The sequence below is a fragment of the Falco punctatus genome, assembly GCF_963210335.1.
Source record: "Falco punctatus genome assembly, chromosome: 4".
Taxonomy (NCBI): Eukaryota; Metazoa; Chordata; class Aves; order Falconiformes; family Falconidae; genus Falco; species Falco punctatus.
Window position 1 is genome coordinate 76,690,066 of NC_137583.1, and position 288,358 is coordinate 76,978,423.

General features: G+C 40.7%; 1 protein-coding gene and 1 long non-coding RNA gene across 2 annotated transcripts; one reads left to right on the plus strand and one right to left on the minus strand.

The window, feature by feature from the left end:
• Positions 1 to 8,361: 8,361 nt before the first annotated feature.
• LOC308062547 lies at positions 8,362 to 24,503 on the plus strand. The gene is made up of 2 exons (XR_013927613.1): positions 8,362 to 21,315; positions 21,560 to 24,503. It is a non-coding gene; the product is annotated as an uncharacterized lncRNA (long non-coding RNA).
• A 5,391-nt stretch (positions 24,504 to 29,894) lies between these two features.
• CALCR (calcitonin receptor) lies at positions 29,895 to 204,762 on the minus strand. The gene is made up of 13 exons (XM_080384200.1): positions 204,599 to 204,762; positions 110,516 to 110,600; positions 101,708 to 101,861; positions 97,697 to 97,807; positions 89,140 to 89,252; positions 84,823 to 84,914; positions 78,641 to 78,767; positions 60,217 to 60,370; positions 54,542 to 54,602; positions 54,370 to 54,436; positions 51,587 to 51,805; positions 42,883 to 42,924; positions 29,895 to 36,393 (listed from the first exon to the last, which is right to left on the minus strand). The coding sequence occupies exons 2-13, from the start codon at positions 110,561 to 110,563 to the stop codon at positions 36,172 to 36,174; spliced, it is 1,410 nt and encodes a 469-aa protein (XP_080240326.1). The 5' UTR covers positions 110,564 to 110,600; positions 204,599 to 204,762; the 3' UTR covers positions 29,895 to 36,171.
• Positions 204,763 to 288,358: the final 83,596 nt, after the last annotated feature.

Consider the following 288,358-nt stretch of genomic DNA (forward strand, 5'->3'; position numbering starts at 1 on the left):
GATTTAAACAAAATTTAACTCTGTTACTTAATGACCATGCTGTCATGCTGAGTTCCATTTAAAACTTGTTTAGTGGCTTGTCAATGTATATGTTGGAGCTGAATCACTTTTACTCTCATTAAAAAGGTGGTTCAAAAAAGAAGTGTAGTTTATTTTGAAAGTGTGGACTTTTGCATCAGTATATCTGTCCTGAAGTCAGATCCTGAACAAGACCTCTTGGAAGAAATAGAAATGTGTGTGAGATGATTAGTGTAAATTCTGTTTCAATTTTCTTCTCATGGGTGAAATAAGACATTTGAATATCTTTACCAGAGCTTTGGTGAGCTGAACACAGGGTTAATTTCTCCTGAGCTGTTTAGGTTGCTGTGATTTGATTGCTTACCGAAAAATAGGAGCGTAAGCACAGACTGGAATGTAGGGTCAAGGAAGGAGGTGGGTAATTGCATGAATCATAGTCAGGAGTGATTTTTTTTTTTAAGTGTCTCTATAGATAGACTTGTTATTTTTAAGTAGGCCCCCAAATAAAAGAATATGCAAGACACAGTGTTAAGCCTGTGCAACAACTGTTTGATCTTTGTTCGTGTAAGCCTCAGAAATTATTATGTTTTCCAGAGGAATCTCCTTTTGCTGTCCGGGATTGATGCTAAGGGTGAAGCTACATAGCTTAATGCAGGGGTCCTCAAACTACGGCCCGCGGGCCAGATACGGCCCCCCAGGGTCCTCAATCCGCCCCCCCCCCCCCCCCCCCCCCCCGGTATTTACAGACCCACCCCCACCCTCCCCGCCAGGGGTTGGGGGAGAGGAAACCAAGCAGCCACAGATGACTGCCTGACTCTGCATCCGTGCGCCGGCCCCCTGGTTAAAAAGTTTGAGGACCCCTGGCTTAATGGCTTACAGATGCTCTTAGATACATGGTTTAACTTTCAGGGTGCCCTGCATGGAGTCAGGAGCTGGATTTGATGGTCCACGTGGATCCCATCTAACTCAGGATATTCTGTATTATTTGGTCCTGAGTGACATTTTCGTATGGAATAAGAAGTCTCTTACGCTGCTTTTTCTGCAATAGAAAATATGACGTAGATATCCTTTATGTTTTAGAGGAGCGTTTTGGAATACTTTAATAACAGAAGATGATTTCCTTCGGTCTCCAAGCAGAATGACCAGCGCTGCGGAGGGGGCAATGCGTCTGTCAGTCCTTCTTTAGACTAATAAAGAACTTCAGTCCTGTTCCCCAGACAGTAAGTACTCTCATATTTGCCAGACTCAGCTGGAGCACAGATGACCAGTTATCAAGTCTCTGATTAGGCGAAGCCTGTTCTCGTCCTGATCGGCATACAGCTGGCTTTTCTACAGCCAGCTTCCCTCAGTTGCATCGAATGGTGATGCTGTTCCCCAAAGCAGCAGCTACTGGGACAAACATAGAGGGAAGCCAACTAACAGGTTGCTGTTACCCCGGTGTAAAATTCAAGTCCTTGCTTTGGTATGGATTTAATTATTCAAGGCAGAACGGCATTGACAGGAAAGACCACCTTGGATCAGCAGTGCTTCAGCTGATGGGGTAGTGCACAGAGCAGCCCCTGCAGGTGTCAATTCGAGTTCTTGGTCTGGGTAAGGACTTGAATGCTCTGTGAGTTCAGATTTCCATATAACTGACTGTTCTGGATTCCGTTGTTCCTGCATCAGAGAGAGTCTTCCCATGCATGAAGTAAAAGCTTGGCTTGCTTCTGATCTGCAGCGGGAAAAACTAGACCCTTTTCAGATCTGCTTAGCAAACCCTGAATTTGGGGTGTAGGTTATAGCTTGTGAACACTGCTGAAAGAACAGCCTGCCTTCTTTTGTCCCTACCCCCTTAGGGGAGAAAAAGGAAGGAGTGATCAGTGGCTGTCTCAAAGCTGTGTGTGACAGGCTTGCATCCCCTTTTAATTGTCACAGGTGTGAATGACAAAGGCATGTCTCCTGGTACTGAGTGCAAAGCTGTGGACACAGGTTGTGCTCTTGACTTGTCTTTGTGCCACAGAACACAACATTGTAAAGATCCCCTTCTCTTACTATGAAAGTGATATATGTAGAGCCTTTCCCCTTTTAAGATCTTGCTAATAGTTAGTGTTGATAAAATTTTTGTATTGCAAGCTGTACTTTGGTAACTCAAACTTTGAATAAAGCCCACGTTTAAAAACAAGCAAACAAAAAATCCCTGAAAAACACACACATACAAGAAAACCCTCCGCTCTGCTTAAATTGATAAATAGTGCTGTCTCTTACCAAAATCCTCAAAAGGCCAAATGTTAGCAGGCACCTGCTATATTATAAATGATGCAAGCAGTGATGGACAAAAAAATGCAGATTTATTGTGTGTGGGTGATGGTATCTACTTTATTTATAACCACTGCTAGAAACAGCATAATATAAAGACTAAACATTGCCCCAGACACTAGGGTTATGGTGCAAGCCTGGAAATGACATAATTTGCAAAGAGCAAAGTTTCCATGCTTGCTGCCTATTTAAGGATATTCGTGAGTATGTTGTTTTTTCAGCACCAGAGCTGTTTTTTCACAGCAGGGACTTGGTTTTTAAGAACCTCCTGCTCTTCTATGAGATCCCAGGTGTGAAGCAGTATCTTTAAGTTATACTAAAGACTTCACAAATCTGTGTTGTTTTTTTTTTTTCTTTTAAACCGGCATTAAATCAATAATGTCATATGATAAAGTACATGGCTAAGAAACTAATGAAGAGATGAGTAATCTCTTTTTTTTGTGTGTGGTGGATCCATTGCTCAGCTTTAATTTGGTGGTGTATTCTGTCCAGTCCCAGAGAGTTTACCTGTATAAGCTAAACTAAAAATAGTTGAATGTGAACTAAACTCAAATCTACTTGGCTGTCCTGATAAAGAAAGTCCCCCCAGTACCCCTCAGCTCTGCTGGGTCAATATGAAACTTTTGATCTGGATACATACGTGAAAGAAAAATAACTTTCAGAGCAGAGATACATAGATCTATGTATTACATTTGCAGATTATCTTACATAGATTTTAATATTGTTAGATTTAAAACTGGCAAACAACTTTGTAAAGGTGTGGTGATCTTTAAAATCAAAATACATGAGCAAGCTGAAGATCTAGAAGAGATGCAGTGAAGTGCCTCTTCACTACGCACAAAATTAAGGAATGATGGATATCATCAGATGTGCAGAATGACTGCAGGTGTTTCTGAAGATCTTTTTTACAAGTAAATCCAAGTTCATACCTTGTATGTATTTCCTGCCCTGTATCTCCAGCATTTTTTATTCATAAGTACCACTACTCATAAATAAAAAGTCAACCCATTCATTGTATTTTGGTAAAGAATGAAATAGAAATACCACCTCAGCCTTAAAATAAAAAGAATCCTTGTACAGGAAAGAAATTGTCTTGTGGATGCTGTCTGAGAGCCGCGAGGCTGTCGTGTAGAATATGCACCATAAAATGTTCCTTTTGAAATTTGTCCATATATTATAGCATAAATGCATACGTACACAGTTTTGTGTGCAATGTAATTCAACACTGGGGACCAGAAAAAATGGCAAAATTCAACAATTAGCAGCACATTATTGGTTTCTCTGCCATCACTTACATTAGTAGCTTACGCTGAAGCTGAGGTAGGTATTGCAGAGGTGTTTCCTTATGTGAGTAACTGGTGTCCGTTGAGGACAGGGTCATAATCTACATCTGAATTCAGAGCTTTGAGTACATCTGATTTACTGTACTGCTCCCAGTGCTGCTGGCTTTGTCTGCCACTGGTGTGTGCCGCATAGGAAGCATCACGCAGGAGCCTGCTGAAGAGGAGCTCCAGCCCAGCCCAAACCACTGTAAACATCAGATTGGACATTGTTGGTGGAGCATGATGCTCCTGCCCTTAAGCAGAGACCGTGGGTAGCCATGCTTGCTGCCCTGGCTGCCAGGGGGGTACCTGCTCCAGATGCATGAAACTGGTGCGTTAGAGAGTGGGCAGACTCAAACTGAAAGGCAGTGGTGTGTCGGTGCAGTGAGCGGGCAGCTTGCTCCAGGATAGTTTGCTGCTCTTGTGAAACCCGAAAACTCAAAAAAACATGCGAATTGTCATTGCCTGATGCAGTTATTAGCACAGCACTAAGTACCTGTGAGTTTCCAGGACCATTTATTTCTTGAAATATAGGAAAATGTCAGCAATGTAAATGAGTTTGAGCAGGGGCTGCTTCCTGCCCCTGAGCTGCCAACATCTGTCTCCTCCAGAGCAGTTAGAATATTCAAGCAGCTAAATGCCCCAGCCAGCTGAGCATTTGTGGGCAGTTTATAATGCACTGCATTTCAACTAGACTGAACTGTTGCTGTAACTAGTAATGCATCATAGCTGTAATGCTGTTAGCTTTTCCTTCCCCTCCCTGCCTTGCACTCACAGCCCCGTGTTGTGCTGTTTGATGGGGCACTTCCTTCCCAGGGTTTGCTGAGCCTTTATGCTGAGGTCTGTTTATTTTTAGTGAGTTGTTTATTACTGTTTTCTGTTGCTCAAAATCTCTGTGGTGAGATGCAGGGCTCTGGGTGATGCATGTGTGTTGCCTGTATGCACTAGGAGATCTCTTGCTGTTTGTGGCTGCCCTGGCTGGGGGGAAGGAGCTCCCCATGGGTGGCATGTTCAGTAACAACTCAGGGATGCTGCATACTGCAACTTCCAGGTCACAGACCCATCCTGAGCTTTGATTTAGGTTCTGTTCTGTCTTGGTGCCTGGTGTAGGGAAGTTTGGTTTATTTTCCTTTACTTTACTCCCCTAGCTGTAAAAGAAATTATGTTGTCTACCATGGTTTTTTTACAAAGTGCTATCAGGCTGTGGTTCTGCAGGCATGAGCTGTACTTTGAACAGCCTTCAGTGCCTTAAACCCCGGGAAGCTGAAACATAAACTCTTTGTGGAGAAGAAAACACATAATGAATATTCCTTCCCTGTGTCTCAAGCTCTTTAGGTGCTGTTTCCTTTGCATTAGGACAGAAGCCAATAACCCCACACATTTTTTCTTCTGATGCTATGCTTCGGACTGCACCCAGCAGTGCCATTGCCTGTGTAGCAGGGGACCCTGCTATGGATGAGAAAACATGGGCTGAGCTATAGGTAGGACTCTTCTAAGATATACCTGTGCATTACAGTAATCTGCTGCTGCCAGAAATAATAACTGGGCAGATTAGATAGGGAAGACTGTGGACAAAATTAAAGGGAGATTTACCTTTTTTTTAAAAAAAATGATAGTATGAATGGATATTAAAAATACATACACACATGCATCCTGATGGCTGTGCTTCTATACAGCATCAATAAAAGTTCATGCCCTCTGTGTGAATTGTGGGAGTAGTTACCTACTAAGGTGATATGTACCCTGGAGATACCATGTGGATGCAGACTGAGAGATGCTTTATTGAGAGAGACAGACTTCCAAGGAGACACAAGCTGTAAGGAGGCAAGACACTTGCCAATAAGATCTCATCTTTATTGTGATGTTCAATGTGGTTTGTAGGTAAAGGAAAATGTATTCTGGGGAGCTAACCAAGGCGTTTTCCATTTAGGGTTCAAGCCTTTATCCTCTCCTATGTAAGAGGCCTTCGTTGCATCAGCTCCTCTCCCTTCCCGTTTATGTGTACCCGAAGCCCATATTTTCCTCCCTATACATCCAGACACCTGGACTCATGCAGGGACCCTTTCCAGAGCAGGGTGACTTAGGGAAAGCCTACCTGGAGGAGCCCACAGCGCGAAACTGTCCCTGGGGAAGGAGCCAAGGCTGCCACAGAAGGACCAGGGTCCACGTGGGACTTCTCAGGCCAGTTTTAGGTATCTGCTGCCTTTATAAACCAAACATTTGTTCTTCTGCCAGCAGATCTTCTTACCTTGTGGAAAGAAGCATGAGAAGCTCTCACCTTGATTTTCTTTTCCTTGAAGCACAAATGTTTTTTTTAAGGCACTGAGTTACGACCTAAATGCCAACATGAATGCACAAAGGAGCTAGACCCAGAGGGGCAAGGACAGTATAGGTGCAACTTAAGATCTCTTTTGTTCACAAAAAAACCTAGAACACAAAATTCTTACTCTATTTTCTTTACAAGTAACTTCTTTTTGTAAAGACCAAACCTGAGACTGTTCCAAATAAAAAAATAGAAGTAAAGAGATCAGGGAAGATTTCTTTGCAATGTCTATCCATGCTTTTAAAATCTATCTATTCAATAATGGGAAATGATGGCATAATTCTTTTGTTTTGTAGGCCCTAAGTTGTATGATTAGCTTCAGTTGCCTGTCTGAGCGTTCAGACTAAGCTGGCAGGCTCTGTTTAAGATTTTGGGTGATTAGTTCCCGTGAATCTGTGTGCTCTCATGTCTTTAGGTTAAGATTAATTTCTGTATTAAATTTCAGTTTTCTGCATTGTAAAGGAGTGAGTTGTATGAATAATTAAAACACATTTATTAACCTCTAATGAATGGTCAGTAAGGCTGGGAATTGAACAGAGTGACATATGTGCGGGAAGTTTTGAAGCTGACTCTTGGTAGGAATGAGAAAAAAAATCTCAAAGTTGATTATGTAAAATTTTCTGGAGGTCATTATGTGCCTTAGATTGCAACCTGAAAAATACAAGTACAATCTTTTCGGGGGTTATCTCGTACTTCATGATGAATCTTTCTGCTCTCACTATTTCATGAGGTCAGTGAAGGACTTTCAGGCGTGCTTTCCTGAAAACAGGCTACAGTTTATACTTGCTCTGTTTACAAACATTAATTTTTTAGGAAAAGTAAATTTAAAAAAAATGCAGAAGATTTGGCATCTTTAAGTATTGTATTAATATATTCACCTTACTGTTACAGTATGGAGTAGAATAAGGAATTACCTGCTTTTATGTAAAGTTGACAGGTTAATTTTTGGCATTTTCTTTCTTTCATATTCTACAGTGCACTGCAGAAACAAAAAGACCATATTAATGGTCAGTGCCAGCTTGTGGGGGGAGCCCTCTTCATTGGCATGACCTCCAACTTATATGGGTATTGCAACAGCACCTGAGTGCTCCAGTCATGGACCACATCATCACTCTGCTGCGCTTTCAGTAAAAAATATGAAATAGATGGTTTCTGTTGCCTCAGTAGGGCTTGAATCGAAGAGTAGCAGAGGTGGAGGGCTGTGTTTGACTAATCTCTGTTGGCTTGTATATACTCACAGCACGGAGATAGCAAGGCCCTGTCCTCCCGGCTGCCCCTTCCCAGGGCAGAGCAGGAGCCTGACACAGGTGTGCCAGTCACCTGGTGGAGCAGCCTCTGTCCCCGTTTTTGGCACAAGCCTGGAGAGACGGAGCGCTGCACCTGTGTGGCTCGGTGGGAGCGCCTTCTGCAGAGACAGTCAGCTCTACCACCAGTGTCTGCGGGGGTGGAGGCTTCAGCCCCTGGAGCAGAAAGCAGAATCCAGCCCCACGACTGCTGATGAGCTGTACCTCCGTGGGATCTGGCTGACCTTCTGCATCGTGCCACTCCTTGTGGCCGTGGTGGGCTTCCAAGGAGAGGGCTGGAAGCAGCAGGGGTGGCTGGCCAGGGGGGAGATTACAGGGCACTGGGCAAAAATGCAGGCTGGGTTACAAGGACCCCCCCCATGACTGGTGACCAGAGGAGACGTGGCTGCCAAGAAAAAGGCATCTTTTGTGTTTTGCTTCCTTTCCCCGGCTGTTGAAGCAGGAGAGCAGCCTGAGGGCCTGCGCATGGGGCTGCTGCTCCCCCCCTGGAGCCACAGCTCTGCCACAGTGCTCTGGGGGGACATCCCTCCCCACAGAGCTGCACCCCACAGTGGTCTGGGGGGACATCCCTCCCCACGGAGCTGCACCCCACAGTGCTCTGGGGGGACATCCCTCCCCACGGAGCTGCCCGCCGGTCTCTGCCACCTGCTTCTTGTACTGGCAGAGTTTAATTTAGGCCATCACTACAGCACCGGCCTCTCTTTGCTAGTGAAGATGCGGAGATGCAACTATAATGAAAGGAGCAAATTAATTTGGTCTGATTCATCTACTCTTGTTTCTAATGAAATGCTCCAAGGAAGGAATAGGAACTTGCTTTTAAGCACGTGGTGGAACTCGAGCTCTCTACAGAAGCTTTTCCACACCAGCCTTGGAGCAAGGCTGACCCAGGGTAGTCAGCAGGATCTAGGATACAGACTGGCAGAGTAGCTGGGCCACGAGCCAAACAGGGTCACCACCTTGCAGGGACAGTATTTCCAATGTGTTCCTGGGCTGGAGAGGGACAAAGGATTGGGGAACAAGTGGTAAAAATCCCACTACAAAATGGAAAACTTTTTATATTTTTTATATTTTTATATTATTTTTATATTTTGTGTGATTTTGTGGTGATGAGGCTCAGGTCTGGTGCCGCAAGAGACCAGAGAAAGGGAAAATGTTTTTTGTGTTTTGACAGGATCTCCCATGATCTACTCCAATATATTGAGATGAGGAGGGCAACTGAGCAAAGTGGCCTCCCTCACCTACCATGGAGAGGGAATGATAACCCTTCTGATTCCCCTCCTCCGCTCCGTTAGATAAGCCTAATAACTAGGTTTTGGTATTCATCTTGAGCCATTATTTTATATTCAAACATATAAATGGAAATGAAGAATACACTGAACAGTTTCTTCTGGAAGGTACAGAAAACATTATGTGTATATAAGCAGTCATTCTTCACTCTGCATTATATACCTGCCTGGGTATCAGTGAAAAATCATTTGCAGAATGGGTGCATGTGTCTTTTCTGTTATTTAGGACGCCTATTTTGTGAAAATGATGCCAGTCCAAATAATTGGGTGTAATGGAGGGGAAGTGTATAGATGCTAAAAAGTGCTATGAAGAGGCTGAATTTGCTCTGGAAGAAGACTTAAGATTTCATTATTCCCATTGCTGTCTCCTAAGATCAAGGTAACCTGAAAAGAGAAGGGACGACCTTGACAGTTCACTTTTATTTTGCTTCCTACAATAACTCATGGACAAAACCCAGATTGGTTTCTTGATGCATTGTATCAGATAATTCTCTCTTCTAACTCAGCCACCCTCCCCCAGCCTTAACTTGACTGAAATGGCAAGTTGATTGTACATGTGTACATCCCGCTTTGTAAATCTTTGTAGATGTGTGCCTCAAGGTTTACTACAGTACCATAGCCTATATTTTCGCTATGAAACGTAAAGGTCCCAAACAGTTCTTCGTGTACGGGAGCAGGGGTGGGATCAGGCAGGTGCCATTGCCCTTGCTGCAGCCATTGCTAACGTCCCCTCATTATTCAGTCTTGTGCCCTTAGCTGGAGGAGGCAAGGAAGAATCCTGAGCAAGGTCTAATGGGTCTGGAAATGGGACGTTTTGCTGAACACTGAGGCATTTAGACCAACACAGAAATGCACGATATTGGCCAGGAGCTAAAGCCAGTTAGCTTGGAGGATGAATTCCCATTGTAAAGGACAGGATGGCCCACAAATGGGGAAGAGAGCAGAGGAGATGGTGAGGGCCCCTGTCTCCTGCAATCTTCCAAACAAGGTGCTTGGGTTTTCTTAAAGAGCTTTCTTGTAACATTAACCATCTGCTGCAATATGATAAAGCTTCAGTGTCACTGTGCTCTTTTGGGTTAGAAAGGAATATGACTGCAACTTGCACAGTTCCTCAAAGTTAACTTCAAAGGCATGAAGAAATAAGTCCCAAAATACAGAGACTGTCACAACTTAGATAAAGGGAAGACGACTGTAGCAGTGGAAGTCCAGTACTGTCTCCCCAAAACACCAACGGGGGACAGAAGGAGCGGGAAGGTGCAGAGCCTGGCTTCAGCCAACACACAGGCAGTGAGGAAAAAAACTAACTTTGCAGGGAAGAATTTGGAGAAAAAAACCCTGAGCAAAATATTGACTTCCAACCTTCCATCAAAATATGCCTTGAAACAGTAAATCCAGCAGCTGAATTCCCGCTGCATACAAAAGACTCTGAAACAAGCCTCTGAGACGAAAGCCGTTAGTAAGGTAAGAAGGAAATGTTTCCTCCACAGAAAGTAAAACGTACTTTTTATTCCATAGAGGCATGCATGTATTCAGGGCCAGTGCTATACATGAACTCTGTCAGAAAGATGTTGTGACGTTGTTTTTCCATCCTAATCCATTTGCAAATTGAGTCAGTGAAGTACCAATTAACCTCAGGTCATTAATTTTAAATACACTATCAATTTTCTTTCTTTGTTTCTTTGCTTTTTCTTTTTTTTAGCTTGTGTAATGGCCTGTGGGGAGAAAAAAAAAAAAATGTTTGCTTGCGTCCTCGGCCTTCAGGAAGTCTTTTCTTAGTGCACCAATATCAGGGCTCAGATTAGCTTTATCCTTGGCCTTTGAGCTGTTGAACACATTTCTATGGCTTAGTCTCCATCTTCCGCTTCCCCAGCTGAGATATTTTACTGGGCGGAGGAGGGGAATTAGTCCAAGCTCTTATATTGGTTGAGAATGTGGCTCTGTTTTGGTTTTTTGGGAGAGGGAGGAGCCTGAGTTCAGGATCTATAAAAACAAATTCCTGCTTTTGTTTATTTAGTTTAATGATTTTATTTTGTTTTTAATTATTTTAAAGATGTTTTCCATATTTTTAGGTCTTGTATTTCATTTTTACTTTCAGAGATGTTTATTTTTATTTTAATCAATGGTTTAAATTAATAGAATATTTGGGGTTTATAATGTGCTGAGAGATCTTCTGCTGTGAGCTTCTTAGGCACTTGGTAGTGTCTCTTGATCAACACATACTATTTGTTATACAATATTTAGCTTTTCTTAAGGTTTTAATTTAAGAGGGACTACATTTCATTTAAGAGGGACTAGGTAGGCAATGAGGATGTAAGATCATGACCACAGCCTTTGACTTTTAGAAGCTTTTCTGCCCTGTGTAATTCACAGCCCTGAAGTGTGGGTGAAGCTTGCTGTTCTAGTCCTGGGCTACTGTGCACATAACTACTTGAAGAAATTTAAGCTCTTAAAGTCGTTTACTGTGAAATGTGTAGCAGGTAATCATGACATAGCTTCAGGATCACATGGGCTTTCAGGTTTTGCACTTTGATCTTAGGTGCTTAAGGTGGAGCTCAAAGAACTGTATCATATTTTATAATTGATGCTTTTTTCTTACTCATAGTAATAATATTAATATATCCTGTACTTATTCCATATTTTATTATGCCTGAAGAAATGCTAATGTAGTGTCATTTTAGGACTTACAAGATGTGTTTACTTAGAACACTACATTGCTCACAGTTTTGCAGATACTGAGATTGTAAATACAAATGCTTCTGTCTTTGCATCAAAATTATTAAATTTTAAACCTACTGCAATAAAAATAATTGACAATTTTTATGAGTCATAAGATTCATAGTTTCTGTGAATGTTAATGAAAGAATGGAATGAAGAAAGTGCATGAGTGATAGAAGTCATAGTTTATACCAGACTTAATTTATGTATTTACTATAAACTCAGTCTTTTATGGATCCACAGGTTTTGCCTGCTCTGTTCTGTCACGCTTTTTCACGTGTTAGCAATGTTGCAGCACTGCTGCTCCAAACACTACTGTCATTGTGGGCCCATTCTCTGTGGACATAAATTATTTTGGCTCAGATCTGAAGCCATTAGCAACTGATAAGCAAACTTAGAAGTCTAAGGGCTCATGCTGTCAGAGCTGAGGCTTCCCGTGAAATGAAAGTTGCATGGAGATTTGGTTTGTGTTTGCACATTTGTGTGTCTTTTGAAGACTGTCTCATGCTATGAATGCGGAACATGAAACAGTGAGGGCTTCAAGAAACATCTTGACAATGCAGCCAAATTTTGAATCAAATAACTGTCAAAAGCTCTTTGAGAGCACTGGCAGACTCGAATCTTTCTCATCATGGAGCTGAGAAGGACAGAGAAAATGAATGGGCCTTCTGGGTGAACTGACTAAAGGTGTGTCTGCTGTTCTCCAGGACACTTCCAGAGAAATTTTGCAGTTGCTGTCCATGTCCAGAAGCTGATAAAAGGAAAAATGTCCCCAGATCAAGAAAAAATGTTGTGCTGTCTGAAGTGAAATGGAAACATGGACATAATTTTCCTGTTGTGGAATGAAGGTTATTAACACAGACCCGTACAGTACAATTCACGCATACCCTGTTTCTGACAGGAGCGAGTGCCACATCCTCACATGGAGGAAGTGTCCCTGTGTGTATGTGAAGTAATGTTCACAGATTTGGTTTATTTTTCTTTGAAAATTACTTAACATTAACTACTGAAATTTTGATATTGTATTATCTCTGTAAATGCACAAATGATTATTTTTTTCTTTTTTCCTAATTGCTGGCATCAGTGTAGCAAGGACTCCCAAAGTTTTGGTTAAGTAAATACAAGAAAGTATTCTTTTGAATAAATTTGAATATGCTGCCTTTTGGTGCTCTTGCATCCTCAACCAAGAATGGAAGTTCTGATTAAGTTTTTCTGTTGCTTAACCTCTTAAATATTTTCATTAGACATCATTTTAATGATCCCCTTTGCAACACCAGCATTTACAGAGTGTCTGTTGTTCTCAGAAGGGGGAATTAATTCTTGTTCTCTCAATTCCAGTGAGAAAGCTCAGGTCTTTAGGGTATTTCTTGCAAAAAGCAGAGCCAGGCTCAACTTCAGGACAGCCAGCCTACTCAGGTCAGGTCTACCTTCAGAAGGGATCCCACTATGAAGTTCCTTATGTGCCAAGACTAGTGTCTGTCACGGTGAGCAGCACTATTTCTCTGGTTTCCTGAACTCCACAGCTGCCTGTTCTTGTCTTTCTGCAGTGCCGAGAACGACAACTTCTCATACACAGAAGCATAACAGAAACAAATAACAGTATCTCTTATAAAATAATGGACCAGCAGTTAAAATAAAAGCATCTATCAAGGAAGCTGAGAGGAAAAAATGGAAGAGCTTGGCTGTTTGGCTTGATTCAGTAGCAACTGGACAGCACAGAGCAGAGGACAGACGTAACTTGGGAGTATTTATGGAAGGATGACTGTATGATGCACAGTTCAGAGATCTGCGCTTTGATGAGAGAATTGGCATCCCTCAGATTTTTCTGGGAGAAGGCAGGTTCCTAGGAATGTTGGGAGCCTTGTTGACTAACTTCACTCTTTGTATACAGTCCTTTTGCTACTGCCTAGTCACCATTTCTGACTATAGACCTCACACTCGCACCTTGTGCAAGCATTTTTGTACGTAAACACTGCTGCAAGGCCACCTCTGCACCATGAGCAGAATTGTGCCCTACGGTCCCTTCACCATAGGTTCAGCGTAGAGGGAAAAAATGGGAGTGCTCCATGTCAAGCAGTGCGCTATAAGGCTGAGCTCAATCTGCATCATAAAATGGGAACTGCACATAGAAAAGAAAGATGTATGACTGAAAAGACGTGAATCAGATGTCTCGTCACAGGGCTTTGTGTTACCCCAGAGACCCAACGTGTCTGAGATATCTGACTGGTACTGGTGGAGGGGACATGGAATGTGCAGAAAATCTATACCTTTCTGGAGGGGCAGCAGCCGGCCAGGGTATACCAGGGCATCTAACTTCGTGGAGATATCACTTGTGCAATGAACAACAGACTTGCTTTCTTTTTCTAGACCTCGGATCTGGGCTTTGAGCAAACAGGAGGTTTTACAAAGAATACAGTTCCTTCTGTGAAATTGCTTTAGCAATGAGGTTTTTAATCCGTCAGTATCTGTAAATTGTTGTCATCTTTGACAGCTGTTTTCATGTGCCAATCACCAGAAGTCAATTTCAGTAGTATGTTCAGATTTTTAGCTGAATAAAATTTGTACAATACCGAACATAACATTCTATGTTTGTATGCCCAGCTAAAATGTAACATATGTTCACTATCACTTTTTGAGTCCCTCTATATCCTTCTGTATTTTGTTCAGAAACATTTTTTCTAAAACACTACTTTACTGTGGGATAATAATATAAACCACTTTCCTGAAGCTGCTGAATGTGACAAATGACTTCCAGGACAAATGATGGGACCATTTAATACCTCTTGGTTTAGCAATAGCTGTAGAAATGGGAAGCTTAGCTTCGTGCAGGTTTAAGCAGGGGCTCAGGCAGCTGATTGATTCCTCTAGGGACCTGACCGTGAACGTGAAGGTAGTTTGTATTTTGGTTTATTTTACTCTGTGTGTATCAGTGTGTTTACAGAAGTGACAGAAGCAGCAGGGAAAGGGCAAGAACGTCAAGATGACATCCAGAGCAGGTGCAATGATGGCAATCTGGAAGCAGATGAAAGACTGAGCGGTGAGTTGCTGTAACTATCTGGGATAAGATGTGGCTGAAGGACAGATAGAATTAGGAGGAAAGGATCTGCCTTGCTGTGACCATGGAAAGACAGGTAGGTGCATAGTCAGTAACCTTGCTTTATTAAAATCGAGTTATTTGAGAAACTAAAGGTCTGTGTACTATGATGAGATTGAGTAAAGTTCTTCTTAAACCACAGGACATAAATGGAGGCTGGTGTTTTTTAAAGGGAATGAAAGAATGAATGCTGATCTCCCCATAAATTTAGGAAAAAAAATTAAATGTAAGAGCAAAGATGATATCCTCGAACTTTAGGCATGTGAATTCAGGGGCCATGACTAACCTCTAGAAATATCTCTTCGCTCTCTCTCTTCACTTACCATGAATGAAATTCAGACAGTTAACTTAGACTAGATACAAAATAAACATGATGCTAAAGTGAGGTGAAGATAAATCTCACATATGCCTTTTGCATATCTAGAAGGATGTAAATTGGTAAGATCCTCTGAGTGGAGGAGTTTTCTTGGCTCCAGCAAGGACCGATGGATTACTGTTCTGGGTAAAGGATCATCACTTTGAATTTTTTTTTTAAAGTTTCACTGTTGTGTTTGAAATGTAAATACATATAAATAAATCTATCAGACTAGACCCTGTCTGCTCTGCATTGACACACTTCATTTGGTTTTTGAGGGGCAAGCATTAGGGAAAAATGAGTAATGATGGTAAATCTGCAGGCTCTCTTCAACATTTTGAAAACATGCTTAGGAAAATGAATTTTTAAGAGCTGGTGGCCATCAGACTATATACACCACAAAAAGATGAGGGCAAAATTAAGCAATGACTTTCTGCTATCTATATGCTGTCCATGATGCTCTGACAGCTGTGGTAAATGCAACTACAAAAAAGCGAGCGTGGTGCTTGCCTGGGAGCTGTGGGGTACTGGCTGAGTGGGACGAGTGATAAGCCCTGAGTGCCACCTTCTCTGCCACGAAAGACTTCCCTGGATCACACATCGGTGAAAGCAGGACTGGCTTTGGGGAATTTTCAAGCCAGCATTTTTATTTGAATATGCTTTAAAACTGATAAAATGCTCAGCCACGTGGCCACATGCAAGGCCATAGTTGCTGTGAGACTGCAACAGCCGCTTTGCGTACCAAGGGGTGACCCACAACCGGTGCCTTGGCAGTGCTGTGCATTTCCCAGGTCTTACAGTTACGTGCTTGGCAACCTGTCGACCTGTGCCCTGGAACGTGCTGCTTAATGTACAAAAGTAGGTGGCCAAATAAATGTCAGAGCAGGGGCAGCTGCTGGCAAGGAATCTGCAGCACCTGAGCGATCAGGTGGAGTCACCCTTTGGTCGCAAACCCTTGCTGCCTTCACAAACAGGACTGCTGCTGAGTCAGGGGAGGCTCATTGGGAATAAGGGCACAAAATTTAACTTCATAGCTGAGGCAGGCACATGGGAAAGGCATCCTCTGTCAGCCCTGATAGGTAAGGAACAGGCCTAGACAGCTTCTTACTTTCTTCTGCCCACGTGCACGCACCGAAACGAGCTCGCTGCATTAGAGCAGTCCAGCCTAGAGTGGGTCTCCTGTTGAACGGCAACCTTCAGGAGGAAAGGGTTGTAAACAAGTAATTATCATCTTTAGCATGTTCCCAGTTTAAGTGATGAAACTGATGAGAGGAAGTGAGACCTAACGGAGAAGCAGAAAATGCATTAGTTGGTCCTGACATAGAGGAAACAGTGAAAGATTTCTTCTAACAAATTAGAACCACCTGAGATTTCTTTTCCCCTCTTTTAAAATCAATTATTCCTCCCAAACCTTTCAAAATATGGTGAGAAAATGAAATTAGTAGATATTGCTTTTTACATCAAATTTCAACCTTTCAGCGTATTTTTGTAAGAAAAATACTTGCTAGAGCAAGCAGTTCTGGAAGTTGCATGGTTTATTTTTCCTTATTGTTATATAGCATTTCTGCTTTGCAGGTATCAGCTAGATTAAGTAAAATTGTCTCTCATTTCACTAAACAGCTTGTGACAACAGGATGATGAGAAAAAATACTTCACGACGTTAAGATCACTATAAAAATGCTCTGTATTTTTAGCAGTCCCTCAAGATTTTCCAGAGGAGTTTTTGGACAATGCCAGAGGTCTTTCCTCTACCTGTTTATTAAATCTTTCTTCTGTTAACTGTAGGGAACATTTTGTGTGACCTGTAAGGACGACAGCCCGCGCCCAAAGGCCACACGACAGGCCACATCCTAAAAGTCCTGCTACAGGTGTCCTGAATGTAGTGTCACTGCTGAAGTCAGGGAGAACTTAGTCCCTCCTTGGATTAAGTAAAAACTTCAGGAGATGAACAGTGTCAGTTTCTTTCATTTGCCTCTAGGCAGGGAAAATGAGTACATGTTACAGTACAACCACTGGTTTTTAAGAAATAATAATTAGGGCCTCATCTCCTTGAAATGCTTGGGGAAGTGCTTAGCTAAACTTTAAACAGGAAAAAGAGTTTTTAATGTTTAATGGCCACTAAATTCTTTATCTGAACATAAGTTTTATTTTAATTCTTTTCAAACCAGCACCTTCTTTCGATGGCCAGATCAGTTTTCAATCCTGTGACTTCAGGTATATCGAACGAAGAACCGAATGGGGTGGGTGTTCAAAGGAGGAATTCAGGGTATTGGAGTCTTTTTCATCAGCTACCTTTTCTTGAGGTAAGTAATATAAGTGTTATTTACCTTCGAGACCGTAGCTGTCATTTTCCCTTACAGTCCTGCTGCACCAAGGGAAGAGCCTTCACAGGGTTTAACAGCTCAGGAAGCTGGAAGGTGTCCACTCGTGCTGTTTGTTGCTAGAGCCATCAATCTTGATCAGAGCTGGCAAACATACCAGGTTTTGTACCACTGTCTGAAGTAATATTCTTCACTGATTGAGTAACAGAGCCATTTGGGAAAATTTCTCGGAGACAAAATCGTCAGCTTTTTCTCCTCGCCCCATTAATTAAAATTTCCACATTCTGCCTGTCAATATGTTCTTTGAAGGTGGTGGAAAAACAGAGAGCTGAGTTTTGCCTAAGGATGTATTAGTTCCAAAGGCAACGTCCTTCTGCACTCGGAGTGTTTCAGTCCTAAGGGTCTGTCCACTTGGCTGACTGAGGAGTCAGGAAACTGAAACATTTTTCCTACACCTTGTCATCGAGTTTATCTATAAAAGATCCAGAGACAGTAAACTTTCCCTACTCTTGGTAACTCTTGTGAAGCATATCAAAATTGCGAAGCTTCAGGGAAAATCATAACTTGTCCTTAAAATGCCCCTCTGTTTTCATTTATCCTGTTGGTTACAGAATAGCTATTAAGGCTGCTTGTCCTGGTGTGGTGTGCTTCTCACATCGGCACCAGAAGATATGTTATTCTCTGCTGTAAGCTACAAAATTGTAAGAACGAAATAGGCAATTGAATATGAAGCTGAAGTAAAAAGGAATTTTATCCCCTTTCACCAGGGTCCTCCCCACTTGGACCCTTCGTCCCACCCTACCCTGGTGCTCCTGCTCCTGCGTCCCTTTTTTTATAGCAAAATCTGTAGTCCTGACTGTAACTGAGGGTGAGAATGGCCATATTCTATGCAAGCAGAGCACAGGCCAGAAGAAAACAGCAGGGGATGCTGCCACCGAAGCAGCCAGACCAGGGACCACACTGCTTGTGTGTGCCTCGTGGTGTCTGGTGTTTTAGTAACAGTCACCGCTCTGGGAATGAAACAGCAAAGCAAGAGCTTCATTGAACCGGTTAGAGACCTCTCATTAGCCTTGTTTTTTCTAACACTAAGTAACATTAATATCTGGTTACTCTATATATATATACTAGCTGAACCCAGTGGATTTTTGAAGGTTAAGGGTGTTGCAAGCAGAGAGTAATTCTACTTTGTGAGATACCTGCATTTGCACCACTCTTAAGTCCCCTCGGTGTCTGGCCAAATCAAACCTCCAAAAGTGTATCCTTCTCTTTGCCTAGCCATCTGCTTTTATTCTGTCATTCTTGAGGGATTACTTGTCCATTTGTCTTAAAGGCAGATGAAAACCTGTCAAAATAACCTCAGAAGATTTTTTTACTGGTGCAGAGGTGCTGCTTCTCTTTGAAGAAAAAAAAGAAAATTAGATTATTATAAAAGTAGATTTAAACCTGTTCTGCTAAAGACAGGGTACCATATAATCTGCGGTGGCATTCACACATGGGTGTTCTTGTCGTGTTTGCAACAGAAGCCCATGCTGACAATTTGATCATCTCATCCATCTGGTTTTCTACTCACACAGTTGCACCAAATGCCCTCTGTGTTGCTGGCTCAAAAAACCCTGTCAGGTTCATGAGGAGATATTTGTCCAAGGTGTATCCAGGAGATCTCTGGAGATTTCATGAAAAAACACTGGGATCCTGTGAGGATGTTACACCTCACAGATGTCTCTTATCTACCCTCAGACAACAGATGGTAGGTGTTTCTCATCTTAAATAAAGCTACAAAGAGCTGCGACAGCAGGATGAGATCTGAAGTATTAAGTATTGTTTTAGTGAATCCAGAGAGCTCATTACTTTTATTACTTGCTCCCTGAAACCTTAGATTTAATTACCTTTGCTGAGCTGATACAACGGGCTTCTAGACCTCACTAACTCTCTGGCAGAGACCTCCTTGTTCTGGACAGCTTCACAAGCCACGAGGTAAAAGATCAAATGGTTTCCTCCTTCTCTTCTGTCAGTCCCATCTCTGGAGCAGGAGATACCAGGGCCAAGGGAGAGGGTGCCAGGCTCTGCCTCCCTGCTCGTCTCAGCAGCAGCCACCAAAGTGCCATAGGCTGCAGGTGAGCTGGAGCCAAGGGCTGGGGGCTACCACCTTTATGTGCCCGTGTGGTGCAGTGCAGCTCCGCTGCGGCAGTCAGGGCTCTACGTCTGAGCAAAGATAACTTAACTCGCTTTTCCTGCCCCTTCCTATCTGTCCCACTGAATTTTAGAGGTCCCCACTTCTGCCATGGGGACTAGCTGGAACTACACACGTGTGTATGGGTCAGCGGGATGGGAACAGCTGCTGTCTTTCAAACTTTTTTTTGTAAATCACGAGCTGATCTGAGTTACCTTTGTGCCCAGAAGGCAGTTTTGATGGGTTGTGCAGCACTGTATGCAAACTGCTTTACCATGTGCCCCGATGGGATGTGTTTCCAGCTCTCAACCAGATCCTGCCAGATGTCTGTGCTCTACTATCTTTGGTGGTGTACATTAGTCCAGCCATCCTCCAGCTGATGGTGCTCCCTGCCTGCTCTAACATGTCAGGAATCGGCTCGCTCTGCTTAGTTTTAATGACACTTTGAGTTCCTGTAAGATGTAACTTTCACCTTAGGTGCAGTGCTGTTATCCAAGCCTCTTCCCGCTCCCCCCCACCCCCAGCCTGTACTCAACATGTTGCAGTACAGCCGTGGAGCCTGGATCCTAATCTAACCATCTCTGGTAGTAGAATATGCACTTACCATATCCTTGATTGGATCATTGGGAACACGAGTCCAGGTAAGGAAATTAATCTCCGAAGGCCCAGGTGGGTACAGGCAAAGGGAAGGCAGCTTGGATGCAATGCTCCTCTACATGTGTTTGAAGTAGATTTCTTTCCTATGAGCAATTTATCCCAGATTGTTTTACAATGTCTGCTTCCTGTTCTGCCAACTCACCACTTCGAGGCTATGCCCATGAAAAAAAACTTTTAAAAGAGCTTAATTTCTGTGTGTATTGCATAATGTGTGTATTTGTAATTTCAAAAAAAAAAATGTGTAATTTTTATATGTATTGCAAAAACTGCCATACAGATTTTCCCACCCCCGCCCCCCCCCACCCCCCGCCCCTTTACTTTATCCTATCTCGCTCTCTCTTTGAGTATCTGTCTCCAAAGTGAAATACTTTCTGGAATTTGAAGGGCATTTTTTTCACTCCATTTGCAAAATGTTTGTCCAAAATCATATTATATATTATGCTATTATAATATACAATAACAGTTTATTAATATATAGTATTTGGCATGATACATTATATTATATTATATGGCTTCCTTGAGAGACCCTTTAGAGCAGATGTAAGCAACCCAGACACTGTTGACAATTTAAGCTGTGAAAAACGTATCTTCTTTAAAGGTAAATCCAAGTCTATGAATCCAATTTGCAGTAATTTAAAGCCACTAATAACTTCTGGGGAAAAAAACCCTCCTGTTTTTTCCTTTATAAGACCTACACAAATATTTTTTCTTTATTTACACAAGGCAATCATACAAGAATTTTCATTTGGTTTTTGTTTGCATGCTAAGCACATATTTGTGATGGATATTGTGTGTTTTGTAAGCAGAGGTAAAATACTGTTTATTGGCTTCCTTTAAAAGATTTCTGAATAAAAATAGTTGCTACTGTTTATTTTCATGAAATGATGAAATTTTTTTCCCCCCTTTGCAATTCTAGAGATTTGGAGCAGATAACCAAAATTATTATTGTATTAGCCTTCTGGCATTGAATTAAGAGTTTTCCAGTTCGGTAAATAGATTGAAAAAAATGTTGACAGAATATAATTTTCTCTTACTATATACCAAGCGAAGTATATAAGTAGAAGTAGACTTTTGCTTCTAGACTTGCTTATTTTGTTCTATGTTATTGGCACTTCTGCCAAAATGACTCAAGGAAAAGCAGTTATACATCGCTTTGGTTTCTTTGAACCTCATTTGACAACAAATTCATAGAATATTCTTTCATCCTCAGTATCACTTAAAACATTGGCAATTATTTTGGGGCCTGAAGGGTACTGTCCCTAAATCAAAGGCAGCAAAAGTGCTTGCAGCTTAGCCTGAGACCTGAAATAGTGGTTTGTTTCAATGCTGACCAAAAAAAAGGACATATTGCTGAATCAGCTGTGGGGGCAGCAACATGTGTGGCAGAATGAGGGCAGGCAACGTGGGAACAGTAATAATTGTTAGAGCCCTTCCACCAATCTCCTTGGTTTCAGTGTTTGAAGGCCGAACTAATTTTGGTCCTATCAGTCTGTTCTGGATCTTCAGTGAATTTATAATACGGCTGTTACGAGGAGACTTGTTTCAGTTAACCTCAGAGTGGGTTTTGGATCTGTCTAGAATTTAATACTGAAACTCCTGAAAATGGAGACAGTAGCAAACTGCAGACAGCCAATTAATGAAGCGGATAATTAAGAGAATCAATCTATCAGGCTGAGTCTCAGCTTTTCAGTCCTGATAGATCCTGACTGTTTCAGAAGAAGTCTGGCCCAAGAGGAAGGTGGGGTACATTGACACTCATCAGAATTAAATATCCAATGTACCTGGAGCCCTAAGACAAAAACACTACGTTGTTCACTTCATTAAAGACTATACTCCCCTGGCTGAGGCACTGTGAAAAAAAAAAATGATAGTGGAATTAATTAGAAAGCAAGAGATCTTAGAAAATAAAAAAATAATACTTCCTTAAAGAAGAAGTGGAATTTGTTAATGAAGTGTTAAACTCTGCTGGCACTTTCATAAAACATATCATGCCAGGTGGAAAAACACCGAGCTGCAGGGTGGGGTAGAGAGTTGCTGTGAGCAAGGCTCTCCTCCTGCACACCGCAGGGGCTAAGATAATTAAGAGCAGCCCCAAACAAAACAACAACAAAGCCTTCCTAAGACAGTTATTTTCAGTTGAAAAGAGCTTCATTTCATCAAAATATAATTTTAGCCAATCCAAGCCACTTTGTTTATTCAGAGGGTACTTGGCAGAGGTACGTGGCAGCCTAAATTGCCTCCTGGTTACTTTGCCTGCTCCAAACCAGGCAGGTCCCTGACATCCACTGCTGTTTGGGTGCATGTAGACAATAGCATACATGGGGCATCAATGAAGTTTGTCGAGGCGTTAAGAGGCACACGAACAGCTATATGTAAGTATATGCATATTTGTAAGAAAACATACTCTGTTTTTTGACTTGCATTGCTCCTGCACTTTGCAGACTGAATTCCCAGTGTCCTTCCTCCCAGTATGAAGTGCTCTATGCCCAGGCGTCAGCACTTCACTCACCTGCCCTGTGTAATTTCAGCATTGCTGTGTAGTGTGGTGAGTGAAAACAAGAGCCTCCGTGGGCAGACTCCTGAAGTCTTCATGGAACAATCGCTCCTGTTGGCTTTGCCTTGATGCACCCAGCTAACAGCGCTCCTAGCCATTGCATAGGATCTTTTGGCAATGAGAATACTTAAATAAGAAATAATAATAACAGAGATTATAATTGCCTCAGTCATAGCTTAGACAGAGCCTGAAGGATAGCTATGAGCCATGAAGAACACTGATCCTCATGTTTGGGAGGAGTACAGCAAATTTCCTAATTTTCTGTTCTTACTGACCACCAGTAGAAAGACCAGAAACCAAGTAGTTAAATTGGGAGGCAATGTGAATAACCCTGCTAAAGAAGTTTGGATGCATAAAAGTGTTTTCTGGATTCTTCAGAGGTACTCAAACAAAATAAAAACAGATCAGCACGAGCTTTGTCAATGCTATTTTCATACAGCCAAATTGTCTCCAGACAGCAGTGATGCTAGTGGGATTTGAAAGCTCTCAGGCCTGGCTTTTGGAATAGGAAACTGGCTCATTTGGATCCCATGTGTTTTTAAAGGTAAATAAATTCAAAAGCATTAACTCTATGTCCACTTACAGTTGGATTATCACAAAAATTATGACCTTCCAAATCCCTCTATATCTGACTAGGTCAGTGAGACTTTCTCAGTTTTAAGCAAATTGCTTATGACTTCTGCATGGGTTGTACATAATTTAGTAAAGTGGTGTTGGTGCTCCTTTTATGAGTCCCTGCCAAGCCTAAAAAATGAAGTAACCTTGTAACATACAGTACATTGCCCCATTAGAGCTAGAAAAATTATTTGTAGTAAGTTGTTTGAGTTTCATTCTTGTTTTGTGATGCTGTAATTAAAGGAGTGAACGCTATCTTCAGTGAGAAGAAGGTATGCTCACGTAACTCACATCTGGAGCTTTAACCATTGGCAGAAAACCTCCTCACAGCTCACAGGAATTTAACATACATCCCCAGCTTCCCTCCCCAGCCCACCTTTTTTTTCCCCATAATCACTCTAATCTATGTTCAGGCTTTGAGGGAACTGTTTTGCCCCTCTCATTGTGCCCCCTGTCTGTGTAAGAGCAGAACCATGACCAGGGAAGAAATAACAAAAAAACCCCAAACAAACCAACCCTCCCAAACCTCCCCTGAGGGCTGTGAGGACCTGGAACCAGAACTGAGTCACCAGGAAGACACAGTTCCTTCACTATCAATGCCTTCTTTCAATGTCAGGAAAAAGAAATGAAGCTAATAAGAACATGCTCTCGGCAAGGAGTCCAAGAAGTGAGGTGACCCTACTCGTGTGCATAGTCCCAGGAAATCCTGACACTTGCAAAGCACATTTTGACAGTCAGTTAGCAGAGAATTAGGAAGACAATAACCATTTCCTGAGAGAGAGATATGAAGAAAGGAAAAATTATGCTGTAAGAAAGGATGCCCAAAGTGTGATTCTGGTAGGAATTTTGCATTTTGAGTTCTATGCCAAAAAGCAACTAGAACACCTGTATTCTACCACCGTGGTCCATCATAGTCCACCATGGCTCCTCTTTAATCCCAGTTTCTTAGTACCAGTTGTAACATTGTATTTTGCTCAATGTAGTTTGTCTTGGAAATTAGGGTTTAATATTTCAGCTGATTCTAATTTGACCACACTGAAACTTGGCTTCACAATTTACTCAAACAGATAGGTTTCCCAAAGAATCCAATGAGCTGTTTTCTGAAGTGCAATAAAAATAGAAAAACTCTGTTGATTTCAGATATATTTTCCAAGGTGTTACATCCAACACAGCCTGGTTTTAAGAAAATAGAGATGTGCAAAAAAATTGCTTTTGGTCCTTGTCTATTCTGGATCACTCACAGCTGACACACCAATGGTGGAGACCGATTCCAAACGCAAAGCAAGCTGATGGAGATTAAGCAGGACTTTTACCTCTGTAGCTCTTGCCAACGAAGGACAGAACAGCACTTTTAATCAGAAGAATGTCCTCAGTGAAATGAGCCTGAGAAAGGCAAAAAGGGTGGAGCCTTTCCAGCATGAAGCAGTTGGAATAATGCAAGGCTTTTGTGACAGGGAAGAGTTCGGGCTTTGAGGAGATGCAAAGTGGCTATTTGGGGGCAGTGGGCAATGGCTGTAGTCACAGTAGATGTATGGATCTATTAAGAATCCATCCTGTTATGGCAGATTATTTGAGGGGTGATTTTAAGCTTAGACTTGCAGAGGTGTTCACTGCTTTGCTCCTACACTGTTAAGGATCGGTCTTGCTTTGGACATTATTACTCTGATGTAATGTTGATAATCTCTTTCATGCTGTGCCACATGGCATTGTGAAAATGTGAGATAATTTTCAGGATGAATAAGGATACAGGTATTTGACCTACCAGAGCCAGTGGGATAATTTTCTAAGCACACCATGACCCCATCCTCAAACGAATTTGGGAAATTCATGATACCAAAATAGCTCCGAAGAGCTAGGTTTTCTGTGTTGCTGTAGCACGTAGAAGACTTCATGGCCATTCTACACAGCTCTGCCACACAGTTTGAACACAAATCACCCCTCTCCTATGATCTTGAAATCCATATGAGCAAAAATGTTTAGTGGTTTTTTGTTTTGGCATTACAGGATCCATTCATATTCAAAAGACCTTTGTGAAAGTCATTAGTGTCTCATAATAGAGAAGAACCTCAGAGCAATGTCTGAAAACAGTGGAGAAACTTATACAACTCTGTGAGAAGCAGAATGGTTTTCAATCTGGAAATGTAAGAATCATCACTGGTCCTTGCTTTTAAACTGCGTTGACACACACAATTATTCTGCATTTCAAATCAGAACTACTAGCAACTTTATGGACAAGTATCGGTAGGAACGAAGTCTATTTTGATGGGCAATGTTATAAATGCTTTGCTACCTACAACCCTCCAAAAGTCAAGTAAGTGTTTGAGGCTTGGAGGGGAGTTCCCCACTGAAAATGGGCTGTTGTTAACAAGCATTTATTTGTTATCACAATATTATCAAAGACAACTCTTTAGTCCATCTCTATCAGCTCTGAGTTTGTCTAACATCATTAAAATACCTTCCAAGATAGACAGTCAGGACTCTCTGGGGCCATCTGCTCCCCAAATGAGGAAAGACTTTCTGATTCTAAGACAGATAATGTGTAACAGCTAAATGAAGCACATTAGTCTTTTAATTTGTCCAAAGAATATGAAAAAAAGCTTTTCCCCCTTTTTCTTTGCAGATACTGTTTAGGCACGGAAGGCTTCATTAAATGAGAACAAGACATACTTGATGCCAAAAAAAACATTTATCTGTGCAGTACATTTGCCAGCCCAAGGAACCTGATGGGCAGCAATGCTCCAGCATCTCCTGAGCAGCTTTATAATTCACTGAGCAAAACAGCAAATGCAACTGTATTCAGGAAGTGCCACTGAAACATTTTGTCCCTTGGCTGAATAAAAATATTCTCATGATACATTTGAACACCACTGTGTCCCATGCATGTCTAATTGCCTGATTTTATTTGTGTATACTGCTCACTAGTGATGCTTCATCTAACGTGAAACATTTCTTAATAATATAAATTATTCTAGGCCAGAACATATTTTTCTGTTCCAATTTCTTCCTATGCTAGCTGACATCTGCAGCTCGGCTGCATTGCTTCAGAAGCAGCTCTCTTGGCAGATTGACAAACACCTCTGCCAAAATGATTTCTGCTGAAGAGCTGGTATTTTTGAATGTTAGAGAACCAGTCTGGGAAACAGCTTTTGGGCTTTGTCTTTCTGCAGACTGCTGACTTTCACACACAGGGTAGGGATGCCTTGCCTGTTCTATCCTGGCCTTGTGCCAAGAGAGGTGTCATGCTGGTCATTGTGACACAAAGGAGATTTTAACTTTCTTGGTGACTTTGTCACTGATAGTACCCACAGTGATTTTCAGTGTTGTCTTGTTGCCCAGAAGGAGGCAATCTTATAGCAGAAGCTGAGAAAACAGATATTAAAAGGTTGCTAGCAAAGCATGCAGATAATACTGTATATATCGCATGCATTTGATGTGCTCATTGTTTGGTTTTTGTTTATATTTATATATATATAGATGGGCCTAGGTCATGGAGAAGGGTTCAGGTCTCTCAACCACAGGAGACATCTAAAAAGCATGTGCCATTTAAACACGCCTTTCTGCACACCAGCCATGCCGCAGCCTAGTAGCTCTCTTTCAGCAAACCAGTTGCTGGAGCGCTACATACAGTGCAGGAGCCAAATCCCCTCCCTGCCCGGCAACACTTGAAATTGCATCACTTGAACCCCAGCTGGATGGTTGGGACTATAGGTGTGGGGTCTACGTAGTATTTTGATTACATATATATGTTTAAATATATATGTGTGTGTGTAGTCTCTACATCACAGCACACCAGAGGGCTCCCTGAGACAGGGGGTCTCTCAAACATTTTTCCTTCTAATACTTCAAAATGTTTTAAATGTTTTGGAAAATTCACTAACCGGAGGGAAGAAATTAGCTTATGGCTGGGCACTGTTGCAAAGAAAGAGATTTTGGTACAAAATTCCCCATCAGAGAGCAGCAAGCCAGGTCAATCAAGCAGGAATACATGGATTTGGGGGAAGGAAGAGACAGCTTTTCCCCACTGACTTTTGTGGAAACTTTGGTCAGGACTTGAAAGACTGTTTAGATGTGTCTACAATAAAATGGTCTGAAAGGTTGGGAGTTTTTACCAATGAAAACATGCTTGGAGGAAAAGTCTAAGTTTTGAGTGCAAGAGCCTAAATCTGTTGGTGGTAGTTTCACTGGATTCACTTTGCAATCATTTTCTCAGGACCACACAGTAACTCTGTGGCAGGGACATGACCCAAACATAGGTCTGCTGAGTCCAGGGAGTCCAGTGTCTTAACCACAGGTTTTAGCTTGATTTTAATAGATACTTCTGTGACCTTTAATGTTACTGTGCTACTTGCTCATAGGTGGGCTTGTCAGAGACTTTAAGAAAGCTCTTGGTAGCGTGAGGGTTATTCAACTGCTTAAGAACCAGTGGTTTGGTATTCACTTATATCCAATTACTTTAAGAGAAGAAGACATTCCAACAGTTTAAAATTAGTCTGACTTTTGTTTAATTGCAAAAATAGAAGCCTGTCACAAAGCCAAACTTTCCCAAATGCTCAGGTCTACACCAAAGAAATTGCATATAAACCACTCCTGGGCAACACATAAAAAAAAGAAAGGGCAACTGAGTGGCCCCCAGCTCAACACGGAACCCACCAGGCATCGCCTGATCCAAGGGCTAGAGCAGACCCAGGTTTCCAGGGTCTGCGAACCCCCTCTCCAGGGCTCTATCTTCCTCCATCTGCTGCAATAGGAAATGCCAGAAAAAGCCTGAACTTCTGCATTGTCTCCTCCAGCATTGCTCTCTGAGCAGCCTCCCCAGTCCCTTGGGAGAGTGACCTGAAAAGGTGACAGTAGCCCCCACGTTTGCAGCCCCTGTGTGGGACATGGATGTTGCAGGGGCAGTACGAAGCATCCACTCCCTGATCCTCCATAGCCACTAACGTTGGTGAAACAGGAGCTGTAAAGGGTGAAATCCTGGTTCCCACAGAACTCAAGTTGCTGATGCTTTTGATTTCAGTAAGGTCGAGATTTCACTCACATTTTTAGTCAGTATTTCTTTGAAAAGGTTCTCTACATGTGGTGAATTATTTACAGCAAGGTTCAGCTTACATACAGCACACAATGCAACAGAACAATTGGTTTACAATCAGAAATATACATCTTCTGGTGTAAAAAACCATCAGGGTATTCTTATGGCATAAAAACACATTATGCAGTAAATGCTAAAGTAGAAAATTAATTTCCTGGCTTATAGAAAACCAAAGGGATAATTCAATTAGAACTGTTTTCATTTATCAGTCATAAACAATGAATCTGAGACTTAGGACTGTCCTTCAGATCTGACAACAAGGGAAGTCTTCCTACATTTTCAAGCCTTTTCAATTTTGTGAACCATGCATTTCAAGCATAATCCAATAAAACTTGATTGCATACAACTTTCCTGTCATGAACATGCAGTAATATTTTATCTAGATATGAATTAAAAAAACCCAAGCAACTTTTTATATACATAGGGAATCGTTTAAAATATGTCCAGAATTTGTTGTATATGTTTTCATTCCTGACAGTCCATTGTTAATTCACAAAGATGGTATATCCTAAGCATAAAATATTTTTATTGTGTTTCTTTGTCCTGATAGCATTAATTTCTTTTGCTGAAGTGCATTGTTGGTAACTGATGCATCATTCTGCACTCAAGAGTGTTAGTACATGTATAATGTAATACAAATGGCTGAAAAGCAGAGACCATTATTCACAATATCCTGATCATAAGAAAAATCGATACCAAGTTACTCCTACATGGATGATAGCTAGAAAGGAAAACCATCCTCTGTTTCTTTTTTGGCATTTTCCTGAACTTGGCAAGTCATGACAGACTGTTAATCGCATATGTAGCAGTACCCGTATAGGTGGCAGCACATCTGGAGTGTCCTGTTTCCACATCCTCACTGACTCTGGCTTCCCAAGGAGTCTGCCATAAGGAAGAAATTTTACAGCAGAGTAATAAAATGAAAAATCCTTGTACTCTCCCCTTTTGAAAATGAAGGCTGCAGCATGGGTTGAATCTACCTTGTGTTATATATATATACAGTTGCACTATAATTCTGGTGAAGGGTCTGAATTGCTGCCAGTCCAAAGCTACAGTGCCTGCCAGAGTGACACCTCCCTCCTGCTGCCGGAGAGCCAGCTGTGAGCAGGGTGGCTAAGTCCTTGGGAGTTAAATGTGTCCTATATACCCAAAGACAATAAAAGAGCTCATAAAATAAAAAAGCCTGTAGTATAATATAATTCAATAAGCAACCCCTTTTCCCCCCGCTATTTCCTGTTCATTTGTGGTGGGCCTGAACTTGATAAACCTGCCTACGCAATCTGCGGCAAGCAGATTTATAGAGCAACACTCACTATAGAGAGCTATTCTATACAACTCTCTTCCCTGTGGAAGCCTGCACTGGTGATACCATCTCTGAGCCAGAGGTATGGCCTCTTTTTTCATGGCTCTTACTCCAGGTTGTTTAAATTGCACAGAACTCTCTCCCAGCCTCTTCTTAGAGGACATGTTCATTGTGATGGTATTTATCCATAAAAGGCCCATTAATTAAAAACCTGCACACACACTGGGAGAAGTTCATCCCCTTGCAGTGGTTAGTGGGAAGATCTGTACATTTCCTTGTGTACCAGTCACCTCCCAGACGCACCCATCTGTGTGACACACTGGTGATGAGCCCTGTGCCACCATGTACATTGAGATAGATTGACCTTGTTTGTTCAGAACTGAAGAAATACCTCACAGATAAGGGGGGATAATACGGTACAAAGGGTTTCCACCTCTCAGGTTTTCCTGTGTGGTCAGCATGGACTGGGAGAGTCTTTTTCATTTTGATTTCTGGAAGCTATTGTGTGTTAAGCATTCAATATCAAACAACTATTTATCTCTTATCTATAACAATGAAAAATACATATTAATGGCCAAGTAATTTGTGAATTTTGTCAAAGACATGTAACATATACATAGTACTAATAGAGATGAAATATTTCACTACAAAAACTAGAAAAATATGAAAATAGTATCTTGCCACCTTAAACAGTCTATACATAGCATAATATTGATAAAGTGGTGTTACAGCACAAACTAGTAGGCTGCAGCAAGGCTTTTACTGTCAGAGTCTACTGTCCATAATGCTGGTCCTCCTTCCTCCAGAGGTCAGACCACACTGCTCCTCCATCTGAACCTCCCATACTCCTCAGGGCTATTTAACCACTTAGCAGGAACGAGCTACAGCTGCACATCGTCCATGTCAACCAACCCCCTGCCTCTCAGGCAAGGCCACAGCTGCATGTTATCAATGCCGATCAACCCACTGCCTCCATTCCTCTACAAAGTGGGATCTTTTATTTTAAATATGAAGATGAGACTGTATTTCACAACTGTTTTCAGTGTTTCCTAGATATTTTAGACAACCTCTAAAATTCGAGAGGGGGAGATCCTGCCCTTAGCCATGCTGCTGAAGTCAGTGAGAATTGCTGCTGCGTTACACAGGCTACAGTGAGAGGAAAGGTTTTCCATACCAAGGAGTTGTCTGGTCTCAGGTCAGTCTTCTCCACAACAGTGGGTCTTATGCTGGTGATACAAATGAGAATACCTGTTGGAGACCAGACATGCAACTGGGAAAGTGATTATTTTTGCTCACTTCCCAATCAGCCCCTTTCATCAGCGCAGTGTTGTTTTAGCAAGCTGAGAAACGCAGTGTAGCCAAAGTCTCTTGGCCTAGTCATTGCCATTGTGAACCCATCTGGTGTGGGAGCAAGGAGGTGGGTCACTCTGGTTGTGTGTGCCCTATATGGGGTCCCCAGGAAGAATTAAGGTAGTTTAGGGAGGCTACAAACCTCTCTGCCCCATAGTCCCTCCCACCCATGCTTTGTGCATTTTGGGAGGACTATGGGTCACTCGCTACCTGAACACCATTCTCAACATAATTCACTGTATATATATTTATATATATAATTTATATGTGTGTGTGTATGTATGCTACCTGGGATTTCCAGATATTTACTTTTTTTGTGCCTTTTAGCTAACATTCAACTTCTCAAGAGCTTTTTAGATGTGTTTTTTTAATGACAGGATTGCATTCTGTCAAAAAGAGAAAGGCAAAGTTATTCTGCTTCTAAATGTGTTTGATCTGTGTGCTCAGACTTTTATCCCTAATTTAGTTTTAATTCTGCACCTACCATTTCCATAATTCCAGTGTGTTTTGTTGTGGGTTTTTTTTTTAATGTGGGCCAGGCACCTGAATTCTATGAACCAGTCTGGATTAAAATGCACACTTTCCATTCCGACTTGTGGCAAGTACATCCTGGATCAACAGCAAGTCAACGTAAGGTGCAAACTGTAAAGGAGAAACATTACTCCTGAAAAATGTGTAGGATGGTCAGACTGGGGAGTAAACACTTCTTGAGGTGGCAATACATAAGTGGAGAGAAATGCAGGGCAGATGAGGGAAGGAGCTCCATCTGCTTGACGATATTTTGCAAACTAACATCACCAGGACCTGGGAATGGAGGGGCTGCATCTTATCACAGCGCTGCACATGAAGCAACCTCCTGCGGTGACTTCTCAAAGTTACATTGCTTGCAGTGAGAGAAAAGGAACCGGATTCTTAAAATCAATGCAGAACTCTCAAGTCCTTTAAAAATTGACTAAAGATAGTTGTTTGTGTTGGTGGTTTTTGTTTGTTTGTTTGGGGTTTTTTTGTTTTTTTTTTTTTGGTTTGGTTTTTTAATTAATTTTTTTTTCTTTTTAAGACAGGCTTCTGAGATCCTGAGATCAGATAATGAAGAAAATCTCAGATGTCATATAATGCCAGTGCCCATCTCTGCTGCTATAAAATCATAGGAAATAAGCCTTGACAGGAGTTTGACAGGTCATCTAAATGGTGCCTCTGGCAAGGCAGATGAGCGAGGCCTAAATCATCACTAACACTGTCTGTGCCAACTTGTGTTTCATGATACCCACATACAACACCCTGGTGAATTATATTACCATGATGCTTTCTTTTCCTGCAGCAGTATGACATGCTCAGTAATGATAACCGCCTCATCAATTAGTTTTACTGGTTAAACCAGCTGTCCTTTATTAGGCTGAGAAGAACTTTCTGATCTATACTTGAGCCACTGAGAAATTTTATTTTTTTTATTTTCTTGATAATGCTCTGAGTACTGAATAAAGGGGTGCTTAAATCTAGATCTGTGATTCATCTGGAAGTACCTGCAAAATTCTGTGCTGCACAGAAACACCTGCAGGTCATGAAAAGGATAATTTGAACTTAAACCTTACAGGTACCTTACTTACTACAGTTGCCACAGAACTACAGGTGTCACAGCAGCACAATCCTGGCACCACCCTAAATCTCGGGGCTGGCTAGGATCTTAAATTTCACTAGAGAGTGGACTAAGAAGCTGATTGTGTTCTTCCTCCTGAGGTGGTATTTCAAGCTGCAGGTCTGACTTTCTCTCACTGCTGGCCAATGACGTTTGCCAGGTAGGACTCACAATTTCATTTTGTTAAGTCCTTCTGAAGTGGGTGTTCCTGAAGCAAGTATATTGCAATGACCCGACCACCCCAGGAACTCAAAATTCCCAGTTTGCTACTATCATTACCTGTCCAGTTGTCCCCCCACCTTTTTTTTCCCCCCTCCATGTGGTTAGCTCCAGGTCCAAACTGCACATGGTTGGGCTCAGGTCTCCTGTGCTGCCAGAGGGCAGAGAGGGCATGCTCACACACTGCAGAGTCTGTGTGACTTGGGATTTGGCTTGACTGGCTTGGGATCAACTATTGTTTAAATGCAAATGACTTCTGGGTTACAAATGCTCGTATTTTGGAGCAGAACTATGCATATTTAGCTTCATAAAACCACACCTGACTCTTAGAATTCCAAGCACTGGAAATGCAGATACCTTCACACTGTTAGTGTTTAGGATTTGCATCTTTGAAAAATGGCTCAGATTTTCTTTATTGAGGTTGGCAAAGGATGGGGGAGGACTTGGGAAAAGAGGACAGAAATTCACCACGTTTGCATGGTTGATTTTATCCCAAAGCAAAGTTATTTTGCTACATTATAAACACATGAGCACTCTGTAATGGCAATACTGGCAGATGTTTAATTAAGATAGCATTATTGCTAAGAATTTTAATACAGAGAAAATTGTCTGTTCTACCTTTGTTGCAATTTTTTTACAGCTAACACATATTTATTAAGTAAATAAAATAAAAAGCAAATCTTACTTTCGGCATCCCATGCCACAACAAGTCTTTTAATTTGCGCTGTGTTTCTGTACCTAGTAAAGAATAACAACCAGCATCTTCCTGATAGATTTAGTTGCTCAGACAAAGCAATTACACAAACCTGCTGCCAGAGTAAATGTTCGCTAAACTGGGTTTTCATGTGTTGGGTACGGTTTTTGAGAGGGAACAGATACTGCAGAGGTGATTAATGGAAGGTTGGTTTCCTCTTAAAATACACCTGGTATCCACTGATTCAAGTGTCAGCTGCTTTCCTGCTTTTTGTTACGTGGATACATTAATTATGCATTTCTGCTGTTCCTGTGAAATGTGTTAGACACAGAACACCATACTGCCAAGACATTGTAATTACTGAGGTCATATCAGCATTCCCAACATTACTATCACTAGTGTATGGTACTATTTATAAAGCAGAGAAGTGAAATATACCTACATTTCAAAACATCTTGAGATGAAGAAAAAGCATTTTCCATCAGGAAATATTTTGATCAGAAATTACTCAGTAAGTACCTCTAAAACACAGCCTTTCCTGACAACCCTAAACTCACTATGTATGTTAGATCCAATTTTCAGTGCCTTCAAATCATCATCCCTCCACTGAAACCAAAACTGCCACAAAGACTGACATAACCACACAGTGTTTCCACCACCTGAAGCTCAAACTGAGATCCTAAACCCCAGATCCCAGATTGGCTTTCCAGAGCATTCTACCAAACGGAGCAAGAAAATACCATTAGTGAAGAAAACAACCACTATAATGGCAAAGCGTTTCCATTTTGTACATCCACATGAACACAAAAGACTGTGAAACGACTTGCACTTACATGTTGTAAACATGTACATTATTAAAACCAACATGTTCATTATTAAAATCTCCATATATATCATGCATGCTTCTTTTACAATCAGCTTATTTGTGCCTTTAGAAACTAGGAATGCCTTCAGGAGCACTCCTGGGAAGTGCAGCGTGCCCCAAAGCTCTTCAGAAATACAGCATTCATAACAGAGCCACTTTATTGTCTCTAATGACTAAATCCTCAATTTCCCATTGTTCATCAGTAAAAGTAGAAATAGCAATACACGAAATACTGTTGTCTGAAAAAATAACCACATTTGTATTCCTTGAAGTCTGAAAAATAGGTATTGTGGCTTGAACAAATACACACGATCGTATTTTCTTGTAAACATCCTGCTGGATTAACCATGTGATGATCTCCACTGTTGGTTGGTGGACAGTTTGTTCTTGTTCCCCAGCTCCTCTCTCGTTCCATGGCTGCAGCGCCAGCAGCTCGCCCCTCACATCGGAGAGGAAGCTTTGGAGGAGCACAGCGGCTGTATGCGCGTGCTGGTGGCACAAACGGAGCAAACCCCTTCCCTGCAAGGCATTGCCTCACGCCTGGATACTGAGAATTCAGTCCCTCCCCTAGTGCTGTGGGTTAATGCCTATCCCTCACGAACTCACTCCTGGAAGGGGCTTTTCCAGTGAGGTGTTGATTCACGTAGGTGGACACGTACAGCAGCCTTTCGTTTAAAATTTACAAACGAAGGGTAAAGCTTAGGCTCTGGATATGTCAGGAAGGAAAAACTGAGCCTGGCCGAACACCATATTTTAAAATGGTTTCAAATCGCTAAGGATGAAATTGTCTCCTGTTTCCAAAGTCTACACCAAACTGTATTGTGTAAGTCATTTCTGAACACTGAACAGTTGTTCACTGTTCATCTAAGTCAACATTGATTTGTCTGCTAATTTCAATAGAATCTGAAATAGATTATCACGGATTAAGGCAAGACTAATTTATGATTAGGGACTCAGAACAGCAACCAGATTCTATAAATATATACTTCCTGTGCTATGACATTAGTTTCTCATTCCTTAGCTGGGATCCTTTACTGATGTGGTCATAATTTCATGAGAGACAAGCATTCATCTAGCATTCATCTCAGAATGGCTATTAAAAAAAATAATAATTTCCAAACAAATTTCACAGTTTATTCAGAGTGAAAGAATTGTGCCTCTGTGGTGAATTTCTGGGCAGAGTAATAGGGTGACAATTTTTCTTACAAATATATATTCCTCAACTATGAGTATTGTTAAAAAAAAACCAACCTATTCGAGATGGCTTCAGGACTTGTGTGATGTAGCCTAAAGAACTGATCTGTTTCTCTGATGGTGTTTGAGATCTTGGTATGCGATGACTATTTCATCTTCATTTGCTTTATGCACCTGCTAATGGGATGATGTTATTTTGGGGTATTCTTTGGGGACAGCAATATTCGGGTGTCCTTGAGAGATCATCAAGATTTGAATATTTTGGAGTGACTTTTTATGTTCATCTGATTTGTCTCGCAATGTGCAAAATCTTTTAAGCAGTCATCCTGCTCATTGGAAGGGGAAGAATAAAGGACTCCAAGCTAGTTACATCTTGTGGAAGCTGATACTTCAAAATCTGGTGTTAAAGAAAAGTACCAAAATCAAAAAGTGCTGAAAGTTTCCAATTGCCACGTATTCATTCTTTCTTTCCTATTTGCTATGGGCTACCTGGCACTGTTACAACTGTCAGATGGTCACTTCATAGGGCTGGTATCGGGAGGTGTGGAGATTACATAGCCTGGCAGGCAGGTCCATGTTCACTCCCTGCTGCAGCACACAGGAAGAAATGCTATTCCCAGTCTGCGTCAGACCCCTCTGTGCCACTGCTGTCAGAGGCTGATGCGGTTTGAATATGATGTGTCCTTTCACCTGGTCTTGCTCTCTGACAGAGGCTTGGGTTTCCCCAAATCCATCCCTCTCCCCACTTTGTTCACAAGCAGAATGTGAAATGATGTGTTTGCGATGGCTGGTGCTGGGCTAGGTAGATGTCTCTCCAGATTTTAATGCAACGAGTTCAGAGTCCTCTATGTATCTTCCATTTAACTGTTCATTGTTGGAATCATGATGGTACAGGTAAACCGGGACCTCTGTGATTGATGTTGCAGTGTAGGAGGTAGATCGCATGGAACAGTGGTCTCGACGCCTTTGGCCCCACTGGGTTTTGTACTGTGTCCATTGCCTCTTCAGAGCTCCTTGCACCTGTTAAAGAAACACAGAGCAAGGGTGAGGCATAATCTAAACCCCTGTAATTGTAGACATTTCAAAATATGCTGAAGAAAAGGAGAGGAGAGCGAAAAAGAGAAAGAGAGGGAGAGAAAGGTCCAGGACAAATTCTATCAGGTTCAATTTACCTCTCTCCCTGGCTCTGCTCCCAGCTCCAGAAGCAGAAGCAGTTGCTCAGCTCTCAGCCTTGACTCCCTCCCTGCCTACCCTATGGCAGCAATTAGAGCTTCTGCAGTTGTTGCTGCTTGGTAATAGAGGGTATAGGTTAGCTGTTCCCGTAAGAGGTAAATGTGGAGCAGACCGCTGCATGGGAACGCAGTAGGGTGCTATGGCAGAAGAGGGAAGAGGATGGAGGGATGGGGATTAAAACCCATCTGATGCTGCAGCTGGATCCTTGCCCCTGAAATGGCTAATGCACTGTGATCCCTGAAGAAACTTAAAGATGAGAAAAACTGGCCATGAATAGCAAAGTGTAAGTAAAATTCAAGAGCTTGCCAGGGCTAATTTTATAGAGAGAAATAGTTAGAGGATTAGTACAGCTGAACAGATATTTTGTTCTGGTAATTTAAGAACAGTTTCTGTGCTGGCAAAAAACCAGTGTTGGTCATAGCCTTTCGCATAGCAGAGAATTTCAACCTTTGGACATTCACCTTCTAGGAATGAAACATTTTACTCAAAATTTACATTAAGAGTGATGTTATATATCACACTAGGATATGACTTAAGCTACAGACTCCTGCCAGGGAATAAGCAGCCCTTCTCCAGCTGCATGTTCAGGCATGCTGGCACTCGCTAGCTGCTTCCCAAAGGAAGCATTGAGACGTGAGCAGGGAATGGGCAAACCCTAGCTCTGTTCATTTAGATCAGTGATTCCAGCCAGAAAAATGTGAGAATAGGAGCAGTTTGCCATAATTATCTGCTGTAAATGACCCCCTCTCTAGAGGAAGGCAGGTGCAGGTGAGGCACTGTGATGACAGGAGTGTCCCGGTGTTTCTGTGCTCCTACTGAGGTGGATGCTGCTTGTCATTTGGAGAATGTATTGCTATTCACCTTCTCCTAACACATAAAGCAAAGAAAACAAATGGCTGAGTTAGCTTAATGAGACGTCAAGCATGGAAATGGCATATGGTTACAATGGAACTTTACTGGGGCTGTGAGCAAAGCTTACTGTGCCAATATTGAGATTTAAAGTGGAATGGCTGTATGCAAGGATGTTTCATATCACACTGTTGAAAAAGGTTATTAGTGAGCAAGAATTACTGCATGAAAGAGTACTGCAGTTACAGCATGTGATACAGAAATATTACATGAGGTAAACCCTGTAAAGATGTCAGTCACTTTAAAATTACCTTTTGATGTAACTGTGAATATTATAGCTTAGTAAACCTAGAAGCTATGGGGAGGGAATGGAAGAAGAAATCTTCAGAAGGACTAAGTCAGTGTCTTTTCCCAATATCACACCGGGGCCACAGCTCCTGTAACCTAAGCCCAGACACAATGAGGACAATGCAGAAATCTTGGGTGTGCACAGCAGCTCTGCCCACTCACAGCCATCTCTCCAAAACCACCATCACGGTCACTAACACTTCTGGTGATTGCACATCTCTGGCCCTTGCCGCTTCCCCTAAATCTTGAGTGTTCACTCCTTCAGGTTAATCGCAGTGTCTTTAGTGAAGGTGGCAAGAACATGCTCCTGCAGCCTTCCTGCTGCTCTCCTGTTGCCCCTCCCCTGCCCCCCTTGCATAGACTCCAAGGCTTTGATTGCTTTCGAACAGAGAGAGGAACTTGTGTTGAGCATCACCTTGCTGTGAAAGTGATGAGCTCCTGCTTGAGCAATTCAACTGCTCTCAGTTGAACTGGGGTCTGACAGGCCAACAGGGCAACCAGAGGTCTGGAGATGATAACACGGTCAACTGAAGAGGGAAGAACAATGTCATAGAATCTTACAAAGCCTGCTGTGAGCAGCTTATGGTTTTCTCCTCAGAGAGGAGTGACACTTAAATTGTTTGTATGGTCATAGAGAGAACAGACATATCCCTTCCAGTTCAGCCCATGGTTAGAAGTGCCATTATACAGGTTTAAAAGGCTCCACAGGGCGGTAACAGCATGAGGGCAAAGCAGCTATGTTTTTGTTCTCCGCTGAACTGCTGGTCTGTACAAGAATCTGGCCGCAAACGGATAATGGATAGTACAAACTGCTGCACTTGAGCAAAACAATATGTTGATCTAGATTTCTGCTCTGATTCCAAGGACCTCAGATGATCATAATTCAGCAACAACTAAAACTGTTCATGCATGGATTTTAAATGTGTAAGCGGAATTACTGAAAGTCACATGCATTGCCAGAACTTATTCACGACCAAGGAGGTTCCTGTGGACCAGGAGGGGCAGGGTGCCACCTGCCATGCTTTCTGCTGTGACAGCAGACTAAAGGAAGTGGTCTAAAGAAATGAAGAGCCTGAGTTTATTTACTTTGCTCTTCAAGACTTGAAAGATTTTTCTGTTCTCTATTCGCCATTCCTGACACTTTGGCCTAAGTTACATGGCTGATTTTTTTCCAAATAGACTTTCCATTTTGTTGGCCAGCCTTACAGTCTAGAAGCAATCTCAAGCCTGGAAATACGGTCTGTTAAGCAGACTATTGCAGAGACCTTGTATCATCTGTACAACACTGTTGTTGTTGGACAGAGAAACTACAGTGCTGCTGGACACTGAGATTTTATATGAAAATGCACAAGAAGATCTATAATTTTAAAAGTCCAAAACAAATCCATTGTTTACATGTTCTTCCACATGAATGCAGCCATTGGTACAGCTTCTTATTACTATTTTTACATTTCTTTCTATAGACGGGTTTATGGTACTAAAGTGAGGTTGGGGAGGTAGTAGGTGGTGAATGTAATATAAAACACTGTCAGGTGGTACTGAGTTTAGCATTGTTTGTCCTGGCTAAACTTCATGTATTTCAGCCTTGAAGTTAAATATTCCAGTAGGAAAAAGTAAATCCCAGAGTATCCAGGCTCCTGTGATACTAAAATTAATCTCTTTGCCCCACACTGAATTTTCTCATGAGAAATAATTTTGAGCTCTATGATAGGAGATGTATATAGCAGCTTGGAAACAATCTCCTACCATGACTGAGGACCAGACTGTGGCTTTGGTCTATGTCCTACTGCGCACAGCAAGACTGGGGAAAGTTATCTTAGCTTAATTCTCTTGGGCAGCCAAACTCAGACCAGCATTCCCTTTGGAAGGACCTAATACCATCTTGGCATTAGTCTGTTGCTGCTCCTTTGTAAGTTTTGTGCCTTATATATCTATACCTTGTGTAACTGCAGGAATAACTGGGACTTGGAGGAAAGGGATCGCAATCCTTTCATCCTCTCTTCTGGCACAGCCCAACACAGCTACTCTAGTACATAAACTTGCCTGAGGTTGTCGGTAATGTGCTGATGCAAGTAGCACTAGATTGCCTTGAGCCTGTATTAAGAGAGGTGTCATCTTTGACTCTGCCCACCTTAATGGTAAATTCTAAAAAACCCTTTCTCTTATTGTCTAGTAAATAAAATTTCCTGTAAGAAAATAACAAGCAGGTTTCTCAGCATCCCTGCTGTTGACCACTTTAGACAGTCTGCAAGTCAGAAGCAGCTACAATGATTTTGAAAATGGGTATAATGGTGAAAAGTACCCAAGCACAAACAAAAAACACTCTCAACATGCCTGGGAAACCTGAATCCCCACAGCTGTTTTTTTTTTACTGAGTGACACCAGTGAATGTTTCTCATCAGCTGCTCCACCAAGGAGTCATTAATCCTACACTCAGTCTGGAGCTACCTGGACGTAGGTAAGCCATCCATGTGATTACTTGTGGGAGCAATAGAGTACAAACCTGGAAGCCACATTTCAATATCACATTCATTTTTACCTCATTTTGGGCATCAGCCCTTCCAGATGTGCCCCCTCAGTGACAGCTTGCTGACAATTCAAGTATCAAAGTGGGTATCCAGATAAGGGCCTTTCCCAAGGATGAGATCATTTTACTGCAGGCTGCCAGATGTTAAAAAAGGCTTTCAGAGGCAAATAGGGGTTTAGTGACTATTGTTGTTGTTCAGAATTTGGATCTAGATTGTGCATCTCCAGTCCATGACTGATTGCTATTGCTGCTTCTGAACAGCAGCTCAGTCAATGCAGAAGTCCACCAAGTGCAGCATGTCTCTGCGGTTGGACACCTGAATGTCATGTATGAATACAGGGTATGTATTCTGAAATCTAAATTAAATATAATACAATACTTGATGAACAAAAAAGAGCTGTGTATTTATTTTAGATTTATTTTCATTCCTGGAATGAGGCTTTCAGTTTTCTGCCTTGCACACTATAGGTTAGTTATATGACAGGTAAACTCAGCACTCTACAACCTAATTTTGAATTAAATTATATGTATGGTCTATCACAATGTTGGCAGGCAGATGCTCCAGATATATTCATTATTGCTAACTTGAAAATTGTATTCCTGGAATTTTAAAGGTGGATATGCTTTTCTGACACTGTGGCATTGACAAAAGTACTTTGGAATTTGAGCTCTCTGACAAAACATATCTAAGAAACAAACAGCCTTTAAGATACTTGATGTTTTCAGTGCATTTTCTTGCTGACTTTCCTCATTTTTAGCATTGCTACAGCCTTTAATCCAGGCACAAATCCATATGCTCTCAGTGGAGTTGGGGAATTACAGAGTAACCGACCTTTTACACTAAAGCTATAAGACATTAAGCAAACTTGTTTTGCAAAATCTAATCTGAAAAAAATGGAAGGTGACACTGGAGATAATGAAGGAGGAAGGGGCAATGTTAAGATCAGGATTTTGGGGTAACACATTGTTTGGAAGCAAGTGAGGACACGCTGGAGCCCTGCCTCTACATAGCTATGCAGCCATTCCCGTGGGGAGAGGGTATTTCAGAAACTGCCTGGATCATCTCCTCTTTCTCCACGCCAGGTCCTCCCTACCAGGGAGAATCAGGTCTTTCCGTGTTTTGAGTGCTTGGAGAATGGACTGTGCTAGAAAGCGATGACAGTAAGGGAGAAGGAGAGAGGTGGTTGTAGCCTGCAGATCCTGGGGACAGAAATGTGATGGGAAAAGACAGCTGTATGTGTCTCCAACTTTGTTTAATTGAACCATAAATGTGAAACCATAATCTTCTATAGCGTGATCTTTACAGCTACCACTTCATGTTGGGTTCTGGCCTCATCAGTTGCTCATGTTTTGCCATTCTCTTTTATGTCTCCTGAGAAGCCATGCTACAGAATTACAGTGGGAGGCCTCTGATCTTTTCTGCTGTTGCATTTCTCTGTACATTTATGCCAGGAGCCAGCCAGAAGCAAACATATAACGATGTTGACAAGTGGTGGCAGAATTTAATATTCTCCACCACCCTGAAAGTAAGCAAAGCAGCCAATAGCCCCTTATTAATAACATAACTTGTTTCAAATCACTATCAAAACATCAGCGTGGTCACTGTAATTTGCTACTTTCTAACAATCTACAGGGATAAACACAAGCAGGGATATCTCTTTAGGTTGACATAATGAGTGTTAGCATCACAAAGCTTGCTTTGCATCTAATGCAGCTACTCTGGATTCAAAATTAACTTTTTAAAGGACTTCCTAGCTTTGCTATGAGGCGGTTCATTTCACTACAGCTGAATGCTCCTGATGTATTTCAAAAGCGTTTTTCTGCTAACCGTCTTTGGAAAATGACTTACTGTAGGAATTTAAATGGTTCTTGGCATATTTTAACCTGCCATCTTTCTGTAAAAGAACAAGTAGCAAAGTGGACTTAAACCCAACTGTGGGTATATGAAATATTGATCCAGCTGTAAGAGAAAGGGAGACATCTTTGCCTCAAACATTTTTATTTCTCTGCATGCAAAATACTGACCTTAAAGAGCCCAGTGTCAACCCTCAAAGGACTGAAAGTAATTGCACCCCTCCAGGCTTCTCCGCTCTGACAGTGCTACCAGGGACGGCATCTGCCGCAGCTCTGGGGCTGAACACAGCACAGGGCTCTCCGGGACTGGCTGCCAAAGATCCCCACTGCTGCTTATGGGACACTGTGGTCGTGGTCCTTCCCACTATTGTAGGGCAGGAAGGGAAGTAAGGCAGTTTTCTCTTTTACTTAGACCTCTGTCTCAAAATTGCACATGGTAAGGGGAGAGTCTCGTGCCTGTACCTCAGCTGGTGCCATCTGCTTTGTAACGGTAACACTCCTGATTCATCTGCTCACAGATATTTAAGTCACGCTCTGCACACAGCTTTCCGAAATGCACACTGCTGCTTGTACATGGAGAGTAAAAAGCAACTTTGTGTGGTTTCAGAGTTTGCAGAGTGACATATTTAATTTTTGCATTCATGAACAACACTGATATTTTCCAGTTTCTGTTCATTTGCTGTATTTCACGTGCTTACCTCACCATTGAAGAAGCAGAATATAGTTGCCACAAGTAAGCCCTAAGAGAAAGGAAAAGAAAAAGAGTTTAGAGATCAGAATATAACTTCTTTTGGCATTTTTTTGAAATTTGGACTCAATGGATACAAGTTAAAAACATTAGTCCACTTGCTTTTCATCACAGACACTTCGCCTAACCTCCCCCTCTTTCACAGTTGTGTTATTGCATTGATTTTTGTCTTTTCAACATGTTTTATTATTTTCTTCTACATTACTAGCATTTATAGATTACCTATTTTGGCTCTGAAGTTACTTCTGTACGAGAGGTCTAGAGAAGGAAAATTAAATGGTATGTAAGGTAGATAGATACTCTGCTTACAGTGGAGTACCACAGTGCCGCTGACTTTGCTGAAGAGATGGCAGAGGAATTGTGTCCTGTCACACTTGTCTGTCAGAGTGCAGTCACCCAATTACAGGTGTCGGCCAAGGGGAATCCAGCTGACCCAGGAAGGCTTTAAATTGCACCGTACGTCAGGATAAGTGAACTTGTATGTAGGGCGCCACGATGGATGGAAAGGGTGTGAAAAGAGTTGTAAGTGGTCAGAAAGAAAACAAATCAAACCCCCACAACAGGTGAGTGAGAAGGTAGAGGAGCAAAAAAAGAAGAGAAATTGCAGATCATAGCTTGGTCCTAAATGGCTTGAAATCAATTTAATTATTGCCACAGTTGTTCAGATAATATTTCACTACTGCTGAAAAATTAAACGGGGTCAAGGCAGGAACATGAGGTGAGAAAGAGGGAAATTATTAAGAAAGAAAATTCTTGCACACAGAGCCTGCCATTCAGAATCACGTAGTTACACAGGTCCATGTCCTAACTGCACTCGCCCTTATTAAAATAGCATTACACAGCATCACTGGAAGCCAAATGCCTTGACTTTAAATTACCTAAAGTAGTTATTATAAACTAAACACATGGCAGTTTGTGAAACTGAGGGGAAAACTGCAATACAACAGCTTGTTTTCCCAAGGGCTGCTTTGAAGAGCTTTACAGATGTATGTTTTTTATAAATCCTCATTTAACTGATTGAGTTAAATTGTAGCTAATGCTTTGTAAAATGTCTTGGACTCTCCAGTGTATATTTTGGACCACAAATGTAAGGTAAGAAATAACCGTTTAACAAAACGCTTATATATTAGAGATACACAGGCTGGTTTGAAGAGGTGCTGACCACCTCAATTTTGGCAATTACTTTACTCCAATAAAGTTTCTTTAACACAGAATTTGTAAATTCACATGACTTCAAGTAGCAACACAGAAAAGCATGTATGAGGAGGAGGAAGGGTACGCATAATGAGAAAAGTAAAGTTTCTTTTGTGTTTTGGAAAAACGGTAAATTTTATCAAAAAACTCAAATCCCAGTCCACAGTATGCAATGCACAATAGTTTGTCCATAAGCTCTGGTTTGAGAAACACCACAAAGTCAACCAAAACTTTGCACCTCTAAAGCAGGACTTTGTCAAACCACAAATTCCTAAATCCAAAATTTATGCAAGGGGAGCAAATGTGTCACTTCCTAGCGGCCTGTATTGATTTTCTCCCATGCTGTGCACACTATGTTAATTTGCAGTGTCTTGCAAAAATCTGCTATTGAACTACATGGTATGGGGTTGCAGCAGGGGTCTTGCTATATTGCTAAAGTGTGTTTTTATTAACAGCCATCAGCCACGATGGCAAATGAGATGGATTTTGATCTCCTCTGGGAGTAGGGGAGCTCAATGGACAGTCCCCGAGGACAGCAGATACAAAACTCAGCAGAAGGAGAGAAAGAAGCAGAGAAATTCCAAGTCTGTCCTTTGGTGAGAATGTTTAGAGGAAAACTGGGAACTGCGGTTCACCTAAAGGCAGAAATTGAACCTGAACAATTAAAGTAAAGCCATTTTTTCATTTCAGTTCCTATAGTATTAGAATTTCTCTATGTCCTGTAATTGCTCTGCTTTTCTTCTGTTGGAGAGTGTAGTTCCCTTAACTAGTGTTTTCTCCAGACAACTTCTGACAGAAAAGTGAAAGAGGAAGCTGTGGTGGTGCCTTGTATCCCCTGCAGTTGCTCTTCTGGTCTGGAGAAAGCTGAGAGCACATCTGGCTCCTTGTTATTTTGACACCATGCGTGTTGTACATCTGGCTGAAGAAATTATTTTTGCTAGTTTGTCCCATATGTGTCTAATTGCTCTTCTTCCACCTGCAACAGCCCTCTGGGCTTTGCCATCTATATTTCTATTTCTTCCATTTTATATGTAAAGTTTTGCCCACAGTTCAGAGTACTATTGTTATCTTCAGCTGTAAAGCTACAGAGATATCCACAGCAGACACCAGCTTTGACCCTTCAGAACCAGGAGGGCTTGAGATGATGATAATTCTACAGTGGATCTATTAAAACATGCGACAGACTGGATGTAAGTTAAATATTTCATGTAAGGCCCACAGGTTATTTCTCGTATCTCTTTGACATACATCTTCTATATTCTCTCTAACTGCTGCTGGTTTTTGCTCAGGGCGCAATTCTTGCTGAGGAAGAGATCTGTAGGTCAATGGTATCTCTCTGCCACTGTGTGGAGTTGTTTAACTGACCTGTGATATATTACCTGCTGCCAGCAGAATAACGTTGGCTGTGGTATTGAGGGCAGAAATGAAGAATACATTTATTTTGAAATTAAGGCCTTTAATGACTTATTCTGAAAATTCTTTATTTCTGGAACCGTGGGAAGACCAGATAAATGTGGCTTTCAGCCGATTCACACCTTACGGATTGCTCAGAGTCAGCAGCTCTCAGATCTCAGTACCTGATTGATGCTGTACAGAGTCTCTCCCTGTGTCCAAGTGCCTATTTTGGTCCAAGGACGTTCTTTGCTTGACAGGTATTTAATATGTATTTCACTCTCCTAGAAGATGTGAGTCTTTTGAAGATAAGTTCTGGTAATTTGCTCAAGTTAAAAAAGAAACAAACAAAAAATACCTATGCAGATACTGCAAATTTACATGGGTTTCTGATACCTCATTTTTTTTATCTTCAGGTTTATGTCTCCATACAACCAGGAAAGCATATCTAGATATGCTTATTCCTCTTATTCCTAGCATGTCCATGGCCTTCGTTTCTGTCCTAATTACACACTGTGTTGCTGTTTAGGCTTTAGTGGGATGATATATTCATTATGGATGGTAGAAGATGATGGCACACGTAATTGTACAGATAGCCATAATACAGAAAATCAGTTTGTGATTCTTTGCATGGGCTTTGGGCCATGTCCATTCACTTCTCACTTCTGGATCTGAATGGACAGCCAAAAAAAAAAAAAAAAAATATGGCAGCACGGCTAAGGTTCTTCATAGAAGTACTTCCCATTCCTACCTCTCTCATTTCAGCTAAGATAAAGAGCTTTGAGAAAAATAATACTGTGCTCCTCATCATCTTAATCCACAGCACATTCATACAGCATCTCTGAGGTAAATGACTGCATTATAAAGTATTCATTTCTGTTAGGTTAACAAAAAATAAGCAAAACAAAGAATGTGTCTGTGCTGTTTCTGCTGCTACTGGGGTGGGGAGATTTGTCACGAGAGGGCTGAAGACAGCAGACCACCTGCTGCAAAATGATGGAGGCATCCTATCAGACAAAGCTCACACTTTGCTGCTTCTCCTGCTCTCTGCTGGATGTTTCATTACTGTCATTTTGTACATGAATTTTTCATATAAAAATGGCACTTTACAATATCCAGCTTTCAAAAAAACATTTCCTCCAACTTTCATTTGCTCAAAATACTAGAAAGTTTTGAAATTACTAATAATGCAAAGAAAAAAAAACAACCAGGAAATAAAAATCCACTTATGTTGTCAAAAGCAGTCCTATGACCTTAACTTTGCACAGAAGGACAAAATATTTCTGTCTGGTTTGGCATCATTTGTGATCACAGAGGATATTTATTTCCCTTTAAATAGAGAAACAGATGGAATGAATACCACCTTAAATACATTGAAATATCTCACTATTTTTAAAAGGGTACTTTTAAATGGGCTAATTTTGTTCTGTGTAAAGCTGCGAAGATTTGAATTTAAAACTTGGAGGCAGGGTAGATATGTATGTGGCTCAAACCCATGCCTAAAAGATACAAAATACCCTTTACACAAATGAGGCCCCTATGAGCTACATCCTCCTCCCAGGCAGGGTGGGGGCTGCTGTCCAGAGGATGCTGCTTGGAAGCTGCTGTGTGATACGTAAGTAATCTCACTTGTGGAGAAAGAAACCTTTAATTATTCTATATTTAATAGAAAAAAAAAAACTTTTAATGTGCCAATAGAAACCAAGGCCCTTGTGCTGAATAGCATTTGAATTTCTCATTAGGGGTGGACTTGCACGTTTGGGGCCACAGTCTGCAAGGTATTGAGGAGAAGAGTATCTTCAAGTGCTTGTATATGGCTTCATATGTATATGATTCAGGGGCTGTTTCTCCATTGTGCCAAGCAGAGCTCCATGGCTGTCGCCTAGTGACAGTGCCATGTTAGGCAACATGACAGCCTCTACAAAGCCAGCTACAAGATGCTGGAGAGACAATTCGGTGAGAGGGGACAGTTGGTGTAGGAGCTTGCAAGCAGGAGTGTATTTATCTCTGGTTTTGTTTGAGAGCACGGGGTTACTGCATATTTCTACACCTCCTTTTTTCTTGTGAGGTCTCTACTATGGACCAACAACTGAGATCAGAAGCTGGGATAACGGTTGCTGGTAGCAGACCGTCTGACAGGATCCTGCTCAGCACCCTGATCTCTTTGCAGCTTGGGATCCCTCAGACGATGCTGAGTGGTTCCCGGGGTGGGGGAAGTGGCAGCAGAAGCCTTAGGGCCAGTGGAGGTGCAGATGGCCCCACCAGCATGTGAGGCACAAGTCACATCTCTCCTGTCCTCTCTCAGTATGGAGACCTGCAGGACACAGGTCTGTTGCTGCTCCACTCCTTCACAGGAGGCACTCTCTTTGCCCAGGTATACCATTTCATCTTCACTGGGCAGCATGATGGGACTTTTTAGGCTTTTAAGTGACAGAGGTGGTTTCATGACAGAGGTCTGCAAGGAGCCAGCGCATTCTGTACCATAATGCTTTACACCCTGAGGAAGTCTGCATCTTTCCTGTGCTTTCAGCATTATCTAACAGGCTTTTGAAAGTCAGGTCCTCTAGGAAAAGTCTGCAACTCATTGACTCCTGGAGTGCAAATGTTTGCTTTGTGGTGCCTACTTTAGGAGCTCTGCTTAATAAGCTATTGCATGTTCAGCAACGCACCTACAGCATCCCACACTGTGCAGAAGTTATTCCACTTAAGGTGTGCTGGTTTTGGCTGGGATAGAGTTAATTTTCTCCATAGTAGCTAGTATGGGGCCATGTTTTGGATTTGTGCTGGAAACCGGGTTGATAATTCAGGGATGTTTCAGCCCCTGCTGAGCAGCGCTCACACAGAGCCGGGGGCTTCTCTGCTCCTCACCCCACCCACCAGCGGGTGGGCTGGGGGGGCACAGGGGCTGGGAGGGGACACGGCCGGGACAGGTGACCCCAGCTGAGCAAAGGGATATCCCATACCGTATGGCGTCTGCTCGGCATGTGAAACTGGGGGAAGAAGAAGGAAGGGCGGGATGTTCGGAGTGGTGGTGTCTGTCTCCCCAGGTCACCACTACATGTGACGGAGCCCGGCTTCCCTGGGGATGGCTGAACCCCTGCCTGCCCACGGGAAGTGGAGAATTAATTCCTTGCTTTGCTTTGCTTGTGCAACTTTTGGTTTACCTATTAAACTGTCCTCAACTCAACCCGCAAATTTTCTCACTCTTACTCTTCCAGTGGAGGGGAAAGAGTGAGCAAGCTGTGTTGGGCTTAGCTGCCAGCTGGGGTTAAGCCACAACATAAGGGTAGAAATATCTTTCTTTTCCCTGGTGCAATCTTCATTTCAGCAAAGTCTGGAGACTGAAAAGCTGATATTGGTGATGATGAGGGGAGATAGTAATCTCGACTTTTATAGGATCCATGGGAGGCTGGGTGGCTGGGCTAGAAAAGTACAATCATTCATATCTGCAGCACAAAAACAGTCTTCAAATTTTTTTGTCATTTACACATCTGCTTTACAGATCTGTTACGAAGAATCTGGTCTGTGTAGTGAAACAGACACAAGCTGATACAGGGGAAGCAGGCATGCAGTGCTTTTGAATTGTTCATATAGCTGTATTTGAAAAAACACTTCTGCTTAAAATGGTGAGCATTGATGGCAGTATTACAAAAAGTGCAAAAATTTCAAAACCAGACTGGCTTCTGTTATTCAAAAATGATTTCAGCAGAGGAAACCTAGCACACAACATCTTGATGTGTTGTTTTTCAACAGGGAAAACTGAAATAAATACAATTACACAGCTTCTTGTGGGAACAAAATCTTTCTCATTCATCATCTTCAGTCCTCTGATTTTTACAATAGACTGCAGTGCTTGTTTGCACCATTTCTGTGTACGTGGATGATGTAACTAATATAGCAAATCATTGCGCTCACTTAGAGCAGTGCTGTGCTGTTGAAAAACTGTCTCTCTGTTCTAGAAAAGGCATAAAAAATAATAATTTAACCAGTGCAGAAATGGAGAATGTACTGTATTTTCCATCAAAAAGAATCATAATTGCTCCCACACTGCCTGCTTGTATATGCCTGACATGCCACAGGATGCAAAAACTAACAGACTGCTGCTAGTTTACAGAGAGCAGGCTGCGCTGTGGTTTATGGGAGCGCAATAGCCAGCAGGGAAGCACAGGCATTACACAAGCTAATACACTATCTGCTAACTCCATAATCAGTCCTAGAAGAAAACAAGCACCAGAGGAGTGATTATATACAGTTGGCAATCTTAAATATGCATACAAGAAATGTTTTAGAAAGGATTAAGAAAGCTTATTTCAGAATACAATTAAAAATCCACTCTAGGTACAGGAGGGAGCATCACATTCAGCTGAAGTTAGAGGACAACTGCATAGCGCTCTTGAAAGGCCAAATTTTACATGCTGGTGTGAAGCACACTGAGATTATATTGCAAAGGTGTCAAGAGCTCTTCTGTGAGGACTGCATTGCTGCCCTGGCTCAGGGACGTCCCTGGGTGGGCTGTCACCCCCCAGTATGCCCGGTGGCCTCTCTGGGCACAGCAGCAGCAGGGCACAGGAAACCCTCACAATGTGTCCCCACCTGCATCCCCAGCACCATCTCCACTGTTGAAATGGAATAAAATGTATTGGCAGGCAGTGATCGGGGTCACCGAGCCACGCAGAGACACCCATTCCCAGTGCCTGGGACATGGGCAGAAGGAACCCATCAGAGATGAAACTCTCCCTCCATGGATCCCTCCCTCATCTAATCTCATCCATCAGTACAACAGTTTCACGAGAGTTTGGTTTTGTTTCTGGTTCCATTTTAACTTTGCTTTGGTGACTTTCTATTGCATAATGGCTATAATTAGGTTTGTTAATTAATATAACTAACATTATTTTTTTTAATTCTCCTACAACCTCACAGGATTTGAAAGATGTTTTAGGAGTAAAATGATTATTGTAACACACTATCTTATCCTAACTTGCTAAAACTGTAAGCAACTTGTCACCAGAAAGCTTATTTGGAGATACTCCTTCATCACTCTTAAGAGCAATGAAGTGACAATACAGGTAACAATAGAAGAAACAGACTCTCATTCATTTTAAGCAGAACTGTACTATAAGATTGCATACACTGCAAAAACAGACCTATAACTTCAGTCATTCTATGTATGCAGCAGCATGCTCACCCACAGTTTGGAAGGGATAAGGACAATAAACAGAAAATGTAAACTAAGGTGACAGGACACATAGATTTTGGTAGCATGATTTATCACTCCATTTAAGGAAAAAGCACCATTGATTTTTTTTTAAAGCTCTTTTCTTACTACAACATTAAATAATTCTGCATTTAGCCTCTGTATGAAAGGAAACAAGAAGTGGGTTACTGTACTCATCCATGTTGACCACTATTCACAAATGCATTAGAAATCCACCTTTCCTAGTCAATACAGGGCTGGCTATATTACAGTCATTAAACCAGATAACAAAGCATTTAAAGTCACTTAGGTTTGTTTTGTTTTTAAAAGAAAAGAAACCAGACTTACTGAATGATGCTGTATTTTCAAAGCATTTATGAAATCAAAATGTCAGTCACGCATTTTTATTTCAACTGCCTAATAATGGAATTTTAACTCCTAAGTGAAGCTTCATTGTCGCAGTCTTTTCCTCTGTGTTGGCATTCCCTCTGTGTAACAGTTTGCATACACACCTAATTTTAATGTTAAACTCACAGCACCAGTTTTCAGGCAATTTGAACACTTCAACAGAAATCGTGTTGGAACTTGAAAGCCCTCTGTGATCTCAGTTTTCTCTCCCTAGTTTAGAAATGGTGCCAACTGATCATTTTTTGCTACACTTTTCATTGTTTCCCCTATCTTATGGTTGTTCTTTATGAAGTAGTGCTACTTGTGCAAAAGCAGATAATCCAATAACATGAAACTGGTTGTAAAAGAACCGCAAAACCATGGTCATTCTCAGTTTCAGGTCAAAACAACTGGCAACAGCATTTTCGGCTAAATTAACTTAACAGCAACACCTCACCTAAGCTGAAGTTGCTATTATGTAACGTACCTGGTAATGCATTAATATATGCATGATGTAATCATATATTTCTCCAGCAAGTCGGTTTTCTGGTCTCCAGGGAATAATAACAAACTGAATTCCTAGTAAGGGCACCAGGATTAAAGTGGCTCTGACAGCTTTCATGTACATGTTGGACTCAGCACGGTGGGTATCTCTCAGCTTTGTCACCAAAACTCGGACAATGTTAAGCAAAAAGAAAAAATTGACCTGCAAAATCAAAGCCATTGTAGGAGAAAGCATTCACATTAAAAAAAACATTCAAAATAAAAATACAGGGCACATAAATGGCAGTAAAATGTAACTTTCTAGCTTTATTGTGGCTCATAATGGGCAGTTCCTTGGGAATCAGGCCTTGGAAAGTACCTTGAATGCCTTCAGAAAAGAGATATTAAGCTGCTCTACACACTTCCCTTGGGGAGCCTGCATGGATGTTTCAGGCAGGCAGGCAGGATCAGTTCTAGGAAGCACTGGCTGTTTTGACACTGATGTGGGCAAATTCAGGATTTCCAGGGAACAATTAATCTCATTTTTATGTTTAAAGCTTAAATGGGACGGATGAATTATCCCCTAGGAGTAACCATGTCTCTCTTCTGAATCTGAAGATCACCCGGCTATCTTGCTTCAGTCCACACTGAAGATGTCTGCAGCCCGGTGAGACAAACCCCAGTGTGTCCCTGGGCACACGGGACCTTTGGGGGCACACAATTTCTCTGGGAATGTGGTCCAGCTTACACAGGCCAATCCATCAGGCTGGTGTATCAGCAGGGGAACCAAGGCTGCCCTTGAGATAAACCTAGGCTGCCCCTTGCTTCCACCAGACTGCACGGACCCCGTGGTACATTTTTACCCACAGGTAAAAGGTAACACTTGCTGGCTTAGGGCTAAAATACCAGACACTTCAGAGAGTTTTGCCCCTGACCCTTACAGTCAGCAATATGCAGTAGTTCAGCATCTCATCTCCTCAGTCATTTCTGAAAATCTGAGTCCAGCTGTGGGTGCTCAGCATACAGAACCTGCTCGTGACCCTGGCTCCACAGAGAGCTCCTTGCAGGATGTGCTGAGAGCCTGTGGAGGCACAGGGAAGGCAGACCCAGGTTGACAACAAGCCCAGTGAGGACCTTGGGGACATCCTAGGGCACCACAGACATTCTCTCCCCAGTGTACCCTATCACTCTTTTCCACATTGTTATAGTAATATCAGGCACCTAAGCTTCAGAAATTTAATGGACTTTTTTTTTCAGATGATTTTTTTTAAATAAGTATGTAAGCTGCATAACTCACGTAGATATTTTCGTAGTCCAAATTCCTTAGATATATGAGAAATTTCAGTTGAAACTTTCAGAACAATAAAATGTGAATCAGTAAGCTTTGATATAGCATTTCATCACTTCTTAACTACTGAAAGACCTTTCAACTGTTTTACATTTGTGCTCTACTGGAAAAAAAGGAATAAATGACTCCTGAGGTACCATTCAGTGTAAAATCTAAACCTTATTCTCCACCTTGCTCTGACTTCACTCACTCTGCTTAACAGTCACTTTTAGAATTTCTGGAAGTAACTGTGAAAAGTGGAAAGACAACTTTATGAAGGTAAAAATCCTCAGCTTTTCTGAGTCATCTGTCACTATAGGATTTTTGTAGCAAATCATGCAGGATCTTCTGTAGATGTTGCCATCTTCATAAGAAAAATAAGACTGTGAATGGCATAAGCACAAGACAGATATTATAATGCCTTATTTTGAAAAGTGTTAAAGATTGGCCTTTTTCCATAAAAAACAGTCACTGCTTTATTTCTTTGTAACTAAGATGAGACTTGGAGCATGGAGATAAAAATAAAGGTTGAATGGCCTCTCCCAGAAGTGAGGTAGCATTACAACAGCAGAAGCAGTCAAGATTGAACCAGTAAACCTATAACAGATGTGCTTCTAAACAGCATACTATATGGCAGGGAGGAATGGACTTCCTCACATTGCTGATGTGCAAGACTCTTCTCAGGAAAGGGTAGAATGATTTTCAGGTTTTCCAGCCATTAGATGGAAAGTTGTTTCTTTATTCAAAGATGTTCCCAGTATTCACCACCTTACTGTTTGATCTCCGAGGTAGTTACTTGCAGGTATGTCCATGCAGATGTCTGCAAGCAAGAGGCAGCTCAAAAGCTGAAAGTGCAGCTTGGGTGACACATTGAGGTGAGCTTGGGTCTAATAAAACCCCTTCTGTACCTTTCAGGAAGGTCAGCGTTACTGTGCAAAAGAGCACCGCTGGCATACAAGATGCTCTATGTATATATATTGCTAAGCTGCACTTCAGATCTTGCCCTCCTACTCAGACTGCCCAGCTCGGTCCCTTCCCGGGACTAGTTTAGCTCCCTACCTTGGGACCACATCAGTTCAATGACCAGTAAAACTCGTGCTGAGTGACCAGGCTGCACTCAGCTCACACCAGCTAAGGCATAGCTAAATGCCTCATTGATGTCACATAAATGTAGTAAATTGGTCACAAATAAATTACACTGGGAGAGAATGACCTCCCTGATTTTCAAAAACAGTTAGTGATTCTCTGCCTCAAAATCTGATTCTTTACTGGGAGGTCCCTTTACAGGACTTGTTTTTGAGAACTGTTGAGAACCTGTCCTTGTAACACTGAGTAGAGAAAATCTCTAGTTACTTCTGAGTTTTGACCAAAATATTAAAGTACAGAAACTTCTATTCTGTACAGGTTAACAGCATTCGTAAACTAATTATTAAACTGTTGACAGCAAATAATATTCTTACCAATAAAGCTGCCATTACAGGTCCATGAACAATATAGAGCAAGTGTGTGTCAACACTCATCCAGCAGCTGGAGGGGAAATACACCATTAAAATTTATTATTAACTCAAAATGTGTTACACAGTTAAATAGAACACAGAACTTTGTTCCTTTAAAAACAGACATGTTACTCACTTGTCATTGAAGTATCTGGCTCTTGCAACAGCATGAATAGATGCTGGCACTAAAGGGAACCCTGAAATGATTAAAGTTATAGATCAGTCTTGGTATTATTTTGTTTTGAATTTCATGTGTCACACACACTAGGAAGTTTCTTGTCCACAACACATGTATGCAAAATCACAGCTTTCAGGGAAGAACCGCAATCCCATCACACTCAGGGCCCTAGCATAACCTTGATGGTGAGATGCAACAAGGGAATAATGTTCAAAGCAGGTCAAAAGAAGCCTCAAAGCCCAGCTGCTGCCCCCCCCCCCCCCCACCATGCTGCTGCAGGCTGTGCAGGGAAGGGTGTGAGCACACAGTGTGGGAAAGATGCCAGGATCATTCAGTTCTCAGCAGAGTATTCCCTCGGGACACTTGTGAAAACCATGTAAACCACTGTTAGGCAAGAGAGACACATTAACTCACATGACAGATACAAAGCAATAAACAACAGAGCAAGGAGCTGCTCTTTTGGAGCCTATGGCAAGAGAAAACATTTGGAGTCAGGAGGTCTTCTGGAGGATGGGGATTTGTGATATTTTCTGCAGGTTCTCAGCCTCTGTGCTGCCAAGCCCATCCCATCTCAGCTGGGAGTGAAGCTGTGGATACCATAAATCCACATCTCCTGACTTACCTGTGCAGCCTCAGGGGAGGCCACTGCTCTGATGGGGAACTGACAGGAGCAAATTTGCACTGGGCCAAAGGCTTGGTAACATGCCATGTTTAACAAACTGCAAGCCTCAAATTCTTATTTCCAGTCTGATATTAAGAGTGACAATCTGGTTCATTCCTGTCCATCTTCCTTCAGCTTGCTTGTATGTTGTGTCCCTCTCCAACAGGCTAGAAACCTGGAACTGGGCAGTCTGTGCTGTACTGACCCCAGTTTGTACAACCTTGCACATGCAGACAGAGGCCGGTGCGGAGATGACCTACTGCTTCATCTGGTCTGTGCAGAGAGCTCTGTGGACACCTTTGGTGTTACTGCTGTGTCTTCCCTATAAACCATGGTCGTTTCTTCTGAGCTTTGGATATTTTATAATTATAAATCAAAATGTGTGAAAACGTCCTGCTGATACCATGATTAGTCACAGAGGGAAGAACATGGTTCCTTGTTTCTTTGGGTGTTAGTATTTTCATAAACCGTTTTAGACAGAGACTCCCCAGCCAAATTCTGGGGAAATCTCACCCCAGAGCACAGGCCAGCCAATGCTGGAGTGAGAATAAGGTCAAAAAAGTATGTAAATAGGACACTGATGTCTCCAGGTATCTTTAAGCAATAGCTACTTTACTGCCAAAAAAAGTTCTTGCTGCAGTTTACCTTGGGAGGACAACATGGCTGTGGGAGAACAACATGGATTGCCCTCTCCTTTATGTATTGTTAGAAAATCATTACTTGGCCTCTGGCTTCAGCATGCCTTTTTTTGGGTGATGATGCACGATAAAACAACAAAAAGCTCAGAACTGAAAGAAAGGAGCTTCTAACCTCAGGGTGAGCTTATGGGATTGACAGCATGAGAAAATCCTTTTGATTTGGAAATGGAGCAAGCCCGGGCCAGTTTTGTTGACAGACAGATTGAAGTGCAATTTTTAAGGGGCCTTTCTGTAATAGCAAAAATTATTCATCTGAAGGCTCTGGCCTGGAATAGTGCAAGTACAGGACTCCACGTGACGCCAAAGGTCCTTTTTTCTTCTGCTAAACACATTAGCCTAGAATACCTGGCTCAACAAATTCACAAGCAAATCTTAAGAACACGATGGAAAGTTACAGGGTAAGAAGCTCATGACTGTCTATGGCTCAAATTCCCATCTGCAGGCTGGATGGGCTCTTCTAGGGCTAGATGTTGCTCTTCTCTTGTAAAGGGCCAAAAGGCAGAGAGTTAATGAGAAGTGGAGCATCAAAGTCAGTTGGGTCCTGGTGGCACAACATGTATCGCTCCAGGGGTCTGACAACACGTGGCGAGCAGTGAGTAACCTAGAAAAGGCTTTACCCCAGCCATCCCAGGAAAAGATATGACATATCCCTTTAGGTCATGCCAGGTCCTTCATGGCACAAACTGACAATTAATTGTATTTCCAGCTGAATTTGGAAGGCATCTTGTTTTAGCACTGTCCAAATAAATCATTCCCTTTTCACTTCTATGTGGATGAAGCTGCCTGAAGCAGCCCGCAGAGTGGACTGGCACTATGATGGGCACATCTGTTGCTGTTTTCTTGCCCTGCATAAGGGTGATTTCCTGACCCAGTGAAACAGTAAATGAGAAATGACATCCCCAGAGAAGGGGTTTCCTGAAGGCATCAGCCTTGAAACACACCTGTCCATGAGAGATTCCATCCGATCACCTTAAACCTTTCATAAAGTGTTTTATATTTGCTCAGATTTTTATTTTTCTTATAAAGCTATTTTACAAATGTCATTAGTGATTCTTCCAAATAAAATAATCTAGGTGTCCTCACATAGGGATTAGTTATAACAATGAATAATGAGTCACTTCACCTTGCATTGTACATTTACCTTGATCTTTTGAATTGTAATTCAGAGCACAGCCTGCTCTGGTTGCTCTGCATTGCCCTTTGGAGAAATGTATCTCCATTGATTAACATAGCTGCATGTTTAATGTAACTACTGTTTCTGGAATCAGTGAAATTAGACTGATTTATGCAAACTTAAGGGCTGGCCAGATAGTCCTGATTAGATAATTTTGCTATTAATGATTACTACCTTAGTTAGGAGGTGCTAATGACTATTACTTGTTTTGTAGAAGTATTCATCTAGTTTCATTTAAAAAGGCTGCAGGCTTCATAGTGAAGAGTTGAGTCCATTTTTTATTAACCTTTTCCTTCTCAAGATATTATCATCCTATTACCACAGCCACCACCCTATTTATTTTTCAGGCAATGCTGCAGATACTGATGAGTATCTTATCAGATAACTTCACTGAATTACTCACCACGATGCTAGTGCCTTTCTCAGCAACAGTACAGCTAGCTCACAAGCTTTCACTGCAGGCTACCTGTCTCAGTTGCATTAAATGGCACTGCCTAAATTGAATGTCACCTGAAAAAAATACGTTTCTGACCATTGTCCTCTTGTATGATTGGATATGGAATGACACTATTTTGGGAGGGCTTATGCTGCAAGACATGAAAAGGGAACAAGTTCTATCTGGAAGGAAATGTTTAAAATGACTCTTTATATAGGGCTGCCATTTCAAAAGCACAGCCCTATCAGACTTTGTATATTCAAATATTCTGAACAATGAAAACTGTGATAGCACAGTTGCTTGCTCCATGAGGGCTCAGTGATTTAGACTGACAAAGTCCAGAAACCTTGGCTCAGTTTTGGGTTCTTCAGGGAAGTTTTCTTCATTTAAGAGCTAATGGTGTTCCACATAGTTTTAATTCTAAGAGCGTAACAGGTCACTCTCTTCTCAGAAAAGATGCGATTCTCATAAGAAAAAAAGAGTGATTATATTATCATTTAAAAAAAAAAAAAAAAAAAAGAGAAAAGGAGTTCTTACGTGTGGAAACTTCTCTGGCCCTGTAATCCATATAAACTAGAAAATCATGATAATTTTCTAGGTATCTAATGTAGGTATCCAGGCAGCACTAAGCCTTATACCATGAGAAGAAAGTTAGTTACCAGTCTTTTAAATGAAAATGCAAACAGTGGAAGAACAACTTTCCACTTTGCTATTACTGCCTATGTAGGACCTGATATTGAATGCCTAACTAGTGGTTGAAGTCAGAGTTCTAAAGTTCTTCAGAACACTCAGAACTGGGTCATTTTTCTGTGATCTAATTAATTCCTAATTTTTCTCTGTTTAATCAGTAGGGCTGTTTCTTATCTTCCTGCTGTAAATGAAATAATGTTAAACAAGTATAACATCTCCAAAGAGAGGCAAAATATAGAGTTGTCCTGGTTTTGGCTGGGACAGTTAATTTCCTTCTTAGCAGCTGGTGCAGTGCTGTGTTTTGGATTTGGTGTAAGAACAATGTTGACAGCACACTGATGGGTTTGGTTGTTGCTGGGTGATGTTTATACCAAGTCAAGAACTTTTCAGTTTCTCAGGCCCTACCAGCAAGTGGGCTGGAGGGGCACAAGGAATTGGGAGGGGACACAGCCGGGACAGCTGACATGAACTATCCAAAGGGATACTCCATATCATAGAACGTCATGCTAAGTATATATAAACTGGGGGAGAAAGAAGAAAGGGGGGACATTCAGCATTATGGCATTTTCTTCCCAAGTCACCATTATGCGTGATGGAGCCCGGCCTTCCTGGAGATGGCTGAACCCCTGCCTGCCCATGGGGAGCTGTTAATGAATTCCTTGTTTTGCTTTGATAGCATGCATGGCTTTTGCTTTACCTATTAAACTGTCTTTATCTCAGCCCACGAGTTTTCTCACTTTTACTTTTCTGATCCTCTCCCCCACCCCACCGTGGGGGGAGCGAGCAAGCAGCTGTGCGGTGCTTGGCTGCTGGCGGGGGTTAAATGGCGACAAGCATAAATTCTGCCTGCTTCAGACTGGGATTGCAAGAGATGAATACAAGCGACCATCCCTAAGTGCAGTGGGACAATGGATAAAGGTCCACCATTTACTGCACAGCTGCACCAGTGGTTTCAAGATATGGGGACTGGCTTGTAAGAAACTGGAATAAGGCCAGAGATTCATGGTTCCCAAACTGGGAAAAAGCTCTTGATAATGATTTTCTATCAACACTGATATGGACTGGATATACAATAGTGATTGAAATATGAAAGAGACTGCACTCCATTGTAATATAATGGCTGTATTTATATGGCCTTTTATTGGAACAGATAGTCCAAAGGATAAATATCTGTTATTGCTACTAATTAAAAGGCAAGGGATCCCTTAATGAAAACAGAAGAGATATGCTTATTTGGAGATGAAGGACTGACCTAGGCATGGTTCCTTGAGCAATATGCATGCAACTACATGCAGTTTGCATTCACAGTGTATGGGTTTGTAACATCTCTTATGGTATATAATTGAGATTTGCTTATTGACACCTGAAATTTTCAGAGAAATATATTTCTCTGAAATGCTCTAGAGATCACTGTTGGACAAAATCAGCCCTGGCAGCAGAGCCATTACCTACTCCTGTGTAGGTAAAATTGCATCTTTAAAACAATGTCTGCCAGAATATATCTGATACTGGATTCACTTCCAGAGAAATTCTGGTTTCTCTTTCTGCATGCTGTGTTTTTTCACTTTGGGAAACATAGATACTGATCTTTCCTCTTCTTCATTCCAGAAAAAATATACTTTTAAAAGTACTGTTACAGATTAATATTTTTTATATAAAGTGACAAAAATAGACCACTTTTGTTGAGAAAAGAGATGTGTTTGGATAGAAATCTGTTTTTCTCCCAAAGTTTTGCTTAACAAAACATAAGCATTTCTTCCAACAAATCCCAAGATGCAACAAATAATGGATACTGACTCCCACTGATTTTTGTAAGTCTCTAGGCCCACCCAAACAAATGCATTCAAATGTAGGACACAAGAACTCAATCTTAAGCTATGATCAGCAGTATAAATATAATAATTCAGATATATAAGTGCTAGCAGAATTTAAACATCTGAAAGAACTGACCACCTTGCTACAAATTATACATACCCCAGCCCAAGAGGTAATACCAGTGCAAACGCTGCTCTTCAGCAAACACTGCCACCACAATCAATGTGTGAAGATAAATGCCTTCGCAGAGCATCCAGAAGTAGTTGCAGCCCAACATGTACTGATGGAAGAACTGCAGCACTTTGCAGCTTACCTGTTAGACAAACGAGATAATGTCACACACCTGACCAGCATTTTGCATTTAAGCAGGCAAAGACAAATATTACTGATAGGCTTTAAGCAGCAGAGCAGAACAAAAATCCCCAGCTCTTCCTGGGTTTGTTCAGTACCTATCAGTGACAGGGATTTAAAACTCTTAGAAATGAGATGAATGGAATAAATGGCCCTCCACAATAGAAAAAAAAATGATAATAGCACTCCAAAAAGTACCACTTAACAAAATAAATCTTCAAAAGTTGGTACTCTGATGTTTTTTAAACAAGCAACTTGTTCTAGAAGCACAAGAAAGGCTTTGAAGATGACAGCAACTGAGAGCTCTGGTTTGTGTGTTTTCTTTTACTTTTCATCAAACTTTTCTAAGGTTTGTTCAGTTCTCACATCTGAGCCAGAGTCACTTGCTCTTTAAACTGCACCCAGCTCTGAACTCAGGAAGAGCAAGTGCTGTTGGCAGTGGAGATTTTTTTTGGTAGGGTACCAGGGACATTAGCTTCACCTCTTTGCAAGAAGACAGCTTTACGTTGTTTTGTCCAAATGACAAAGCAACACATGGAGCTAAACAGAGCCAGTGAAGCTTGGAAGTGGTTCCTGCCTGAGGTTCAGATAAGGTTGCAGACATAGACCTTGACAAGAGACTGTGGCTTCAAGATGCTGGGAAGCGGGCAGATAGTGGAGTGAAACATGTTGTGTCCACTTCTGGAGAGCCAGCTGGTGTGGGACAATGCTGTTCCTCTTCTGAGAGGATCTCATGTCCATCCGTCTCCTCAGAGAGGGCAATGAAGTCTTCCGTGTGGGCTTCCACGCCACCAGCACACAGGAGGGCCAGGAGGAGTGGGAAAGTATTGCTGTGCTGGCAGAGACCCACTGCTCCTGGGGGAGCACCACATGCTACTTGGAAATCTGAGGTCACAGCAGTGATGGCAAAATGACAGTCATCATCTGTGGCCACAGGAAAATATTCCTTCCCCATAACTTCTGCGGATGTTTTCCAAACTGATGACCTGGGCTGTAAGAGATGTCTTCAGGATTTACTTGTCTCTTTGAAGAGGCATTTTGGCAGTTCAGCAGGTAGAGGACTGCATGTTCTGCACCTGTCTGGACTGCCCCTCTAGAGCAGAAAAGCTGGTTAGCCATCCAGTGCACCACCTTCTGTTGCTGAAAAGCATTCCCAAAGCAATTGCCTGAACACGTGCATTTAGTTCTGTTTCAATATTTGCAGTGCATCTTGCTACTTGTGAAAATATAGGATTATTGACAGGTTAGGATATAGGATTCTGACAGGATTGACTTGAAGGACTGATTTTTATTTTTGGTGATTCATTTTTTCTGCTCATAACACAAAGCAAAGCAGACAGTCACATCTTTGTTGACACCACACATCAACAGGTTTTACAAAGTATGCCCACAAAGGGTTGTACAGTGGTTTGAAAAGGTTAAAAAAAAAGAAAAAGAAAAAGAAAAAGAAAAAGGAAGAAGTTTTTGCTACTTGTTCTGTTGATAAATGTGTTCACTAAGGTTCTTAAATAATCCTTGGACTGCTTTTCACAGGTTTGGGTCAATATGTTTCCTGCCCTGTTCCCTCAAACGTGCCCAACGCCCCCTCCCAGCTGGTGGCTGGCCTTTCTCACTTCTCTCCTTATCAATCAACCACCCCCAAAGGGCTGCCTTGAGTGACAGGTACTTCCCAAGGGCTGCACACACATTCAGGTGGCACCTTCCCCAGCCTCTAAAAAGTCAGCAAACTTTCTGAGCCATCACAGCAGCTTTCCAGACAGGTTTGATAAAATCCACCACATCCCAGGTTTGGTCTGGGCCAGCCCCATGCTCCCCTGTGGAGATCTCCTTGGAGGAGCTGCAGGTCAGGGGTTGACCGGAGACCTCAAGGCATCATTTTCCCAGTAGCTCTGGCAGGAGCGACTCGGGGTGCTGGCACCTTGTGCACAGGCTGGTTCTGCTCCTGCCAGTGCCAAGGTTGCCCCAGTTTTCCATCCAGGCACTGAGGCTCTGGGAACGGTCTCGTGCTGCGACTGGCAGCTGAAGGGGAGCAGAGCATGGCCAGTGAGTTCTGCAACAAAATCCACAGTAGGTTCTCAAACCCGTCATTTTAACTTAATGCTTTCGCCATTTCATATTGCCGAACTAAAAGGGAGACGACTATGGAGTGCCCTTGCTTCTCCCTGGCAGCTGTTTGCAGGGTTCACTGGCTCACTGAGCAGACAGGGTGAACCCTGCTTCAGTTGTTTGAACTAAGTCAGTCTTTGCTGGAACTTTCACCTGTAGCTCAAACAAATGCACGCACAGAAAGCACACTGCCTGAGTACTACACACCTAAACTCATTTACTTCATTTCCTCAACATTTCTTCCTCTCCTGTACCCTCCTGTGAACTGTCACTTGTGGCTTTAAAAATGAAATCATATACTTGTCTTCTAGAGTAATGGCCATACAGACAGCTCACAACTCTTTAGAGGAATCTACTTACTTCCTACGCAGTAAGTTAAAGTAGTAAGAATACCATTGGCAAAACATTAAGGATGGGTGTGGTAAGTACTCAGATCCGTATCACATTACTTTGAGAATGAATCTGAAAAAGGTAGCATAAAGAGTTTAAGCACAATGTGCTGAGATAGGTAATGATAAATTCAACTAATCAAACTACAGCAAAAATCAACCTTTGCTTTGGATGAGCTAAGAAACGCAGCATGTTTCATCTGTGGCTAAGTGATGCTATGAAAATATTTTCGTACAATCAAAAGAGAGTGGTTTTCTTAGGTCAGAGCAGGTAAAAGAGAAGAACCTGTTCCTGGTGAGAACTGGATTCACGCATGACACAAATAAAACATGACAAATGTAACCAACATCTCAGTGTACATTAGTCTTCGCTGGGAAAATTGCAGAACTACTAAGTTTTAGGAAGTGTTTATTCTTACAGAAACAAGTAAAACAAAACTGCAAGATGATCCAAAGCAAATCTTCCACCTTTTCCATTCTTGGTAACTGACTAATTGCTAACTTTGAGATAAAAAACCACATCTGGGGGTTCAGTCTTCTGCTGAAATCAAATGTTTTCTTGCATGTTCTTTGAGGCAGAGGCTCTGTCCTTGTTGTGTCTTGTACAATATGGAGCACGGTCCAACCCAGGGCTAGACTGCTTCCCGCCTGCTGGAAATACCACTCAGCGGAGAGGAAACCGTGTGGGAGGTCCCTGCAGCATGTGGAAGATACCTGCCTGACACAGCCGGCCAGTGAGCCAGCCAGGGGAGATGCCCCACTGGACCTGCTGTTTACAAACAGGGAAGGTTTGGTGGGTGATGTGGAGGTCAGAGGATATCTTGGGCATAGCGATCATGAGTTGAAAGAGTTTCCAATTCTGAGAGAAGCCAGGCAGCAGAACCACTACCTTGGCCTTCCCAAGGGCTGAGTTTGGCCTGTTAGGGGCCTGGTTGACGGAGTCCCTTGGGAGGCATTTCTGAAGGGCAAGGGGTCCAGGAAGGCTGGGCATTCCTCAAGAAGGAAATCTTAAAGGTGCAGGAGCAGGCTGTCCCCATGTGCCGAAAGGTGAGCCAGTGGGGAAGGTGACTGGCCTGGCTGAACAGAGCTTCGGCTGGAACTCAGGGGGAAAAAATTGTTTACCACTCTTAGAAGAAGGGGCAGGCAACTCTGGAGGACCACAAGGATGTCACAAGGTTATGCAGGGCACAGATTAGAGAGGCGAAAGCCCAGCTGGAACATGGGCTGGCTACTGCCATAAAAAGATAACAAAAAAAGTTGTTACAAATTCATTAGAAACAGAAGGAGGGCCAAGGAGAATGTGCCCTTTATTGGACACGGCAGGGAACACTGCCATAAGAGATGAGGAAAAGGCTGAGGTAATTAATGCTTTCTTTGCCTCAGTCTTTAATAAAAAGACGAGCTTCCCTCTGGGTACTCAGCCCCCTGAGCTGGAAGACAGGGACAGGGGGGAGCAGAATGAAGTCCCCACAGTCCAGGAGGAAGAGGTCAGTGACCTGCTGCTCCACTTAGACACACACAGGTCTATGGTGCCGGATGGGATCCACCGGAGGGTACCTAGGGAGCTGACAGAGGAGCTCACCAAGCCACTCTCCATAATTCATCAACAGTCCCGGCAAACTGGCAAGGTCCCAGACACCTGGATGTTAGCCAATGTGATGTCCATCTACCAGAAGGGCTGCAAGGAGAATCTGGGGAACTACAGGCCTGTCAGCCTGACCTCAGTGCTGGGGAAGGTTATGGAACAGATTATCCCAAGTGCCACCACACAGCATATGCAGGGCAACCAGGGGATCAGGCCCAGCCAGCACAGGGTTATAAAAGGCAGGTCCTGCTTGATGAACCTGATCTCCTTCCATGACAAGGTGACCTGCCTAGTGGATGAGGGAAAGGCTGTGGATGTTGTCTACATGGACCTTAGTAAAGCCTTTGATCAATGGGCCGAGGCCAGTTGTATGAGGTTCAGCAAGGAGAAGTGCTGGGTCCTGCACTGGGGTCACAACAGCCCCACACAACACTACGGGCTTGGGGAAAATGGCTGGAAAGCTGCCTGGTGGGAAAGGACGTGGGGGTGCTGGTTGACAGCTGGTTGAACATGAGCCAGCAGTGTGCCCAGGTGGCCAAGGGGGCCAGCAGCATCCTGTCTTGTATCTGAAACACTGAGGACAGCAGGACTAAGGCAGTGATCATCCCCCTGTACTCAGCACTGGTGAGGCCGCACCTCAAACACTGTGTTCAGCTTTGGGCCCCTCACACCAAGAGGGACGTTGAGGTGCTGCAGCATGTCCAGAGAAGGGCAACGAAGCTGGTGAAGGGTCTGGAGCACAAGGCTTATGAGGAGCGGCTGAGGGAACTGGGGGTGTTCAGTCTGGAGAGGAGGAGGCTCAGCAGGGATCTTACTACTCTTTACAGCTGCCTGGAAGGAGGCTGTAGGCAGGTGGGGGTTGGTCTCTTCTCCCCAGATAACAAGCAGCAGGACAAAACAAAATGGCCTCAAATTGCACCAGGGGAGGTTTAGCTTGGATATTAGGAAAATTTTCTTCACTGAAAGGATCGTCAAGCATTGGAACAGGCTGCCCAGGGAGGTGGAGGAATCACCATCCCCAGAGGCATTTGAAAAACATGTAGGTGCAGTGCTTGGCAACATGGTTCAGTGATGGACTTGGCAGTCCTGGGTTAATTGTTGGAGCTGATGATCTCAAATGTCTTTTCCAACCTAAATGAGTCTATAATTCAAAGGATTATCACAGCACCTTCATGCTATGAGAGTAAATTGTCATGAGCACCCAGTCTATGGGTGTGCAGGTGACTGAAGCTAGTGGGTTTTAATTCATGAGTAGACAGGCTGAGAGGAAATAGCTGGTTCTTTCTAGCGCAGCCCAGTAACTGTTGCTCAGGCTGGTGTGCCTGTCTCCTAAACAGAGGAATAAACAAATGCTCCTGTTTTCAAGAGCCTGGAGACAGCATTGCAGTGCACAGCTTGGTGGCTATGTAGCAGGGAAAATGTGATGCAATTATCATGGAAGCCCCCAAAGGCAGGTAACCACATAAGAAAGCAGCTCCTGTGTGGCTCTGGGAGGATGGCTAAGAATGAACCCTTTTTTGGCAAAATGCAGCCTGGCAAGAAACTCAATCTGCAAGCAAGGAGGCTGCCTCCTCCTACTTTGTCTCACTGCACTGTTGAACACAAAAGCTGAGGAAAGTTCTTTTAAAGATTTGCAGGAGAGCACCCAAGGAAAAATCTCCTTTATTAATTTTCCTTCCTCATGAAAGCAACTGGCAATGGCCTTAAATTCTGGCTGCTGAGAGGCAAAAGGGGTCAATAGGAATACAGCCAGTCATATTCCTTTCCCTTGCAAATCTTGCTAAGAGTCATGTAACTCTTGTGTACACCTTAGCTTCAAAAAAAAACACTTCAGAAAGATGCTGGAATCATTCAAAGAGAAGAAATAAAATAATTTATTCTCCTTTTACAAGAAGGAGCTAGAACTGGTGTCTATGATGTTTTGCAGGATATACTGGCATATTATTAATACTGTTCATGTTCAAGTCCTGTTGAAGGAGTCCCAAAGGTCCATCTGCCTACGCAGGCCCCTGCAATTGCCCAGTAATGTAACTGGCATGCCAGTCTCCTCTGCGAATCCAGCAACCTCTCATCACATGCAATTGTCATTTCTCTGTTACGGCTTTCCTTGGTTATTGGTTAATAGCTTATGGAAAGAAAGCTGCAGCATTAATTACCATCACTACCCATTAGGGCAAATCAAAGCAAAACACTCAAGACTACATAAAACCCAGAATACCATCTTCACCAATAATAGCAATTTATATATATAACAATAATAATGTGAAATAAGCTGCTAATTGTTTTTGAGCAGGTCTTCCTAGTAATTCAGTCAAAGGACTGACTCAGTTTTGGCATTGTGAAAGTTGTACAGATTCCTGCATGCCCTCATTCCTGTGATGTTCTCCTGGGTGAACCAACTTAGGCTGGCAAGTTAGGAGGTCTGTTTTTCACCAGTTCTTACCAACTCCAGAGAGGCTGACCTATGGAAAGTGAGGGTGGGATAGCCTTTTGGTCTGCAAAACAAAACCCCTCTCAAATGCTCACTATCCATTGAAATGCCCCCAACTGACATTTCAAATAAATTGTTAAAAATAAGCCAACCAAGGTTATTGATTCTAAACCAAGACAGCTATATGGACCATCACGACAGCTGTGCACTTCCTTGTTTAAAAGTAAATAAACCTATTTGACCATATTAGTCTGGTTCCTTTTCACCTTTGTAAACCTCCCCAGTGCACAGCAGTGAGGGACCCTCCTTGAGGAGAGTTTGTACTGCTTGCTACAGAGGCCAGACATGATTTGCTCAAATTCAGTTTGAAGGCAGTGCAATAACAATATATTCTCAGACATACTTAACTTAGCATTTTAAAGGAGCAACTTGAAGTTTGGTTACTGCCCTGCCTTACACTTTTTTTTTTCTGGCTATTAGAACGCTATTCTATGAAAATATTCTTAAATTCCAAGTATCCACATGTTACAGAAATAAGCAATAAAAAGACTTTCCAAAGCAAGACAGTGCTAAGTATTGTAGCTGTAAATCACTGGCCATCAGAACGTCATACCATTATACAAGACATCTACTGTGAGTCATCCATTAAATTGTGTTCCAGTCAGAAACCTGGCACAGAGGGGCTTAGGCTAAGATTAATGTTTTAATATACTTTTAAACCACTTACAGAACAAAATGTACACAGTTGCTCAGAGGGATCCTAGGTTTTGTGTTACAAGAAAGCAAAATATGAAATTAAACAAGGGGGATATTTTTAACAGCATCTGTGTCCATGCCTACACTACAGCAAAGCTGCCAGCCCAGAATTAGGCATTCTGGACAAGAATTAATATGGCTACTTCTGCACATCCTTCAGCCTTGGCTGTGGTAGTGACTGCTCTCCCTGGGCTGCAGCTTTGAACCCCGCAGGGTGCTGTGCTGAGCTCCCACGGGGCTCCTGTGGCACATCCAGCACCGCCAGTGCCTGGCAGCCACCAGCTCCTCACTCGCAAGGTGCGAGGCAGAGCAAAATGCAGCCTCATCATGCCCGATGGGTTTTATTAGCTTGGTTTCTGAGCTGGGGTTGCCAGGAGGAGGCACCTTTTCAGGTAGGCACTGTAAGTATGAGCCCAACTGATGGAGGAGGGCAGAGAGGCCACTCTTGTCTGAAGAGGGGCCCCGAGAAGGAGAGAACAGGGGCAGTCAGGGTAGTCTGAAAAAATAGTACAGGAACTACTGAATCTGCTGTTCATTTGAACTGGAAATGGAGTCAGAGTGCTCACAATGTGTGCTGCCATCTTCTCCCAGTGGTGGGAGGTAATCCTCAAATAAAAAGGGGTAAGAGCTTCAGTTATTCCAGGCACCTCTCCGCCACCATCACACATTCATGCAATGCTCTGGCTGATTTTGCAGCCACACCTGAGCTCTGGGCATGCTGTGGTGCCCCGAGCCAGGCTAGTTTAAGCCTACATGGAGTATACCTAACAGCCAACTGTACTTAAGTTTACATGTGAGGTGTAAGATCTAGACCTGCAAAGCCATTTCCCAGGGACTAGGTACTCGCATAGCTTTAATGAAATGAATACAACTGCTCCATGATTCAGTGAAATGCTCCAGGGATTTTATAATGGTACGACTGGGATTTATGAGACTAAATGTAGACACCTAAGCTGTCTCTCCTGCAGTTGAAAGATGACAAGTGAAGAGAGGTGATGGAGATTACAGCAAAAATATCCTCATCCTAAAGGAGATATCTAAAATAAGTCAGATGGATAGCGCCCTGAACGTGACTGTCTTTAGCTATAAGAGCAGCATGGGGCAATTAGCTCAGCTGTATCTACAAAAGGTGCCCAAATGTAAGATGTACCTGACCTTAAATGCCTGTGTGCGTTTCAGCTCTCTGGATGCACTCAGACTCTGTTCCAGTGCCTTTCCTGGGGTGACCTGCTGGCCAGGGGGAGCCCCTAACCCTTTGAAGGATCTTAGGCCAAGGGAACACCAGGGAATTCAGAAAAGTTGGCTGTATGCAACTATAAGCTATTCAGAAGTCAAATGGTGAGGAAAGGATCTTAATCATCCAAATAACTGACCTGTTACTGGTTGATGGCTCATTCTGCCAACTAAAGCTGAAAGCCATGCAGGTAAGTAGCTCAAGCCTCTTGCTTTTTTCTGCTTCCTGAAAGTCATTACTGTTTCTCCCATACTCTTACCCCATGTGCTTGGCTGTTATCTGTAAAGACATTTTGATGCCCTTTCATTTATTTATTTTCTATTTCAGTGTGCTTCTGTTTGATCTTAAATACCTTCCAGAGGAGCAATAATACAGGTCTGCACAGCAGTCACTGAAGGGGAATCAAATAGCATGGATGGAATTCATCTCACTTAACCTGGATGTCTGACTTCATGGTATAGGTGTGTAGACTGAAGTAGTACCTGGAGAGGAATGAGTACTCTGCATTTAATTCACCTGACCTGTTTCATCCACCTGCGACGTCTCTTGGACTCAGACACAGCTGCTTGCACGGGCAGTGCTGCCATTTAATCAGACAAATCCCAGTGAGGAAAACAGCTGTGGCAGCACAGTATCAGGGAGAATACTGTGTTTTGGAATTGCCCTTCTGTTTTGGAGTGAGTTACGGTACTGTCCTGAGGGGAATTAATTTTGAAAATTCTTTCGAGGTCTTTTGAAAAAAAATCTGCTTTCTGGCTAATTCAGATTCAAATTTCTCACATTTTAGGTACTCCCTTTTAAAGGCATATGGTAAGGAAAACTTGGAGAGGAACCACAAGTTTAAATTTAATTATATTGAATTAGTAGTTGCTTCTACAACAGTCAGGTTTCTATACCTAACTGATGTATATTCCCAGAGAAATATCAAAACCCAACCTGCTTAAATGCTCTATTCACATTGGAGCCCTTGTGTACAAAGCACAGGAGCAGGAGTTCATTAGAGGATGCCACGTCCATACGGTGTAGCACAGAATCCACCGAAAAGGCAACCGTTAGCATTTTCACTTGTTGATCTGACATTTAAGAAGGAATTGCTACTTGACATTTTTCCATGCCTGTGTTTTTAGGGGTTAATAACATATCATTTGTTTACCTCTCAGGCTCTTAGATGCATACACAGGAGTCAGTGCAATTGATAGAAAACTATGGCTACCCAGGTCCCACCCTATATTTTCAGGTCATCTTCACTTTGTAATTACAACCCTCTCCCATCTCTTGAGAAAAACCAAAGGGAAAAATGATAAAAAGCCTCAGTAAAGCACAGAGAACTGAATTTGTGTCAGAACTCAGTCAAGCACAACTCCACACCATGAAAGACTAACAGCCTTTCAGGGACCACTACAGCTCAGTTCTGAGGGTGAAATAAATACCGCTTGAGCAGCAGTTCTGGAGGCATGTCATGAATTTGAGGAAATATGGAAGGGATTAATTCATTTTGCACATACAGCCAGAGTGTGCTTTGCTATGATAACACCTCATATAAAAACCCCAAACAGGAGAATTACAGTCGATGACAGCAAGACCAGGGATGTTGAGCCCTTCTGATTTTGAAAAGAGCTGTCCTGGGAGTGCTCACTTCTCAGTGCCACAACGGCAGAGCTTCAGGGTCCAGGAGTGGTGCAGGTTCACAAAGATTAGGCAGAATGACAGGTTAAATCAGACTTTTCACAGAGACATTTAAATCTGCAGTTTGGTCTGTGCGCTCAGTATTCCACCTCCATCCTTGCTGGAGCTAAGAGCACAGGTCTTTCTCACTTGTGCAGAAAATATGCAGTCTAAAAACCTGGGAACAAGCCCTAGGACCTGATGACTTCAGCTTTGGGACAGCAATGCATTTTGCAGTACAAAGTCCTTTCTGGAATCACATTTCTGGAGAAAACAGCACTCCGACTCCTAAATACGAGGCTGTGTGTAGGGATCACACTGCTGAAATACCATCCACAGGATCTGACACAGCCTGGGTCATTTTGACACGAAATACCTTGGGACTGGGCTTACATGAAAGCTGTCATCCCTCCCTTCATGATTCTGCAACAGTTTTGAGAAAACAGAGTCTATACTAATAGATACAGCTTTAAAAGAAGAGCAAGCAACTGAAATGTAGACAGAATAATTCCTGAGGAAAGTAAGATGAGGAAATCTGTCCCAAAATAAACACTTATTTTTAGACTCTTAAACCTTTTTCCCCTCCTGATTGCAACTGTTAACTTGATGGTGCCTTCCCACTGAGAAAGCATCCATAATAACGTTGTTGAGAAAGCTCAGATCTTTCTCAGAGATAGTGACTGACTGACTTCTTTACAGTCCAGATTCAGTTGTTCCATATAAACCACAAATACTCTTCACAGAAATGTCATTTATGAATGCTGTGAGTGTCCTTTACTCATTCATACTTCATATTCTGGGCATGGCACACTACATTATTACATTACAGATCACACTACAGTGAATCTGACACCACCGGGATTTCATGGTGCTTTGTTTCTCCATTACTCTGAGAGTTTTGAGAATACAAACAAGAATATAAAGACCTTGGGAAAAATGATGGGAATTACTTCTCCGTTTCATGCCATTTAGACCCTGACAGATCTGTCTTAAAATGAATGCAGGTATTAATCCAGCCTGAAAATTTGTGAGAATTCTTTGAATATGGCTGGTTCTGAATTCACAGCATTCCTTAGTCTGCATTAATGTCACTGAACCTTGTGGGCGGGGGAAGACTTGATCTTTCCTAGCATAGATGAAGAGATTCTGATTTACATCTGAATTACTGCAGTGTTATACCAGCGCAACCCAGTGATTTCAGGGAGACTAAAACTGGTGCATCAGAGTCCTGGCACTGCCCATGAGCTTACTGCTGGCAGAACCTTCACTTGCAAATGATACACCAGCATCATACAAACTCATCCTCCTCAAAGTGAACACATGTTCTTGAACCAGTTGCAGGCATTCCTGCCTCCAAGGAAGGTTACACTTCCCTTTGCTCACAGGCACAGGACACTGTCAGTGATCCCACGCTGGCCGTGCCTGTGTGCCAGAGCTGGAGAGCAGGCGATCCTGTCCCTGTGCAACCTGCACAGTACTGTTCCACCTTCCTTGTCCCTGCAGCTTTGCAGAGCTGGACAGGACTCACGAGGAGGAGTCTAGACAGCAAATGCTGTCAGGAAGCAAAGAATTATACCCTGAGAAGTGCCATTTTGCTGATACTAGAGAAATGCAATGGCAGCAGGAACAACTGTCCTCTCCACGTATCAGTGCTGCTTTGTGGATGAGGGCATAGGCAGATAGAGCAGGAATTTCCTTCCCCGGTCACCTCATGAGGTGACTCCCCTGTAGACACACGCTCATCAGGGACTGTGCTTGCTTGTACCTCTCAGGCTCAGCCATTGCAGCTATGAATGCAGCACAGAAATGTGATATGATGCTTTGTAGTCCAATTCAGAAATGCTCCTTAGTTGGGACAGCTTCTTTCTAAACCCGAGCATTAGAGCCAAGCCTTCCTGTTCTCCCTCTCTTTTTATTGATTTCCCAATTACCAGCAGCATCCTTTTTTGTTTGTTTGGGGGTTTTTTTTTGGGGTGGGGGGGGAGTGTTAGCGACTACACTGGTTCCTGTTTCAAAAGATAGCTTGTGACTCTTCTGTCCTGGTATAGCATCTGATATATCAGGAAAGAACTTGTGCCACTTAAACACCTACTTTTCTTCTCTGCTTCACTGATAAAAGCCAATGACAAGACAAGCAGCTGTCACAGAGGAGATGGGAGGGATGAGAGATGCGAGCTCAGCTTCATGTACCTGCTTAGGCAAGGAAAAACTTATAGTCTAAAGCACAGCCTTAGTCCTCTGCTTGTAAGTGATGAATTAAAAGGTTTGGTTCACTCACCCACAACAGGCATTTTGCTCACTGCTTTACATTGGAGCTGAACAAAAAAAATGCCACAGTTTCATCACTGAACATGGTATGGTGAGGCACAAAACTGGTGGAAAAACTTTGACTTCCATAAAGCTTAGCATTTTATTCTCTCCTGGCCAATCTTGTTGAGCCAGTTTGTCCTAGTGAAGTCAATGCACAAACATAATCTTCAAATGCACAGAACTTGCACAATTTGTAAATTCAGAAATACATACTGGGCCCAGGCTCACCAAGCTTCATTCCTACACCTGAGGCAGCAGAAGGGCAATATTTTAAACAGCCATTTAGACACTTATCAGACAAAGGGCTCCTAGGCAAGATGATACAGTTTTCACAACAAACCAACCCTCTCCTACCATACTCAAGAAGACTTAGGAGACACAACCACCAGGCATTGGGTAGTAATTCTCTGTTAGAAGTTTGATCTTTGATTACTTTTGCATCTAGATAGTATTCTAAAATAGCTTTAGGTCATCTCTTTGGGGCTAAACTGGCTGCAGAGGCCCCTATGAGTAGTCTAGTAGAAGCAGGATGGAAGAACAGATGTACTAAGATGAATGAAAGAATTTGGAGATGCTTTGAGAGTGATAGGGAAACTCTAGAAATATTTACATTAATAAAGAATCAAATCATTTAACAAGAACAGAGTCTCATGAAGCTCCACCCCAAGCATAATACATAGAACAACTCACCAGATCACAACACCCCCTTCTGCTCTGCAGAACTCCACCTTTGCTGCTTCTGTGGGGAGCTGCACTATGGGGACTGCTTGGACTATTAAGGCAAACACAAGTCACATGGGGCAGCAGTTTTGCAATTTAACTTCATTGGTATGAGCTATGAGCCTCTTATTTGGGAAAAATATGTTTTACAATCCCCCAGCCTCTGCTAGGCTACATCAGAAGGAACTGAAAGCAACAAGAGATGAGATGGTAACATTTATATTATATAATAAAAGTCCTAAAACTGACACTGTTTCTGAAATGCTGTGAATCTTCTTTGGTTTTCTGGCTCTTTCCCTCTCTATTCCTTTAGGAAAAGGGGAAGTCACCAGTCCCCATAAATCACAGTAGCTACCCTTTATACACTCCATCTGTCTATACAGCTCAACACTTTATTTCTGCTGTTTTACTGTGATAGGGAGGAAAACCTAATACTCTTGGGTAGTCATGGCTTTCACTTGAATCTGTCAATGGTGAGATTATTTATAGTGTTCTAGTATCCATGAAGATACTAGATTTTTTTTTTTTAATATTACTACTGCCATGGCCTTCCTTTACAGACTATAATGCTAGCGGGCACCAGCTTTTGTGGTCTCCTCACTTTGTCTTGGTCTCACTGATAATGCTGAGTGGGAAGCAGCTTAGTGGTTTCTCCTGAAGGCTTGCTTCCTACTAGGAGATGGGGTGTGGGCAGTACAGATAAAGCAAGTGCCCTTTGTCACCCTACCTCATGACCACAGTGATAGCAACTTCAGTGAAATGCCTGGGGAGGGGAAGGGACTACGTGCTCCTTTCAGAGACAGAGTGTGCATGTTGCACCATCAGCTAGAGTGGTAAACTGGCTCAGGATCTTTAAAGTATATCTACATCTACACAAAGGGGCAAGAACAGACTTCAGCCTGTCACAACCTGTGTCCAAGGGGTGAGAGAGTTACAGACACTGCCAGCGGAAAGGACTGTGCCAGGCTCAGCCCTAGCCCATGCCCAACCTGTCCTTGCTGAGAAAATGAAATCACAGTGTTTGTAATGAAACATGGATTGCTTTGGGTTCTTCCTTACCAGCTCTGCTGCTGTACCCACGTAAGAGTGAATACAGGTTATTTATATATTAAGGCATAGATAAGCTGTGTGGCAGAGAGCTGGACTTGACAGTGAGATTGGAGCGTGCCTGAATGGATGCTGGATCTGATACACCATGGCCAAGCGCGAGACCCCACACAAACGTGGAGCACTGGCCCTTGCTATGGACTCTATAACTGCAACTGAAATGGAAACTCACATCATACAATGCCAGAAGCACGGGTGAAACTACTGCATGAAAGGTGAAGAGGCTACAGAAGAGCCTGGAGAAAGAGAACAGATATATCTACTGGGACAGGAAAGTGATAAAAATGCAGTAAGATTCCCAAAGCTTTTCTGGATGAGTTTCTAATGACTGAGGCATTACTGATCTGTGACCAGCCTTAGTCCCATCTACAAACGTATTCATATTGGTGCCCATGGAGCCGATCAATTGTTCAGTTTCTCGTTAGCAGAGCTATCCCTCCAGTCATTAGCTCTATCCTTCTCTACCCCATCAGCACTAAGTATTAAAATTACTAGTCTTGTGGAGATCAAAAAAAGAAAAATGCAGATCTGATGTGCAACGCAGGAGCGGGCTGGAAACTAGGACCATGCGTGGCTATCAGTTAGCTGACAATTAGTGGGGGACGAATGGTGCCAAGGATGGTGCCAAGGAAAGGTAACACCTTGCAGTTAATTGATGGTAGTTAACCACCAATCGGGGATTGCCTAGTATGCAATGCTTAGCTTCGAGAACCAATCTGTTTAAAATGTGCAGCTTCTGAAAGTGTATATAAACTCGTGCTTCTGTACAATAAATTGACATTTGCTTGCACCAAGCTGCGTCCCGTCTCTTCATTTGCCGCAGTGCAAGGCTATATTAATAGATTAGGCAGCAAGAGTTTTATTTATATTTCCAGGGTTTTTAATGAAGAACATAATGTGCTGTTCACAGATCACCCTTCTTCTGTGGGTCAGTCTCATTTAAGAAGGTGATACAAGATAGCCCTTCCTATAAAATCTGTTCCAGTAATAGCATAATTAATGCAGTTGCAACTTTAGATACAACATGAAAAAAAAATCTCACATAACATTTTTCAGTATGTGTAAATAAGTGTTCATATGTGTGACTTGTTTACTTTTGTTCAAGTGTTCCTGGACCTTTTTCATTGCTTCTTCATTTGTTGTACAGCCACCTGGGCTCACATCTTTCTCTTCCATCATTTCAAATCCAGATAAATCCAAAAGAAAGAGAGAGGGAAAAAAAATTACATAACCAGAAAGCAGTAAAAAATGAGGTAAAAAAGCAAATTAAGATATATAAGGTAACTTGACTTACCACTTTACATGAGCAGAATCATCATCAAAGGGTTTAACTCTGTACAGCAAACTGTGAGTAAGGATGCAGTACAGCCTCTCATGTAAATGATGCTTTGGATTGTCTCACATCTTTTCTGTCTGGATCACAAGGAGAATGTGGGTGTCTTGGTGTTAGGGATGAATTTCCTCTCTTGCTTTTCCTGCCTTTTCTCGTTGTTGTTTAACAGAACATTTTTCTTTCAAAATTATATGGATTTGTTGATATCCTTATAACACTGTAAGTATTTTCCCATGGTATTGCATATTTAAAGTCTATTATAAAACTTTAGGAAGGAAAAAAAGGTGGGAGCTATTGGGATGGAAACACATTTATTATTTTGCAGAATAAATACCAGCTTCATCTCTGTATATGGCCATCACATAAGGGCTATCTGTGACTCTTTGAAATTCTTTCTACACAACTCAGTATTTCTGTATTTATTGAAGGCAGGAGCCACATACACATGAGCCTGTCAAGCTCAGAAGATGCACGGGTGGGAAGTGGATAAATGCAGCAAACTACAAGAAGCCAGAAGTAGTTGTTTTAAAATGGACTTAATAAAACAGAGGGTGCAGTAGGGGTAGAAAAAACCAAGTTATGAAGCCTTTACTTGCTCTGTTAATCAGCATTAAAATAAAAATATTATGGGAATCTACTTGGTAGAATAAGTAAATTTTTAACACAAATCCTTTAATTCTTCATATGCTTATATGAAGACTATACGTAATGTCATCATGTGTTAAAAATGTGCCCCTGGCTGTTAATTTTCTTTTCCTAAACATGTATTTACAAGTTTATTATGTTACTAAAATAACAGAATACACTTTCCAGTAATGCTGGGAGACTTTGAACATGTTAACAGGTCACATCACCTTCTTTTTTTCTGAAGGTGAAATCTAGAATGTTAGGCAAGATCAAGTGGTGAGTGTACCCTCATCCTGCACTTGACTGCAGAAAAAAAATGGGAGACCCCAAGTCTTCTGGCCCCAAGTTTTTTACCTCTCCTCTAGACAGCAGTTCACTGCTGAGTCAAAGACATGCAAATTTCGTTTGGAAGAAGTGCAAAACAAGGGCTTTGTTCACCAAAGCATGCACTTAGCTAACTAGCTGCAGCCAGGTTTGCTAGCACAGCTATGTTTGGTAACATCAGAGGAAGGACAGTGCCTGGGCGATTTCCATGACTGTATTTAGCGCTAAGGGTCCTCTTCATATTCCAGCCGGAGACCTAAAAGCTGACTGCAGACAGGAACCACTGCTTTGGGGCTCCATGGCCTCCCAAGGTAGCCACTTATGTCGCTTCTATACTCTCTGTTGCCATAGCAACAGAGGCTGTCATATTCACTGGGTGATGCTCAGCATGCTAGTACCTGTCCTGGGGCTACCTGGCTCTACAGAATCTTCTGTGAGCTTTGTCACTGGCCTCACTGGGGTCAAGATTTCATTCCAAATAAAGATCCAGCTCAAAGGCATGAGATACGTTTTTTTTAAATGAAATCTTAGAGTGTAAGAGTCCTTGCCACAGCCTCAACTTTTAGTTTAAAGCACTTCAGATAATTTACTTCTGCTGTCAGGAAATATCATTCTTAATCCTGAGGGAATGATCTTGCTTCAATTTAGGTGCCTGATATAACCTGCCAGCTTTTTATCTTCAAATACCAAGTGCATTTTCATTGCATCTTTTGCACAGGCTACATAAGTATGATGCTATGTGGTAAGGAGAAACAAAATGTGTGATTTTTCAATTATTATTCTGCTTTTCTATTTTTTAATCCCCAGATGGTCTCTGGGACTGCTGATGTTTTCTTTAGTCTATATATTTCCTGCTTTAATTAGCTTACTTAACCAGCACACGTTTGAGACACGCATGTGATCAGGTAATAATATCAGGTGCTAATGTTAATTGCTTTCACAAAATTAGAAGCAGATAAATGGTTGAACCATAATTGAACGACCTTATTAGAAGACAAGCTGATCAGTGTTGTGACATAACTTGAGAGATTCCCAAGCTTACATTAATTTCCCATCAGCTGGGGCTGCTGTAACGACAGTGAGCACAATGTGATTGCTCTGTTCGAGAGCAAGATCGGAGCTGGGTGGCTGAGATCTGCCATACATATTTATCAGCTGAGGGGCTGGCACAATTTGTAGCACTAAGAGCAGTGAAGCAAGCTATTGCTTTGATTTACTACCTGCCCAGAAAAAAAATCCAGCAAACTGATCTGAAAAAAGTTGTCTCTCTCTCAATACCTGCCCCTCCCCAGCACGTGTGCTTGTGTCAAAGGGCAGGCAGCCACCAAGGGCATCTGTCCCTTCAGGAGTTTTGTTGGGAAGTGTCAGCTAGGTAGTTCTGAGAACACCGGGGATCTGACACGTGTTTGTATGGATGGGCTGGCTGAAGCAAGTCTGAGTCTTCTCCTTCTTGTATCAGATTCAGAGATTTTTGTTGCTTGGTGAATGATCTGAGCAAATTGAGTGAAACTCCCAGAATCTGCACTTTCCATGCACATTGTACCAGATGGCTATCAGGAACTGATGAATGGGAATGTCTGGTTTTGACATGGCTGTTGTAATTTTACTTGGGTGTTAAGATGGAGAGGAGTCATGCAGTACTTACAGGATCTTTTTTTACAAGGCTCGGGTTAGGCACGACAGCAATGAGGTGGGCAATTGTAAACACGGAGTTCAGCACGTAAGAAAAAAACAAATTCTTATGCAGTGTTATCCTTTGACAGCTGAGGCTCCTGAAAAATATGTAGCACACATTGTAAAGTAGTATTTTTCTTCTGATGTCACTTTAACAAGCTTTTTCTGGCAACAGTCTCTCAAGAATGCCTTTTGGCCAGGCGTAATCGGAAAATACATGCCTTGCATTGTGGCCATAACCTCTGACAAATTTTTGGGTTTGTTTTTACACCTGTTTAGCACCACATGCTTTTTAGGCCATGTTGTAAAGAGCCATCCATCTACATTCTCAGCCCTTGCTGCCTTTCTTCATTTCATGGTAATTGAGATAATAAGTGGTGAAGCAGAACCCTGAGAATCATTAGATGAGCATGATGCAAGTAATGAACATCAGGAATACTGCTTTATAAGTAACTGTTCCCTGGAGACTCAATTTCCCAAATACTCAGATGAAAATTATTTGCTACTTTAGGAATTAGTGGTGAGACAGGATGGGAACTTTGCACAGGAATCTCCTTAAATTACAGGGGGATTTGGGTTGGTATCCTGCATGTTTCCAACTCCAGCTGAGATCCCAGACCAGAAGAGGTTGTTTTCCTGCTCAGAAGGAGCAGTAATTTTTTCTGAATGACTGATTTTGGGGAGAGGAGGATTTCTGCTATTGTGGGTAGCAGAAGTTCACAGAATTCTTGTGAAACCCAATCGTGACTGCAGTTTCAGACCTGAACTGTCTCCCCTTCTTAACTCACGCCCAAACCCTTATGCCACCTCCTGGGCTACCCCTGAAGAAGAGAGCAATTCCCCTGCAGTGCTCCACGCCCCGAGCACAGCCCAGGACTGGCAGGAGGTGATTGCAGGAAGGTAATCATGGAGTTGTTAGATAATGCTGTGATGTCTGTATTCATTGGTCACTGAGAGCAAGCAGGCAAAACTGCCAGGTAAAAAAGAGCCAAGAAGAGCAAGTATCACTGTCTCACTGAGGTAAGCTTCCCTCTTGGCACTAGGAGTCTCTTGCAGTCTGCAACGGAGCACAGGCTGTGACTTTCTGATGCCCTGCATGTAGAGGTCAACACAAAATGCACTTTCTTTAAAAACAGAGTTCATCTAACAAAATGAACTCTTTTCTGCTTATTTTCCTTGTTTATTTATTTTCCTTTTTTTAGCTCCTGTCTTCCTCTTAGTTTTACTCCTGCATTGCTCTCTTCCTCTCCTCTCAGTATTCCTCACCTTTTTCCCTTGACTCCAGCTTTCATGTTAAAGACCCGTATGGATCATTAAGCAAATATTTCCATACCCACAGCTTTGCCATCAAAATGGTACCAGCACCTGCCTGACTTGGTCCACACCAAGAGGAGAATACTTTGGCAAACCCAAACCCCTTGATTCATCCTCTGCTGGTTTTTACAATCATCTGTAATCTACTCCTCCTCTGACCTTTCTTAGCTTTCTTCCCAGCCCTCTTCCTAACTTTTTCATCATTCCTTCGTGGTGTTTTTGAAGGCTCCTTGTTATCCCCCACCCATCTTTCTGTATGCTCCCTGCTCTGCTTCATTAAACAGTACGCAAGAAGGCCTCACAAAGCCAGTTATCCCCGTCTAAAACTTGTGAAGTTTTTTGTGTCCCTATGCCTCTATCAATTGTGTCTTAAGAGTTTCAGAGTCTCCTACATTTCTTGTGGTTCCCCTGTGTTTCACATTTATTCTTCATCTACATTTTCTTTGACAGAGATAGGTTCTCCTATCTACTCACAGCCACTCTTACTTTTGAGTTCCTGTCTCCACTCCTTTATTGCATCTAGGATATTTTGACTTCCAAGAAGCTTTTAGCATTATTTTCTTCAGAGATCTGGACTGTGAATCTGTGATCTGTGATTTCTTCTCATTCACAAACACCAAGAATACTAATTTTCACCCCCAGCCAGTTATTTTCTATCTTTACCCACTTACTTAGTTTTAAATTATTCTCATGCTTTCTACCACGCCCTCCCTTGCCCCTGGGGAAAACTCCCTACAAACTTCCATAAATTACCCTTCTACCCATCATCCTTCTTCAACTCCCTTTAAAAGCCTTGGCAACAATTAAACTGCAGGTGCATTCACAGCACACCATCTATTATTCTGGCAAATCTAGACTTATTGTACTACCCATCTGTCTTTATACAAATGTTTTTGCTTTAATAATTCAATTGGAAATGGTTTGGAGTTAAGAGTGCCTTTTTTCTTTTGTGTTTTATCATATAAGATAATGGGGCTTCAGTTTGCAATAATAAAAATATTGCAATAATGTGATGAGGTATGTAACTGTGACACTATGAATACTCTGCCTCCTGTTATGAATTAGTATTTGCTTAGTGATGTTCATTGCTACTGATTCAGTATTCCCTTCTGAAAGTACTGCAACATCTGTGATGCCATATCATTATGAATCTTGATACTCCAAACTGAAAGGAAAATAAATCTCTGCCAGGAAAGACTTGTATGTGGAAAACAGCAACTTCTGCAAGCTGTTGCTGCCCCTACAGTCAAAGGCTATTACATAGTACTGAAAGACCTCTTGCCATCTGATTGACAGCTTGCCTTCTGTTGAAGGTCAAATAATCCATTGCTGTCATAGCCAGGTGATAGAACACAACTGAAGGTAACATGAACTCTGCTCCCATACAGCTTTATTCTGACTTTCTTATGATCTTAGTTTGGTTTCTTCTTTATCTTCTCATTTTGTAGCACTTTGTTTTAATTCCTTTCTCTACTTCTGCCTGTAACCTTTGTCTCATGGATTAGTCATGGAAGGGGAAGGAGAAGTGGAGGAGGAAAGAGAGGAGGAGTTGTGTTACTGTCTGGAAGGCTGGTGTAGATGAGTGTTTCAGGGTAGCCTGGGATCGGTCAGGATTGTGTGTCGTCCATGACTCAGAGCTAAGAGTGAGTCAGCCTCATCCTGCCTTGCTTGCTGCAAGGAATCATATTCCTGGTCCATTTTGGGCAGCTAATTTAACCAAACCCTGTCTTTACTGTCCCAAAGAACTCAGAAGCTGGGGTATAAGATTCCAAATCAGATTAAACTGTGCCCTTTCCAGTTTTCTTAAAGCATTACTGTGGCTATGGTTTGGTGCTCTTTATCTTTACTTAGACAGGGAGGAAATTTATCAGTTCATTGGGCAGAGATTCTATCTATCTCTGTACCTGATTACTGCATGTTATCACAGTCACTCATCAAATTGCCTCTCCAGAAATCAGCAGAATTCACAACCAGTACTTTGGATCCACCTATTCTGAGCCTGTAGTCTTACAGATTCTTACAGTCTATGCAAAGTCCAACCATTTCATTTTCCTATGTTTCCTAGACTCACTCTTGGTCGTGGTGATGTTGAGGGCTGCTTCTTGTACTACCCTTCCTGTCTGACAGTTGAGGCACAGACATCTCCTCGTACAGCTCTAAGGTCTGTGCTAGCTTATTCTGCCTTCTCAACTTACTAAGCATACCCTTTTCCAGCCTACATGGATACCCTCATCCATGGTGTACTTTTCCAGGGACCAGCAGCAGATGATGTAACCAGGCGGGAAGCTTTGCATAAAGTTACTAAGAAAATCACTATTAGAAGGCACACATCCTAAAGATATCCATAGATATGTAGTACATATAGATCAAAACCGGGACCAGAAATTGGCTAAGGTGCCTCATGTAAGATTTCCATTAAATAATACAGGGACTCTGCGGCTAGGACTGATGTAAGCACTGGCACAAGGTATCTGGGCTTTTGTAGAGCACCTTTAAATGCAGATTTTTAGAGCAAGGCAACCATCCCTTGTGCTGTAGAGGTGGGGGTTCCGCAAAGGGTTCTTTTTATCCCCAAATTTATACAATTACTATGCATGTGTAAGCTGGAATTTTGTTTGCTATGTGCTGATGGATTCTACAAATCTTCAAATATGTATTTCTGGCCAAAAAAAACAGATTTCAGAAACTCAGATAATTTAGTTGATGGTATCTCACAAACCAGCATGTATAGTTTGTCACATTGCATTTAAGTTTTTCACCTGTGCTGCAGAACATTACATCTATCAATTCCAAGACACTTAACAAATGCCAGTTAATTTAGACACGTAAAAACTCTGTACTAAAAGATTCATAGTAAATGTTTAAAACTAAATGATCATGATAGAAAATGCACTGGGTATATTTCATTACGATTCCATGGCCTTACAGGTGACAAAAAGGAATAGCTGGATGTTTACAGAAATACTTCTGTTTGAGTTAAGCCTGCAAGATAAATGAATGGGAAAAATGACCAGTTTTTCCCTTCTCAGACTTGGAAATCTCAGTGTGAAAAACTGCTTTGGAAAATAAAGGTTCTATGGAGAATGAATCCTGGTCTTTTTGAAAATAAGGCAGATAATACATTCGTGATTTGATATATACTTCATGAGTGGAAATGGATTAATTTAGAACCTGCTCATAATTCACAGTTACTCTTTTGGTAACTAAGATCTGAAAAAAATGCATCTGATGTATTTTTTAAATTTGAGTTGGGAGATTTGAGGGCTTATTTTTGGCTTCCATTTTTCTGGAAAGCTAAATTACAATCTTGAAACAGTATGCTTTTACAATGACAACAGTGATGGACTTCTAATTATTACAAGTTGCCATTATTGTGCAACTGTTCTTTCTTAAACTCTGTAAAGAAACTTGTGAAGAAAAAAAAATTTTTGAGTCCCCTTTTCTTTGTATTCTTGATTCCTCAAATAATACTGCATTCTTTGAAGACCTGGGTCTTTTTTTCTGTATTCTCAAATAAGGTAAGGCTTTTGGCAATAAAAGTCCATCAGGTTACAACCAAGTGTGCTACTTATTCAGAAGCAGTTGTAATTGTTTCTTATACTACTCTATTTCCCAGCATGCAGTGTAGGGAATACTTGTTTGTATCCTTGGAAGTCTTTATCCACATAAAGTCAGAAAACTTTACTTGGCCTTTTAGACTACCTTGCAGTTATGTCCAGACATACTCTATTGATGGTGAGCATTTCCCTGTCTCTGTTCACGAACTGATGGTCTGGCTATCTGATTACAAGTAACGGATGCAGCCTGGCTGAAAATTAGCAAGGTACCGTCCCATTTGGGTCATTATACTGGATGTACCATTCTGTTTCATCAAAGTACCTGTGAATGTACATTACAACCCTGATTTCTGAGTGTGCTATCAGTCTGGGAAGTTTGCAGGCTACAGTAATGTTGTGAAGGTGAAATACCTTAAAAAGATTGCTTAAGAGCTAGAAGAATATAGCTTATGCAAGTCATCATAGCTCTGGATGTACAATAGTTCAGGATCTTGTCCATTGTTTATTCTTGAGTATTTTCCCCAGTGCCTTTGATGTCTTCTAGTGCTTACCATTTCCCTGAGCTGAAAACTGAAGGCTGTTCCCAGACAGCGCTTCACTACTGATTGTAACTGAAGTTGTGACTACATGTCTGACAGCAAATCTGAGCTCCCTCTGCTCCTTCACTGCAGACAGGTTTACTAAAGGACAAGATTTAAACGCTGTAGTTAAGTTTCCATATATTAGCTGCAATGCTTTCAGTGAATATTAATTTAGCCTCCTTTAAAGTTCTGATACAGCACATCAGTGGTTTTCCTTTTATGACGACAGGCTATATACTAATGTCAGATTCACTCAGTGCTGAGCCCTGTGAACACCTATTCAAGTCAATAGATCAGTCCTTGTGCATCAAATGAATGTATCCCTGTTCTTCAGGAGCTGGGGGCTCCAAGCCACTGCCCGGTGCAGTCACTGCATCTGCCAGGGGCTGGACATGCCCTTCAAGAAACAACAGGCAACTGGTAAATGAAGGGCCTTACGACATCCTCAGCTACACCATTTCCCTATAGGTTGCACTTTTACACCAGTCTTGACAAATATAACAGCATGATCTTGACTACACACCACTGGGAGACATCCCATGGGCATGAGGACCCTGTGCTGAGACTTTTTTACCAGAACTATAGAAAAAAAACTCTCAGAAGAGCTGCTTCTCACTGCCATATCCCCTTCCAAGCTTTTCTTTGGTTACCACTTGAGATCCCTCAGGGAAAGAAGAGAGTGTCTGTTAGAAACCACTTACTTGAAATAGAAGAAAATTGCCAAGGAAATCAACAGGGATGTTATAGACAAAGCATGGCCAACGATTGCCATATAATAAAGTATGAACGCCATCTGCAATTTAACAAAAAGAAAAGGCAGACATGAACAATTTGCAGGCACTTGGGGTTTTTTCTCATCAAAGAAGAGTCTACAAAATCAATCTCCTATTTTGTATTTCTTTTAAAGGTTCTTTTTCAATATACTGTTAATATCAGCTCTCTATTAAATAGCATGACTCATGGTCTGAAGATAAGTGTTTCTTACAATGAGTTGATCTGTTTCTGCTGCGCTGAAGTAACTGGTGAGGTCCCAGCTCACACTATGCGTCACTAACTTTCCCAAGCTCTAGGGGAGTGCAGCAGACATAACACATTCAGATTTTCAAAAAGCCCATGACAAGTTCCCATGAAAAATAAAAAAAAAAAATTAAGGAAAATAGGTTGCCACAGGATTTGGAGAAAGCTTTTATGGTTTGAAAGCAGCTTAAACAACGGGAAGCAAAAACTTAATGGTCACTTTTGGAGATGAGTCAGTGGTTAGGTGCCCTCAGGACTGGTATCAGGGCTGGTTTTTTGCTCAATGTATTCATCAGTGACCTGACGCAGAGAAATCTCTAAGTTTCCAGGTGACACTTAGGTCTTCCAGATAATAGTGAGGGACTCCAGAAGGCTCAGATGACAGAGGGAACAAGAAGATGTCATATGAGCTTTAATACAGAAAAAAATGGGGTGATACACCTAGGGACAAACGCCCTAAACCCTGCCTACACAATGCTTAACTCCAAACTGGAAACCAAACTCAGGAAAAAATCTTGGAGTTATCCTGGCCAGTTCTCTGAATCATTGGTTTACTGTGTGACGACAGGCAAAAAGTCAACAAAATGCTGGATTTGATCAGGCAAGACACTGAGGGTAGAATAGCATTGTGCTTCTATTTAAAAATTACATTGCACATCTTAAATAGATGTTTCCACACCTGATGGACATGGCAGAGCTAGGAAAGTTGGAAAGAAGGCAACTAAAATAATTGAGGTAGAGTGGCTGTGTTATGACAAGTGGGTACAAATGCTGAGATTCTCCCACCTGGAGAGAAGTCATAGGGGGCTTATGATTAAGGCCTATAGAGTCACAAAAGCAGTAATGAGGTGAAAATTATCCTCAACTCCTACCACACTAAGCACACCCTGAGACAAATTCTGGTTCACACTGGTATGAGCCTTGCTATTGGGCAACTAGATGGTCTTACAGATAACTGGGCTTTCACTTTGACCAGTATCAGTGAAACGATGGGCTTATACTCTGAGTAGAAAATAGGCCTAATAGTTTGACCAGTATTGGTGAAAAGATAGGCCTACCCATATTTTCTATGCCAACAGTGAAACAAAATTGCAGGACAGCACCTGGGCTTCAGAATGCTGTGGCATTTAAATGTCATACTTGGTCTCAGCCAAGCTCTTAAGCATTACCCAGCTGTTAGAAGACTGCGGGAGGCTAAACGGCATGCCAGGCTTCACCATCACCTTCTTTTCTGAAAGTGCTTACATAGCACCAGCCTGTCCCCCCCTCAAAAAAAGGCTAAGTAGGAGTTATTTTAATAACTATAAGAAATAATCTTAATTCCTCTGCTGGGTTTATTTTATTTTCAGCTCTACCTCACTGATTGTTCTTTTGTTATGCAATTTTCCTTTTTTCAATTATTAGATGAATTGTTTTCTGTAGCCCTAAGTTTTGTAACTCATGTATTATGGGGTTTTTTGTGTGTGTGTGCTTCCAAGTAATTTTAAACATTCATTTGGAAATAAATAAGAATAAAATTCAGAAAACAAAGCCATTTCTCTTAGGAAATGTGCACCTCTTCTTATCTAGTTTGTTCTTCAGTCATTTTACAACTTTGGAATCAGTTCCTGCTTTCATTAGCCTAGGTGGCAGTGGCCTGATTCAGATTTAAACCAAAGCCACATTTACACTGTCCTGACCATGCAGAACCGCCATGATCTGAGTGTAAATATCATTCACCAGGTTATGGAAATCTATGCATATTAAACGCAAATACCCTAGGTCTCCTAGTTTTCCTTTGCAAATGCTAACCACTACATCGCTAGTGAGTGCAAATGCTTAACAACTTGTTCTGAGAGCACCAGCAACCCCAGAGAGGGCAGAGATGAGACAACTTTCTGAAACAGAGGAGTGAGAGAGATTTATACCTATGTGCATATGACATTTCGTCTACTCTATACTAAGGGGTGGCTATGCTTTTAAATTATATTAGATTGATATAATTTTTAAGCCTGAATTTAATTTACAGATGAAGTGTTCAAAACTATGTTGTTTTGCTGCCTGTCGTTATAGAACCCTTAGCCTGAAACAGCTGGAAGCAGGAAAGGCTTCCAGACGGCTACACGCAAGTCTACGTGCACCCCGAGGACTCTTGGTTATTCAAACTATCCAACTTTCAGCACACAACTCTTAAATCAGTTTAACTGTATATCTGGGACTGGGCAAAAGCATTTTTGATTACTCCATGTAAACTTTACTATGGTAACTCCTGAAAAAAAGCTTTCCGAATATAACAGCGAAGATAGTTCAGAATGGACGGACCTGTCAGCTAACAAAGCATATGGTCTATCACCACCTTTTCAAGAACCGGCTGCAATATTATTTTTCTTTGAGTGATCTGTCTCAAAAGTATAGCATGTTGGTATTTTCAGTTAACTTCAAACAAATAATGAATTATTTTGTTAATTTCTGCACTCCTTGAACTGGCCACCTATCATGCTCCTTTTGGTGCACAGGTCTTGCAACATGCTGACCAAATTTATAGTTTATGCAGATTTTGTCATCCTGGGCTTACGAAACTTCTAAAAGAAACACTTAACTGTTCTTATTTGTTCTCCTAGAATTCTTCATTTGAGGAAAGAGAATTCTCTAATAGGAATACATCCTACTCAGTTAATTATATTAGCCATAGGTACATGGAAATAGTCTGCAAATGAAGAATACTCCTGTTTTTGAAGACCTGGATTAATGGTCATAAACTAACTTGGCATTTCTGTAAAGGCAGATTCTTTCTGCATTTCCCATCTTTCTTCCCCGCCCCCCCCCCGAAGAATCTCAATGTACGCATACTTTTCCTTTGTGTTCTATCTACACTTTGCTTGAAATATGTTCAAAATCGTTATTCTGGAAGGCACAGATAATAGGTAATAGAACTATATTTTTTGCCTCCCTACATGCGCCAACATCTGGAAAATTGTATTTTTATGGTGCTTCTACTTAATGCCTCTGTGAGCTCAGATTGTTACTATTATTCTCTCTTTGTCACATAGGTGAGTCTCGTTTTACCATGATGGCTCCTCATGCTGCAAAAACTTTTAGAATTTACCTCCTGCCAGCGCAGTAGACTTTTCCAAGGCCCTTTGGGCTGGATCATTACTAAATATAATCATATACTGCTTTTTGGCTGCATTAAAAATGATCCTCCAACACAAACGTAAAATCAAATCACTTTTTGACTCTTTTCCTTCCACAATTCTGAATAGCCACAAATTATTCTGTCACAAATCTGTACTCAGATTTTCCTGGAGCTCCACTCAGATTTGAGAAATATATTTATTTTCATGAGCTTCCCTAACAATTTTTTTCAGCTTTTCTCAGATTTCTCTCTCCTTGTTTCTTTTGGTGCTCTTATATTTAGATCTCCTCTTCCAGCTTAGCAATTTGATTTTGGAAATACTGAGACAAATACTTAATTTGTTACCATAAATAGTCTCAATGACTTCAGTCAAACTGTTAAATGCGTTCAGGCTTGTTGGATTTACTGGATTAATAGCACCTTCATAAATATTACTTCTTAAAGGGAGTGAGTACAGAGTGATATTCTTTGCTTAAGAAAAATGATTTAAACTTATTTTAATATTTCTAGCCCTGCAGATAAGACATCAACACCTTGGAAGATCCTTGTTACAGAAAGAAAAATTGATATTCTAAAGGATCATTTTATAACTATTGGATAATCAGGGAAAATAATAGGAATTTTAAAATGCATTTGAAAAATACTGCAAAACTTGTCATATGAATTGCTACTAAATTATCCACCCCGCAGCAAACATACATTTAGGTTTGAACACTCATCAAATACTTTTAATAAGCTAAAATCATGAGGACAATGCTATTAAATTATTGTGCAACAAATAAAACTGAAAGATGAGGACTATTCTGATCTCTTTCATAGGTGCCTTACTACTAGCCCAGCCCAAACGCATTCCCAGCCAGCCACTGCCTTTGTAACTGTAGCATACCTTCAGTTTTTCAGAGGTGAAAGAGTTGCACAGGGTATAGTTGGACCACGTTCGGTTGCTCTCAGGATGGCGGAACCAGTTTCCAGTTTCATCACAGTATTTTGAAGCCCTCTCTGACGATAAATTGCAATAATAGTTATTTTACCATGTGCATGTTACACATTGAAAAATCCATTTAAAAGAATTTATGTGTTTGGAAATAAAATCTGCGTAACAAAAAACCCAAAGGATTTTCAACTTGTGCAAATAATATATATTTTGCTGAGTTTTGTTTTGTTGTCTTTTTTCCTCAGAGATTTATCTGGTGGTATACTTGTTGTTCATTTGCCTCCTTTTGCCTTGAATGAATGCACTAGAGTATATATACCCAGCCTTCATTCAGATGCAATTATTTATATGATAATAATCCCATTAAAGAGGCTGTTGAAAGCTGTTTACAGGAGAGAAAGTAAATTCAGGCCCTGATGCTGAACTTGAAAGAAGTGTGCAGGGTTTCAGGTATCAAGGGAAATAATTAATTAAAAATACTATTTAATACAGAGCCTGTGTACTGGAGATCCTGACAGTCCTGCTGCCCATGCTGCGTATATGCAGAGGGATGGAAGAGTCCTGCCCAGCCTCCGTGCCAGCTAAATCCCACCAGGAGTGAGCAGCAGCACTGCTCAATTTCCTCCAAGGTTACAAAGCGTGCAGGCATAGGAAGAAGCAGCCTCGCAAACATTTTGGCACAGGTGCCAAGTGTCCAGTTTAATTGAAATGGCTGCCGAGTTCTCTAAATAATTTGATGTGTGTTTGGCCTCTCCCTGTGTCTCCAGTGCCTGCTCCTGCGCTGCAGGTGGCTCTGGCATCCTTCCCAAGAGCCCTGCCGTATGGATAACCCTTCTGGCTTGTGCTCTTTCCCATATGTCCTTTCCCTGTGGCAGGGGATGGTTGCAGCTTCAGCACCGCATGGCTCTGAGGGATGCCTGGAGCCACACATTTCTGCCTGGAAAACCCTGGAGGCTGAGGCGCAGACAGTCACTCCTCAATCTGTCAAGTCTGGGACTAGTTCCTTCAGCCTTCCCTCCAGCGTTAGCCACGCGGGCGTCACTGATACTGCCTGAGCAACAGCAGCAGGGTAAGATCATAAACTTAAATTATCTGATATTTTCTTAGTGACACAGCTGTTTATTTATGAAAACCACAGTTTTTCAAGTCTGACTTTTAAAGTAGTCTCAAAATTCTACCTTGACTTTCCTTTGCCTATTCTAGCTTTATAATTTTGCTGGTTTTACTCATAGGTTATCAGCATTAGCAGCATACACTTCTGCAGTGTCAATTACCATTTGAACATACACATTTTCATTTTTTGTGGTCAACATTTGCATTTATTTTTCTTAATCAGCTCTGATCATTAATAATTCTATTAATTTGGAAGATACATATTCCCTCTATACACCTAAAGAAAGCAATTGACCATATTGGCAAGGTAAGGATTGCATAGATTGAGCTATCTTCCTCTGACCAGAAATACACTTTATACAGTGTCATTGCCAAAAAAAAAAAAAAAAAAAAGAAAAAAAAAGACAATGCTCCAGAACACAGCATACTTTTGAAATTACCGCAAGTTTCAAATGATTGTTTTAGGGGACTTGTTGAGAACCAATATGTGCATCAACACCAAGAGGAACAGTACATGTTATCTCAGCCTTTCATCACTGCAGCTTGGAGATAAACTCAGACTGCCTGTGTAGCAACATTCCCATTGTACTCATTGCCAGATATTATCTAAAGCTGGAAAAGTTTTCAGTCATAAATAAAAGATTGATGGTTATGCTACCATGGAACACAGTGTACAAACTTCATACCTACTATCCCATGCACTCTGCAAAGTACACAGCTTTTGTTAATATGCTATAGAGTATAATGGTAGTATCATCTATCATCTCAGTACTTCAGTGCCTAGGTAGGCACTCTGCTGAAGTTTAACACGGCCTCTGTAAGTTGGAGACAAAGCTGTTGCCTCATACATTTCCTTGAAGCCAGACACACACAACCGATCCTAGTTTGGAAGCAGCCATGGCCCATGGATTCCTTGCTGTGACATTGTCAGAATACGGGACTGGGGGCTAAGCCTCCCTAATGTTCATCCCAGTGACTCAAACAGGTCAAACATTTCTCGTAAATCTAAGAATCTATACAAAAATAAAGCTGTCAGTTTGTAACCCAACCACTGTTGTGCTGTGGCCCAGTAGCAGGTGTGGGATTGTGCATGTGGGCATGTGTTGGTTTTTAGGCTAACCAGAAGAATCCAGTAAACTTTGAAGAAATACACAATGTGTAAGGATGGGTAAGGCAACACTAGGAAGGCAAAATAGAAGTGTGGGCTTTAAGATTATTAAAATATTATGTAAACATGATCTTTTAGGCTCTGTCTGCACCTTAGCAGCTTGGACAGGGCACCACCTGGGCATCGCATTATTCAAAGTGGAGAACAGTGACACTGAGCGAGATCCATCTCACCTGACTTTAGCAACCTTAAACTAATGCAGTTTAGTAACGTAGTTAGCTTAGAGAAAGACAGACACTTCAAGAGTTGTCTGGGAAAGATGGATGAGAGAAACCTCATCCACAACAGCAGTTTCATGGGACTAGTGAAGTGTCTAAAAAGATTAACCAGTAGCAATAGTTTTGCACGTGGTGTTGTTTGTGCTACCAATAGTGCTTTTATGAATCATATTTTCATTAAGACAACTCAGTCATATATATATATGTAACAAGTATCTTAACCCAATAACTCTGGAACAAACATGACAGCTCTATCAGTCAGGTTTTTTACAATTAGACCAACTCTATAGCTAGCACATGTTAAAAGAGTCAACAACATTTTTTTTTAATTTATTGTTGAGTTATAAGCTGGAAGTAGAAAGAAATTTTCCCCTGTTGCAGTGTGTGCTCACAGGATTCTTTGCCATGGTTTGGATAGACCTGTGTAGTGCTTAGTTTTGCAGATGAGGGAATAGCTGACACATCTGATTCACTTACATCCTCACTAAAATAATCTAGAAGAAGATTTTCCAAAATGGAAAAATCATCTGATATAATACAATTGAGACCCTAGAAAACTTCAGTTCCAGTGTCCTAGTAAGTGAGGAATTACCACTATCGTCAGAATACCTTGGGCAGCAGAACTGGAATCTGTATAATAGAGTCATATTGTGCACTGTGGGGATAAAAATTGTTTTTTAAAATACAGCTGTCAAGCTTGCTAAGAAGCATGACATAAATGCACAGAAGGGTAGGGGGGAAAGAAGTAGCTGAACAAAGCATTCAGATTTGTTTTATTTATCACTGTCTAAATAATATCACTTCAAGACAGGAAAACAGGACCAGCAGAAATCCAGAGCTGGCTTTTTTAGCCAGAGTCAGGAAATTTTTATTTTGTGGCAGCAAAAGAAGGGTTCTCCCAGGCCCAGGCCCCCTGTACAGCTCAGGGTGCTTCAGCAGGTCCCTGGGGCTCCTGCCCACTGAGGATGCTGCTCGTGCCCACAGCCCACTGTGGGTGCAGGCAGGTCAAGACACAGTGCCAGGTGGGAAGGAGCATGTGATGGACGGGGTATGCGGGAGGGGAGACCATGGTTGGGAAGGTGCTTGAATTAGGGGATGCCTGAGGAAGTGGCCTCTCTGCCTGCCAGGAGCCAGGGCAGTGGAAGGAGCTGCAGCTGCTGCTATGACCCAGAGAGTCTCTCTCTCTCTGGTTTGTGGAAGACCACTTCTCATCTGCAACGACTGCTCATCAGCTTGGAAACCTGCATGGCTGAACACTGTGTATTTTGCCAGCTGTGAGAAGGGTTTCTGTTCCCTCGAATCCAGTCCCTTGTGGTCACAGGCATCACAGCTGGTAAATCCAAAAGGGTCTGCAAGAGCTATTCAACCTGTTCTGTTCTCCCTTCTCCTGCATGGTGCGTTTATCCTTATTTCTCTAAAGGTATTTTGTAAGAAAGACAAAGCAATTCAGAGCCCACAGTATGACACAGGAAAAGCTGCAGAGAACGCAAACACCACAGTGCCCCTGTCCCCTCCACTGCTGCGATCCACGCTCCAGAGCAAGGGGACCTCAATCTCTCTCGTGTCCAAGCAGGAAGGCAAGGTCGTATGTCCATGTTCCTCAGCTGTGAGAGGTAACACCACACCAACAATCATCTGAGGTGACTGCTTATGGATACATATGGGTCTGTCTCCAAACTGCACTTCTAGAAACTTTGCTCTTGGAGTCACATGAACAGTTATGAGTAACCGGTTTACAAAATAGAACCAGAGACAGAAACCCAACAAAGTGGAAAACTGAGTGGAGCTTTGCTAAGTGCAGCCTTGGATCACAAAGTTGGGCTGGGTTTGCTCCCTGCTGGGGTGGCTACTGCTCTTAACCACTGCTCTTTGCCAAAGAGGAAAGGGAGCAGAAGTTAAATGAAAAGGTATGGCTGCCATAGCCCAACTTGCACATTCAGCTCCATTGCTATGTGACTGCTCCAAATTAATCCTGACCAAATTCACCACGCAGGGAGAGTGAGTGGGGTACTAGAATACTCCCCTGCCACAAACACAACAGCCTATGGATGGCACAGGGCAATGCTCTGCTCCTGCTGCCCGCAGTAAACCTGCCCTGCTAGAAGGCCATTACATTTTCCTTTTTTTCATTAGCAAGATATTACCAGCATGAATTGCATACTATATTCCGATCAAATTCAGTTCCTAGCAATTTCAGCATGACCTGGAACCATTTCAAAGGGATTACACCAAAGATTAACCTGGGTAAAATATGAATATAAAATACAATTAAAGAGAAACTGTGCGTGTTGTCTGAATAGGGGTGTATAAAACCATCCTGCTTGGAGCTTCACAGCCAGGAGTGGATGACAGAATTAATTTCCCACTGTCACTGGTGTTAAAGCAGTAGGTCTCGGTATGTTTTCCAGACAAATTGACTTGGTTTTATGCATTGTCACATTGTGTGTGATGGTCATTATGAGAAAGATTGCTACAAGAGGCAACAGTTGTTTATTGAAAAGGACAAAGTTGCCACAGCTTACAGAGGGGGTTCTGTTTGTCTGTTAGCTTTAAGATACTAATTTCTTTTCACAGGATAGGGCTTCCTCACATGAAGAAAGAAGTGTGGGAAGCCCTAGCTCACCGAACAGACTAGATTATCCTTTCAGAACACAGATTCCTAGCTAGTAAGAACTGATCTAAGTTCAGCGAAATAAGTGCGACTACATCTGGCAGGTAGTTGTGAAGCTGTCAGAAACAAAATGAATGGAGCACTAAACACGTTCTTCATTATTTTATCTCTGGGCCCTTTTCTCCAGAACATTATTTCACCTTGTTTACTTCCTAAAATACTCTAGCAACTGCTAGCAACGCTGAATGTTGTTGGGGGTTCAGATATAGACAGCTGGTATACAGCACCCACAGGTGCAGATGGGAGGAGGATCAGATCCTACGCTGCCAGATGTTTCACTTTTCCAGTTACAAATGACCTAAGTATCAAAGCACAAAAAGAAAGCCGAACACCACCATTTAATTCCAAGACTCAGAGCTATGCATGGCTTCAAACAGAAGTAACTTAAGCCATCAGTGGGCTTATACACAGTGATTCTGCAGATCTCAGTGCAGCCCAAAGCAGCACAGCATGAAATACTTGTTTCAGAATTCCATGGGGTTACTTGCATGCCTGAAATATATGCTGAGGTGGTGTGATATCACGACGACTTGATGGGAAGGAAATCTGACAGGCACTTCAGTTTTCATCAAGTGAAATGATTGCTCTTTAGGATGGATTTTCTGTTTCTCAGCAGACAATCTAGCTGTATTTTGCTTAACAGGGATAAGTTACCACAGGAAATAATAACCTGTGACACAAAACCTGACAGACTTCTCCAGGATAGCTGAACCCGTGCTTTTGGCCACCTGTAAGTGGCAGCCACTTCCATTAGCAGTTGAATATACTGGTCACCCCCACTATTTCTTGTCTCCCTCTTACTTTATTAAGTCCCCATGTAACAATCAGCCACCTGTAAAGCAAAGGCTGGCTACCCACTGATTTGATGCCGTAGCTGTAATACGTGCTCGGTTACTCAACAGCTACTCTAGGAAAGTGGCTCTGGCCCAACCATGAGTGGCTGAGGAGCCAGGGAAACACAGTGCTGACTGACCAGGATCCAGGCAAAGAGGCTACAGAGGTGCTGACACGGAGAAAAGAGATGTGCCAGGTGAAAATAATGAGTCCAGAAGACCACAGGTATTATTTCTAAACAGAACAGCAGAGAGAATAGTAGAAAATTAATTACGGGAGGAGGCTTTTACAGAGAACAGATACTAAAAAATTCTCAAACCTGCAAGTTTTAAAGCATGGCAGAAAGAGCACCCACAGCATGTACACAGTGTGGGCCAGCCTCTGCAGCACTCATCTGTACATTAAGAAGTGATTTGCAATCAGTTGTATGAGCCACCGATCTTGGTGTTAATAAGCATTAATGATTAGAGGTGTTTCTCCATGGATGGCTTCAAGTGTTACATTGAAGAGTGCTTTTGTAGCTGAGCAATTTGTTCAGAACAAGCCGCTGGAGACAAATGGGCAAGTGGAAAAGCTGCGAATAAGTGGCTTGGGAGCAAGCAGGAGAGTGGCTCTGTAATCACCTCCATGCACTGAGGGATGAGCACCTCCAGTGGTGGGGAAAATTCTGTGATTGCAGGTCTGCCTGGCACTCGCTTATGCAGGTAAAAGCTGAACTGTGCATGGAGTATACATAAACTAGGATTGTTAGGGCCACAGTGAAAGCAGAAGCCTTGTAGTAAATTTTTTTATTCATCAATGGGGCTGTTGCCACATGGAGAGGATATCTTGAACACAATGGGGGCCAAAGCAGAAGGTACAGACCCCATCCAAAAAGCACCTCTAACATGCATGTAGGAAAAGGCTCGTGCAACCTTAAGATCCAGAGCCTCAAGCTCTCTCCTGAACATGGGCACTTTTGTCTGGGAACTGAACCAAGTTTGGCCAATTCTTTTAAAATGCTCTTCTGGCATCTTTTTTGCAGATAGTCTAATGGTCAAAGTACTTGCCCACAGAGAGGGAGAGCTAAGTCAAAGGCACCCCTCCAGCTGAGGGTCTCACCTCCTCAGCCTGTTTCCCCTTAGGCGCTCCAGGGATTTGCCATGAGCAGCCCTGCTGCAAGGCTCCTCCTTGAAAACTGTACAGAAAAGAGCTCAAAACTAAGTGTGTCAGAATGCAAAAAAAGGTCACAAAAGACAAGACTTTGTGATTCTGTGAAACTGTTGTCTGTCTCAGAAATGTAAACTGCTGTAAAGATCTGTGGGGTAAGTCTCAGGGTATTCCCACAAGAGGTGGATATTCACACTGCCAGGGAGCTCACTTTCCAGGCATGCAAATCCTTTGATCCAACCTGTCCAACACCTACTTCCACTGGAAAGGGGGAGGTCCCTGAAGCTGGGATGCGGGTTTGAATCCTCTCAGACTGGGGCTGACACTGAAAGTTTCCCACTTGCTGGGTGAAATCTCTAATTGTGGGTAGTTTGATTTATAAAGAAGAGAAATATTGATCAATCAGGCTGCTACTACAAGTGGAATTTAGCAAAATGCATACTGGGTCTGATCCAACCTGGAAACTGTTTCTAAATAGGCATCAAGCTGAACGAAATCAACAGTTTTAGCTAATGGTACTGGGTAATTAATTAACAGCTATGCAGTAGCCTGTTTCCTTACTTTCCATTTGGGCACATACATTTTGGTTTAACCTTGTTGTAAATTTTTGGGTTTATATAGCCTCCTCCACAAATACTTAGTTTCACAGTTTTTAACTGCAATTGCTATGTGTCTATGTAGTATTTAGCACACTGTGGCATCAAGCACCACCTGTAACCAGCATGTCCTGAGCACCTAACGCACAACTGTATCTTTCTTCAAACAATACTTTTTGTGGAGTTACAGTTGTGTCTAATACTTCCTTGTACCCATTTAGCAATATTTCTGTCCTTGATTTTTCCTTTCTTTTGTCCTTTTAAATGTTGTTGAATTACTTCTCTTGGTCTGCATGGTTGCTAGTATTTGTATGAAGAATTCAACAAAAACTGAAACTTGGAGACTGAAAGAACTTTATGTCTGCTCATCTTCTCCCATAAAATGGTATTTTCCAATAAAAACCAGACAAAGAACATGCTGATACATATTTCATGCACATAAGCATTTTCTCTTAATTATAAAAACTTAGAATGAGGTGCTAAAAATGTTTTTAAATTATAACTAAGTAGTTAATATTTTTATAAACTAGGTTCCATAAATCCACGGGTTATGTTTACATAAATATAAAGACATAAAAATATTTTACAAATTAAAATATATAAATTAGGATACCTGAAAGCTTGATATATTTTAATTTCAGCCAGACTCTGAGATTTCACAACGTTGCAAAAATGCCACTGGAAACATGCTTCCACTCAATGTCATGAATGTTCTGAAGACCTCCTTCAAAAGATAAGATGATAAAAAGAAATACTGTACCAGTTGGATCAAAGTCTGGAAAATAATCTGGACAATTCTGAGCAGTGAGTCTTCCAGCAGGTGTGTCGTCCCAGCACAACCAGCCGTCCCATGTTCGGTTGCAGAACAGACCTGTACATTCAAGAGGAAAGCAGTACTTAATTCAACACGCAATCACTTCTGATCCTGCTCTGTTCCAGCCTCTCAAGCAATATTGCCTTCTGCAGACAATCATGTTTTCTTTTGGCAATAAAACCCCTTGTTAATGCTACACTTTGAGTGGCATTCAGGTGCTACAAGGTGCTTGTTTTTTGCTGACCTGATGTTAGTGGTGTTCATTTTACTGGCAAGTAATGCTTTAAAGCCTGTCAAACTGAATTTTGAATTCTGATTCTACAAATTCCTCTTTGTGATCCCCTTCTGTCCTTAGCTATAGAGCATGTACACTGGTGGTACCCAAAGACCTTATAGACATCCACTTTTCATTTCACCTTCTGCTGTTCAGCAGCTCTGAAAATCAAGTCTTTGAAATAGAAAGGTAGGAAGGGCTTGCAGGAATATCCCAGCTAAAAGCAACATTTGCAGAGACAGGTCCCTGTAAAGTTGTTGCCTTGTTCAAGACTACAGGTCGGTGACGTAACTAGAGATCCAGTGAGGCAGGTGCAAGACTGATCTGTAAGAGGTGAACTCTGCCTGCTGATGCCTGGGTAGGCATGCTGTGATCCTGCCCTCATCATGCCCCTTCCGGGAAGGTAGCACTGTCGAGGCTGTGTCCCAGCCCTAGAAAAAAACAGCCATGCTAGGGAGGTAGAACACAGCTTATTCTCAATTCCTGTTACAGAAGTGTTACATACTGTGGTCCACAGAAAATGTGCTACAAGACTGCTTGCTGTAACAATTTCCTGACTCGCTGTGGATTTATTCAAGTAACACATTAAAAAAACCCCACCCTTTACTTCTTATTTTCCATTTAAAATCAGTTTGTGTTGGGGAAAAGGTATTTATCATTATGACCATCATGTTAGAAGGAAATACAGCGAGAAGATACATCTTGCCTTTTTTGCTCTAGTCCCAGGGGAGTTGCAGCATTGTTGCTATGATCATGTAGGCTGTTCCTGAATCATATGGAAGGCACCTAAAAAGGGCAGCTAATTGCTTCTGGTGCTTTTGAAATTATCCATAGCTAAGCTTTCTTGCTTCAGCAAGAAAGCTGTAAAAAGCCATCTGAATTGTTCAAATTTGCACCAATAACTGTTTTTCAAGTCAAAACAGTTGTGGATTAAAAATTGAAAGCATAAAAATTTCCAAATTAATTTTTTCCAGATTAGATGTCTAGCAAAAAAAGATATTTTTATGAACACGTCTTCATTAGCTAAGATGTTATGCACATCTATTCTTCTGTTGTCAACTTAAATGTGCAACTTGTTCACTTAATTAACCATCAAAGACTTTTAGGAATCATTTTGTAATATCAAAGAAAAAGAAGAGCAAGAAATGTTTGCAACTTGAGCTTGTATCTGAAAGACACTGCAGAATGGGGTTGGTAGGAATTTTTAGCTTTAAATCCTTTGTCTTGCATAATAAAGAAAAAAAGTTACCGATGTTGACCTATACACTGTGGAATGTGTCTTTCAAGGTAAGTAACAGGAGATATATATATATATATATATGCACACATACATCCATTAACTATATACACACACATATATAGATACACACATACATGTTTTTTTAAAGTGATGCAGGAAATAAAACACCATAAGTAATAAAACAGAGAAGGAAGAGTTGAACTCTTTGTTGTATTATTTTGTATTTGTTGAATTGTATCACTGGCTAAAAATATCACATTTTGGGACGGACAGGGCGGCTAGGAGTGTCGCGCTGTCCTGGAGGGATGGTCAGGTGTTCCCACGTGCCTGAGCTCATTTCATTATTTCTTCATGACTGAAGGTAATCAATTCTACCTTGAAATGGGCAAGATAAGTGTGTATACACGGTCCATTACTTTGTCTCTGCTGACACACGCCCACTGTTCATGCCGCCACAGCTCACCTGTATGATACCATCGCTCTGGCTCCTGAGCAGGAGATACTATGCAGTTCCCTGCAGTTCATTGCCATCAGTTTTGTGCCCCAGGATTGTGAAGGACTTAAACTACCTCTGCACCAGTCTACAAGTAGGCTACATTAGAGACTGCAGAGATACCAGGGAAAAATTGGACACATCTTGGCTGGCTCAGTAAAGTTGTACCAGGCACTGGGCTTTCCTGGGACGTTCAGCGTTACACTTCACTATTGTTTCTGCTGAAAATGCACAGCTAGCATACTCCTTGAGCTCATGTGTTGGGCTTTTGCCAGGAGACACCACTACAGCTGTCCTTTGCATTAAGGGAATTTAAGGGTATTTCCCATATCACCCCATCCTCCCTTTCAAATTTGCAGTCAAGAGCCTTAGAACTTGTCCCCTTCCAACCATTTAAGAAGTGTAAATGTTGAAAGGCTGGTGAAGATCCCATAATTCAGTTGAAAATGCAACTTCAGTAGTGTTGGCGTCATTCCTCAGACACCCATTATCTTCACTCTGGGCTATAAATTAATTAGGTGCATGTTGCTATGAACATAACAGTCCCCAATGGCATCACTTAAATCCAGCTGCCAGTCGAAGGAATGCAAGAACTGCTGTGCTCTGTCTGATGGCTGCAGGTCTGCCACCGCTGTCCTCCTGTGACAACACTGCCCTTGAGAACACTACTAGGAATTTATGTCATGAGGCCTATGAATTTCCAGCTCATCCTGGCAAAACACTTCAGCCCTTTGCAACTAACCACACGTGCAAGGTGAAAAAGAAAAGTGAATCCAGTGGAACTATCAAGGGATGCAAAAATCACATATTTATAGAGCTGGAGACAAAGAGTAATCTGAGCAGACAGTAAGTTATTTCCCCCTCAAGCTCAGCAATTAAAGGCTTTTTTATGTCTGAAACATGATGCTGTCTATTCCATAACCCTGTTTAAATATTTGTGGGGGTTCCCCATTATTGGTCTGAATGAAAAACTATTTGAAGGAATGGGAATCTCTACATTCATTCCAAATCATGTCTGCATCAAGTCCTGAGTATCTTAACATCTAATTATTCTTTGAGTCTTACAGAGCCCAGTAAAATCTTTGTGTTAAAGGGCTGTGGAAATGTCTTTGTTCTTATATTACAAAAAAATCCCAGACTATCTTCACCCCATCTACTAGGTTGGATTTTTTTAATAATGATTTTTTAATATAGTTTCTCTTTAAACTGTGCCCTCATTTCTCTGCTCTTTACTTGCATCCCCAGATTGTCTCCCATATTTTTTCTCTAGCCTCCTCATAACTTCCTCCATATTTTTTGTGAGAAAAGTGACCAGAATGCTCAGTCCCAGCCAGAAAAGCTGCTTCATTTATACTGTGCTACTGTAGCACCGCTATTATTTGACATTTTCCTTTCTATTAATGTTAATATATGCCTTGTATTCAGTAAAGATGCATGCTTAGTGCTTTCTAAACCTCTTTTTGCTATTGTTACTGCTGAATATAGAATTCCTGGAACACCTGCATTGGTACAGAGCATGACAGCTATCATCCAATACACAAATGACAGAAGAACAAAACAGTAAGCAGAACAAACAGAACAACATTTATGTTGAAGAGAGCAATGTTCACAACCAGGTCTTTGTGTAAGCTTGCTGAAAGTTTCTGGAGAATGCCATTCCCTAAGCAAGAACAAGAGAAACTCAAGCAGCGAAGCACTGAGCCATAAATGTAGATTATGGAGGTACCGTCAGCACGGGGAGGAAAGAAAAGCTGTTAATTCCCTAGGCTTGTTCCAGCCTTTTTTATTTTACACTTAAGAGGATGGTAAGTGTGAATTTGATGACTGCTGACAGGAAGGAAACTGCACCCCAAGGAAGACTATGCGTTAGTATACAGAAGTAAATGTTTCTTTATAGCTATATAAGCAAGCATGGCAATATACAAACAGATTTTTTAAAATCTTTTTTACCTTTTTTCTTATATGGAGGAGCTCTGTTCATCCTTTCATAGCATTTGAACTGTGAATCTATTATCTTCTGCCGTATGACTGAATTTTCAGTTACTACAGGCTCTACTGTAGGATCAGTATAATTTACAGTAGAAGAAAGACTTGGAACCATTCTCTGCACAGAAAGGAAAAACCGTTAGTACAAGCGAATAAACGAGGAGGATAAAATAAAAAAAGTAAGGATCAGAAATCTCTGTTATGCATTCTTCAAAGGCCTTTTATTTGCACATATGTTTAGCATTATGATGGGCCTCATACTGCTTGCGAAGTAAATGCTGAGTTTTCACTAGTTTACCTCACTATAAACAGGATTTTAACCAAGCCCTTTTTCTTGACAAAAGAAAGGACCATTAAATACTTGATAGTCTTCAAAAATCTTTTCATTTAGTGATCTGCAAAAAAGATTTTATATCTTCCCAAAGTTACACCCATGTATTTCTACTCACTCATGCTGATTTCTCTCCAGCTACCCAGACAAAATACCTCAGTGCCATAGCCTCAAAACTGTTCATGTTTTATGTCACCTGCTTTGAGCTTCTTCAACTGTTAAGGTCACAGAAACACAGGGCAGAGAGTTTAAACCTCACTACCTGGCCTTAGCTCCTAGTTAACTGCCTAAGCAAGGTGTCCCTAAATTTGAGAGTCTGAGTAACAAGGTCCTCTTTGATCAATTGGCATCTTCCGACTTCTCCCACTCTGAGCTGCCTGCAGGGGAAAGGGAAGGATCATCACCTCTGGAAGAGAGGTCAGTCATAGTTTTTTTCATTCATCCACCTATCCATCCCTCTGTTGCACTGCCCAGGTCTGTGAGCCAGAGCACAAATGAAAGCGTGGAGCTTTAGTTAATTCTGTTCTGCCTTAATCCTGTATCAGGACACTTCTGTGCATGAAGGTGATAGGAAAGGATTGGTTCCTCTGCTTCCCCAAGCAAAAGCAATGCTGCTGTGGCACTTTCCTTGTATGACCGTCGATTTTTCCCTATACTAAACATTACTAAAGGTATCACAAACACACACAGAGTCATTTACAGGCTCCCTCAAAACTTATGACTCACACAAACATACAATCTTGACATTTTTAGCAGCAAATACTAGTACACACATCTTTAAGCAAGCTTTTGTAGATGTTCAAACTGAAAACATGACAGTTCAAATATAAGGTTACTTCTTACACTTTTGCTTCGCTTTTCCATAATTGCACATAACAAGCAAATCCATCTCATTAATACATTATGCTTTTCCCATTTGCACAACTGAAACATCTTGGTAAAATATTCAGCAAAAGCACAGTATGTTTGATGTAGTTGAAACTAAAAAAAGTTGTTACTTTATCCTGATACTTCTGTGCCATGTCAGTTTAATCGTTTTATACTCTTATATCTAATCAATCATTTTTTCTTAATCTCATCTCTTTTTATACAAACATTTTCATTTTCAACTGTATACAGCTACTATCTGAAGACTAGAGGACAGTGAAGGCAGTTTATCTCGTGGCACTTAAATAGTTACTTAGGATGGGAGGAATAAGAAGAAAGATATCTTCTGACAATTTTATATAAACTTTATGTGTATGTACGTACACACACACAAAGATATACTTAGACAGTAAAGCCATTTGGAACATTTCAACTGGCCATCCAAGTTAAAAATTACTCATCTAGAAAGCCAGAACAGGACACACAGAAGCACAGCCAAACATCGCAGATCCCTCACTTACGAAAAGATTAAAGGGAATAGCTGGAGTCCATGAGGACCATTTTAAAACCAACTAAGCAATATCTGAAATCCAGCATGTAGCATAAGAAAGTGTAGATGACGTTCTTCAGATACCCTCAGGCCTGTCTTAGACCTTCGTGTCCATGTATTGCCACAGGCTTTGGCACTTCTCTGAAGTGATTCACAGATACTCCATGCCTTCCCCTCCCCCTTCTTATTTTGAATAATACCTCAGTTCCAAGCTGTTTTTATTCAAGACAGGAATAATGGCATCATCAAAGAAACCTAGTGGGCCTTCCGTGGCATTGCCTCTGTTCCTGGTGATTCCTCTGTTACTCTGGGTCAATTTGGGAACACACCCGCATTTTTAAAGAATAACCATCTGAGTATGCCTGGAAAACATCACCAATTTTCCTTGCCCTGAAACAATGCTTTTATTTCAAGTGGTTTTTTTCTTCTAAGAAGGAGACGATCTGTTTTTTACATCTGTTTGACCAAATAAGATCAAAATCATTTCACACTGACAGAGACCAGAAAGACTGGTGTCACAGGTCATAAATACTGATGCAGTTTCATTTGCTTTATCTGTACAGAATAAAGCACACCACAGATATGCAAGAATTGGCAAATGCCAGCTACAAAGATAGAAACTGTAGAAATTGTTCAGTTCTTCAGAACATCTTTCCCCTATTCTAACTTTTTTTGGAGACTCTTTTATACACCATTTTTAAAAGGACAGACAATTCCCCAAAGATTGCATAGTACAGAAACATCGAAGCTGAAATAAAAAGATATCCCTTCAGAAAAGGAATGTTCTATTTACGTCTTTTAACTGGTGAAGATGTAACAGTTTGTAACTAGGGATGACAATTTTGGGGGTGTAAGATACAATTCAGACACCAAAGACACCTTAAACTTAAAGGTCAGTTTCATAACTTGTTGTAAGGGATTAATCCAACTCCTGAAGTAGTCAGCTCTTGTTGGGTACAGGTTAATGAGAACATTTTAATATTGGGATGCAGAGAGCACCTGCGGTGGTGGATAGGATAAACGTCCTGGATTTAAAGTGCTCAAGCATGTTACCAGAACTGCTCATTCTACTGCCTCTGCACAAGGCAATCACTGCCCAGCTGAAATTGCCAGCAAAATTTGTGTTGCCCACATTTGGCCAGGAATTCAATCGGGGTGATTAAAAATATGGATGACACTGTCACTAAAGCTCAATGGAAATCCCTTCATCAGTAGAAATCACTTAACGGCCTACAGCAAATCTGAAGCAAGTTTGGATAAAAACCTGGAATAGTAATATTAGATTTTGATGAAGAGGTTGTTTCAGTTAAAATTTTGTAACTCATTTGTTTGCAGCAAAGTTCTTAACAGTCTTCCAAGAAGGAAGTATGCGTTTGTTTTGAGCGTGTCAGCCACCAGTATGTGTCGGTTGCCTCAGGAACCGGTACCATGGTGCTGTCACATGTCTCAAATTATGTAATTTTTTTTTGTTTTTACCAAACACAAAGATTCAGATTTTCAAAGTTAGTTGCATAAAAATCTTTCCAGGCACTTCTGATGTAATCAAATTGCTTGTTTATGAAATCAGATTAAGGGATTATACGTAGGTGTGTTACTGGCATTACCCACCTCTCATATGTACGCTTTGAATACTCTGAATGTACTCTTCCCTTTGACAGCTATTACTCATTGCTAGTTGCCTAGATTTGAAAAAGCTAGCTATGGAAGTCTGAACAATCTTTGCTTTCACCTTAAAATCAGATGACCATTTCAGCAACTAATGAAAAGTTTGATTTGGTGGCTTGCTGGAGGATGAGCAGTAACAGCTCTGCTTGCAATGCTGGTGTTTTCTACCATGCACAGGAGAATCACATACCCACCCCCACGCTGGGACTCAGAGCCTAATGCCTGGCCTCCCTGAAGTCAGTTTAGTGGGCTGATGATCCAGCCTGATATTCCTGGGGCTCAGTCAGACTAAAATCTTGGTACAGTTTGTGATGTCAGATATTATTTGTTTTAGTCTTGCACTTGTTACCACAGAGGTCAGGAAAGGGCAAATGGGCCAGAAAAATCTCAGTCATTATTCTTTTATCTGAAGCAGCAGGAGCTTGGGCATAGCTACACAGGAGGGAAAGCTCAGTGCACACCATGCTAATGAGAGGCTGGGAGTGTCCCACGAGTCTCTGTCTGTGTGTTCAATATCATGAAATTAAGGATTAGGAATCATCTCTGCTACTACATTTTAATCTGATTATATTAGATTAAAATTATTGGTTTATATACAGTATAAATATGATTATATCTAGTTACTTTAGGAATTAAGTTTTAAAACATGTTTTCACCATAAAAAAGCCAAGATTAAATAATTTTCACCTGGTTACTACCTATGGTATTGAAGAAATTTTGAATGTTCAGAGTCCGTTACTGCACATTAAAACCCCTTCCCATCCATCCATCAGTTACTTCAGATGGAAATACAAATGATGTTGATACAATAAAGGAATGCCTCATTCATTTATAAACATTCTTTATTAAAGAGATAAATAATTCACAACTTAATAATCAGGATGTGTTCATAACCTGAAAATGATTGGTATGATTTCTTCAGAAGAAAACTGTTTAAGTGATGTCCCATGTAGCAGTTTAGCAGCCGTACATATGATGTCACTCCTAAAAGTCCAAGTAAATGACGTCATACATACGACCACCAAGCCACCACGTGACAAATTACTGTTATAAGAAAATGAATTATCATTACAAAGAGAAAAAACAGGCTGCTGGGAATGCTGAAGTTCACTTTATACCTAGAATTAATAAAATAATCCAGAGAAAGCAATTTGGCTTCATTATTAAACTATCAAAAGGAACAAATAGTGCCCCAGTTTCTGTAAGGAAGACACACCTGCTATTAACCTGTGAAAGATTGTGCCCATTTCCGCAAGAGAGAATCAGATAAAACAAGCACAAAATTCCTTTTTTTTCCCACAAAATATTGGGACATGATCAACAAGCAACCCCAAATATTTTTCTTCCCCATCAAGGACCGTAAAGTACACTAACTGTTGACCATACATGACATTTAGGAATAGAAGGTATTTCGTAGCTTCCTTTGCTTTTGTTTTTTCCCCTCCTTCCACTAAACACAGTAATTTTGCAACATTTATTGTTGAGCTATTTCAGATTCTGGATGCTCCAACTGTTATTGATTTCAATAGCTCAAAAATTCATTTGGTACAATTCTTTGAAAACTGCAATGTGTAGTCACCACTTCGTGGGTCGCTAAACTCCTATTCTTCAATACATCATATCTTTGAGCAAGAGCTTAGCATGACTTAGACTGGTTGCAGCGCGCCTCGTACTTTGATTACATTTGAACTACTTTTCACAGCTGCTAGTGTTAGAAAAGATAACGACTGTGATCCCTTAGGAAGGTCCTTAGTGCATGGTATTCTGTTAACATGGGAATAACTTCTTATGCATCAAAAATGCCCTAAGAAACAGTAGACAATTTATTTGGGGAAATACCTCAACATGACATGTTTTACTTAACCACTGAATGCTAAAATTTTCCCATACTCAATTGCTGTTGAAGCAGGATGGAAATTATCTCATAGCGAGATCCCATACAACTTATTTTGCAGATTTTGGCAGTTGTTGAATGAGATCATCAGCCACAGTAGATGAAGACAAGGCACTTGTAATGAAAAACAACTCAAAAACTTACAGTTCTGTTCCATTGCTTGCAGGATTTGCTCACACAAGGAAGCTCTACTCCCAGGGTAGCCTGATGCAAACTGCAGGCTTAAAGGAAGGCTGCAGAATTCTTCATAGATGTTTGCTTGCAGCTCTGATTATCATCTTGTAAGAGACCTCTTTAGGGCTATAAGCTGCATAGCGACATTCTTATGTGTTTAAAAAGCAAAGAGGGAGACAAAAAGTCCTGATCGCCCCTGAAACTGGGTGAATAGAACAGAATACAGTATTCCTTTCCTTCTTGGGAAGCCATGAGAAGCTTGAGTCTCAAATTCTCCCACTAATTCTCACCACATTAAAACATCAGCAGCTTGCTTTCCTGAGATTTACTTGTGTGAAAAAAGCTCCAGAACTTGCAAGTCCACTTCCTTACGACTTGAAGCAACACATAGTTACAAAGGCAAATGCACATTTCAGAACAACAGCTTTCAAAGGCATGGTCTCAGGTGATGAGACCCAAGGGGATCTTATCATCCAAGGCAGGGGAAGCCCCCAGGCTCCCAGCAGTGCACGACAACGAGCAAGGCTCTGACGAAGCATGCCACAGGAGCCTGTGACAGATCTTCAGCAGCAATTCTGGCCCACCTATGGGTGGGATCTGCTTTCATCCAGATGGTGGAAGAGCCACTGTCTAAGCAGTAAAAGGCTTGTGCTTACAGTACCTGCACAGACATGAGTTTTAGAGATTTGTGATGAGAGTGGCTGAGGTGAGCAGGTGGCAGGATCCCAGGGGAGAACATGGACGCACCACCCCACTGGTCCATATTGCACTCCTGGCTGCGAGGATCAAATCTTACACCATGAGCAGTGCCCTCACCATGGTGGCAAATGTTTTACTAATTGGCTTCTGGAGACTTGAACCTACTACTGCAACTGTGTTCCAAAATGTGACAGTTTGTGCAGTTACCAAAAATTACATTTAGGTTTTCACATAAATTTACATGTTTTGTGAATGGGAATTATTCACAAGCCTTTCAGGAGCTAACACAATGTACCAGACTCTGTATAGCTTAGTGACTGAGGCTTGGTAACAATTTAACAGATTAGGACTTAATTTGTACAATTTGGTTTTTACTCAAAATGCATTTATTTTAAAATACAATCTTGGTCTAATGGACATAATTGAATAATAGTGTGGTCTTCAGCTGCAGCATTCATTTTGTCCTACTGTGCACTTTGTGGTTGGCTCAGGACAACAAGACTGGAATATGTAAGAAAGACTACTCTATCAATCCTCATTTACAGGGCAAGTCCAAACTACCATCTGTAGGCACTAGATGATGATTCTTACCTGACAAAACTGTGCAGAGAGTAGAACTCTCTTTTCTTAACAACCTGCAAAGCTGATCAGTCACACAGGAAGGGACCCAAGCTTGTTTCCTCCTCCTCATTCTCTGCAGCCCCTGGACACACCGGGCTGACTCTCCGTCTTTCTTCTGGAGAGAAATGTGCACTGAGGGGGATGTACTAACTGCTCCAGTGCACAGGGGCTCATGTACTTGAGGAAACAAGTGTCAATCACATTCTGTAGCTCTCAGTAATTACTAAAAACTAGACAGCATCAGCAATAAACTAGGAAATGACGAACAGTTATATTTTCCAACTGAATTCACTTTGAATTGTAGAGGACTACCTGGTGATGTATTATTGTGCATCCAAAAGCAAGGGAAGCCATCAAAGAGGAAGACAATAAGGAGTTTTATTTCTGAATTAGGTTTTGGAGCAACTGGTGCTTTATTTTGTTTGACATCTGTGAGTTATTATGGAACTGTACACAAAATAGTAAAGTGCTATTTATTCTATGCAAAAAATGACAAAGGTAAGAGATGGTTTTTTTATCAGAAGGTACTGAAACCCCTTGGTGACAAGCCTAAAGGGGACTGTGGGGAGGGGGTGTCTATGGACACCATGTAACTAGGGTCTATGACAAAATATTCAAGGAGAGATATGGGATGAATCTGGGGAAGTCTTCTGCAAAGCACTGATGACATATACAGGGAAGAGTGCACTCCAGCACTGCAAGGGAGTCACAGCTACCCCAAGAAAAGGGATTTCAGGTAAAAAGCACGCCCTTCTCAACTCAAAAAAGTTGTGACCATTGCAGGGGGATTGGAAACCACAGTGGGGCAAATGGCATAGGCAGAGAGCCTGGAGCCCAGAGGAGAAAGCAAGGACCTCAACAGGTTGTGCTGTTTTGCAACAGCTTGCAGCCACCAGTTGGAAGCACAGGACACAGACAAAAGGATGACAGTAAACCATCAGCAAAGAAATATCTGGAGATGGTTTGTGAGGTGAATAAATAACATGAATGGGATCACAAATCACTTTACTATTTCTTCCTTGCCCTCCAGCAGTAGCTGACATGCAAGTCCCAGGGGCTCTGGGAACCAAGGGGTGATTGGAAAAAACAACTGAGTGGAAACAGTCTTTTTGGAAGAGAAAGAAAATCACCCTTTCCTCATTACATACCACAAATGAAATTTAAAAAATGAATGTTTTCTACCAGCTACAGGTGGGGAAATTTTTGGAAAAGTGCTTGATGCCAAATATTTTTTGTATTTGATCTAACAGCAGTGTTCTGGAAAGTGTCAAGGAAACAGAGCTTGTTAACTGTTCTGTAACTGAGGCTCTGGGCAGTAGTCTCATTTCTGACTACCTGTAAAGTCTACAATTTTATGATAATTGCTAGTAATTGAGGTTTCACAAGTAGAGAACAGAGGAAGCATCCAACTTACATGAAAAGTATTTAGTCAGGCAGAAATGAATTTACTACATATTTAGAATATCAGCTACTCAGACATGTCACATACATTGCAATAACTAATATTGATATTAAACAGTTGAAAATAGCATTTGAAATTACTATCTAAACTTTATACTGTTATTTTCCATTTCAGTTGCTTTCCTAATAGCAGAGTACCTATAAGTAATTGCGGATTTTTACTGTTTAAGTAATTTTAAGTCACACAACAACATTAAGGAAGTTTTAAAACACCTAAGTTTCCATATCACTGATACCTTGTAGCTTGTAAAAAGAGAGAAATGAAAAAGTCACATGCATTACCTTCTTCAGGCTTGATGTTATGTCTCACCAAGAAACAACGGTATCAAGTTCAAATTTTTATGATATATTTTACTTAGAAGCTTTATTAACCTTATTTTGAAATGTACCAGTAAGGGAACTCATTCTTCACCTGTGCAGTACAACAAATAACTCTACTCATTTTTCTGAATATCATCACAAGTTTAAATTTGGTAGGTGTCATGAGCAGTTCAGTTTTCTCATACTTACAATTAGAAGGATTATCAGTAAGAAGCAACTGTGGGTTGTTTTTCTCATTGTGGAGTCTTCCTGGAAAGACACGTTGTAGCTGACCCTTTTGGGAATTAAACAACAAAAACAAAAGCAGTGTTAGACTTTTATATCTGTTAAAATTCCTTGTCTTTGTGTATGAGCATCTTTTCAGACTTGCAGTGGACTCTGTGCGTGTACCTCCAGTCTTGTGTATGCCCATGTTAGGCTTCACTGAAGGCTTGTATGCTTTTAATTTGGTCTCCTCTATGGACCTCTGGTGGTGAGTTCAGCTGATGCAGGGTCCAGCTCCATGTTACTGTACCACCACCAGCAGATCTGGGTTCAGCTCTCTGCCTTTACCACCTGAGGCTACCTTGATTGTCCTGATTCAGCTATTCTAACCTACACATATGGCTGCAGACCCATGAAGATTTTTGGTATTTTTAAAATAACCTAAAAACCCCAGGAAGATCCAATTTGCAGATAAACATAATGGCAGTTAAAGGTGTATTTAAGGGGCAAGAGAAAGTCAGAGGTTGGGTAACCTCCACCCAGGTGAGCAAGCATGGCAGGAAAAGAGAGAAACTGGGACTACCGCTGCAGGATCAGCCACTCCCCAATGTGGCTAGCTTGGCCAGGCTGCACATAGACACACCGTGTAACCCTCAGGCCATTGAGAACAACTGCTTCAGCTGCACAAAGTAGTGGAGAGGTGTTGCAGCACTCTCAAGACTAGCCAACTGCAACAAGGCTTTTACCACCCCATACCAGGTTAACTTCAATAAGTAGCTCCCACACCTTGCCCCAGCACAGCCACCAATCCCACACAAGGTTTCAACAGCTCATCTACTATCCGTGCTGTTTCTTCAGGCCATCCCACCCTGCTTCTTGCCTCTGCTGCATCTGGATTCTCCTTTCTCCGGGCTCCTCTTCCAACCAACCTCTCCTCATCCAGGCCCCCTTCTTCTCCCAGGGCCTCTCCTATATCCAGAGGACTCTACTTCCTCCAAATCTCTCTTCACCCAGAGCTCCTCTCCCATACCCTTAAAGCTATTTACTACTTAGCAGGAACCAGCCCCAGCTGCACCTTATCCACATCAGCCAACCCACCGCCCCTGAAGCCAGCCCACAGCTGTATATTGTCAATGACAATTAACCTGACTTCATTTCTCTAGAATTCCTCTACAGAGAGGCAGAGCATGGACACCACCCCACAGGCTTGGGGGGAAGTAGTTCAGCAGCTTTTTGGTTTCCTATCTTTTTCCTAAATCAATATCCATTTGGCCTTTCTGGGAAAAGTACCCAGGGGCCGCCACGTATCATCATATTGCTTCATAGTTGTGGGCGTTAAAAGCAAGAAAAGCTCTTTGAATTAAGCCATCATTTTTAGTTTTATAAAAATGGGACTTGTGCACTAGAGTGAGAAACATGGCTTTTGTCAATGACAGTGCCTTTTGATATCTCAGGGACCACTAGTGGCGCATGGGCTGAGCATCACCACACCTACAGATCACCTTCAGCCATGGTAAGACAGTAGGCACTCACACACCTTTCTTTTTCATACAGCTTAAAAACTAAGAGTGAGGTGTTTTCTACCCGGGCAAACAATCCTGTGAACACCCTACATACATGAAACCCAGAAATTTAATGGGAAAAAGGCACACAGACTTGGATGCTTAGTCTGCTTGACATGTAGTGAGCAACACAATCACTTGTGTAACGTTTATCTCTGCAACAGCACTGTGACAGCTTTCCTCATCTTTAAATGGTCTGGAAGGTCACCTGTTTTCAGAGGGGAAGGAAAATATGAAATCAGTTGTAACTGTCCTTATCCAAAGCAGAAATAGGTAATCTCGAAATGTGTGTGGCACTTCGACTTCAATGTAACATGTGGATGTAATCTCCTACCAAATCCAAATGGGAGTGTTGCAGTCAAGTGTCACAGAGATTACATAAAACCCAAACTGAGAGAAAACAGGGCTCAGAGGATTTGCCTCTAATAAGGAGCCTTATCACTATCTGAACTTTGCCAGAACCATTCTGGTGTGCCAGAGGTAAGGAGACAGGCAAATGGCACACACACAATATGTAAATTATGCTGTTGGCCACAGATTTGTATTTGATCAGCAATGGTAGACAACTCAATTGAAACAAAAACTGGAGACAGATAGATCAGAGGAAAATGCGTGAAATTGTATCTTCTCCAGACTATTCACTGTATTACCAAAATGATTAATGAATATATAAACAATGAGTCTTAGTCAGCTGTGCTATGAGCAGACACACAAGCGAGAATATGGTGTTCACACAGTTACACACCAAACTGTAAAGCATCCTGCAGTGTGCTGCACAGCCAGCCTGGCGGGTGCCTCCGTCCTTCTTGCTAGCCTCATCACTTCTGCCATGTCTACAGGGATCAGGTAAAAAGCAGGCAAAGGACAGACTTTGCCTTATAAACTGTCAACAGTTTTAAGGTACACGTTACTTTCCAGAAATGGCACAGAGGTCAACACAATAAAGTGACCTAGAAAGCATAAGTAAAATCAATAGCAATTGAAGTTTCCTGTGATACACCTACTTTTTTGGTACTTTGTGCTGGGAGTGCTTGCAGCACTACGTTGGGTTATAGCTGTAGCTGCAGGTAAATCTCACCCTTGTGAGATTTTTTGAACATTTGTATTATGTACTGAAAGAGCTATTTAAAATGTTTCTTGCTCCCATCTCTCCTAATTTAAAAAAAAGCCATCTGTAAAATATTTAATGCATTATTTTCCCTTCTGTTAACTGTGATGACTGTGCCATACGATACTACATACAATTAAATGCCTAAGAACTATCTCCCATACTAAATCTTATATAGTCTTGGTATTTCTAGTCTTTCTTTTTCTAGTCAGCTCTAACCACAGGAATGGCTGACATGCTACATAAAATTCAGCATCTCTTTTTTTCTTCCCTTTCACAGGAGTCTTTTCCAATGACAACGTCAACAGTTGCTGAACAACAATATTTTAACAATCCAAGTATTGCTAAATCCAAGCTCTTGACTAAGATTTGGCTTTTCTCTACTTTAACCATAAGAATCGTCCATAACACTACAGCATACTTGTGTTAGCATCAGTATTGGATCAAGGGTGATGATCACGTTGAAATGAGAAAGTTCATGCAGGTAAAAAAGTGTGGATCAGTGGGCTGGGCAGAAACAACACGGAGCCAGAAAGACTCACATAACAGGGAGCCTCAAGAGATGGACCCTGTCAGCCTCCAGATGGAGGAACAGATCAGCATCTGCACAGCTCTGTCCCCATCTCCAGCAATTCCAGGTGCAGGTGTGACATGACAGGCAAGCTGGGATGTACAACGCAGTATACTGAAGTGTCCTGGGTTTTGGGTCTTTTGTCCTAGATCTTTTTTACACCAGCTGGTGCTACTGCCCATGGACAGCTTGCTTGCAGCTGAAGGGAGGCTGGACAGCCCAAAGCAGCCTCATGGAGAGTGCAGTTGCACTGGAGCAGTGGTACCAGGAACACAGGGGGAGAAATCAGAAATGAGCCAGCTCCCAAGCACGTACGCCATGACTCAACCACCCATCAGCTTTCATGACAGTACCTGTGAAAGGTGTTACTCCTCACCTCCTTCTGGGTACTTATTGCCTACCACCTGACTTGTGCCACCTCCGCAGCCACTCTGTAGGGCCACAGTATGAAGCAGGTCAGCAAATTAGTGTTCAGCTACACACTTCTAAAGTAGAATTCATGTTTTTTACCACTGCAGATGGAGGAACAATAAATTCCAATCTTTCCAAATGTTTTATGTGTAGGTATTTTGGACGGCTTTTCATTGCAGATGTTTCAAGGTATGCATGAAGTTTTCTGTAGAGGAATGAAGCTGGGTTAATTAGCATTGATAACATACAGCTGTGGGCTGGCTTCAGGGGCGGTGGGTTGCCCGATGTAGATAAGGTGCAGCTGTGGCTGGTTCTGTTAAGGGGTTGGGCAGCCAGGGAAGAGGGAGCAGCCAAGGAACAGGCAGTGAGGAAAAAGTGAGAGAGAGTGTGCACCTGGATGAGGAGTGACTAGGAAAAGGCAGTAGAGGGACTGGCATGAAGAGTGTGCTGGTATGAGATGGTAAAAGACCTTGTTGTAGCCAGCTAGTTTGGAGGATGCTTATTACAATAAACAAGAACTATAGATAATGTACTGATAGTTCTTGGGATCACTGAAGCTTAAGAATGATCATTATGGGGATTTAATACAGTTTACAATGATCCCAAATTTTGTTTCATTTGCTGAAGTTCCCAAGCAGGTTTTAGGTGCTGCCCTGATTCCTGTTTCTACATTTATTTTTTTTCCATAAATCCAACAACATCCTTGCTTGATGTTAAGATAATATAATGTGCTTTGTGCATTTCAATTTTAGAACACCTGTTATGTAGTGATTAATCATAAGCACATTGCTAAAGCCCAGTATTTTTCCATGACCGTAGTTATTCACCCTCTGTTGCTTATAATACTTACATATGACATCTCTGTCTGTTTTTTTAAAAAACTAGAATATTGTTCTTTCTTCATAAATGTAGCATAGCTCATTATGTGCTAAGATATTCCTCCTGCTTCAGCTATCATAGTAATACCACTGACAACTTGGTATTAGTTCTGAAGCTCATTTGAGGATGAGCACAGTATCCTACTTTGTAATGACACCTCTTTGGTGCTCTCCCGATTTCTACAACTGTAACACTAAGCTGAACAGAGCTTCAATTAAAATTTCCATCAGGTTACCCAGAAGGTGGGACAACCTTCCCTGCACAGCCATTTGCAACATGCCAACAAGGGGTCAAATTTAGTCAGAAAGGAGGGTGTAAGGGGCAAGATTCAAAAAAGGGCAGCAGAGCAACACTTCTTTGTGGAGGTCTGAAGAAACTATAATAAAGGCAGGCTCTCAGCACCCTTGAAAGTATCATAGAATGGTTTGGGTTGGAAGGGACCTTTAAAGATCGTCTAGTCCAAGCCCCTTGCCATTAGTAGGGACACCTTTCACCAGATCAGGTTGCTTAAAGTCACATCCAACCTGACCTTGACCACTTCCAATGATGGGGCATCCACAGCTTCTGGACAACCTGTTCCAGGGTCTCACCTCTCTCGTAAAGAACTTCTTCATTATATTTAATATAAATCTACCCTCTTTCAGTTTAAAATGTTGTTCCTTGTCCTGTCACTACGGGCCCTGGTAAAAAAGTCTTTCTCCATCTTTCTTACAAGCCCTCTTTGAGTACTGAAAGGCCACAATAACATCTACCCCAAGCCTTCTCTTCTCCAGGGTGAACAAACCAGAATTTCTCAGCCTTTCTTCATAGCAGAGGCATTCCAGCCCTTCAATCATCTTTGTGGCCCTTCTCTGTACCCTCTCCAACAAGTCCATGTCTTCTTGTACTGTGGACCCAGACCTGGACACAGCACTCCAGGTGGGGTCTCACAAGAGCAGAGTTAGAGGGGAAGAATCATCTCCCTTGACCTGCTGGCCACGCTTCCTTTTATGCTGCCCAGGATACAACTGGCTTATCATATTGCTGATACCTGATGCCAAAGGCTTTATTTTTGTTTGTTTTTACAACCAGATTTTTAAAGTTAAATACAAACCTACATTTCTGAAGTATCACTCACTATTTGATTAGCTCTGCTTTCAGTGATGGTAACAAAATAAAATCAGCAATATTTTTTTAAAATGTACCAAATACCAGCAAATTTTATTATGCTAAAGACAGATATTTTCAAGGTATGGAACAAAGAAGCAGAAAACTGTGTAACAAAGCAGAGGAGTAAAATCTACAGCACAGCATTTCTGCTATTCTAAGAGTGCTTGAATGATGGGATTAAATGAAGCAGCTTTGGCTAGTGGTCTACCACGTGATAGATGAAAGCAACCACACTGCAGGAATGCCAAGTTCATCACTGAACATTCCTCAAAGCAGAACACTTCCATGCCATTTTGCTACACTGTGAAGCTGTGTTTAGCATCTCACATAGTAGCACAGTATAATTTTAGGCTTTTAGGCACAGCTGTGAAAGGTCTTTTCGAAAATATTTGCAATTTTTGGAGGGCTTTGCAGCAGTGCTTGTAAAATGAGCAAGTATGCAATTAATCTAAACTTGGTGACGCTACAGCCTGAGCACACCCAGAAGTTTGGGATGAATACTACCCTGCTGTAGGGCAAAGACTTCAAAGGAGTTGCACACATTTATGTCAGATTACAATCTTTTGCATAGCCCCCAAAATTAAAGCAGACCTTTGGCATGAGTCTGTATCTATAATTCTCTTTTTTTCAGAGAAAAAAGTTTTCACAGTCCTCATCACCTGCAAAATAATCTTTGTGGCTAACATTAACAACATTAGTACAATTTACAATGATAATAGTGAGGAGTAGAGCTAATAATCATTGCTAAATAAATTGACATCTATTACACAGCTTCAGTCAAACCCCTGTGAGATAAGGAAAAAAAACACCTCCATGATTTGCCTTATGACTTTAACTGGACCGGCATCCTGGCTGGACTGTACATACAGCCTAGGTCTTAAGTGCAGTACCTGCCCATCAATACATTTAAAAATAGCCTAACAAGTATTCGAGTTCAGTGGAACAAGAGTATAATGATAAGGCAGATGTGGATGGACTTAGGAAGTGCACATGCAGAGTCAGGGAGAAACGAGAAAAACAGGATACAGGTTGAATGTAAGGGTATTCCAATTCCCAAATTCCTTCTGTATCACATTGGAAGAATCTTCATCTAACTGGATGAATGCAACCTCGTATGTGACACTCTTCCCTCTTGGATCAATATTTTTTTTGATCAATACTTTTTTGATTCCACATATTGATATTTTTGTTAGTATTTTTCTTTTGGTTGCACCATATACTGGAAAGAAAAATAGTTATTTAATATTTATTTGTGGCCAATTTCCTTTCAATTTTCCATTCAATCCTTCCCCAAGCAAACTCCCACTGGTCCTTTTTTTGTAACCATAAATTCCTATAGATTATTTGAAGCAAGTGAGTATTTTATGGGGTAGGCAAAAAATCCCAAGAAAAATATTATACTTTCTTATTATATCACTGCTTTTATGTAAATCATATAAAGTGTGAAAAATCCTGTGAGTGGATTGTTATAAATCAAATGCACATGAGACATATTTAAAGCATTTTGTTCCCAATTGGCAGCAGAACAGCCCATGCTACAGCTGGATGCAGTTTTCATTTCTGCCCTGACATAAATGAGCCTGTGTCAAAACACTAATACTTTTTTCTTGAGTCTGGTTCTAATTTTATTGCAGCTCTGTTAATAATGAATAGAAACCCTGATTGTAATTTGAAGTCAGAATATGTCACCTTTGATCTGGAACTATTGTATCTAACAAGGCATTTTAAATGCCCTAATAAAGAGAGATGGGGTATGCAAGCCTTCTTGCGACAGTCTCTGAAGAAGGCTCTGGGTGTCTGAGGTCTTGTCTGACTTGTACAGATACACCAGCCAGTCTACTTAAAGAGTTATTACCTCTGCTGCTAAATCTTGCTTTACCTATGCTCTTAAATTATCCTATCTACTATAACACTGATGTTTCTGTTACTACATTTATGCTACAATAAATAGAAAAGTGACCCGAAGCTGTCACTGCATTTTAGACTATTTTTACACCTTACTTAATGATGAATGAAGATATAACGATGATGCAGATATAAGGAAACACAGATAAATCAGTAAAATCAGCCTGTCATTACTTGCTACCAACACTAGCTTTGACCTTTCAGGGAAATCAGCTGCCAACCCTCACGCCATGCAAACAGCAGCTCTGGTGACCTCTTCCTCTGCTCATAAATATTAATAAGCAGAAGAATTACCATAACCACTTGTGGGATTCAGAGTCTCAGAAAGGACCTCACACGGATCCTACACACACGTGACTATCAATGGCCAACCACCTGTCACAGAAGTTTTATTGGCACCCAAATATCAGGTCCATGAAAGAAGGCTTTCTTTCAGAGCAGAGATGGATGTAATACACCCAAAAAAAGAAAACCCGCGTAGCAGGAGGAACCCATTACAACAGAGAAACAAGCCCTTTCACCACAACCTTGCCAGCCTGGAAGAGCAGAGCACAGGCTTTGGATCTGTAGGTCTTTGCATCTTCCTGCTAAGCTAAGCTACTATGAATAAGTTCTTGAGGAGTTAGTGGAGCTCTGCTTGTATTACGCTGCATTTACTGAAGATCTCTTCCTGTCCTGCAATCTGAGGATAACAGTGAGAATTTGGGCTGTCTCTAACATGTTACAGACCGACACTTTGCTTTTGCCACCCACTATGTCGGGGGAAATCTCAGTGCCAGATCCTCCATTCTCATTGCCTTCAAGGAGAACCTGCACGATAGACACAAAGCAGCACATCTGCCCTTCTGCAGGCCCTGGGTTTTCCTCCTTCCATTACACGTTAAGTGGAGCTCTGAGGCAGTGCTGGGAAGCTAACCCGTACACCTTGACACGGAAAATGGCACGGAAATGGGAATGATTTCTCACCAATGTTGGCTCCTCAGGACCTGTTAAGTGCAATACAGATTTTTTTATTGGCCTTCTGGCATTGTCACCATCCCATTTGCTATTACTGTGATTATTTCAAATTCATTTATCTGATTTTGCTCTCCTTTCATGTGTTATTTTGTATGTGAGATTCTAGTCAGACAATGTGTAGCCTAATTTTGTGCTGCACAGGATACTGGCAGGGAGCAGGGCCTGCTCTGAAGCATCTTGTTAGCCAGGGCCACTGAGACATGCTGTGGGTAAAGCATCACATGGTCTGGTGCCCACCTGCTCCATTGTTAGGACCAAAAGCCTCTGGGGCCATTGCAATTCTCCAGCAAGTCATTCAAAGCCCATTTATGATCACTTATAACATAATGTATTCCTTACAGATGCCAAAACTAACTCTGAATGCTGCCTTAAGCCAAGGTTTGCTTTTGGTAAAATCTTAATATACACGGGCTAAAGCCTGTCTTTAGCAGGGTTTTATTTGCTGGTGCTGCTGAACTGAATTTCTGGCTCCATTACCCAAGGAATTCAGAATCAAATCCAAAATGACATCTGAAGTCACTAATGAGGACAAGCCTCCAAGTGCTGAGTCAGCTGAAAATACAGTGTCAGTTTTGCTTTTCTGAGCACAGCCCAGACCCATGCAGGTGCCATGGGGCTGTTCTTCAGTTTAGTCTGTACAGCTAAAACTTGGACACTTCTGCAAAAGCTAGGCTGAGGGTTGCCCCAAATCTTCCTACCAAATGCAGCTGCAGAGACAAAGGATAATTTGGACCACAAACAATAAAGGTAAACAGGAAAAGAAATGCCTCCAATAAAGCAGCCTATTTGTAAGGCTTTTCAAAATAAAACCCTGGAAATAGTCTGTAATTCTCAGCAAGATTTTTCCTGTTACACCATAAGTTTCCAACTTTAGTATTGATTTCACTGGCAAGGAGTAAAAAGACCTGAAACTTTAGCCTCTGTGCTGTTAATAACTCACATATCCATCCGTGATCAAAAGTTTCATGTGGAAAAATAATGGTCTATTCCATAAATTATGTTGCCAAAGTGCCTTCATATGGAAAGTACTTTATATAGCAGATAGAGGACAAAAGGGAAACCTATTTGGATGAGCAATGAAAGTCAGAAAAAATTCCTAATGGCTTTGGAAATAAGTCAGCAGAGTTTATTCAACAGCAGCTGGGGCTGACCTTGCTTGACATGCTGCCTTGCTGAATGCAAGTGTGTGTGTGTAAGCTTCTGCAGAGCCACATAAAATCTCAGGATGTAGGGAATTTAAGACTGCCTACCTAGCTCTTATGGGATCAGCAGAGGCTGTCTTGAGGCTTTTTGCCCTTCTTCTGGTGTAGATTTGGCCTGGTGATGCAAAGAGTTCAGGTTTTTATTTGCTTATAAGGAACTTGTAACTTTTGCCAAAAGTTTGCCAAGTATTCATCCTTATGAAGCATTTGACCATTCTGTGAACTATGTTTAGCTGGCACCACCAAATTAAAACACATCTAAAGATATTTTTCTCAAACAATCTAAGCATTTCTTATTATGGCTGCCTTTTGAACCTTCTGCACTGTACTTAGATAGCTGCCTTCACCAAGGTAGTGAGAGGCCCAGCTCTGGTTTCTTGGAGCAAGATCTAGTTTGGCTTGTCATATAGTTCACATAATGTGCATACACAAGCAAAAATGCAGCATAAAAGCCATGTATTTTATTTGTGGACTGCAAACAGCATCTGAATATTTTTTTCTTTATTAAGAGAAAAATGTTGTTCATATTTTGATTGTTGGGTTTTTTATTAACTCATTTGATATCAGCATGTGCAAGATAATACCACTTTTGTAGCCTCATTCATTGATCCCACTTAAGCAGGTAGGTGTTTCACAGAGCTACAAGGAAAAGAAAAAGCAATGTTTTATTAGAGGAAGACATCGCTAATGCAACAAATGAGCTCAGGAGCAGGACTGGCAGTGGAAAACAAATTTGTTTGCATAACTCTGTAGCTTGGATCTTAGGGGTAGTCTTGTTTGGGACAGAAGGAAGAAGCAACCTTTTTGTAGAATGAGTCTTACCATATAAGATGATATATCAGCTGTGGAAAAACATCTTGACTATTCCTATTTAGGAGTACAGCTCAGAGCAAAGAAGGGAGTAGCAGAACTTTTCCATGGCTGTATGTCCTAAAACCTCTTCTTCCAGACCTTGTAGTCATAGTTCCCTATATTTAGCATTTTCCCACTATCCTTTATCTCCTTTTGCAGCTTCACTTTTTTCCAGAAGATACTATTCCGACCTTTTTTAAATGGGTTCATAGTGCAGTCCTATACTGACAGCATATAGCTACAGAGCATATAAGAAGGGATGCAACATTAATTTAGTTTACTGTCAGTGAATATTGTGCTAATTGGTTTCCCTATTGGTTCAGTAAAATACTCATGTGGAATTTATCTCAGAAGTTTACAGCATATCTAGCTGGCTGTATTATGTCTGCAAAATGCCCAGTGCTTTGCTATGGAATTAGGCTAGGCTTACTGAGCTCTGGTTTCTACTCCAGGGACCACATCATGCCTAAATCCTTCAATTTTACTTCCCCTCTTAATGAATGGAGTCAGTAATCCAGGTTCAGTTGCAAACAATGAGAAATCCCACAATCCATTTGAAAACAGTTGAAAAGAAACAGCAAAATAATAAAAAAAAAAAAAACCAAAACCAAAAAACAAACCAGACCCCCAAACAACAACAACAACAAAAAAAACCAACCCAAAAAACCCCCAAACCCCAAAAGCAAAACCCAAGCAAATGAATAATTCCCCAACCCTACTTCGGAAAGTGAGTTCTGAAAGAACCACTATAAAAAGGATTAAAAGCATTCACATTGTACAGTTCTAACAGCTGCTATGCAAGAAATGACAGGCCACACATGCTTCTTGGGCAGTCTAGTTTAGTTACAACTCCCTCAGAAATGCCCCTCTCAGCAGGCTGCGTTCAGCCCCCGCTGTATCGCCATCCACAACATGCAATTACACATTGCAATATGGACAGAACAGCTACTGGACATGGGAAAGGTACATGTTGCAGAATTATGCATTTTTTAGATTTACCACAACTGGTATAAAGTAACAACCTTTACTTTTTGGTGGTTCCTGGACAGTCCTGAATGCCTGAAACTCCACTTTTACTCCAATGTCATCATAATATGAGCAGTGCTCAGAGACACTTGGGCAAATTTATGGCTTTTGCTGTTTCGGAGTGTTTTAACTTTGACAATCATTACTTCATTGTTCTGCTGTTACCACATTGATAGTAATTGGACAGTATCCAAAAAATCATATTCCTTCCATGATGTAACAACAGTTACTCCTTGAATTTTTAAGTAGAACTCTTGCCCAACCATTCATCTGTATTGAGTAATTCTACTAGATTAGCTTGCTTACTTGAATTTGAGTTAAAACAATGGTCCAAAATCAAATAATGACCTAGTTTTCTAACTAGCATAATGCAGTCTCATACCATTTCCTTCCTGTGTGACCTGATCTATGCCCAGTAAAACTGTCTTCTGGTACAACACTGCCAATGCCACTCTAGCTAATGGACAGATCTCAAATCCTGCTCTGTTCTTGGTGTTGCTTTGCCCAGCAGAAACCAGATGTGTGCTCACAAGTTTCAACAGCTATGAATAAATTGTTAACTTGGTCTTTGATCATTAGCAGCACAAATTATTTTCATGAATTCTGCCAGGAAATGTAGAAGCATGGGAAAAAAATCCATACATGAAACAAACTACAAAGATTACCTTTGACAATAAAGGCAGCATAAAGCACCATAAGACAATACACTTCTATTAATATAGTTTATTGTAATCGTACAGATTTTAGGGGTTGGTATTTGGTAAAAATTACAAGGAAAAGGACAAATTGTCTACTGTGACACTTGTCCACTGTGACCTACTTTCAAACCCAGCTAACGACAAATATAAAAATCAAATGTCTACGACATCTTTAGGTTAGGTCATTAGCTTCCATTCACAGCAACAAGCATAATATCATTGCATAAGAACACCATCACTGAGAAGACTTACTTCAAGCTTCAAGCCACGGTAAAAAAAAAAAAAAAAAAAAAAAAAAAAAAAAAGGTGCATCACTGAGCACTAGAAAATCTGTACTGTAAGTATTTGAGGTTGTTTTCCACCGATATAGCTTGCAGGTAGTGAGAATGCACATTGTTCTCTCTTGTGCTGTACTCAGGTCTTGTTTGCAGGAAACACTCTCATTTAGTCTCATTGGATTTCCCCTGAGCAAAGTCACTTTCCCTTCAAGCTACACTCCCTTTTAAACCACAAAACAGAACAGGAACACTGCTGAAAATGTCTGCAGGATATTTTTGCAATACTACAAGGGACAGCGTACACGCATACTCTGTGCTTTGAACACAGTTCAATAGAGGCCTGAAATACTTACATCTCTTTGACATGCACTGTACTCAGTTCCTGTTTAGCACAGTATCTAAGTACAAGCCTCACTTTAAATACCATTTTAAAATGTTATTTAACTGATTTACTGGAATGAGGCTCTGGTGTCCAACAGCTAAGTCATTCAGATGATGCAGTGAGCTTATTTATTGGAAGTTGCGCTGTTAACCATGCAAGCAGCAGTACAGGTGTGTTTGATGGACTCCGCGTTTTTAACAGGATGCACTGCAAAATGAGATCACTTCCAAGCAGGCATTTTGGAAATCTCACTGGGCAAATGCCAAGACCACTTCAGGCTGATAGAAATGCCTCTAATTTCACATTTGATTAACAACTGTGTACCTTTTTGCAGAAGGAGGAGAGATGACAGTTCAGTTACCTTCAATTTTACCAAGTCCTAGCAAAAATGCCCCATCAATTTCTGCCTTGGTGAAGCAAGGTGAAACTTGTATGCCATAGGACCTTAGGCACAACTTCTAAAGAACTATCTTAGGTTACTGAACATCTAAATAGAATAAAAATGCACTGCTTAAAAAAAACCTCAAAAAGTCCACTTACGATCTGGTGGGGCCTAGTGCATGGTCTGCATCACAAAATTACTGTGTACTAGAGCTCTTAGTTATAGGTCTGGGTGGAAGATGAAAAATGTCACAGTTCTGTTGTACACCTGAGAAGCCCTTCAGTCAGTTCCTCATCCAGAATGAGGTTCTGTCCTGCCAGGTACTGAGGAACCACCCAAGAAACAGGCAATCTTGAATAATCAAGATTTTAAGATACCTTTTGTTAATCAATTATGTATTTTGCCTCCCAGCTGAAGCAGCTGCTAGCTGATGGTCACTGGCTGGAGAATGAAGGGAGGAATGAGATGATTTTTTTTGCAGGAACCAAATGCTCATTTTCTTTACTAGTAACTACATAACAATGTAACTATCAGGTTTTACTGGGTTTTCAAGTCAACGGGTATGTACAGAAGATGCAACTGTCAAAGAATAAAATTATCAATGAAACGTATAAATATGACACAAATAGCGACTGCAGTGGCTCAAACTTGTAATCTGTCTTCAGGCAATATTTCTTCAGAGATCAGTGAACCACATCTGTTCCCTTTTCCAATACATATCAGAATTAGCTCCACTAAATGCAATGAAACTTTTCCATAGTTCCTTTGGTAGAAATGAGGGGCTAAATTTAAGCACTCTGGAAAAATATGGGGTATGTCCCTATTAGACTTTTCACTGAATCAGATAAAAAGCACATGTCACTTCATCTAGAACATGCTCTGTAAGCTTCACAGCAAATCAAAATATCCTCAAGTTGTGGTAAGAGACAGAACTTCCAGTGTTTCACTTTATGTTCATTTCTCACTGGACACCCCTGAGAAAAGCCTGGCTCCATCTTCTTTACTCTGTCCATCAGGTATTTATACACACTGAAAAAAACCCCTCAGGCCTTCTCCAGGACGAACAGTTCCAGATGTCTCACTCTCATATGAGAGATGCTCCAGTCTTTTAATCATCTTCTTGGCCCTCTGCTGAACCCGTGCCAGTACATCCATGTAATGAAGTTGTAGGGTATTTTCTTCCCCCTCTACAAACATCTCATGGGGTGAGGTTGAAATACATATTTGTGAAGGCACCTCTGTCATGTTTGTACTCCACACTGATCGGTACTCTGCAGTGTTCAGCAGTGTGTTCTGGCTGACAAACTGTGAAAGTCAGGAGGGGGTTTTCACACATAAATGAGAATCCTTGGCAAAAGCTGCTTTCGCTTAATCAGAAAGATTGGGTTAAAGCCAAATAACAGCACACTGGACTTTCACAGGGAAATTCAGGTGCATAAGTGATGGAAGATGGTGATAGGAAGACAGATGTTTGGAACTCTTGACACTAGGTCCCAGCCACTACCAGGGCTTCTGGTAACTGAACCAACTCCTTAAGCTGGTGACTCAGCCAAAAAGATGTCATGCAGACTGGCATCCTGATACCGCCAATGTTCCTGTCTTCAAGAGGAATCTATAAAGCATTAACCTGGTTTACAATGGTCGTATTTCAGGAGATGTAGGCATAGTACACAGGGCTGCTGTATCCTGTTAACTTACTGAAGTGACTGAACCCTAGTCTACCAGACCCACGTTATGAGTGCTATCCCTTCCTATCTATGTGGCTATGGACCTTCTGGGGGCAGCAGCAGCGCATCAGTAGCTGAAGGCCATGTACACCCCGAACAGTTAGGAAGGCTCCATCACATGAAGGTGCTGTGGCTTCTGGTGACAACTGATGTCTCTTACCTAAGGTCAACAAATGTGTACATCACATGCTGTTCACTATTACTGGATGGGACACGTCTCTGCTTAAATTCTTTGCCCACAAAGGGATCAAAGGTGGGTTGACAGGGGTCACTTGTCTGTGTACCAGGATGGTAGAGTTTCAGTACTATTCTGCAGAACATTTAATTAAAGGTGCTCTGTTGCATGTGAAATAAATCCTCTGTGATTTGTCTTGGCATAGAAAGTGAGGTGGTTTGATCAGTGGTCCTGCCTTTTCAAAAGAACCTCTAGTGGAAGGCCCAAGTGCATCAGAATGGTGCCAAAGCCCTGAACATCAACCCTATGCAATCATATTTCAGTCCCTGAGTTGTGAGGAGAGTATTAGTCCTCAACCAGGTATCGTAGCAAAAATAACAGTTTGATTTTATTTAAAAATTACCCAGTTTTACATTTCCTTTTTCATTTTATATCCTTTAGGCTATCATTTAAGCTACAAATACCATGTATACCAAATAAATCTTGACTAATCTCCCAGCTGAAAGGCTAGAAAGTGTTTACTTCTATGTAATCAAACACTGTTTATTACAACAAAAGAGATGAAGCAAAGCTTAGATGAAAATAAAGGTTCAGCCTGGAAGACTAGGACTTTTTCACATCTCTTTTGAAACAGAGTAATGATACTATTCTTTATTTTTATTTTCTGTGAAGTACAGAGGAAAATAAACACTTAGCTTAGTTCAGCTGAGATTATTACACTCTGAACTTCTAGGCTTTGAAATACAATTTGGCCCTAGGAGTTGATGAAAATGGTTGTGTGAAATCTTTCAGATATATGTCTGTCATGAAAATATCCAGTTCTTACAGATTTAAATAAATCCTAAGCACAAAAATGTGAAAGAGAATTTAGAGACAGTTAAAGGCTTCCATTAAGGACTAGCTTTTACATTTTTGTCTTGTGCTTGTACTGTAACTTGTGCAATGTTCAATAATTTTTAAGTAATGCATGAATGAACCTATTTATTTTTCAGATAAAAGTAGCTGAACTTCATCCCTTTGAAATGAGAGGAATAATTTCCCTTTGATTTCAGTAAGTACAGGTATTACACCTTACAGAATAGCATCCCTCATAACCAAGGCTTATTTCTTTAGTTAGGTAGTTATGACTGCATATAATATTAGTCTAGATGTGACCAAGCAGTCCTGCATTATATACCCTTGAGCAGAGACATCGTGAGCAAAATATTTCATTAATAGACTTGTTTAAATGTTTGTTTTGATCCAACCACACACTTAAAAAATGCTTCAGTTAAATGTTACTAGTTTTATTTGGACTTTGTATGTTTCCTTCTCCATTTCGGTTAATTCTGAAATTAATGACTGCAAAGGTATGAGACTGGTGGTCAGACTGCGTATGAACTGGTGTTACCTTGAGGCATTTGCCATGCTTGCATGCTGCTGTGCTGGTCAGCTGAGAGCTCTAAGTCTTGTAGTCCTGCAGTGCCTGCAGTTATAAGACCTGACTTTTGTAGTATTTCCAGATAAGTAATTAATTCTAAAGGTATTATTTTCCTATCAGCAATCTCATTGTATTTTGATATCTTACTAACATAATAGACTGCTAAACATAGTGAAGAAACAGGTTAGTAGCAGTTGTTAATCTCTATTAACCTGACCTATTTTAAGATTTAATTTGATCAGCCTTTTCCTTTCTGTTGTGAATATAGTTACTTAAAGGGCCTGATTGTTGTTTCTTTCTACAAGGTGCATCTTATTTTAATTTCTTTCTACAGCTATTGATCAGAAAGCCATCAAATTGCTCTGCTCTGGTGAGACAGTTAAGGAGTTACCAGCAGATACACAAAAGTCACCAAAAAAACATTAGCCTATTAAGGGACCTCAAAATTTTTCTAGGAAATTTCTGTTTGGATGTGTTGAAAATCTACGATGTATATTTAGTGCTGTAATTTTAGCTCCCGTTACACCGCATTTGCATTTCAGCTTTTCTTTTTGAAGGAAAGACAATGAAGTGATGATATTATTTTGGAGCTACGCTAGATGCTGGATACTCAGCAATGCAGAACTCCCCAGTGCTACGTCTTTATTAAACTTTATGAAATGTAGGCCTTTTTCAAATAGTTGCAGTGACAGAACTTTGGAAAAAAAACCCACTTATTTGGTAGGACTCATTTTTTGGAAGAGCAGGACTGTAATCTTTTCGGCAGCAAGTCCATACCTTTCTGTTTAAAAAGGAGTTACCAACCATTGCAATGTAAGTGATACTGTCAGTACTGCATACAATAGGCTCTCACTGGGAGCTCCTCTGCCAGGATAGCGGTCAGTGGTTCAAGCAGATGTTTACAGCTAAGTAACTATCTCATATGACATTTTAATTATAGAAGTAACAGTTTTCTGCAAGATTGTTTGGCAACTTCATGTTTACCATCAGGTTCTCCAAGCTGATGTCAGTTCGAGATTTTGAACATTGCATGGCACGCTGCCAATACCACTGGCTGCTGAACTTCTGACTAAATTTGTGAAGGTGGAATAAAGACTGACAGACATGGAAAATACCTGAAAATATGGACAATTTTCTGTGAGAAATTATTGTTCTATTTATTTCCATATGAATCAACATGTGCACTTAAATAAACTGATTTTTAACTGAAAAATATTTTTACATAGATTAATTTTTGGGTGCTATTTCAGGATTTAATTCCAGGTCTCAGTCATTAATAATACTACATACATACATAGGAATAAATACCTGGCCCATAAATCGTAAAATAAATGTAACGATTGTTTAATTACTATCAATTTTGATGTTGTAAGAAATGTTTTTTCTGAATTAACTTTGGCCTTACTTTGGGCCAATGGTGCCATTCAAACCAAGTCAACATTTGGTATTGATTTTGATGAGAAGAAATTTGAAGCAGAGAGAGAAAAAGAATGCTGCTGCAAAGAGAAGGGAAGGCTTCTGCAGTGAGCAAAGCTGACAAGAAGACAAACACTTTTACTTGTCACAGATTTCTTACTAAAACATTCTCCCTGGTAACTGCAATTCTGAGCTGGGGCACACATCGCTGTTCACACAACCAACCAGCTTGAATTAAATTTAATAATGAGGGCTTGGGAGAAATCTTTCTACCCTGTTTAATTAAAAGTTTTACAGACTTCAACAAAACCTCCATACAGACTTGCTACCACCACACTCTGCCAGAAGTTTGTTTTTCTCCTCCAAATTCCTTCCACAGGTTGCACAAACTGAAGTTCCAGCAAAACCCAACAGAGTCTTCAAAGCCAAAACAGAGTTTAGTTCCCAGTTTGCTAAAATCATAAGCTCTCTCCGGTGATGCAAGTTTCTCATACAGTCAGCTGAGCCTATGTGAATCTTTGTATTGGGCTGCTGCTTGAAATTTTGTTTCAGAAGACAAATTAATGTATTTGCAGCTCGCCAAAGTTTGCTGTCAGACATGGAAATAACCTTTTTTATTCAAAGGGACAGGATGAAAACCCCTATGGATTGTGACAGTGTAAAATAAAAAAGAACAGTTATGATTTCTAATGCCAACACAGAAGATAAACTGTTTCTTTCTGACTTCCTGGATACCACTTGGGAACTTTTTTTTTCACTTTACTGCCTATGACTTGAACAGGACGTTGCACCTTACTTCAAGGTGTTAGTAAAAAATAATGTAAAAACTTCCCAAACAGCCTTGAGATTGAAAAAAAATCTAAAATGGGAATGAGGTAATGCTGTGAAAATTAATGCAATTCTCTACTGATGCAGTTCCATCAAATAAAAACATTAAACACACTTTATAGTACTGGTAGTTAAAGTAAATTCATGTGAGCTTATACAACTCCTTTCTAAATTTGTATGTACAGACTGTCATTTCTGACTTCAGGGTTTTTTTTTAAATGAAACTATGCAAAATTCTTAGTTTCCCTTGCAAAGAAAAGGATTATTGTCATATTTGAAGTAATCCTAACAACAACTGCACTTTTAAAAAACAGCCTAGTAGAGATGGTCAGACCGAGATCTGTATCTTGCTTATATATATGGTAGCCTGCCTAGAGATTCTGGTCATTAAAATCATTTGAGGAGCTAGATCATTGGAATTAGCATCATTATAACACTTCAAGGACTTCCAGAGCGATGCATGAAAATACATCAGGCAGGTTGTGTCATTATTAAAATAATATGCATTCTTGCAAGAAATATGAAGTTATGAATGCTGACAGGAGAATGCCCTCTCCACCTACGGTGATGGGTATTTCACAACAAAGGATATAATATTCTCTCTTTCTCCACATACCAATCCACACATACCTTCTTTTTTAAAAAGTTTTTAAAATAGGCTACTCCAGTAGTATGCCATACTGGTATCACAAACAGGTACACCCAAGGAGGGTAAAGAGTAGGAACAGAAGTTATAACAGGATCTGTGAACATACTTTTTAATTTCATGTTACCCTATACGGTTTTCCCACCCTTCTTGTTGTCTGTCAGTGTCATATAAAACCCGTATATCTTACCATCCTTGATATGTTAGAGACACCTAAGGTATGAAGAGGGAACTAGAGTCTAGCTGGGTGTGCTGCTTTCCGTTTTCTGTACTTGGGACAGAGCTACGTGGGATAACTTTATACCTCTTGAAGTGCAGCAGTCCTTGACTAGCACTGCCGTAGAATTACCAGTCAAACATTTAATTCCCATTTGTTTTATGTCAGAATGAGGGGAAATGGTTCAGGTCTGCAGTGACATCTACAGATTTAGAAATTAATGTCAAGAAAAGTGCAAGTCCTTTTTCAGGTATGCAGGGAACAGAAGCAAGGTAAAACTTTGAAAGCTGGAGACCTGAACTGCAGCTTTCTGTACTCTGTGGAGAAGTCTTAATGCATTTTCCATATAAAAACAAGAATTGTATCTCCTTCATTACTTGGAACCACAAAGAAAGAAGAGAGGAATTTGCAGGGTTGGGACTGAGGATGCAAATCATATGTTACCTTCACATTCCACGGGCTTTAAAGTTTTCACAATTCTCTCTACACAAGGAAAGCAATAGGCTGCTTTAGGACAGGAGTGATATTGGGGCACAGTGCTAGCTAGAGATTTTGACTGAGGAAGGAACAATGATGCGAAAGGTGGTATTTTTCTAATCCGTTTTTTGTAAACTTACAAAGACACTTGTTCAGAATGGGAAAAATAGAGGACAGGATACAAAAAAAGCTGTGAATTTTAACAACAAACCTAAAACTAAGACCAAAGCATGTTGCCATTATTTTTAAATTACCAGCTTTTACTTAACTGAACATATGGTACAAATAGCATTGCTAAATTCTGCACAATGTAAGAAATTATTGTAAAATCTGGTTTCTATCCATCCTTGGAAAAATATTCCAGCATACTCTTCAGAAGCCATTTATTTCACTAAAAAATGTACTAGAAAGACAGCTGAGACAAAAAAGTTAAATAGTCAAACAAGCATAAACCAAGTGAGAGACACAGAAGGCTCACTTTGTTTACTCCAAGCAGAACAAATCCAAATTTTTTAACAGTCAAATGTAGTGAGTTTTTGTAGTGCAGCTGACACGCAATTTTTTATTTAGCTAATTTAGTCAAATTAACTAAAGCAATTTAAATTGCATAGAAAAACAATCCTTACTCTACCCCTTGAAAGCATACCCAGAAGGAAAAAAATGCAAACAGGGTACTCTTGAAGAGCCAGAACTAATGAAGTTTTCGTTCTTAAGGACTTCATGTCCTAAGACTGATCTCAAAACATGGACAGAGATATTCTGGATGAACATACATTTATTATAACCCATGCAGACAGTCTGTCATCTAACAAAGAACTCACCCTGGCAGTTTTGTTCTTAGTCAAGAGACTCACAAGACACCCATACTGGGTTTCCATCATCTACACGTCCACCTATTTGTCAGGAAATCTATTGACCCTTGAGACTTGTCCAGTTTTGCAAAAGCAGACAAAAGGATTCAAAAGTTATCAACAGAGGACAGGGGGGTGCATACATGTATACCCAGGCAGTACCATCAGAGGAGCCTTAGTTCCCAATGTCACATATTGGGAATGTATTCACATTTTGTAAACAGATTCCTTTTTGTTTTAGATCAATTTTTCTATTGACTTATAAAAATACAGTCGAAAGTGCTCATACTTCTATCTGCAAACTATTGGGTGTTCACAATGGTACACATATAGCTATCTATGCTTTTAGATATCACTTTGTACGTAACGTGGAACCACCAGAGGGATTGAGGTACACTCACAAATATGTGCTTGCAAGTCACAGGGACATTTATTAAGGAGGCTAATCAAAACTTCTTCCTGCTGTACTACTCAGATGATATGGATGGGTTTTAGTTAGGTGACTGATAAATCTCCTGGTCTCATTTGATTGAATCTTCTCACACTATGCAAACCCTTATTTTTGTTTGGTGAGGCTGGAAAAGGCACAAAGAAAGGCTGTGAAAAGAGATTGGTTTGGGGCTTAACCTGAGAGGAAAGGATCAAGTTTACATTCTGCATACAGAAGTTGTGGTACAAGTTGCAGGGCAAGGCATGGGCGTTAGCAAGACTCCTGCCCTTTTGGACACAGTATGAACAAAACCAACACAAGTTTTTCTGTGTCTCTGGTCCACATTTAACTGTTTTCCTGGAGAGTGGCAACATTGCTTCCTCTGCAATGTCTACTGCTGGTAAAAGCTGCAGACAAGCCGCCAGACTAGGAGAAACATGGACCTGAGCCACTGCAGCAAATTCTAAATTACTAATCTTGACTACAAATCATTTTGTCTCATTTGGGTGGACTACATGAGAATGACTTGATGTCTAATGTCCAGTCATTCCTACTGCTGGCAAAAGAAATAGCAGTCCAGATCATCTACGTCGCTTTACACATGGAGGAGAATGGGATGCACATCATGAAGGGCCTCATGGCCAAGATGATAACCGAGTTCTTTCGGGGACTAGCTGACTAACGTCTCCTTCTCCTTGTCTAGAAAATTTGCCTCCTGATCTGGTTTCTTCCTGCATTATAAGATGGAGAAGACTAGGGCCAGCATCCCAGGACTGTGCATCTGTGTATGTATAAATTCATACCTATATGGAAGCAGCTGACCAGTGGTTCTTCCCATACCAAGTAGTCTCAAAAAAGAGCTGTATAAGGATAGTAAAGGTGCACTGCCCGTGCCATGGAAGTGAATGGAAACAGCGAGACCACTCCAGGCTGCCCATCATATGGAGTGGTACCACTGCAGCTGCAGTGGGATGAAGAGACTCTGGCAGCAGATCTGAAGAGAGCTGAAGAGCGTTCTCAAAGCATTAACTTCTTATTAAGTTGTTAAACAAATTTACGCTCTTTCTCACTAACATTTCTTTCTAATTCATCTGTCAGAGCCCTCAAAATCAGTTTGTTTATAAATGTAGTTATACTGCTATAAATTGGAGAACTATATTTTCTGTACATCCAGGCAAAAGTGAATCCCCAGCACACAAATCTTGCTTCAGTGGGTTTATGAAATACACTGACGTGCTTTATTCAATTTCCTGCTGGTGTATCTGTCCAAACTGCACTGTCACGGTTCAATGCCAAAGTCTTTTTAAACAAATCAATGCTACAACCTTTAATAAAGCAACAGCCCTGCAGTCCCACACAGACTCTTTGCCTTGGAGAGACAGGTTATGAACAATTTTAAATATAACGGGACACATCCTCATCCTTTATCACAGGTAAGTGAGAGTTAATCCCATACATGGCAGTACTACCACTGCACATAGAGATTCACTTCTTAATCTCCAGAGAAAACCAGCTAGGCTAACAGACACAATTTATAGAGTGCTTGGTCCCTTAATTAAATCCTCACTATATCTAAAAACATACACGTCCATTCTGGTGAAAGTATGATGAACAGTCATAAAAAATCTTCCTTGGGGTTTAATTACAAACTTTGAAATTAATTTCTACATGGAGACTGTTGTTTCACAGCCTAATTTCTGCATTCCCTCTGAAATGTTAAGCATGTTGTGATCCATTCATTAAACACCGGAGGATTTTCCTGGCCAAGAAGAGGAAATGGCTTAAGTAAGTTTTTCTCCAGAATAAAAATGTAAACTGTGCTAGTTCATCATCTTGGTTACTGCATCACAGCTATGGTATGTATCCTGTCCTAAATCCTTTTCATGCCAATGCCTGGGAATTCACCCATTCATAAAATAATGGTGACTTTATGTTGTCCATCCTTTATTGCTACGTTGCACAGGAGACAAGAGATGTAGCTGGCACAGGAAGTCAGTGAATTGACTTCATAACAAGCAAAATCTACGTAAATGGAATAGCCTAGCAATTAAATGCAAATTAGTGTAAAAAGTCAGCTATCACAGCAGGCTCTTTTATCTCAGCAGTCGGGAGAACATCTGTGGCAACAATTGATTTTTTCAGAAACATGAGGGTTTACTAAGATTTTATATCCCTTGCTCATCTAAATTTATTTTCATTTGCTTTAATTTTTAATTCTACCTTCTGAAATGCTAGACCTCTACCTTTTGTAATACTGGTAGCTGGTACATCGCTGCTTGGACATAAGCTCTAAAGATACATCCAAAACCTTTCCTTCTTAAAGGAGCTGAACGTGAAACTTGAAGATGTGGCTTCAGCACATCAGTGGACCAGTAGCAGTGTCCTGGACAAGACTGGGGGGCGTGGGGGGGTGGGGGGAGAAGGATACTCCCATGCAGGGGTGCAACAAATTTGTTCTCAGGATCAAACAAAACAGGCTCGCAGGTACAGTTAGTCTGAATCACTGTTTCAACCCAAAGGTTCTCCTATTGTGAGACAACTGTGAAGGTGTCTTTATCCAGAGATAAGTGTGCAGGTTTAAACTAATGCATAATGAAGATGATCAAAATAATAAACCCAAACCACAGCCTGAATTGTGGCACTGTGACTAATGCTGAAGAGCCTTTACTTCCCAAGCAGACACATTCATTTCAGCGTCACCATTCAAGTGATAAAGATCAGCTCAGCACAAGCAAAAGTAGTGGGATCTGGCCAGCATTTTGTTATGGTACTTCAGACACACCCAGAGTAATCACATATCTGAAAGAGCACAATTCCCTTCAACAAAACCCATTCCTAAACCTGGCCTGACATCACTACTGATAAAAATAACAGGAGTAAGTAGATAAAGCAAGTTGCTGCTTTATACTTTGCCAAAAGTGCAGGTGGGAAAACTTCCATTTCTCTCTGAGCAAAAGCAGAGCATCAGATGAAAAAGAAATGATGCTTCTCTTTTTGTAGCTGTATTTTTCTAGTATGTAACACTTCTAAACAATTTAATTAATTGTACAAAGCAAGTATGCTTAAATAATTATGCTAGTAAGTTTTTGCCTGATATCTTATGAATATTGTAAGAGCATGTTCTGTCCCACTTGGCATCTTCCTTCCCTTCTCTCTGCAAAGACACTCTCAAAGGATGCCTGAAGGTAAGAGACAGACCCAGGAACACTTAATGCCATTCTCTGAATGATACTTGCAAAATATGGTCCTTTCATGTTAATGTTCTTTTAAAAATGGGAGTGATAGAAACACTACCACTTCCAGGTAAGAGTCAGCTGCCATGGAGATGGCTACAGCTAAGCTATACAACAAACTCTCCTTTCATACTCAGTTGAGACAAACAGGCACCTGTAGGACATAATTGATTCACACTTTGTTTTAAATGTTTATTTTAGAGTGATACAAAACAGTACTTTTAAACATCTGCTTCTACATAATCTATCAATTTCTCCTTTGGTTACATGAACACCATCTCATGGTTTTGATGAAACTGCAAAAGAGCATCTACTGGGGAACAACAGGAACAATCACTGCGAGCACTGCCCTTGTTTGATACTTCAGGGTGCTTTAGTACATTCCAAAGCAGTACTTGCAATCAAATGATCCTGACCACATCAAACTAGAGTTTGTCCAAGTCAAAGACACAGTTCAAAAGAACAGCCCCAAAACCTGTCAACTGTATGGTTAGAGATAGTCATGTAAGGCTGTATACAATTCCCCTATTAGGGCAACAAAGACCAGTTAAGCACATCACAACAGTGGTGTTTAATTCCTACCACCTGCTATCCAAAACCGCTGACTGCCTGGGCTGTGATACCATTAGTTGAATCAGAAAGAGGAAATCCTTAAAACAGGTAACTGAGGAAGGCAAGGCACTTGACTACTGGATGTTTCTTTCTCTTAATCTGAATCACTTGTTCTCTTGAATTTGAATGCTGCAGCTGATAACTACGTTGAGTATGAGCTCCAGAACGAGAAACCTGGGTACAGCCCATTGTTCTCCACTGCACAGCAGGGCAGCCCAACTTTCATGCTGGACAGAAGGATCATGTGTCATAGAAATGTTAAGATCACTTGAATGGAAAATTATTTGGAATATCCGGTTTTGGAAGCACTGAAAGGAACAACTCCCAGGAGAAGGAATATGGGAATGGCATTGCTGATGGCACATCTATTGTCAGGTCACCAAGATACCAGCTCGTTTATGCGCATCTTCTTAGGGCACCCAGCGCCAAGGCAACAAAGGGCAGACTGAAAGAAGAGACATACTAAAACAAAGGCAGTCTACAAGCACACTAAAGCAAAGATGCAGTGCACTTAAGAGGGAATGGTGGGAAGATACCGCACAGAGTATGAGACATAAGAGGCCCATATAAGCAGACAAAAAGCAGTATACAAATCCTGAGGATTCACAGAGATGGGACAGGATAGAGATGAAAACCCACAATCACTATCCCCTTCTAAAAGGTACAAACAGGCCAATCCAATATCGGCAAGGGTTTACAGGCTAAGAAACACCCAGGAGAAGGGAGGAGGATTCAACGGCTTCCATCCCTTGTCCTCCAAGTGACTGCCTGGACAGACCACCTGGGTACAACGTGGTGTCTGCATGCTGAACTGTGGACTCAGGCACACACCTCTTGTGGCTTGTGAATTATTTGGTACAAGAGTGTGACTGAGCAAACTGGTTTTGTTTGAAAATAAAACCATTTTTCCTCACTTGAGGTATCACATCGGGCTTTGCTATGCTAGTGCTGCATCTTTACTTCCTACTATCATAAGAATCAATCTCTCTCAACTGGTTCAATTAATATTTCATAACTCATACAAATGGTGACAGCTCCAGCAATGAGGACTAGCTATGACTGGCTAAGACCTATGTATTTAGCACATGCTCAATAAAGTGTAGGTGACTTATTTCCATTCTGCCCTGTCTGACTTGGATTAGACCCTTAAAATCTCCTGTGTCCCAGACTTAGCAAACACATACAGTCTTTCTACCTTTTTCTGTTTGTTTGCAAATGGTCTGTCCTGAACTTGATAAACTTTTCCATAGAAGAAAATTATTGAAATTTCTATGTTCCTGCAGGTTTTCTATTTCAACAAATTGGCATTGTCCACCACAATAATGAGGCAGAAAAAAACATTTTGATACAAACAACCAAAGCAACATCAGAAATAACAGAATGGCTCTATCAATTATGCCTGATTCAGACTACAAATACATTTACATTCTCATGTATACATAGTTATTTAGGATACACAAATTATAGCAATTTACTATAATGCAGTTTTATGAGATTAAATCCTTCGAATGGGCTACCTGTAGATCACACATGAAAGAAATTACTGTATTGCGTCACCAGACTCTATTGTCAAAGGGTCCAGCAATAATTTGTTTGTTGGCTACAATAAAAATGCTAATTTCATTTTTTAAAAAGACTTTAAACCACGGAAGTTGGATTTCTATCAAAGATTTCCAATACCCTTTTGAGTTATTTTGAACTGAGCTTTTATTTATTCCTTTCACCTGGCCTATTATCTTCCTAGTGGAAACAATTTCTATTACAATTACATTTTTAGGAGTGTTGCAGGAAGGAAGCTCTAATATGCAAACAGCAGTCCAAATCTCTCAGTATTCATTTACAAGGTCTATTATTTCAGTATTCTACAGATAATTCAAATAAATACAACATTCTTATTTATTCTTTGCCATTTAATATTGTATGCTTCCTGACAAGAGTTTACCCTTCTGTTTCACAAGTATATCTATTTTCAGCTACAGTGCATTAGTGGAAGTAGTGGGATATGCAACATTGAAAACAGACACAGTGGCAACGATGGCATTAAGTTTCTCAGGAAGGCCAAAATGTTCAAAAGGGTGAAAATGACAGGATCAAAGACAAGTTCAAAGGCATGTCTGCATTCCTCTGGGATAAATGCAGTTGGATATTGCATTGGTACGGGGAACAATTTGCAAATCTCTGTTTATGACAAACTTCTGGGGCCACTGGGCTGGATTTGGGGTCTCTCCACTCATTCCAAGGGTGGAAAAGGCAGTTGAAGGAGTTCCTGCAGGGGACCTATGGCACTAGCTTTCCCACAGCATGCAGAAGCTGCTACGTTGACATGAGGCCAAGGTGTGTACCATAACTCCAGGAAGAAAGTTTAGTCCCACCTATCTGGGCATGATTCATATTTTAGTTCATTGATCTCAATAAACACTGTGGAAAATGCAGCAAAGCTTACTACATTTATTTTTCAGGTGTGGAAGCTAAGGTCCAACAAAAGAGCAACATTACGTACTAAACTGGCATCAAATTCAGGACAGAACTGCTGGCAAGACCGACTCCAGAACTGGTGTTTGGTTCCCATACTTATGGCCTTCGCACAACACTCTTTATTGGGGCAGCAATAGTTTGGAAATGTTTGCTAGCAGTTTTTGAGGGAACAGTTTATTACAGAGAGCTCCACTTATAGAAATATGGCCTCTGGATGTGATTCTGTTTCTGGAATGTGGCACTTGAATACCAGAAACATGTTGGTATCTAGATTTTCAAGGACCGAAAAGCAAAGTTTGACAGAGAGCATTTTCTTGAAAAAAAATAATTAAAAAAATTAATGAAAAATCATCCTTTCTTATGAAACTTTCTTGCTGTTGTTCCTTTCTTGAACAAGTGATGCCTTGTCAGAATGGATCCTCTGAAAAGTGTAATAATAATGCTGAAGTTAAACAGACAACAGACTGGCTGGAAACTCCTGAACAAATAAATTGGCATTGCCTCCTGTTGATTTTTAACTTCACCTCAGTCAGTCAGCTGAGATCTCAGTTGATGAAATATGAAAAATAAGTAAGCTATTTCTGTTTATATTTCATGCCATTTGGAAGCCAAAATAGCAAAGAAAAAATTTCTAAGACATAAATCACCTTTTAATATTGCTATTTTTACTTTAGATTCAAGTGGTCCCCAACAAACTCTCGCTTCAGCCAGCCTGCATGAGTAGGCAGCTTTTTCTGGATGCTCTGTTTTTATGACAACAGTGGTTTCAAGTTCTATTTGCAGCAGATGAAGAAGATACAAGAGAGCAGAACAACATGTCACAGTGGCTGGGCAAATAGTTGTACATAAAGATATCAACAGCCTTCAGGTTTGCTTTCATTTCATGGTTGACAGGTGCAAGTGCATGGCATTGGGTATTGCACATTCTTTCAAGTACACTTACGAGACGTACTTGTGAGTATCAGAATGCTCTGTGAACAGCTCTTTTCACTCTGTCAGATTAGATCAAGAGCAGAGGTAAAGACGGTGCTGCTAACTTGTGGTAAAATAACACTGTAATAGAACTGTAGTATCCATGTATTGTTTCCAAAGTATATGTATTGTTTTGCAGCACATTGCTTATCCCTGTACTTATATACCTATACAACTGAGTCAGTCAGAACTATAGATATGCAAATATACAGATAAGCAGTGCTCCACAAAAGGCCACAAATGCATGGCAAACCTCATATTCTGTCTGGGTTTAGATACTATAACTGATGCTTGTCCTCACTGCCAAAGATGTACAAACAGAGGTTTGGGCAGCTCTAACTTCAGTGCAATTGCAAGGATGCCATCTTTACCTGCGTATTTCCCCAGAAGACACATAAATCACCTCAGTATGCTTCAGTGAAATTTCGTTTTGCATTCCCAGTTTTCCCCACAGATGCATGGGGAGCCATGCATGACACAGGACAACATAATGTTCTTTAGGGGAGCAGCTGTAAATCTCTCAAGGTGTGTTTGGAGAAGGACTATCCCAAACCTGGCTTACAATTAGTGCCTTTCTTGCTCATTTGAATTTCTGTCATCTAGAGAATATTTGTGAAACATTTGCTCTACATAGGTAATTGACTTGACTTTAAATTATCTAATTCTGTCAGTCGGTCTTTCCTCTTTGCCAAGCTTGGGGCAGTGAAGGTTATGCAAGACAGGTGAGACAATTATTTGATCATAGAGATAGGAAAGGCTTCTTGAATATCCAGAGAGAAGACAGCTTTATCAGAACTTCTACCCAGTTACTTCAAGCCTTGTCTTAAGAGTCAGCAGTGCATAGTATACATGGGTATTAGAAATAGGCACCCACCCTTATCTCTAGGGAGCAGTGCTTTTCTTTTATCCTGCTAGCATTTAATTAGGTGAAACACTAGATTAGAATCCTCTAGCATATAAACTCAGCAATACAGTTTCATTTCTAATTGGCTCCACCTCAGGAGAATTACAGGAGCCCAATAAGATAAAGCAGTTCTTTTCTTGCTTGCTAATAAGCGTGCATAAAGCTGAAGTACCATACCAAGAATTAGTAAGCACTTCTAACTTTCTTGCATCTTTCTTAGTCTTTGTTTTTCTCTCCAAGTCCAACCTCTGCCTTTCAGAAATGTACATTGTGTCAAGACGTTGTGAAGAGTGAAAGGCAAACACAGCTAAGTGACAGCTGTACTCCAGAGAACAGCAACATCCGTTCTGGAGTCAGCCTCTGCATTTCATGAATCAGTCGAGTGTTCTCCTAGGAGCCACCAGTTCAGTCTAGCTTGGATATATTTATTTTGAAGTAAACAATAGAACATATGTTATGATACTAAAGAGCAGCACTTCCTGGTTGAGCAGGCAGTAATAAAGAACACTTGTATTTTACGTGTACTTGCACATGGGACTGGGCTGTGGCATGAAGCTACAGTCTCTGCTCAGGATGCTGCAAGACCAGGCTACCTTGAACTTACATCAGCAGGGTGGTTGGCTTAGACCAAGCACACCCAGCATCAGATCTTTGTTCTGTTACCAGGGAAAATGAGAAATTAGAAATAAAGGTCAGTTCATTTTAATTACGGTTTGCCTGAAAAATAATAATCCCAAGAAACATAAAAATACTGCATAATTAATTCCTTGCTGATAACGTCAATATGAGTTTCATTCATTAACACTATCTCTATTCTGAGTCCTTGAAATCACAGACTAATGCGTGCCTGAACTGAGAGCCTGGAAGGTAAAACCTCTAGCTGTATCAGTTCTGTAGCAATATGCTCTGCTTCTCCTTTTAAGAGAACAAATGCTATAATGAAGTCCTATTCTAGCTTTCACATTCTGATTATTTGCAAGTAATAATTCATAATGCCACTTTGTATTCTGACAAAGAAGATAGTATGACAAGGGCCGGATCCTAATGTCTTTACTCAGTACTGAAGCAAATCTCAGCAGGAGTTCAGTGAAATATGTAAAGGCTGAATAGAATTTAGCCAAGAGCATTTTTAGGCCTCAAATCTTCAAGTTTTTTTCTATCTATTTAATATTATGAACATGAATAATTGTGAGGATTGCAAAAGTTAGTTGCAGTGGGGGTTTTGGTGGTTTTTTTTTACTTTTTTCCTTGCTTATAAATTTAACCTCTCATTTTTAACTGAAAAAGCCTTGAGCTACTAGGAGTACAGAAAAATAGAATGCTGCCAAGTATGATAAGAATTCAGAACAAACCAGAAGCAGCACATAGGCTTTCTTTGATGATTTTTCTAACACAATACATGGACTATGTTCCCTTTTTACAGGAAGTATTCAGAAAGGTGGCTTTCTCTCAGTTACAGAAGAACTGAAATACTTTCAAAAGTCTAGTGTTCTGCACAGTAGAAAGAAATATTCTGTATTATTATTCCTAAAGCACAGCTCAGATCCTACACATTTTTAAAAGTTCATCTGAGTGGTTAAACATGGCCTATATTCAGAAATTAATTTTATTCTTACTAACATTACAGTATTTGAACTGTGTTTTCTGACTCATTTCAGTAATTCCTCATATAGTTCCCAGACAAAAATCAATTTAGCAGAACTAATTTATATTTCTCTGAAAGAAACAATATTAGTGATTGCAGCAATAGTGAAGAAGAATAGTTCTGCAGTGGGCATTTATCACAACTTGGACTTTAATTTTTTTTATTAGTGAAAAAACTGGTTTGCTTTAATTTGACCAAAAGACACGGCAAGTGGTCTTTCTTTTTCATTTACTACATTTAATCTATTTCCTAGTACAAGTATCAACTATTTCTGAACTACGGTTAATAATACTATTTAGTTTAAATCTTTGTCACTATGATTTGGTCATTTTTAATTACTACTGGTAAACTTTAAATAAAAAAAACCCATGTTTTCATTTATTTTTTTACAATATTTTCAATACAGAATTATTTTCATCCTTAACATATCATCAGCAAAATTTTATGTTGGTGCAAACTCCTGCAGTTTCTCACTAATCCATGCCATCTGAGAACTTGAAACAATAAATTAATTAAAATGACCATTTAACCAAATTACATCTTTTATAAAAACAGATACAAAATGCAGATTGCTGCACCATCATACTGATTACTGACTTCCCAGTTTTTTTTATAACTGTATGTAGTTTTATAACTATATTGAAATACTATAACAGCTTACCTGATATCGATACTAATGCTACTTTTCTAATTAAATATGGCATTTGTAATGTAGTACTCTGATTAAATCATTAGAGATAAAGGACCCTCTCCAATTGGTTGGAAGCATAAAGAAAATCAATTAAAAATTAGGAAATTAATCTTCATTGAACAAAGTCACTCAAATATGCAGCTAATCTCCTGCTACTTTTTGGAGCCAATTTCAATAATCAAATCCATAAGCAAAAACTAAAAATGCAAAACATGAGAAATAAGGGGTCCCAAAGAAGTACAAGCTTTTGCATATTGTTGTCCACAATACCCCTAAGAACACCAATGTAGTATTTTTGTGTTGCTTTGGTAGGGAATAATTAGTCTGTTGTTGGACTAATCATGTGAGACTGATCAGTACTAGCTATGGTGACGCAAGTCGAGACAGACTGAAAAACACCATATCAGTGTGGCTGGGTTCAGACAAAATGGCTCTTTATTGTTTTGTCATATTGCTTATATATCTTTAGATAGTACATGTGTCAGACGCTGACAGGCTTTCTGTCTTCTTGCTTGCTCTTTGCTGTTGCTGTATGAGCCCCTATGCTGCGGTTTTACGTTCCGGGTTTCCACATCCTGTTTACATGCTTGACATTTTTGTGGCCGTCTCAAGGGTACACAACTAAGTCTTCAAGGACAACTAAGTAGTCTGCAGACCCCTACAACTAGCAATCCCACAAAATATTAAAAAAAAAGAAAAAGCCTAAGCACTTCCAGAATAACTGATGCTGTATTCTGGTTCATAAACCACATGATCACACACACATCAACTGCATGTTGCACACACCCTTGGCTACTAATCATCTAATCAGGAAAATATTGGACTTGTGCGTGATGTGTCCATGTGTATACCCATCTTTGAAAAATGGGGTTGTTTAATTCCTAGAGGTACAGCCCAGAGGGATAAAACCGACTAGTGAAATACTTGTAACTCATTATGTGGGAAGGTCATTTTGTATGAACTCTTCTCCAGTCAAATAGCTCTTTGCCTCACTCTTTGCTAGACTATGACCAGCAGGACTGCCTGCATCCTTCATCCCGGCCCCTGGGCTCTCCCAGATGTTGTGGGGTGGCTCCTCCCTGGGGAAGAGTGAGGACTTGCCCATCAGGATAAGGTAGATCAGTGAAGGGAAGGAAGCATTCAAATATTTAGCTGCCTCTAAGGCTCACTTTGCCTCCCCAATGTTCTCACAGTACACTCAGAGGGATACTCAATAAGAATATGAACAGGTATCGCTAAAGAACCTCTGAATATTTGAAAAGAAAGCAAAAGGAAACACAGTCCACCTTATTCCCAAAGACAGACTCCACACTCCAGCATCACTTTCACCAGCCCAATGTACTCATAGATCTGAAAAATAATCAAAAAGCATATATTAATTGCTTTATTTCTCAAAATAGCTTAATTCTATTAAATTGCCAATTTGTTATCTGTCCAAATGATAAAGACATTTAACTCATGACTGCTTCTGCTTCAAGAAGGAAAGCAATGGCAGCAGGACATGAGTACTACTGGGCTATTAATTTTCACTGCTGTAATGACATGGGGTCTCAAAATGAGGGCCACAGCCCCATCACAATAACTACAATGCAAACTAGTATAGCACCTTGTTCAAGAGAGTTCCAAATCACACACCATACTCATGTTACACAGTAAGACAACCGGAAAAAATGAAGGAAGAAAAGAGCATGATAAATCATAACAACCACAGCTCACAGCCCACCAGATGTTTACAACTACATCTTATTTAACAGTAATATTCAGTTCTGGTTGTTTGCATTGTTTAGTGTTATACACAGTGGACTTGTTTCACAGTTGCTTGAAACAGTGTTATCCACAGTACCTTTGTATTTACTATGCTGCTCAGGAGGCTTGAAGCATGGAGAGGCTATATGGAACTAAATCAAATGTTTAATTAAAACTTTTAGGTCTCTGGATGTGTAAAGCTTCAAGCTAAAAAACTGCCAAAGTTGCTTAGAGTATTTTCCTGAATGTCCCCTAATTTGTCATCAAAAGGTACACAGGAAAGGGAAGTGTGGCTGATCTCACTGAAAAAGAAATCATAGCCTTCCTAGAGGAATCCATACTGAGATCCAGTATCAAAGTAAGTTTAGTTAGCTGATACACATTCGCTGCATCCAACACACAAAGAACACTTCTCCAAAACCTCAGAGAAAGGCAGAATGGTTTACACAGAGAGGAAGCCCTCCCTGACGGGCTTTGTGGGGCACAAAGACTCTGTGAAGACAGTTAAAGGAACTTGCTGACTTCTGGAAGACCAGCACCTGAGTGTGAGTCTAAGTGTGTGTATTGCCCTACCAGAGTCTTCTTGTGTTCATGAATTCAGGTTACTTCATAAAAAAAAAAAAAAAATTAATGTCTTGTCCCAAAACTACAGCCAATGCAAGGTCTGAGTCACCTGTTCCAGGGGACAATCTCGTAAGTAATCACTAACAGCATTACAACTTGTGCCAGACCTGCAACTCTTCTTTGAGGTCAGTTTCAAAAAAAGTCCAGGATAACATCACTTAGCCTGCTCCTTAAAGGAACACTGGAGCAGATGGAATGAGGTAAAAGAATTAAAATCATATTTGCTTAGCACCTTACCCTCCTTTTGACACTTTTGGGAGCTTTGACAGAACCAGTGGAGAGGGATAGTATTAGCAAAATATGGCACTAAGCTGAGTTTTCAACAGCTATTCATCTGTGTCTCAAGAGTTCAGCACTAAGGTTTCTATTTTGAAAACATCTTGCTTCTTAAGGTCTTTTTCCCAGCACCTAACCTGAACACCCCTGCAAAAAGGAGAAGAGAGTGTCTCAGCAGCAGGTTAAGTTAAGGTTTCAAGGGAAAAGGGATGGATGGGAGTGCTCAGAATGGGTACAAATAGGTGAAACAGGAGCAATGAATTTGGCTGCTTAAAATGCTTAAAACTTTTTTCCAGAACTACCCCTTCTAACTTAGCCCAATGAAGTCAATGGTATTTTACATTTACTTGTCTCAGTTCACACTTGTAAACTAGCAGTGCAGGGAAATATGTGTTCATCCTCGCAGGTCAGAACAACCCCTCAGATACAAGACTATCTTTCACCATACACTGATAAAACCTCCATCCTTTCCCTACGCCCATCACAGCCTGAATTCAGTCCTGTTGCAACAGGCACGTTTAAAGAATTGGATCACTGGAATATATTGCAGCTCAGTATATTTGGATTGGTATCTTGTAAGTCCAGCACCCTGTTATTTTTGCATGGTGTAAAATTACATTGCTCTACAACTTAGTATATAATTTTAGTACTAAATATGACAGCGGTAATTCTAAGAATTAGAAAGGTATTTACTATAAATAAATACAAAGAATAATAAAACAGAGCACCCTCTGGAATCCCTTTTTCTATCAGTTATACACATATAGATATTATATATAAAATATGCATAGTATTATCAGAAGCTATGAAGTGTGTACTATTTAGAGATGGAAGCAACAGAAGCGAAACCTCTGGCAAGTCGAAGTCCTACAGCAGGATTCAGCTACTCAAAGCAGATGCACCCATCCACATCCCCAGCTCCAGGGAGAGCCCAGGGTCTCCCTGAGCCTGGGGCTGGAGGAATGGTGGCCTCAACAGTGGGATGTAAGTGCTACTTGAGCTGCTGAGCTGCCAGAGAAAGATGCTGAGGCAGGTGAGTAGACTGCGCGGCACCAGTGAGTTTGCGGTAGAGCCTGAAGGTTCCACGGGGAGCAGAGCCCCAGCCCCACACTGCACAGGAGTAGGTTTGACCAGAAGCTAGCAAACAGGGACTTCTCATGCAGTTGGAGCTGAAAGTCTGTGACTTCTGGAAGCAAGGATGCTCCCTCTCCAGCTGCACATGTTTATTGCAAAGCTGTTGAAGCCCATAGGAAAACTTTATTAAAGGGGAGAAGTTGGATGGAAGGGGAAAGGAACACGCCTGTAACTTCTGAACTGGAAGAGATGAGCGTTAGATACTAAAATCATAAGAAGAGAACTAGGAAGAAAGCCCAGGGAAAAGGGTTGTGGGAAGTAACATAGCCAAACAGTGCAAAACCCAGGACATACTGGGGACTAACATCAAAACAATGACCGCTGTGGCCTAACTAAAGGAGCAGTCACAACACCTGAGGGTCTGCAGCAACCAACAGAGCCCCCAGAACCTTCTGCCATCCTCCCACAGTGACCTGTGAGGTAGGTAAGGGCCTGGTGTGGGCCCACAGAGCTGCCACCAGAGCTTGCTGCCGTTCCCCTCAGCACTGGGACAAGCTTCTTTCTCTCTGAAACCTCTCATCACTGTCCCAACACCAAGGCCAAAGGGCCATCCACAGAAAGTTGCCATTTCTGCCACCCCTGAAGATCCTGCTGTTCCTGAGGCTCTGTCAGCCTGGACTGAGGTAGACTGAGGACTGCTGCCAGCTGTGTTTGGGTGCCTTTCAACCACAGCTTCCATGCCCGCCCCCTCTCTTCTCTTCCCTCTACAGTGCACCCTCAGCTGTGAGGCTCCAGCACGGCCTCCCGGTGCACACCCGCTGACTGCCTACAGCAGCATGGAGACAGCATGCTGAAGTAAGGAAATGGGAAAGTGCAGCTTCTCTGGCCCTACTCTTCATCAGAGGGACCTGCAGAGGAGAGAATCTGTCCTTGAGTGCCTGAGAGACTACACAGCATCCCTCTACCATTTGTGGCCATTGCTGGACAGCCCCCAGGCTTTCAAGACCCCAGTTTGGGCAGGGTGGGGGACATTGCTTCTGCCATGGCCAGCTCATGTGAGGGGCAGATGGAGATGGGCTCTGAACAGGGCGACACTCTCTTCTCAGCCCCCACAGCGGGAAACTGTGTACCCTGTGATCTGCTGTCCTCTGCAGCAAGCGAGAAGGGAAGAGGAGGCCTCAGGCATGAGGGTGGTGGTGAACAGCAGGGTAAAAAGTTCATGCTAAGCAGTGAGAGTGGAAGGAGGCTCCTAGAGGGATATCACTCCCTCATGTTGATTTATATCGTGCACAGAATGGAGAGTGTGCCAGAGCCTCCTGCTGCTCCAAGAGCCCTGGGGCAGCCGCTGAGGCCTGAGCACAGCAGAGATGTCCCTGTAGGTATCTGCTGTGACACTGCTCCCACCCTTGACTACCTTTCCAAACTGAGGAACAATCGAACTCCTGCACTACACAGACTGTGCACAACATTGGGGTGGTCCTCCATTGCCACCATGCAACCAGCTGGACAGCCTGGTGGGTACTCCTCCCCATGCAACAGTTTGCCTTCATCCCCACCTCTGCTGGGGGAAGATGAGAAGTGCCCTCCCATGAAACCCCAGCACTACTACCATGCCTATTCAGTGCCAGGCAAGATCCCTGGAGGAATGGGAATGGGTGAGGAAGCCTCAGGAGGAGGACTGCACCATTTCTGCACACACTCAGCCACAGACTAAAGGCAGGTGTCCCTGGTACTTTCCGTCGGCTTGTGCTTGTTGGGGAGGAAAGCCGTTACCACTACAGAGTGCTGTTTGTGCCCCTCCATCCGCTCAGCACTCTGGAATAGGAGACACCCCCCAAAACTACTCATTCTCTGGGTGTTTGTGGGACAGGATGGGGTTTGCAATTTTACCACGTCACATCATCAGCCCTTAACCTGCTGTGCTAAGAGAGGGAAGGAGCCACAACACAGGATCTTTGGAAAGGTGGGAGATTTACATTCTCAAAAGATACTGCAGGTGCCAGGGCTAAGCTGGGCAGCCACCAAGAGCAGGTAGTTTCTAATATAGTTACATTAAGATTGCTTTCACAGGGCACATCCCTGGGGGAATTTTATGGTTCTAAATGCATATTTTTATGCTGCAAAAAAAAGCACAGCAACTCTGTTAAGCAAAACAAATTACAAACAGCTTTTTCACCACAGCTCTGAGCCCAAACCCCAGACTCCATTAGAGGCCTTGTGCACTGCATGTCCTTAAAACCCAAAGATGTGCATAAAACAGTAATTCACTTACCTGGTTCAGACTCTGGTTTGTGGGCTTGTTGAAGGTGGCTGTGGTGGGAGTAGGTGAAAGAAGTATCCTTACATGTACCTTTGCAGCGGTACTGAGATAGAGCCAGGAAGAGAGGGTGGAGTGGCACTGAAGCGGCCACTGGAGAATATGCTCTCATCCAGACTGACCTGCATGGCGATCCTGGTGCCCAGGCATACAATGGGAGGCTTTGTGCTATGCTACCATCCGAAGGTATCTTCAATCTCTCCGTAACAGGCATGTCTGCTATTTCAGCCCAAAACTATGGTGCAAAGTTGCATCTTCAAGAATGTAGCCTCCATTTTCTTGTCCATAACATTGCACTGCTCACCAGTCCTATATTATCTCCTGGTGCTCAGGTGGAGCAACCTCCTCACACTGCCACAGAGTTAGACTGTTTATGGACACACTTCTGGCTCACTGCACAAATTTCTGAGACATACCATTTCGCTGAAGACCCAGGTTACACTCTATTAGTTTTCTGAGACACTGGAGGGGCCATAGATGTCACCAGTGCAAGAAAGAGAAGTAGGCAAAGAGGGATAATTCTACAAGGTAGTAAAAGAAATAAGGGTTTCAGCATGTTGTTCAGTACAGAAGGTAATGGCTTGAAGATTTCAAACCAGAAGGATGGATAGAGGAGGCTGGAGCAGCAGAGTCTCAAAGGCCTGAGGGCTTGATGCCAAGGGATAACAGGAAGGCATATGTGCTCTTTATCCTGCTATGGAGGACAAAAAGCATGTCAGGATATCTTAGGAGCTGTTGACGGTTAAGAATCGTTTGTGAACACATGCACATTAGGTATGCCCTGGGGGACCTTGTAGGTATACAGGCTCCTCAGCTCAGGCCCTAATGTTCCCTCAAGCACTGGAGCACAGCTGCAGTTTGTAGGATGCATTGTTCGTGCACACCAAAACTACATCTCAGAACCAAACCTGAGAGTAGAACAGGGCACAAGCAGCGCAGGGGAAGGAGTTGCTTTAAAACGGCCTGATTGTTCAAATGAAATCACCAGAGCAGGTACAGCGTGGAGCAGAAGAAACCATGCATCAATGGACAGACTGTCCTAAAGTCCTAGAGCTTAGCCTTTTTGCATGCATGGTCATTCTCCATATCCAATGAAGTCAATGAAAGCCTGCAATTAGTGGCAGCAGGCCCCAGGTTTCATGCTCAGTAAAAATACTCCTTTTGAGTAGCGTCTACCCATGCATAACTGATTCAAAGCAGCCGTGCCACAGATGAAATACTAGTTTGGGGAAGCAGACATGTCTTCACAGTATGCCAACAGCTATGAGTACAGTTATAGCACCTTGTTGACTAAACACTGATTAATGTAAAAGCAGATTTATAAGGTCATTTGCATGTTCCAACAGCCAAACGACCCTTGCAAATGAAAGAGGAGCTCAACTCTCCTTCCTAATCTTGCTAATTCACAGTTCACTGGGTACAAAGAAACCCAGACGTAGACATCCCTCACTCTAGGATTAAGTCTTTTAAAAATCAGCATAATTTACAGGAAAGGATGGATCAGGATTATGGATTCTAGTATAACAAAGCCAGTTTTGCATACTCTGACTAACACTTCCTTTCAGGAAAACCTTATTCAGAAGAAGATATAAATGCATATTTAAACCTAAGCATGCATTGAAATCTCATTGCAATTGGCATAAACCAGAGATAATTTAAGGGAGACAGATTCAGGCCTGAATTTTCATGCCTTCCTTAATTGAAACCAACAGGAGCCAAATTTAATAGGACTACTGGCCGTGAATTGGGACATTACTCTGTATTTCTGAACTCAGCATCGTCTGTTGTGTGCTTCAGGTTCTTACCACGTTTACTCTGGAGATCTTTCCTTGAACATGCAGCATAAGGGCTTATAAGCACCAATTAATAGATAAGTACAGGAAATGACAGATGGCTTAATTTAGAAATAGGAAGTATTTAACATCCACAGACAGCAGCACTCAGGTTCTGTTCAGCTGTCACTCGACATCATTGCTTTCTGCATTCATACTGTCTCACAGCTACCTATACCTGCATGTCTTAACTAGGTGACTTGCATATTGTTCATATTTATTTAACCTAAGGCAACTTTTAAACTAGTGGCAACTCAGGACGCTAATCGCGACTCAGATTTCTGCACCATGTCTCACCGAGTTTTCAACCCCTGTCAGCGCTTTGCCATTCAAGGCAGGATTTTTTCGTGTTACATAGTAACTCAAAATCAAGTGGGAGCAAGCACAGCTTCAAGACAGTCCTTTCATATTGATCCTTAATCACTTCCTCAGAGGAATACTGGCAATCATTTTGTTTCAGGTCACCATAAACCCTTATTTGCTAGATAATAGGACTTTGTGCACAAAGCAATGGCTCGCCTGTGAAGACGTTAATTGAAGCTTTGGAAACACAGGCATCCCCAGGCATTCTCAAAATGCCTCTCTCTAGTCCTTATAACAGTTTACAACATGACATTTGCGGAAAATTGCTAAATGACTCCAGACAAAAATAATCCTTTTCAAAAACTAGCATATAAGCATTAATAAAAGGTCTGAATTTGATGCTCAAAGTGTAGCAGGTTTCTGCTGAAATTAAAACCAAGACATGCAAATTCTAATTTGCTTTCAAGTATGAATCATGGCATTTGACAGGCATTTCACCTTTCTCTTCCATATGTTACAAGTCTCAAAATAAATATCTGCATTTTCAAATTGTGATAAATTAAAAAACCGCAACCAACTCAAGATAAGTATAGACCTCGATCCAGGTTTTTTGTATCCCTGTATTATGGAGAGGCAGGATCTGGGTTTCAGTTTGTAAAGCAATTCAATTACATAGTAGCATCTAGTCCTCCTGCTTCCAAGAAAACAACCAACTCATTTTAAGATTTATTCCTTTCATCAGCCTACTAAAGGCAATATTTTGGTATTCGGTACACTACTTCACCTTAGAGGTTTCCTCAAGATTTGATGGAGAGTTGGTTATGAGACAGATAGTGAACTAGGAACAGTGTTCAGTGAATGACACATGCTATAGGATATTTTTCTGTTTCTGTTTTCATATTGCTTTCTTTTTATTTCTCTTACCAAATGGTAAAGCTGTGAACAGAGGGACTTGTATTTGCAAATACATATTTACAGGCAAAGGAATATATATTAGAAAGGCAACAGACAGTTTTCAGGTCACTTTAGCTTGGATATGCCTAGAAACAAATTTACTGCTAAAGCTAACTCATGAAGAAAACTTCCTTTCAACTAGATTCCTGATACCAGTTTTCTTAAAAGTTTGATATAATCACTGCCCATAGCACTGTAATAAATAAACTTAGAAATGGTTAAAACATTTCAGGAGGCTGAATTAATGGTTGTTGACAAAGCACTTGCATAGACTTGCATGATTCTGTCATAGACGAGAGCACTCAAACTACAAGGAGTGCCATGAAGTCCATTAAAAACTTAAAACTGACTTAATCTGAAGCAAATATTGATAGTAAATGACATTACTGAGAGTCCACATGGAAGAAGGAACAAAGGTGAAAGAAATGGATTTAGTATCTTCTACTTGTCACCTTGCAAATCAGAAGGGTGACTAAATTCTCAAGGGAAAAACTGTCATTTTCATCACATGGAGAAGGAGGAGGAGCACAGATGATTACCCTGCTGCCTGCTCCTAGCTCTTTTTAGCCAAATGACCTCCTCAGCTTGCTTCACTGACATGCTAGGTTTGCAAGACTTGCACCTCCCCAGATGCCGGTTCACCCACAGTCCTGGGGTGGGACGGGAGGAATTCCTGGTGGGGTAGGGTCAGCTGTGGCACACATGGCTGCATGACAGCTCCAACAATGGACAGTCTGTCATTGCTCATACAGTCAAAGAGAACAACAAACTTGCCCCATAGACTTGCTTTTTATGCATTCAGAGATACCTTCCTATTAAAATTGTAACATTCCTGCAAATTTTCCTGCTTGTTAGAAAAAGATGCCCATGTTGGAATTGTTACAACAGATTACTGGAGACACTAAGACCTTGTCACTGTTTCCCAAGCAAGCCGAAGGACTTCCAAAACATGGGTACTGTTTTCAATAGAAGAGCATGGATAAAATTAATGTGAATTTTAAACTTTTCATTTTAGTCTGGTAAGCTGAGACCACAATGGTGTTCAACAGTGTGACACTAGGGGAAACAGAGGAACGCTGCCGAGTGAACTGGTCAAAGATACTGCTAAAACAAAATATTATGAATTTTTTACCCTTCTGAAATGGATTTGGAATTGATTTGGAATTTAATTATGTGCAGAAAGCACTGTGATTGACTTCTATTGTGAGAAGTACTGAGTTTTGTTGACCAAAGGACATAGGTGGAGAAAAGAAAGTCAATTGTATCTGAAAATAAATATACTAAAATTGCACAAAATTAATCGCAAATCACAAATTCACCAAAAATACAATTTTTGGTTTAGTGAAACTACATGCAAAACTGGGTTAATGATGTTGTCTAGTTTGGGCTGAAAAAAATAGGTAAATGCAAGGCTTTAACCATTTATTTTAAAGTGGCATTTTTTCTTCACCATTTGCTTAAAGTTTATTATAATAAGCCATGCCCCCCCCCCAAATAAGAAATCCCCTCCCCCCCCAAAAAAAAAATCCAAAGCTTTCATCATTCTGGAACAATGAGTTAGTGCTGTTGTGATGATTTCTTCTTTATCTTCAAGTCAACATCAAACATTTTTAAGTCTTATTTTCTAAGGAGTGTGAATTACATAATAGGATATTTTTGTGTACCAATATTTTGGATAAAATCACATATCGCTGCATATAGCACAAGTTTTAGTACACTGATAAAAGGAAAGAATTTGAAAATGACTGTCCTGTATTTCAGGGGATGGGGTAACACCACTAAATATTACTATAAACTGAACCCCAGATCTCGTCCCTCTATAACATGGAATACAAAGAGCCTGGATGAAGATCTACCTTTGAAACCTGTGTCTGGTACCCTTTTCAGCTGCGCTGGGGATGTAACAGTTCCATCGCTGCTGATAGTCTGACTCAGAAGAAAGACTGAAAAGAATGGTTCACTAAGTGAGTGCGGGCACAACTCAGTTTCCATTACCTCTGTCTGGCCTGTTACAGCAGAAACTCTTTCCACATTTCCAGTCTTTACTTTTATCAAAAACCTCACTCATCAGAACTGTGGCTTCAGCATTTAGCATGGAGTTTTCTGAAATCCTGTATTCAACACCTCTGCTGGGAAGATAACATAAATGAAGAATCAGAACAGACTAGCATTTCACAGGGAAACCTGCAGTCAGGCAAAGGAGCTAACAAACTAGGTATGACACAACAGGAATGCAAGCATATTGAGAGCTGTTAATTTTCACTTCTGTTTCTGGTAGTCACACTGGTAAATGACTCATTTCAGCCATTCTTGATGCCTTCCATGGAACATTGACCAGGAATGAGAAGTGCTATCTTTGGCAGGCACTCCTGGGGAAGCAGAAGTGAAAATCCCAGAGTCTTTCCATGCAAAGAATTAAAACTTTGATCAGGGTATTGTAAAAGTACTTCCAATCTGGAGTGACTCAGTCTTTGGACAACACGTGTAGGCAGCTGACTAATATCAATCAGGTACGAAGAACTCAGAAACACATATTTGATTGAAAATGAAAGTCCTGATTAAATGTAAAGCTTAGTCCTAAACCAGAAAGTCCTAAACCAGAAATGAACTGCCTAAGTAATTTTGAAAAATTCCCCCCGCTACTGAGTCACGGGCACTTTATTGCTTTTACTCTTTAATTTGTTGGGAGATTGAAAGAAGCCTTCTTAGTACTGCCATGACAGTGCATTTAAATTGGTTGTCAACAATGCCACTTTCATTCTGAAGCAAATTTGTATGCTATTTGTAGTTGCTCAACACATAGCAATTTTAAAACTCTAACCCATGCTTCCATATTCCCAAGGAAAAAAAAAATCACACAAACCACCCACATATTTCTCAGATAAAAACAAAATAAACAAAGCAAAAACTTCTGGAATTTATTTTCTTTGGAAATGTAAATCTCTGAGACAGGCAGTAAATTCAAGTGCTCAAGGATATTTCCAGCTGAGTATTTTTTAATTGCAGAAATAATGCTCTTCACAATTTCCATAAAGAGATCATATTTCAGAAAGGATAATCAAGAAATTTGTTGTGGTTGGCCAATCCAAATTAGCTGTTGTCTGCAAACCCACACAAATTTATAGAATGAGAATGATTGAAACCTTGGGCATGTTTGGCAATTCCCAATTTAGTCTATCAAGAGAATATATTTGCAGAAATACTTTGATCCCAATGAAGTAAAATTTTCTTAACAGAGAAGTGCTTCATCCAAAGTGTTTAAGACAGTCCTATTAAGACATTTCATCTAACTGTTTCCTAGGATCACAGGAACAATAATCTTTTTTAAATCAAACCAGAACAGTTTTATTACAGGTTTTTAACATTCAGAAGAACTTACTAAGGAATAAAAAAAAAAACCTTGAGGAAAAAATGAGCAGCTTTTATTTTCAACAGATTAACTTTTCAAAACAGAAGGGTCATCAAAGAAAGAGAAAACACTGTTCTACACAGAACAGAAATAGTTCAAGCTACTGTTATAGTTTCAGTTCTGTTTGCTGTGTTTTTAACTCAAAATAAATAATTCAAAGTAACCTGCAATAGTAAATAATTGAAACTTCATTCTACAGCTGATTGACTGTTAGAGGAGACACAGCTGTGCTGGAAACATCTTATTAATCTGATATTCTATGTTTGCAATGCTTAAAAAGATATAGAACCATCATTTATTTTACCTTTTTCTGGGAGATGGATTTGTGCTTTTTTTAAAAAAGTGAGAAAAGCTATTTAATTTAGTAAAATAGTGGCGCACAATATTTTTATGCCATCTGTAACATTTAGCAAAGGATGGAAAAGTTTCCGTTTCTAGCAGTGAGAACTGCCATAAAAACATAGAAAAAAGTCTACAGTGATTGATAGATTTTAGGAGTGTTTAATGACTGTCACAATAATTCTTGAAAGTGAAAGTATAGATAGGGAACAAGATTAAACAGAAATGCCAGAAAAGGGACAAATTATGAGAAAACACTTTTTCCCAGGAATGTTATTAAATTAGTGTATTTTAGTGAGATATTTTAATATTGCTGGGAGTTGACTTTTTAAAAATTATATAAATGCTTTGAAATGTCATGTCATGACTCATTTAACTGACTTACAGATCTAAAAGTCTTCTGCTAGGAGATCTGCCTGATTTATCCAGATTAACTAGGTATTACTAGAATCTAGAAAAAAATGTGAAAAAACTCAAAATATATTTTTTCAAGAAAGACAGCTGTATTATGGTTAGCAGTGTATTTTCAGCACACACTGAAGTAATTAAACTTTTTCTGTTTCAAATTCTCATTTTATTTGCTTTGTTCTTTTACTATGAAACTATGAGATTTAATATACTAAGGAAGTTACCACAATCATGTTTTGGTTTTACCTTGTAGACTGACTCCTCCACTCCTACTCTGTTATTAATCATTATTTGAACTATTACAATATCCAGGAGACCTTGTCACAGGTCAGTAACCCCTTGTTTAGCAAAGCAAAAACATGCAAAGTAAAATATGTCCATGCAAGTGAACAAGTATGTGCCAAGAGATACACTTCAACACAGAGGGATCATGGAATAAAAGCAAGATTTCCAGTGTAATAGCCAGTGGTCTTAACAGCCTGACCACTCCCGAGACCAATAAAAAATCACAGAAAAATGTATCTCTAGGAAAACAGTGAAGTGGTTATTCACCAGGGGCTCCTCTCAAGGATGTCAGATGGTCCAGGAAACAGAATGAAGGTTTCTTCCCCCAACACATAAGAAGTGGTTGGTACATTAGTGAATTACTCAGAAGTAGAAAGAGGATGACTGACTGATAACGCCTAAGAGATGAGACTGTCATGAGATTGTTAGCACAGTGCAGGCTAGAAAAGCCCCAAAAGTGAAGGAAAAGTGATACTGAGGAAGCTGAACTCCCAGATGGATACAAGGGCAAGGCTGATGCCCCTGAAAATGGCGGAAGCCCCATTCATAAGAAAAGGAAATGAGATTACATTGGAGAAATTAAACAACTCAGCCTAACTTCAATATCCAGAATGATACTGCAGTGGGATAGTTGACAAACTATTTATAACCACCCAGCAAATAATACACTGGTAAGAAACAATCCATGTGAGTATGTCAAGAAGAAATAGTATCAAGCCAGCATAATTTCATGCCAGGTTATCTACTAGTTGAGACTGCCATTGGTGTGACATACGTTGACTGGAGCACGACTTTTCTAACCCAGTCCCCCACAACGTTCTCACAGACAAAGCTGGGAAACATGGTCTAGACGACAGAACTGTAGAATGGATGCAGACCCAGCTGAAAAATAAAATTCAAGGTACAAATGGTTTCCTGTCAACAAGTGAGACACATCAGTGTTGCAGGGTTCTCTCCACAGCCTGGTATTATCTCACTTTTTTCATTGCAGATTCTCTCCTCATCAGTGTGTGAGGTTATGCATGGAGCATCATGTCCCCTTTTGAGCAGAGGTTGTTAGTAAAGATGGGGGCAATTTTATGTTCAAAGGAAAGTAACATAAAACCTGAGTTTTAGAAAGCTGTCTCATGAGATGTGGTTGAAGAATCAGATGTCCAGATCTAGTAATGGAAAAATTCATCAGCCTTTTAAAATACACAGAAGAGGTTGGTTTTCTGTTGTCCATGAGTGATAGGATAAGAGGTCATCTGTGCAGCATTCCACATGGAATATCTGGTTGCACATCAGAAAAAGCACTCCAGCTGTACATTTAGAAAGCACTCAGATAGGTATCCTGGTGCCTTTATGGAAAATCATTTACTGTTCTGCAGCAGTAGAAGGGGTGTATTTGCACATGACAGAAGAGATGATGACTCAGAGAAGTAAACTGGTGGCAGACTACGTAAGAGGTATTGCTTTGTGGTTGAATAGAAAAGTTCATCACTCACAGATGCCATGAAGGAAGAATCTTCATGACATAGGCAAAAACCTAAAAGTGAGGTCACACTGGAAGTAGACATTAGTCCACAAGGCCTATGGGGTCACAATGATGGTCCATCAAGCTCAGCTCTGTGGTCTGTTCCTCATTTTTTTTCTCCCTTCCATCCAGTGTCCACAGTTGCTGGAGTAAGGAAATTTAGAGCAGATGTCCTTAACCCTGCCTGTCTATTTCCTAGGGTCTGTTTATCAACCTGCTGTCCACCAATATGTCCAATGCCTTTCTGAAAACCTGCCAATACTGTCTGCTCTTCACGGCCTCCTGTGGTAACAGTGAATTTCCACTAGTTCACTACTTGCTTTTATATGTTTTAAACTACTGCTCCCTATTTCCAGTCTTGTAGGACTTGGGGAATAAGAGTTTGGCATGCATTCACCTTATTAACCACATTCATGATGTTGTAAACTATGAGCATATCCCCACAGCTTTCTCCCCTCCAAACTGAAGACTTCCAGCCAATGTTTCCCTACAAATGGTGGCTACCTCAGCCATTTAGGCCTTACGCTACCTTCTGCTGTGTAACAGACTTGAATGACAGGCAGGATGGGAACACAACCAACCATTTCAGGTTTCACATTTCCCATGTAATTCTGTGCTTCAGATTAAATCTGCTAAGCAAAAATGGTGCCAAAGCCACACCCATAATGCCAATGGATGCAAACCTGTCTGCTCGTTCTGTTTAACCACGCTATTGCCTTGTAATTGCATGTCAGAGGAACACTTCACATAACCCATTTCAACACTGTCACTATTGTGGCTAAGCACTGGAAGTCGTTCACTTTTGGCCTTTTGTTTACAATACCAGTGGAGCCATCCCCCTAAACAACAAATTTCCATTTGTGTCCCTTCAATAAGACATGACAGGAGAGATCATTGCAGTATTACAACCTAATGGAGAATGACACCTGGCCAACGGGAGTGAAGCTAATGGGGCAACGGAACAGCCCTCCCCCATCAGTTTTGATTCAGACAGGAGAAGGAGCCAAATGAAATGGTTAACTCTTCTCTTGCATTCCCTGAACATTTAGGGTGGTTCTGTTCACAACTTCTGTTTTCATTGTAGTTTTACATTCAGCTTCATACACTACATATTTTCAGTTCTTTGGCAAGCAGTTCTGATATTACATCACGTGTGCCTTTGTGTGGTAAGTGACTGGCTCAGTACACAAGGGGTAAGACACCAGCATTCACTTATCTTAAAACTTAGGAGACTTCTTGCCTAATGAAAAGCAGTTCCCAAAATCTGGCACGAGACAAAAGCAGTAGGAGAAGAATAGCTAACTGCATTAACAAACACCTCACAAAATTACTGAAAGATTCACTCTGCTCTGTAAAGGGTCTGACAGTGAAAAGAGATCTCCTTACAATAGTGTACTGGGATGATGTTGACCACCCCTATGAAGAAACAAACTGAGAAGTTTAAAGCATCAGCTCTAATATTTTACTAAGAAAAAGGTAAATAGTAAGAGCATGTGTATGTGTCACCATGGTTATGGAGCACCCCATAAAAGCATGGGTCTATAGGGACAGCTGGCTCCGAGTACTGACAGGGCTCTGGCTTTCTCGATTAGCGTCACAGTCAGATCTATCTCATATCTTGGGGGAGTAGACTGCACTGCTGTGTGTATCCCTGTTAGAAGCGGGAGTTTAACCTACAAGTGGTGGTGTATGTTTTCTTTCTATCCCATATCGTGATGATAACTGTAGCAGAGCAGTTCTGTGATGGCTGCACGCACAGCCATGACATCAACTTTTATCTCTCTTGTCCTTTGATGAATGACAGATGAATACAACAGACTGTCCCTTCGCAGCAGTAGCAGCTTATAAATGACATTAAAAGTCTACCAGAATATCAAGTGTCCACCTCTCAAAAACACTACATTGGATGCAATTAACTGACTCCATTGTACTTAGGATAATCTAGTACATACACATGTGGCAGGTTTACTCCTAATGTACAGGACTGCCTCTTCAAAGTATCTGAAATAGTTTGTTGGGTTTTTTTAATTTCCAACATCACAAGTTTGTGCCAGTTCCTAAGGGTTGAAAGTATTTGAATCCCATCCTCATGGTGAAATACCTACAGCTGTGAAGATGAATGAGCAAGCAAAGGACTCAAATGGACTGACAAGGATTAAGCCATTAGAGTCTTACACAGTTCTAAAATAAGTGGGAAATAATTTTCTGTCTTCAGAGGTGGCAGGCAGTTATTAAGTTCTTCAGTTCTGAGGATGCTTTAGAAGCCCGGAGGTCATGCACAGTATCTAGGCTAAAATAAACCAGGGAATAACGTAATGTTTGCAACTACTTACAGGCAAATTTAAAAGAACTTCTCAGTGATCAGGCATTAAGGAATGTCTAACACCACAGGAATATAGAGAGAATCAATGAATTTTTTTCATTCGCCTATTAATTTAAAGAAAGAAAAATAATGTTATTTCTGGCATAAGGTACTTAATTGTGAATTATTTCAAAGGTGAAAGGAAGGCAGGTAGAAGGAAGCCCAATTATGATGCTGCACAGCAGCTGCAAGGTTTTAAACAGTATGACAGCTCTAAGCTTAAAAAATTATTAATTTCAACAGTAAATTGCCAGTTGTGTCCACAAAACCAGAAGCTGTAACAATTATTAGCAATTATTTCATCCAACATTTAGGGAGGATGAAATACAGAAAGACAATCTGCTGTCCTGCTGTCCTAATGTTCTGCGTACATTATTTTTACTGACCACGTCTTACGGAATTTTCTAATGATAAAATGTTTGCCCTTGCAAGCACACTAAACTATTACAAAGCAATTTTTGTTTTAGCTTAAGATACAGCACTTCACAGCTATCATCAATCTTCACATAAATGTATTTTAGCCACTCTGCATATCCTCTGAGTTATGTGTATCTATATATAACCAATAACACTGATGGAAAGACACATAACTGTAAACCAAAAATGATATATTTACAAAGATACATGAACATTTGTCAGATTTAATAGTTTCCAGTCTCTTGTCTGGCAGAGGCTTTTATTCTGTGAGAGCTGGTCTAAATATTCTCCTTATCTAATTAGCTCTTACACAGTAAGGGCTGTCATATACAAAGAGTCTTGTCATCTGTTTCATCAATGAAAACTGGCAATTTAGAAATATATGTCATTTGCTGAACCCTGTAAATGCATTTCCATGCTCACATTCATAAAGATGCACTACATGAAACAAACACTGAAGCAGTAGTGAAAGGAAACCATGAACAGAGTCCTTATCCAAGGTTCATCCAGGTCAGCTGAAAAACTCCCTTTGATTTTGACTCTATTGTTGTTTACAAGCATACACTCTTGAACTCCACTGCTATTCATACTGGGGGGAAAGAACTGGACAATAAGGGAAGTGTTAGGAAAGGATTTATATACCCAAATCAGGATCCAGTTGGAATTTTGGGTGGAGGGAGGTTGGATCAACTGCATATCTGAAAAAACGCATTTCCTGGAACTACCTAAACTTCACATTCTTACGTGCCTTGCAAGTTCCCACATACCTGGAACTGATGGCTGTGCCTGCCCCTGACTATCTAATTCTAAACATGCCTGAGCAACTTGGTGCTTATCTCAGGTCTAAGCCTAATCAACACTCAAAAATTATCAATTCCTCTGTCAGAATCCACTGCAACTGTATCTGTATTTGTAATTAAAATAGTATCACAGTACGGTGCAAGCACTGGTTTGCAACCATCCTTCCTCTTATCTGTTTGAAGGTATCCTGGTATGATTTTGACCCACATCCACTAAAACTATCTTTGAGACTGTCTTAGAGCAGATCACAGAGGATAGTTTGGGCCCAAAGCCATTTTCAGTAGGCAGTTCAGCAATAGCTATATAGTTTTATGGGGAACAGAAATAGGAAAAACACATCCAATTTCCACCTTTTTTTTTCCTGGGGAAATCTGAACACATACTTTCTTAGACTGTTCTGGATGGGCATACTGTGTATATTCTTCCTATGGGAATATGCCACTATGCGCAAGATTTAGTAGTGAGGTCACCTACTTGCCTATTCCAGAATCCTAGGTAATTCTTACAGTTTGTATGGACTGCTCAAAAGAGTAAAACAAAAAATGTGCACAAACTAAAATACCAGGACTCATTTTTATTACCCCCAAGTTGGATGCATGAAGGCTTGCTCACCTTTGATTCTTGTGTTCTTCTCTGCATGGAAGTCCAGCCCCACCATCAGACCAGGAGTGCACCTTTATCACTGTCACCATGGTTGGGACATGGGTGATCTGACACTGTAATGCAATACTGCAGCCACAAATCTTTGCAAGAGGCCAGTAAAAAGCCCAGATCCTTTACAATGCAGTAATGATACATTATAAATTGAGGAATTCTCAACATTTTGAAGGGCATTAGCCCTGATCACTTCTAGGATGTGGGAGGGGGGAAAAAAAGAGTGAACTGGTATCTATGTCTCACGAAAGCATCCCAGATCTCCACTGGGAAGCAGTACCTGCCTGCACATTCCGTGCACTGACGAACCGAGCCTTAAGGTAGAGCAACAAGGTGGCTAACTGTACATGCCATGACATTATTTTAAGCTTAAGTCTTCATTATTGACATTTTACAGACTGTGTCTAGTGACCAAGTTAGAACTATATAGACTGGATGAGACAACAGTTGAATGGGAAAAAAACTGCTTGGATGGTCAGGCTCAAAGGTTAGCAGTTAATGGGTCATATGCTACCTGGATGCCTGTAGCAAGTACACTGCTGCCTGGCTTTGTAGCAGGACCTGTCCTGTTCAACATCTCTCTGGAGGAGGTAACGGAGCGCACTCCCATCAGACTGCAGACGATACCAAATGGGGAGCAACAGACTCAAGGGTAGATCTGTCATTCAAAGGGACCTAGACAGGCTGGAGGAACAGGCTGACAGGCACGTTATGACATTTGATGATTATCCATGCAAAGTCCTGCACCTGGAGGTCTCAACAGACAGCAAGCTGAACATGAGCCAGCAGCGTGCTCTGGCAACCAGGAAGGCCAACAGTACTGTGGGCTGTACTAAGCACAGACAGAAGATCCAAGGAAGTGGTTATCAACTTTCTACTTGGCACTTGTTAGATCATATCTGGAATACTGCATACACTTCCAAGTTCTTAACCAAAAAAAATAAAAAATAAAAGTATTAACTGCAGCAAGTTCAACAGAGAGCCATCAAGACAGTAGGAGGACAAGACAATGAATATAAACTGAAACAAAAGAGTATCTGACAGGATATAAGAACTTTTTCACCATGAGGACAGTCGAACATTGGACAGGATGCCCATAGAGGTTGTACTGTCTCCATTCTTGCAGATTTTCCAGATTCAACTGAAGAAAGCCCTGAGACACCTGAGTTGATCTCCCAGTCTACACTATTTTAAGATGTTGGACCACAGACCTCCTGACATCTCCAACCTCAGCTAAGCTGTGATTCTTTGATTCTATGACTTCTAATTACTTTAGAGCTAAAGTTTTACAATATAATTTTGTGGGCTTTAATGACACAATTCAGCATTCTTCTGGTTACTTTTGGGTCATGCAGTTTGAATTAGAATCATCTTATTGTTCCAAGACTCAGCTGAATTGTTCTTTTCACAAAGAAGACTGGAAGTGCTAATCGAGTTGATGTGTTATGAATTGTCAGTTTGGATATCTCAGCCGTCACAGTCATGTTGAAATAAATTACATGCATTATTAGAGGATGAATATCATCACACCCATGTTATAACTAAGGAAGTCTCCACAGAGAAGACTTAATTTTCTCATTTTCCTGAAGAAAATGAGCTGTATTCCCATATCACAAAACATGAATTTTAAACGACTAGCCCAATTTATCAAACTTAAATACTTAAAGGGTGGTTTGAAAGAATTTAGGAATATGTTCTTAGGAATTCTGGCATATTTTTAAGGTAGTAAACCAAGATAACATTAGCAGATATATTTATGTAGATAATTTATGTCACCTAAAAATGAGCACCTGGTGAATAAAAAGACAAGTCTTTTCCCAACGCAAATCTGACAGACATCATGACATCTAGGCAATAAACATATTTAAGTATTTCGTTACAGAATTCAATACGAAAACACTCATTGTTTGCCATGTGAACAAAACTGTGTCCAAGGTAATCACTTTCTTAACTGTGATGTTACTTACATTATTTATCTATGAGAAAAGAAGCAGGGCTAGCAATACAAAATAGCTTCTCCACAACTTTGCAATTAGGCAGATTATTCAACCAGTATTACCACCAGACAAGTGCCCAATAAAAATACCAAATGCAAAAGTGTCAACAGGAGAGTCTGTGTTGGACTTCTGTGGTGAAAGAAGAACTGTCCTCATGGCTTGTTCAGCTGCAGATTTCAGGGTACATGCTGTGGATCTAGTCTGCAGAGCACTCTGAGAGTTGTGTGTTGCAAGCAGAAACAAGACCTTACAGGTACAAGGTTAAAAAACCATAAATTACACTGTTTGACCACAGCAAGCAAGCAGTCAATTCTCAGGTCTAAATGAGGGAGCCTGGCTATCCTACACAAAATGTTTGTAACAGCAAGCTGACATTAAACAAAGGAACACCTTAAATAGAGGGCAGTAAAGAGACTTGTTTAACATTCCTTCTTTTCTTTAAAAGACAGAGACAGGGAAGAAAAGATAATGTCAGCTAAGGTAGCAGCAGATGAGACCAAATAATTGCAGATGGTTGAATGCAGAGGCTGCAGGATGTACTTCACCATCAAGTGGGTACTTGATAGGAGCTATTTATGTATGAAGTGTTGCCTGAGAGAACCCACAGGAAAAAAAGTGCCTAAGCACTAGAGATGCAGCTGGAAATCATGACGGAATTCAGGCAAGATCTGAGGACAGGATGAAGGGAGAAAGATGGTTTGGCAAAGAAGAGTACCTGATGGCCGTGGCTGAATACCATCATAAGGAAGAAGAGGCAGGCATTGAGGAGAGAATAAAAAAATAATAAAAAGCTGGAGAATGTGTTTGTTGCTCCAGAAGACAAAGATAAGACAAAGGAAGAAACAGAAGATGGATTAACAAGGGGAAGGAAGAACTAGTGTGCCAAGAATTGCAGACAGAGATACTGGAAGACTGGAAAAATAGTTTGGAAAAGGATTATACATTGAAGACTGTGCCAAAGAATTAAAAAAAAAAAAGGGGGGGGGGGGGAAGGGGGGGGGGGGGAGAAGTGGAGCAAAGATCTACACCAACAGCACAAAAAGGCAGTTTAAGTTCTCACTGGCCACATCTACATTAGTGTTTCATTTTAAAGCAGTAAAACAGTTTTGAAAGAAATCTATTGAATATTTCCACTTAGTGTATGTCAGTTTTGTTGATGAAGCTGCTTGATTTTCTCTTTTAGAAGAAAACTACCAGAAGTTGTGCTCTAAGTGTAAATGAAAGTCATGTCTGCCCCTGAAAAGGATCTAAAGGTCCAATCCAAACAGTGGGCTGCACTGTCACAAAGTTCTACCCCACATGAATGAGTATCAAAAAGCTCCTAAACCATCAAGTATTTCTGCCACAACCTGAGGTCCTTCAGGTGCTACAAAATGAACCAAATGCTGTGCATCTGCTGCCATATCTGTCATCAAACGTCAGACCCTGAATCTTTAGAATCTCTAGCATTCCTTCCTTCTCCATCTTCTCTAGTACTAGCTTGGAAACCTCTAGTTAACGTTCCTACATTAGTTGCTGTCCATCCAACCTTTCTGATCCCTTCATGGACAACCTCGTTGTTTTTGGTTTTTTTTCATCTTTTCCTATTGGTCTTTATCCCTTTTGCAATGATGAGGAGCCAAATTCCAGAAGATCCAGCCAGGTGCAAATCATCCTGTGCCATGAAAGGGCTGAAAGCTTCTCCAGTAGCAGGCTAAGCACTAGCAGTCTCAGAAGGCTGCATCATGATTGATGCATGAAGAGGACAGATGAGCCAAATAACCTTAAATTTGAAAGGACAAAAATCATTATTGAAGAGCAAGGGCAACAACCATTCTTTCGGCGCAGCATGGCAGGAGTGGCCCTGTTCTGGAGAGCTTGAATAGGTCTCCTGGTGAGAAGTATCATTGAGTATGTTGCCCAGCTGGACTTACGTGCTCTGGGATACAGGACAATACAGCTGTGAGCACACTCCCCAGTGCCACTCTTGGATCCCATCCATAGATCCCACAGAAGATCACTACAAAAGCATAAACGGGAGTAACTCTCATGCTTGTTTCTAGTGCTTCCGTCTCAGCAAATCTCAGTGTCAGTGCTCTGGGGTCCAGCCTGGGTCAGTATACTGTTTTTTGGTACAGGTCATTACAATGGAATGGGGATTACATGAGGTTTCTGGCACATGGGTCATGATTGAGAAGAGGTGATGTATGTTACGAAGGCTGTTTTGCCTTTAAACATAGACTGAGGTTATGATTTGTGGGTAAACTCCACTATGCAACAGCTAGCTACATCAGAAGCTCCCCCACCTAGTCCCAGCCTGTACAAGTGTGTGTGCCAGCGAGTGTCCAACTGTGCAGGCAGCATGCCATAATATAACCTGGTCAGAGTCTCATACAGAGGCTTCTGCTCCATGGGGTCTTCCTTTCCTTCAGTGTGGTGCTTTATATCCTGATGGTACGGGGATACTGTCAATACGACAGTAATCGTGGGGATCCCATCTCTGCCTGACCAACGGGATGAACAGAGCACTTTTTCTTCTACATGGCACACAAGTTATGTAGGAGCTGTAGTAAACTGACAAATTTCCCCTGCGCCCCTCCCTACCCCTCCATATCTCATGCAATGAAAATTACTGTGACCAGTGCGGAGGGGGAGCAGTGCTTCCACAGTTCTGAGGTCTCCTACCTCGTGGTGCATCCTGTAGATGCTACAGCATGACTGGCCAAGAGTCTGTAGGAAGGGTGTCAAGTACAGAACTGCCTTCCTTCCTGACTGGTGAGTAGCCTGCAGATAAGGGATCAGGAATGGGTGGTGGGTCCTGCAGGAGGGAGAGGACTCGGTTCTCTGTCCCTTTTGCTGACATGCTGCACAGTCTGATGGGGCCCTAATCCAGAGAATGGCACACCATTCAGCACCCCGGGTATAGGGATGGAGGAAAACTTGTGCACAGACAGGAATACCAGATAGCTGGTGCGTGGTGGCTATGGAGAGCTAGTCCAGAGTGTTGTGCAGAGTCCCTGTAGCACACAAGCTTGGCTGTTCCTCAGTTTGGACAGGCAGTCTGGCAGGAGCAGTGTCACAGCAAACACCTACAGGGACATCTCTGCTGTGCTCAGGCCTCAGCGGCTGCCCCAGGGCTCTTGGAGCAGCAGGAGGCTCTGGCACACTCTCCATTCTGTGCACGATATAAATCAACATGAGGGAGTGATATCCCTCTAGGAGCCTCCTTCCACTCTCACTGCTTACACCAACTGTCCACCCGGCTGTTCTCCACCTGCCTCCAGTCTTGATGATCAAGTGCTAGAGCAGAAGGCCAGTTTTGGCCAAGGGACCAGAATAACCTTAGGCTGGAGTGAAATCCCAAAATGTGCATAAAGATGTGACAAACATAAGCATCAATACTTTGATCTGCTGATTTATTCCTGTTGAACCAAATTACTTGCTAATACAGACACAGATAACAACACAAGAACCGACAGGTCTCTTGCTACAGCGGATACAGGAAATGGAGGGCCAGGTTCGCTGTGTGTCAGAAACCAAGATAAAAAATGGGGGCTTTTCAGAGAAACAAATAATTCCTATAGCTGCAAAACATATCTGGTAGGAAAAACAGCTGTAACTGCTGTTCTTCAGAACACATTAAAAAGATACTGTCCGTATCTGTTTGTTTAGACAGAAAGAAAACACAAATCTACACCTGTATGCTCTGCAAACATAAACCAGAATGGAAGTCAACACAGTTATATGGATATACATATATTGTCTAGTTTCAGCAATCCCATCAGGACCAGGTATAAATATGGAAGATCTTTTCCACAAACTTGTTGGGAGGTGATCAAATCAATTTTTGTGACAGTATCGGGGAGAAATAAAGGGTGTGTGGATGAAGGAAAGTCAGGGTTGGCAGAGAGTACTGAAATGCCAGCTGTAATTATAAAAGTAAAAAACAATTTTCACATGCATTTCAGAGTTTAGTCACAGAGCTAAGTACATCTTTATTTTATAAGCGTCCCTATTATCAGGCTGTACAAAGTGCCATGAAATTAACAGTCAAATATGGGCCTTAATCCTGACATAAATAACATTCCCACAGACAGTACTGGGAAATTTGTCAGAAAAGTGTGTTCAGAACTTGACCTCTAAAAATGAATACAGAGTTGGTGGGTCCCTAATTACAATATCTCATTTAGCTACAACAGTAAGGCAACTGAAGCAGTAAGAAGTAAAAGGAAGTCAGTTGTTGCCAGATGGCTCAGTCTTTGCAGCCATTACGCACAGAAGTAATATTTGCTCACACAAGAAGGTCCACAGTATTCACTGGAGTGTTACACCAAGTATTAGAGAAATTCAAGTTTCATGATAAATCTTTCAAAAAACAAGTCATGGCAGAAAAGCAATCTATTTTTCCAAGCACACAGTTTTTGGGGTTAAATTTACTACTTTTCACTGAAGTCATAACGGACAAATAATTTGTTTCAGCAACTTTAAATGTCCATGGTTAATTTATGATGCAGGAAAACTTTAAGTGTCCTTTTAAAATAAATAGCTAGCTCGCAATCTGTACTTGATGTAGCATTAGACTATGTCCTTCCAATTCATCATCAACACAAGTTCACTAAAACATGGGTGTTCAGTCAAATACTATTTTAACTATTGTCAAATGGGGTTTTATACTTTGTAAGACAGAAATACTGAAGAATGGGATCCTTTTTGGCACATCGTTCATTATCGTTTGCTATATCCTACACTTTATTTTCAAAAGAAAAATATCAGAGGCTTACGATATTACCCATTAAATCACATTAATAATGGACATACAGAAAATCATGGCACCTCTGTTGCATGGACACCTTCTGAGGTTCTGACACCAAAGAAACTAAGGCCAAGTAGTCAAAGCAACTGTAATTAATTAAGAAAGTATACACGCAGAGGAAGGCTTTATTATCTTATTTGTCCTAGAAAATTAATTATGTGTATTCAATTGAACTGTAACCACGGTGCTGTCATTCCACGAGCAGTAAAAAAAACCAGAGCAACCCAGGAGTACCGCAGTTCAGTAATTACAAATTCAAGGCACAGTTCTTTCTCATTATGTTTGAACATGCAGTAAATTTGGGTTTTAGGCATGATGTCACATTCTTGCTTCTCTTTTAGGGAAAACTATCCAATTCAGCATCAGTATAAAAGGAAAGAACAAATTCTGTTCTCTTTAGTGAGATGTGAATATCATAATGTAATTGAAGTATTAACTGCTGAATTCATTCAAATGAAATGCAATTCATTAGACACAAGAATGTCTCCCAGTGTAGTAGAATGGCTGCATACTTGAAACAGGAAAAGACCGGAAATGCAAAAAATACCATTCCAAAGCTTCTTCAGCCCTATTGCTCATCAGGTATTTTACTGTCTTGCTTACAGTGGAACTTAGAGCATACCATTACAGTTAGGCTACAAACAGAGATTCTGCAGTAGTACAATCAGAATTCAGCAGTATTGCATTTTGTCCTGATGCCTACATGATTGCTAGAGGAAGATATTTTATTTACACAGCTGTAATGTGTTTTATAAACAGGTTGATTCTGACTTTCTGAAAGTTTATGAAAGATTACTCTAAAGGAAAAAAAAAAGAAAAGCATAAATAGAAATTCCCACGTGTTTGACTTCTTGCCACGTTTACAGATAAGACCACAAACTACTGCTTTTGTCTAGTTTCTCTAGAAAAGAGACAAAGCTTTTTAACGACAAGCAGCCCAAGAGGTTCCTATCTAAGCATGGCTGCACCAACCACTGCTTTGTAATCGCAAAGTAATATGACCGGTCCCAAAGCTGCATGACTGGTCCCCACTACCATATTAATACATCTATGTTAAACATTATCTAGTACTTTAAAAAAAAAAAAAATTAAGCAAAGTTCATTTAAAAAGCAGAGGCAGCTTCTCCATCCCTTTTACAATGGCACTGGCAAGACAGATACTGCCTGTCATCGCTTCTGTTGTCAACACAGGTCCTAGTGGAATAGCAGGATTTTAATCTCAAGCAGCATTTGTTTTCCTCAGATAACCACAAGCTTTATCAGAAATGCTTTCTCTTCATTATGCCTTACCAATAATGCTACACTGGACTTACCTCACAACAGCTTATGCACAAACAATGATCTGATCTAACAAAATCCCCAGTCATATTTGTTTAGCATATTGCATCAGCGGAAAGTTTTAACTCGATCTGTTAGCTGAAGGTCTTTTGGACTGCTGAGTCACACATGATTAATTCTAACAATATTTTAATTTCCTTCATGATTAGGTAACTAATGATTTGAAATGAGATTGGATGTTCTAAACTGAATCAGAATTAGTATTTTTTTCTTTGATGAATTAATTATAATTGATCTATGAAGTGGCACTCTCTAGGGGCCTGACTTTGCAGTGCTTACTGATGAGGCTAAATTCCCGTTGAAACCAATGAGCAATTTTCCTCAATAAGCACTGAAGGATCTGCCCTTAAGACTTAGAAAGTATAACTAGTGCTAGCTTTTGAGCTACTCTTAGAGCTCAAAACACTCCAGAGCTATAATCCTAAAAATACATTTGCTAAGAATTACAGCAGAATTTCTGAGTAATGTGTACATGGAGTTATCCCAAGAGTTTTATGTCCTTCCATGAATACAGTATTTTACTAGCAAATTAATCACAAGAAACTTGAGTTGGAAGTACGTGGGCAATATACTCCCAAAAGTCTTCTCCAAAACAACTGCAGCTACCCTATGCAGATGCAATTCAGTTAGTTCCATAAAACACATTCCTCTTAACCTTTTTCTTGTGATTCCTGGATGAGCTCTCACAATCTAGATTAAAAATATGACTGCTTTTGATGGTCTATGAAGGGATTCAAAGTCACACCAATGCAGCGTTTTGGTGTTTTCTTTGCTTGCTTCCCATTACTAAATAAAGCTATTTTTCTAGAGCAAATGGATAAATGCTATTTTTCCCAACAATATAATTTTAAAACCTTCAGTTTTGTGCTTGCAATATTGTGTATTGTGTAACTTATTTTCTGGGTTTTTTTTAATCAACTTGTTGGCCTTTCAAGATCCTCCCCTTTATAGACTTATTATCAAGAACCAAGTCTCTCAAAAATTAACATGTTTTAGAACCATTTTGCAGAGAATTCCGTATTGCTTTTTAAGGCAATTTGGCAAGTATTTTTTAATAAAAAAATCCTAAACAGAAGTGGCTGCACTTTTAATATCCCGATTTGAGGACAACTTTAAAAGGCAGTTTATCAGATATTAGTATATCTTCAATTTTGAACCAGCTGTTGTAGTAAATATGCACATGAGTTATAGCACCTGTCATTTTCTGATGTCATTAGGTTGCTATGTAAGAATTTGAATGGACTTTTCTCCATTGGCATCAGTGAGTGTTGAATCAGCCATACAGCCTCAGCCCTCTGAGAGCTGAGGTTCAGCAGGCTGAGAATGACCCCTGATGACTGAACACAACTTTAAGTTTCAAAGCTTTAAGAGATTTCAGCTTTTACAGGATTTTGCAAGGAGAGAAACAAGGTTTGCACTAACATTTCATAAAGGTATCTCAAGGAGTTTTAGAAGAAGATGGAGTATCTGCTAATTCTCTGCAAAAAGCATTTACTTCAATAGTGACCTTGAAAACAAAGAGTATCTCCCTATTGAGCTGAAGCGGGAAAGCACTTGAAGCTGAAAAAACCCTAACTTCCTGAACTGTCAATATTTTGTGTAAAATTAAACATCTGGAAATTTTATGAAGAATGAACATGATTCCTGGTGTTCATTATGTAGCCAAGTATTTCTCCTTATTTTCAGAAAAAATACAGTTATTACTGTTCATTTCTACAGAAACACCTATCACACAGGAGTACATGGCTGTGTAACCACTGCTAGGGTGATAAATTTATGATGATATTACAGTATGAAATCCAGCAGCATATTTAAGACAGATATTCTGTGATAAAAATAATCTGATATTACATCACATCCAGAAAACCCTCTGGAAACTGCAGAGCTGAGCCCACAAAGGACTCAAGTTTTGTTATGTTACTGTCCTCTTTTTTGGAGCAGCATAACTTCAGTTCAGTCTCTGAAGATATTTAAGAATCTTTTATTGTATCACTCTGGATGGTGCTGGTTGATTGCCACCTTGCAGCAAGTGATGCACACACAGAAAAATCTTTTGTTTCTTTACTTGTGGAAGGAAGAGATTTATTTTTATGCTCTTTTCCCTAATAGAACAGACACTATACCCAAATAAAACAGATTATCAAGGAGCAAAAACTTGCTAGAGTAACCATTTAAAGCCAGATTTTACTAGTTTTCCATGTTACATTAATACCATCATCTTCCTTCTGAAGCTAGTGACACTTGCACAAAGGGGCACAAATGTGTTCTTGGCCAAGAACATAAACACAAGTTTAAAAATGAATCCTGAGTAGTAAATGGTGTAAAAATTACCACCTGGCACAGGGTGAGCTCTGTAAACACCCTTGCCGGGAAGACATATAAGGAAATGTGAAAATGTCCTACTTAGATGCCATATAGATTAAGAAAGCTTGTACCACACCTACAGTTTCTCCCTAAGTAACATTATTGTGCTTTCTGCCACAAGATGAAAGCAGGCCTCCATTATCTGGATGTCTCCTTTGCTTAGGTTTCATGTGATTTAGGTATTATTCTGAGCAGTGATATTTAACATCTACAGTGTGAGCTGTGTTTTAATACTCCAAACATTCAGGCAATAGGTATCAGGCTCTGTAATCCAAATGTTAATTTGGTTTTCTGAAGAGCATCGGGATGAATTCTGATCAGCACTTCTGCATTAGCTTCTGAGCTGAGTTTTAATACCATATATGAAGATGAAAAAGCTGACCAAATGCAGAAACTACCAGCTGATTTAGAAGGCCAGTATTACAATGGGTAAATTATCTAAAATCAGATTTCTATTTTCAACCTTGTATTGTTGGCCTGAAAAATTGTCCAAGCATGAATAAAGTGTATTCTCCCAGAAGACTCTAGTCAGTTTGTTGAGTGAAGCTGGCTGAACAGTTGGATTTCTGATTTGTGAAAAAGTTCAGGAGGGGAGACAGGGAAGGTTATTTGGTTTCACTCTGAATCGGACCAAAATATTTTTTCCCCATTTTCCCATGAAATGGAAACGGAGAGAACAGTTCATTCTGACAATGCCAGCACGTGAAACTTCCTCACGGAAGTAACCTCACTACACCCAGCAGCTGCTCGGTGAAATCAACATTCCTGGTACTTTCACGCTTGCTAATCACCCACCTCAGCCCCGCCAGCAGCTGCAGGGTCTCCGCAGCCCTGCACCCCGCACCCCGCCGGCTCCCAGCCCACAGCCCTGCATCCCCCTCCTGGCCGCAGCGACACCCCAGCATCCCATCGCACAGCAGCTGGCCCCAAAGCCCCAGCTCCCACAGGTGTGCCCAGGGCTTTCAGACTCCAGACTATCGCGACTTCCAGCTCTTGGCTCTAGAGGAGAAAAATGGAGAGCCCTGGGGCTTGTTGTTTTCTCAGGGCCTCAGCTCTTGGGAGCCCTGGTCCACCACTGCTGGGTCAGATGGTCCAGTGCATCTGACTGAAAGTGTATTTAACATAATTGTTCACAAAGGAACATTTTTGATTCAGTGAAAAGGTATTAATTCCCAGGTGTCTGGCACTAACAGGTCATTCCTACTGAGCATGTAAAATAAGAGAAACTGCTGTGGCAGGCAGACCTCTTGCGCAGTCTCTGTAACTCCTACCCCCCTGTCTCACAGTGGACTCGTTTTCCCCGAAGGCAGATATCTAAATGGACATGGAGAAGAGAAATGGATCCTCCTCATTAATGCCTTAGCTGTGAAATAGACTTCCACTAAAGGCAATGGCTTTTCTGTGCAGGAGATTCCAGGATATGATTTATTCTGGCACAAAAAAATCTGCCTTACAGAAGTTAATGACAAAATTCCCATCAGTACAGCCCCTGATTTAGAATCACAGACTGCTGTATTTCATGGGGTGTTTAAGACTGAGTTTGGATTTACATTAACGACGCACTTAAAAAGAAGGATTTACATATACACATTGTAAAACAATACTACAATCATTCTTTTCTGAAGTACAGCCTACAGGAATAGAAAATTATTATTGGAACTTCTGAATGAGCACAATGCAAAATGTAGCACATTCGAAACACCAAGATTACATTTATACTACTAATCTGAACATGTTATAAAAACTTCCCCTGCACTAAGGCATGCAATAACCAGCATACATACTATTAAACTGTCTTCTCTTTGAAAACAGGGTACCCACAACCCAGCTGCCTATTGTCCACATCCCTGGCCCACGCTGGCTCCCACACTGCACCCAGCGATCCTTGGGAGACCTCTAAGCTGGCTGCGTACAAGAGTCTGCCAGAGACTGTTCCATCAGTTCTGAAGTATGAGGATATTGCAGCGATCAGGAATGTAGTCATAGAATCATAGAATCATTTAGGTTGAAAAAGTCATTTAAGAGCATTGAGTCCAACCATTACGCTAGCACTGCCAAATCCACCACTAAACCATCTTCCTATGTGCCACATCCAGGTCTGAGGTGTATCTACACCTAAAAAGCCTTAAAAGGTCTAAGTTGCTTGATTATCAGAACTGTATAATTACAAAGCAAGCATGCAATCTTTTTATCACACCAGAAAGCCACTGGAGTGCGGTATGTATAATCTAGGTGACTTACTAATGAGGGCGAGCCAAACGAGCCTTGTTTAAGTACAGCATGTTGACTAGGAGCCTTAATTTCAGTCTTTAAAGATTTTCCTGCCCTCTAAGGGCAATTACCCACAAAATACTAGATGCATGTTAGAATGACAGCAGGTCATAAATTTGTCTTCAAGTTTTTTTCCAAGGGAAATCATTATTTCACTGAAGTGTTTTGATTTTCCATTGGGAAATATCACGATTCCATTAGGAAAATCTACAATTTTCCTAATCTACAAAATCTACAAAAAATTTTTGTGGGGACACATAGGGGAAAAGAAGTATCATATTATTTCTGCTTTTAAAGTAAGGTAACATTTTTGTCTGATTTCTTTGACAATTTTCTGTAGCTGCCTGAGCTGTTGTAGTTTCATGTGAGCTGAGTTCACATTCCCCCTGTCCATATTTTCCTCTATGAGCTAATACCATTCAACAAATCATTTAGAAAATTTATTTGGGAATATCAAAATGCTTTGCAACTGCCTGCTGTTGACATTTCTTATTTGGGATCCTTCTGGACTTTTTGTTCCCTATAAACTTCTGGTTATATTCTAAATTAAAAAAATTTTCCACTATAGAAACTGATTGTTGAACAACTTCTGACCCCATTTTTCTTATCTTTCTGATGAAAAAAAAAGGCAATTGAGACTTCTTAAAATTATTTATTCTATTATGACACTGTACATTGTTTAAAGTCATGATTTCTACTACACATATGACACTTCAGAAAAGTCAATGATATGGTTCATGTTTCCAGCACAAGTGATTTTTTCTTTTTTGGTAACATCAATACCAATATTAAATTATATTGACTATAATTAGTACCGAAGCTTCAGCAAAATTTTCCCATATAATGTACAGATCATTAGGGGGGCAGACAAGAAGGCATCAAAATCGACAAAGGTGATCAAATTTTACTCACAGAACTTCGAACAGTCTATTGAGTACATGGTCACAAGTTTTCTCTCACCACAAGAAATAACCGACAGGCTTGATGTAATGAAATGATTTGTGTAAAGTGATAAAGTGAGTCAAGAAAACAATCTAAATCATGTTACTCTTAATCCAAATCAGATATGCTGGCATCCAGTATATTCACTTATGTCTATGTAAAAACACAGAGGTCATATGGAATTAATCAATTAATCAACAAATTAATTACAATTAATAATTACAAATAATAAAATAATTACAATTAATGAACAAATCAATAAATTAATCAAATTAATCAACCCCACACATTTAGCTAGTCATTAATGACAACTTGTAGGCTTTTATTGGACCCTATGACATACGCAATTCATCAAAGTCTTTTTTTTTTTTATATGCACTTTTACAAGGACACTAGCATGGGCCTGCACAGAAGACTTTTTGTCTGTGCTGTTCATGTCCATATATAAAAAGATGGAAAGAAAAATCTTTCACCATGGTAAATTCAGCAAGTTGTATTATTCATTATTAAGATGTGTTCATTTCAATGACACCACTATGTAGAATGCAAATCTTTTGTGACGCCTGCAGACTCCTTTAGTATTCTTGTCAGAGCAACATATATAATTACACAATAAAAACCATGATGATGATGAGGCACACAAGCTTTACACTAGTAACACTCATTAGAGACATCTGAGGCACAGGGCCTCTTTTGACTCCAATAATATTACACTCAGTACAAAATGTCAAAGATTGTGTAACCTGTTCCCTAGAGAATCTTCTTACAATCAGGATGTGTTAGACATTCTGCATCTATTAATTCTGTCTTTCTGTTTCTCATATTCTCCTTACACATTTTTCTTTTCATCAGTTCCTCTCTACAATGGGATTTTAGGAAACTATTGCCACACTTTCTTAATGCCATTTCAAAAAATTAGTTTGTAATAAATCACCCAGTCCAACTTGAATGTACATGCTACTATGGAGAATCTATCGTAATCAAAATAAATCTTACCTCCTGAGTTTGGTGAGAGGGAAAAGTAGTACTTATTATCAAACTGAAAATAAATAATTTAGTCAAACAAACAGCAAGTATAACTATAATACTAAACATGATAATTGCTTCTTCAGACAGTTGTATACAGAACTACTTAGCCTAGACCACTGCTCCTCTGTAAGTCATCAACGTTGGGCAAAAATCGCACAGTATTTTTTCTATATAGCCATTACACTAATAGCCAGTATTATATCACATTAAACATGCTTACATAGTCCTGATCTGGAATCCTAAACTACTTATCCCTTAATTATTCTATTACATAATATTAATCTATTAGGATGTTAATAATTTGTCTTAAGACTGAGTTTTGATACACAAGCAAAAGGAAGTTATGGATAATACAAAATGTTTTCATTCTAATTTTACTTATTTTAAGCTGGGATATGGTCAAGCCCCCCTTTCCCTGCTTACATTAATAACAAAATCATATTTTGCAAGGCTGATGATGTCACATTTAAGTAGTACAGAAACATGATTAGCGAAGTAACTTTGTAGAACATTTCCAGAAAATTGTTCACTCAAAATCCAGATGTGACAACAGTCACCAAAACATTATTCTCTAAGATATTTTTTCTTCTGGTAAGAATTACCATCAAAGTTATGTCCTTGCAAGTGGGAGGGCACAGATTACAAACAGGTTACAAAAGACACCAAAATATTCTAAGTGTATTTTTGTTACTTTGATTAAAACTGATCCTAAGAGGTCCATGTAAATTTGTTCGGTAATTAGACTGCAGTAACCAACGAACATTCTGGGTTTCTCACGATTTATAGCAGAAGAGTATAATGCAGTCTAGATGCAATACAATGCTGTACAGTGGAGGTAACAAGTAAGTGAAAAAAGAGAAAAGAGACTAGGAGAGAGAGACTGGAGTCAAGAAAATATAAGCTACACAGGGAGATTAGAAGTCCATGGAATAAAGTGGAACTATTAATATAGGCATATACATGAATATAACATGTATATGCATATATGGCAGACGACAGTCTAGAAAGATGTACTATGTTACACAGACACGCAGGGACTATTTGGTCATACAGCAGGCAACCTGTTCACATACATCCCTTCATTTGAAATAATGAAGTTAGCCAGTTATTTTCCAAGTTTCACCAGAGCCCCTAGTCAAGATGATCTGGTGCAAGACCTGAACTGGTTTGCTCTCTCGGCCAGCAAAGGATCACTAGGGTTCAAGCCCTTCCAGCCACACGAATTAGAGGACACCTTTATAACAAGAGACAGAACAGTTTCGTCTGGCAGATAAGAAAATTTAGTCCTGCATACATAAGCAGGGATCTCCAAACTTAAACTGACAGATTTCAGAAAGGCTGACTTCAAGAGGCTAATTATAATTTCTACAAGTTTTGTTAACATGAAACTCAAAAAGTACTTTTTGTACAGCTGCATACCATTTGAACACAAATGCAAAGTGATCTTGTAATGCCCATGTTGTTTCTAATTGAGGTTTGGATGTGAACAGCTTGTTATTAAGACTCAATTACAACCCAACATTCAAATCAGATGCCAGAAATACACCAGAACTTCCCTTCTGACCAGGAACCAGACTGGTTCTTACTGCTGCAGTGACTGAATGATCAAGAACTACATGCAGTTAATATGATAGTGGAAGTAGATGTCTTGACATCCCAAAACTGAAACAGAGCATGGGAACCACTTCCCTTCCCCCAGTCTAGCCACAACAGCAACTGCTTGAAAGTTGGGCAAAACCTTTCTTCCAGCACACAAATTAAACATGTACTTTTGGTTGCAGGCTATTAAGCCCCAATAATTATTTTTTTCCCCCAAACAAATGTTAACAAAAAGAGAATTTGCACAGATCTTCCCTTTCCATCTATGATCTGAAACACGAACTTCCTTTCCCTTCAAGACTTCACAGACCTCAATTTTCCTTCATTTCTGAAATCTGAGATCCACACTCCTACCCTGTTTGCAATCTCAAAACCCAGTTCTGCTCCTCCTCAGAATCCTGTTTTACCCCGCATAATTTGCTTACATGGAAAGAACTAATACCAGGAAACTAATGTATTTTTAGCTGACTTTAATGTGACTTAGCAGCCAGAAACAAAGACAGCTTGTTCCATGAGAATGCCACCCAGTACTCCATCACGGACACCAGTTAGGAAAGAATTGGTACAACTTTAAATAACTTTCTCCAGCCAGACACGCTTTCCAGGAGCTTCTGCCATCTCCAGAGTTCCAATCAGGATCCACATGCCATGTAATACCCTCAGCTGTCAGCAAGAAGGAGGTCCCACATCAGAGGGGAAGCCATCCCCAGCTACAGAAGCAGTGGGAGGTACTGCAGGCCTCCCATCGGTGGTGATGCAGAGATGCAGGAAACAAGAAAATGTTACAGAAGTCATGCACTTGATTATTTTCCAAAAGGAATAAAAATAATCTGTTCAAAAATGTTTGCAATAAAATTCACGTCTAATAGCGTGAAGTCGTCTTAATGTTAACTTTTTCAGCCGCCAAACTAAGCTTTTTCTCCACTTTACCCAAGAAACAATTAAGGTATTTTTTTCTCCTGGTGTTGTGGGGTTTATAGCAGCATTTTTCAACCTATGTTAAACAAAGAACTACCTTAGTCTTTTGAAAAAATACCTGTAGGTCATCTTGAAAAAAATACTTTTCACTTCTCCTGTGAAAAACAGCTGAAATTTTGCATGTTCAGGCAGTTTCCCCAGCTGGTTTCCTTTACATGTGTGGGACTCTGGTACAGGGTTGGTTTTGTTGTTCATTTTTTTTAAAAAAAACCCTGCCATTGTTTCACACATCGCCTCTACGGCCTCATAAGACGACAAGGCTCAAGTCTGAGAAAGTGAGCTATATGCCTCAATTAATTTAGCAAACACAAAAACAGTTATAAGCCCATGTTAACTTTTGCAGTGTCTTACAGCAATATACAACATGCAAACTGCCCTTAACCAGTGAGGCTGGCTACACCATTCGATAAATGTCTTTGTAGACGATTCCCGATCCCAAGTTGAGAGGTACAAAAAGCCAAAGCATCATAAAGAAGTTGGGTAGAAAGGATTGTTTCAACGTCTTTGCTGTTTCTATTATTTTATTTATTTCCAACATTAAAAAAACTTCTAACATTAGTCATAGTTTGAAAGTGTCTAGCTCTTCAGTTCCAATCCCTAAAAGCATTGACATTTACTGTCCATGTTTTATTATCACTCAGTAAACTTACCACTGTATGAGCACGACAGAAAAGTTGACAGAAAAGTCATTTTGGTTGATTACTCTTTTGAAACTATTCATTTTCCTTCTAATAGAGGTCAGTGCCAGCCAACACTCCCTTTCCATACCCTGGAGAAGTCTACATCAAGCCCAACATGAACTTCAGTGGGATTTATCTTTCCATTATCTAAGCAGACTTGGTTCCCTACTTGGCTGTGGTACTTTCAGCACCATCAGAGCGCAAAGCATTCTGTACAGCTGCACTGCAGCCGTTTACTTGTAAGGCAGGGAGTGTTGCATTTTGCAGTCCCCTGAGCAGTACATTAGATTAAAATAAACTGTACTGCCTCCTTCCACTTGTTCATTTTTACACTAGCAATATAGTAAAGTTCATTGGTGAACTTTGTGTAATTTAGCTCCCATGCAACTAAATTAAAACCAGAGATTAGGGAAAGATTGGTATTATGAACTGCTTCTGCCATCTGGCAGACATGCATGGGCTAATTCTGCTGACAGTAAGATCCAGAGAAGTTTCAGGAAACAAACTAAAGACTATGTAAAGCTGAGTACACAAAGCTAACCATATAATGCAATTCTAGCAGAATATACAGTTATATTTCAAGCTTGCATTATTGCACAGTAAAGCTAAAGAGCATATTAACTTCTCCTTAGTGATCTTAATCTTATTTTCAACAGCTTTTCTCCATTTCAAATTTGCAATTCAATGCAATCAATTTCACTTTGGTTAAACATTTTAATGTGCTCTAATAAAAACAGGCAATTGATATTCTAATTCTGCTGTTTTGAAACTAGCACTGTATTATGAACACACATGATGAAACACCGCAAGCACTATGGCAGTTATGTAGAGAAAGTTTCTTCCTCATCTGATTTTTATGAGATACAATACCAGCCTGTATGGCACTTAATTTCAAAGGGTTACTTTACAAATTACACTTTTAAGTATCAAATCATCTTAATTTCTATCTACTGTTTCTGAGATGCATCAGGATAGTCTTTCAACACTTCACAGCAGTACCACATCATAATTTAAGGACCACTGCTACAAACATTTTTTGTTCATGTTTCAACTGGAAGCACTCAAATACATGAAATATTTCACTGGGCCAGGACCTAGAACAGCAGAGAAAGACTGCAATCCACATTTTACTGACACAGCATGGAGAAAGAATATATAGAAGTATGATGTAATTACAAGAGATGGATTCTGTAATTTTAGTAAAAACTTTTCTGAGAAAGTTTCAAAAACTTCCTGCCTTCTATGGACTGGATCAAAGGACGCCAGGGGAGGAATGAAACATTTTGCAAGTTTTTGTTGTATTTTCCCTTACTGCGAATTACTTTTACACAACACAGTTACCACCAATAATCTCATAAAGAAATAAACAGGAAAAGTAAGTAGTGTCCTTAATCACCACTGACTAATGTCCAGAATCTTGTAAATAAACCCTTGAAATCTGACGAAATCACCATCTGGTGTCAAATCTGCTCAGCACTTTACCTTCTCAGGCTTGACCTCGGACATAACTTTCATTCATTGCAGTGGCAATTCTGCTTGTAAAAAGGTGGCAGGTTGAAGAAACACGAAACACTACAGTGCCCAGAGCAAAACTGGAAAAGTGTATACGTATCACTTAATGCATTTGGATGAGTCCTTTCATTAGTGTGCTTCAGGTCTTCTCTTCTGAGCATCTAGAATTTGACTCCCACTCTAGTTTTCCAAACAAATCCTCTGATGCATACTTTTACCTTCAGAAACAATGAAAGATCATGCAAAATTCAAATAGGAACAGGTTTAGAATTGGTTTTCTTGGTTTGTTTTTGTTAGGTAGATCATCATATTCAAGGCAAAAATACTTTGCATTACATTATCAAATGTGAGCAGGATCATCTTCAGAAGGATTAATGGATTTACATTGATTAAATATTGTAACACACAAGACACACATAATCATTGGTCTTACAGTTGATACTTCTCTCCCTTAATTGTGCTACCTACCAGCACTGATTTAATATTTTTTTTCTTTTGAATTAAGGTCAGATCAATTAGCTCACAGAAAGCCAAGCTTATTTGTGAATCAATTACATCCTATGCAGTTTTTATGCTATTATTTTTTCAATCTTTCTTGATAAATGAGAAGCTATTAAATTTGGACAAATATTTTTACAAATCAGTTGGTAGGCAGGCAACAATAACAATATTGAAATATTTCCATAGAAATGAGCTCATTACCTCTATCTGTTTGTGCTGAAATAGTTTTAAGTGGGTTTTACATATGCGTTGCCAATCTGGTAGACAGAGATATTTGCAGAAAATATAATTAATAAATAAACATGGCACAAAGTATGGGAGGTTGTGTTTTGAACTCCTCAGTCCTTTTGTTAACTTAGACCTTATGTAATTCCTGATCAATAAATCAATAATGGAATCAATCATTTATTCTCAGAATTATCCACTCTGGGTATGGTAAGGAGTTATTAAGGACTTGCCTGATGTGCTATAACTGTGTTGGTCATAGTGGTAATTTCAGCTGAAGGACAACTAGATTATGCAGGCATGCCCAAATATCAAGTCAGGCATGTAAGCAGGAACCGCATAAAGCAATCTAAAACAAAGATCATGACATACCTAATTTGGTCTAGCTAGTAGCATTTATTAAATAGTAGTAATTATTAAATAACCTGACTGCTTCACATTATGAAAACAAATGTGCACTAGCTGAAATAAATACCTGCCTCTTCAAACCATGCATTGCTTTGCAACTGCACCATCAACAGCTCTCCTTTGTGAGTCAAGGACACATCATTTGCTGTAACAAGATGAAGCAACTGAAAGGTGCTTCAACTTACTAGGTTTAAAAGCAAAATATAGGATGATATGTTTATTAATTATAAAGCAGATGTTGCTACACTCATAAAGTTTGCTTTCTTTGACAAGGTTTGTATTTTAAGGGATATAAAGCAGAAGACAAATCTGGGGGACATTTACAAACACGCAAAATAGAAATAAACCCAGTAAACTACTGGTTAACCAAACACCAATCCAATAATCCAACCACAAACCTATCTAGGGGATCACCAAATACAGATGTGTTTCTAAAGAATATTACCATCAAGCAGAAAGGATAAAAGGAAAAACCGTTAAGTGAGGAAAAAAATACTGGATTGCAGCCATGAAAGCCACTACTGCCTACACAGTTCGCTTTTTCTGTCAGTTTATTCAGTGCAGCTATTTATTGCAACCCCTCTCAATCACTTCCCAGAATTTAGCCGTCTAGAGATATTTTTTGCCGTGACACATCTTAAAAAACCTTACCTATTCACACCATCCTCCCTTAACTTAATCAACTTACTATTCTTTTCACAGAGCTCAGGATTAAGGAATCACAGAATCACAGAACGGCTGGGGTTGGAAGGGACCTCTGGACATCGTCTAGCCTTTCTTGTTACCCTTGACCTCCCTTGCCAGATTTAATTCCAAATGGACCTTAGCCTTCCACATAACTTCCCTGTGATTACAACCTTCCTATATTTCTCCCAAGTGGCCTGTCCCTTTTTCCACATCCCATAAACTTCCTTCATCTGTTTTGAGTTTAGCCAGAAGCTCTTTGCTGATCCATGCAGGTCTCCTGCCCCCTTCACTTGATTTCTTACTCTCAGGGACTGATCTTGAGCTTGGAGGCAGTGATGCTTGAGTATTAGCCAGGTCTCTTGGACCTCCCTACCCTCCAGACCCCTAACCCATGAGATTCCTCCAAGTAGGGCCTTGAAGAGGCCAAAGTTAGCTCTCCTGAAGTCCAGGGTTGCAATCCTATTTATTGCCCTGCTTCCTCCATGCAAGATCCTGAACTCCACCATCTCATGGTCACTGCAGCCAAGGCTGTCCCCAGCCAGCCCTTCTTTGTGAGTACGAGGTCCAGCAGCACACCTCGCCTCCTTGGCCTCTCCACCACGCGTGTCAAAAAGTTATTGTCAGTGCTCTGCAGGAACCTCCTGGACTACGTATACTTTTCTGGATCCTTGTAAAAATTACTTTTCTAGTTTCAAACTTTCCATGTGCTTGCTCCAGCCTATCTCCTGGATCTCTTCTGTATCTTCTCTTTTAGTATTTTTGAACTCAAGAACTTTAGTATTCTTTTGAACTCAAGTTTGCTAGTATCTAGTAACTAGATCTCCACCATGTCTTCTTCATTCATACTGGGTAATGCTGTGCCAGAAGACTATCTGATTCATCCTACTGTTTCTTTTCCTCCTCTCTTGTCTCTTGGCTTTACTCACACTTGTGTTTTCAAAGTCATCTGTAAAAACCTTTTCCTTCCTGATTACAGTTCCTAATTTCACTCAGTTGCTATAATTTCTTAATTAACTCTGTAACTATGTAATTAAACTTTGTCACATTTTCTGAAGCATCTGACAGGAAAGCAGCACTCCAAATAAACTTGTAGTACTACTGAACAGGTCACTTAACTACAGCCTACCATCTTAACTAGCTCCGTTTCTATCAACACTGACTACACCTTTCTTTTGGCTTAGCTGGTAAATCTGGGATGGGAACAGCATTTTTGTTTGGTGTTCAAAGAGCCCTGAAGAGTCTCCAACTACTCTGAGACTGACAATAGTATAATTTAAAGAGACAGTAATAATACATAGTGATGTATAATAATACATGGTAATAAAGGTTTCCTATACAATTTGACATCATAAATAATGCACTGAGGTGCTTCAGAATGCTTCCTTTCTTCAAACTGGACCTGTTTGCCTAAATATGTAGGGTGTCAGTCCTACACGCCACTTATAAGCACTGCAATAGAGGGTACTTTTTACTGGAAAGAAAAGAAACTTCCCCACATTGCTCTTCTCAGGTACCTGCTTGGCAGCGTCTGGTTCTGCTCACCTCACAGCTAAATCTAAGAGCAAGCTTCAACACACAAAGACTTGAAGCATCCCTGGGGGTTCCTGTGTCAGCACAGCTCTCCACGCTTGCACATTAACCTGTGACAGATGCAGAATAGGCTGCCGATTTGTTAAGCAATTGCCTAAAGAGCTGGAGTTATGATTACAGGCAGTCTTGTTACCAGACACCTACTGCTTTAACATAAACAGTGAAGATGAGTCATTAAAGCAACTTCCAAGCATCAGTGAGAAAGTGCTGAGACAAATATGTCTGTCTGCTGTGATGGTGTACGCTGTGACATTTAAGAAGGCACAGCCCTGGGGTGTTCTTTGCATTATTCTCTCTCTCTCTCTCCCCAATGTCTATCTCGAATATTGAAACTGCCCCCCTGCTTTAAGCTCAAAGGGAAAAGTAATTTTGCCTATTCACCTTCCTTCCACATCCTGCTTATTTTAGAAGACTCCATCAGTCTATCCAAGTCTAAAACTTATTTTATTGGGGTCTTTCCTCTGACCCTGGTAATACAGCTCCTCAGAGTTTTTCCCAAACAGCAGCAGTATTTTTATAAAATGGTGTGATTCATACACTGCTACCCTGAAGGGTGGGTATGAAGCCATCATATGAATTTCAGTCTGGTGCAAGCTGGGAAAGTTACGATCAGCAGGAGATAAACTGAGATGGTCTGTCTGCAGACTTAGGAAGACAACTTTGTAGTTCACACTTGGTTAGACAATTATCCCTGTAGCCTTCAGACAGATACATGTAATATTCTGCTGCTTTTTGATACTTCCACAAGGAAAATTTTCCCCATATTCTTGCTGTAAAACAGACTTGCCTAGCCCTGGAAACATTCTTTCACTTTAAATATCTACCAGCAACAATCCTCCATCTTTTTTTACTTTAGTCTTTTGGGGAGTTTTGTCTCTGTAAAGACAGATTATCCCACACAGAGTAGACAAGGATGGAAGATGTTACAGAGATGGCTTCTTTGATTGGTCTGCATGTGAGAATCAGAACACTGAGAAGCATGTATACAGAATATTAAAAGAGCTGTATGCTGCTTAAAACGACATCCTCAACAAATTTGGGATGAAATATACATTTAGAATAAATTTTCACTTAAATAACAGAGGGAATGAAAATAGGTCAGTATCTTAACCTTACTTTTTTAAACTATACTTCTCAGAGTGACCTGACAACAAATTAACCAGATAATTGACTTGTTACAGTACTAGGACTCAGAAATACAATTTGAACCATTGCAGATAAGCAAAGGACAGTATGGCATTTTTATCCTCATGGTAATTCACAAACTTCAAAGCAGTCAATTGGAGAAAAATGCTTCAAAAAATCACAGTCTCTGTGATTCCATTTGATGCGTATCTGTCAATCCTATTCTGTGCAAAGAGGGCTTTAGAACTAGTGAGACTTCCTCAGCTACCAAATATGTTTATTTCAGATCCTGTATTATTAGATAGTGGATGTGATTATTTTGGGTTGTTTCCAGCCACGATGAACTGAAGTAGATTTCTGCCATGTTTCCCCTCCAAGGAAGATGAACCTGCAGGTAGGTCAGGAAGTGGCTGTTCAATCAGAATAGATATCTGGAAACACTTTCTCAAGACATCCCTGGCTGCTCAGCACCCTGATCCACTACACATTCCCAAACACTTTAAGCATATTTGTTCTCCACTTGCAGTCAGTATGTGAATTATCTACATGCTTTCAGATGGGGCACTGGTTTAACTGAATGGACAGCTGGTACCCAATACTGATGTCCTGTGCCAAACACTTAGAGCTTGAAGCACATGCCTGTTCACAGTACATGCAATGACATCATTCATATGCAGAATTACATGCAAACACATAAGCAGAGATGGGTTTGTAATAAAACCCACTTCCCCTGCTATCATGAATGTTTCTTAGGAAGAAAAAAGAACATATTTCAAAACTGTGTTTACAAGATGTAACAGAGGTGAATCAAATGCAGACAGTAAGATGTCACAATTTCTATCATCAATTGCTCAAATGTAAACACCATGTCCGAATCATCATGTTCCAAAAACAAGTCCTTAACTTAAGACCAGAGCCCTTAAGTTAGGAACCACAGAAGTGGTTTCAGTAGGTGCTGTCAAGCTGTAGCTTGTTGTAAACTCCCTCAGAAACTTGCTCTGAACCCGTGAGGGAAAAGGCATTCTCCTCTTCTGCCTTCCATTTAGATTTCCAAATACAGGGTTTTTTTTGAAGCTTGGGGATTCCAAATTTGAGAGCTTTGACTTAAAGTCCTCGCAACAATATAACTTCTACATGTGCCGATTCTGTGATAATCAATTTAAATTCTGCAGAAAAATGCTTTTAAGAAAAACAAGGGAAGAACTATTAGCACTGCGTTAAAAGTGTGCCACCTGCTGGGCGGCCCAGCAGCCTCCGGCAAAAGACCTGGAGATCTCAGAAAAGTGAAAAAGCCTGCTTTGCAGGAAAGCTCCCTAAAACTTAAAAAAAAAAAAAAAAAAAAAGTTATCTTGCTGTACTCCTTAAGATCAGGCTTTCCCAGAAGCTCAGGGATTTCTTTCTTTTCTGCCAGCTTTCTCATGCATCCTTTTTTTTTCTTGTAGTAGTAGCAGCAATAGCCATGTATATAAGCATTTATTCTTTGTATTTCCCTCTTAACTCTTCCCCTTCTGGTGTCTATATTCCTGCTGAGAAGGTTGCATCTTAAACAATATGCTTATGAGTTTTTTCCATTCTCCTCCCTTAGGCTAACAGGTGCCTTCCAGGCTTCCCACTGAAAACAGTTAAAAGATGCAATATACAGCACACGTGAAGATACACACAAGCAAACATGATGGAATTAATACCATGCCTTAGGCGAAAATCAGACTTTGCTTTGGGCTCTCCTTGGTATATGGTCAAAAAGCAAAGTTAAAAATGAGGTTTCAGCTTTGAGTTTATATTTTTTGGTTTTGTGAAATTATCTCAGCCCTGTTACTTAACTGTTCTGCCACTACATTCTGCTTCAACTATTGGGCTTCCTTTTTATTTAAAATATTGCTTTTTAGAAGGAAACCGGCAGGCACATTTGGAACTAATTTTGTTATATCTAACATCCCTTGCAATTGTGGAGTGCAAAATATCAGAAAAAATCTGCAGAATTTGTATAAGTTTATAAAGTCTCCAAGATTAAACATAAAACTTTAGAAAAGTGTGTCATTCTTGGGCAGTTTGTTAGTCAGAGGACTGACAAAACAGAGGGCTGTGTTCTCATTTACTACTGGGACCAGTTATACTATTCCAGCAGTTAAAAGACTTTGAAACAAACATGGATTACATTTATACCTATCATCTCTAGACTCTTTTTTACTAACAGATTAATTCAAAGGAACACTAATTACATAAGCAGACTCTAATTCTTTGCATTGGATCCTCTTCTCATTTTCACTGTGGTCACTCTTCACTACATTGACAGCGCAAAGGGGACTTGGTATGAATCAACTGTTTCAAGTAAGAATTAAAGCTTTAATATAGTAACAGTGTGATGTACAGTGCATCACAGGGTTGGTTTACGTAGTTTTAAAACCAGTATCATGATGCCTACTAAAGGTATCCTCCTTTTTGTAATTGGAAGAAGTATTTGGTGCAGTAACTGATGCGGTATCAGCATAGATATGCTTTTTATCCATCAGTATACAGTTTCTTCCTCTCACCCACACCAGGATGAGCCTGTTCACATTGTTCTAACTGCCCACTCCACAGGAACTCTGTTATTTTTCACCATTCCTGTTCTATTACCACAGTACAGTAATTTGTGCTCAACCAGCACCTGGGTCAAGCCCACTCGTTAAATCCCTGCTCACAGAGCTTTCATGCCTGTGACTCTCAAAAGGAAAAATTGTGTTACAGAAATCTCAGAGCATGCCTGCACAGTGGAGGGACAAGCCATCACACTTGTGCCAGGCTTGAGAGCATGCAAACGTGCGCCTGAGAGTGGCACTGAGGCAGCCTGAGGAAGTGAGGAGAGAGTGAGGTTGGAGTCTTCTGTGTTCTGGCACCACCACTTCTGGCCGCCACCAGCACCAGAGTGAGCCAGCACGGCTCGGAGCAGCATTGCTGCAACAACCACATCCCTGTCCCACAAGTCTGCTGGCCAGAAAAAGCTGAAAGGGTTGCTGGCATCTAGCTTCCCATGACTACACTTTCTGAGGCCACTACACACAGCCTCAGTGCTGGGAGCACCTGAGACCAGCCCAGTCTCGTCATTAGACACCAAGAAGATTAATTTTGTGTCATGCTTTTTATTATATTTTACCATCTGTCCATAAAAGGACAGATGCTCTGATTACATACTACGCAGCCACTGATTTAAATGTATGAATTAAGGCTAGTGATTTAAGTTGTTATGACTTCTTTATGGAAATGCTCGCTATTCACTGCTTCCCAAACCCTGAAAAAGAGACTTCTTCCCAAGGGTAGCAGAAACTGTGGGAATAAAAATGCAAAAGAGAGGTTTTTTTTATTATTAGCCAACCAGATTGGCTCTAAGCAAGATGGCAAAACAAGATCTGTAAGCAGATGGGATAGGGACCTTGTTTCAGACTGACATGAATTTGCATCATGCACACAGACCGTGCTTTAAGGGTGTATCTCCTAGCTACAGAAAACCCTAATTCTACCTGCATACATGTGGTAGATAGATTTTCCTTTTCCTTCTCTTGGGAAAAGTCACAAGGCGCAAGTTAGCCTGTACAGTACTTTGAGAAGTACTACCTTCCTCCTATCTGTGCAGCAGTGCTTCTTACTTGCCATGTTTGCCTAAAGAGTTATGTTCACATAGGATGAGGATACTATGGAAAACAGTTTGTGAAATGCTGCTTTAATAAAATTATAAGAAAAAACTAAATCACCAGCTTCTAAGAACACCAAATCTACCTTCTCACCCCTTCTACTCTCATGCTTTGACCATAGCCAGGGATTCCAGATAACACCTTGCTTAAATGTCAAACAGAATTAAGGAGAAAATTGCTCAGGAATAACAATGTACAAGTTAAACAAGGAGAAAGAGGAAAGAGAGTTTTCCACTAGCTCTCTCTCAAACGAATGTGTGAATACCTGAAGTGGTTTCCTCCCTCTCCGAAACTCTGTTGTGCTCTTTCTCTACTATTAACTGGGAATTCTTTCATACATAATCATATTGCTCTGGGATTCAGCAGAACTTGAGGAAATCAGTGTACCAAGCAGGATTTCACCAGTCTGACATTCCTCTCTTTATGTTATGCACAAATTACAACAGGTATGAAAACCTATGAGTAATGCTAGAGGTGTCTTAAGTATGGTAAACAAGTATCTTTGCCATTTTACAGTATCCCATATTCTAATTACTTTGGATAGCGGAACACATCTTGTATTAGTTCCCATCACAGAAAAAATCACTCCTGACATGCTTCAGTCTCACTGACAGGATGGCAGTGCTTCCCATTACAGCAGCTAACTCATGGCCTAGCACTACTTCGTTTACCTTGCAGTGTGTGCAATCTCCTCTTAAAATAATACCTTAAAAGGAAGCAGAGGATGAAGAACAGAGGTGTACCTTTTATCAGGCTAATGCTAATGATCAACAGAGAAAATGAGAGTTCTTCATGGACCAGCTTTAAATGAGAAAGCTAACAGACCGGCTGTCATACTGCACCTTCTTTAAGACTGGTAACTTCTTTAAGATTTAACTATTCAGCCACATTAAGATCACTTCAATATTAGTTCTCAATAGTATCCTAAGTATATCGGCTTTAGCTTTCTGAAATTTTTATTTGCAGTCTAAGGCTCTTAAATTTCTGCATTGTTTTCACTTTCCACCTTTGATTTTACTAATGGATGAAATTTTGAGCAAAACCTCTGTTCAATGATGTTAAAAGATCTTTTAGACAAAAACATATAGTACTTCCCTGTGTTTGTAAATCACTGGTGACTTTATTGCATACAGAGTCTCTTGGATTTACATTAATAAAACTAAATTAATTTAATCAAGTCAGATGATTAAAGACTCTCCACAGTATAAAGGTAATTCCGAAGTTAGAAGCCACTTGGGTAACTTTTATTTAGCCTTCTTGGGGACAGGTACTACAATTTTAATTATTTGTTCTTACACTTCTTTTTCCATTGGAATCCTTCTTCACTGGAATTTTAAGGATGAACAGTGCCCACTGAATGAAAAGTGGATCAATACTTGATTTTATCACTGGTATTTAGTGGATTTCATTTATTGTACATCCATCAAACCTTGCATGGTAGACAGATTTCTTAATTTCTTTACATGGCTTTTTCCTTGGTGCTCATTATTACAGTATAAATGCTTCACTGACAACTAACTCACCTTCAAACTACTGCTGTTCGGTGAGCGAGGGTATTACTGTGATTCCACAGATGAGGAGCCAATGTTTCCTTTTGATGGCTTGGCATTTTTTTTCCTTAAACAAAGACAGACTTCTAAAACTCACCACCTGCTCTCAGTAGCCCAGCATATCATACATATGAAAGATGAAGAAGCAAGAACTAAGACATGGAAGGAAAAATGCTTAAAAGACAGCTGACAGTGTATCGTTCTGTTTTCATAAACATTGCCATGTACATTACTAGTGCAATGTCCTCAGCCCATGCAGCACACCCTGTAGAGGTATTTCCTCATGGAACATTTCATTTTATTTCAAGGTAAACTGTGATCATATTTACTAGAATTCTTGGGTCATTCTTGGACCATACAGTAGAATATCTTCCTTCTTCAAGTTCTTACAGAGATGACATAATTTCTGCTATTTAGCAGGTAAGTTGCTACCCCTAGTCTGAGCTTCAGTCCCTTTGTGGCGATGAGTGTTTTCAGCCCTCTTTCCTTTCTCACATTTTTAGATAGGCTTGGACGCCTCCTTTCCAGACCACAGTAATTCTCTGAGTCATAGAAAAAACTGGGCTGGAATGGAACTCTGGAGATAACCTAGTAACCCCCCTGCTCAAAGCAGGTCCAACTTCAAAGTTAGATCTGGTTATTCAGGGTCATATCCAGGTTAGTTCTGAGTTTGTCCAAGGATGGAAATTCCACAGCCTCTCTGGGCAATCTGTTCCAGTGCTCAACTGTTATTCATCTGCTCACTAATGATTTGGATCTGACTGTGATTTAGAAATGTTCCCAGTATCATGTGATTAACACTATCAGATTTCGGTGGCATTCACTCTGGTAAGAGGGTGAGATTTTCTGGTATTTCAAGACCTCTCTTCTTCAATGTATCTTGTGCAGATGATTTATCAGCAGGGATTTTTGAAGCATTGCCTTCTGGATAAAGCGTTGGAAGGCATTAATTAGCTGCCCTCCTTGTCCTATCTGACTTTCCAGTACCAAATTGTGCATCTAACATAATGACTGTGCTTGCTAGAGAGGGCTTGGTAGTGATGTAATTTAGCATGAGCGAGTTGTTTCATTCCTATATCTTTGCATCACTGTTCTTGTGTTGATTTGTTCCTGATTCATTGCCTTAAAGAACTTTAATATCTATGCATATGAGTATCTATGTATATATATGAATACCCTATCATTTTTATTCTCTACTGCCCTCATCAAGTGCACCCTTTCCCATGGCTTCTTTGCTTTTCTAATCGATGTCTTTATTGTCAAGGGGCTCGAAGTGGAAACAGTTATCACAGTGCAGTATGTACTTCTGGTACTACCTTACAGCTAGATTTTGCAGCAAGCAATTGACATGCTGTCTTCAAACACATATGGAAAACCAGTATTACACAGGCCTGCCAGGCTACATCCTTTTCCAGTTTTCAATGCTCTTAATATATTTATCAAATTTAATTAATAGCTAAACTTTACATCCAAAATGAATTCTGCAGAAGTGTCTGTTATAGAGATATCTAGATGCTTACTTGTACCCTTGAACTTTTATCTGTATAGAATAAATGTTCGCATATCCTACTAGCCTTGTTTTGTGCCACGGGTTCAATTTTTCCTGTAGTCAGTCCCAAAAATTGTACCCCAATACTGATGCTCAATTTTATGGGTATTTCTTCTTGATTTATTTTAAAAGTTGCATGTCTCACCACTATAAATCTCTTTTTAACAGCAACATTGCTGCTGGCTGCTTTCCCCAGAGACATTCTTCAGCTGCACACATTGAAGGCTTTGATCTCCTCAGTTTGCTCAGTATTTAACAAACACCTTCTCAAACCCTTGCTTTTCATTTTTCATTGCATGATACTTCCACACTCACTGGCAATTTGCTGGGTTTGTGCCTCTACAGTATACTTCTCTTCTAATGTGAACTGTGGTTGATGCTACTCTCTAGGACTATGCAAATGAGTGACTGCTGACCTCCCACATTTTATCATGTACTTATCATCACCGTTACTGAGATGTCCTCTCATCTGCTCTGTATCTCTTATGCTCTAGCCATTCTAGCAGTATTCTGGGATGTTCAAGTGTCCTCCATTAATATACACACTTCTGTTTCGTTTTTACCTCATCCTACTAGAAGTTCCCAGCACCCCACTCGCTGCAAAAACAATCTTTCTATAATCAGTTACAGCTGGTTGATTCACTCATACCAAAGGACTCAGCAGGTCCTCAACTTTCCTAAGATTTCTTCCCTGAACAGAGAACTCCTCTCTCTGAAACCATATACTCCAAATCACTCCAACTGTCTATCCACATTTCTCCTGTCAGCTTAAGTTTTCCCTTATAATGTCTATAAATATCCTAATCTGTCTGTAAAAGGAATATGACAAGTGGAGAATCTTTGTCTGCAGTCCAGCAAAAAACGGATTCCACCAACCAAACCTGAGCGTTCAATGAAACTTTCTGCAACTTCAGAAGCCGTACACTTCTTGCCTTTCTCTGTATGAGGAACATAAAATTTTCCCCAGATTCTGTCTGTGAACTTGGTTTAGGCTATTAACACCAAGACAGTGTTACCTAGCTAACAGTCAGCAAGTCCTGCTCACACACGGACTGTCACGAACTAAATAGAGCTGCTTAAATTATCTAGGTTTTCAGATAGCTTCTGTATCCTACCCTCTGAAGCTCCGTAAAATAAACCCATGAAGAATAAATGCCATTGTCTTAAGATCACTACACCAGTGTTTTAACTATGCCATGGTGAAAATGGGTCATGAAAGAGACTAGAATCTTTAAAGTTCACTGCAAAAGTCTGCATCAGTGGGGCTGAATTGGTCATAGCAGTGGCAGGCTGACACTCTGTGTGTTTAAGACCAGAAGGAAAATAAAACCTCACCAGAAATCTTCACAGATAGCTGCTGACAGCAGAATACCAGTGAAATTCTGGAAGGTCATGTACGACTGGTGCATTGTCAAGGGTACTGCCTCTCTCAGCTTGAGCTCCTCCATTATGAACTTTCTTCTGTTCCACTCTTGTCTCCTCCCAGACATTTGCTGCTTCTTCTCACCTACTTCCACTTTACAGTCTTCTAGTACCATTCACAATTCCTAGTCAGATCTGGCACTTTCCAAGCTTTCTGCCACTGCAGTAACAATCTCCGTCCCTGGCCTTCAGTTTCTCCCCGTCTTAACTATCTCACTTTCCTGGTTTCATGGCTCCAGTATATTTAGTGAAGTGAGGAGTGAATTCTGTCTCTTCCAATGCATCTTCCTCCTATTGTCCTGGTGTCCTGCCAGCTTCCACCTCTGCTAGCTCCTACATGCCTCTTCCTGGGAATGTCAGTGGTGTTCAGGTATCAGTTTGTCCCTCAGCACCTAACTTGTCAAAGAAGCTTGTCCTTCTCAAATGCTTCCAGCCTCAAACTCCACACTCCAGTGGCCCTCCGTACTAACTCCTAATCCCAGTTCCAGTATCCTTCTTCCATGTTTGAAACCATTCCTATTTTCCCACACTATATACCTCTTCCTGCTCCTCCTTTGTTCTTCAATCTTGTTCTATCTGCTCTCAGTTAGGCAGCATAAACTGGGTTACACTACCTCAAAACCGTGATTGCAGACCAAAGCTCTAGGAAGATCAGGGCTGTACATATGTGGGTGTTTTCTCACACAAATGGTAGATGGTTCAGTTCTGACTCAGAAACCATCTACTGCCAAGTCCATTTTTCCACCATGCAGTAGCACAAGAACTTCTCAGAGAAAAAGAGCGACCAGAACTTGCAGACATAACAAAACAATCTATCCTGCACTAGAGGAGTTTTTCAGAGAACATGAAAATGATCTGGCTAAAATTTCTCAAATAAATTCAACATACTGAAGATTGAGACAGTTAACTTTTCCTTTTCTGCAAGCATGCACTGTGAATATGGCTATATTCTCTCCCAATATCTCCTCCAGGCTATTGCACTCCTGTCCGTCCAAACCATGTCCATTGCAGAGTACAAGGCACTTATATTATGGTGCATTTGTTTGAATTAAAATAGTATTTTACTATTGTCCTGGTTTCAACTGGATTTTAGAGGGATAGAGTAAATTTTCTTCTTAGTAGTTAGTACAGTGCTGTGTTTTGGCTAAGATGTGAGAAAAATGTTGATAACGCGCTGGTGTTTTTAGTTGTTGCTGGGTGATATTTATACCAAATCAAGGACTTTCCAGTTTCTTGGGCCCTACCAGCGAGAGGGCTGGAGGGGCATGGGAAACTGGGAGGGGACTTGGCCAGGACAGGTGACCCAAACTAGCCAAAGAGGTATTCCATACCATATGACGTCATGCTGAGTATATAAACTGGGGGAAGAAGGAGGAAGGGGGGACATCTGGCATTATGGCATTTGTCTTCTTGAGTCACCGTTACGCGTGACGGAGCCCGGCTTTCCTGGGGATGGCTGAACCCCTGCCTGCCCATGGGAAGTGGGGAATGAATTCCCTGTTTTGCTTTGCTTGTGTGCATGGCTTTTGCTTTACCTATTGAATTGTTCTTATCTCAACCCTTGAGTTTTACATTATTTTCCGATTCTCCTCCCCATCCCTCTGGGTGAGGGGGAGTGAACAAGTGGCTGCGTGGTGCTTGGTTGCTGGCCAAGGTTAAACTACGACACCTATAAATAAAATACTTTTTTATGTACTTGAAATTCTGCTTACCTGTCAAAGTATTTTTATAATAATAGTTAAAATCTCAATTTCATTTTTTTTTAAAAATACCATTCATCAATATGTTTCCTTTTTCATTAAAAAAAAATGGAACATTTGCAACAGCAAAATTAGTTCTGAAATACATTTTATAAAATTCTACACTGAAATAATTGGCATAACTATCTTTAAATGTTATACCCTTCTGATTTCTCCACGTGGAATTACACATGAGTTGAAAACCACAGTTCATCTCTTCAAGATACCTCTTATCAAATACATTCTTTGATGTGGTATGTGGCATGGCTGTAACATATTTGATGATGTGATTTGTAGTAAATAATATACTGACCATATGTTGCAAGTTATTTACATAAGTAGAGAAATTATAGACTTTGATACTAATAAAACATTGTCACAGTTTTTTGTGAGGGTATGAAGCTACTTTCAGTTAATAGTTGAGGTTCCACAGGACCCCTTTCTGTGTACAGTGTGTACATACCTCCTTCTAGCTTAACCATACTAACTTCTCATGCTCCATAGGCCATTAAGCCCCACTCCTTTTCCTCTTACTAAAGGGAAGGCTGCTGCATTTTTCACCATGGACTAGTTTAAATACAAAGATTTGTGTCATTTCTATCATTGCGCAGACAACTCAAACAGCTAAAGCAATGACAAAATACCAGAGTGGGCTTGGACTTTTAGTTTGCATTTTGATCTGACATGAAATATTTTGGATGGTAGGTGAAAGAGAAGTGATACAGCTATCTGGTGACTACCTACAGGTTTTTCCAGTGATGACCTCTGATTACATTAGGCATTCCACAGGATAAACACATTTCCTTCAAAACACTGCAGATCTGATTGCCAATAAAGCCAGCAGGTGTTTAAACACTTACAAATCCAAACATAAATGTTTTCTTTTCAGTGCTGAAATTACTCCAGTCTTTAGGAAGCATATACTAACAAATACCATGAGACAATAAAAACAAAAAGTACAATAAGAAACAGCGTAAAAAATACCGAGCCTGCTTTATCTGTGAAAACATATGGTAACAATGATTACTAGTTATTACTTGATCCTGCTTCAACCCAAAAATGTACTTGGCAACATTTGGACACAGAGGAAAATATTGTACTGTAACACAAAACAGCTCAAGGGTTTAAATGAGTCAAGCCCTTGAGCAGTCTGTAGTAGGGGAAGTGGCCCTCAGAAAATTAAAGGAAGTCTCCTGGCACCCAATTTCTTCCCCATCACTGACTCTTTCTCAAGACCAGGGCTTAAAGGATTTGCTAAACTCCAAGCACTACAACCCTGCACGGTCAAGAGCACATGACCAGCTGTCTGTGGGTTACTCTCAGTTTCTCAACAGATGTTCTTAAACAACCTGAAGCAAAGCCAAAGACTTAACTGGAGATGCTCTAAAATGGTCAGGCTAAACTACCCTTTGAATCAGACTCACAATAATCCTGTTTGCCATTTTCCTTTGCTAGAAATAGCATTCCTAGAAAAGTTGCAATATAAAACACTAACATCCAATAATCCAAACACCTGTATAATCAACTAAGGCGGTATCAGAGAACTGTTTTATCAATATATTGCATACGTAAAATTAAATATTGGAGTGTAAATGAAATTTCCCATGCTATAATATATGTAAATGGAAGACAGTGCTGTCTATTAGTTGATTAAACGGTCTGTAATGTAACTTTCCAGAAGGTCATCTCTACCACTAAATGCCCTGGTGCACATGTCATTCAAAGCTTCTCTTCCTTTGAAGTACTCCCTTTTCTGCAAAACACTTTCTTCTCTAAATTTTTGGGTTACAATGTAATTTCTGCATCCCATACCCTCCAGTCTTCACAGTGTTTCCACCCCAACAGCAACAGCACAGCTGAGGATAACAGTAGCGGACCTACCATTCCCCTGTCATATTATTTGGAGAGTAGGGATTTGGGGACAAAAGCAAATGAGGATCCCATTAGCAGCTGGACTGACTGGCGAGAACAGAATGAGATCCTATCTGGAGAGATCCAACTTTTAGTCACATGAGGACACTTAGTAGTCTTAGATACCTTTCTCTACCAAAGCCAAGAAAAAATTTAAGTTTCTCTAAGCAATCAAAGTAGTGAAGATCTAAGCATCCTTCCTCTCTCTCCTGTCCTTCAATATTTAAGGCTTGAGGAGATTGCACATAGCATGTTTAGGAGTATGAAATGCCAACACCCACAGGGTGTTTCAGGTTGCTATTATGGTTTGGAGAGGGACTATCATGACAGTCTAAAGGTAATCAAGTATCTTTTGTTGTTCACTGTATTCCAATGGATGACAGATGGACAGCCCATAACATATAGAGAGCTGTAACTTTATAGGACAGCATTCATTCCTCTTCTGTGAAGAATCATACTTGTCCATGCAGATGCTTACCATTAGTTGACATACAGCAAATTACACCATCATGTTTCGATAATGAAAAGGGAGCCTAATGTAAGAGAATAGCCTAGTGATGAAGCAGCTGCACAGCTACAGGTAACTTAAGACTACAGAATACAGGCTACTGGTAACTAAGACTACATGAATGGAGACAAACATCAAGAAAGTTGGAGCAAATAACATGGTGATAGCTTTGCACAAAAGAACAGTTTGTGCAAGCGGAAATGAGACATAAATGGGTTCTGTACTGAAGGCAGTGTAGAGCATCACCAGTTTGGTACTGCATCATAATGGGGGTAAATGTCAAAGGAAAAAATCACTTGGGTTCACAGATCACTTAAATCAAGACAGCTTGATTTGCTACAGATAACTGTTCTGGCACACACAACCTGCAGGGAAGATCCAGATACAAACAGTATCAATGAAATACAACTGCAGAGCTACCTGTGCTTTTCAATCAAAAATAACAGAGATGAAGTCATCCATCTGCATATATCACAGCCAACGCTACAATCACATGAGCTTCCGTGTGTTATAGCATGCCTCAGTGCTGCCTAAGATAAACAGAAGTGGCTAATTCACTTTTATGAATGTATTTGGTCTTTCATTACCTTTCTCATTGTTCCATCAAGCTCTAAACAGTGCCATGGATTACAGCATTTTTTTGTTATGCGAACACTGAAACAGAAGTAAATATTTCACCATAAAAAAAACACATGCAGAAAATTCAGTTGACCTTTGAAGAGACACTGTGCCAAATGTGGAGTCTCATTCCACTCACTAGCAAAAAAGTAAAATAGAAGTTTAGTTTATTTTTCTTTTACAAGTATATCTTAGCACAATCTTAACCGTGGAGCCTTGACATCTTTGTAATAGCAACGCTGTGTTTTCAAAAGCATTTTACATTTTTAAGAGATATTTTTAATTATCAGCTTAGTTCTGAGAAGGCAACTCTAAAGACAAGACACAATTCATCTGGACTCAAGCAACCTATGTCTGTGAATTCACCTGGAATTGCCTGCAGAAGTGTCCAATTTCTAGGAAAAAACAACAGAATAAAAATCTGCTTTTCTACTTGTGGAGGGGTAGTTCAACACTTCATAGCACATCCAAAAAGAGAAAGGCATTTAAAACACCTGCTTTTGAATAATAGCAATTTTCCAGCCTGCACTTTACCCCAAGCTAATGAGGACATCACAAAATAAAATTAACATGTCAAAGCCACCAACAAGCTTGGAAAGTTGTATCTTTCTACTCATTTAAAGTACATACCACTACAGCTACCATGAATAAAATATAGTGAAACCATAGATTCAAAAATACTGTGAAATTAATCAAATGTATTACTCGTGTAACTCTTGGTAATAGTTAATAATATTCATCAAAAGCCACAAACAAAGTGATACAATTCTTACATACACGGCTGGATACAACCAAGCAGGAAATTACTTGCTAAACAGCATCACATGAAACTGTGACATTGAAATGTGACATGTGAAACGGAAATGCATGCGTATTTCCAAAATCGCTACTAAAAGTGTGGTGTGAACAGCCAATTCTGCCAAATCCATGCCAGGTCTTTCATTAAATATAACTGAAGTAAATGATAAAAAAGCCAAGGTCCAGAAGCTCATTTTAAAACAGATGCCATTGCATGTCACCTTTACTGAACCACACAGGATTACTCTACTTTATGTGAAAAAAACCACAGTACTGCAATCATGTCGAGGTGCGGCAGATAAGATGTACTTACAGGAACTGCATTTTTTAGTTTGTTTTGTCTACAGTATGTATAGGTAGGTAAGAACATCGGTCCACTACCTCCTAGACCCAGGAGGGCTCCTCCCTGCATGTCCCCTGGGTCTCTGATGCACAGGTTAAGGTAATGCTTGCAGTAACACAACTTTCAGGACTACAGCACTTCAGGATGCACTAAAAGCAGTACTAGTTCACCTGTCTACCATATGATCCTAATTCAGGAGGCATTTGAGGAACCATGGAAAAATACACAGCAGCATACCTCTGACGTACTTTTTACCTACTTTTGTTCCCAGCGCTATTCCCTATCAACTATGGTCAATGATCCACTTTCTCCATATGGCTGAATACCAACATTTCTTGTTCCTGCTTGGTTTAATGATAAGTCTTTGCATATGTCCATACAAAGCAGCACAGGCCATCAAATGGAGCTCACTAGCAGTTAACTACAACCCCCAGGCCCTCCCCACCCTGGGGATCCATATCCTTAACCAAGGGTCACCTCAAAAGCATGAAGCCAACTGAATGTCTCACGGGCTCACTACTCAGGTGAAACCATGTCCTTGGTTTGTTCAGCTGATCACCTGAAGTAAGACTTCTCCAGCATCTGTGGAAACCATCTTGACTGGCAAATCTTGAAAGGTGTCCAGCTGAAACATGCCCATAAATACAACCCTTAGCACGAGGCATGGACTTTCCACTTTCAACCTTTGGGTGAATACCAAGCCCAGCACTGTTAGCAGTGCTCCTTAATGACTGAGATGTGGTGATTAGCTCTGTCATCATCACCTTGTATTAGCTAGTTCTCTATATAAGCAATTCAGTGTGTGTCTCCATTTCATAGGCAAAATGAGCTCAGATGTTACCCAATATGAACGACAGTTTTAAAAAGTCTTGCATACAGATTCTCCATTCTTTCCACCTGCCAAATCCCACCATCAAAAGCTAATGCATAACTGTAAGAAAAATAATAAAAAACTTCAGCAAAAAATATCTACGGTATATGGGCTATTGACCTTCAAGCAAAAAATATTTTTTTTAAATTAACAGTGCTATTTAGCTGTCCATTGTTTCACAGTTGCTTCTCTTGCTTCAGAAGAATCAGAATTACCTCTTAGAAAATTTGTATCTAGGCCTTCTCTGCATCAGAACCACTCATTTCAGCATCTGTATCGTAGCAAGTTCTCATACAAAACACCACCTCGGTAATGCAGAGATCCCAGGGCTCATCCTCAAGCAGTCATTTCAGGTACCCGAAGCAGCTCTGTCACATAGGCATGGCAGCCATCCAGACACTAGCCTTTGCTTCTCAGAACTGGGCCACAGGGGCATGTCTGGCCACTGGCATTTGTGCTGTTCTCATGTACCAGAGGCTTCTAGCAGCCAGACCCACTCCTTCCTAAATATGGAAGTGACTAAAAGCAATGTCAAATGGAAAGCGGGTGTAAGACCAAAAACCAGCACAGAACAGAAAACATATAACTGTGCTGTTCTTTGGCAGGCTACTGCTAGTAAACATTGAGGTTAATACTGAAGTAAACAAGATCCAAGGGAAATAACATACAACCTTAAGGCACTTGTCATTCATTTCTGGGTACCTTTATCAAAGAATCAATTAACACTTTATCCTGTTAAAAGGTGTACCTGTTAAGTATGGGGTACTCGCATTTCAGACCTAGATCATTTGTTGGCCTGCTACATGCCCTCTGGCAAGATGTCTTAGTCTCTCTTGAGGATGAAACTTTTTCAAGAGTGAGTTTTACTCTGTGCTTGTAGTTCTAGGCAGGACCTGACCAGATGCCACTCTAACACAACCAGTGGCTGAAAGTACTCAGCACATAACAGGATCACCCCTGAAAGGCTTAGGTATGATCTGTGCTAGCATTAGTGTGAGTTTCAATATTAACTTAAATGGCAACCGTTAGGACCCAAACTTCAATTATCAGAAATAAAACTGAGCTTAGCAGCTTACTGATACTTTGAACAGATGAGCATTTTCAGAACTGAATTTCATGGTATTTCCTAGCAAAGCTTTCAGTCAAGTGTAGCTCAGCTATTAAGTTGCTCGTTTTCCCAAAAACTATTTGCAAGCATAATTTTAAAAATAAATACAGAAAAGTTTTTTCTAGCTAATGATTTTCAGGAGCTCTAAGTCATTATATGCGTTCTTCCATTTTCACTTATGCAAAATTAGTGGAAATTATTGGCAGTTATGTTGGTCATACCAATATTATTATATAACAGGACTTACAAGTGCCCATTTCACTTCTTACAGGACCATAGATACAAATTTAAAAATAACATACAATACTAACTGGCTAGCTTTTAAGCATTGTTCCATTCTACTTTGATCTGAAAGACACTTAGAAGAAAGGCAATTCAGCGAACACTCTGTAGAATGTTGTTTTTATCTTTAATTCTCAGCTTTTTCGTATGATTTTCAAAACCATTCTGTGGTAGACACGAAGAAATAACAGTTTGCTAAACTGTATTCAGTCAGTTTATTAAGCTAATCCTTGTGAATATATTATTCTATATTTCAAGAAGGTTTTTAGAAAAGATGCTTCTATTCCTTCATCTCCCATTAAAGCTTACGAGCTGCAGAGAACTGTCCAGCCATTAACCTAGCACTACCAAGTCCACCCACTAATCCATGTGCCTAAGTGCCACATCTACACATCTTTTAAATACCTCTGTGAACTTATTTGACATAAACAACATAATCTGGAAATATTCCCTCCACCCCCCATGCTGTCTGAACACCTCTGTTAACATAGGGTACGTATGCAAACTGCAATCTAACTTGTTTACGATCCATTCTGATGAAACTGCCCATACACACCAGAGTATGACAAACCTGAACTGCCTACTCCTCCTGAAAGCACAATACAGCTTACTATATACAAGGTTTTTAAAATACTAAGACCTGTGTGGCTCTTACGCATGACTGTAAAGCAGTGCTATGGAGTTGTTAGAAGTGCCATCACCAGCCAAATTTAAACATTGCCACTTGAATTTCTAACCAATGTTGCCTGGCCCTCACTATAAATTATAATGAAGACCGATAGTGAAGCCCGCTCCTTGGAAGTGTTAATTGGGATTTTGCCATTGATCTAGACTTACAGAGTTGGCATACTTTACTACATGCTGGTAGGTACTGAAACACAATGTTTTAGTTCATTCAGAAAAATTTCATGTCAGCCAGCATATGACAGATATAGTAAGCACCAGAGTGGTACCTTGGCAAAGGTTACCAACTGGCTGCGGTTTGTCAGATGTCTGAAGAAATTAAAAGGCAACATTAGCTCTCTTGTATTTAATTTACTACTTGACAGTTATGCTTAGGATTCTGGTGAATTAAATTCCCCCTTCAGCTTGACACCATCTGCAGTTTGAGCTGTTGGTAGCAGATAAATGTTATCCTGATTCAGCCCTAGAACAAGAGCTTTATTTCATTCACTGCCTACAAAAAGACAAAGGCATTTTAATGAGATGGCTTGATTAATTCATTCTAAACTCCCTTTAGCCAGACTACCTAACTGTATTGTAACAGGCAAAGCGCACAGTCCTAGGAAAAATACCACACGCTGTACTACCTGAAGAAGTTCACTAGTAGCCACTGTATGTAAAAGCATAAAAAGGAAGGTGTATGTTTGATATTGACAATATTGACTTCAAGAGGTCTGGGGATGCACATCTTTCTATTTACTCTTTTTATGAATGATTTTTTTGTTCATCATTTCAGTTACAATTGACATTCTGTAACCGAAGTAAAACAGAACTTTTTCTCTCTTCTGTACGAATTGTCAACTATGTTAACCTTGTTAAAAGGCCCACAAGAATGAAATCAATATAGCAATTCAAAGACAAAATTGGCAGGCATTTATATTGTACTCGGACACATCCTGTAAACAGTCTTGTACATCAACAGGGACGACAATATTCTGAAACCTACCAGTGCTGTTTTTTTTCATTTGGGGTGTGAAATGACAGAGAAAGTACAGATACCGGTCCAGCAGATAAAAAATAACACGGAAACAACGTCTGCCACGAATGAGGAGCACGGAGTAGTGACTCAGGTGTCATTTACATTCCCTGCACTCCCAGGGTGGAGGGCGGCTACCGTCTATAACCTACACCGCGCCAGCGGCGACCCGCTCGCCCCCGCAAAAGCCGCGGCTGGAGCTCCGGGATCCGCCGTTCCCCGGCGCCGCCGCGCAGCCCGCCCGCCGCTCCCGCCGGGCAGAGGCGGCGGCGCCCGCCGGCAGCCCCGCGCCCCGCCGCCGGGGTGGCACCGCACACGCCGCGGCTGCGGGTCACATCTCCTGCACCCCACTCCCCCTTCTCCTCCCCCTAGTTCTGGCCGCAATGCCGGCCGCGGTCTGCCCCCCCTCCCCGCCGCTCGCTGGGCCCCCCGCCGCTCTCCCGCCCCGCCACTCTCCCGGGGGCGGCGGGTAGGGAAGGGCAGGCGGCGAAGTTGCCGGGACTTACGGTGGCAGCGCTCCCGACGCTGGCGCGGCACCTCTCCCGTCACCTCGGGCCACCTCCGCGGCGGTCCGGCGCCCGCAGCGGCGCAGCCCGGACGGCCGCTCACTCCTCGGAGGGACGCACGGCGCCGTCGGCGCACTGGCAGCCGCCCTGTGTGTCCCCGCGTCCCGGAGGGGGCGGGCGGGCCGAGCGCTTCAGCCGGCACACGGACAGGCACTGGCCAGGGCCGAGACCCTTCGGCGGGGCTGTGCCTCGGGAAGCATCTGCCTCCTCTCGCCCGCGACGCGCCCACTCCCCGCTCCCCCCTCGGGCGCCGGCGGGGTTCCGCGCCGACGTCGGTGCGGGGCGGACGGAGAGCGCCCGGCAGCGGCGGCGCCTCCCCCGCGCCCGCCTCCCCGCGGCTCCCCCCCCGCGCCCGCCTCCCCGCGGCTCCCGGCCGCCTGCTGCCGGCGGGGCGGCCGCGCAGGAGCCGGCGCTGCGCTTGCGAGCGGGGCGGGGGTGCCGCTCCCGCCGCACCGCCTGAGGCTGGGGGGAGGGGGGACGATACACGCCGCGGCGCGGAGGAGAGGCGACGGCCGCCCCGTGGGCCAGGGGCTCGGCCCCGCGGAGGAGGCGGGGGCGGCGGCGCGGCTGCCCGCTGCCGAAAGCCTTTCTCCCGGCTGTCCCTCCCGTGCGGGGCCGGGGGTGCCCGCACCGCCGCAGACCGGCCAGGCCTGCGCCCGCGCACTTCCCGCCACGCGGGTGCATCGCCTCAGGACCCCAGCGCCCCTCAGGGCCCGCTCCTCGCCCGAGCGCGGGCTGCGCGCCCAGGGGCCGGGCCGAAGCCCCCGGCCGCCGCCTCTTCTCGGAGAAGTTCCTCTGACCCGAGCCAGCGTTTCGCTGCCATGGCGGGCACCTTTCGGCAGAGGAAAGCCCGGGGAACGGAGACCGCGGAGCGTGAGACCCCGACACTCGGGCACCTGGGCGGGAGGGGCGCTGCCCCGGCCGTGGGGGCGGCAGCAGGGCCCGGGCTGCCGGGAGACCCAGCCCGCCCCGGGGCTCCAGCCCCGCGTCCTCCCGCCTGCCCCGTCTCCTCTGCTGCTCGCATGAACCATTTACCTACCGTCCACCGAGCCGGGGAGGACGAACAAGAAGAGGTGGCCGCAGCATTCACCAGACGGCAAAGTCATCTAAATTTCCGTTTCTGCTCCAGAAGTTATGTAAGCGTTTTAAAGTAAAGGAAGAGGCAGAGGAAGACCCTCTTCCGAGCGCCTCTGGTCTCCTCAGAAGAGCATCCCCCTGCGACACGGGCATCCAGAGGCAACCGAGCCAACACCCCGCACGTTGCAGGACAGCGTTAAGTGTTTCTGCATGAAGCGTTGCAGAGGAGGACTTGTTCTCTGCTGTGACTGCTCCAAACTGCCCAATATTTAAATATCCAGAGGGCCACAGTAAGGCTGGGAGAGCGAGCGAGCGCACGGTGATTCACCTCTGCACTCCTGCCAAATGTGGCAGTGCGGACAGCAGGTAGTAGGGTGTTTTCCCAGCAGATGGAGTCAGGAGGCAAACTAACTTGCTCGAAAGGTACCACCACCCGGCTAAGAATAGCTTTCTTCTTTCGTCTTTCTAAGCGATGGGCATTGCTGCCGTCAAATAAAAGGAACTTTGATACTGGTTTTTAAGTCATCTGGCTTGCTTCTGAATGGAAAGTTAGCTCCTATTGAGGTGGTTCTCAAGTGTTTTTCTTCCACCTAAAACTTTTCCTTAAAGACTACAGTCACATTTTACAGCTTGCCCTTCTCATAGAAACCTGCATGCAGAGCCAGCCGACTGCCTTTCTACTTGTTTCCACATAGTTCGGGCCATGCTGAGGAGGGCGAGAGAGGAGCAAGGGAGCTTAGTGCTGAGAAGGAGGCACTGGGCTGGGCACACGCAAAGTTCCAAGAAAAAGGAACCTCTTGTCACTTTTTCCAGCAGCTGTTTAAAAGGATTCCTCTAGATAGTACCATCAAAGAAATTCATCCTCCTTAGGATATACTGGGTGGTGGTGTATTTTACTTATAATAAAAGATGAGACACTCAAGGAATACTGATGTAAATCATCATCCCTTTAAGATTTAAACTTTCGCTATAGGTTTCACCCTTTACTTTTGGGACAGCAGGGAGATTCAGTGGAAGCTGCTTTTTATAAGCTCTCGTAATGCCACAATTACTTCACTGTTCAGAGCTTTCACTGGAAGGAACGGTGAAGTTAGGGGAGGCTTTCATTAGCTGCACTAGGTCTGAAGCCGCCAAGCAGCACCCCTACAGACCAGCCAGCTGCAGTTTTGTCCCTTTCATACTCCAGCTGCCCTTAGGTGGGCTCGGCTGAGTCATGGTTGTGCGTGCTTGACATGTTTGTGAAAGAGGAACTGCTGAGAAACAAAACCCTAAGCTGAAGCCTAGGGAGAGTAGGAGAATCCCCCTTCCTGTCATTGCAGCAGTAAGTTGAAAGAGGGAAAAACAGCTTTTTTCATGCCTGATAGCCTGGTCTGTTTTCTTTTCCAGAGGTTTTGGAAGGGAGGTGGGTGAGTGCGTCACCAAGTAAGTACAGATTGCTTTAAAAGATAAAGCAGCTGAACTACATGAAGGCAGGTGATGGGCTCTTTACCAGTGGTTTCTATCATAGTCCACCCATTTAGGTTTTTTTTGTGTTGTCTGGCTAATACTGTTCATTCTGTGATTGGAAAGCATCACATTCTCAATGACTGTTTTTATACTTATTTCAAAACAGGTTTTATGTTGCTCTGTTTTCTTACTGAGTAGTGTTCAACTGCTGAAGTATAAATCTGTCATCCCATGATCTGGAAATAGCTTTTCTAAGGTTTGGGTGGGTTTTTTTTATAAACTCCCATTTTGTTAACCATTACCTTGCACACAGAAGCAACACTTTCTGATTTGTTCTGCTATAAGCAATTCCATTACGTCCCATGGGACTGCAAGCATGAGTAGTTACTATTTGGCATGTGTGTGAAATACTCGTGAGGCCCATAAATAACCACTGGAAAATTATTATTAACTGTACCTTGATGGTTTTCTTTCTGTTTGTGCTCTAGAGTCATTTCAACACCCCTACTTCTGCACAAAAGAGGTGGCCTCAGCCACCTCAGATTTTAGTGTTGCTTCATACATGAAAAGTTAAAAGAGTCAAAACCCAGTTCCAAGATTTCAATGATTTCATTCTGTTATGAAAGAAAACATATTTCCATATAGTATGGAAAGTTGTGCATTTCTGTAGTTTGTCCCATTTTCACTATTTTTTTTTTCCTAAGTATATTTTGTCTGCGTTTAATGGTAATACAAGTAAGGATGCCACTTGCAAAACAGGCACTGCCCTGATTTTGTTTGTCAGGTGCAGAATTCAAAATAAAAATCCAAGTTTCCAGCTGGACCTACAGACTTCCCATGAACTGGGCAGAGATATTTCCTCCAGTTGCCCAGCAGAGGGCTGCTAAGATGATGAGGGGACTGCAGCATCTCCCTTGTGAGGAAAGGCTGAGAGAGCTGGGCCTGCTTAGCCTGGAGAAGGCTGAGAGGGAATCTTACCTATGCATGCAAATATCTTAAGAGTGGGTGTCAAGAGGATGGGGCCAGGCTCTTTTCAGTGGTGCCCAGTGACAGGACAAGGGCAATGGGCACAAATTGAAACACAAGAAGTTCTTTCTGAATGTGTGGAAGAGCTTATTTATCTTGAGGGTGATAGAGCACTGGATCAGGCTGCCCAGAGTAGTTGTGGAGTCTCCTTCTCTGGAGACATTCAAAACCTGCCTGGTCACAACTCTGTGCAGCCTGCTCTGGGTGATTCTGCTTTAGCAGGGGGTTGGACTAGATGATCTCCAGAGGTCCCTTCCAACCATGACCATTCTGTGATTTCCATAATCTTTTGTAGATGCCTGTATTACGAGCTGTGTGGAGGTGAACTATCTCCAGTCGCACCTTGTATATCTTTCCTACATGGCATCATGTACGCCATAGGACTACTTGGAGCACAGGATCTTCAGGTAAGGCTTGTTCAGATTTAGTTTGTTTGAAGCATAGGAAGAGTGGGCATTGAACTGTCCACAGAAGACTATGTAGGCATGCTGTACCCTTTAATAAACAGATTATTAATAATGCATTTTATTAAGGGCTACATTCTTAATTTGTATGACAAAATGAAGGAGTAAAAGACAGCATGTAAACAAAAATGGTGATAAATTCAGCCTAATCCATTTCAGGATGAAAAAAGGGGGAATTTGCCATTAGTTTTAGCACAAGTATCCTCTCTTGAAATATGAGAATGACTGTGATTGAGTAAGGGTTAATTCTGGTTATGCTACGGAGCCGATGTTTCTGCTGCCATTGTAGCCTCTATAAATCTTCCTCCAACTCGAAGCTCTAATGCTTCCAGGTAGGAAGGATGGAGAAAGAAGGTTTCAGGAACAGCATTTTTGAAGATTTGATAGAAATAATACATGTTAGAGAGACCAAAAGAAAAGTTAGAATAAAGCATGAGAAAAAGTGGAAAAGAATGCATGTCTGGATAATTCCTCTAATGATTTGGACACACAAGAGCATTTACTTTTAGAAATATTCTAAGAGAAGGAATAGCATGATTGGGAAACAACCTGGTGGAAGTCTCAGGAGGACACCATTAGGGTCGCAGATAACTTTGTGGTAGAAATTTTGTATGTGTTTTATTTCTAATCCCAGAAGCCGTCAAATCATTCAAGAAGTAACTGGTTTTTTAAGAGAGCCCTTTTCAAAATTAATGGATTGTTCTTAATTTTATCTTAGCTTTGTTTGTAGAAACCTGAAAATCAAGACTCAATGTTTATCCAACATTGAAGAACTCATTAGAATGATGTACAAATTGTTTTAATGTCATAATAGATTTATTTCAATCACTTGCTTAATGTACAATAATTTCAATTAGTTTCTTAATGTACAAAAAAAGCATGGGTAATTACAGTTGCCACTTTGCTTAAATTTCTACTTTTAATTTATGTTATTTGATATGTCCAAATATTGATTCTTCAGTTCACATTTCAGCATGTTCTTAGAGGATCTCCAAAACATTTTGCAGTGAGAAAAAAGAAACATATGCCTCTAAAAGAGAAAGGTTTTTTTGAAGAAAATTAGGAGTTCAGTAATTAGGAAACACAAAAACCAAAAAATAGAAAATGAAAAATACAGGAACATTAGTCGTATTCATGTTTTCAAAGAACAAGGAAAAATTAATAAATTCCTAAATATAGACATATCAGTTGCTAGTATTTATACTGTATTTAATTTTCTGTAGAAGACATTATTTTAACTTAGGAGTTAGCAATATATGCTTTCATTAGCAGAGCGCTCAGAAATTACACATATTGGTAGCACAATGGACTTTGTTTGCTCAGAGGAAGGAAAGGAAAAGCAAACATGATAATGAAAACCTAGGCAATGGGGATGTTTCCAAAGAGTGAGCACCTGATTCTCTCGGAATCAGCAGGTATTTTCTGGCTTCACTCAGAAGTTGATACCCCAGGTGTTGCTAAGCCAGTGTGAAGCTGTACATGATTCTAGAGAGAACCTCAGCCAAACATCAAAAAAAAAGAGCTTTTCAGGAGAACTAAATACACCGTCAGCTGCTAGAAATGTCTTCTTTCGTGTATGTACAGTATATAAATCAGAAAATATTGTAGATTATACGAATCTTCTCTGGAAACTATTCCAAGAGCCCTACAAAATTTCTACAAAGCACCAACAGGCATATTCCATAAATCAAATATAAGGTCCCATCAACATAACGTTTACATTAATTGATTCACTAATGTATTTTTTAATTTTTTTATATTTATTAATTTTAATATGAGAAATTTCACCTTATTTGGAGTTACAGGCAATGCAAGTATCTATTAATACTCAAGACTCATCTATGTACTTTTATACGGATAAAATTTTGTATCTTTGTAAGAATGGCCCAGGGCTTGTGTATCATTCAGGCTTTGCTTATCCCCTCAAGATATGTTTTAAATAAAACTAAATCAGTCAGTGCTGTAATCTCATATCGGTTCTGTGAATGAAGGTGAATTTTACCTCAAATATTTATTCTGCTAGATAGAAATTTTTATTATGTTTTTATGTCTGACCTGTACATTATTTTAAAAAGTCACATCACCTGGCAAGTGTAACTGTAATGGGCATGTAACTGACTAAAACCCAGCTCTTTGCAGTAAGTGTAGTCTTAATCATTCTCGTTATCATAATTTGTTTGTCACTCAGTTTGACATGTCTAAAATGAACAAGTAGTCTATAGGAATCTCCTTATGTTGGGTGTGAAAGTTTCCCACAGCAGCAGGAGGAGTGACTGACATATACTTACTCAGCTACAGAAATGTTTGCAGAATAGAGGCATTAATCGTAAACTTTAGGGGGAGACACTACTGCCTCTGATCAATAAAATGCCTACTAGAGTCTTAGGACTATATATGCATGCATATACTTGGGCAATGTGAAGGGACATACCTGATACATAGTTTGCCATAATATCAAATCATATAGGAACACTGGGAAATGTTTCAGCTGCCTTTATAGTTGATTATCAGTATCACAAAGACACAACAGAGAAGAAATCTAGTGGATTTTTCTTAGCTCTTTTAAGGAAAGATGAAATTAGCAGAATACATTTCAAATCGTTAACCACCTTTATTCAATATTGAGAGACAGTGCAGCTGTTGAAGAGCTGAAGAGGCAAAAGTTCAGATGGTTTTGAGCAGGTATGTCTGTATTTCCTTGTAGTCTTTGCTTCTTCTTGACTCTGCAGTCTGTAAGGAATCTGTGGAATAGGGACTAATTGTCAGCATTTTATCCAGCATCATAATTATAACCCATGTTAGAGAGTCTGATTAGCACGAGAAGATCAGCTACTACTTTTATAGCAACCTTCCTGTAAGGAATGTGGAGCACAATTATGAGTAGATCTGTAAATATACAGCACACATTAAAAACATGTTTGCATCTCAAAGGACTTAAATTTAGGTTCTGATGACACAACAAGTAGAAGATTGTATGCATTGCGGACAAATGCTAGCTGGGAAAAGGGAACTAGCAGGAAGGCACTACAGAGACAAGATGTCTGCTTATCATGTTGATTCTGGTAACATTCACCTTCTCATTCTCCTCTCATTTCTATTCGCACATGCACACAAGCACAAGTACACATTTATTCCAGCAACGTTACTGATTCACTATCTTTGACACCGGTTTTCCTGTAACAGCTGCCGATTTAAATCTTGCCAGCCAAACTTTTAACAGAAACTAAACGCAGTCACTGAGGGTCAGATGCTCAGAGAGAGCTGCAAATCACAGAACACAAATCTTGAGGGAAATGTCTGAGTGTAGAATTGTTGCTCACCTTCATCTGAACCTCATGATTCACTTTGTGTGGCAGACCCAGTTGTGCCTCTGAGGTCTACCTTAATGGCATCTCCTTTTCTTCTGATACGTAAGTGAAATCACATGCAGAGCTCCTAGATCAGTGCTGTATTTCTGAAAAAGCCCTGTAAGGCTGGTCCTTCTTCAGCCAATTAAAACAGATGTAGAGACAGTGCAGAGAGGTGTCTGGCTCTAGAGCTTCCAGACATGAAAATGTAACAAGATCTCCCAGAGGAACCTCATTTTCTCTGCCACTTTTTCTATTCCCATTCTAGATATATTTTATGGCTTTGAGGCACAACATTCTCATTAGTTGTTCTTATCATCATGAAGTCTTTGCTGGTAGTCATGTCTAAAATACTACCCTGCTTTCTGTTTTTGAACACACTGTTATTCCAAAGGGGGGGGCGGGGGGGGAAGAGTTGGAAAGGAAGGAGATGCAGGAGCTATCACCTTGGTAAGTCCAAAACAGTCGTTTTAGCTATTTTTTAGCTATTGCCATATATATTGAAAAGCAAGAGTATTGGAAATTTTCAGTCAGAGAGCTGCCAATAAATTTCAGTCTTGGCCCACAACATCTTTTCTGTTTGTGTTCTGGACCTTGGCTGTAGAAGAAATTTGGCAAAAGATTCCAAGGTTTTGTCAGATACCAGTAAGTGAAAGATCTGAAATCTGTACATAAATAAAAAAAGTCTCGGCCAATAAATTGCCATTGGAAAATAAATCTTCTGCCATAACTTCCTGTGGGATGTTTTTAATGCATTTTTAAAAAATGAAATCTCTTTTAAACTGTTACCTTATGCTGCCGTGTACTAAAAATGAAAATATGGCATGGTTTTCAGTACTGTTATGTTCTGACTTGTGCTTCACCTCATAGGGGTTTAACAAGGTTCATCTTTTCAAATCTGTCATAGTCTGATTTCTATCACTTACTTGTAGTTTTACAAAGGAGTGTGAAAATCATTCAAACTCAGGCAGCAAGTATACCAGGGACTCTCACCTCTCCCCACACCGCTCAGACACACACACATACACAACTACATCTTTATTCTAGCAATATTATTGATCTGTTTGTTGTCCAGTTAAATCTCACCAACTGAACTGTGAACACAAGCTAAATGTGATCAGTGATAGCTGAGTACTCAAAGGAGGCTGCAAATCACAGAAGAAAAATTGAAAGAGATGTGCTTAAAATTTCTGGTCACAGTTTGAGCACATGGTATGAACTCAACAGTTACAATTTCCATACAATTTTTCTACAGAGGGTGAATTCCAAGGGCAACATTTGGGATGTGGTGGGGCCGGTTTGAATGCATGTCAATCCAATGCAAATCCTGATCCTTTGTGCAGGTTGACATCATATATCTAAATGTGACTTTACTGAACTTGCTTTGCTTGTATGTGGTTGTAGGCTTGGAGATTATTTTTCCCAGTGATTTACTCATCCAGATTTTGATACTGGATGATGATTAATGAATTTTTTTGAGGCATTGAAACTGGCTCAATGCATGTCTCTACAACATTGGTCCTTAGAAGATGAGTTGGAAATGGGTGGTCAGTAAGTTTTCACAGCCAAATGAAGTGTTTAACACTAATATTATTTCCATATTTATTAAACCATAATGAAAACCGAAGCATTTGTGAACATTGTGAAAAATGTTGCTATTTGCAGTGCCCTGCAAGACTATCAGATGGTGTGTGGTATGAAATATGTTTCGGATGACACAGTTCTTATTAAAGGTCTAGCAGATGAATTTAAAGGTGTTTCCAATCCCTCTCAAGGAAAGTTAGACAGGATATAATTCATTTCTTCCCAAAATAACTTCAGTCAGACATCACCAGTATACGTCGTTTAATAACAATATGCACATGACATTCAGTGGGCTGAAATTCTTACTATAAGTCCATTTTACTTTCCAGTAGAGCCTATAAATTGTTCATGAGATATTCTTTCAGCTGTTCAAGATTTAAGAAGGCTTTTCCCTGTAAGGTGAAGGACTTTGCTCTTTTTGCTGCTGTTGCTATATATTTTGATTTTTTTCAGGAGAAGGTTGAGAATGCAGAAATGTTTAAAAGAAGGGACTAGAGTTTTGTTTGTTTGATTGATTTTTGTTTTTTGGGGGGGTTGGTGGGTTTTTTTTCGGTAGCTATTATGAAGCTGCTTGAGATCTTTGTGCCCAGAGGAAGGCCATTACATCAAGATGAACTTTCTTACTGTAAGAATGTGTTTAGTTCAGACAATAAAGAAACCCAGATATTGGAGGTTTGTATAATGGGACCATATCTACAGTCTGTGGAAAGGATTTCTTCCTCTGAGTTCACGACATTCAGGGCAGGAAATTACATTTTGATTCAGCAACTGTTACAATAAGGGTGTTCTTCAAAAGCGAAGTGGCCGAGAAGGATATAGCCATCAACCTAGTGGAACAAAACAAAAAACATCTAACTGGGGTATCTTAGTAAAATAACAGTGAAACTTTCATTGACATCAAGGATAGATAACCTCTGAAAAACAGGGCACTTATTTAGTTGCCTAAAAATGGACTTGAGTAACCTACTGAGAGTGTTTGCTCAAGAACATAACTTCTGCTGTTCCTTTATATCTGTAGAGCAGAATGAATACAGAAGTGCTGAGCAGAAGTTTGCTATACTTTTGAGTACCGATATTGCTATTTCTAGGAAACAGAGGACAAAGTTGAAGTTTTTTGATATGAAACTGGATATATCTTACCAACTTATTGGTGAGCATTTAGACAAACTGCATAAATGCTTTACCAGCTAACTAGTTAGCTAATTAGCTATGTAACTGAAAGAAGAGTTGTAGCAAACAAATACTGAAGTTGCTAATTTCATAATTTGTGAGGAATATAAATAGTAGATGGGGAACAGGACAAAATACCTCATTGAGAAGGAAGACTGGGGAAGAGAAATCTTGTTCTCACCCTGCGCCACACTCTAGGTTGATGGAATTTAGTCTTTTTTTTAGGTATTGTTGCCTAGTAGAAAGTCCACTAGGACGTTTTTTCAATTTTTTGGAACTTATTGATTGTTCCAGGTGTATGCATTTGTGAAAAAAAGGAAACCAAGCAAACAAACAAAAAAACCAACCCCAAAATACAAGAAAAGCACAGTTCCCAGTGCCTCAGCCAACCTACTTTAACAGTATTCAAAGATTTTGAAGATATTTTACAATACAGTATTGCTTTAGAAGTGTATATTCCAAAATGAATGGACATTTTTTAAGCTTCATATAAAGCTAGCACACAAAGAAAATTTGTTCAGTTGAATTAAATGATGCTTCTTTTTTTCCTTAAAATAATAGAACTAGGCATTGTATCAGTGACAGTTCTTGTAATTTACTACCAGATCTCAAACTGAGGTTATACAGCCAGTCTCTCCAGTCTTGATTACTCTAAAGCCCATGCCCAGTCTAACACTGAGTTCACTGGGAACAGAATATGTTCGTCAGTCACCATTTTGTTGCTTCATAACTTTGGGATGAAATCAAAACACTTTTTTTCATAATTTCTAAGAGACATGATGATTTGTGATGCTGCCCGGAAATTGACTTTTTGGGCCCATCATGCAGGGGAGTCCCTCTGAAGTAGCTGTTGTGCTGAATATTCACTTCTTTAGGCACAATGATTTCCTCCGAGACTCGTTTAGATCATGCAAAAGGCAAGACAGTTCTCTGTTTTCAAAGCACAATAAGTTACCCGGCACAAAGGCATTCTCTGCACACACCGAGTGTCACTAAGGCAGTAGCTTGGAAGAGTAAATTTTTCCTTAGCTTCCTGTCTGCTAGTTTCTCTTTGTAGGCATCCTGTTGGCTTCAGCGACAGGGCACGCCATCTCAATTCCATTACAACCGTCTGTGCTTGTATGAAAGATGTTTGAGTTAGAGCAGCTTCAGAATAAAGAATACATTTGGGGTTTCTTTTCTTGCTTTTCATCGTAGGATCTCTAGCTATGGATTGTTGTTCTTTGCTTATTTATAGTCTTTTCCGCTTCTGTTGAGTCTTTGTTTCTTCTTCCTTTTCTTGGCTTTGATGGCAGCTGTTATATTTCTAAATTCCCTCTTGAACAGCAGCATCAAATTCTGAACAATACCCCTACCATTCTTTTAGTACATTCTTTCTGCAAGCCAGTTACCTGATAGATTTTTAAAAGCTGGTTTATCCAATTTCATATTGTATTAGTATTCTCCCAAGTAAGAGTGCAATTTTGCTTATTACATTAATGGCATCCAAACAGTTTCTGTAGATAGAGCTAATAGCTCACTCTGTATCCAAACCATGCTTTTAGATTCCAGCTCCTTTTCTTTTCCTGAAATATTTGTGTTGAAACTTTCCTTGCTAGGTACCTATTCACCCATGTCTGAGGCTGAGTTTTCTGGGGACTTTGAAAGAATCCCAGTCAAAATTTTGTCGCTGGGAAGAGCAGGTAGTATCCAGCTGTCATGACTGTTTCACTGACATGAAATCCTGTCTTTAAGGATTTTGAGACAGGATTTGAAAGTTAAAATATATATAGTCTGCACAGATGTCCAAGATACACCTGTGCTTTTGTAAGAATAATCAAGTTGGAGTAAACTATAAACTTCCATGGAGGAATGGAAACCTCCTTCTCTCATGCTACAGAGAGGATTTTGATGTTAGCAATAAGTTTTTTAAAGATATCATCTGATGCAAGTGTCTTCTACCTATTCTCACTACCTACATGCTGACCAAACAGGACATGTTTACATGTGTGTGCTCCATCCTGGATGTGGGGCTCCAGGTGGAGCTCCATTACTGCTCATGGCCATAGTAATGCTGAAATTGAGAACAGAAAGTCTGCCTCCTGTGTTGCTTAGTTATTTTCTAATCCAGCAGTTCTGTAAAGTTCCAGATAACATTGCTTTTGATCTACTGTCTTGATTTTTCATCAACAGGAGATAACTTTCACCTGTATCTTAGACTCAGTAAAACAGTGTTTCACAGTGTGGCAGGACTTGACTTTTCCAGCACCTTGGGATAAAACCTTGCATTACAAATGCCTATATGATCCCACAGACTTCCAGTCCCTACAGCTGCATTTTGCTAGTCAAAGAAGACTTGAGTAGAATAAATAGGGAAAGCTTCCTCTTCAGGTAGAGCAGACACTGATGTGCTGGGTAAGACATTAAACAGAAAGGATGAAAATAAATCTTACTGCCAGTTGTGTCCTCAAGGGTGAGTCCTTTCTTCCAATCCTTCATAGTTCACAGGTTCATCAAAGCACACCCAGCCCTTTCTTTGCATCACTGGCATCTTTGTGCAGGCTTGCTTCCAGTCTTTCCTACTCCCTGTCTGCCTCAGTCTAGAAGGCTGCCCAATCTGAACTTGCTCGATCACTTCTGGGGACTGCTCTGTTCTCCAAGAGGGTTATGCTGGACTCAGAAATTCTAACTGTAAGTCTTCCTCACTGCTCCTCATTGTTACTGCCTCTCTAGCAGGACATAAAATGTAGAGTATTTATACAGCAATTCAGAATCAAATATTATGACATTATTGCACATGCACATGTACGCCAAAGTTTTGAAATGCCTGTAGTTCTCCACACAACTTTAACTTTAACTTTAGTTCACTGGATGTACTTTATGCAACTAAACTAATTTCTTGCAATTAGTTTTTTTCCTCTCTCCCTTTTCCTAATTTGTTACTAAGTTTGGGAGAACATCCTTCTGTTTATAAAACCAGTCTCTATTCCTCCACGCTGCCATATTTCTGCAGCATGTATATCATTATTAAAGACAATTTACGCTGCTTCTGGAGAATGACATATTCTCCTTGCTCCTGTCAAGGAGTTTCTAAATAATGCTTATCAATCTATTTAAAGAGCATTTTGCACATTGGCCACTAATGGTCTGTTCTATGTTTCATGAAAACATCTGGGATCTGAATAGCACAAAGTCTGAGCATGAATTGCAGTGCTGTCTGCAGTTACAGCAGACTGTAGCTGGACAGTAAATGTATCGAGCTCTGAAAAGCAAATTGCCTGAAAAAATCAGGTTCTTTCTAAGTTCTGCTTCCTGTATTCATGATTGCTTGGAAACCGGGTAAATAACCATTACATTTTAAAATACCATTTATTTATTTCTTAGAGTGTCAACGAGAATGCAGATTTTCCCATCCAGTGCTTTTTGTTCTAGGAATTTGGTTGCTTCCTGATTCAATGATTGAGCAGAGTATAAACAGGATGCCAGATATGTATTCAGGAAGATGTATGAACCTAGCCTAGGAACTCAATGTCTTGGATCTGCTTCTTCCTCCAAAAGGTTTTATGCCCTTGGAAGCAAAGACAGTACCACTCCTTTGAGAAGAAGGCTCAGGGATGGAATCTGAGTATATGGTTGCATTTTCTGCAACTCTTTATATTAAAGATTCCTGACAGGCAATGGTTTAGAAATCATCCCAGTTGTCTGTATTTTACCCCTAGCCAGTTAGAGGCTTTTTCACACTGAAGAGAGTGAATATGGTGGCTCCCTGTTTATCTTCTCATCTGCTTTGGTTCAGCATTCTGAAGTTCCTAATCTGGGCATGCAATGAGGGGTCCTGGATGAGTCCTGCTCCATGACCCTGTAAGTCCTTTGCTAATTCTACTTTCAGCACCTATGTTGTAGATTTTGCTGAGGTTTTAAAACACAGGTTGTTTTTCTACCAGTTTGGCACTCACAGGTTGGAAACCCATCACCTTCCATTTTTTAACAGATGCCTCTACCACATCTTTGTCATTGTATTTGAATTATCTTGTTCTTTATGCACTTGTTCTTCCCCTAATGTCTTTTGGAGCTACTTGAGATAGACAGAAACAATGTGCTAGTAATGTAAGAGAAGCTCTTGGGAAAGTTAGGAGTTAAAAGAGAGAAGCTTATTGTTCATGGCTCAGGTCTGTGTTTCCTACATGAAGATTTGTGATACCTGAACCACAAGTGCTCTTTGGCCTGCAATGGGCAAAGTGTGGAAACCACCAGGAAAGCACACCTAGAGAACCCAAGAGATGCTTCAACCAGCCTGCATTTGCCTCTAGAGGTCTCCCAGCTTCCTACATTTGAAACCCCACATGTACACCCCTGACACCTCTGTCAGCAGTCTTCAGAATGTGCTCTCTCCCTTCCTGGCCCTCCTTTCATGCCTTGGCTCTCAAAGTTACCTATGTAGCATTTGGGGTTTATGGTTCACAAATACAATTCTTTTTTGTTGCTGTCTAACATCGTAACCTGTCATCTGACCTTAATACAGCTTGTACAGGAATATTTACTGTTACACTTACAGGAGCTATTTTTGGGAAAAACACAGGGTAAGGCAGAGACAGTTTGTGTCATAATTAGTAAATCTGGTGACTGGAAATTAACATTTAATTTACGTAACCCATAAGCATGTTTCCAAGCAAAGCATCTGCAAAACTGAGTGAATTTTAACTGTCTTTGCAGTACTTGTCTGTAGAAAAATGGAATTCCCACAAACATTTGTATAATGGTCTTGATCTGCTCCTGGTAGCATCTCAGAATGTGTCAGCTGGAAAAGCATCTCTGCCAGGTTTCTTTCTTCTTTAGTGCTGATGGATGCCTGAATGTCCCAGCTTTTGTGCATGGGATTCAGGAGTTACTTTGCTGGCGTTAGTCAGCCTGCTTCATATTGTTGTTTCAGTTAGGTGTCGTGACTTCAAAGCAGTTTTATCTAATTTGCATCAGTATAGTGAAAAGATAGATTCTTTCACTGAATCAGTGCAGTATAATACTTTACTGTCAGCATGATCCACATGCAGACTGAAGCAGAATGGGGTGGCATACTATACCACCCCTTTTGATGTGAATTTATACCTGTTTTCCCACGCTGGGGGAGGGGAAAGTGGCTGCATTCAGAATGCCAGCAGGAACTCAGCGGGAGCTGCTGCCTCTCAGGCACAAGATAGAGGCAATCAGGTGCTTCCTGCAGGTGCTGTGGAGCTGCTGGGTTTGGATTGCTTCCTCTCACACCAGCAGGATGCTGTCAGTCCTGCCCCAAGGAAAGGCAGCGGATCCTGGCCTACAGCCAGCAACCTGACAGCAGCTAGTATCTCTCACCTACCTTGCCCCTGGGAAGGAAAGGTTCTACTCTTTCTGGAATTTTAAACACCAAAGATAAAAGGTGAAAACGCCCAGCCTTATTTAACCGGAGCAGACCCTGAGGCATACAAGCAATAAAAAAAAAATGTGGAAGAGTAAACTTAAAGGGCAGTTAGCTTGGGGAGCAACCTTCACAGGAAAAGCTCTTCTGTGAAAAACTGGAGGAAAACAGGAACATACAGTATCTCAAACATACAGTAATGCTGTTATAGTCCAGCTGATGTCTCCTGTCTGGAGCAGGGCTGAAGAGAGATTTGGTTAACTAATGATTATGTAGGGGAGTGGGAAAATAGTTTCTAAATATCTATTCTGATTCAGTGGAAAACGGTCAGAGATTTGGGGGCAATAGGGCTTTTCATAGGGTGCAATGTGCTATGAAGAAAATTAATTCCCAAGTCATTAAAAATATGCATAGTTCATATAAATCTTTAAAATAATATAATATTCTTCTAGAAATCTTCTAGATGCTTTAAAGAATGGAATTTGAAATTTATTTAAGAGCTAAATTTTGGCTAGGAATGTCCTGGATTTTTAAAATTTTCCATTAAAATATTCAGAGGCATGTGGCCATTTTTCACTGTAGTGAAAATAAATCAAAGAATATCCTGACTTACAATTTTGGTTGTTAGCTATGTTTTAAAGTAGGGTTTTCTCTGGGTGAATGGATTTGGGTGAGGGTATTGAACTTTTAAATGAGACCCCTAAAATTTTTAATATTTAACTTTGAGCAAGTTTCATTAAGAAAAAGATGATTCAAACCTTTCTGCAATAATGAGAAGAGACTGCTTGCACTTTTTAGGAAGTGAACTGTAGCAAGGAATTATCTTGTTTCCATGTTCATTTAGTTTTCAAATGTCATACCCAGACAGAAAGCAAGGAGGACCATGGCTGTGGCTTGTAACGAGACAGCTGCTTCTTTAAGAACTGTGTTCAACCATTAAACAGCAGTTGAACAGAACAACAAAGAGCTGTGAGAGTGATCAGCAGCCAAACAAGCATGGGTTAGGAAGATTGAAGGAAATTTCTTCAGTCTAAAAGATACCGAGAAGTCCTAAGAGATCATCAAAAGGGAAAGCAGATTATGATCACTTGATGTAGGTAAGAAGTAAGATGTCATGGCCTTAACTCTAAGTAACCAAGATTTAGGGATGGATACCAGGAACTATTTTTTGATGGTAAGCAGGGTGAAGCAGAGGGATAGATTACCTGTGGAAATGCCACATCTCTCTTGCTGGAAGATCTGAAGAATTTGTTGGACAGTCTAAAATGGTTTATGTTGCAGGACACTCTGAGCTCCTAGGTCTGGGTGAGCCCTTGCAGTGCCCCAACTATCTGAGAAAAAATAATCATCTCCTTCCTTTTACCTGTCCTGTTTTCCAGGCAAAGTAAAACAAAGCTTGTAGGCCACAATGCAAATAAAATGACTTTCAGCAGATTCCTGGTCTGGCTGATACAGGGCAGGGTGTGTGTGTGTACACAACTATGAACTTTCATCACAAATTGCAGCTATTTGATGGCCAACATCATGGATTAGGCAGAGAGATGAGCTGGCTGACTTCTCTCCAGATTAATTTAAGTCTTATTTTTTTGTGATCTGCTGCAAAAAATAGGTTTGAGCTGACAGATGAACTGGTTGGTCATGTAGTCATACTTTTTCATGCAGACTAAGAGTGGAAAAAAACCCACACTAACACAATATTTGTACCTCATCATGTAACTGCAGACCTGACAATTTATTGTCAGTTTTAGGATTAGAGACCTGGTACCATGGGGACAGCACACCATTCTGACCCACCAGTCCAGAAGGCAAAATATTATGTGAGGCTGTGACGGCCCTGGGGATGCTGTGATAGGAACCGAAAGCAGGTAACACTGTGAAATTTTGCAGGTGCTTGCCAGAGTAAGGAAACACTCAGTAGAAAACATTTCAGACTCTCGTTACCATTCTGCCTCTCAAGTGTTAAATGAATTCATTTTGACAGTTCCAGTGGAGATGGGGAGATATGCATCAAGCTGCTCAACCCTTTTCCTCTCTGCTCCCTGTTTTCTCCTTGATAAACTCATGCCTGCACACCAGCTCAGAGGGGCAAGTAAGATATTCAGATGCTTCAGCAATGGCCTCAGTCCCTAGGGCCCTTGGAAACATCTCAAAGGACTTTCTCCTTCATTGTCCTCCTTAATTCAAGAGTTCTGTCCAAATCTAGCAAATTCTTGGGAATATAAATCGAAAAAACAGTGCCACAGCAGTAAAACGCTATCTTCAGAATTGGTATCAGTAATCTGCTTGTTGGAGACCTCTCCAGAATCACTCTATAGGTTAAAAACAAGGCACTGAAGAAACACTCAGAATAATTTTCTCATCCCCTAGCTATCTTTTTAAAAACAGCTCCCAGAGTATTGTGCACTGCCTGTTAGACAAAAGAAAAATATAGTCTGCCAGCACAATTTAGAAAAGCTGATGACTTTAAAGACCTTCAACAGAGAGAGAGCTGCCACTGATAAAAACTTGCTGTGACTCAGCTATGCTTTGCGTGAGAGCAAGTCATTTTGCTACTTACTGTTGATTACTGAATTTGAAACCCTCTGAGGTCTTCAAAAGGTCTGAGAACTGTTAGGGAGTGAATGCTAAGAAGGGGATCTATTACCAGAAAAGGTAGTTTTCAAGGAAAGATTGTTGAAGTTTAAAATATAATTAAAGAGGCGCAGTCCGTGTACAAAATAAATGTCCCATTTTTTGTCTTATTCTACTCTAAAGCACAACAGTACTCAAGTCAAGGGTAAAAAAAGGTGGAAATAATTTATTCACTTGGGGCTATAAAATGTTTACCCACTTCTGTATACAGAGCAGGAGAGTTTATCTGCTTTTGTGTTCAGTATTACACCAAAGAGTAAAGTGAGAATGTTAACTGAGGAAAGTAAGCTTTAGAATGAAACCACCTACTAAACTGCATTAGCAAGAACATAACCAGCAGGTCAAAGAACAAGCTAATTGCTGGGGAGCATTTCTGAGACCATGTTGGGAGCACTGTGTTCAAATCTGCCTCTTGTAAAGTGGGATTGGCGAGAGGGGAAATGACAAACTGGAGACTCCAGCAGAGGATGGCTAAAATAGTCTGAGAGGTAGAGAACATAACTTACGAGGACAAGCTGAGGGAGCTGGTTTTGCTCAGCCTGGAGAAGAGGAGAATATGAAGGGACCTAATATCTGTCCTCAATTACCTAAATGTGAATTACAGAGAAGACAAAACTGGATTTTTCTCAGATTGGCACAGCAAGAAGACAAGAGGCAACAGTCACAAGCTGCAGTAAGAGAAATTCTCACTGGCTATAAAGAAGAATTTTTCATGTGGAAGTGATTAAACACTGGAATATGTTGCCGAAAGAGGTTATGAAGTGTCCAGCCTTGGAGATCTTCAAAACTCAACTAGTCAAGAGCCCACACAATCAGATCTAAAGTGGAAACTACACCTCCTGTGAACAGGGTCTTGATCTGGATGACATTCCTACCAAATTTAATTATTCCACAATTCTATGATCCTGTGGTGTTTGTCCAGTCTGTTTTTAAAGATTTCTTATGATGGAGATTCCACTATTTCCCCAGACAATCTATTGCAGTGCTTCCCAAACATGAAAAAAATACGCAATGCAACTGCATGTTTTCACTGGTCAAAATCAGCTTCTTGAAGTATTTGCAATCTTTACGTTACAATGATGCGGCAATGCATAGAACCAGAGGGTGAGACTGAACACACTGGATTTCTTAGGAAATTGAAATAGTTAAGCATTTCAAATCATACCATCACATAATCTAAAGCAGGAGTTAGCAGCCTATTCTTTGATAGAGAATGGGTACGTGTGTCAAACACCTTTGGCAGCCTCTGTGTTACAGTTTCCCAATATTAATGATTAAAAAAAAAGATATGGATGCAGAACATATGAAATTGTTTCATGGCTGTAGTTGTCTATCTCTATTTTTGTAAGAGAGGTAAGAATGTATATCAAATATATTATACCTGATTTATTGCTGTTCTAGGAAGTTAGTTGCCACAAATCAGTTGTTGTATTTCCTGAATATTGTTAGATCTGAACATTTAGGATGTACAGAAATTACACACTTTGAAAAAAAACATAGGGTCTGAATCTTCAATATTACAGTTTTGTCCTCTTTTTTGTATTTGCCATTGCATGAAATAGTATCGTAGTATCTAATTTTGTTACACTCCCAGAAGTACTAACCAATCTTTCATAAACTGACTTTCAGCTAATTTTGAGTCCATTGCCCACCTTCTTGCTCACTTCTTTTTTCTGTTTATTTTAAACTAATGCCGATCAACCTTTCTCTATAAGAATGCCTTTTATTTATATCATTATATTTGAAACATTTAATTTGTTCCTTTGCCCTCAGTAACAGGCACATACTGTCAACTGAGTGGTCTCCAGAGTCTCATATGCAGCAGATGTCGAAATGCCTTTTTAAACAATACAAAAATGGTGTTGAACAGTATATAACACTGTACAGAAAGTAAGAGAGTATATGAAGTGTGCATCTTCTTTAAACACCAAGATCTACGTTCATCATATACATATATATATATATATATATATATATATGTCACCTGTTCTTTTCTTCCAAGTGTCATTTATACTGACTGTGGCTGAAAGATTTTTGTCTGTAGTCACTGAAACAACATTGTTTTTGCAGAATATCTAACCTCATCTTTTCAGAACTCCCAGTTGGATGCTTAAGTTCAGTAGTATTGTTCTACCAAATAGAATACTTGTATTATGAATGGCAGAATCAGGTTCTCAGTTCCCAACAGAAATCAGAGGGTTGATTTTTTTTTTGTTCTAACAAACATAGCTGACACTCCCAGCATTTTGAGTGTTATCCTAGTCTATGGCTTGGTTCACTGTAATATCCTGTGCGCCATGCAAGATTTTGAGGTTAAACTCACCCTTCACAGGTGTATTTTTCACAGTTCATGGTAATCTGTGAATTGCTGATGCAGCACTGGTAATATGAGGAACTGCTAAGTCTAAATCGAGATCTTAACCTTTGCCTATTGCGTAACCTACCAAAATATTTTTCCTAAGGCTGCTACATATCTAGGTTTTACATTTGTTGGACTTGTTTTCATGAGCATGCACAGGCTGAAAGTGTACGTTTTGTGTACACTTAATGACAAACAAGGCCCCCCTCCGATTAATTGAGATATAGGTAGTGTTCTTTGCATAAAGTTTGCTGAACTGTAGAGCTCCTTTGACCGCATGCTTATTTAGGTTTATGGTCTTTTTTTCAGAGCTGATTTAAGACTTTGAGCTGTTGCTCAGAATTCCTTGCTTTGTTGTATGTGTTCTCTCTCTTGCAGGCTTCATGTGCTGATTCACCTCTTAGCATCTCCAGCCTGCACAGCAGACTAAAAGGCTTAACTAAAAGATTTTGATTGATTTCAGCTTTGTGTGATGTCAGTAAGGAAGTAACAGTTCTTGAGCTGTGGCAGGATCCTGAAGGCATCTGTAGAATTGCACAACATGACACGGAGTCACACTTTTACAGACTCCGGCTTTTCACTAAGGTACTTAGATGTATCAATAAAGATATAGCTGCTCTGGCAGCAAAAGTCCCGTTCCCCTAACAAAAAGAATTCTCTTCAGTGCATGGTAGGAATTTGTACCTGACGGTAAGCAGTTAAATACCCATCTGGTGGTAATGTGCTACATAGAAATCCTATTATTCTTCACTATCACAGTAGCACAAGGCATGCAGTCTGACCCATTGATGCTTGTGATACTAAAGGAGACATTCAGAGCAGATAGCTTTGTGGTCAGATCTTTTCACAGCCCCAGCTCTATCTAGGTACTTTTCTCTGGTTTGTTCCTTATCACTTAATTTCACATGTGCTCATTCATTTTCCCACAAGTACTTCTGATCTTTTCTCCATGCTACTGTCCTCTAATAAGCCCTCTGCCATTACAGTTTCCATTCATTCCTTCAAAATACTGTCATCAAACCCTACTTATCACTTATTTTTTTATGTTCAGGGTATGCTACTATCTCAGGTTAATAGAAAAAATAGCATAATTAGGAAAATATTTAGAAAAAAACCCAACCCTATACAAATCTGTAAATGTCACTGTATTTTCTTTTGCTTTGGAAATTTTACCTCCAGCTGGTGCTGTCTCTTCGTTATCTCCATTACAGAGTGCCCTGAGAGGCCAAGACCCATCTTTGCTGTGTCAGTATATCATCTTGTACATCTGAACCCTGATCCTAGAAAGTGTTTAAGAGTTTGGCTCTCAGGTCAGCTTTGGGATTTATCACGTGTCATACATAGTCTGTAATGAAGTGCTTTGCAAAGTCAGCAATGTGTAAATAACAACTAATGCTATCCAACTCTCAGCCTCTGTCCTTGCCGTAGCAACCAAAAATTACTTTGAAGGCTAAATAATCTATGTGAGATAAAGATGTGCAAACTGTTGATGCATGAGCCAGTCAGGTGGACAGCAAAAGATGCTTCTAGCTTGTTGGAGGTCTTTTGTGCTGGTGGTGAGCTGCAGTTACAATCAGAGGAAGTGAATTGTAACAGGAAAGACTGCAAGATGCCGTAGCATATTTTGTGTAACTTCACTGCCTGGTTCCCTAAGAGAGCAAGGCTTCAGAGCCAGCAGTGTGCCCAGGTGGTCAAGAAGGCCAACAGTGTCCTGGTTTATATCTGAAACACTGTGGCCGGCAGCACTAAAGAAGTGATCGTCTCCCTGTACTTGGCACTGGTGAGGCTGCACCTTGAACACTGTGTTCAGCTTTGGGCCCCTCACACCAAGAGGTTGAGGTGCTGGAGCGTGTCCAGAGAAGGGCAAAGAAGCTGGTGAAGGGTCTGGAGCACAAGGCTTATGAGGAGCGCTGAGGGAACTGGGGGTGTTTAGTCTGGAGAGGAGGAGGCTCAGCAGGGATCTTATCACTCTCTACATCTGCCTGGAAGGAGGTTGTGGTGAGGTGGGGGTCGGCCTCTTCTCCCAGATAACAAGTGACAGGACAAGACAAAATGGCCTCAAGTTGCGCCAGGGGAGGTTTAGATTGAATATTGGGAAAAATTTCTTCACTGAAAGGGTGGTCAAGCATTGGAACAGGCTGCCCAGGGAAGTGGTTGTGTCACCATCCCTGGAGGTATTTAAAAAACACTTAGATGCAATGCTTAACAACATGGCTCAGTGATGGACTTGGCAGTCCTGGGTTAATTGTTGGATTTAATGATCTCAAGTTTCTTTTCCAACCTAAATGACTGCATGATTCTGTTCTTCTATGCTCTCACTTTGTTAGCCTGTTTATCCACCTTATATAGCATTTAAAGTAATCAGTTAATTTCAGCCAAGATTGACTGTGGATAGGATATTCCAAAATGTTCAACATATACATAAAAACTATGATGAAGATCAGTGACTGGGTAGACAGGCAAGATCCAAATGGGTCATTCCACTGAAGAAAAGTATGTTATAGCTCTGTCCAATATACACCCCGAAGAGGAGCAGCAGACCATTTAGCAGCTCTAGCTTTGAACTAGTCTTAATTACACTGCCACTTACTCAGGTCGGTAGGTGTGGAGCACACGGTGGAGCTGGGGGCACCCTGGGAGACAGGACACAGAAAAGATTTGATGGTATTGTGAGTGGGTGAAAATGCACAGGAGACATAGGGCATGGGTAGGAGCTGGGATCTGTTGCTGCCACTGCCTGTAGTCAGCTGGTGTATTTTTGATTGTTCATCCCTGGAACATTTAAGAGGAAATCCTTTAAAGGAGAAATACAGTAAACAATGTTGTCTTTAATTTTATTGTTGTTATTACTGGTTTTATTGTGGTAACTATAAGCAACCTTCTCTAGTTTTTCAAATACTTTGAGAATGAGATCTGGAAGTCAGTCAGCTGGTGGCACTTATTTCTGCCTATCTGGTTCTTAATGTGGAATCAAAGCATATTCAGCTATATGGGTTAAGCAGATCCGTAAATTTTTATGGTAGTAAGTATTCAAAGTTTTGTAATAAATATGTCATGCGATGTTCTGTCCTGGGCAGTCTGAAGTGTATCCAGTACGATACACTTTCAAAGGACTGGAAACTCTTCCCATCCACCCATGTTTTTAAATATATAGAGCAGATGGGAAAGGGATTTGATAACTTGCAGAATAGTTATTGCAATGTGAGTTTATATAATCTGTCACAGGTTTATATAACCAACACTGTGCAGCAAATGTGCTACATGCACTAATTCAGTTTTGCAATTGTTTTCACAAGCTATTAAAGGAAAAAAAAAAAGAGAGAGAAAAACCCCACTGTTTTTATGCCTATCTGAATTTAGAGTTGTGGTTTATAGTTTTGCTTTCATACAACTCAGTGAAACTAGATTCCATAATTTCTTTTCAACAACTAGTTTGTGAATGTTGCTTCAAAATTAAAATATTAGTTGGGAATCCAAATTTGTTTTTACTTCAGGCTAAAGCTGACTTCATAGACTTCACTTAACTGAGGTCATATAATCTGGCTCAATGGGTTTATTCACCTGGGATATGATAACCATTGTTATCATGTACTTTTATGGAAAGTACCACAATAGAATTATGCAGAAGGGAATTTCTCTCTGAGATGTACCGTTTGGAAGTTCAGCTCTGGATAAATATTACATATAAATTATTACATCATGTGGTCCCACCAAGGTTTCCATGTAAAAGCTACAAGTCATGTCTACCATTCTGGGTTTTTTTTCTGTAAACTGTATCCACTCCATCTCCACAAATGCTAGTTATCTTTCTCTCTCAAGCCATCTTAATTTGATTAACATTATTCCTTCAGCTTAGTATAGTTTGTGCTTTGCTCAAAACATATTGCTTCTGTTATAGAAGGCATGTGATTTTCTTTGAATGTCAGAAAACTTCCCTCCTTTTTCTAACTATTGCGTGGTCTGCTGTAAAATACAGTTTACAAAGTTGCCTTACAAGGGTTGGCTATTTAAGCACTTTTAATAACTAATACCAATTTTTGCTTCAAAATTAGATTTTCTGAAAGCCATTTTTCACTACATGTTTATAAATTTTAAAATGACTGGACAGTTAGTAATGCTTTATTTAGCCCTTCTCCATTTATAAATGATGCATTTTGTCAGCACAATAATATGAGAAACAAGCTCTTACAGACTCCTCTCCTCACTGCCATTTTTCTTGCTAATCATAGATGCTGAGGATCTAGTTTATAAGACACATAGCCGATGCATACCTGTTGTCACATAATCAATATATTAATTTGAATGTGCTTTTTCAAGTATGCAAACTAGTCTGCATCTTCTAGTATGGATTTCCGCTCAGCATAGGCCAGGAAGCAGCTGAACACTTTGAGAAGGAACACCAGAATAATGAGCTTTTTGCTTTTAGAACAACTTTGTAGAGTACCCTCCTTCAATTTAATTAACTTTGATGTTTCTGACAACACTACCTTGGCAGTTGCAAAATCTCAGAGTTACTTGAATATTGATGTCACTCTCCAAATGAAGGCTTTCTAACTTCATTTAGAAAAAGCACAAAATGTTTATGTACAACTTAGCTTCAGTGCATTTCACTTTGTTGGGAAACCCAGTGCTATGATGGCATCATAGTGCTCATGTCATTGTGTGATCAATTTGATGAAGGAAAGAAGCAGGTGAGACAACAAAAAGGCACGTATTAGAAATGCCTTATTTCTTATGTTACATTAATTTTAAATCAAACATTTTCAGCTTCCATTTGCTGTATGCAGTTACAGTGTGTCACTTCTCTCGTGTCTCTCTTGCTTATGCACCCCCCTGACCACTGACTCTACTAACTAGGCACAAATTTGAAGGCATTGACCAAAGGACTGCATGCTGATTCTGTTTCTGCAGATCTGGTCACATTTTACCAATAGGTCAAAACAGATGAAACTGTGCTGCAAGCACCACAAAATTTACTTACATTCTTCCGCTTCTCAGTATTCAACTATTTCCTTTTGGCTTTCAGGATCAGATCATCAAAGAGCTGTAAACCTGAACAGCCTCATCAACTGCCATGGAAAAAAGATTGATTTCTTAAGTTTCTGTTTAAATCATAAAGAACAACTCAACTTTCAAGGGCTACTGCCCTCTGCTTATTTCCTTGACATACTTTAATCAGTGAAGGGACAAATCTTGCTCCTTGATGCAAACAGTAACATTGGTCATGAAGGAACAAATCTCACATTATAGAAATTACAAAGAATATCAACCCTGAACTAGTGAAAATAGTGATTTGCTTCTTTTTACTTAGCGTTTTGTTGCTACCATGTCTTCAAATAGCAGTTATTGTGTTGGATAGTAACATTATTTGAAAGTGGATGGACTGGTAGTCCCCTGCAAAGGTTGTATCTAGACCATCTTTTTCTTCCTGCCTGTTCTGTTTGTGGTTTTCTAAGCTACTTATTTAATGACACACAAATACCTGAACATTTATTGCAGAGAAGTAAGTATTTTATTTCAAGGGTCAGGTGTTTTTATTATTTTATTTTGTAAATTCATGAGTTTAGATATGCATTAACTAACAACAAATACTTAATTACCTGTTTGTTCCTTATTCATTTTAAATTGATTTTATATCTCAGGGGTATTTGCTTTGGTTTAATATAAAAGATACAGTGAAGCAAATTTAACATTATATGAAGTTGCTCTGGTCTATCTTTGGAAAAATCAATAAAACGAGGTAAAAGTAAAAGCTGTGACTCACTGGCTGATACACATAGAAGAACGTCACTCTGCAATGCATTCTTTTTAAAACAACTATTTAAAAATCCAGTGTGACTTGGTTCTGATTTGAAGTCTCCACATCTCTAAAATCCTGCTTGGTGACCACTGACTGACATAGTGAAATTCCATGCAAACCAGTGGATCACAATATTACTGGAGAAGAAAGTCACGGTGTCTCTTGCTTAGCTTTTGATTGCATTTCTGTGGAAGCAGTCTTCAGATGCCGCAAGCTGACACAAATAGTCAAGAAGTGGGAGATTCTCTGAGCTCTGGAAGCTCAGTCTCCCCCAGCACCTTTCTGTCCTGCTGCCGAGGGGAGGCAGGTTGTGCCTGGGGGGCTGCAGGGTGGATTGATGGTGTCTGCCTGCACCATCAGTCCACCTACAATGCTGCAGAAGCAATGCTTGGTCATTTTAGAAGTCCCAGACATACTTGGGGTGGGTTTAATATGGATGAATTCACTGCTTCTCTTTCCATGGGTTGATGAGTAATTTAATTTGCTTTTTATTTTCCTCTGTTTGTTAAAACGAAATGCATATTATATGGTAAAGCTGTGGGATACTTTCAAAATTGGTGTTTTTCATCGCAGCTCATCTAGATGCACATTGCTCCCAAAAAAACATTTTACCTGCCACGGTGTTTGCAATCTTCAAAAAGACAGACCTATTGTCTCATGGCCTCTTTTTAGCATAGCACCACCTGCCCTTAAATTGTTATTATGTATAGCATTGTGATTATTACTGAACATAATTATTGCTGCTTAGACTTGAGACTGACTAGATCATAGACCAGCTGTATTAAGGCCCATATACCACACACTAATGTAAGATCTCTGCCTCCAAAGATTCTGCAGTAATTAGACATTTTAACCAAAGTTTTTGGTTTACCCTTCAAAGAACATTATGCTTCAAACTTATTAATGAACTACGTATATTTTAACTCCTGCTTTGATGCCTTACAAAATATTCTCCTTTCTGGTTTCTTGATCTCATTTCTGGCCTCAGAATTATTTTCCTCCTCCTGATCTCCTGTTGAGGGTGAATTATTTCTGCTTTGTGTGTCTTGTCTTGTCCCACAGGGTCTTCCATTCATCAGGTATTCACAGTGGTTTTGCATCTCTTCTTCTTGATCCAACAATTAGGCTTCCTGTAATTTCTCAAATTTTGCTTTAACGAAGTTGATTACCAATCAAGAATGCAAGGAGTATAGGCTATGATTAGACACATGGGGATCAGACCCACAGAAATGTAAGCGTGCTTAGACTATACCTGCATAATCAAGATACTCTGTGAAACATGAAGTAGATCTTAAAGCAGCAGTTGCAATTTCTCCGAGAAACATTACATGCACTATTAAAAATGCTGCAAAGAAGGGTCTAATATAACACAGCAGCTGCTCCATTCGTACTGAAAGAAATTGTTACTACTGAGGAAACAGAGCATGAAACAGAAATTAGGTATAGCAAGATGCCAACTAAGTTTCTCTAAGTTGAATTCAATTCAATACCATTTATTCTGGATGCATTTGTACCTGCTTTTAACAGGTTCCAGAATAGTCCTTTAGTATTATTAATACTAGTATTAGTATTATTAATAATACTAGTATTAATAATAGTATAAAATAATAAGTGAAGTTCTTTACTCAGAGTCCAGGTAGGATAGATTTTGTTCACTTTTTCCCCTAGACTTTCAAGAACATTCTAAACCATGCCTGAATTCCATAGCAAAATACAGGGTGCCCATATATTTCCCTTGAACATTTTATTCTCAAACTACAGACCATCTTTCAAAAGGGACAAGCATGCAGTTGCACATGCAAAATTATATAGATTTATTATGTGCATGTATATCCTGTAAGTGCAGAAAAACTGGGGTATCTGGGTACATAACTGATGTTAAGATATCTCAGCCTATATACAAAAATGTAGTATTACTGCTACGTTATTCATCTATGTATTAAGAATGTATGCGCTAGGTGGAGAAATCAAAAATAGCCTCTGAAGTTACAAATCCAGCATCTTCCATAAACAACTATGAATTTTAAAAAGTTGGCTTAAAAAAACATTGATGACAGACTATTGTGTCAGTAGATACCTAGTGTCAGTACTAGTATTTTTCAGTGCTAGTACTAGTATCAGTGCTACTATGATTTGAGAAGTTAAAAGTTGAGATGATATGGAAAATAAGCATAAAGTCACTGAAATTATTAGGGAAGGGCACTTTACAGAAAGATTCACAGAGTAGCCCCTCCAACTGCAAGGCAATGGCTCTGTCAGAGTCAGAAGTGCGTGCCTTGGCCATGCAACCTTGCAAAAAACTCCTATAGGAGGAAATGAGTATGGCAGAAATACAGGCTCTTGTTCTGACAAATGAGAGAATAAATTAGTTCAAATCGCCACAGAGAAATAAGTTAAAATGTGAGAGGCCTGAACATCTTAGCTTGTGTGAAAGCAAGACAGTATATTTTATATCCATAGCTGCCTCAACAATATCACAATGATAACTACCTAAGTGTGAAGGAAACACACAGAAAGTAAGACAAAAAGAGGGGAGAGGAAGGTTACGGTTTCCTGTGCTGACTGAAATTTTTATGGCAGATAGACATCTCTGTTCAAGGAAATGATCTAGGGATTCATGGAGGATTGGGACAGGAAAGTAATGAAAATACTAAGAAATTCTGGAAATTTATGGTCTTTGAACCATATATTTTTGAATGGGTCTCTCTATTTCCTACACATCTCAAGTTTCTCTTCTGCAATAACTCTGTATCCTAATTAAAAGAAGGAGGAATGGTTTTGTGTCTTTGAATCAAATATGATGTATGTGCAATGCAGAATAGGATGCTGTGTTTTATATTGGTATTCTCTGCTGTAGTTCTTAACTTAGCGCAATGCAGCCTTGGTTGTGGTGTGTGTGCTTTGTGATAGACTGGGCTGGAAGGAGCTTTTTAATATCTTTACTCTTTCATATAATGAAGGAGTATATCATACATGAGCTTTTGTTATATGTTGAGAATTTTGAAATCCCGGTTAACTGCAGGTTCCCACTGTAATTAGAGTGTGTCTGGAAAAGTTACAGTTTGTCCCTAAGGCAATCATAAAGAACTTTGTGAGAAGAAGTATTCAAATGCTGATTGTATTTTTTGTGTTCTAGTTTGTCATGCTTTTGTGTGCTCCTTTGTGTCACTTACTGATTACACTGTGGTTAAAGTAAGTTGTGAGGTCTGAGCCTTCGTTTCAGTGAGTTACAGGGATGTATATACATATATATTACAGTCAATATGGAAATTCAAGAAAAAAGACATCACAGATAAACGTGTCTGCCTGCTTCTGCTTGCAGGCTGTAAATAACTGATCAGAGTCTCATTTCTCTGGGTGAGCATCTAGTGAGTCAGGATGCTTTTCTTACAGTTAGTGAGTTTATACAATATTTTTTGTTAGATCAACCTCACTTCCCAAATGGAGTGAGAGGATTGTTTCATTTTGATAAGGCCTTACACCTCTGCTTACCAGTTCCAGGCATATTATAGAAAACTTCATTGCAAGAGCTTAATTCAGTTTTAGCAGTATAGGAGATCCCACTTTGTGCATTGTAATCCATTTCATCTATATCTGAATCAAAGAAGATCCTGAGCAAGACCATAATCTGTGCCCAAGATGACTAGCAAGGACAAACTTAAGACTTTTAGTGCCAGCTTCAGCATCTGAAAACTGTATACCTACTTTTTTCCAAGTGTCACTCATATTCTCACTGTAGGATCTGTTGGCAGGGAACTCAGTTTGGGTTTTCCATTCCTTGTATTTTGATGTATGGTATTACTTAACCATATCTATAGGTTATTGTAATGTATAAAAACATTAGTAGACATATAAGGAGCATATAAGTATGCTTTGCAGATATTGTAACAACCCATTTCATATTGTTATTAGCAGGCCTTACCAACTTTTCATTGTCTTCTAGAGATACTTAAACTTCAAACACTGCAATTTTCATTGGTCATATTCTTACTGGTCATTGCTTGCTTCATTTACAGTCAGGAGCTTCATATCCAGTGTTTAGAATGTGATTGAAAATATGAAAGATAAATCTGAAAAAACCCCACATATATGCTCTATGACTTTTGACTAGGAAATGAAACTCCATCTAGTATTAATTGGTTGACCTTTTGCTGTACCTGCTTATAAGGCGAGAAGATAGATTCCTGAGTAGAGGTTGGGTTAGCAATCATCAAGTTGAGGCTGAGCTCACTGGAAGTACATAAAACAGCTTTTTATCTATCTGGACATATTTCATCTTCATCTCAGATGTTTATGGCTGGTTGCCTACATCTAGAAGAAATATTTTTCCTTTTGAGTTTTTATTAGGTTTGGCAACCAAAGGCACTTAGACATTTACCATAAAAATAGCTCCCATTTATCAGTGAAGCCCATAATCATCTCTTACTGTTTCTGATAAGGGTGTTGAGTCACTGAGCAAGTGATAGCCACGTGCTAGGAAACTATTGGGAAATGTAAAAGCATGACAACTTTTTTCCTCCATACAGGAAGTCATGGACCAATGTATGCAAAGTCCCTGCTGCATTTAAATGTATGCAAAGCAAATCAATGGCTTTTCTTCTTTTATCAGGTCATTTAATGAGTTGCTAGCTGTAAACTGGCATAAAATTTAACAGAATACTTTGGCAAGTACTGTAGTTGAAAGACTCCAGTCAATTTCTTGTATCCTACACTATGGGAACTGATTCAAATCACTACAAACTTTAGGCACTTGTTTTGGGACTTAGAAAACACTGAAGCCTGCTGGCAGCAGTTTATTGTAGCTGGCCCTTATACTATTACTGACAGAAATAGTTTTTCCTTAGCTGTAACAAAGACAGCCTTCTCAGCAGCCTGTATGTAAATATATAAAATTCATTTCCTTGCGTGAATAGGATACAAGATCAGTTTCCAAACAATAATGCCTAAATTCTGCACAGATAGGCTAGTGTGCAAACTAGCTATGCTTTTGTGCACTTAACATAGATCATTCCAAGTGAAAAATACATATTGCAAATACAAAGCTTCTAAGTGTTTCTGCAACAACCTATTAACATTAGCACTGATGTATCTTGTGTGTCTCCGGTCTCTGAAGGTACAGCTGAGCTGTCCCACGACAGCAATAAATGGATAGTTTTATTAACAAACGTGTGAGGTTCATTTGGATCAAGTCAGTTGTGTTTTCTTGATACATGCTCTTATCACAGTTTCTGAGGGCTAATCTGCTGGGCTTTATTCAGAGTCACTCTCCTTGATAAGCTGTAGCTGACAGTTTTTGATAATGTCGTAGTGTCCATCATATGCAGCTATTTGCACCTTCCTGATCTCTGTTCAGGCAAGAAGCACACTGAGCACTCTCTGCAGGGTAAATAAAAACAAAAAAATATTTGGATTTCAGATTTTTGACAAAAAATTATAGGGAAAAAAGCCCACGTGTCAGAGTTTTTACAAATATGTAAAAGTTCTTCAGATGCTACCAGTACTACTTTTTGTATCTGATTATCTGTAATTTGAGAATGTCTTTCTACTCTACAGACAAATCTATATCTTTCTGGGGGAAAAAAATCCCAAACACAACAAAACCAACAGGATAATTAATAGGTAACCATTCTACATTACTGTAAATAGCTTTTCTGTGTACACAATTGTTATCCACCTTGAAAAGTTGTCCATCCTCCAGACAAGAGATTTACTACAAGAAATCTTCCAGAAAGAAGATTCTAAATGGCAGTGAGATGTCAAGAGTTCAAATAATCTGATGGATTTTTCCTTTCCTTTCCTTTCAGGAAAGGACTGAGTGTTCACATATAGGTCCCCTTAGATGCTTATTTCTTCTTGTCATACCAAGTTAGGAGCTTGTTTCATGGATCACCATGCTCAGACCTCCCTTTATCTTCATCCTCACCCATTCTTTTTGATAAATGCAAACTTATTTCTTGCTAGTTTAATCTTCACAGTCTCATTTATAAGGTTCTCTTCCCATGGTGCCTTCTTTTGTCATAGTAGCAGAAGTGTGACTTCTGTGGTTGTGGCTGTTTAGACCATGATAAAGGTGCAGCAGCATCTTTGCCAAGCTGCCCACAGTGACTACACCCCGAAAGAGCTGTTCCAAAAGCAGCCTTTTCCTTTAATTAGCTCAAATGCCTGGAACCTAATATAACGTAACAGGCTAATAAAGTACAGCAATACAAAGAGCTTCTCTGGATATCTGAGAAGTAGAGGATGTGTATAATCACAATCAGTCAGAAATCATGAGATGAGTATCAAGAAGAGTTCTATGAAAATGGTCTGTTAAACAAGCTGATGCACTGGCTTTTCTGAAAGCCATAACAAATCTAAAATATTTCCTCAATAAAAGGAAAGACAAATCTGGACTTCCCAGGGAGCAGTATATCATATGTATTTCTTTTGTTACTTTCATGATGGGAATGGGGAAAAAATATTGCCTTTTAAAATAATAATTTCCCTAAAGTAATAGCAAAAGGGGGTGGGGAAGAAATGGGATTTTCCCATAGTGAAAGAAAATTGATACAGAGATCCACACACAGCTGTAAACAGGGAAAAGTTAGTAACGAATGGGCACTGTTCAGAATTCTTTACCAAATTTCATTTATTTATATAGCCAGCCTAAAATATGGTGAAGCTAAGAACCTTTGGGATCATTTTTATTTCTCCTATTTAAATTGGGAAAAAACAAGTAAATGTGTGTTACATATGTATGTATAGATACTTAGATGTTCAATAGCTTTTTCACAGAAGGTTATTCTGCAAAGGGATTTGTGAAAACAGTCACAGTTTTGTGAGCATGGACTTGAGGATTTGCTTGTAAAGGAACCGAAACAAAAGGAAGTTGCTTTTTTTAATGTTAATCTTTCTAGGTACCTTTGGACACAGTTTGAAGTGGAAGAAACATCTTCATAGCTCCTTCTTGCTAAAAAAAAAAAAAGTCTGAAAACATTTTTATTAGCCCTAGTTGAAAAAAATCCAAAGACATTATTATTCCCCTATTAATTAATATTCATTGCTGAGTATTTAAAGTCATTGACATTAATCCAATAACAATTTTATGAATAACATATTCAAATGAAGAAATCTGGTTATCTCTCATCCTCAGTGACCATCATGATTAATTTAGCAAGACTCAGTAGAGATGGAAACATCAGTTCATACAGATCTTCTGGCAGGACAGGGTCCACAGAGGAGAGAACTGTGATATAAGTGCATGTAACTAAGCTCTACAACCAAAGAAATGATAGCAGCACGATTGCTACTTGAGATACTAAGACTGGAACTTGGAAGGAAGACATTTGATCCAAGACCTATTTAACTGGTGAACTTCTTTCCTAAAAGTGAATTTCTAGTAGTTAGAACAGTCAACTACCAATGTCGTATAATAATTAGGTAAGCTCAAAGGCTCCAGGTGTGCTAGAAGCATTCACTCAGACAAGGAAATGAGGACAGCTTGTAAAAGAGAGCTTGCTTTTTATTTCTTTACAATGTCAACTCACTGCGTGGAGTGGATTTTCCAGATCCAAGAGAGATCAATATAACTGCAGCCAGGGATTCCTGTGTGAGGTAGGTATTCACCATGCTTGCTTTCTGATGAAGTGGTTGTAAAATTAAAACTTGAATCTTGAAAAGGTTTACATATATTGACACCAATATTGACACCAATATTGCCCCTGAGGAGAAACACTGTTCCTCAACTGACATAGATTCTCAGAACTGTTTTCACACAGATTTGAGAGCAAAGTTCAGTTACTGCTATCAAAATGCCTGACTAACTTGTACTACTCATTACTAGAAAGTGACTGAAGATTGCTTTGTCTTCATGCATCTTTTGTTTGTAGAGTGCAATTTTACTAACAGGATAACCTTTTCAAAAGATGTTATTTATCCACCATTTCACTCGGTGTATTTCAGGGCCATGGTTGTTCTTTGCAGACAAACACAAACAAGCATAGGCAAGACTGACTGAAGGATTTAATTTAAATACAGTCCTGAAAGAAACACCGCTGTTGTTCCCTGTAAAATGCACAGGAAAAGACTAATGTCTTAGGATGGGAGCAGAGCATTCATCCCCCATTGAATGACCTGAATATACCACTTATACCACTGCTGCCTCGGCTGTACTATAGCCAGCCACTGTATGGATGATAGGGGTTCAATTATACCTCAGCCTGAGGCAGTTCAGACCCAGCTTTTTCACCCTGCAGGATAGTGTATGGGTCAGCAGGCTGTCCCCCATGGGAGGCACTTCTTCCCTTTCCACTGGGCCTTATCTGCAATGCAGAAAATGTAAGGTCCATTGGGCCAACATGAGAACATACAAGAAGGAACTTGGCACTGGAGATTAACAGAAGTGAAACAAGAACGCTACATTAAAAAGAAAATGTATAGGACAGGTGCTTGTGTAATAGAAAGTATTATGAGAGGAAGGCTCTCTGTGTCCCCCCTCTAGACAAGTGAGTTATCTAGCTGCTTAGATACGCTGTCTTGCAGCAAATACGTTACTACAGGTTCAGAGGAGCCTGATCTGATGGCTGTGTGCAAGGTGCAATCTGGCAATGCCTCCTAGATCTGATCCCACAAGGGACTTGCATGGTGCGACATTAGTGGTGCTTAGGGGTAGGTTGCAAGATGGTCTGACTGGGGATGTTTTGGCTACACAAAGAGTAGATCTAGGCACCTGGAGAGCCTTAGTCAGGGAGGTATCTGGGAAGTTAATTTCTTAACTGCACGGTGTCTGTTTGGGATGACAATTTGTTTCTAAGATACTCTAAATTCCCCTTCTACCTTGTTCCAGGCAGTGATGTGGAATCTAAACCCAAGACTTGTGTGTCTTAAGGTTTCAGCATCACATCATGCAAGTGGAGACTGACAAGTGCCTGCCACTATCACCAAGACATTTTTACTTAATATTTCTGATTGCATTCCCAACTGTGCAGCCATGAAACATAGCAGGGGATTCAGATGTGCTCTTCAGCCACCAAGAGACACACTTGAGTGAATTAATAATCTCCCCAGACACCTGGAATGCAGATAATAACTTTTGCATGCACAGCCTGATCATCCACCTGGGTAAATTGGCTCATTCCTCACTCGGCTGTGGCAGGAGGATTTTAAAGCTACTATTCTGAAACTCCCCTCTTTGGTATTGGCATGGCTAGATCCTCCAGAGCACTCACAGCTGTGCTGCCTTTTAACAACCATTCCTTCAAAAACGGATAAATTATGAACTCAGCAACACCAGGTTAAGATGATAAAATGCAGAGGCATAAATGGCAGTCCAAAACAATTCTTCAAAGCAGCAGCTGGCTACAGTTCATGATATACAGCCCAGTGGCTTGGCTATTTGAGATTTCTAATTGTTGTGAGCTCGGCCTGTGCTTCCAGCATTACTGGGCCAGCATTACTGCTTAAGCTTCAGCAACACCAACATACACATCAGAAAAGAGATACCATGTTCTTCTAGGCTGGCAGGACCGTGCCCTCCTCTCTCTATGAGTGGTTGCCTTTTTCTTTGCCAGGAGCTCCCTCTGCCTCCAGCAGCAGCCCAGTGCTTCACTGGGATTTGCTCCCAGCTGTGCAAGATCGCACCATGCTGTCCTCAAACAGCACCACGGAGTCCTCCAGATATTGCACTGTTGTGTTTATAGTGAAGCAAACTCTGGGGATGGCTAAGGCCATCTCCAGCAAGCACACACACCTAGAAAGGGATGTCCTAGCAGTCCATATGCATGACTGTAAGTATGGATGAAGGAAGAGGCACCAGAAAACAGCAGGCCAAAGAGGGGAAAAGTGCATGCTGAGGAGGTGCAAGTGGTGTAGTAAAACCTCCCCAAAGTGCTAAGCTTCAGAGGCTGTTGAGTCTGCAGAAACTGATAAGCTCACACCACCAAGAAACTGCTGAATCTGCACAAGGCCACCGACACGCATTGGTGTTGACAGTGACTTGTATAACTCATCCCGCATCCACGAGGGCAAGGGCTGCTGTATGCAGGCAAAGTACAGGATGATGTACACACCTCATAGAACAAAGGACCTTCTGAGAGGCTTTCCCAAATCTGACCTTGAAGCCACTGGTGTGGCAGTCCAACCCTCTGCTTCCAACTATACAGCTGGAGCTGGTCTCCCAGCTTTTGCTCCAGCTGGGTAGCAACAACGAATGTATGAGTGAATTAGATCCTCTCCATCCCCTTTCAGTGAAAAGGGAGTTTTCAACAGGAAGAATGAGTTGTCCAAACTTCCATGTTTTCTCAGAAAATAGAATGATGAGGACTGGTTACAGCTCTTAGAGCTCCTTTTAGAGCTCCCCTTACCTACAGTGAAATAGTGTCCTTGGTCCCAGCAGTTCCTCTTTAACTTTCAAATTTGGCATCCTGTAACTTTATCATTGCATCAGAAATGAAGGATCATGCAACTGACATTGTGGACAGTCTCCTTTGCTTTGAAGAGGTAAATCTTGCAGCTTTGTATTTCTTGTGCAAGCTTGATGTTTCTTGTTGCTCATGTGTTCTTTGGCAAGGTGAGAAGATTTTGTGGGTTACAAGTCATGTGTATGAGAGCAAAGGAGAGATAAAATCAGTAGTATTGTGCTTTCCTTATACCTCAAGGAACTTAATTTCTTCCAAAGCTCAAGCAAGACCCAGGGGTGAAAATGAATGAGACGTGATTAAGGAATAACCTTAATAAGTATTTTATATTTTCCTTTCAAGTAGCCATTAAAACAGTTCACACAGCAGTGTCTTTTAGGCTTCCCTTAAAACAGCCAGTTTTCCTCTGCTCTACTCCTAGCCCTGGTGCTGTCCCTGTTGTTTGAAAGGCTCTTTACAAACTTGTGCAAGGAGGGAAAGTGAGCCATTCTGGTGCTGCCTTTGTCTTTTCAAAGGTCCTTGTATTTGTCAGGTGTAAACCAACAACTGACAAAGGTGCAAAGACCATTCATCTTCTACTCTGTATAAATCACTTGAAACTAAAGAGCGTTTTCTTTGGTGTTCTTTTTGTAAAAGATCTTATACTAGCTTTTCTTCTCAAGTGCATTTTGAAGAGGAGGTCATCTTCAGGGGATTCTGTATGAGCTTATTTTGTGTTTGTTTATCAGATGTTTTCTGTAAGAAACTGCTAATTAATTGCTAATTGATAAAAATTAAATAGACTGCCAGAATTCCCTGAAGCAGCAAACGGCAGCTGAAGCCAGCATTTTGGGGAAGAAGCTTTTCCAGAGTCTGTTGGTCTAATGAATACATTGACACAACAGGTCAATTGCCTCTTCTCATGTAGGGTTTTGTACCCTTGCTCTAAGATAGCCTAGACTGTGTTAAGGGCACAGGTGCCTCCCTACCTGTTATTAAACCCTGACATTGCTGTTCTAATCTACTCAAGTAGTTTGCTGCTGAGGAAGTCAGGATTTTGGTGAAAGATAAGATTTTGATGTGCTTTGTTTTGGTGTTAATTATCTGGTCCCGTTGACCATATGGGACGAGTGGCAGTCAGTCAAGTATTTCAATGGCTGATCTCTACCCTATGGCAGAAGATCTTCAAAAGGTACAAAGTTCAACTATTAGTAGAAGTTCATTTTTATTTTTTTGTTGAGTCTGTTTCCCTCTACAACAGAACAAAATGAGATGAACCACTCCTATAAGTCAGGCTCCAGAGGGACAGAAGCCTTTCCAAGAACAGCTGTTCCTTCAGTGCAGAAACATCTGCCAAACAACATCACGGGCTCAGCCTTTTTCTTTTTGACTTAATAGGAATGAAATCAGTGCCATACTAAATTGTCACAAGTTCATCAGCTGTCCTGGAAATAAATCCTGCATCTGACTATTTTTTCATTTTCTGTCTTAAGAAGTGTTTTGATTTTTAGAATAACAATGGGAGACCATTGCTTCGAGACAAAGTTCTGGGGCACTTTATCTGACTCATGGACATTCAGATTCAAATACCAAGAGGACCTAGGCATGTGATAAAACCATGCAAGTACTTTGTGAATAAAATTGTTGTGAATAAAACTGTAATTATACATTTTTGTATAACTCCTGATCCTGATTTGGATCAGGGCCAAAGTGTGTATATATTCACTTCCATGTTTTCATATGTTTTCACATGAAAGTGAAGAATTGAGGGAATGATCAGGCATGACACTTATTTAGAGGTGTATGGGTGAACTTTTTCTGATTTGGTAACCAGGCAAAAGAATAATTCCTGAAGATCTGACCTGAAAATAAACTTCTGAACTTTCGCTCCTGAAAGGGAAAGATATTCTTCTACATATTTTTGCTTCTTCTTAAACTTTCAAAGTTGGGCAAATTGCTTGTCAAAATGTCACATCGAGAGAGAAAAATGAAAAATGTCATTAAAAGGGTTAAAAAATACTCCTGGATTTCTTCGTACATCTATTTTTCTTTGTGATGAAAGATCAAAATATAGCATGAATTTACAAATAATTTTGTTAAGCCTGTATCTGTATGACTTCCAAAAAAAAAGTAGTTGAATGAAATTTTTACTTCCAGACCCAGCTTTATTTTAAACCTACTCAATATTTCTCACTACTAGGCCCTTCTTCAGTTATATAACCTTGCTAAAATTTAAGCACTTTAAGTGAAATTATCTTTTTAAGCATCTACCACAGACTGAATATTTAAAGTTAATTTCTGACAACACTACTCATTTTTTAAGATGCAGGTTAGTGTAAAATGCATTATTCTGGTTACTTAAAAAATGTAGGCATTGTGGTTTAGGTTTGTTTTTTGCTTATTTTGCTTGTTTTGAAGCAAAGAATGAAAACATGGAAGACAATGGGGACATACCTTTTGTTATCACTGCTCGTGTATTTTGTATGGACTAGGTACTTACTAAAGTTTGCCAGACACATTTCCCTGAAGGTAAAATAAATAAGTAAATAAAGCTAAGCAAGACCTTCCCCAGGGAGCATACGGCCAGCTGTGTTTCATTTGGATGCAGAATTAAGAAGGGCCATTTTACTTTCATTCACCCACCAATCTCAGCATCCAAAGTTCAGCTAGCGCAGAACTGCCTAATAAAGAGAGGGCAAGAGCCAGAGCTGGGAAGGGGTGGGTGGAAGGACAAGGTATGGATCGATAGTGCCAATAAGTTTGTCTTTCCTTGGAAGAAACCCCAGTTTCCCAGGCTTATAATTTCTTCCTGCTAGCAGAATCCTGCATAACTTGTTCACAGAATATCTCTTTCCCTCTCTAGGGCTGGTCCTTAGGAAGGGTGATAATGCATTACTGAGGGTTCATTAGCTCAAGCGCAGTGAATCAGAAAGTTCCTGCTGGGACCAATATTCATTAATATGATGAAATTCAGGGATTTTCTTCATTTTGCTCCAACAAACAAGCAAAAGATGACATGCCCACATCCTGTGACACCTTCATATTAAAGAGCTACTGTGGGTTTGCTTTTGTTTTGTTTTATAGTAATCAAGCATATTTAAGAACCATAGAGAAATGTGGATAAAATTACAATTATAGAAATTATATTATGCATGGTCATTGTGGTTTTTAACCTCAGGACTCCTGCCTCACATGCTGCCTGGTGTGGAGCTGGTTTGGGAATGAATCAGTTGATTCAAAATTTGTTTGAATTAATCCTGCTTAATTTGTTCAAGAACTTGCATATTGAGCAGAGGCTCAGGCAGGGTACTAAAGGAAAAGCTGTCACCATATGATAATGAACATTGCCCCAGAAAGTGGAGACTGTTTCTCATTTCCCCACTGAGGTCTTGTGTGACTCTGGACAGATCAGGTAAACCAAAGTTTTCACAAGCAGTCTCTCTGTTATCCATTTTCCAGCTGTCTGACTTGGGAGCTCTGGTTTATAAAAGCGCAGAGAAATCACAGGTGGAGCTGGAGTCTCTGCAATTTGAGTAATTTTGCACACGTATATTTCTAAATAACACAAAGCTTTCTGGAAATTCAGACCGTACTGCTTCAAACAGGATATTCAAATTAGTAAATATTTATCTTTAATGTCTCTTCCTAAATTCTCCCTTTTTATATTAGGAATAATAGCATCTGTCCCTATCCTCCCTGCCAACATACACACAGAGAAGGAAAGGAATTATCCTGTGTGGAGAACAGGGTTCAAATTACATCTGTAAAATGTAAAACATATGTTTTACACGCAAAGTTGCTCCTGGCCCTCCCTGTCAAAAAGATTGCAGTTGTTATCCAGGATAGCAATTTGGAGAAATTGAGGAAAAGTTCAGTTCTTCAAGCTGTAGGGGTGATTCTCCTGGCAGGTTCTGGATGTGACCACCTGAGTCTGTTGAAATTAATGCAAAACTACTGACCTCAGTAGACCTGGGTTCAGAGAAGGGAAATTTCTTTCTAAGGCTTCTGAGTTCTTGTCTACTGACATGGGTCAATTTGTTCATGTTGGAGACACTCTTTTAATCAAATGTTTGATTGTGAATGTTCTAGCTGGAGTTGGCTGCAATGGTGCAAGGAGAAGGCTTTTTAAGCTGCCTCTGGAGAACACTTGGTGTAATGTCTCATTTTATTACCTTCTGTTATGAACCCACATGCTGCCGCAATGGTCACCTAACAAAGCAGGAAAGGAGTCATCCTGCTGACTTTACCAAAGTTGCATGGCACTCCACTCTGAGGATCTAATTATTTTCAGACTAAAAAATGTGACTAAATAAGGCTTTAGAGAAATACTTTATCTGTTTTAGAAGAAAATGATTGTGTGTCCATTTTGTTTAATGAGCATGTTTTATAAACATGGGTTTGAAATGCTTTATTGACTACACCGGAGGTCAAAATCACTGGGTAATCAACAGAACAGGCATTTGGGTAGCAGACACATGATGAGAAACATGTGTCTTCAGAAAGCTGAAGCTAGTAAAAAGGATTCAAGTTTTACAGAAGTTGCCTGCTTTGTTTCATGATGCCTCTCTGCTTTAGACTACTTGCAGGTCAGGGAGTATATGATTCATCTTCATTTGTCCCATACATTCTACTTTGTAAAACAGCCACTGATTAACTCTGTGGAGCTAAGTTAATACCTTATGGCTTGCCTTACGCTCTGCTAAGATACAGTAGTGTTCAAGCAGTGTCGGGGGCAAGGAAGGGACCATGTCACTTCAGTCAGCACAGAGGGGGGAATGAAAATCTTTTCTTGCCAACCACCAAAATAAGAGAGGAAAGAACTAGAGAGATAGCTGAAAACAAAAGGGAAAAAAAACCCAACAGGCTCCAGTATCAGGAATATAAAAGTTATATTTCTCTTCCTCTGAAGCAGAATGGTTGACTTTGCCTATTAGGCTTATCTCCACAAAGCTTTTGCCAACTATTGTAGGCTTTTTGCAAAACCCAAATAGTATTGGTGGAGATCTATGATCATTTTAGGTATGTTACTAAAGCTTGTATAGATTTGTCTGGCCAAAAGGCTACATTTTTGTCCTTACTCTGTAATAAACAAAAGATGTTTTGTAAGATTAGATTTACTTAGTAACTGAGTTCTATTTTTACCTGAACTACATAATTCAGAAAGGATTCAAACTTACTTTAGGTTTCCCATCGCTCCAGCATATATCTGTTGATGATAAGGGGATCATGATGCTCTGGTACAATGAATAAGTGGTGTCTGACAAATTGGAGACATGCAGGTATATCCGTATGCCGATATTCACATGCCTCTGATTTTCTGCTTGGGTCTTAATTCCCAGCTACCCATGTTGTCTACAGAACTGTGTTCATTTTATGTCTGTTTTGACATGAAGAGCGAGCTTCCTTTGCTAAGGGCCCTTGGCCACAGGAAAAAATACACACTAAAGCCTCGTCTTTGCATGCAGTATGGATGGTGTTGTTTCAGTTGCTTGCTCCTTGTTCTTTAGGACTGTGGTGGGGTCCTGATGCCCTGCTCACTCTACTTCATTGTGGCCTTTCTCTGACAGAGTCTCAGTGGCAGTTCTGGAGTGTCTTCTCCAGGGACTGCATGTGCTGTGGTGTAAGCACATGCCAGCATAATCTCCTGGTATGAATAAAAGCAGACCAGCAGAAGCAGGACTTCATGGGACAGGAGGAGATAGGGTGAGTGGGCTGCTGCCTTGTGTCTTCCAGGTGGTGATTTATATACCGAGTGCTTTTCTGGTGTAAACAGATGCAGAGAAGTAGAACACTGTAGCTGTAGCAGGTCATTCCCCTTTGGCATCTTGTTTTCCTAAGAAATAATTGCAGTGATGCAATTTTAAAGCCATTCATCCTTAGGTTTTATCACTTTGGTCTAAGAACTTAGACAGATGCATTTAAAAGATCATGTAATTGCAGAAATGGCAGATTTTCAAAACTGTAAAGAATTTACAAGATGCAGAAATTTCACTCTGCTTTGTTCCTGTTGCCCACTGTAAATAATCAGAGTGTTAATGTTAACATTTGGACCAGATATCATGCTTAGATCCACTGTCCTGGGCTGGGACCATCTGTGCTTTCTGTTAGTAAAACACCTGTTCTAAAACATAGTCTATATAAAACATATATAAAATGTAATAAAGGAATAATCTTCAACACTGTTGTGGGTCCTTATTTCTTAAACCTACCTGGAACAAACTGCATTTGCGGTATTTCATAGGCTACAGATTTTATCCTGATGTTTGACATTTTGTTTGCAATTAGTTCATCACTATCAAAGCATTTAATGAAAAAATACTCAGATTTTCTGCTTTTATAATTTGTGACACTGTTTTCCAAATGCTGAAGATGTACTGCGCCTGCTTCCCTTTCAATGTGAGTGGCAGTTTTACAGTGCACAGAGCTGCTAATAAAAGGTTATTGTTGACAGTTCAGTCACAATATAAAGTTCTTACAACTTTTAAACATGTAAAGATGTTTAATTTGTTTTTAATTATCATTTTGGTGCTTAACTTGTAATAGAATTTTAAAAAATGTATTGTCTTGTAAAGCAAGCTGGAATAATGAGCTTTACTTGTGGATGCTTTGGATGCTAGAAGATTAATCAACGCTGCTGTGCAGCTACTGGCTAAGTACTGCTAAGAAAGTTGCATAGGGAAAAAACCCACAGCATCAATGAAATATAAAATAACCCATTAGCAGTAAAATAGCTGGTAAAAAAATCCTGTAGTAATAACAGAAGCAGTGGACAAAGCTGTGTCTAAAACTGGCAAGACAGCGTGGGCTACATTCCCGTAACTACACTCAGCCAATCAAACCTGACACAGGGATCTTGTCTTGTTAATATATCTAGCCATTAAAGCAAAAGAAAAGACCGAAGATCTTTGTTTGACTTTTTGTAGTTCTCCACATGATGTTGCCACTTCTAAACTGTTCAGGGCTACTAGCATCGTCATTCCGCCGCTGTGCTCATCTTCATCCCCCAGCATGTGTGACACGTGTGAGAGCAGCATAAAGCTGCCTGCCCCAGCCCTACACCATGCTTGGGGATCATCTCCAAGAGCAGCCAAGGCTCTGCAGCTGGACAGCTGGCTGGAGAGAGCTTCCTCCTGGCTTTTGTCCTACTCTGTTGCTTTGATGTCCAGGTTGTAATGCCATGTCTTCTGGACATCTGCATACCTTTCTGCTTCAGCCTGCACATATATTTCATGTAAGCCATCTGAAGAGCTGTTACTGGTTATTCGCTTTCTGCCCAGATGGTTGTAAACTGAGGGATGTGACGGAATTCTGCATCCATCATTTTTCATCCTGGTGGTATCCAGAGCCATCATTTTTCCAGGAAGAGGTTTTTTCTTTGCCATAAATTCCCAGCTACCCATTTGCATTCCGATACGCTCACATTCCGTATTTAACCTAAAGATACATAAATAGGCATTGTAAGTGGCATATTAGGTAAGTATGTCTTTGAAAAGAGATGGGTGCCCTGAGAAGTACCGAAGAGGCATACTTAAAGGAGTTCAGTAATTAAAAGCAAAGATCTCAGATATCACAGAGTTAAATAACAAAATGGAAAGGACAGTATTAGGTGTAAATCAGTGGGTGGCTGTTTCATCAGAGAGTGGAAATTTTTCCATAGATACTTTTTGTTTCCTATGCCTGGCAACATGACATGGGGCAACTTCTTTGTGTAGCCTAGCAATGTGAAAAACCTCATTTAGAAATGGAAATCAGAACCGTTTTTTTAAAAAAAGAAAAATGTGTAAACAGAACTACTGAAGTTTTGAAATTTGTTTACTCTTTATTCAAAAATATGTATCTGTATTCTTCTTGATTCCTGAATAGCTTTGGCTGAAGCTAAAAAATTTATTTAAATTTTAGTATTTTTAAAACAAACACAATATCTCTACACCAAAGTATGTGAAAATTCTGAAGTATCCACACCTCAACTGTAGAACATTTTATAACGCTACAAAATTAGAAAATGTTGAAAATTGCTGGAAGAGTAATCCAGTTGACTTTTATGTCAACAGTGGGTATGGCAGTAGAACCATCAGTAACACAAGAACTGCAGAACGAGTACAGTAGTGAAGAGTGAGTGCATGGTAGAAGAATTAGTCTTTGATGCCCATTTCTTCCTTTATGCAATCCTTATAACAACATTCCCTTACATTACAAATTCTGTAAGAAGGGCATGACTTTTTGGCTCACACTGAGATCAGTCTCTCAGCAACAACTCTTTACTTCCATTTGAACTTCCAGTACACAATTGATTAAATTTCATATTAGTCCTATGAGGTACTCTAAATTCCATAATGCTTTCAAAAATAAATTCCAAAATTAGTTTAGTTCTTTCTAAGCAATGTCCAAACATTTTATTTTAAATATCATTTGGACCTCCTTTCATTACAGTTATTCACAGAGATATATATTTACACTGTGTTACCTCATGGCTAAGAGCAGAGACACAGGCCTAAAATGTAAAAGTGAAATGTATTGCTGTGGGTTGTTATTAAAAGGCACTTATTTTTATTCACCCATCTGTCACATTGGTTTGCAGCCAATAGCCAGCAGTAGGCTTTGGCATTAATGGAGTATTAAAGAAGCAATGAACATTTTCACAGTTGTTTAACTTGTTGCTTGTTGCTTTATTTCTGCTTTTGCATTAGTATTATCCCACAGCATCCGATATTAATAATAAGCATAATAAGTGTGCTGAATGCAGCACACATTGCTATTAATAATAATAATAACATAGTACCTCACAAACTTCTGAAAGAATGAGACAAAGCCGCTCTTGGGGCTCTCACAGAGCAGTATGTGGCTCCTTGGGAGCCAAAGCAAGCCAGCAGCACCTCTTGTACCCACACTTCAGCTCCAGGTCCATCCCCTGCCCCTGTTATCAACCACAGCCAGCAGCAACCCAGCTGTTGTTATCTGACAGGTTACCCAAAACCTGAGCATCATTATCCAGTGAAGTTCTTACAGGACTCCTCAGCGGAAATTTGCTGCTTATTCACAGTATTCCACATTTGTTGATTAATAAAAAAGGAAATGCAAAATCGTGGTAGATGATACACACAAAATTGGTACAACTGCAAACGATGATGCAATACTTATTTGAAGCCTTGCCAGTAACAGATGATATCCCTAAGAAATATTAAAGATTGAATTTTCAGTAGGGATTCTGCACATTAAATATTAAAATTTTCCCCAATTTTCCTAACGTGCTCTTTCTCATAATGCCTTCAGTTTCTGCACTGTATTTCTGAGTGGCAACAGTCAAATCAAACATTTTTGTCTTCAGTTGCCCCACCTGCTTTACCCAGTAGGTGGATCAGATAGATACATCGGTGTTACTCACAGTAGCTTCAAAAATATGAGCGAGGCTTTGGAGGTGCCATCACTTTTTGGAATGTGGAGAATAACGTGAAAATATTTTCAAAGTATATCCGGACTTCATGGGGTTTCTAACAGCAAACCATCTGAGATGACAGAAAGGTGTTTTGCTGAAAGATGGCCTGTGCACTATTAGAACATACATTGCTTTCTCCAGCTAAAATTAAAGCAAAGCAATTCAAGGGGGTTTTACACTAGAAAGCCCTTACTCTATTTTTTGTAACACCAAGTGTCTGGACTCCAAAATACCCTCAAAAGTTGCAGATATTCTTTCTTACATGGCACAATGTAGTCTTGATAAAAAAACCCCAAATGTAAGACTTTTATGCCTGCAGTTAGTGGGAATTTTCACAGCCCTCCATCATTTTAGGAACCATATGAGCAATATGAAATAGGCAAGTGCTGGATTTTCCTCTGCTGATTTTAACACAGAAATCAAATAACAGTCTTTTTTTAAAACTATTATTTGTGCTTTCCTGCAGTTCACTAAGCAAAAATTGATACTAAAAGAAAGATACCTAGAAAAAAATGTCTTCATATGCTACCCATATGACTGTCCAAAGCCTCTAAAGAATGATCTATTGAAGGGACTGTCATCATTGCTAATTACAGTCCCTCCTTTAAATGATTGAGAACTGGAAGTCTGCTCCACAGAAATTTCTGTAGAATGGAATTCCAGTGTTCCAAAAATTGTAAAATCCATAAAAACATGAATAGCACAGGGAGACAGTGAATCAGGGACTGTTTATTTGCTGTCTCTCCCAGTAAAAGAACAGGAAGCATCAAAGAAAGCTGAAAGGAGGAAGATTTTCAAAACACACTTCTGAAAGCTTGGCATGTGGACAGTCTGGCTGCAGAATGTTGTGATGCTATAAAAATTCACGTGGACTCACAGAAGACTGGACAAGTCTAGGAAAAGGCAACTCATTCAGTGTTACTGAATACACAGAAACCACACTGGCCTTGTAAGCCCTGGGACTCGTGACTGTACTCAGCATATTCAGCACACTGACATGTTCTCCTGTGTCTATGCATGACGCAATCAGAGACAGAATATTGAGCTGTACGGACCTTCAGTCTCATGTGCATTAGCCTTTCATTCTTATCTTTTATTAATTTTAAATTGCAGTGAAAATCCTGACATTGCAAGACTTCCAATAAGCTAAAGCATGGTATGATGTCTCTCTTATATAGAGAAATCTTTTTATATATATAAATCTATATATTGTATACAGGTTAGGTTATCTTTTATAGTCAGACAGCATCTATATAGGTGAATAACAACAATTTCTAAAAATGCTGTAGGAACACAGAAGCATTTCATTTTGTTAGTTTTAAGGCTTTTCCATTAGTTTTACTTAAGATTCACATTCAAATGCAATAGATTGTATGCCCATAACATTAGGTATAAAAGTTAAAATCAGTATTTTATATAGTAATAAGGTAAAAAAGAATGGATTAAGGTGACAAAGTAGAAATGAAAACTTCCAACTGTTATTTCAAGCCCTTTCATTACATAACTTACTTGCACAGCACATTTAAATTTTTATTAAAATGCACAACTCATCAGAACGATTTAGTGTTGATGCTTTGTATCAGACTTATCAGGGTCCATATTTTGTGAAACTGTGTTTGTGGAGGTGTTAGAACTACCTAAACTTGGCGCCTACCATTTGCACCCAACTTGGAAGTGCTCTTTTTTCAGGAGAGACTGGGCAAGAGCTTTTTCAGGTTGTGATTCAGTGCAGGAGCCTAATGTAAGTACTCTGAATTGCTTCTTGGATCCTCCCCACCATCTGGTGGCTATAAAGTGAGATTAGTCTCCTAAACCTTGGCACATGAATTAAGTGTTCCTTGTTTATATCCCTTTGTGCCACTTTCTTGAGTTGCTGCACATCATGCTTATATGTTCCACTGGCTAAATTGCCATAGTCTCTGCTAGCGTAAGTCTGTAAATTATTATAATCAGGATTACTGCTACAAGGGTTCATAAATCCTCCAGAGCAGGACTTTCCAACTGTGCTTGTTCGGCTCCCATCACAATCAGGCCTTGATTCTTGCCTTGAATTTTTAGGCACTGTAACAATACAGGAAATAATAGTAATAGCCTTTGGCCACTGCCTGGGGATGCTGAACCCATGAGGCAAGGCCCTGCAGACAGGGAGTACTGAAATACCTCATTTGCCTAGGACAGCAGCAACAGACCGTTGAGCTCATGTGTTTGCAGCCCAGAAAGGCGCAGAGAAACCCCGTGCAAGCATGAGAGCAGAACCAGAAACTGATGTGGCTGAAAGACTTCAGCTAGCTTCTGTTCTCCACTAAGTTGCAAGTACCACCATCACTTTTGAGACCCAGGGAACTGTAGCAGTTCTCTAGCATGATGCTGAGTGAAAAGAAATTCACACATTTTTACTGTTATTTGTAGAAGCCTTTAGCGCTGAGTAAGAGTGTTTTTTGTTAAGGCTGTTGCAACAGCTGCTTGCAACTCTGTTCATTCAAATGTAGCCAGCAGGTAAGAGCATAATCATTTATCAGTCTCTGGTTTTCTTTGGCATGTATGAAAAAAAACTAGTTAATAATATGTACAATGAGACTTCTGGTGGGATTAGCCAGAACAACCTGCCTTTCTTTCAAACTTGGCAATCAGAAGCTTTCCTTTGGCCCTAGATCAGCAGAGGAAGCTCACTAGCAAGGCTGAGAATGTCAGCTATGCAACGGAGCCAAAAAAAAAAAGGTCTGAAAAAAATTACCTGTGTTCTAAGAGGACCCCGAACATTTTTTCCTTAAAAATAGGACAGAAAAGGGCTCCATTTTTTCTCCAGGTTGGAGCCCACCAGCACCTCTTCAAGCACCTAGAATATCTCTTTACTCTTGCAGGAAGGAAACATTTCTTTTACTTTTTCTGGCTCCAAGCAGAGCCCTGCTCTTCTGCAGCTGCAGACTGAGAGTAGCTTTACAAGTATCCACAGGTAGGCAGAAAACTGTAAAATCAGCTAGCTCTGGGGCACTGTGTACAGATCTGGGAGCTGTATCCTTGTCTGAATCACAGCCATAGCAATGGCAGGTGAATTGCAAATCAGCTTCCAGCATCCTGGATCTACTGTCATGTTTAAGAAAGAAGAGCATTTGTCTCCAGCTCGTGACAGTTGTAGGAAACAACATAACTCACTTCCTAGTGTCTTATGCAAACTTTTTTTTTTTTTTTCATTTGCCATGTTCATTTCCATCACCCAAAACTGGCCTTATGCCATCAGCTGAAAACAGCTTTGAACTTCTCTATAAACCTCAAACAAAACTATTGAGTTGTCTTAGTTTCAGAAAGACACTGGCAGGTCACTATTTACAGTGCTATTTGTTCAGCGAGGGGGATGAAGCCAGCAGTGTTTAGCAGAAACTAAAATGTATGGATGGTTTCAATTTTTAGGGACATGGTTTAGTGGTGGACTTGGCAGTCCTGGGTTAACAGTCGGACTTGATGATCCTTTAGGATCTTTTCCAACCTAAATAATTCTATGATTCTGATTTTGAGGAAGTTCTTGCAGGACTAACATTATTGCGTGCCTTTTAGTGGGGGTAGTAGATTTGGCACACTGCTGGGCTCCAGTGATCATCTCAATGGCTGTTGACAAGGTGGTCCGTGTTGTCTTGCTGTGAGGTTATTCTTCTTAGACATGTGTCTGTTGACAATGTTTTCAACTGCCCTAACTTTCCTTTTTGTCTCTTGGCATTATGTTGCAGTTTTGCTTTGTGCCGCTGAAAATGGTAGCTACTGGCTGTGTTAGCAAGGTCAGTCTCTGCATTAACTTGTTTTGTCCAGAATATCATGACTTTGCAAGAACAGCTTAGATTTTCACCTTCTTTTCTGGGCTGTGTGTTTCACATAGTAAGACAAGACAGGAATAGCATGTCTAGGAAGCACAAAACCATGTGAATCCTTTCTCTGGGAGCCTCCAGTGCAACACACAGAGAGGGACAGCAGCACTGGCTACTTCATGGAAGCTGGAAGATACTGCCTGGCACTATGTAGGAAACTCCTAATACCTGAGCTGGTTACAGGTCACTCAAGGATGCCTCATCAATGATCTCAATGACACATTAATGCTTTATCCTCCCTCTACAGCTGCTGGAAAAACTGAGCAACTCTGGACACCCTCTTTCTAATGAAACCTCAGTCCAGCTCCATTATTTTTTTCTTTCAAGGAAAACTGTTTCATTCCAAACTTTATTTCATTCCGTATAAAGCACTCTTAGCAAACAAGTGAGACTGAATCAATCAAGATATTTCCAAGTACTGTTGTGCCAAAATATGATGTGATAGTGTAAAAGATATTCAGGATTTTCCTGCTTTTTGATCAAACAAAATTGAAAGGGGAAATAGAGAATCCAATAATACTCCAATCAAGAAAGACTGAAGCACACCATTTGAAAATGTTCTGTGCTCCTCCAGTTTTTCTTTTCTGAATAAACTTTTGTCAAACACATTGTTGTTCCAGAAAAATGTTTAATTTTCACCAAATTTGTGTGAACTGGAGGAAAAAACTTCCACTGAAGAATTTCCATATATTTTTGGTCTCCTTCCCGCTTGACAAAGACCATCTCTAAAGCACCCACCCAGATGTCTACGCACCAATCAAAACTGTCCAGAGATAATGTCAGTTTAATGCAGGTACAATTTCTGTTAAGTGCGGTATTTCAGCCAGTGGGTAGAGGACGAAAAGTGCTAAAATGGCATAATCTGCTGCTGATTTCATTATAATGAACAACAGGCGAGACAAGTAATGGGATGTTGGGGGGACTTCCTCCTATATTGCCCCTGAATCTCCTCCCACTGATGAGACTGTTGTAACTGAAGGATGTCCATTCTTAAACATCTCAGTGCATGTAGCAGATAGTTTCATCTTAGCCATTGATTTAAAAGCTGTTCTGTCTTGACATTTGTCCAACAAATTTCCTTTAAATGTATTCAAACAATTTATCAACTAAATTGGAATCTTCTTTTTGTTCCTTTCTTCCATAGAAGTTGTAAAGCCAGAATCCTTAGTCTTTCAGGGCTTCAGAAGTTATATGGCCGATTAGAGCGTTTCAACTGTAGAAACAAGCTAAAATCACAACTGCTTCATTTTGAGTGATGTGGTTTAATAGCAGTACATTACCTGAGGTTGTCCACTGTCTGTAGATGTCAATAGTCTTATTGGGTGTTAATAGAGATTGAAAGTCCAGCCACACATTTTCTTGATGTTTGTATTTACAGGTGTGATCTCATATACAAAATAGTTCAAGAATAAGCGAGTAGCAGATGATAAAACTGTAGATCCTGGTTTGCACTCTCACACTCAAACTACTGGATGTTTCTCTTCCTGCAAAGAAAGAAGCATGCTCCCCAACCAGGGACTTCTATGGAGCAGTAAAAAACTATATTTGATTTTTAAAATGTATGTAAGATTCATACAAAAATATCCTTGCAACCAAATACCACTGGAATAGAAGAGTTTCATTTCTTATGAATAGATCATTGCAGAACCTGCTTCACACACCAGTAAACATAATGAAATATATCTTCAAACCCTATACTTTCTTTTTCAAGTACAAATGCTTCTATTTTCTTCCTTTTTAAGTGGTTCTCATGTCATAGACAAAAAGCTGAAAGAATTTCTGCTTTGAACTACATGCATTTTGCTTGCATGCGTCCAAGAACATTTGGAGCTCATCAAGGCTACATCAAAGAGTTTTATCATGTTCATGCATCAAAAAGTTAGTGACAGAGCAGCACTTTTAAGAGCAAAGCCTGTAGCTTCGTCTGTGTCTTGATATTTGAATCGAACTTTCAAAAGGAGGAAAAAATAACAAGCAATTTTTTTCTGCAAAAGATGATTTGTCTTCAAAGTAACTTTTGAATTCAACCAAAAATTAAATGCATCTATTTAAAATAAAGGATTCCAATTAGGAACAGCAAAAGCTATTGAGCTTTCTAGGATTCATCTAAACTTTGAAGAATGGTAAATAATGTTTTTTTTCTTGAAACAATATTTCATCTTTCTGTTAAAAAAATAAGCTTTAATTGTCTCCTAATCCAAACCATAGCCTAAGGAGTCCATGTGAGTGCAATCCTATGGTACCTTCCAATGTTTACCTAAGCAACATTATCCCTCTATGACAACTTGCTGTCTTGTAAAGACCCTTTCTCTTGGATTCTTGCACTTGAGAGGGCTACAGCCCCTAAACTCCAAAACCTCTTCTTTCCCCAGAGAGTCATACCTGGCATAAAACTGCGACAAACTTCTCAAAGTATTCTTTTTATTCCTTATTTCCCTTTCTCATCCACCACTGCATTTTAAAGTCATGTCAATATTACTGACAAAGTTTAGTGATGGGTTAGTTTGTTGGTTCAGGCAATCACTTTCAGTTTTAATATCTGTTGATGTTCATAAGGAAGCATACAACTGATATCAGCTGTCACATGGATGCTGATTGGGCAATGGTCCTGTTTGGCCTCTGTCTCTAATCCCTAACGTCATTTCAAGATCTTGCGACTTTGACAGCAACATGACTGTGAATAAATTCTAACAAGCTCCTGAAAGGCAGTCCTGGAAAGCTTGTATAGATGCTTAAAATGGTCTTCCTGTCCTGCCAGTATTCATAAGCATTGTTTGCAATGAAAAGATGCTACAATTAAAAATTTGAAATTATTTGTTGGGTTAGGTTGTTGTTTCTTGCTCCAGTTGACATCCTCCTCTGAAGTGTTTTAACCAGAGATGAATTCAGAGGCTTCCTGAAGTACTCATTTTGTCTCTTTTTCAATTTGGTTTTGCAATTAAGATCAATTAGATTACAATTCTTCAGCTTAGAGAATGGAAGGCAGTGAAAGTTACAATACTGAGCTGTAAGATCACAAATAGTAAAGTGAAGGTTATTAAGCAATATTTATCCATTATTTCTTGCAATATGAGGGTTAGTTCAGTATTCAGTGATGTTAACAGCAGACTTAAAACAAACAGGAGTTTCTTCCCTGTACAATACACAATTAAATTATGGGACTTATTTTTGCAGGATATTTCAGTGGCTGAAATCACTAATTGTCGCAGCACTCTCCAAACTAGCCAGCTGCAACAAGATCTTTTACCATCACATACCAGCATACTTTTCATACTAGTTCCTCTACTGTCTTCTAGTCTCTCCTCATCCAGGGCACCTGTTCTCTCTCTTCTTTCTGCTTCTTCCTCCTCTCTCATCCTCAGCTGCTCCCTCTTCCCTGGCTGCCCAACCCCTTAACAGAACCAGCCACAGCTGCACCTTATCTACATCAGCCAACCCACCGCCCCTGAAGCCAGCCCACAGCTGTATATTATCAATGCTAATTAACCCAGCTTCATTCTTCTACAGCTAATATATGGTTCCTTAGGCACTTACTAAACACAACAGCTCACATTTTACTTCTAGCTTAGAAACTTCTTATCCACTGGCTGGATATACCTCTATTCATATTGCCTGTAAAGTACCACTGCTGTTCACTGGTAGGCACCTAAAAGTTGAGTAAAATGACCCTTATTGTGATGCTGGTGCAGAACTTCATATATTCTTATGTTTATGGATGTTTACATCATTGTGTCAGTTTACATAATATTTTCCTTTTTTTTTTTTTTTTCCCTGTGTAAGGAGATGAAATAATGCTATTATTATCCTCAGATCTACTCTAATGTCTTTTCACAAAGATTAATAAAGATTAATTTCATACACCTTAGCAAAAAATGTAATTGAATTACACTGTAAAATTCAAACATATGTTGTATATCTAATTTTTAACTCTCCAGAAAACTGACACCACCATATTACGACTAATGCTACAGTTTTTCTTGTTTTCCATGTGGTTGGACACAGAACCTGTCACTAATTATCACAGACATATAGCATGGTGTTATGCGAAGTCAATGCATAATTTTCAGCTTGACTCATACTTTCTGCTTTCAATCAAAACCATTTGACTCCTTTGGAAAATCTAGATTCAAAGATGTAGTACTGAAAATCATGTCACTACTAAGAAGCTGCAAATGAACCATATAACATGCTATTCACCTTATGTGCATAACTTTTACTAATGGACAAGTAAAATGCCATTGATGGTTTTCATTTTTCTTTTATCTTCACTTGCATGCTGGTTCTCAAGGCTTCTAGCTGTTCATGATGATTTTGCAGGCTGCAATAAAGAGCTATGTACAGTCACCCTAGCAGCCTACAAGCACTCCTAATTTCTTCAGCCCTCTCTTGTGGTTTAAGGATGTCCTGAGCTTCCCTGGACGCTCTGAAATGAAGATCCCAGCGGAGACAGCTCATTTTACATATTATGCTGGTGTCTGAGGAAGTAGCCCTTCATTTCTGAGTCTTTTCTGATGCACCACCCCACCTCCTAGAGCAGTGATGATACTGCTGGAGCTGTCATTTCTTGAGCACCAAACCTTCAAAAAAGAGGGGCTCAACAGGTACACTTGTGGTTGCAAATTAGTCCATAATCACAATTTCTTGATAGGTTTAGATGCAGCTGTCATGCTTACATGTGTTACTCTGCTTAGTCATGTTGCAGACCAAGGGGCCCCCAGCAGTGCCACGGTGTTCACTGTAAAGAGAAAGAAGATGTCTATATGCTCTGGGACCCCCAAGCAGTGGTCATCTGGGATGGAGGTAGAGTCTCCAAGTCACCTAGTTCTCCTCCCCATCCTGTTCTGGCATTCCACAGTCCCTTTTTGCATACTCTCTGAGGGTTCTGAAGATAAATCCACAGCTTATTTTTCTGCAAAATAAAGGCAAAGCAGTTTAACAGGGGCAATTTCAGTGAAACACTATTGTTAGCAAGGGAATTTGGTACTCGAACTGAAGCAGTTCTTTGACCTTGTCCTTTAATAAATAAGAGCACTTAAGCTGCTAATCAGTCATAACCTCTGCTGGTTTTGCACAAAGATCTTAATCTATGGGGTCAACCAAAGTGATAATTTCATATAAGAAACTTCTTTTAAGTATGCACTGAATTTTCAGCATTATAAGCAGAGCTTATAATGAAAGGTTAATGTCCTTTGAATAGGGAGCTGGATTTGTGTCACATTACTTCATAGTGTTTCTGTCAACTTTCTGCTACACAGGTATGGGCTTCACTCAAATTAAGTATCAGTTTATTTAGAAAAAAAAATAACAAGATAAGAACATTTATAAATATAAACCAGAATGTTCCAAGCTAGTAAACTCGGTAGTTGCCAGTTAGCCTTAAGTGTACCCAAGAAGAATGTAGTTACATCTCCATCTCATTGGACAGTGAGAGTTACGTCTCATTTGTCTTAGGATTCCACAAAATCTAATTTGGAACAGATTTATGGTGCATGGGACTGAGAGGAGAATATGACTACTTCTAGTAATTGCTTGATGTCTGTATCTCCATCCTCTGTCCTAACTTCATTGTCATACCACGCCTGTAGCAAGACACGTTACTAGCACATCCTATAGGGCCAGTAATCTGGCAAGAATTGCACAAGCTTCAGAACAGTTGAAGACAATGGTAAAAAAAATATGCAGCAACAAATTCGGCATGAAAGAGTGTCATGGTTTAAACCCAGCCAGCAACTAAGCGCCACACAGCCACTCCCTCCCTCCCTCCTCCCCAGCAGGATGTGGTGATGTGGGGAAGAGAACTGGAAAGGAAAAAGTGAGAAAACTCATGCGTTGAGATAAGAACAGTTTAATAATTGAAATATTACAATAATAATAATAGTAATAGTAATAATTATAACAGTAATAGTAATAATGATAATAATAATGAGAAAGAAAATAATGGGGAGAGAAATAAAATCCAAGAAAGAAAGTGATGCAAATGAAAACAATTGCTCACCACCAGCTGACCAGCCAGCCCCAAGCAGCAGCCTCCCAACCAAACTTTGCCCTAGTTTATTGCTGAGCAGATGCCATACGGTATGGGATATCCCTCTGGTCAGCTGGGGTCACCTGTCCCAGCCGTGTCCCCTCCCAGCCCCTGTGCCCCCCCAGCCCACCCGCTGGTGGGGTGGGGTGAGGAGCAGAGAAGCCCCCGGCTCTATGTGAGCGCTGCTCAGCAGGGACTGGAACATCCCTGAATTACCAACTCTGTTTCCAGCACAAATCCAAAACATGGCCCCATACTAGCTACTATGGAGAAAATTAACTCTACCCCAGCAAAACCAACACAAAGAGCTGCCCAACAGGCCTGACATGTTCAGCTATATCCAATAGAGGTCTTATATTTTTAAAAAACAAATATCAACTTTTCATATGGACTGGGAACAGTTTTGATTTACTTATTCAGCCTAATCTCACCTTCCATTAAAAATCACCAGTATGAGGAAAAGACTATTGACCACATTTGGCTATCCTTACTCAGGCTGAATACTGTTTTATCCCACTGGTTTCCTCATCTGTCTTGACTGACCTGCCCAAGAAATAAGTGAATGAGCACACAACACTGCTGCACGAGCAGAAGGGGTGAGACTCAAAGTCAGGGATAAATTTACAGACATACTTTGTGGGCATAACATTATTTCTTCTCAAAATTAGAATTTTTTTACATGAGTGGAATTACAGCATCTTGGTACTTTTAAATATAGTCTCACCTCCTCCTTCTACAGCACAAATAGATTATTAAGAAATCAATTGCAAAAAAGTAAACCCTGTTATTTTTCATGCCCATTTGCCTGCTCTGTCACACATAGGTCCCATGGCTCCTGTTTATCTATATTCGTGCAGTGACGATTGATAACACCATCAATTGCCAAAGGACATTTACCTATCCAGAATGAAGGCAATAATTTTCTGTATGGCGAGCAGTGTGAGAAACATTTCTCTTTTACCTTCTCTGTACTCCCCTCTAAAATTGTAGATAAATTCTCAGCAAAGATAATGACAAAATTAGTTGAAAAATGCATTACACCAATGCCTTACATGATCTAGTGACCCTGACTCCTTAGCTCAGCTCACAGCTTGTGTATTTGCAAAGCATGATCACAAGGAGGAGTTTTCAGACTCCGTTCCTCCAACTTTTCCCATCTGTTTTATGCACATGCAAAAATCTTCCCTTAGAGCCTCTAACCTCTTAAAACACCACTTTCAAGCCAGTGATAGTTGCTGTGTGGCCCCTTACTCCCCTCAAACCACATACGCACAGCATGATGCTCCCTGCACTGCCTGCCTGCATTTCATATTACAGCTGGGTTCCTAAAGCAAAAAATCCTCCCTGTCTGTCAAGAAAATATATCAAGGTTATGCTTTCTGTGAAAAAAGTTGCAGTGAGAGCGAAGGCAGTGAGGGAACAAGGTAAAAGACAGAATGGGCTCTTAAGTGCTGTTCTGCAGTGGCACGTATGTGCCTCTGTATCATGCCTCCTGCCATAGAGCAGCTGAGACATGTACCAACACCACCAGACCATCCCAGGCTCAAATATGGCTTTGCTCACTGCACAGCACTCAGTGTGTCTGCACTGCTTTTAAGTATTCTTTTTTAACTTTGCAGGCCTCATGATGAGTAGTTTACAAAGACCAGCCTTGGTCTTTGTAACTTGCTTTAGATTGTATATATAGATTTATGAATAAAAAAATTGCACAGCCACATCACTGGTAATGTATCTTATTTGCTCATTTAGGAAGACTTTACAAATTCAAATTGTCCACGAGCAGAGGCTTGTTCCATGTTTCTATAGATTCAGCATTAGAAAGATCAATACCTGGAAAGCTTCAAAAGCTTGGATAAATTCATGGAAACCAAAAGTCTTATTATTAAACCCAACTCTTATTCAGAAACAGGTACCCAAGCTAGTAAACCAACCTTTTAGTATGCCACAGGTTTATGGGTTGTTTTTACTTTTTTTTACTTTTATTTTGAGCATTACTTTTTTCATTCATTACCACAAATGGGTAAACAATGGTGGTCAAGCAGCTCGTGTCAGTCCTCCAAAAGCAGTCCTAATTCATGTCCCTTTCTCAGGTACTCAGCATGGCAATTCCCTCACTGCTTCCAGCAGGCAGATGAGCCTGTTCTAAAATTACTGTAATGTTATGCCAAGCTTGAGTAACTGTTACAAATAACTATGGTAGGAGAAGTTAATTTAGTGCTTTAATGAAACAAAAAGATATATTTACCATAGCATGAGCATATTCTTTGAGCTCAGTAGTACTGTTACAGTGCACAAAATAAGTTCTTCAGGTGCCGGTCCTGCAGCAGGAGGTACGTAGGCAGAGACGTAAACCCTTCTTAGGGCATGGGTGCTGTCAAAGGGACAGGGCTGCCGGAGGGTGGTGGTCAAGAAGGAATCATGTGAGCACAGAGTCTCTCAGGTGAGATCCTGGGCTCTTCGATATAGTCTTGGGCTCTGCTTTTCAGTCAGCAGCATTCTGAATTTTTTGACTGGCCTCAGTATCATTTGTTTTGGGAACCTCAGATCTGAATCTCAAAATTCAATGTGTTTGTTTTTCAGCACTGCTAATTTTCACTACCAACAGACCTGCCCATTTTGTTGATCACACCTTCTTTTTTCTTTCATTTCAAAGTTTACAGTAGGTAGAGAAGCCATCTGGCACTAATAACCTATAATCTAATAAACCATCAATTGCTCTGAGAAATAACTGAGTCTGGAAGGAGCCCCCAGTCCCCCCTCCCAAAGCAGCTCAGACATTTTTTTTTTTTTTTTAAATAAGGTACATGGTATAGCAGTAAACCAATAAAGCAGAGGAGTCTGAGAAGTCTTTGATCCTTCTCAATTGTCAGCATTGCCTGCCAACTTTAATTTGTTTCTGCTTTTTTTCTGAAGCTAGCTGACAATAGACTTTCCAACATTCTCCCAAGAATATACTCTCACACTGCTGGCTAAAATGCTGGTGTATTTGACTGTGGTTTTGCTTGGGTATTTTCCATGCTACATTTCACCACCTTATTATAGCTGAGGCCCAAAAGGGGTTTTGTTGTTGCAAAAGAAACAGGAAGCTTCTGGTACTCAATCATCAATAAGAAGGCTTTTCAGAACTTATCTTCTTCAGTAACTCAATGCAATAAATGCGTAATTGGATAGTGCATCAGTATGAGAAAGGCCAAAGGTAAAGGAAATTACAGAAGTGCTTCCATATTCTATTAACCATCTGATATTTTTTTAAGATTCACATTACTTTCAATGTACTTGTCTGTACTCTATTTTACATGTACACTGTCATTTCTAACTTTAAAACCAGCTTGAAAATAATATTTTTATGTTAGTTCTTGATAAAGATGGTCTCAAAGGTCAGGTTTTGAAAATCATTGAGTCTTTACCAGAACATTTATTGCTCTGCCCAGGTGCAGTCGCACATTTATGAAGCAATTCTGCAACACACTTGTCAGCATGTGGCCATCACTGAGAATCAGAATGAGATCTCCCTCATTCATAGAGCTGAGCCCAAGGAGCAGACTGTGGTGATCTGATTTGTTTTGATGGTGGTTTATTCAAAAGTCATTGAATCATGACCAAAGCGATCCTTTCCCTCAGCTGTAAAAGGACCCGGAAGTGATTGCTGTCCAACACTGAGAACTGGAAAGCAAGCAGAGGGTTTCAGATAAACAAGCCTCCTCAGAAGCCCTGAACATCTTGACTGGGTGGTGACGGACACAGGCAGATCTGTTGGTCAGAAGTAATGTCTAAAAAGCTCTGACATAATGTTTTCCAAGGAGACTGCCGGAAATGTGTGAAGGATTTTTCAAGCCGATGTATAAACAATACATCTTGGGGACATTTGTTCTGTACTCTAAATGACTGCGGGGAGTCCATTGTTTCTGAGAGGAAAAAAATGGAGCTGGTCTTTTATTTATGCTTGTTGGATTTTTTCTTTTGGCTTCTCTTCCATTTTTCTCACTTCAGGGTGACTAATGCCTACTGGGGATCCTGTAGTAAAATCTCCGCACCAACAGGGAGATATGAAAGGTGAAGTCAGATGTGGGCAGAAGTGTAGATCTGATTTTACCCAACTATCAGTCACACAGCAATGTGAGCCACCCTACCTGCCAGCAAACTTTCCTATCACCATTAGGGTTCTATGGCGTGACTATCCCCTGCCAAACTCCATCACTTTTCCAGTCTAAGGTATATTGCTTAATCATTTTACACATTTCTAAAGCAGCTCTTAAACCATTATATTGACCTTTATCTACATGATACAGATGCTGGAAGACCAAATTAGAGTGAAATGACCTATGGATAGTGAAAACAAGCTCCAGGACTGATTCCTCCTAATATCCAGTGATAAGTGCTGAACAGCTGAGAGTCACTGCTGTTTCAGTTGATTCTTAAACAATAATGTTCAGCTGAAAAAATGGCAGAGAGCTACTGAGAAACGTGAGGTGTTCAACCAGCTGCAATCCTCATGCAGGGGAGGATCGAGGGCTTAATTTATCCTGTGGACCCACAGCTGTCTTCAGAAGACTAAACTTCTAGGAACAACCTTCCCCAAAAATTCCATCCCCTGTTAGTAAACGGCCTGAAAGCAGAGCTGTTCTCTACAGCTTGGGTGTGGATCTGCAGCTCTGGGGCAGCTGACAAGATACAGAGAGGGATGGGGCAGCTCCAGCACTGGGAAATTACTCTCAAACAGGAGCAGCAATGGGGACCACACAGGACCTCACTAGGGTTTCAAAAAGCCTGGTTAGTACTTTAGTTGATCAAAAGCTTTCCCTCTGTGATTTTGATGTGAAATTTAAGTTTTCAGCAAAACAGTGTTTTTGTAAGGACTGCCTGTGTTCTGCAGGCAGCTTTGATTTCTTTATTTCTCAAAAGAAATCCTAGGTGTTTCTGTTTTCAGCCAAAAATATGCCTAGAATCTAACTTTCTGGGTTTTCTTTACTGAAAAATTGATTTTCCGCTAGAAAAAAAAAAAAAAAAAGAGACATTTGCTAATTTTTTCTGCTGTCGAATTTTGTTCTATTTTATACAAGAAAAAATACTTTTTTTTGCTTTTCAAGGTATGCCTAAGAAAATTTCAAATCAATAAAAAAGAGGAGAAATAGAGTTTACCTTACTTACAAATAAGGTAATATTGCCAGCCACCATGTTACCACTAAAGGTTTGAATCACTTTTCTCAGTAATACACTTCACATTTTCTCTTAACCTTTAGAAAACTGGATTATGCTGTATCTTTTCTTTTCAGAAGTTATTTAGTTGCTGGATAGAATAACTGCTGGTTTCTGTCCTAAAATTTTCCATATATAGAAAATGAACCCACGAGATTCTGCTCTGCTTTCTCTCACCGTCTAAATACACATTATTTAAAAATTTGTGACTTTTTTACTATCAGAAGACCCTGGAGGCTTGAAGTCCTTTATCCACAAAGCAGGAGTGGTTTTCCATGGATAGCAAAGCGTAGAGATGCTGCTGGCCAGACCTTTGCCTGCAAGTTATCAAGGCTTAGAGCACTCTGGGAGTGTTGCGGTCTTCAACAACAGAGTTACGGGGAGATCAGCAAAGATCAGGTCTTCCATACTTTGGAAGCGTTTCACCCAGTTTTTCCATACTTACTGCATTTTTTCTCACCTTTCCCGCCCTCCCACATCATCGCTGCCCTGTGATGCACTTTGATAGCTCTGCTTGGCCACCCACATCTCCTAATGCCTTCATAAACTTTTCTCTCCCTCCCTCACCAGAGAGGGCTCCAGGCAACAGCAAGCCCCTGATTACACAGCCAAGGGAGAAGCACAGTAGGAGCTCCCATCTTTCCACATAGGAAACAGTACAGAAATATAGCATCTAATCACAACAGGGCAGGAATTTGTTCCTACACAGTCAGACTGTGAAATACGCATGTAAACCCGATTCAGGGAAAAGGACAGACTAGATGAATCCTTCCAGTCTTAAAGGCAATCCTAGGATCCTCCTCTAGCACACCCCAGCTAAGTGCTCCCCAGATCCCCTGCCCCTAATGTCTAAAATCCTACTGTCTGTGCTAGCAGCCTCACTTTAAACAAGATGCCTCTCTGATCTCAACCTGGAATTGCCTTTAGGAAAAAAGGCAGCAGAAACAGGCTTTCCTAACTGAAAAGACTTACCTTCCCTGGCTTCCTACCTAGGGGATACAAAGCACTGTTATACTCTTCGCTATGTGTTTTATATTTTGTAATCATACCATCTAAGAAAATAGAAATGCAACAGTGAAAGCAGGAGCCAGCAAACCCCACACTGCCTCTGATACAGCATTCTGGAGAGGATTAAAAAAAGAAATAAAAATCCATCATATTAATGAAAAATGCCACAAATGTGGTGCAAGCAAAATACATTGACAAACAGCCCTTTGATAGAAAGAAAGGTCTGGCAGGAACTGCCCAGCGTGAACACCAAGTGAGGCCCTGGGAATTAACTTTTCCTCTCTGTCATAGCAAATGCAGATTATGTGCTTTGTCCAGGCTTTCGTTTTGGTGCAATTCATACCAGCATCAGCTCTGGGAGGAAGCCTGGTCTGGTTCCTCCACAGGAACACTTTCTCTAGGGGCTGGTAATGTAAAGTCACTCGAGTCGCGAGGTCTTCCTCATCACTGCAACTCTGCTCTGCAGCCTGTGCTGGGTAACTTTCAGTGGTAGTTGTTGTTCCTTCCCCTTTTCATTACCTGCCCACCCAGCTGCTGCTTTAGCCAACACCAGGCAGCATACACAAAAGAAAAAAGTAGGAGATCTCTGCAGCACCTTTAGGCTACCAGAGATCAGGAGACAGCATCGCAGGCAATGCCGGGGACTGCTTCTTGCTTCTACCTTCTTTGCCAGGTCAGCAGCAGCAGAGCCAGGTCCTGCAGAGGTGCAGGGGTGGTCTCAGAAACCAGACAGACTCCCCATAGAACTGGGTGTGTATTGTGAGAATAAAGTAGCTCTTCCTTGGGAAGGAAGAATGCATATGATATCCAATTTCTCAGCCTTTTTGAGAAACTAAGTTGTATTTTTTTTAGAAAAAGTAGGTATTATTAGAAAAAATAATATTGTCCATCTCTCTGGGCTTTTTTTCTAGGCAGTTGCTCATCAAAGAGTCTCCTGTGTCTGTTGTCTTCCTTTGTTTCCTCTAATGGAAAGCTGCTCTGAACTCTCAGCCAAGCTGGGGATATTAAGTACATCCCAATGATCATCCTTTTCACAGGTGCATGTAGGAGCTTAGTGCTCCAGCACATGATGTTTGCTAATAGCTTTCTGTTGCATTTACTGTTATCACATAAAAAAGGCAGGATAATAATCTTCAGCGCAGTTTGTGGGATCAGTCCTACGGCCTGGAAAAATAAATGTATTTGTGCTCCTCACAATACTGACTTGGTTATTCCGGTAAGCCAGAGTTGCCAACCTTGTACATGCCATTATGCTTGAACCCTGTATTACCACCAGGAATATGAGCAGAAAAGTGAAACTTCACATCCTTAAAGTTAGCTATAAGGCTGGTTGCAGGCTGAATTTTAAATAACTGATGATTTCTGACGCTACTTGAACATGACACAAGGACGTCTCTGTATTGACTTAAAACTGAATGCAAGAGCAAGGAGTAATGGTTCAAAAAGTTGTTCATTCTTGGCATAACACATGGCTGGAAATAAAATGCAATTCCATACAAATAGATGGTTTGTAGCATTTTAATATGGTTACATGAAATGGTGTCTGAAGAAGCCTTCTTTTGGTATATGCATGTGATCTGTGATTCTGTCCAGTGAATGGCATGATTTAAAGTTGTATCATGATTTAAATTTTAAAAACTTTTACCATAAAATGGTAGTATTAAAGGCTCTAAGGGTTATTTGTATCTCCCACAAATCTTGTGCTTTCTTTTTTGTTAAAGGCATATTTCTTCTTGTCCTGTTTATTTGAACCAAACGAAACTGCATTTGATTTTATCTTCACTACAGTTTGGTCCAAATTTTCTCATAAAGTTCTTCAAATCTTCACTTCCTCTTCACAGGATTACCAAAGCAGCACCTACATTTGCAAAGACTGGGTATCTGGGGAGTTGTTCTGTGACTGTACTACCCCTTCCACAAAGACATAACCCAGCAGCAGCATTAGTGTACTGCCCTAAGTCTCCAAAATGGGACAGATGCAATTCTGTATTTTCTATGCTCTGTTTTGCACTCCAAACACACAGTTGCACCATTCTGATAACTGCACCACGTTTCCCACATGCTTCCATTTCAGCTCAGACACCACCTTAAAAATGTAAGAAAATTATGCAGGCATTCTAATAATCTTAACGTTTTTTCTTCTCCAGTAACGGAAACCAAACCCAGCTGATTCATAGAAGATACAATCTCCTGGAATGTCTACTTCATACATATACTCAGTGAAAGGAATATGATGATGAAAAAACACCAGCAACAGGATACTATTGGCCATAATGAATGAGAAAATGAGGGTTTTGTTTCTCCTGATTTGTTTCCTTTTTTCCAAATAGCAATCTGGCTGCCTGCTTTCATTCTCTTGGAATTCTTTTTCAGACCTCTAAATCTTGAAAAAGAATTGTCATATTCTTTCCCATTTCTAATAGTTCAGTGGCAATGTTTTCAGCACCTGATGTCTTGTTGTTCCTGAGCTCCAGATTGCCTTTTGAATCACTTCAAAATTTAATTCTTCCACAAACAGCTCATGTGTCTGGGGGACAGCTTTTTATTCACTATTAACTACCTCTCTCCTCATGTAGTGGACACTCCTCCTTGCTCTTCTGTAATTGAGTTTTTATAATGAAAAGGTTTCCTTATTTGTTCTTTATCAGACATAGATGTGGTTAATATCCTCTCTTCCATGCATCAATACCCCCATAAAATGTGATTATTTTACTAATCTTGCTATCCTGATTCATCTTTTTCCGCTAGCCATGACAGCATTGCCTTTCTCCTTATACTGCTGACCTCAAGACTTTCCCTCTGGCTTTAGTGTGTTTCTCATCCAGAGTTCAATTCTGATTCTGAAGGCTACAGCTTTGCTATATGTCAATCTCAGCTGCTTTCCTCCAGTCTTTATGAAACCATTCTTTTCCTGTTATTTTCAGATTTATTCCTACAATCAGTTATAATGCTTTCTTTACCATCTCTCTATAGGTGTCCTACCTGGTATCAGTTTTGTCATAAACACCGCAGAATCCTTTGAAGAATAAGCACTTTTAACTACTGACCAATATTCCTGTCCATATTTTGGATTCCCCAAAGATTCTGTACCATGTTTGTGTCTCAAAGAAATGTTTTATTTCAGTTTGCTCAGTCTTGGTTGTAGCAAGTAATTTTCCTACAATACAGAAAGCTCACCTGCAGTCAGCTCCCCTTCTCTTTCCACTGTCCTAGGTGTCACTTCTGTGTCTTAAATAAACTAGTACAATGTGCAATCTGATTGATACCAAACTATTTTGAGGTACTCGCATATGCTTTTGAATGTTCTCATGAGCAAACAATGTGACCTTCACAACCTCATCTTTGAATTGGGTGTGTGGCATGTGAGTGCTATTAATTCTGTCTTTAGTGCTCTCATCTGGATCCCATGCATATTCCTACCCTTCCTTAGGATATCAATCATCCAGGAAAACACTGGCAACTGAAATCATCTTCTCTTTAATTCTTCAGAGAACCTACCTTCTATTTTATGATCAGTGAGCTTCATCAGAATGAGAAAAGTTTTTTGCTGGTACCTGCCTTTAAACCACAGACAGAAGTGCAGAGAGAACTGCAAACCCAGTTACCGCTAACAGCATAGTATCATCAGTAAGCCAGGTCCCTTTTCATGCTCCGCTGTTACTCCTTCATTCCAAAACAGTGCCCAACTCCCAACTTCAAGTGATTAGTTTCCTAGTCCTCTTGGTTATTTCATGACTGTGATAATCAAGCAGTTAAGAGCTTCCTGGCTTATGTAAAGTCAAAACGCTAGATGTTCCCATTCCCCAGTATTCTTTCCACAGCTCAGGCTATTCAGTACAAAAGACAATGTGGACAACTAAATCTTTCAAATTTTTTTCCAATTTCTGGTTTTATTGGTGAAGGGACCAACAATGTGCACAACAGGCAGCTGGCAGGAATTATTTCCTTAATCATGATTCTTGTCTGATCTGGCTAACTTTGGGCATACTTTCTGCAATACCAAGAATAGGGAATAGGTACTGGTAACCAAAAGTCTAAGGGCTATTTCAAACACAGGCTAGCACGTGGTTTTGCACTATACTTTGTGCCATTTACTAACTGAAGAACTAGTTCACTCTGTAACCTGGTAAAGTGTTAAAATTCTAAACATACACAAGTCAGCAAAACGTAAGTAGGAAAACAACTAGGGCAGCTGAAAGAGGAGGGGCAAGCAAATTTAAAGCAAATAATAAGAAAACCTCACATTTATTATATTTGTAAAAACGAAATGTAATTGCAACTTCATCACTTGGGACCACCTTTGAAGTCAGATGGTGTAAAGAGTGCAAGGTACCCCCATGAGTAATTCACATTGAATGAAAGAACTATGCCCACACAGGGTGCCAAACATAGGGCTTAAAGGTCTTGCAGTTAATGCAAGTTTCCACACTGAGCTTATTACAAATTACGTTCAACACTATCAGAGATGATGTCTAAGCAAGTATCCTGCACACCTGTAGAGTGGGGCTTCGGTGGAAGCCTCCCTGGGCAGGGGAGTTCAGCAGGCCGTGGCAGAGGGCAGTCAGCATTCTCTCTAGCTATGGCCGTGAGGGCAGCCAGCGGTGTCTCTGACCACCCGAGCCGGCCGCGGCTTCCCGCACAGCCGCCACCGGTGCTGCCGAGGAGAGGCCCTGACCTCCCCGCCTCACTGCGTGTCCTGAGGGTGGGAGGCCGGGAGAAAGGAGGCTGCATTCGCGTCTCTGCAGCTCTCTAAGCGTGTAGGGTATGGCAGGAAATATTCAATAAAAAATAAAGGCTTGCATTTGAAATCTATTCAACGAAGTCAGACCAGAAGCCAGATGCATTCTGTCCAGAGAACGGCGCAGGAGGAGGCGCTAGGGACCGGCCTCCCCAACGGGTGCGCTGAGCACCGCACCCCGCGGGCCGCCAGCCGCGCATGCCGCCCTTGGGAACCGTGGCGCAGCTGGGCTGCCGCGCCCCTAGACACCCACCGCCCCGCGGGCAGGCGGCGGGGGGAACGGAGCGGTGGCCGGCCGGGGGGCGGCGGCCGGGCCGGGGGGCGGTGGCCGGGCCGGACCGCGCTCTGCTGACGCCTGGCGGTGGCCGCCGGCTGTTCCCGCCGACAGAGCCAGCGCGGCCGCGGTGTCCAGAGGCGGGGATCAGCGCACGGAGTAAAAATCAGCCCAGCAAAACTTGGGAACAACACTTACTTGCCCCTGGAAGGCCCTTCTCGTTTTTTCTGACTAGGACCAGCTCATGCGAGTCAGAAGAGAAAGCGCTCGGAAGAAGGACGTGCTCCCAGCCGCAGTTTGTGGGCCAGCTGACCCATTGCTTCGCAGCAGACTTGTCTTTTGAGCATTGGGTTTAGCAGATGTGACATCCTGGGAACGCTATTCCCTTGGGGAATTGTTAGTGGGGTTAAAGCATGCAGTTAACTTATCCTAGCGTGGTTTGAGGTCGATGCTTCAAGTTGAGGACTGGGAAGTTCATGTTTAGGAAATTAAAAAATATTGAATTATTTTTTTCTCTTCACTCTCCTAGTGAAATCTAAAAATGGGAACCAGGTTTTGAGAATTTTGCTAGTATAGCTATTTGAAGGGACCGTACCAAAAAGGTTGAGTGCTGGAGACCTCCTCTCTCAGAGCAGAGGGTATCCATCACTCCACAGCATTCTCTGCATATTTATGCGATTTTACAGTACTTCAGGGAAGCCACTGGAAAAAAACCACAGAAGAATCCCTGGGTTTATTCAATTATTTTTATTAAGGATTATATTTTGCTGTGTATCACTCCTGTGCATGCACAGGCACTAAAGAGTAAACACTTCCCTTAAGGCAGCCTTAATTGCAAGTAAAAAAGGTTAAAAAATATTTTTATATAAATATTTTCTCTAGAAATGCTGATTCCTGAAAGCATTGTCTGCAAGATACAGGAAATATTCACTTTCCATTAAGCCCCATTAGGTTCCTAACTCATATAAAGCCATTACTTGTGAAAATCAGAAAAATATTCTTTCTAATGGAAATTGATAGACACTGTGCAAAATACTCTTTCTCTCTTCTATAAACACACAGAAATCTTTCTTGCTAGCGGTGGGACACACAGCTTATTTTTCAAGAGTGTATTGTAAGATCAGAAGGGAAATAGGGCCAATATTCATTCTCACAGGTATCTGTAATTAAGTTTCTGATTTTGTGTTTAGTTTTCCAGACATGAGACTTTAGGATCCTAACATTGGAAATACATTAAACAAACACAGTCTGTGTCTTCATCATGAATCAAAACACCATAATATTAGAAAAGGAGCATTTTTGGGGTTTCTATAGATTTTCTAAATTAAGCGAAAATTAAATACTCTGAATGTTTGTTCATTTTGGGCAACAGTCAGAAAAAGTTATTTATTCTTACAGTAGCTTGGATATAATGCAGAATGTCACATTTCCAGCTCACTATAACAACCCTCCAAAAGTCCAGCTGATTTTGATAAACACTGTGTCTTAAATGTTTATGTTCCATAAAGCCTCACCTGTAGCTCTTTCAAATGATGGAATTATCTCAATGAACAAAAAACTTGTTGTAGCAGTAGATAGAAATTAAACTATTCATGTTGTTTAATTTCTAACAATACCTTTCCTGACAAGCCCAAAGATAACCCTATGTATGAAACTTCAGGCTAGAATGCTGCATGTCTATACAGCCAGCTCACCAGGAGGTTGTGGGTCCCCTTGTGTTTAGACAACATTAAATCCAAGCACAGCTGGATCTGCTGGCAGGTCCAAACGCTCCATTTTGCTCCTCACCTCCTTCCCCCTCCAGCTTGTATCTGACTTTTCCATTTGTACTGTAACCTCTTTGCTGCAGGACCCTCCCTCAGCCCCTCTTTGCCTATTGCCAGGGCAAAGGATTCCCAGTCCCAGGATGGGTCTCTAGGTGCTGCTGTAACACCAATAATAATAAATGCTGCTACAACTATTCTCCCAGATATTAAATCGGCACCAGGACTCCCTGCTGTCTGTGGCTCCTCCGAAAGGGATGGACTGAAATGTCACAGTTTCAGTTGATTGTGGTTCTGACACTGCAGGGCTGGTGTCAGACCTGTGCTGTACCCCACCAGTGTGACCAGCTCCCCTCACCTGTACTGGAGCAAGAGGAGGGTCTGCCTGCCCCAGGACTTACAGCCCATGTTTCAGGTCGTTAATGCTTTGACCAAACAGAAGCACGGCACGTATACGCCACTTTTAGACAGGTGTATCAGGAGTTTTGTGCAAAATATGGCCTGTCCTTGCACCTATTCCCATTTCTCTGAAACTGGCAGGTTCCCTTAAACTTACTATCGGGGGGGGGGTGGGGGGGGGGAGCGGAAAGAAGGTTATTTCCATCAGTTTGCCATGAGTTTGTCTCCTCACCACTGTCAGCAAGAGCACTTAGCGGTCACCTCGTAAGGCCAGAGTGTGATACATAAACCATCCTTTAAATCTTAATGAGATGATGTAGGCCAGGTGTCCCAGTACCAATTCTGCCTTTGCTTACAACATGGACACCTAGCATCTCTTAGCTCTAGTGCACTCCTAACATTATAATTGGAAAATTGTTAATACAGCTCAATGCTGCTGCAAGGCATTTCCTCCCATGACTGTGTGGTTTAAGCAGCTGCACATTTTATACAGCATCCCTACCACATATTTATTTTTTAGTGCTACACATATTGTGGAACTGGAGAAACAAAAGCAACAGATATCCCAATACAATGAGAGAGAGATACGGTGTGACCCTAACTAGACAGGGAAAAACAGACACTTGGCTGCTGGTTATGCATTTCCTTCTCTCTACCTTTTACTGGAGTTGAAACATCTCACCTGCCTTTGCAGAAGTACTTTGAGCCCAATGGGGAAAAACAGTTTATACAGCCATGTATTATTACTAATGTAGTTATTATTATTATTACTGCTATTATTAATTACAGTAAACCCCCAACATTTTATTTTCTTATCTCACCATGTGCTGGTCATGTCCTCTGGTAGACTTATTATGATACTGTTAAAATGCAACCTTCTGAGCCCACTCTGCTTTCATGACTGGCCATCTAGCCCATCCGAATGGCATTGTGCAAAATGATATCAAGTGGTAGTTGGTGTTTCCTATGCCAGCTCTAAGGAGACATTTGGAGAAAAATAACCACAATACCTCAAAGAGATCATGACTGACATAGAGACAGTAACAGCCAGCCTGAATTCTATTCATATAACATGGATGTTCTAGTTCATGTAATTAAAACTAAATCAGATTCTAGAGATTTTCAGTTCAGAGACAATAGTCACTGTCAGGCAACAAGAGGTCAGTGGAAATCAATGATAACTAGAGATACTTATTACTTTTTGATGCTTAGGGCAGACTGTGGAGGTGTTCAGATGCTCATGTGAGAACAAGCAATTTAGAGAAATACATCTGAGGTCAAAACTCACCATAAGAATTTTTATCACTGTGGATGGAACACAAAACATAAAGAAGGCAGAATGCTTTTCAAAAGGAAACACAAACCAAAACAAACAAACAACAACAACAAAAAAACCAAAACGAAACGAAACAAAACAAAACAAACAAACAAACAAAAAAAAAACACCAAAAAAGCCAAAAGAATGATCAAACAAGCAAATTTAAGAAAAAGAGACCCAAACACCAAAAAAAACCAAGTGACAGGTAGGGAAGCACTTTGCTTTTAAACTACTTTGTGCTAATATGAAAAACTGATGATGATACAGCAGCCAGAAGACTATTTTTACAATCTATTTTCAGGGCAATTTTAGGCATTAAAAGGGCATTAAATACCTGAGTGGAAAACTGAGAAGATTTGAGGGAAAATTTGTTGCTAGACTGCAATTTTGGTATTATCCTTTCTTTGATATTATTTGGGCTGCTTAGGAGCAAGAAAATTGACTTACTGGAACGATTTAGTATTCAGTGTATGTTCATATCTTGTTTCTGCAGACAACTAGCTCCTTTCTGAGGGGAAGCGCAGGAATCCTCATGTCAATAATTACTGAATCATCTGCCCACAAATTTTTCCCAACTCCTCCACCCTCTCCTACATTCACCTGCTCAGAGATACAGCATGAAACTTACAGCATTTCCAAAGTTTTCAAAGTTTGATGCAACCAAAAAATGTAATGGCTTCTAGATTTGCAGTTCCAGTTTGAATTATATTTAGTTCTTGTCTTTGCTAGTAACGCAACAGTGAGTGCTAGCGGTTCAAAAAGCATTAAGCTCATTTCCATATGTGTGAATCTTACATATTCCACATTGTTTGAACAGACCCTGGCTCTGGTGTTGAGCAGGACAGGAGACAACCAGTCCTTTTCCCTCTCTGAGCTCCTGCCAGACATGGAGGTGCCAGATGTGGGACATCCATAGCTTGCTCTGTGCAGCTCAGGCTCTGGTTGCCTTGAAGCCTCGGTTGCCCATTGCTAGGTGATGTTCTCTGCTTGACGTTGGCTGTGCACGGTCACCAGAAGCACTGATAAGGTAGAGTGGCAACCTGGCGCTCAGGCAAAGGACAGGGTAGGCCCATGCTGCCTCTCCCAGCACACCTTTGGATTCAGCAGATCTCTGTGTCTCACCCACAGAGGGACACTCTGGCTTGGAGCTGACAGTACCCATGTGCTCAGTGTAAACCTGGCTCACCAATATTTACAACTCCCAACTCAGAAGCTTTGTTTCTCTGACCTCTTTCATGAAAACATCATCTTTTCTGCTTAGAGGTTCATCAGATTATGCTGCTTCCTTGACTTTTGATGAGGTTATAATCCTGCAAGGGTGAAATCTTCATTAGTTGCAAAGAAGTCTTCAAGGAAACCAACAAAGTACTTTGGAGAGAATGCAGGAGATAAATGCAAATGGTGTTAGTGTGACAAGCAGTGGTTTTAGCTTTAATAACAATCGATTCATTTTTTTATTCCCTGTGACTGAAGATGATTCACTGCTGTTTCTCATTTTTAATTAATAGAAGAAAATATAATCATAATGTATATCCTCTCCATGAGTAGTTCTGATTATAAGCAGCAACAGAAGAAAAGGCAACAAATCAGACCTGTTCATCCTTGTCCATGAGTCTGAAAAGCATGTTCATCTACAGTCCACAAGAGGCCTTTCCTCCCACCTGTCATACCAAGGTAGACATCAAGCACTGGTGTTTACTCAGCTCACTGACACTGGAGAAGCTGTCCAGAAGCTGATGGAAGTCCCTTTCTTTACTGACCCCAAAGGCTTCAGTCAGTGTCCCCAAACTGGCTATTAATTAGTGTTCAGATAAGGACAAGCTCAAAAGAGCTGTGCACTGAAGGCAAGCAGTACAGCACCACTGAGAAACCCCTTTACAACCATTAAGAGAACTCGAGACTGCTGCAAAAAGTTTCCTTCTCTTGCTTGGTGACCAGCAGGACCTGCCATGCTCACAAAGGTGGTTTTGCATTCACATCCACATTTCTGAAAGCTGCAGGAATTGGCTTTATGATCACCTAATATTTGGGAAGGGAAGACTCATAAGTGGTGATGCCCTGAGGTCTGTGCCTTGTTCAGAGCTGTGTGTATTCATGCAACAGCTGGACTGTCTTTGAACTCTCTCTCTCTGGCCCTTAAATCCATTCACAAAACAAGTGTACAGCATAACTAGCAACTCAACCTTGGCCCAGGCACAAAAGTTAATCAGAATGAGCAGCAAAGCTATCCATCTGGCGAGCCAGGTAGCTTCAGCCCCTCACTTGTTCATGGTATGGGAGCCCATTTATTTGTATTTGCTACCTAATGATTTTCCTGGCATACTAAATTGTTTGTCAATTAAGTTAAGTAATAATAGAATTTTGTATGTTGTGCGCCTAAAGCAGCATGAGGAAGCCAAATTAGTCATTCATAGACTTTTAATCCTTGGTTTTCCTTGTTGATTGAATTTTAAATAAGCATGAATTGTTTATCAGTCTACTGAGAGGCAGTGTGCCAGAGGAAGGAACAGGGCAGCAGAGCTTTCTCTGAAAGTGTTGAGGAAGCACCAAGCAGAGCAGGTGCTGATACCTTAGATCTGCTGAGGCTACGGTTACTTTGAAGTAGTCGAAGGTGGAGACCATGTACTTTTTGGAGAAGAATGTGCAAGTAGAAATCTTGTCTGAAGGTGGACTTGTCCTGTATGGGCCATGTCAATGAAGGTGCTGTGTTTTTTTCCCCTGTTTGGGTTATTTTAGCTGATTACCTGAGGCTTTGGTGTTCTGTTTGATGTTTTCTCCGTTCAGCAACACTTCCTGCTCATTAGGAACCACCAAGCTCAGTTATAATCTCAGTCGCTTTTGTGCTTCCCAATGGCTTCCAGCTAATTCTTTCACTCCTATTTATAAACCCCAGTGCCTTTCTTCCATCAGTGATTTCCGTGGGTATGAGGGATGCTATAGCTGAGGAGAGGCAGACAAGGAGCTGGAGCAGTAACAGGCTCCACAGCCCCTGGAGCCTCAGAGGTTGTACTGCGGCAGCAGCGACAGTGCCTGCAGTGCTGAGAGCCTCTACAGAGGCACTGGGTGTGAAATGGGATTGTATTGTGTCCCAGTGAGGAAAAGGTCTTTCCATGAGAGGTAATGAGTGCAAAAACAGTCCTAACAACACCCATAACAGCAACGCTGTCTCCTGGCATCACTTTTCATGGCAAAACCTGCTTGTGTGTTTGCTGTCACACTCAAGCCTTGTTACATGATCTTTTATAATTTACCTACTTCAGCAGCTCAGGCATTGGTCTCTGTAGAGGAATGGAGGCAGTGGGTTGATTGGCATTGATAACATGCAGCTGTGGCCTTGCCTGAGAGGCAGGGGGTTGGTTGACATGGATGATGTGCAGCTGTAGCTCATCCTGCTAAGTGGTTAAATAGCCCTGAGGAGTGTGGGAGAGGGGCTTTGGATGGAGGAGGGGCAGTGTGGTTTGATCTCTGGAGGAAGGGGATACAGCATAGACAGTAGCATCTGACCAATAGTAAAGCCTTGTTGCAGCCTGCTAGGTTGTTTGTGCTGCACCAGTTGGTGCCCTGTGTGAGACTGGCTGAGTTGGGCTGACTACAACAGGTCTCCATTGACTATAAGTGTTACAGCTAATAGAAGGTAGTAGAAACACCAAAAAATATGGATATTAATTTCTTAGATAGTAATAAAAGCCTTGACCTTAACTGGGCATGCAAGAAGAGGTAGTGAAGAATGCAAAAGACTATTAAAGTTGAGGCCCTGTCTCTTCAGCTAATGGAACAGGTCATGCCTAGCATGTCAGGGAAAGAGGAGCTGGAAAGCAAAAAGGGTGAAAGGAGCTATAAACCCCATTCTTGCCTTTTATGGATAAATATTACAAAAACTGGAATTTATGAAGATTTCCTTGGGGTCTATGCTATAGAAAATGTTGGTTTAATGTAGCTCATGGGTTTTTTTGACATGGCACTTTGAAAGGACCATGGCTGACAGAGAGCTGTAATGGTGGGCTTGGCTGATTGTCCTATGTAGAGCAGGACTCCGTAGCTGGGTCATAGAGGCAAGCTCCAGCATCACTATATACCTGGTGGGGGGAAAAACTGCAGGGGCTCTTCCCCACCACCCAACCCCTCTCCTGCTGTGGGATTTTACACAAGAGGTGATGACAAAGGCCTTGGGCTTTTCCTGTTGTGGTATGAACATCCTTTAGGAAAGGAAGTGGCTGGCTTGTCTAGACAAATCTCAGGGGGGCAGGACATCTAAGAGGTCCAGGCTTTTAACCCATTGAGAGCGTTGTGTCCATCAAGTTAAAAAGTTTTAATAGAGCATGCTTTTGGAGACTTATTTTCTTGATATGGCAAACATTTTTGTATGTTTTTATATTGTCCTTTACTGAGTGGTCATTTACTCATTCAGCAAAGAGTTTATAACAATAGTCCTCTGATTATCCTCTTTTTTTTTTTCACAATTGTCACAACAGAAAGCTTTAAACACAGATTCTGTGCTTTTAACTCTTTCTTTCATGTGCTCTGTGTCTTTCAGCATGATGCACCTGTGAGGAGACTGGTTTGCAGTGCTGTGCCACTGTGCCCTTCATAAAACTGCTGGTACAGGAGTGTCAATCTTTTCCTCTGTAAATTTCTATTTATTATGGACAGTAGCAACAATCTTGGCTGTATATTTGAAAGAATTTTTTATTTTAAAATATATTTGATCCATATATATACACACATATATATAAATTTATACATGCATATGTCCTTCATGAGCCTGTAATTACACAAAATTCAGTTTGTACTGGTGTTATCAGGAGGCCTGCGGTATCAGTGTTTCTGTTAACACCTAGTTACTGGTAATGGTTGAAAAAATGTCTGTTTTTATAAGAAAATGAGGGATTTTCCTGCTTTTTTGAATTCTAGAAATAACTGGACACTTCAACACAATGTAACAAAAACTGAGAGAAAAATCCACAAGGTCATTTAAAAAAATACCCTCCTAGACATTATTCAAAGAACTAGCGTAGACATTTTTCTTATATGGAGAATCTCCTACCCTACTATACTCTAGCGCTTGAGTGCTTTTTGTAACAAAACGAGACTAATATCACAATACTTACAGGTTCTTAAAACTGAGAATGAAGTGTGCTTCAGGAAGGCTTTCTTTGGCACGAAGATGACATTTTTATCAGATCAGTGGCTCCACAGCAGTGCTGGTTAGCCCTTTTGGTGGGCTTGTACTTTGCATCTCTGTATCTTCAATTCATAAGCTGAGTGAAAATAGGCACTTGTCAGCTGCTATCAGTTTCTCTGACTCTGGCAGTGAAAAGATGAGTCCAGTTGAGAACTGTCCCTGTGTCCTGGAGGTTAAACCTGCTGTCCCCAGAAGCTTAGGAGATTGTCAGTGTCAAGAATGCATCTGAAATGTGCCCTGGGGACTCACTCTAACAGGGAAATGCTTCTGATGGAAAATGTCACAAACTTCTCTCATCAAAGATTCTGTATTTTGACATACCCCAGCTGTGGATGAGTCAGGTAATCCTAGGCCCCAAAAGAAAGCTTTCTAATTCCCTTTAAGCTGTGTGCCTCACTGAAACAGATGAGGTAGGACTCCATATGTGCAAATATCAACTCTTCTGTTGAGTAAATCTAAATACAAGAAGAATACTTGGCCCATGACTTGAGCAATGTCTTGAACAGCAGCAAAGGGGGGCTGCTGAGCTGAAAGCAATGTATGGCCAGCAGCCCCGGGAGTGCCATGCAGAGCACTGGAGCACTCCATGAGGCTGATGTTCCTGAAGATAGGACCTGAAGTTGTCCAGGAAGAAAGCTCAGGCAGAACAGTTAAATCTGGCATGTCACTCTTCTCGGAGATTTGAGACATTTTCTCAGCTTTCCTCAGAAAAAAACTGAGTTTATCTCCCCCTGGGGCAGAAGCAGGGATGGGATGAGAGTACCCTCTGTCGAGAAACTCTCTTGCAGCTCAGCCAGCATCTCCTGCACCGGGGTGCCAAGTCTGGCCCTGGCACACGGGTATGCTTTGCTCAGCCAGCTGAGCAGCAGGTCAGCTGCAACCCATCGAGTCACTCCCCCCATGAAAGCCAAATGCTCTAGAGGTGAAATCATCCCTTTTGGGCAGAGCAGGGTGTCAGACCAGAACCACTGCCTGTGGCAGCAAATGCTGTCACCCTTAGGCTGGGGTCTCAAGGCAGTGTGGACACCTCCTTGGGTGATATACCTTTGCCTGCTGAGCATGGGGTCACCCAGGTGCTCGGTGCAGGCTCCTGCAGCCCATTTGGAGGGGGGTGAACATCCCTTCTGTGCCCCAGGACCAGCTCTGCTGTGCCTAAGCTCCAGACACCTACATCCTCCTGTGCATCTCGGTGTGTCTTGCAATTGTTTCCTCCATGCACATCACTGCAAATACTTCTCTAGCTGCTTTTCCTTTCAGAGCTCTTGCTCCCTCCTTATGAGTGTGTTAACTGAGGGGGGGGGTTGGAGCCTGCAGGAGGAGATTGTTTACAAAATCATTCGTCATGGCAGCTGTGTGACTTGACACACCAAACAGACCTGAAGTGGAACTGGAGCACTTACAGGTTTGGGGGGAAAAAAAACTGGGAAAAAAACCCCAACAAAACCCAAACATGGTCTTTCAGGCAGAGCTCAGTCAGAAAGTCCTTTCCATCATGAAGAAAGTTACAAGCCTTTGACTCCTGCTCATAAGCAGACTAATGACCTCCAGTTTTACTATGCCTATCAGTAGCTCCTGAAAATAATCTTCAACACGAAAACTTATTGACTGCAGTTTGAAAAAAACAATGGATTTTCTATATCTAGCCCAACAATGATTTCTTCAGAGAGCATCAGGTCGCTGCTTAAGCCTATCCTTTCCTGCTTGAATCTGTGCTGGGTACTGCTATTTCTTCAAGAGAGAGTAGGGCAGCTGAGGAAATAATCCTGGGGATAAAAATTGAAAATAATCTATTTTGCTGTAAAGGTTCAATAACAGGCTACTCATACAAAAGCCTGGGAATTAGAGCTAATACCCTTACACCCCTTTGATACCATTGGCTCCTGATGTGCACTGATGTAAGAGGGAAGAGAATAAGGAACCAATTATTCTTTATTACAATGATGCTGTATCTAATCACTAGTAGGACATATTGAAGGCACAGAAAAGCCTTGGGGTTGTGCTGATCAGTCACCTGGTAAAATACAATGACTCACATAAAGCTGTACCTGGAATATTTCTCCCATCTAATCCATTGCATGGGCTGAGCATTTACTGTAATACATGTGAGGTCTAATTTACCTCCCTCCCTTCATAGTCTTTTTCACCTTCCTAAAGTGAGTTAGTCTGTTCAGCCAATGCTTTTTGCTATCCCTCCTGAATCAAATTAAAGACATGTCCTGATGCATCTCCCAAACAGATACAGCCGAGCAGACTAGCGAGTAAAGTCAATTTGCATAGTGAAACTGTTATAAAGCTCAGAAAATTGTTATACAGTGGATTATCATCCTTGCACCCAGGGGATGCGAGGAAGAATTTTTCCTTTTACCGGAAACCTGAACATAGCGAGTATGCAAGGATCACCATGGAAATTCTGCCATAATTTGTAGCTCCTGGGATACAAATGACATCACACTGCTATTTTAGGAATGCGGCACTTTGTGCCACATTACTGTTTAATGAGTGTATTCTTTTAACAAGTCAGGTGTCAAAAGTAGTCCCCACAGTCCATTAAAGACGGAGAAGATGATAAAGAAGCACAGCAAAGAAATGATAGCACTTAGCAAATCTGGTTCTTTGGCTATTACTTTGTGACCGTACTTTAAAAAAATATCTTTTGTCTTCATTCCCTGATGTGTCCTTCCACCTTGTGCCAGGGACAACCAGCACTCAGGCATTTGGCTTCTCAGCCACTTTCAAGATTTCTTTCCACGTTAGACCGTCATTCCCGCCTTTCTGTTCTAGGATGTGACACTTATAAAGCTGCCTTTTTGCCAGGGACCCTGCTGGGAAACAGATCAGGGACTGATATGGGTTAAAATATCTAATTTTTTTTATTTTTTTAAAATCAGCTTGAGTGCCTAACTCTGTTCCCAGCACAGATCCCTCCAGCAGTGAGCAGTACCAGCGCAGATGAAGGGGCAGTGTGGTATGGCAGCAGGAATGAGGAACCAAGGAAGAAATGGAAGCACCCAAGGAAGAGAAGGGGAACTTCTTAAACTGACTTTGCCACCAGATGCAAAAGCTGAAGAGGAAAATCTGGGGTTTGTGCGTGGATTGACAGAGAACAATTATTTTTTTCCTTTCAGGAATGCAAGAGCCTGGTGCTGCCTGTATAATGAATGAATTGCTAAATTCCAGAGGCTGTATAACCCACAGTCAAATATTTCTGACATGGAGGAGAGACTAGGAAAGACACTTTGGATTAGTTTTTAGCAAGTCTATTTCAGGATGAGGGAATAAGGTGACCTTTTTTTTCCCCAGGAATATTTCCAGAGCATCTAGTAAGGAATTGTTTCCGTTTGTCCAAGAAAAACAGTATTTTATATAGATTTTTTTTAGAATTACTTTCTTTTAATGGTTATAATTGTCTATGAGGTTGTACTACATGCTGATGAAAAGCATAACCTTTCATCCAGCAATGTGGATTTACTATGTCATTTCATCTTTCTAGGAAATGGGGATAAATCATGGACATGTGTATATATATATATATATATATACACAGATACATTATGTGACACGAAACTGCCGAGCAACTTTTTGTCTGTCTAGGAGTTCCACAGGCTCCTTTGTATTCATCCCAAACAATAAATCCTATTTAGATTTCAACAGTTGACACCAATTTCCCACAAAAATCTCATTGTTTTCACCTCTGAAGTGCAAAATTCAAACCAGCAAAAATTTTCTTGAGGAGTGATGTCTTTGTGCTGTTATTTTCTTTGTCTCTGCAAAACAAAAGTGCAAATTATGTTTAAGTCCAGAAACAAAATGCTTTCTAAACTAAATTGATGTTTATGAAATAGGTTCAACACTCAAATTCTGTGTGAGTTCCAAACTGAAATGGATGCATTTTACTTTAAGTGAAGGGATGTGCCTTTTAGCTTCCTTTTCCTAAAAAGCCAGCGCTAGTGCATTGTTTAGAGCAATATTGCTGGAGATTGACAGCTGACTTTATGTAGGAGAATTATAATTTTTATAAGCCTGTCTGTTGTGATATTACTGGAACCAGGCAGGGCAGTAGATAACAGCCTGCCTTTATCACATTTGCAGTTTGCTTTCATTAGCTTTCTGTTTCCTTCATCCTGGAGATCATCTCCCTTTTAAGGAGGCAATTCATTCATTTTATCAGATGATAGTCTAGTATGTATGTGGCCTACTTAAGAACAAGGTGTAATTAAAGAAGAAAAAGGAATCAAATGAGTTAAAAAATAAGAGAGCTACGGTAAATACGAATTAATATAGCTAGGAAGGAAAACTTTCAATTACATGGAGGAAGAAGTCATCTGATGTTTCTAGTGGAGGCACTCTCCTCAATCATGCAGGGCAACATGGAAACAAGAATGGACATTTAAGTAAACTGATAGGTCACAACTCAATTAACTTCATGGTGCCTTGAGCAGATGGATATGTGCTGTGGTACACACCAGGCTTTTAACAGGGCACGTGGTGGGGTTACAGGGACTCCGACATTCGGCCAGACTTGGATCATTTGAGTGGGTGAAGGGAAGAAAGCAGGGTCCAGTGGACCTCAAGCTGGAACCATGTCATGCCTCTCTCTTCTGCTATGCTCATAGGCCAGGGCTGAAAACTAGCAGCTTGAGATAGGGCTCTGCTGGCAAAAATCAGTATTGGACACTGTCTGGAAGCCACATTAAGCCATGCATTGCTGAATGACCTACAGAAGGCTATGGGAGACTTTCAAATCTCAGTCTTCCTCACCTCAAACAAGCTTCAGAGAAGGTGGAAAATTTACAGCATGCTGTTCATTTGGTTAATGGGAAACTGGTTTAGTGGCTTCCTGGTCTACTCCCTTCCTTCCTCTGCTTCTTCCAGCTTGCCTCAAGCTGGTCGTTAAAAGCCCTGTGAAAACTGTGAAAAGCCCAGTTAAAAGCCTGGGTCAGGCTATGGGTATCAGAGAAAAATAGGCAGGGAAGGAGAAGAGGCTAGCTCAAGGGTATGAGGACTATTTTGGCAGCTGTAAATGTTGCACAGAAGACTATGAGACTGACTGTAGAGCCACAGGCATCTCCAATAGCCCAACTGAAACAACACACTGTGAAACAGGCAAACCAGGACTGCCTGTACTGCCTCCTTGTGAAGTAAAGGACACACAAAAAGCGTTTGTGTCCAAGGTGAAAGTTATTGGATAGGTAATTAGTTGAACTTCTCAACTTTGGTGTGAGTATATTTAAGAATTCTGTAGACAGGGGAAAATTTGCAGTGTAATTGGGAAAAATGCCAGATTTGTTATAAACCCTTAGCTAGATGAGTTTCTCAGTGTTTGTTCTGATATTTAAAAGAAGGAAAAAAACTTGCTTTCTTATGTGTGTGATGTTGGGAGGAAAAAAACGACACTTGTTCTATGGTCCACTCCAAGCAGCTTACAAAACGAATAATCAACAAAAAGAATAATGTCTTTTTAAAGTAATGTCTTATAAATAAGTGTAGCTTTCAGGAGTCATTTATGTGGTAAAGCATGCAGTTTATATCAATCATCAGCTAGACATGAGAAGATCAAAATAAATCCCGAATGTGCAATCTAGACTGCTGCGTATTAAGTAAAGAAACTTTTTTGACATCTGGTCTCAAGTCTGCTGTTTCTGTGGGCTGAATTTATACCTCTGATGTCAACTTTCTGCTATCACAGGTTGTCATATAAGTGACATAATTGAGTGAAAGACCTATGTTGAAGACTGGGTGTCTTGTCACACAGTCTACTTTGTGTACAGTAAATGCATTAGGCTTTTCACTTTTTGACACACAGTAATAGTAGTTGCTTTCTGGGTTAGCTTTTCCCTTCCCCAACATGACTAAGTCAGTCTCCTGGGACCAAAAGCTCAGCTGTAACCTCCAGGAATGAAGCATCCTGATTCAATTCTTTAGGCTTTGCAGGGCCAGGCTCCTTGCACAGTTGTGGGGAGGAAGTGGCAGGCAACGTGTTACCGGCACGCAGTTCATTAAATGAAGGAAGTAGCATGTTTTCCCATTTCTCCCATGCTTCAAAAATAGGAATCCTTTGTCCTACCAAATGCATGTATAAATAACCTCGTTCTTCGTGCTTTGCACAAATTGATGTAGACAGCTAAAGATACAAGATTTTTTCCTTATTTTCCCCAAGGTTCAATGGATATTATATAGTCAAAGGAAAATATACTTTTAGGTGCCAACTAATATCATTGCCAAGAATTTGCATTTGTAAAACAGACAAGAACAAAAGTAGTCAGTATAGGATGACAAAAGAAAAATATATGCACATGTAGGGCATTGCTGAAGGGGAAAAGCAGGGGACTTGATAAAATGCAAGAGGGCCTGTGCAAATATTGACATCGGAAACATCAGTGCTTTTGTGATGGGAATACCAGACTGGAAAAGAAAAGGCTTACCCATCACAGTATGGCCTACAAGCTGGTGGGAGAATTCAGCAGTCTGTGTGGACCTCTGCCTATAACATACCTCTGAAAATGCAACCATATAGATGCTCTTTGAGAGACAGGAGCCTGCAGTAAGCACCATTGAGAAGGTGACTTTGAGGAGTCCAGATCTATTTAAGGTTCAGTGAGACAGAGACATCTGATTTTAAAATTCACTATTTTGTTTTTGAAACTTGATGAAGTTTATGATCTTTTGTTATTGAGCCCTATTTGTATCCATCTGGAAATCAGTAAGTTCTTCATCTTGTCATCTGGATATAAACTAGAGTTTATGCAGCTACAGTAGCCAGAAAGGAGAGTTTACTTCAGTGGCGTGGTTCTTTCTGCTTTGAATCAGAATATGCTTCATGATATATTTTGCTGTTTAAAGGTAAACATTCAGTATGGGCATTTGGAACAATTTCCCTTCCCCCTTCCCCTTTTTTTTAAGTGGTTCCTTTATGATGGTTGAAACTCAGTTTCCTTGATGCAGTTATCTCTTTGGTATGAAAATTTTGCTAAGCTTTCCCCTCTCCTAAAAAGAAACTCTTATGTGGCATATTTGTTGCAACACCCTGTTGGTTTCCGGCATTTAGACTTCTGTTATGTCTTTCCTTTAAGAGAGATCTTGGGAACAAAAAGGAATTGGGATTGGGTTCTTACTGTGCATCACTGCACTTGGAGTACTACGGATTTTTCCCAAATATATCCAGTGCTTGCAGGGCTAAAGTACTTATGAGTGCTGAGTCAGAGACTGGGCCCTTGTAGGCTTTATTTCAGGGTGTACGCTGAAATAGCTCAAAGTAGTTTTTACCAGAGCTCTCAGGGCAGTGCATTTGTGCTTCTGCTGCTGGCTTCATTTATTAGGAAGAAACATACATTAAGAGAGAGAGAGAGAGAGAGAGAGACCTAAAGAAAGAAATTTGCAGATGCAAAAACATTCACTTCAAGCTGTGAAACTACTCTGTACAGAAGACTTATAAGCAATGCTCAAGGTCCAGTTGGGATCTAACACTGAGTGTTAAGATCTACAGTCCAGTGCAGAGATACAGACACAAAGTCAGAAACTACTGTGTAAAAAAAATCATGTAAAAGAGAATTTCCACCTTTCCAGTTTAAGGCAGCTGTTCATCTTCCTTTTAAATATTTTCAGCTTTCTCTAAGTTTTATGATGATATTGTATTCACAGACATGCTTATCCTTCTTCTAAATATCAGGATGCTTATTCTAATAGGTTTCGAGCTGGAGATCATAATAGACATAAAATTATTTCTTATGCCAAAGCATAAATATTTAGCTGAACAAACACCAGCAGCAACCACTTCAGTAAATACATCACAGGCATACACACATACAAGCTTATACAAGTTATTTATTTGACCAAACAAAAATACCTGGGTATTATTCATGTTG

Coding starts and splice junctions, on each gene's coding strand:
- CALCR (XM_080384200.1), bottom strand. CDS start 110,563: ATGAGAAAAACAACCCACAGTTGCTTCTTACTGATAATCCTTCTAATT. Junction 51,806..54,369: donor CTGTAATGGCAGCTTTATTG/GTAAGAATATTA, acceptor TTGATTTTGCAG/GTCAATTTTTTCTTTTTGCT. Junction 42,925..51,586: donor ATATATTAATGCATTACCAG/GTACGTTACATA, acceptor CCTTTCTCTTAG/GGCTTACTTGTGGCAACTAT.